Source organism: Equus caballus, chromosome 12 (genome assembly GCF_041296265.1).
Source record: "Equus caballus isolate H_3958 breed thoroughbred chromosome 12, TB-T2T, whole genome shotgun sequence".
NCBI classification, from domain to species: Eukaryota; Metazoa; Chordata; class Mammalia; order Perissodactyla; family Equidae; genus Equus; species Equus caballus.
The window spans coordinates 2,100,566-2,388,923 of NC_091695.1; the positions used below are offsets into that span (position 1 = coordinate 2,100,566).

The 288,358-nt window shown below is 46.2% G+C and overlaps 2 protein-coding genes across 6 annotated transcripts in view; one reads left to right on the forward strand and one right to left on the reverse strand.

The window, feature by feature from the left end:
* Positions 1 to 9,449: 9,449 nt before the first annotated feature.
* Positions 9,450 to 168,902, reverse strand: PAMR1 (peptidase domain containing associated with muscle regeneration 1). 4 transcript variants are annotated; one of them, XM_070229290.1, is made up of 11 exons: positions 165,706 to 168,902; positions 64,283 to 64,459; positions 58,543 to 58,671; positions 45,913 to 46,027; positions 41,893 to 42,110; positions 39,114 to 39,221; positions 21,900 to 22,112; positions 20,091 to 20,157; positions 16,320 to 16,552; positions 15,051 to 15,343; positions 9,450 to 13,706 (listed from the first exon to the last, which is right to left on the reverse strand). In XM_070229290.1, the coding sequence occupies exons 1-11, from the start codon at positions 166,241 to 166,243 to the stop codon at positions 13,170 to 13,172; spliced, it is 2,628 nt and encodes an 875-aa protein (XP_070085391.1). In that variant the 5' UTR covers positions 166,244 to 168,902; the 3' UTR covers positions 9,450 to 13,169. The 4 variants fall into 4 exon arrangements, with proteins under 4 accessions (XP_070085391.1, XP_023509639.2, XP_070085392.1 ...); XM_023653871.2 differs by lacking the exon at positions 165,706 to 168,902 and adding an exon at positions 83,442 to 84,008; XM_070229291.1 differs by lacking the exon at positions 58,543 to 58,671 and having other exon boundaries at positions 165,706 to 166,644.
* A 36,436-nt stretch (positions 168,903 to 205,338) lies between these two features.
* Positions 205,339 to 288,358, forward strand: part of TRIM44 (tripartite motif containing 44) — a 106,482-nt gene continuing 23,462 nt past the window's right edge. Inside the window, exons 1-5 of one of the 2 annotated variants that reach the window (XM_023653873.2) lie at positions 205,339 to 206,420; positions 226,403 to 226,480; positions 247,556 to 247,795; positions 258,867 to 258,886; positions 272,852 to 272,999. In XM_023653873.2, coding sequence (XP_023509641.2) covers positions 205,767 to 206,420; positions 226,403 to 226,480; positions 247,556 to 247,795; positions 258,867 to 258,886; positions 272,852 to 272,996 — 1,137 coding nt within the window. In that variant the 5' untranslated portion in view covers positions 205,339 to 205,766 and the 3' untranslated portion in view covers positions 272,997 to 272,999. The remainder of the gene's footprint in view (positions 206,421 to 226,402; positions 226,481 to 247,555; positions 247,796 to 258,866; positions 258,887 to 272,851; positions 273,000 to 288,358) is intronic. The other variant, XM_023653874.2, reaches the window with a different exon arrangement.

The window sequence follows — 288,358 nt, forward strand, 5'->3', positions numbered from 1 at the left end:
CTGGTAGCGTCCGCTCGTCCTTCCTCCCCAGTCTCCTTCCCTCCCAGGGGGAGCGCTCTTCAGTCCCTTGTTGGAGGACGGAGCGCGGCGAGCCGCGTGGAGACGCGCGGAGCGCATCCCGGGACCTGCCGAGAGAGGCGGAGTCCCAGCCAGACGGCTTCGAGGTTCAGCGCCAGGCGCAGGCGTCCCGGAGGGCGAGTTCTTCACCACCTTCCCGTCGAGTAATCCGGGGCAAATTCCTCAACCTTTCCTCCTCCCATCTGCAAAACGGGAGTAACATTCCCAACCTCTCAGTGCCGAGAGAACTCAGTGAAATGTAAAAGATACGCAAAGCTCTTAAACTAGAGTCTGGCAGCCAGTAAACCCTCAAAACTTGTTCGGTTAAGTCTGAGAGTCGTTTGAGGATAGTTGCTTGAGCACGAGATCCAAGGATGAACACGCAGCTGAGAGCAATAACAAGAAAAAGAGCAAATAACTAAACAGAAGTCTAAAAATAATGAATCTCTGCTCACCTCCTCTCTTCACCTCCCTTCCCAAAATCTGAGTCCGAACATCTTCCTCCATCCTGCCTTCCTCCTTCTCTCCCCTTCCCTTTCCTGCTCTCTCTCTTGCGTGTCTGCCCCGTTAGATTAAACCGATCTGTATCTTAATCATCCCGGGACCCTTCACAACCCCTCTAATTCTGCATTTCCTTTTTTAAAATTTAGTGATTAAATTAATACGTTAATCTGTATTACATTAACACAATCGGGTACATGTTTTTAAAAATAATCATTTGTACGTGAAAAACTGCCGTCCTGCACGTTGGCGATCTGTTCGACGCTGCCTTCTCTTTAGCCCCCACCGAGGGGAGATGCGTGCGTTTGTGTCGGAAGTCGTCGGGGGCAGAAGCTTTACACTCATTTTGTCTTTACAGTTTAGGGCCTTTACCTCCCTTTCTGCTGAGGTGGCAGCTGGAGAACAAAGCCCTGGGACTCTCCCCCAGGCCGAGACGTTAACGATCCCAGCAGCTCTACTGCAACCCCCTTTAAGACGAGCATGAACTCCTCCATCGTGATCCCCCAGTGGTTGCGCGCAGGCGTGGAGGGCGGCGCCGCAGGACTCGGCGCTGCTGCAGGGAGTGAGGCGCCTGGTGGTCCGTCAACACAGAGTAACGGAAAGGAAAAGAAAAGGGGTACTTTCACTTTTTAAACCAATTAAAAAATACTCTCAGGGCATTATGCTAATGAGATAAGTCAGACAGAGAAAGACAAATACTGTAGGGTATCATGTATATGTGGAGTGTAAAAAAGCCAAACGTAAAAACAGAGTAGAATGGTGGTTACCAGGGGCTGACGGGTAAGGGAATGGGGAGATGCTCTTTAAGGATACAAACTTGCAAGCAGTGGATAAATTAGTCCTGGAAATCTAACGCACAGCATAGTGATTATAGTCGACAATACTTTATTAAAAACTTCAGTGTTGCTAAGAGGCTAGGTATTAATTGTTACCACCACAAAAAAGAAATGATAATTATGTGGCTCAGTAGAGGTGTTAGCTAATGCTATGCTGGTAATCATTTTGCAATATATAAATGTATCAGATCAACACTTGTACACCTTAAACTGGCACAACATTGTATATCAATCATATCCCAATAAAAACAAATTTTTCAAAAGCCGCTCAATTGCATGTTCAGTGTCAGGCCCTGAGAGAATCCAGGTGTGTCGGCAACACGGCCAGTGAGATGGGAGCAGGAGCTACACGCTGCCTGCTTCTCCATGAGTGACCTGTCTGGGACCCTGACATCCCATCCCACACTTGAGAGACGTTTGCGTTCAGCTGCCCTTGGAGATGAGGCCTATTAAGTCATGTGGAATATGCCACCGATAATTCTGGTTAGTAATCATTAGCAAGAAGGAACTGACTCTCTTTCCTCGCACCAGAGGGCCCCTGCCAACCTTCCCAGCAATTCTTCATTTTTTAAGCAAACTGGAGCAGTGCTTTCCAGTGCGGGCCGCCCATGAGAACATACCAAGAGAGCCTTTTAGAAGACAACAATGCTCGGGCCACCTGCCAAGCATTTACGTCCCATCAGTCTGGACTGGGGCCCTGACTTCGGTATTTTTTAAAACTTCCCAAGGTGACTGATTCTACCGTCCGGCCAGTGTCAGGAACCACTGGACTAGAGACAGTTCAACAAGACGGGGAAGGACCCCGGCACAGGGCCCTCAGAAGTGGATGGAGTAAATTGGTGTGTTTAGCCTTTGGAAAGAGAAAACTAAGGAAGCCTTAACAAGGCTGGCCCTTCTCTCTTCAAATACGGGGAATCACTTGTGTGTTATTCTGGACAACCATTGCGAGAAGCTAGGAAGCACAGAGCTCTCTTCTTAGGTTGTGCACACATGGATCACTGAGGGTGAGCCATGACGCCGCACTGCCTCGGGGCTGGACACGGACTCCCCTCGGGTCCGGCAGACCTGCGTTAAACACTGCCCATGTCCTGGATTCCTGGCTGGCCGCTGCAGGTTCTCAGCTTCTTCATGTAAAAAATGGGGAACATAAAATTACCCGCCTCGGGACCGTCGAGAGATTAAATGGGGTAACATCTGGGAAAGGCTTAGCTCTGAGCCAGGCCCATCGCGAGGGCTCCGTAAAGGCTCCTCCCAGACACACGGCGGCAGCAGCACGCTCACAACTGAATCTTCCACCGTGCTCACTGGAAAACCCAGCCTCCCCTAAAGCCACCTCAGGATGACCCCATTAACTCCTTTTTATCCTCGCGACAAACTGCAAGTCTCCTGGCCTGCATTAAACCAGGAGAGCCTTCCAGGAGAACAGAGCGAGGCCAACGCTGCAAGCTGGCGGGAACACGTCGGACTCGAGCATCTCTCCACTCCTCTGGGGCTTCCACCCTGACAGCGGGAGCAGAAGGAGTGGGAGGTTCCAGGGTCTGCACACTGGTGTACCTTTCTCACTCTAGCTCACAGGTTCTCAAGCAGTGTCAATAAGAGCGACTCTGCAGGACTGAATACAGAACAATCCCCGTACTGTCTTCTGATAAGCGATTTAAGGGACTTTCAGAGTTAATTTTTACCGTAAGGGACTTTTTTCTTTTGCCTTATTATTGACTTAAGGCCTAACCCAAGCTCTGAGAAGTGACTTCTCACCATGGAATGAAGGTGGTGTTTAAGCTGGGGCTTCATGGGAGTCTTGGTGTACCCTAACATTGACAGAGTCCTTACTGCATTCAGAGTACATTAACATGTATAACCTGGTTTGATCCTTAAGATGATCTTCTACAGAAGATATTAGTATTATTACCCCCATTTTACAGAGCAGAAAACTGAGGCCAAGAGAGATTAAGGAATTTGCCCAACGTTACACAGATAGTAAGTGATTCTATCAGTCAAGGTCCCAGCTAGAAAACGATGGCATATTCAAATTAAGTAAATTGTGCACAGTATAATAAAGGGACTGTTTAGAAGGGTATGGCAAGGACAGAGGGGAACTCCAAGGGAGAGACCCTGTGGGCTGGTAACAGTGGGGCAGCATTACCCACCTTCAGCCTGAGGAGAGCTTACTGGAGCCTAGAGGGGAGTGTTCTGTGGAGATCACCCGATGGGAACTGAGACCTTTGTTGCCACAGCAGTCTTCGGAAGGGGGCCTGGGAGTAAATGGCTTGACCCCACTTCCCTCTTATCCTTCTCTCCCTTCTGGGGCTCCCTATTGGCCAAAGCCAGCTGAAGCTGGAGAGCAGGAGAGCACACTGATACAATTCACGTGCAGTCGCTCAGTTTGGCCTGCCTGGGGAACACACAGGATGGAGAAAGGCGGGGAAGGGGTCGGCAGGGCCCATGCATGAAGCTGGGTGCGGCTGGGGTTTGGGGGCAGGCAGCCTCCCTGCAGAACCTTGCTTCCACCCTCTCTGCCATGCAGCCTGTAGCAATAATAATGTCCTCATTGTTGCAACAGCTGCCCCCATGGCACGCAGGGACCTCTCCACCTGCAGGAGCTTCTGGCAAAGAAGACTCGCTCAGACCATTGGCTAGAGATTAGAAGATGGTGTATATATACCACGGAAGAAGTCACCACATGGCCTCAAAGCTGCCAGTCCTAAATTCTATAATTTTCAACCTTCTTCTCCAATTGCTATGGGAGCTTAGTTGGACCAAGAAGGGATCAAGACTCTGCCTTCTCCTCTCGTGTTCTTCTAAGGGCTGCATACCATGTCTTGGTTCTCCTTCAGATTGCTGGAGATTGGTTATTGTATCTCCATGTAGGGGAGGGGGGAAAACTCCTAATATAGAAAAGGAAAAAAAGTCCGACACTGTTTTCCCATAAAAGGCTGTTAAGTAAGCCCATTCCCCATCCTGATGACAACAGAGGAGAAATGTTTCAAAGCTCAGAGTTTATCAGTAGTAAGTGACCTACAGAGAGACAAAGCAGCTAAGTACCCAAGGGTTGTCCCTTCCCAAAGCGACTGTCATTAAGTAATGTCTGAGAAATATGAATTTGACTTTTTGTTCCTGAATGCAATCAGCATTTCATCTGCCTAGCTCTTAAAGATTTGTGATGCTTTGCAGAGTCAGGAATGAGCGAACCAGCCTCCGTCAGCTCATTAGGGGCAACCTTCCCACTGGTGGTTCTTTGCAAAGTCAGAACCACCCAGTGGGCAAATTCGTCCTCCCAGTCTCCGTGCGGCTGTTTGGGGGTGCACGTCTGGGCTTTGGAGTTGAGCGGGCCTGTGTTCAAATCCCAGCTCCTCTGTACCCGGCACTGAGCGGGCCACCGAAGCCCTTGCAGGCCAAATGCCCTCACCTGTGAAATGGAAGCCGTTATTGCAGCTGGAAAAATTACATCTGCAAAGCAGACATCACAGGGCCTGGCACAGAGCGTGGACACACTAGCTGTCTGTCCCCTACCTTCCTAAACACCCAGGGAACCAGAAGCTGCGTGTCCATGCGGATCTGTCTTTTAAAACTTTGGCCAATCATTAAGAATCCAGCACTAGTCACCTTAAGGTTTTTTAAAAGTAAATAAAACAGAGGAAATATTGGAGGCCCTTCCATCCAGACAATTAATATGAGTATGCTAATTTTTCAAAAATGTGTGCTATTTTGAGGACGAATGAAAAACATGAATGCAAATTATCATCTAATGTTCCTATTTTAGAGAAAAGATGCTGTTCTCACCAGCATTGGCCCTGAAGCCAAAAGCATCTGAGAGAGAAACTGGAGAAGCCGGAAGGAAACTAAATTGACAATGAGAAGCTTTTAGAAAGAGAAGGGGTGTTGAGTGGTAATGGCAGGAGGAGAATTTCCATAGTGGCTGCCCCAGATCATCGTATTCAGAATGCTAAGGTGGTCACAGTACAAGTTACAGCATGGTCTTCAGAATTAGACCCACCTGGGAACCATCCGTCTCAACCATATTTGGAGCAGTGAGTTTCAAATTGAGTTGTCATTCCTTCTTTCCATTTTGAATGACCTTGAGTAAGTCCCTTAACCCTCTGGGCATTGATGGGGACAGTAATGACCCCATCCACTGGGCCCCTATAAGAACTAAATGAGGCCTTGTCCCATAATGCACTTACATGGTTCCTGGCACACAGTGATAGCTATCATCATCTTTAGTATGTCAGCCTCCTGGCTGCCACTGTTCTCATCACTTAAAAATAATATAGTAGTAATGCTCTGGATCCAACGACATAGCACAGTTACAGAGGAGCCTGCCTGTAGCTCCGTTTGTCCATTGTGGTCAGTGAAGAGAGAGCAAAGGAAATTATCCATCTCGCAGATATGTGGAGCAGTAAGATACCAGTTGAGTTCATTCACTCTTTTCCTGTTAACACATTAGCAAAAGAGAAGGAAGGGGGTTCTATTTTTACCACTCTCTACGCTGATGAGAAAAGAGATGTTACTTCACAGAAATCTCAATTCAGGCTGAGAACTCAGTCTAAATATAATCCATTCTTGAGGCAGAAACCATCTCATTAAGTAGAGAGCTGGGGAAGACTAAGACATCTGTTAGCTACACTTATTGCCTGGTGAGTTCTAATGGAAAGAGCGTGAATTCATTCCGTGTACTTAGTACAGATGAAAAAGGAAAGGAGACGGTGGAACAAGATGAATTGTGAGTTCTTGGTATATCATTCCTAGACGTCAGCATCTTCTTCTGAGATGACTGGAGGCTGAATGTCAGGGTTGGTGCGAATTCTTTATGCCCACCATAAAAACTATGAAAATGTGAATTAGAGTGACTGTCTCTGTTTTAATAGCTTAGTCCTATATAAAGTGGAAATACTTTTTGAGAGTGATTGCTGTTATTTTAATTTCTACCCTCAGTCTCCTCTAACTGTGGCAAAGAATGCCAGTTACGCATCTTCCCCTCCCCTTTGTTCCACTGGGACATTACAATATTCAGTAGTGACATCTTCATGATGGGCAGAAGGATGGAGAGAAAATGTTTTATCTTTGCAGGGATTTCTTTGCTTGACATCCGTTCACTGTGGTTAAATGCTAAATGATTTGGCTAGAGGCCTGAATTGAGGACCCTAGCAAGGCTCCCGTGACCTCAGAAAATCCAGCAATGTGTTTCTTGTTCTATTTTCTCTATTTACCTCTTTATGAAATTACTTGGTAATTCCAAGAGAGGCTTTGTATCAAATACCAAAAGTATTTTTCCTACAAAGTTATTTTCCTTATTAAGAGAAAGAAAGAGAACAACCAGATAATTTAGTTCTAAATTGAGATTACAGATTCAGCGCATTTTTTTCAATCAAAAGCTGAATTATGCCTTTGCGAAACGACATTAAATTAGAAGGATCCCAATTCATTTGGAGGGTTCATTTATTAGCACCTGGATCCGGTTTTATTTGTAACACTCTGTTCCCCTTTCCAAATAAGGATTAATAAGCTTCTTTCTTTCTCTTTTCTTTAGAATTACCTTTGCCTAGAAACTATAAGTTCAGGAACATAACCGATTATTGTTCTCTGAGAATTCAATTTCTGCTATTATTCTTCACCTGAGAAAGCTATTCCCTAGTTTTATCTACTGACTTTTTTGTCTTTGTTGACAAATCTCTCCGTCAACCCTAGTCCACAAGCCTCTGGATAAACAGTCGGTGAACTGGAAGACAAACGTGGAGTGAGCCCTGCAAACTCAGCCATTGAGACAGTCTTCTTAAAAGGCTGGGCCTCAGCAGCACATCCGGGCAGAACTCTGCTGGGGAAAGCGGGTCCTGCTGCCAAGAAAAGCAGAGACCACAAATTGTTACCAAACCCCTCCAAAACGTCCGCGTCTTTCCAACAGCCCTGAAGAGATAAACTTCCCCAAGCCCTGGGGATCCAAAGTATTCCACTCAAAATTTTCACAGGACACTAAAGAAGGGTAAAAAATAAGACAGGAGTGAAGATACAGGTCCCGCTTCTTTGCATCTTGCGTTGGCTGTCAGCTTCCTTCTTTTAACTCACCTCATCTTCATGGAGGATAATTCCCTGTTAGAAGAATATGCAGTTGGGTCAGTGCAATGAGACTCAAGGTCTCCATTCATGTCCAGGTTAGAAAGATGACAGAAAAACCCAAGTCAAAGCCAAAGGCCATGCTTGATGCATTGATGACCTCACAAATAATTCCTAGTGCACATGATAGGAATTCATGGATTTGATATACGCAGTGTGGTCCTGACAGTGCCTTCTCATCTAACTCTCCCAGCTCCCCAGGTGGCCGGACACCATGGGACACCATTTCCAGCCTCACATCACAGCTCTCTCCTCCGCAGCCTTTCCCCTGCAGCCTTATGGTTTTCCAGAAGTTCCTCAAATATGCCAAGAGCCCTCCTTCCCAACACCTTTGCACATGCTCATCTGTCTGAAATGCTCTTCCCCACTTCGCACTCTCCACCTGGAACTCAACTCTTTCTCGACTCAGACATCACTTCCTCAGGGAGGCAAACCTTTGACCCCATCACCTCCAGATTAACCCAGTTACCCCTGTGATACAGTTTTACAGCACCCTGCATTCTCCTTCCTAGTACTTCTCACGATTTCTAATGATGCATGTATTTCTGGGATGATATGACTAAGCGTAAGCACCAAGCCTATTTTGTACCCCTTTCGTGTTTCAGTCCTTGGCACTCAATAAATTTTTGTTGATGAATGAATGACAGGTAGGAAAATCAATAAGCTCACAATTCTTGATTGAATTCAGGAGGGAAGAGATTTTATCGACTAATATTGTGATATAGGAGGTAAATGTGAAAGGCCCATTAAGTTTTGAGTAGGCGATGAATTCTAACAGCATGAAAATTCCTCAATCCTAAAGAACTGTAAAGATTCATATTCAAATCCCATCCCAATAACTCCTGAGGACAATGGATATTATGCTGCAAAAAAGGGGGTGAGATGGCTATCAATTTCCTAGTTGTCCACTGAGCCTGGTCCTTTTAATAAGACCAGCCTGTTCTGTACTCTCTCCCCCGACACACACACCGGCAGATAGGGAAGTGTGTAAAAACTCACTGGAAGCCCTGGCACTCTGTCTCAGAAACTCATCCAGTGAGCTCCCACTTACACAATCCCCTTGCTCCTTGCTCTTGGTTCTTGGTTCTTCTCACCCATGGCCCCATTTGCTTCTGCCCACCCTTTCCTGTTATTTACCTCACTCCACAGATTGCGAAACTTATTTCCACATGCTCGGACCTCAACGCTAAAACCTCCCTTCCTCTCTCCACCCCTCATGAGGGTTCTCGTAACTGGGTTCTTGATCTCCAATGTCTTCCTCCTGAAGAAAACAACAAAACAACCGCCAGCATAATAGCAGCCAATATTTGTAGAGTGTAGTGGGTCAGACACTGTTCTAGATACTTAGCTCATGTTAACATTATCCCACTGAATCCTCATGTCATTTCACTCCCATTTACAGACAAGGCAAGTCCAGGTAGAGATTGAGTGTCATACTCAAGGTCACAGCAGGTGGATAACAGAGCTAGAACCTGAGCTCAGGCTGGGTCTTCTCACCACTGCCTCTGTCTAGCACAGCCAGCCTGATGGGGCTTTCTAGAATTCCACTTCTATCCTTCCACTCTCTTGGAAACATCAAAATGAGCTTGATATTTGCAAATGGGCAATAAGAAACCAAATTACTAATTTTAGCATTTGAGATCCACCACCAGTTGGCATCCCCTTGACCGGGCTTTCCTTGTCTGGCAACCTGACCTGTCATTGTACTAAAGGGTTCATGTTGGGAAATAACTGGCCCTTCTCCATGGCAGCCCCCTCCATGCTTAATCTTTTAAGCATAGGTACATAAAATTGACGTAAGGTCTATATGATTTAGACAAGATTCTTACTTATATACACATATGTATGTATGTGTGTGTATATATATACACATACATATATACATATACATGTGTGTATATATATATTTTTTTAATGACTTCCAACAAAAGCCCAGCAGAAACACACTTGTAGTTGAACATGTTGAATTTATTGCTCTTTGAAGTGAAGGAAAATGTACATCAATGTCTCATCAAGAGAGTCTTAGAAAGAAATTATAGGGTTTGGGCTTATGTTAGGTGATTTGGAGGAGATTTCAAGGAAGTAGGGCTTTGTTCTGGATTGGACGCTGCCAGGAAGCATCTCAAGCAGGAGAGAATTCTATAATCGTCCATCTCCATCTTGTCTAGAAGGAAGGAAGAACAGATCACGCCTAAAGCCGTAAGTGGGAAAGCAGCAGCAGGAGGGGGATATTTGGTACCTCTGTGCTTTGCGTAGTGACCTTGCATTTGTCTGTTCATAGGCAAGATACAAAGGGATCTTTGTATGGTTCTGGGTTAAACTGGGCGCAAGAGAAACTTAGAAGAGATTTGAAGAGGCGAATGAAGCGAGAGCTGTCTCCATGTTCTGACCGTCAGTATAGCACGTCAGACACTGGAGCAGTTCACACACAACGTCACTGACCTACCAGCTCCCTTGGCGGGGTGAGATAGCACCCAGGCCCACAGCTCCTCTGGCACCTGCTGGAAATCCTCTTCCAGCTTCTCTGAGTGTCCTGGACCAGGTGTCTGTGCAGCTACATGCAAAGGGTGCCAGCTTCTCCTGCAGGTCACTCACACCATTGAGGTTGTGGACAGCAAGAGACAAACATGAGTTTCCTTTTGCCCTCATGTGTTGCAGTTTGTCCTTGCTCTGCCAACTTCACATCCAGCTTTCCTTCCCTACTGCCAGCCCAGTTGATTTCAGGTCCAATACCAGACACAAAGGCAACAGGCTTGTACAGACCTCTCCCCCAGTGCCCACAACTGTATATGGTCATTACAATCTCTGATTCTATATGACTCTTAGAAGTTCTGATTCTCTGAAAAAACTCCGACTGAAATACACTCCAGATTCCCAGGTGACAGGAGATCTCTCATTCTTGGAGTTCTATCCTACGATGCAAGGGGCCATGTTATGAAGGGAGATGGATGACATTCCTGCAGCACCAGATATGGCCAAGGGACAGGCTCATGTCTGACTCTCTTGTCCTGACCTAGATTCTTACATTACTGTGATTGAGTTCTTGCAGCTCACGAGAGCAGTGCTGGGGTAAGAAGATTGGGGAGGGGGGGGCGGTACATGACCATTTGGCTATTAACCAAGCGCCCCGAGGTGCCATTACCAGGATTTGGGGCCAGACTCAGCTTCTGAGGGGATCAGAGTCTTGGCTGGGATGACATAAATGTGAACCAAATCTGAACGGCGAGGCAAGGATGAAAAATGACACTAAGCAGTAAAGAGAATGTCAAGAAAGCAGTGAACATCATGGCCCAGGTGAGGGGCCAGGCCAGAGCTAGAGAATGGAGAATGTGAGCGTGGGCCCCCGTGTGAGATGCGCCCACAGAGGCAGGTGCGGAGGCTGTGTGGACCCGTGCCCACCGGACAGCCCTGCCCCTCCAGGTCCCGCAGCCCCCAACTATGTGCCGAGCACTATCATCACTGCTTCACACACTATCTCGCTGAACTGTCGCAGCTCCCACAAAAGACAGGCTTCATTATATCAACCTAGCAGCTGATGGAACTGAGGTAGAGAGGGCAGCTGACTCGCCCAAGATCACTTAGGAAAGAAGTTGAAAGACAGGATTTGAATTCAGATCTCTTTGATGGGACTTCTGCTACACCTTTCAAGCTCCAAGCTTTCTAGGCTTAAAAAAAGAAAGAAAAACTTTTGAGCGACCTGATCATCGTTGTCAAATCCAGTGCTCCAGCCCCAGTGGGGGTCTCAGACGACAGCGACCTCACGTCAGCTTTAGCTCCCCGGTTCCTGACCCACTGAAACCAGGAGGGAATGCGCATGTTTTGTTTTAACCCAGTAAGCGTTGAGAGTAACTCAGAAGTTGATAACCACTGCCTTGCTCTTAGATTAAACCACGGGGATGCGGGGGGTGGCCGAAAGGAGCAGGATGTGAGTCATAGAAAGCTCCAAGAAAGCCTGATGAAAAGAAAAAGTACCAGAAATTCTCTTCTGGCTCAGGGAATTGTGTAAAGACACAGAGATGGCGAGACAGGTTGGGAGACAAATGTGTCCTGACCTCCTGTCTTGGGGCTAAAGTCTTTGAGGTCAAAGTTCTCTGACAGCCTGAGGAAGAGTAAAGTTCCTGTTTCAGTCTATAGGGAACGAATGTCTCCCAGGGTGCCCTGTACCAACCCTGGGCTCTCAGCCCTCTTGAGATACAGAAAAGATGGAGAAGTTTCCACAAGACCCCGGGGGTGGATGGGAGGTCACTGAGAGTCTGGCTGGGTAGCTGCCAGAGAAGGACACCATTGTGGCAATGAGGCTGAGTGACCCAAACCAGGGTCAAAGAGAAGTCACCCCCACATCTCAGGAGCACCAGTGCCAGCCAGAGCTGAGGTGGGGCCACATTGGCAGGGAGGACCCAGGGAAGCAGAGAGAACACAGCACAAGTTACAGTAGTTACAGACCCCAGCACCCAAAGTCAGTGTCAGCAGAACGCCCACCACACACACCCAAGAACCTGCAGGAACTCAGAGTCCTACTGGGCCCCAGTGCTTGAAGTTGCACAAGCTTCCACGGTACCATCTTGGAGAGGAGGAAACTGGAGAAAGGATAAAGGAATGAGTCCCCCCAAAAAGAGATAGTTACTGAAAAGATGGCTCCAAGGATTGGATTGGATTCAATTCATCGTTTCCTCCACTATCCAGTGGGAGCTGGGGGTGGGGCTTGAAAGGCAAATCACATAAATTATAGAAAACACTGAAGCTACAGTTTCTTGCCATATTTCAATCTAGTATAAGTAAATAAGTGATTCCAATTCATATGCTATGAAAATATGTCAAAAGATTGATGGAGATTCAAAGCAGGGTTTTGTGTTAGATCTAGAACAAGAGAACCAGAGGGGACCCCAGAAATCATCTAACCCCTGGTATTGTCCTCTGTGCCTTATCTGATGGCACCATGTCCCTCATCCTCCAGTCTATGACCCAGCAAACTCCAAGCACTGGAAAGACGGCATGGCTTTGCCATATGCATTACTTGGGAACCGTAACTTTAGGATCTATTTTAAGGGGCTGTCACCAAGTCATTGGCCCTGACACACGTAGCTCAGAGAAGCAGCGTGCAGGAATCAGAGCCGTAGCACCTTTGTTCTGTAGGAGAGAAGCCAATCCTCGATTTATTAAAATGTGTATAGGGAATTGGGAAGGAAAAGGACCACGCGGTGTGACAACGTACAGAAAAGCCGACGCCACACCCAAGCTCCACTGCCCTGGGCTGGCCTGCAGGCAGCACCTTGGAACTGGGTCTGGCTGGAGCCTTGGAAGAGAGCTCAAGAGGCCCAGATGTCCTGGTCCACCCTCTCTCGATCAGAGCTGACCATGACATTCCCGTCACTGAAGGGGTTGGGGAGGCCACCAGGTTGGTTGAATGGGAACATTTTCCTTGCTATTCATTATCGTCTTTTTTGAAGAAAGTCAGTTCTTGCTAACAGCTCTGGTGTCTTCCAAATGGTCCGAGCAGTCAGGGGGGCAGTGGCCCACCAAGGAGTGAGCTCCCTTCGTCCTCCACTGAGCTTAGTCCCTGAAATCACAACCTTGGCCCAGCCAAGTTCATGGACAGGATCGCCCTTCAGGTCCACTGTGCCTCGTGCCACACAGGTGCGGCTGGGTACTTCTCAGTGGGCCTGAGGCTCATTTCATGTTTCTCTCGATCCAGTCTTTAAAAGGCAGCACTTTGGTGAAGGCCGTGTAGAGGCTGTGACTGCATGTTTTGTCATAGCTCCAGCTAACCAGCCCCACCAGATGCCAGCGTGGCTCAGGAGACGCCCGTCCCGGGAAGGACACAGCCGAGATGCCCCCCGTCTCTGCCGTGCAGATGTCGGAAGGAGCGGTGGGGTCCCGGCTGGCACAGAACATGTTGTCTGTGACACTCACCGGGATGCCGCGCTCTTCATGCTGCTCCTCGCACAGCAGCGAGTCCACCACCCTGACCACCCCCGAGCGCAGCGTGTCGTTCTTGAAGCCAGGGCTCCTCACATCTACCAGGACGTTCCAGCCGGCCACAGTGATGCGGGACTCCTGGAAGGAGGTGCTTAGGTCCCGAGGGGCCGCGAGGCAGATGGGCTGGACGCGAGTGCTGATGCGAGCCTTGTCCAGGAGCTTCAGGACGGCGATGTCAGCGTCCAGCAGGATGGGGTCGTAGTTGGGATGGAGAATGATTGCAGAAATCTACAAATGCAAGGAAGAGACAGCGATGGTGAGAGCCAACTCCTTGGTGAACAAGAACAGGCAAGCCCCAGGGCTAAATCATCGGGAAAAATGTCAAGGAGACAGTTGCAATCATTTGAAGATACTTTACTTAAGAGATCATACAAAGCAATTGCTCTTTCCAGGGTTGCAAACTGAAATGTCTATTGAGCCTGGCAGGCAGTGTTAAATATGTGGAGTGGACAGATAAGGCTGCAGAGAATGAGCGTGCACATCCCATCTAAAGTGAGCAGCAGCCACTTTGCTCCAGCTGACCACTGCCACGCAGAAATGGGGCCAGCATTCCAACTTTGTCAGAGAACACACTCCAGATCTTTATCGGAAACCTCCTGATTTTTAAATGTTGGTAAGTAACTGATTAAAAAATAAATGTTGGCACCATCAAAACACAAACCTCTACAGGCTACCGGTTTGCGACCTCTGGTTCACTGTAAACATTTCATTTACCTTCAAGCCAGGAAGATAGAACTACACCCAGAATGTTCCACAAGACTCTTCCACAAACTCTTCCCTGATTGTCCCTATCCTGCTGACCATTCTCTTTGATGGAGGCCTCGAGGAGCTTATGTCCATGATACATTGTGACATCTTTATGTACAGTTTCTATTATTTCAACTACATTTGGACACATCTCCTCAGGGTTTCCCTTGTGTCAAATTAATCGCAATATACTGGTCTGTCTCTTCCACTAGGCTTGGACTCTGCAGGGGAAAAATCATGCCTTACTCAGTTCTGTATATATTCCCAGTGAATGGCATACTGTGGGAGTATGCCATTCAACAACAGATGGATGGATGGGTGGATGGGTGGATGGGTGGGTGGATGGATGGATGGATGGGTGGGTGGGTGGGTGGATGGATGGTTGGATGGATGGATCAAATCGATGGATCATAGAATGGACAGATGGATGGAAGGATAGATGGATGGGTGGATGGAAGAGAGGGAGGGAGACAGACTGGGAAACAGAGAAGAATATTATAAACTGATTAGGAGTACCTTGGAAAAAAACCTCTCTATGTCCTCAAAGCCCAAATAGTACAATGCCCTAAACATAACAGGTAATGAACTTTTGATGACCGAAATGATGATATTTGTTACTATCTTTTAAAAAAATATTAAAGGGGAAAAAAGACTCCATAGTCTTTCGGGTATCTGTCAATATGAAATACTGGGCGCCTGCTACACGCCAGGCTCTGAGCTGTGTCCTAAAGTGCCAACGTCACAGGACTGACACAGCCACCGCCCCCCTGGTGCTGGGAGTCTGCTGAGCCAGGCACCCACTTTCCAGGTTGCAGCCTCTCTCACCCGCAAGCTCTGGATGGTCTTCTCATCTCGGTCATCATCCCGGTAGAATTTCCCCAGGACGACGTTGAGGTCTCCTGTCTTGATCACAGTGACCTTCCCCAGGTCAGTTACACAGTGGGCAGCCACCACCACAGTGCGTTCGTTCACCAGGGCACCGCTGCAGACCAGGAACCATGCATCCTTCTGCAGGCTGCCACCGTGTACCCCGCTGGCCCTCCTGTAGATGGCCGCCTGCCACGGCCAGCGCAGCCCCTGGGTCTTTGGAGCAGTGATGTTCTCAGTTTTCCCACAGACTACGAAGAAAGCACCAGGTCAGTAAGATCAACTCAGACCTTCCCATCCAAAGGGGAAGATGAGTGACTCAAGCAAGAAAGCACAAATCTGGAAGGGTGAGCCCCATGGGTGATGACCAGTAAGCATCTAGCCTGTTTTTCTTTTCTTTTAAAGATTAATCAACCACTGTGACATGGTTGACTATAAAGTCTAGGGCTAAGATTGGAGGCTTCCAATCCCAGGCACTTCCTATCAATAGGACTTTGGGCAAGCTACCTAATCTCTTAGAATCTCAGTCTTCTTGCCTGCAAAATGGGTACAGCAATCACAATTATCTCATAGGGTTCTTGAGGAGACTGGATGAGAAGATATATTTAACAGGTAGACTTAGAAGGTCACGACTATTATTATAAACATGACCACAGTGAATCAAGCCATAACTGATATCATTTGACAAAAAGGATGGGCAACATATCTCAGTATGTGCAAGACCCTATTCCGGATACTTCCACATATGATCTCAGTAATCATCATCATAATCTTATGGGTAATCAATACCTCATACCTACTTAATAACAATTACCTATTTAATCCCACTGGATGGTGAGCATGAAAACTGGGCCTTGGGCAGGGTAAGCAAGATCACATAAGCAGAAGCCCTCTGAACCTTTACCTCCTTGCCCACTTTGTGTTTAATGACTGCTCTCTCTCTTTTCTCCAAGTAAATATGATAGGATTATCCACAAAAAGGATGCCCCCTTCCCAAAAAATTCATCTAAGATTTAATGAGTTAATTTCTCCTGGGTACTAAGTTTAAGCCAAAGGAAGGAAGATCTAACTGGGGAATTTCAGACATCACCAAGCGAGGGAAAGTACTGGAAGACCATTCGTTTGGACAAGGAGCGTTTCCCAAAGTCTTCAACAAGGTTAATGGCTTTTCACGAGCAGCCATGGAAGATGTAAGGCGCTCCAGCCCAAGGACAAGCCTTTACTCACTAGGGATGCAGGACGGGGCACGCCCACTCCACTTCCCGGTCCTCAGACACGTCCTCCGGCTGCTGCCCAGGCGGCGGTAGAAGGGCGAGATGCACTCGTACTGGAGCTGGGTGTGCAGATGTTGGTACCCAGCGGGCAGGTCTCCAAAGGGAAGGGCTGGCTTCTTCGTGGGGGCAGCCTGCAGTTTCTGCTTGCTGAAGGCTGACGAATACAGCTGGTGTAACGGTGTCTCCCTGCACCAGGGCACACGGGGCCAGAGAGGGAGAGGGCGAGAAAAAAGTCACTGTGGCCCCTTCAGCATCCTCGCCAATCCCCAGGGAGACATTGGTTACAGAACAAAAACGTAGCTCTCTCATTCTCTGTTTCTCTCTCTTTCTCCAGCCCCCATTCCCTCCCTCTCTCTCTCTCTCTGTGTCACACACATACACACCTCCCCCCTACCACTGAGCAAATCCTCTGCACACTTCAACCTTCATTGTGTTCCTCCATTTCCATTTCTGGCATGCCTCCAACTGCCTCGGATTTTAGCCAAAGAGGATAATATCTGGCATAATAGCTGCTATCCAAAGATTCTACATGCAAACACACAAAATTAATTGTGAAATTAAACAGGAAAGGAAGCTAATTTGAATGAGAGAAATCCAGGTGTATTTTTTTCTCCAACCATTATCATAATGGGGCAATATTAGGAATTGACTCGAACTAAACTGTGTTGATACAGCAGCTTGATTCAGCAGTTAGCGGATGTAATTAGTACACCTCAGAGAACAGAGCCTTCTTTCAGGCACATTGATCGGGAGAAATGTGGAGCACTGTGTGCAAACGGGAAAGGCCTCTTAACTGAGCCCTGAAGCTGAAACCCCAGAGACCCTCCAGGATTCTTGGAGGAGATGTGCGCACACTGGACTGCTGGTGCTCATTTTCCATCCGTGCATAACGACCGCTAACTGAACAGTTAGGATTCCTTTAGGAATGAACGTTTTCATCCCTGTTTATTGTGGAGAAAGGAAGCCCAGAGAGGGAAGAGGGAGTGCACAGGGCACACAGGAAGCCAGGATGGTACCCAAGCAGGGCTTAGCAGTCACAACTCCCCGCTGGGGTCTCCACCATGCCAATTTAACGTCATCTTAAGAAATCTATTTCATGTGTCTGCACAGAGCCTTGCTCAGAGCAAACATTCCATCCACGCTGATTTCACTCAACAAATCATTAGCTCGTGTTTAGAACCAGGTCTGCAGTTCCGGGAGCTTCTGAACTTGTAAACAAGCTCATCTTTTGTGTGTTGAAGGCCGACACTGCCTTTGGGCGTTCCTGGGTGAGCCTGGCTGCTGGAGATAGACACAGCCCTATTCCAGCAGCCTGTCTTCCAGAAAGATCCTTAAAACCAAGTTTTAGGCTTGCTTTCTCATCTACATGAGACACCTGGCACCTAAGCTCCCCTGACACTTGCTTTAAAAATGCCCAGCCTGGTGATCTTTTTTAGCAGCTCAGGGCCTCGCCTCCCAGACGTCTCCTTGGGAAGCACAGGCCTGCCCTGCTCAGTGGAGAGTCCAGCCCAAGTAAAGCATGGAGACCAGAAAAGGGGCAGAACGTAGATCCCACTGCCCCTGCCCCCGGGACACGCCCTGCCTGGAGAGGAAAAGAGAGAAATGGGATAGCCAGAGGCAGGTGAGAGATTGCCGAATAGCTGGATTTGAAAACGTTTCAGGTTACTTGGTTCAGGTCAATTCTAGTCACTAAGACGCATTGTTACTATCTCTCAAAACAATAGCTACTGACGGGTGTTTATGCGTGCAAGGTGTTCTGCTAAGGTCTTTAAGTAAGGCTTAGCTAAAGCTCAGTGCATAAGGGGGCAGACCTTGAAAATTTCAGACCCTGAAGACCCTGGATTTGCATCCTGGCTTTGCCACTTCTTCTAGCAAGGTGACCTTGGGCAAGTTACTTGACTTCTCTGAGCCTCAGTTTAGCCATCTGTAATAAAAACAGTAATAAAACCTATAAATGGTTATAATAATAATTGATGATCTCGTGGTTAAGATTCAGTGCTCTCACCACAGCCGCCTGGGTTCATTTCCCGGTCAGGGACCCACACCACAGGTCTGTCAGGTGTCATACTGTGGTGGCTGCGTGTTGCTGTGATGCTGAAAGCTGTGACACTGGGATTTCACATACCAGCAGGGTCCCCCATGGTGGACAGGTTTCAGAAGAGCTTCCAAATCAACAGACTAGGAAGGAGCACCTGCCCACTCACTTCCGAAAAAACTGGCCATGAAAACCCTGTGAAGAGCCGTGGAGCCTTGTCTGATAGAGCGCTGAAGGTGAGAGCAGGGCGCAGAAAGTCTGAGCAGGGTTCCGCTCTGCGGCACACAGGGTGGCTAGGAGTCAGAATCCACTCGACGGCACTCACAACAAAACACTAATAATACCCACCTCAGACGTTGTAGTGGGGATTAAATGAGCTAATACACGGAAAGCAGTCAGAAGTGCAACTGGCACACAGCACACGATAAACGCTAGCTGTTAGCGCCGCACTGAATCCTCCTCACACTGATCCCGAGAGACAGAGGCCATTATGATCATCCTTATTTCTCAAAAGAGGAAACCCAAACCTCAGCACGTCAGGAACTTGCCCCAGAACACCCAGCACTAAAGAGGCAACACCAGGTCTTGAGGTCTTGTTTGGCAACGCAGCCCACCTGCTCACTGCGTTTTTTCAGGCGCCGCTCTGTGGCAGACCCCGCTCTAGGCACTAGAACTCCAGCTAGGACAGAACAGAAGTGCTCTTGCACTTGTAACTTTCAGGTTTCATGGGGTCTTTTTGGTGTGCAGGGAGGAGATAGAAATCGAACAAATAAACAAGAAAAACATACGTAAGGCCACAGGTGGAAAGGGATGCTAAGGTGAAACCTGGAGATCCCTGCAAAGGCCAAAGAGAACTGGGGACAGAAGTCAGCTGAGTGGTCGGGGGAGGGGGAGGAGGAGTGGTATTTTCAAAAGACAGTCAGGGAAGGTCTCTCTGCCAGGTAAAAACTGAGCAGAGAACTGAAGGAAGCGAAGTATTGAGCCTTATTGAAATCCAGGGGAAGCAGGTTCCTTACAGTGAAGCAGAATCGTGCTTGAAGGGAGAGAGGAAAAGCCAGGTGGTCCGTGTAGGTGGAGTGGAGAGTGAGGAAGAGAACGGTAGGAGATGAGATGAGAACACTATTCCTACAAAATAGGAGGAGGAAAAGGAGAAATGGGCCTCTTCTCTCCCCACCAGGTGGTCCCCATCTATGTGTTTCTAGGAGAAAGACTGGGTGTCCCGGAGGGCTCACATCCTTCACGAGCGCTGGTCATTTATCTCTAGTTCCTGGGCCCCACCAGCCTGCCTCCTCTTGTTGGGTGCTACCACGAACACCTTCCTGAGCCATCGCTGGCTGCTTTGGGTAGGAATGCCACCTCCCTAGAGCCTGCCATAATAAATAGGTAGTGATTTCAGGAAGATTCAAGTATTAAAATCCAGTTCCTCAGACATCATCATAAAGTCTTGCTTTCTGCCAAACACCTACTTTCCCACGATCCAGTGACATCTGTACTTCTTCCAAGAGTTGCTACCTCTTGGCTACAGGCAGCTGGCTAATAAGCCTCCACCTAACTAGCCCTGTTCTTTCCTGGCCAGCAGCACAGTGTCCCGAAGAAACCCCAGGCTGCCTTTGGCCAAACACAAGGAGGGAAAGGGGGTAGGAGGGGAGCGTTTGCCTTTAAAGCAGAGTTCAGGTGTTTCAGCCTCACCTGGACTGCACCTGCATCGGAAGAACTCGCCGTCTCACCAGGTCCGAGACCTTTGGTTCTCGACAGGCTAGAAGAAAAGAGACGATGCTGCATAATCTTATTCCGTCTTTGCATCCTTCCATTCAGATTCATACCTGACCACCCTTTCTGGATACCAGGTGTACATTCGCCAGGCTCTCTCAGGTGAGAAATGTCAGCCGAGCTTGGACAGCTCCCTCAGCAAAAAAGCATGCTGCCTCTCGCCTAAATTGACAGCACCCGCTGAAGAGCCCAAGGAGAACAAACACCTCTGAAAAGCCGCTCCACCTGGGCGATTTGGAACAACGGCAGTTAATAGACTGGGATTATCTATTCACATAAATATGAGTGAACTTGATCAAAATGAGTCAAAGCGAAGGTTCTAAAATACAGCCCAACATAGGGAGTTACGAGGTTCTCATTTGAAACCAGACAGCAGTGTCAACCGTCCTAGGTCTTGGATTGCACCATGTCCTCTCTGCAACAAAGGCCCCGAACGATCACTTGATGGCAACTCAAAGCCCAGTTTGATCTTGCTCAAGTCCTTCTTTCTTCACAAGTGAAAAGGAACCCTCCCCATCGCACTTTCCCAATCAAGCAGCCAACATTCATCTAATTAGCAACCTAGGGAACATTGGTTGTATTAATTTGTAAGAGAAGAGTTGACAAAAATCTCCAAGGACATAGGTAACACCGTTTCCATACTTAATGAAGCCAAGAATCAGAGTCTGTGCTGGTGGGGATGGAGGTCGCTTCTGGCTAAAGTCTAAAGTGATTCATTCCTTTCATAAACCATTCTCTTTCATTCCTTTTCCCATGATTTGGGTTGTTGACAAACACCCAGGAGGGAAAGTGGAGGATTGAGGCAATTATCTAGATAATCTAGGCCAAGGATATGCTTTTCTTCCCAGGAAACAGCCAGATAATTGTGACCTCAAACAGAGAGACTGTTGACCTGGAGCAACTAGTGAGAAACTACACAGCCCCGCCGCCAAGGCGGAAGGTCCAAACTTCTCTCTACAACACGCCTTTTTCTCCTGGTCTCAAACCATCTTTCTAAAGTTACCTCCCAGATCCCCAGATTGCCTCACTTCGAGTTTACGTGATTCTCTGACTTCTGACTACACCTCTTTTCTTCTCCTTTGTCTTCCGACTGGAATATCATCCCAATTCCTCTTCGTCTCTACAAATCCTTCCCGGCCTCTCCTACTGGCTCCAACCCTACTTGCTTCATGCAATTGCCCCTATTTCGGGCGATACTGATCACTCCTTTCTTGAATGTACACTACTTCTCAGTTCCTGTAACTCTGCCTTGAACGTTCAATGGCTTACTGTCTTTGAAAGATGTTTTTAGACATCTTAACAACACAAACCTCCCCCCACATAGGCTGGCTGGGATGATGTGTCTGTTTTGTTCTTTTATTTCCTGCCCTAACTTAACATTGCATAGAGAGTAGATAAATGAAGCTATATAAATGCGTATTAATTGCGTCAATTCTGTCCTTGGGTTTACACATATAAAACTCAGCCCTGCCATTTTTCCTAAGCTGCTCTGATAACGACATCACTCCTCTTAACCACGTCAAGATGTTGTGATCAGGATAAGCAGGTCCAAAAAAGAAGCAAACGTTCTTATGGATGGTTTCCAACCCAAGAGTAATATATGATTCCAATGAGAACTTAAGAGAGAGAGAGATATTTTTCCACGGGCCCAAAAACATGTATGAGAGCTCCCAAAAAGTCCAACAACTCCATCCATTTCTATAGATTTCAGGAATATTTGCAAGTTACCTTTTATGCAAATGGGCTGTTTCCCCGACCACTCTCCATTCTGCTGGCAAGTTCTCTTCTCATTGCCACTGAGAACATATGAGTTGTTACAAAAGAAGGACACAACAGTGCCGATTTTTGCATAGCGCTCATTGATCAGCCCAGGGCCTCCTGTTATTTTCCTGTACCCATTGACTGGGCCCCCAGGGTCTGTGCAGTTCCCTTCTTGAAGTACTAAAAGAGAAAAGAAAAGACAAGGAGAACCAGTAAAAGTCTGAAGCATTCCAATTTAGAATAGAATCTTTTCATGTTTCATTGAATTAAAAATGCAGCCTGATAACAATGATACTCAGAGGAACTACCGAGAGAAAACTCCTAACAGAAAATGCATGTATTAGACATGTCTTCCCCTTGTTTTAACGATTGATTCTTAAATTGAGAAGTATTCATTCTACATATAAATAAACTTGACATCACAACTGGCTCTCCTGTGATCATGTTCGTTTCTTTCTCAGCCAGTGGGAGCTGGACAGGCCTGGACAAGATAAACATTTCACCTAGGTTTTATCATCAGTACACAAGGGTTATTTCTCTTCAGTGTTGTATTATCTCCTTCGTTCCCTAAAGCTTGGGCAATTAAACTAGACAATTTGCCATTTGTGTTGTACCCAGAAAGTGGACCTGACTAGAAGCAAGAGTGCATGTGTGAAATGAAGTAGACTTTATATTTCATCTTCAGGACAATCAGCGTGTTGAAAGTTACAGCTAAAAATACTAGAAGACAATATAATTCACAGATACAACCAATTTCCCTTGATCTCCAATCCTAACTTTCCATCTAAACACTTACCAATATTCATCATAAGGGTATTTCTATTCTCCGACTCACGTTGGAGAATTACCTAAAGCAGAAACAGCACCGCTAGCTGTTCTGAGCACTCAGCAGGATATTAGATATACCCTGGAAATATTCGGTCAAGTAGATAACATATTTTTCTCAAATGGATTATGGCACAATACTCAATATTACTTGCCTAAGGACACAGAGTAAGTCCCCTGAAGAATTCAACCTTTAATTGCTGAGTTTGGGTACCGATCACTCTATCAGTCTTCCTAGTCTCTTTTTAACCATTTCTTCTAAGACACAGCCTCATCCCTATAAAACAGTCCCCAGGAAACGCAATTTTGCATTTGACACGCTGTTCTTCCCATAACTGTCCCGATTACCTTTTAAGCACTTTACTTGCTCGCCTCCAGGCAAGAAAAGAACCTCCATTCAGATTACACCTCTAAAATATTTGAGAACTAAAAATCAATAATTTTCCTATGTGCAATTTGGCAAGGATGCTAATATTAGCCTAGTTACTGGTTTGTCTAGTCTAAGATTGCCCACAGACCAGGTGGCAGATGATCTCAATGATACTGTGTGCTTCTGGGCTTTGTGATATGAGCAATGTCCCTGGTGAGTGATTCCAAAACCTCATTTTAAGTGCCAAAAAGGGACCTCACTGAGTGAGCCATTTAAAAATACTGAGATGACAGAGGGAAGACAATGCACTTTTTGAAGCTTCTGGTGGATTCAGAAAGCCCCAGCGCTCGTATTTCCAGGAATGCCTCTAGGACGTGAGGGGGAAAGGCAGAGAGGCATTCCATGTTGCCTCAGTGAGGGGGCTACCCTCTTACAGTACAGACTCATTCGATTTTGAACATGCAGAAGCAAACGACAGGGGGCCACAGACTGCAATCATCTCAAAAGCATGGTGTGTTGTACCTGCCAAGTTTTAGAAAATGAAATCAGTTGCCAACGTAAAAATCAGAAGTGTACTCATAAAAATCTGTATTACTGGCATCTGACAAAATTCAGATCTGGAAACCCTGGGCCCGTATTCCCACAGGACAACAATCAACTGTGTTGAGAAGTGGCTCTCTGCTTAGATGGGGGCCACGTTCTTCACCTGGCCACAGCCCCCACCACCTGCCTGGCCCCAGAAGGGACTTGAGTCTGTGGCCTGTTAGCCTATGGAAGCGCTAAGACTTGTTTAAGGCTGGTGTAGCTCCTCATTCATTTTGAGTTTTGCCTGCTAGATCGCATGGCCGAGAAAGATGAGCTGTTGCTTAAGACCGATCCTGGAACACTGAAAGAAGACCAACTCTACTCTATCCACATCAGCCTCAGCAGAGGACAAGAAATCATTTCTCCCGTAAGCCTGAGACAAAGTTGGGATTTTCTCCCCTGGGCTCCACCCCATGACTTCCTTTGTGCAGGATCTCACGCATCCTATTTCCATTACATTTAATGTGGGTTTAACTAGCAGAGACTTTGGAGAGTTCTTGAGCCCTTGGAGGTTACAAACCTTAGGACAACTCGGGTCCTGTGTCTCTCTCACTGAGGAGGCTTTCAAAGAAGACTTAAGAGAAACTGACTCAGGAAATACAAACAAGTCAGCCCCAGGCTGAGGAATTCTGCCATAGTTCTGTAATTCTTAGGTGCGGACTCTTTTATAACGTGATATGTCTGAAATCATGTCACATGTGCTTTTCATGTAGTATTTCTTTACTCCCAACCCCCGGAAAAGCTATAATTAAATCAGTGGTGCACCTTCAATTTGATGAGATCTTAGAACGGAGAACTGCTATTTGGTTTTAAGTTATTGCTCATGAAATGTCACCAGGATAGAGCTGACAGATGCTTCCACGTTAGGGTCCAAAGGAAGACAAGACTATTTGGCTAAAATACAAGAGAAATACAGACAGTAGAAGCAGATTTATAAAGGATTCAGATAATGTCGTTGTCTGACACTACTTAAAAATAACTATCCTGAATGTGTTCAAGGAAATAAAAGACAAAATTGAGAACTTCAGTAGAAAACTGGAAATCTTAAAAAATAACCAAAGGAGAAATCTAAACCTGAAAAGTTACAATGACAGAAATTTAAAACTCAGCAGATGAGTTTAACAGCAAATCAGACACAGTTGAAGAGTATTAATAAACTGAAAGATAACTTAGAAAAAATTCAGAATGAAGCCCAAGACACAAAAAGGTGAAAAAGGTACAGGAAAATATAAAGGATTTTGGGGATACATGTAATTGACATCCCAGAAGGAGAAGAGAGAGAGGATGGAGCAAAAACAAAATGTAGAGAGATAATAGCTGAAAAATTTCCAAAACTGATGAAAGACATCAGATTATGATTGCATAATCATAGAGTAATCCAACTTTCCACGAACTCAGATTTAAATGAGTTTAGTCCCTAGACTCTGATAGAGAAATAATAGCCTCCAGGATCACATAGATATATGTTCAAATAATCATTTAGTTCCCCAGTGTCCAGAATAAGCACACAGCAGGTGTTCAACCAATACTTGCTGGCAGGTGGAAAGGATAAAAGGTGAAATTTATTCATTCTACCACTTAATGAACTAAGGCCGGGGAAAATCACTTAATCTCTCCAAGCTTTGATTTTCTCATCTGTAAAATGGGATAACAACACTTTTCTGGCTGAGCTGGTTTGAGGAGTAATTTAAATAACATAAATCTCTTTTTTCCTTGTTTGCCTTTATTTACAAAGCACCCGACTGTCTTTAAAAACCAATTCTCCAAATTCATACGCCTAAAGAACAACCCACAGAGAAATGTAAAGGCCATTACCAGGCCTATTTGAGTATAAAGCAACATTCCACTCTATTTGCTGGCCTCTTGGTAATGTCTACACTCGATGGGCTTCCAGACCTGAATCCAGGGTGTTGATTCAGAATTCTGGGTACCAACCATCTTCTTTGTACATTCATCTTTTAATCCTGCACAATGAAGCCTTAAAATTGTATTCCTATATCAAACATCCACTGGGCATTGTTCTCTCTTCCTTTTCATTTATTTCCTGTACTTTCCGAAGCTGTACACTCTCCTAGGATGCTTTTGAAGCGAATCCTAAGACACCCCCCACCTGTGACTTCTCTCCCGGTTTAGACATCTACCTGTTGGGCTCATAGACCATCTGCATCTCATCAGAGCATCTTCCCAGGGTTAGATTTCAAAACTGCCTCTTTTCGTTCCCCTAGGCGTTCTCTTTTTAGAAAGCTTTGTGTCTCCATATTGAACAGACTGGTGATTCTCTTCTGTTTGATTTTCTGAGGACTTTGGGTTTCGTTTCTCCTCGGTGGGATGGATGTTTCCACACAAAGCCAAACGAGAACTTAAAACATCTGCATGTCTGGCCTACAGGAGCATCAAGCTCCTGCTTTGCTAAGTAAAATATTCCATGATTAATAATAAATAGCACAGTGCCCTGCTGCTTTGGGGACTCAGCCTGGGGACACAAACACATGGAGTTCAGCGTGCTCTTACATGCTATCTCGTGGACAAAAACAACAGCGGGTGCACTGCTCGGGGAAATTGTTTCAGATAAACATTTAACGAAATGCCTTCTCTCCCCTTGTCTTCCTTTTGCTCGGGGCAACAGTGTGAAGTGGTTGTGACAACACTTTACAGAAGGTGCCGCAATGGCTTTGTGAAGGCTCTGGTAGGGAACGCTATTGGTGCCCCACTCAGGGCCCCTCACATCCTTTTCCCAGCTCAACCTCCATATGTGTGATTTGCTGCTGAGAACTGGCACCTGCCACCTTCCGAGGGCTGCCCTTGGGCATGGGCACCATCTTGCCCATATGAAGAGCTGAAAAATGCCTAGTTTTTCCCTCCAATCCACCCCAGGCAGGGTTGCCTGCAGCCAATGACTGATGGGTGTGGAAGTACAAAAGCCCAACTCCTGTTCCTCAAGGTGTCACTCACACTCCCCAGCACCCCACGGCATCGGGCTGAGCCTGGGGGTTCAGCTGAAATCTCTCTTGCTTGGCTTCTTCCTCTTTCCTCTCTTGCTTCCCCAGCTCCCTTACTGGTTGATCCTGGGAGCACTTCTTTGAATAAATCAATTGGACCCAAATGCTTGGCTTGGGGAGAAACTAACCTAAGACAGCTGTACTGTTTCCTCAGCCCTGGGCATCAGGACCCTCATGCCTCCCTCGGGGCGCACTCCTGGGAGAGGACAAGACCCCGGAGAGGTGACTGTCTCAGCCCTGGTCATCGAGCCCTGTGCGCCTTCCAGCACTCTTGGGAGATCTTGGGGAGGATGATTGGCGGGCCAACTAGACGGGCTGGGTCTCATCAGAGTGCCCGCAGCCTCCTCGGACACTCTCAGGCTCAGGCCAGCCCACGCCAGCAGAGCTGTTTCACCTAAAGGAGTCACATGTTCTGAGACAATGGGCTTCCCCGAGCTCAGCAGTGTGGACCCAGACCCACCGCCCGAGGATTCTCCCTGATGATTAGGAGCTGTCTGTGTAAAGCCAGGGGCTTTGCACAACCCTGGTGCACAGAGGAGGCCCCAATGACTGAGACTCAGCTTCTCATGAGCCTGACTTATGGGAGTAGAGTTGGATTTAAGTTGACTCAAAGCAAATAAAGTTCTATCTTTTTCTCCCCTGATTGGCACACTAAGATCATACTTGCTGTAAGGGAGCTGAGACGACCAGGTCCAGAAAGTCTACAAGAAATGGACCTGATGATGGAGATATGAGGGAGAATGTCAGGATAACGTGGAGGCATTTTTAGGAAAAGCAGCTCTTCAGGGCACACAAGCAATACCATGTTTTCTGTGCCCTCTGGTCAGATCAATTATATTGAATACGACAAAGCAAGTCCATATTCTTCATCCCTATTTAGGGAGTGGACCCCCTTTCCCATTGCCCAGATATTCACAAAACTCGGGGGGGCCAGATTCCAGCTGTGGCAAGAAAACAGACCTCGTGTTCCGTGACAGCACTGCCTACCAGTATACGCTTGTTCACCAAAAACATCCTTTTATGAATGAATCTAGAATTTCAACATGATACACCAACCACTCACAAATATTTGCCTTTTCCTTTTGCTCTGGTCTTGACCCTATAAGTTCAAATTTGGAGACAAGATCTATGAAAAGTCCCCAGGAATCAACGCATCCAATCTCTGCTTTGCCTTTTAGAAGCCAGTGTGCCTCTCTGTAGGGAAAGGCTGGTGCGTGCCGATTGATTCTCTTGTACCATACATTTAATGAGCGCCTCCTCTGTGCCCAGCAGAATAAGGTACTGGCAGGTCTTTTTCTGTATCTTTAGCATGGAAATCTTGTATTTAAAGCCAGAAATAGAATTGATGTCAGTTAAGGCTTATTGTATTAAAGTGCTTGAGACATCTCAAGGCTCTGCTCAGCCTCATAGAAGCATCAAAAAAAAAAAAAATGGCTTGGGGACTTCCTTCTAATTTCTTAACTTTCCTTCTGAAGTTTCTTAACTTTGCTTCTCTTTCTTCTCTCCCTTTCTTAATTTTGCTTCTAAAATTACATCAGAACACAAGACCCTAACCAAGGCATAAAGGTAATCATGAATTTGAATGGGGTATGGGGTCTCAGCAAATACTAGCCGACCCCAGCAGTTGATTGTGGTGTGAGTTGTGACAAAGATTTCATCAGGTACAAATGATGGAATGTGCTTGATACACTTAGTCTGCTATGTTGGCTGAAAGAAAACCTCTTCATCCTTAGGTGGGACCAACCTGCATGAAATGGAACCAGGTTCTAATTTAGATGCTTCTGCTAAGAAAAACTACTGGGCATTTGTTGGAATTTGAGCCTCCGGTTTTATCCCATTTGTGTTCCCCTGGGGTACGAGGCAGAGCTGTTGACACAGAGATCACCATTTAACCAGGACACATGTTCAAGTTCATGCAAAGTGACTGGTTGATCAAGGGCACAATTACAAAAGATGAGACAATTAACAGAGGCCCAGAGATGCTTCCTTACGATGGGAGCAGCCACTTCCTAACCCTTATCTGAAAAATGCTAGATGGCAGAGTTTGACCAAATCCTTCAGAAGATTCCAGGTCCTTTGGGAGCTATTATAAGTTCTCTCCACAAGCATCACTAGAGTCCGGAGTCTCCACTCACTTCCACCACCTCACCCTATAAAGAACTGGGCTGGCTCTTATGCACAGAGAAGAGCATGTGGGTGTGTGCGCACATGCAGTATCAATTGTTTGGTCAAACACTGGATCTTTTTAAATCAAAAATTCAGATGATCATATTTTGAGCATCCTTCAGACAACACAATCCTGAAATATACGTTACTCAGCATTGATCAAAGGCTCACCTAACACTTTAAAGAACCAAGCAAATGGTGACCGGGCTGACCCGAGCCCCAGCCCTCTATTAAGCTAGCACCTCAAAGAAATACTTTCACGAGGTGTCTCTGGTTGGGCTCCCCCAGAAGCAGGCCGCAAGACAGGTGTGAGTGCAAGTAGTTTATTTAGGTGGCGATCCCAGAGAGGACCAGCAGTCATGGGGGGAAGAAAGACACATTATCAAGAAAGTTACCACTGAGCTGAGGCTCAGTGCCACTGGGAAACTCTGGGAGACGGGGGGGGGGGGAGAACCCGCCCAGGAGTGATCCTCCCCAGGGAGCCAGGGACGGGAGTTATGATCTCCCGGCTGCCGTCAATCATTTGTTGGAGGATGATGGGACAAACATGAACTCCGAGGCCCTGCCAGTGTGTCCACACAGAGGAGCCGGTGGGCTGGAGAGCCGGAGAAGCCCTTGGGCAGAGTCGCAGGAGCATGGGCTTGGGAGCCAGTGGGTCGGCACGCACAGAGGTGGTGCAAGCATAATAAAGCCCAGCTACCTCTTTTTTAGCAGAGGTAAAAGGATCTAGTTTCTAGAAATATTTGGTATAAAAAAAGATTAAATTTCTGTTATTTACAAAACTGAAGTGGAGGGGCCGGCCCGGTGGTGCAGCGGTTAAGCACACACGTTCTGCTCTGGTCGCCCGGGGTTCGCCGGTTCGGATCCTGGGTGCAGACACGGCACCGCGTGGCAAGCCATGCTGTGGTAGGCGTCCCACATATAAAGTAGAGGAAGATGGGCATGGATGTTAGCTCAGGGCTAGTCTTCCTCAGCAAAAAGAGGAGGATTGGCAGCAGTTAGCTCAGGGCTAATCTTCCTTGAAAAAAAAAATTGAAGTGGAAAATATTTCCCCAGCACTTATGTTAGATAAGGAGAGGAAAGGAGTAGGAGTCACAATAAAATAGATAATTTTGCATCTCCAAGTGAACTTGTATTCATTTTCATTTAATATACAATTAGAGCCATAACATCTAAGGCATTTTTCTTTTTGCCTTTGCTGCCAGGAAACTCAGAATCAGAGACAGTTGAGACTGATCTTTTCACCTGGAACAAATGTTAAAGCTGAATTTAACTGTCTCATTCCATCTGGTATTCTTCACTCCTTCTTGCCTTGCTTTTAAATTATTTTTTTCTTTTAATTATCATTATTTATACCGTTTGATTTCAGAAATAGTTTGATGTCAACTAAAAAACTGCACATAAAAAGCATACATTTCTTTTCTCAAGTTTTATATTAGTGAAATATTTATGGTAGCTAGATATCCACCTGAGAAAAACAGCAAGTCAGGGTACTATTCTCTTTCTTTAATAGGAGCTGGGCTCCAGAACTGTAAGATTATCTGAGATTTTCATCAAGGAAAACAGATCCAAAGTCAACAAAATTCATCACCCCACCATCTAGCTGGTGATGGAGGCTGGGAGGGAGAGGCGTGTGGTTGGCAATTCTTAGCTCTTGGTATCCCTCCTTCTCACTTGTCACCAAAATCAAGGAAACGATTTGCGACAGAACTTCAGTTCTGTTTGGAAAAGGCGCTAACTTTCTCACTGGGGCTTTGTTCATTCTGGAAACCCAACTTCACATAAGACCAACCCCCAGAGACGACCAGTGGGTGTGTTCTCTTCTCCTCCTCACTTTTCTCTGGTCAGCTTATATTTGAGTTTCTGCCTCTGGACCAAACTAAATATGTTTTACCTTCACAAAGATCCTCCCGAACCAGGAATAATGACACCAACTGGTGACGGAATCCCCACTAAAAACCCTTTTTATCCCTTTCCAGCCAATGGAATTCTGGCCCCCTACTGTCTGCCAGCCCGCTGTGGGTGTGAAGGAGACAGGATCCATGTGAAAGGATGCTTGGATGGCACACACTGCCATTTATTCATCCAGTAGCAATTTGGAGGCCGAGCTTACAATTAGCCATTTGATCTTAATCACTGTTGTCCTTGGCCCCCGGGACACTATGTCTTTCCGATACCACTTTTATGGTGTTTGGATGGCCTACTTAATTAGACAACTCAAAGTCTCTGTGCCTAAGAGACAGGTCAACTCTGAAAAATGTTCAGAAAGTCCTGGTCATTTTCCTTTGATTCAAAATCAGCCTGATGCATCCTCGTTCTGTAGAGTAGATGAGTAACCCATGTAACTGGTAGAAACTTGGCTCCCATCTAGCTAGTGGATCTGCTGGGTAACAGTCTTCCTGGGGTTTCCCCAAATCTCAGAAGGTGTCTGAGTCAGCTCCTGGGGGTGGAGGTGGGGGTGGGAGGTGGGGAATAATGCTAAACTACTGGGGAAAATGCCCCCAGGTGGTATTCATAGCCAATTTTTCAAAAAATAAGAAATGCTCCACCATGAAATTGGCCCGAACAGGGCAACTCTGTTCTGTTGAGCCTTGGGGATAAAGAGAATGACCTTGCAGAAGAGTCCTCAGCACATTCGAGTCCTAAGAGATTCAGCCCACTTAGTAAGTCTCATCACCACCATTGCCCTTACCAAGGCCTCGCTACAGGAAGCTGTAGCCAGGACATGGATGACATGGGACATTCTCCTCTGCACTTGAGAAAGGCTAAGACTGAATTGTTTTATGATTCTGCAAAATGGAAGGAAAAAAATGTACCGGACACTCTGTCTTATTTCCTCAGTGCCTGGTACCTAACAGATACCCAAAAATGTTTGGCTGAATGAATCTGTAACATGGGGTCCTACCTACCCTATGGCGACGTTGTGACAATTAAATGAGACACTATCACATAAAGCAGAGAGCCTGGCCTATACTGAGAATAGAGATAATAACTACTACTATTGTTTGTGATACTTAGATACCGACAAGAATGCCTTGTGTTTTGTAAAGAGGAAGCTCTCACCTTCTGAAGCAGGGGGAAGGCCAAGTTGTGACTGCCCCAGGAGGCAGAGCCTTCAAGGAAAAGCAGGGGCTCCACAGCCTTTGTCAAGGGGCTGGAGTCAGTCTCGGGGCCCATGAAGCAGGCGATGTTTGTCTCCATCAGAAGTTAATTCTGCTTTGCTCTCCAGTTCTACTCTTTGCATCCTCCTCCTCTTTCCTCTGTGGGCATACCGCCCATCTCAGCTCTAACGGATTACCTCTTAACCCAGAACCAGAATAAATCCTGCCTCCTGCCTTAAGTCCTGCCTCAGTGACCTCATCTCCCAAAGCAAAAGTCAAGAGAGCCTTGACAAAGAGCAGGCAAGTGAAGCAAGTTCTTGGTAAAACGATAGTGGGTTTGGCCTTTCCCACACTGATGGGCACTCCATCCCGAGCTCTCGGAGACAGTCAGGCTGGAGCGTTGTTTGCGAGGCCTCACCTGCCCTCTTGTTATGTGGCTGGAATGCCATCCATAACTAAAATAATTGCTGACTAGCAAAAGGCACCCTTATACGCCAACCCCCAAGCATCTTACCCTGAATGAGATGTAACAGTGGTTAAGAGACCCCAGGCCCATGGAGCTCAGCAGAGTTTATGCTAAACTGTCACTTGGTCTATGTAGACCCAGATTCACCCAACAGGGAGTGATCCAAATGAAAGGAAACCTTTCCCCTGAATTAGAGAAACAAACAAACAAACACTGGATCACTATGCAAAGGCAGCTTCTGCTGTGTTCAGCGACAGCTTTTGCTTTTCAGATCTAAATCCAAACGAGATGGCATCTCTCTAAATAGTCCAAGAAGGATGTCAGAGACTCATTTCCATGCTAGGGAGGGTCAGGTGTGAGGAGGTGTGTAAGTCCACTAGCTACTTACACACTTCCGGGGGCTCCTCCAACCTCTGCCGGCTCTGGGTTATCCAGCACTGTGCGTAACAACTCTGGATTCCCCTGACCAGATAACACGATGCTTTGGGCAACCCGTTCTGGAGCTTCCAGTCCAGTCCCCCTGACATCACTCCATCTTGCATCTCTAACAGCCCTCTCTCCCGGCTGTCCTGGCCACAAAGACTCCCCAGCAATCAGGCCCAATGGCGTGTCTTCTCCTGGAATGCAGGATCACTTTATGACAAGGACATGGGTGGCGTCTACTTGTCATTTACAACCAGATCTTTCTTGCCTGTATGCAGGCGTAGTGGTAGCAATACTTGGTAGATGGCCATGATTCGGGGAGAGCCGTTCACAGAGGAAACTTAGAAAGTCTTGGAAGAACTTTCTTAAACCCTGGGGCCCTGAGCAAGATTGTTCATGATTGTCCAGGTTGTAGAAACTAGTCCTGTTACCCTAACCCCTTAACTGGAGAATCTGCTGCTTTCTGCCGCACCTTCAAATGGCCATAACGGGGCCAGAAGTAGCACTAAGGATGATGGCTCTTATTATTCAACTCAGCGCCTCGTGGATCATCTCACCTCACCCCCACAAACACCTCTGAGAAGGACTTGGCATTATTCTTCTGAACTTATAAGTAGAGAAACTGAGGCTTTTAGGAGTTAAACAACTTGCTCAAGGTCACCCGGCCAGTAAATTGCAGGCTCATGTCAAACCAAGGTCTTTGTGACCACAGACTCCCAGCTCTTCACCCCAAGGTGCACCATCTCGTTACGGACAACAGTGCACCTGTCCTCCACATATTAGGATGAGAGAGGCCTTTAGAGCTGTGAGAAAGCCAGGAAACGATTCCATTTTACCACGCCTCATCTGAGAGATTTTGGAACAATCTGCACTGATCCCACCAAGCCCAAGCCCGCAGCGTAGTGTTTATCTGTGAGGGAAGAGGCCGTGTGACCCCTGGGGTCTCAGCTCACTCACTGCATCAGCCTCAACGTTTCCACGAAGACCCCAACATTCCTCACCATGTATTCCGACGGGCGACGCGGGTTGCCCCTTTGGAGCTCAAGCATCAAGTGTGCCTCTCATCGTGGGCTCTTTCTTCCCACTTCTTGGGACGGGCTAGTGGGAAACCTGACGCTCCAAAACCCAAATGAATCCAGAGTCCCCATTTTTCTCTAATTGGTGGAAGCCGATTTGTTTTGTTCAAAGGCGCATCAGAGCCCGCAGTGTGAGCATTGTGCCCCAAGATTTAGCCCGTTTCATCGTCCCTCATTAGGATGCAGGGGGGCAACCCCAGCTCCGTCAACTGGGCCAGAGGAACAAAGGCCACATGGAAATTGGAGCAGAGCAATGAATCCCTCACTCTCTACTTTTTCAAAACAAGATTCCAACCATTTACGCGGGAACTCATTTTGTCCTTGTGTTCCATACAAAAAAACAGGAAATTTCAGAGGTAAAAAGGGGCCCCAGTTTCTTACATGGTGGCCCAGGGAGGTGGGGATCACCGAGGGTGTTGGCAGGCGGCTAGCTTGGTGCCACCGCTGAGGACGGGGCACTCCCCTTTCGCTCTCAGAGGAGGTCACCGGGGAGCAGGGGAAGTGGCGCCTCCTTGAGTAACAGCTTAAGGAGAGGCTGGGGGCCGCGGCACTGGAGGCCCCACGCCCTCTGTTTCTCATTCTTTATTTCCTACCCTGCAAAGTCCGATCGAGAAGTCTCCCCTCAGACCCACTTATTTTCCTTTGAAAATAAATCCACTTCCAACTTGACAAGAACAGACTCTAGTTTCTGAAATGCAGGTTCTGATTTTATTTTGAGGACCTGTGTTTATAAGGGCTTACCTTGTAAACTGGTAAACATCTTAGTGACCATTTTGGCAATCACTCTCCAAAGTATAAATATGTGTGCCCCTTGAACTAACAGTTCAACACCTAGGAATTTATCTTACAAAAATACCTCTACACGTGAACAAAGAAATGTATGTTAGGATGCTCATTGAAGCTCTCCTCACAATAGTAAAAACTGAAACAGAAGGTCAAGGGCATCAGAAGGGACCGGAAGAAGACATGATTGACATCCTTCCCTATAATGGAGTACTCAGCAATCGCTGCTTCAAATGAGACCAACCAACACGGACTGAAGAACACGGAGAAAACATCCAGAATGTGGGTGATGAAAACTTGTATGTACACTTTAATCCATTTTTGTTTAAAATAGCCTTCTCAGCCTTGGCATGATGACATTTGGACCTGATAAGTCTGCTGTGGGCCTGCCCTGTGCCCTGCAGGGTGCTGAGGCGCATCCCCGGCCTCCACCCACTAGATGCCAGGAGCGCCCTCCCCTACAAGTATGACAATCAACCATGCTTCTAAACACTGCCAGAAGTCCCCTGAGGGAGGAAGTGGGGGACAAAATCGCCCCCAGTTAAGAGCCACCGGTTCAAAATAATGATACACAGACAACTTAGGGTTGCACACCATAAAGAAAAGTCTGGAAGAATATTCACTAAGTTGTTAACAGTGGTTCCACTGGGAACCAAGATTGGTCAGGAAAAACACTTAGATATTATTCTATATATCTCTGTACTGTTCATTTTTACATTTCTTCTGTAAGCAAGAAGAAATCTATTTCTACTCCACTTCCACTCACAGACACAAAGAAAATAAAAAGAATAGTTTATATCAAGAAACAGTCGATCAGGATTCTCTTTAGGAAAGAGTGACCGGCGGGCCTTACCTGGGAAGGGAAGTCCCTTGAGAGAACTCCCCAGGAGACACGATGGTCTAACCAGAGCTTATCAATCGACCATCCGGAGCCCCACCACGCCATGTGGCGAGAACCGCGTGTGAGAGATGGCGGACATGGGGGAAGGCTGGAATTCTAGCCTCTAGTCCTGAATTTGTTGGGGACCAGTGTCTTGCACCCTCTGCTTCAAATCCTTCGTCTGCTGAAAGGAGCATCTGCCTTTCCACAGAGGCCTTGGAGGACACGGCTTGAAAGCCACATCCTCGAAGTGGCCCCACTTATCGGATTTGGTACGATATAAATAAAGACGGAATTCTCATTCATCTCTGATTTGGTTCTTTTAAAGCTTTTTTTTTAAACAAATGCCTAGTCCAATTTGGGCATTTCAGAGTTTTGAGAATCCCAGAATGCATGGGTTTCTTGTTAACTTTGACTTTCCTCCAGGGAGATTTTTTCAATTCATAGATATACTCGTGAGAAAAACAATAAAGTAAAGCTTGGTTTTTTTCCTTTTTTGTTTTCCTAGATGATAGCCTTCTCTGGAGAAATGGTTATGGTTTGTTTAGAAATTACAAGGAAAACTGCCACAGCCAATTTTTGTGATGCTCCCTCGTTGAGTTAATTGGAATTCATGCTGAATTTCCTAGCGGGAACAACAAACCTCAATCTTATAGAAAATAATAAAACATTTGGTCCCCCACATGGATGCCAGCAAATGACACATCAGATATCCAACACCAACATCTTCTTCACCCAGTTACAACTACAAGCTACTAAGGGAATTATGGTTTTTAAACGGCACTTTGAAAAGTGGCGGGGAACAAGTGCCTTGTCCCTCTCTGCGGGTGTTTTGAGACCAGAAGTAATTGGAGACAGTCTGTGAATCAACTTACGAATCAGTTCATAATGACATAGTTTACATTCTTTTCCACCACGTTTATTTGTTTGGTTTGGTTTGGTTTCTGGATAGAAGAACAATGCTGAGAAGTCAAGTTGGGCTCATAAGCTACTCATAAATATTTTAGTCACAATCTCTTCTTTACGGACCAATTTCTTTTTTTACCCCTGATTTGACCCAGCCTCTTAAAGGCATTTTGGCTCATTTGCTGGTGTTTTACTTCTCTCCGATTTTACCTCTGTTTATCCAAGCCCTAATATTGTGCAGGCAGTTCACCAAGAAACTAAGCCTTCCCTTCTTCTGTTCCTCCCCTAAATCTAAAGGGTAAAGCTTAGGATTTGCCATTGTCAAGACTCCAGAATCATTCTACATACAAATTCTTGAAACAAAAAGAAAGCAACATTTCTCTGTCGTGCACACAACACAGCAGGCTCAAACGAGGCAGCAGCCACGTGGCAGAACATCTTTTCCTAGGATCCGACAGGACCATAGTCAGGTCCGCGGCGCCAAGCCAAAGCGAGGGGTGCTTTCAATGGAAGGCCATGGCACACTCAGGACACACTACCGAAACCACGGCTTCTGTCTGCATTGTGTGCAAGGGAAATTCATGAAATTAATTGAAAAACGTATGAACTTGATAGAATGCTGTTAGACCAGGCCCCTTACAGGACGGCCCCAAAGTACCTGTGCATGCTGGTTAGAAGAGACTGGGGCAGACATGCTGGTGCTCTGCCCTTGGGTAGTTCTGTTTCTGTGGCCCTTTCCTCACCCACACTCCCGCCCAGTCTGCACTGCTCCTCTTCCAAGGCCTGCACCTGCCATCTGACTGCTCTATGGCTGCTGAAACCACCCAGCCCACAAGCACAGAAGGACTGGCGTGTTCTCCCTCTTGCCCGGGGCAGACCTCAGGCAATCACTGACTGCGGTGGGAAGGAAAGCCCACCCTCCTTGCTTTAAAGCCAGGACACACTCTGAGCTGTAGTTTACATTCCAGATCTCACGGCTGGTTGACACGGAGGCTGGATTTTGTCCGAAATCATGCCTCTGTTTGGCTTCCTTCCCTTCCCCGCCCAGCTTCCCCCCTCCCCTACCAGCTTCTCCTGGGAGCACGTCCTAACACATCAGCTGCACACACGTTCGCCTCTCCACATCTGCTTTGGGGGAACCCTGTCTAGGCCATTATCTGTCCTCCTTTGCTTTCCCTCCAATTTTGATGCTTCTTGTTCTGCGCATCTCATCTGCGCTGATAGCTGCAGTCCGGGACACCTGTTTTAGGTTTCAAACTTCTGTTAGGACACGTGCCCTCCACAGGGTCTTGGTTACCAGAGACCCTTGAGACGTGATTTCTGGTCATAGAGTCTGAGCTCCTCTTTGCCAGTGGCCAGTGCATATGGCTGCACCTTATATGACAGTTGGCATGCACTCTTCCCAAGGACAAAGGGTTTGCCCTGTCACACACATGTTTGGGCTCAGCAGGTTTTAGTTTCTCTCCTTCTCTGGCCAGTTTGAATCTAATATCAGAGAAGAGTCATGTCCTGCCCTTCAGGAACGTGAACGAGAAAGCCCAGCGGCCTTGGAGGGAGTCACTTCCTTGAGCGGGTTTCCTCTTATTTCTGCTGTTTGGTTGACCCCAGGTTACTGAGGGCTACTACTGTTCTGCTTTTGACTTCTGTCTGCAAGAACTGGAGAACTTGGGTGACTCACTGAGACAGCCAGGATACAGCTCAGGCAGGAGGTGGGGGGACTTAAGTGGTGACAGCAGAAGGAGAGCTGATGTAGAGAACGATGGCCACGGAGCTCCACAGTGGGAAAGATTTCTTTCCTCTATGACTCCTCTGCTCTGCACCCCCTCCCGCAGCCCCATCTCATGGCAGGCCTGCTCCAGAACCATCACAGAGGCATGGATCTTACCTCTCTAACTCAGGAGAAGCTCCTTCAGGGAAAGACTGCATTTCCACAGAACCCAACACACAGCAGCCCCTCAATAAATGTTGGTCGGTGTGTCTGTGACTCAGCTAACCTGACCCCACGTTTACAGGGTGATCATGTAATTTGTCATCCGATTCAGGACACTTTTGAGCATGAAAGAGAGTGTTACTGATAATTTTGCTCAGACAAAACGCATAAACTGGGATGTCCCTGGGAACTGGGGCTCATGGTCATCCTATATGTTCACACCCTCAATTCAGGGCTTCAGACTGTGCAGTAACCCATTGGAGTCTAGGAATGGTGCCCAGGAGCATAAGCCCAAATTCAGATCTTGGGAGGGAGAGGGAGTTCAGACTCTGAGCCACACGACAATGTATGATAGTGACTTTCTACTGTTGACCCTTTATCAAGGTTTTGGGCTCCGACGATTATTTGGGCCACTGAAGACATATCTTTTAGAGAGGGATTTGCAGCAGGTAATGGGTGGAAATGTCAGTGGGCAAACCTGAGTTGTTCCTGACATCCTGATGCAGGCAGCCCAACCTTTCTGGGGTCCGCTCAACGGGAGTGTCCACATTATGCGCCATCTTGCACAGACCACCCTAGACACCAAGAAACGGCATACCCAGGGAGTTCTCAAAGCCCTCTTCATGGCAGCCCCACTGACACCTTAACTCCCACCCTGGAGGCATACTCACGATTTTCACAGTGCTGCCCGGTGTAGCCTGCCAGGCAGGCGCACTTGTAAGATCCGGTTCTGTCAAGGAGGCAAGTGCCATCATGGAAACAAGGCGACGAGGAACATGCTGCAAGAGAAAAGGCAGAATTCTCTCAGTGCCACTGCGTGGTGACTCGATTTCTTCAAGCCTGGAGTCTCGACCAGAGTCTTTCTCTTGTCTTTTAAAGTTTTCTCATGACTTTTTCGCTCCTTTGATTGAATTCCTGTTACCATTGTTTGAGAATGCCTAAAATAGGTATTCATTAAATGTCAGATGTTGGTGATTTTATTCGATGTTTTCGATTGTATTCGAAGACGTATTTTCCAGACACCTCTGGCCTGAAGAGCCTGAGGCCCACGACTGGAGGAGAAGCGGCTCTCGCCTCCCCCGGGGACTCTTTCAAGGAAGCCCAGCGTGCTGGGGACGGAGTGATGGAACTGGGAGACGATCTTCACGACACTGTGGAAAGTGTACTCAAGAAGTTCCAAACACACATCCTGTCAACATCCGTCCTTGAGATGTTGATGTGTTTAACTAAGAAAGGGTTCTGGGCTCGAACGTGCTGGGGAAATGCTATCGGTGTCAAATGATAATTAGGCGGATTTCTTTACTGCAGAACTTCCCAGAACGTTATAGCCTAGTGGGCACTGCAAATTTTTAAGAAAGCACATAACATTCCACTTTCCACAAGCTTATCTGACCTCAGAAGCTGCACTACAGAGCATCCTGGGCACCATTTTTCTACAGAAAACACTTCGGGAAGCACTGGTCGACTTGCTGCCCACCAACCCTCCTTTCACATACCCGGGTATAGAACCAGATCGCTCGGCCCACTTCGACAAGCCTGTGTTGAGCACTTGCCCTGCGTGAGGCACCGGAGAGACACAAAGCTGACCAGGAGACCCTACTCACCAGATCAAAGCTTTTTGAAGAAAAGTGCACAATGACTATAACCTAAAGTGTAATACAGTTCGTGTCAGAAAAGAGGAGGAAGCGGGATAAGATGTTCAAAAAAGGGCAAAGCCACAGCCCGTTGGAACAGAGAAAAGAGAAAAGGTTCCGCAAAGGAGCAGGGATCTGACAGGGCCCAGAAGGACGGGATCCGACGTGCAAGCAGGAGGAGACTCTAGCCGGAGGGAAGAACTGAGTACAAGGGGACACTCGAGGTGTCTAAGGAACGGGAAGTGCTACGTCTGACCCTTGGACGACGCAGCCCAGAGTTTCCCAGAGTTCTCCAGGGGAGGCTGAGGAGTGCTTCAGGGGAGGAAGAGGCCTCCTGACCACTCGCCAGGCACAAGCCGGCGAGCCGCTGCCACCCCCACTGGCTTCCCTGACAGCCAGCTCTTGCTGCCTGCAGGAAACACCCACGGACGTGTCTTGAGTGTCACCTGCTCAGCCTCAGCTGGCAGGTATCACCAAGGGGCAAGGATTCATCCACAGGCCAACCCCCCACAGCAGCAAAGCATCTAGAACTCCCAGGCCACACTCAGGCCCTGCACAGCTCCCAGGGGATGTCCTGGGAAGGAGGGAGGCACACAGACTAGAAGGAGCAACTGCTGAGAGCTCATGTGGGAACATTCTAAGGGAAGGGGAGGTTGGAGGCGGGGTCTGCTGGACTTGCTCAAAGGACAGGGCTGAAGAAAGGCTGATTCCAACACCACCACCTCGTCTCCTGAGACTTCAGTGTCATACCTTCCAGAAAGAAGCTTTAATCATCAAAATGTCAGTACAATCTTTTTCTCTTTTTTTTTTTTTGGCTGACGAAGATTGGCCCCAAGCCAACATCTGTACCCATCTTACTCTATCTTGTATGTGGGATGCCACCACAGCATGGCCTGATGAGTGGTGTGTAGGTCTGCACTCAGGATCCCAATCCATGAACCCCAGGCTGCTGAAGCAGAGTGTGCAAACTTAACCACTATGCCACTGGGCTGGCCTCCATTACAAACTTTTTAAGTGCAGCATTAAAAACAACTAGAGCTTCAAGCCTGAGTTTATTCTGTAAAACCTGACACAGTTCACCCAATCTCAGAGCAGTGAGAGCTGGGGTAATTTCTTAAATTGCGCATTTTGTTCATTTTGGCCAAATCTTACTTCCAACGTGAACAGGGCAGGAGTTAAAGTCAGGCTTAGAGTTGCTCATAAAGCAAGCGGCGTTTGCCATTGTGGTTTAAGACTTTTCATACCTCTTTCACAGATGACAAAGGGGGGCTCAGACAGGCCTGGGTAGGGCAGCTATGAGTGCTTCCCGCGTACCTGGTGCTGTGCTGAGGTCTCCATCTGCTCTGTGGCCCAGAGCCTCCTGAAGGAGCAGGATCCATGCTTAGGCCCCTTCTCACTGATAAGGAAATCGAGGCCCAGAGAAGTAGAAGAACTCGCCCAAGGTCACACAGCTTAATCTGCCAGGGGTCCAAAGCTAATGCCCTTAACCAGGAGAGGGCCCTAGCGTGAGCGCTACAGCCAAACTGTACAAATTCCTGGTTCCACCTCCACAGTTATGTGACCTGGGACAAATCACCCAGCCTCTCTGTGCTCTGGCATCTGTACAAGGGAGACCATAATTCCTAGTTCTGGTTCTGGTGAGCAATTCTGGACCATACTGCGCCATTTCCCCCTTCCTTCTCAACACGCAGGTTGCTTCTGAGAACCCGGCATGCTGGCTTTTAATAAAGCTGAGCGGGGAGAAGGGGGTACACAGAGAAGAGATGCTTGTCTGGAGCAATGCCATAAAATGCTTCAGTTGCCTCCACGGCCTTACCTGTGACCTCCTCAAAAATGGCATGGAAGCCGTCGAAATTCTTGGAGCCATCTGAATGGAACAGGATGTGGAGCGAGGATCCCGAGCTTCGGATGGGGGCTGGCCGCTCGTTGCCACAGAAACGCTTGATGATCTGGCCGTCGCTGTCATCCCCGTCACGGACCTCAACATAGTCATACTGGCACATGTAGTCAAACTCCAGGCTCAGCATGACAAACCTGTGGGGGGAGAGGGTGACAGCAGGGAGCAGGTGAGCCCTGGACAGTCCTGGGAGCCCTGGGCGAGCTCAAGCCCAGATGATGAACAGGTCTCTGGAAGCGCGGTGCCATCGGCCGGATCTATAGGAAACAGCCCTGGAGGGCTTGAGGGCAGATGAATTTCCTTCCATGGGGGAGGTGTGTATACTCACACCACGTGCGTCTGCACGTACGTCAGTGCCCGGGGAGGGGCTGCCATATTCCAAGCACGGGATCTTTGCACGTGCCAGCGCCTCCTCCAGGGGTACCTTTCCTCCCAGTCCGCATGGCTGCTTCCTCCCCGTCCTCAGTCCTCAGCTTAAATATTCTCTCCTCAAAGAAGCTTCCTTGACAACTCCTTCTCAAGGAGACCCCTTGTTTTCTTCATGACGTCTACACAAATTTTAATTTCCCATATTATTTCCTTGACTTTGTGAGTGTGTGTGCACGTGTGCATGCACGCCTCTCTCTCCACCAGACTGCGAGTTCCTCGAGGGTAGGGCAGAACGTCTGTCTCCTTCCACCGACGCTGCACAGAGCCTAACGCAGTGCCTGGCGTATGCAGCTGCTAAGCAAATGCTGTTGATCAGATGACTGAGTGGCTACCATATTGTAATTTTACAACTGCAGAATGAACAAGCTGACATTGTCTTGCAATGCTAACTAGGAAAAACGCTGCACACTCCTCTGTTTGACCCGAGGATCAGAAGGTAATTACCGTCTTGGTAACAATAATTCTTGCCCCACAGAGTAGAAAAAGTAGCACCATATCAGAATTTCAGAACTGAGGGATTTCTGATAAATCTGTGATTACCCAAAAGGGGTCTGGATTTGGAAATACTGGGAAAGCTCAGCTCAAAAAAGCAGAAGACGACTCCCAGCTCCCAATGCACAGAGACGAGAAGCGAGGTGGCCGCGCCCCAGGCAGGGGAGGAAACAGCATTTCTCAGGAGATTCCAGGGACACCCGGGCGTCGAGTTCACGAGCGGGCCCCTGTCCCTTCTCCTTCGCATTTTGGAGAAGAAGTAGGAAGGACAGAAAAGCTCAGAACAGCCGCGAGCACAGCGGCAGTAGGCTGTTTTTACCGCCCTGCACAGCGACCTCAGGCGCCCGAATTACAGAGCCCTGGGGCGCAGGGGCGGCCAGCACACGCCGCACGCTCTCACAGCTCATACTGAAAGGAACCCTGATAACTGATACGGCCACAGCTTATTTTACAGAAATTCGGATCATAAAACCTCTCGTAAGGGAGGGTGAGTGCGACCCATCACTCTGTGCAGCAGCCCTAACCTCCAAGGACCTGACTTCTCCCCAGGCGATGCGCTGACTCACCCTGGGCCTTGGGAAGTCGCTGCCTTCTCTGGGCTTGGGTGTCTCTGCCTGAAAGGAGAGGAGAGGGGACAAGGCGACCACCCAACAGAGATCACAGCTCTTCCTGAAACTGAAATACGAGACGGTGCAACTCGTATTTACGTTGACACATTCGTTCACTTATTCGACAGACGTTCGTGGCCCGCGGCTCTGTGTCAGATGCTGTTCGAGGTGCGGAAAGTGCAGAGTGGCCCAACGGGACCCAGTGCCTGCCCTCACGGAGATGACCTCTGAAGGACAGACAATAAGCAGGGAGACCAGAAAACAGGGTGATTTCAGAGAGTATTCAATGCTGTGAGGAAAATGAACCAAGTCAGAGCACAAAGAGTGATGGGAGGATAAGCTTTTTATACAAGATGGTCAGGGAAGACCTCTCTGTGGACATCGGGGCAGACACCCCAATGATGAAAGGGAGCCAGCCATGTGAAAGTCCTGGGGAAGAGCGGTCTGGGCAGGGGAATCTGTAAGTGCAAAGGCCCTGAGGCAGAAATGAGCTTGGCATATCTGAGGAGCAGAGGGTACATCAGAGACACTGTAAGGTGGTAGGTGAAGGGGAGAACGGTATGAACCGAGGCCAGTGAGGAGACCGGGAGCCAGATTCTGCATGGCCAGGAGTTTGGATTTTACTCCAAGCCTGACAGGAAGCTACTGGAAGATTTCAACAACAGAATAACGATCTGACTTAGGATGTTACTGGATCACTCTAGCCGCTCTGAGGAGAGGAGATAGCAGAGCTGGCAAGAGGGGAAGCAGGGAAGCCAGCAGGATGCCAAGAGAGCATCCGGGGGATGGCGGCAGTGGAGATGGATGTGCGTGGACTTGAGATTATTTTACGGGTGAGAAAAGAGACTTTGTGGTCACCTGGCTGAGGGAGGTGACGGAAAGCAGGGCACCAGGGATGACCGCTCAGTTTGTGGGCTGAACATCATACGTATGCTTCAGAGCGTCCCCATACCAGTATCCCCGGCCAGCAGGGGCAGGTTTGATTAGAGGGAAAGAAATCAGCATCTTTCCCAGCCTCCCCGGGGCCCTCCCCTGGGCAGGTGATATGCTTCTCAATCCTGCTGCCGTTTTAGATTTTGGTTTTGTGGGGATTTCCTTTGCATCCTGGATCTTGGAGAAGCTCTTCAAAGGCCCCTGAAGCAGCCGTTTGCCCTGGTCCCTGAGCTGCTGAAATATTAACAGGCAGCATTTAACGCCCGCCCTTCTCGTCGCTGGCAGACCCAGCCTGGAGCCCATTAAACAGAACAGTGTGGTGCCCGCCCTTGCTCCTTGAGCTAACCTTGCTGTAGGAACCCCCAATTAATGAGCCTCACTCCCGCCCCCAGGGCCCCAGGGAGTGGGGAGACCAGCAACCAAGTACCAGTTTTGACGAGGAGGTTTGACAAGGGCACCTGTTTTGCTGGGTCCTTCCAATGTGGGGCACTGTGTTGGCCCCCCTGGAGGACAGAGAGCCATTCCAGGAGCTAGCTGGTGTGTGGCAACCTCTAGGTGCATTGATCTTTCCAGAAAATACTTATTAAAAGCTTGTGCCCTCGAAGACTAGAGATTTCCAGTACCGCCAACTCCTGGTGGTTAGAAAAGGGAAGAGCTAAGTGGACAACGTCCCTAGAGATCCCAGGGGTGCACGAGCCACTGTTTCCCTAGAGAGAAAAGGAGAGGTGTCTGCGAGGAGAGAGGAGATGTGCCAGAGGTAGGAAAGAGCTCTTTCAACGTTTATTCACGCAACAAGTATCTGTCAAGTGCCTATGCCGCGCCCCGTGTGCTGCTCCAGACACTAGCATGCAGCCATGGACGGTCCTCACAGAACAGGACCCTCTCGTGTTATTTTTCCAGTTACAGTAAAACTAGGTCTATACTTCGGACTATGGCGTAAACTAAATATTTGTTAACATTTGCTAAATTAAACAAAGCTGCCTAAGGAAAAACAGCCGTGTTCCACCAAGTGAGAGAACTGGTTTATTTGTTGTGGGGATGGTGCTCGTTCTCTGAGAACGTCAGTGAAAGGAGCTGACGGCAGAAACTCCAGTCTAGAGTGTAAACTCCTTGAAGGTTAGGCCTGTGCCTTTTCTTCCCTCACATCCCCCCACAGAACCCAGCCCCACACTGCGTGCTGGACTCGGTGAAGGCTTGTGGGCCCGAGACGGCTCTCGGAATTTTGTTCTGCTGCTGTGATCCTCGGGTCAGAATCGTCTGAGCCGCCCTGCTCTGGGGCCGTGACTGCAGCACTGAACTGACTGCATTTCCGAGCGGGCCTTATCCCACGGAATCAGAGAGGCTCCCAGGTGCCTTTCCTGCTTTTAAGAACACAGTGCTGATGGTTAGCCCTTGGGCACCAGGATCCAGGCCCTCAGTCGCGTTCCTGCACTTCCTCGTAACCCCACACTCCCTAATTCTGACCCCAGCCCCTCACCTTAGCTGGATGATAAACCCAGGTTTGGCGTGAATCGTCCATTCGCAGTGAGCATTCAGGGGGTAGCTCTCCAACAAAATCTGACCCTTCGGGGCTCGCAGAACCTGGCCACATCCTGAGAAGAGAAGAGAAGAGAAGATTGGGGTGCAGACATTGGAGTCAAGAGGAAAGAGAAGGTAGAAGGTCCCAAAGAGCCTTAGAGCTCATCCCACACCCTTGAGAACAGAACCGCTTCCCCAGCGCCTGGCAGTGTGCGAGGCGACCTGCGTAGGTTAATTCACTTACTGAACCCAACAGCTTGGGGAGGGGCGTGCCATCATTCCAGTCTCCAGCTGGGAAAACGGACAGCCCGAGAGTTGAGTGAATAAGTTGTCTAGCTACTCAGTGACAGAGCAGAGATTCAAACCTGTGTCTGAATATAAACTCGGAGCCACGCCACCATCCCGCCCTCCAAGACTGCCCAGTGCAGCCTGCTGCCCCCACCCAAAAGCCTCAGAAAGCAGACCCCCCCACCGCTCTGCTCCATGGGACACTGTGGCCTTTGTCTGGAGGCGAAGCCTGCACAAGACCCTCTGGTCTCTACCCCACAAACATAACCCCAAAGCAACTCTTTGCTGACCGCCCCCATCCAGTGAGAAGACGGATGTGTTAATTTGTTCTATGAGCAATTATGCAACAAATGCCTCTCCACCCCCGGGCACTGGAAGGGGTACACAAGCTCCAACCACTCAGACTGGATTAGATCTCTCATTTTTTTCTGGCTCCCAACCCTTCTTCAAATAAACTCTTTTGAAGACCACCAATTAAAAAAGCATGGGTTCGGGAGGGACTCCTGGCTGAAGCAGAAGCAGAGTCAAGCCCTCCGCCCTCACCTGCACCTCGGCCCAAGGGACCGCTGGGGACCCTCAGAGCTGAAGGCCATGGGGCTGCGTGGCCGCTGAATCTCACCTTCCAGTGTTAAGACGGGCACAGGTGTGTAAGAGGCACCCTCGCTTTACAACAGCGTTTGGGGGAAACATTTTGAAGTGGGGGAAAAAAAATTATCTGGTCATGTAAATAAATTATATTTCCTACCAGAGTTGATAAACTAATCCTGGGCCCAATCTTGCCCACTGCCTGTTTTTTCAAAGAAAGCTTTATTGCAACAGTCGCGCCCATTCTTTTCCGCATTGGCTACGGTTGCTTTCGAGCTATAATAGCAAAGTTGAGTTGTTGTGACAAGAGACACTAGGGCCTACGAAAACGAAAACACTTACTATCTGCCCCTTTACAGAAAAACTTATCTTCACTTGTTCTATATAGAAATCCAGTTTGACATCATAAACTCTGGATATACAGTTATATTCAACAACCACCCCCCAAAAGTATAAAATTCCATTGCTAAAAAGAAAAACGTTAACATCAGTGGACACTGATACTACAATGACAGTGACACCTCCTCAGTGTTAGGAAAAGAGCCCAAGTGCTGCTTTTGGCAAATGAGGTCTGAGGCTTCTTACTAACACCAGCTTGCACAATTCATCTCTTTGCTACAATTTTTATTGCTGCTGCCCTGCTCCACCAATGGGAATCATCATCTACCATTTTCCATTTGGGGCTCTTGTCTAAGCCCAGCTTCCACCATCTCTCTCTGTAATCCCAGCCTCCTCCTTGGCCTCCTCCATCTCTGTCTGCAACCCCAGCCTCCTCCTTGGCCTCCACCATCTCTCTCTGCCACCCCAGCCTCCTCCTTGGCCTCCACCACCTCTCTCTGTAACCCCAGCCTCCTCCTTGGCCTCCACCATCTCTCTCTGCAATCTCAACCTCCTCCTTGGCCTCCACCATCTCTCTCTGCAACCCCAGCCTCCTCCTGGGCCTCCACCATCTCTCTCTGCAACCCCAGCCTCCTCCTTGGCCTCCACCATCTCTCTCTGCAACCCCAGCCTCCTCCTTGGCCTCCACCATCTCTCTGCAATCCCAGCCTCCTCTCTGACCTCCTCACATCCATCCTTGTCCCCCAACATTCAGTTCTCCAGACAGCAAACAAAGCTGCCTTTTAAATAAATTAATTAAATCACATTACTCTCTTGATTCAAACCCTCCAAAGACTGTCCACTCTGCAAACACCTTCTTACAACAGGCACGGCCCTGCCTCACTGACCGCCCAGACCCACCCTCAGCCTTGTCTCCAACACCACTCATCTGCTTGCTCCCGCTGCTCCAGCCACACTGACCTTTCTGTTCCCAACTCCAGGCCATGCACTCGCTGTCCTCTAACCTAGAAGGCTCGCCTTCCTCCACATCTCCTTCCTTTGGGAATTAATGACCGCCTCTTCAAGGAGCCCTTCCTTGACCACTCAGCTAAAATGGACCTTTACGTTTCTACAGTCACTGCCAGTACGCCACTTTGTTTTCTTCATAACACATCACGACGTGAAGTTATCAAGCTTATTTGCTTATTCCCTTTGGTGGAGCTGGGACCTTTTCTAGCTTGTACACCTGGAATGGAACCTGGCACGTAACAGGTACTCAATAAATTGTTGTTGACCAAGTAAATGATGATATTCCTATAGGCCAGGCACTGGCTGAAAGCTTTACAAACATTCTCTTGTTTAATTCCCACAAGAATCCAGGAGAACAGCATTCACCTCCCCATTTCCTGGACGCAGAACACTAAGGATGGGAGAAGTTAGGTGACTTTCCCAAGGCCACACAGCCAGGAAGTGAGAGACTATAAGTCACTGTTTTAACTGAAAAGCAGTGGTTCAGAGTGGAGACTGCAGGCTCCAACCGCCCCGAGCGTGAGACTCCACTGTCTCTTGATTGACAGTGTGGCCTTGGCAAGCGGCTCCATCTCCCAGAACCTCAGCAAACCTAGTACACAGGCATGAAACTGGCACCTGCTTCACATGGTTCTGGGAGCCTTCAATCAGATTGCGCCCGGAGAGCCCTCAGCAGCACCTCCAGTGAACGTTAGCCATTGCTAGATGGCAGCGGGGCGGGGATCTGAACTCGGGTCTGACCAGCACCAACGCCAGGTCTCTGCTGGCACATTAAACCGGCTCAGGGGCTTCCTGACCCAGCCCTCGGCCGCCCCAAAGTGAAGCAGGAGGACTTTTCCACCCGCAGACACACAGTGGATCTCTGCCCCCACCCCCCCCCCCGGACTCTCTGGAGTGCACGTTCCTTCTCCCTGCACGCCTCACACTCCTTAGCGCCCCGTCTGCCGTCTACTGCAGGGCTACGGAACTGACACCCCGGGCGTGAGAGACAAAAAAGGAAATCTTCCTGCACGGCCTCCGCCCCTCGGGAACTGGCAGCACCCCAGCCGCAAGGTGCTGAAGCGCAGCCGTCGCAGCACGCCTCCCACGGGGCCCGAGCTGGGAGCAGCGGCGACGCTGCCGGCCGCCTCCCGCTTCGCCCTGCACGCAGACGCTGGAAGCAGACAGCTGCGTCCCCAGCCCCTCCACACGTCCGGGGAGGCAGCACCCACCCCAGTCAGGTCTTCTTGGCAAGACCAGTCAGGCTTTGGCCAGCCCTGGACCTCACGCAGCCTCTGGAGGGCTCGCAGCCCCCAGCCCCAGCGCGGCGCTGGCCCCAGGCCATGTGAGATGCTCGACCACTTGCTCCTGCAGGCCCAGGCGCTGTCCTTCAGAGGAGCCAGGGCTTCAAAACGCATGCCGTGCGACGTCTGGGTTCTTGATGATGTTGCCCTTCTCGCTCTGGAGGGGAGGGCAGAAGCTGGCCCCCAGGTGAGGGACAAGTTCCAACCAGGCAGAGACAAAGAGGCCACTTCTCAGAAATGTGCTTGGGGGAAGGGCGCTGGGCACAGGGAAGAGGAGGGAAGCGTCCCACTCCCTCCCCACAGCAAGGGACTCCTTCAGCTCCCCTTTCTCCCCCGCCTCGGCTAGGGGTGTCAGCCGGCCCGGGTGCAGGGCCCACTAACTGCACCTCTCTGTCTAGGGCAGAACAGGGAACACAGCTGAGTGTCCCCGCCAAGGAAGCACTCATGGCCAACCAAGCAGGTGGTCCCGAGTCTGAAAGACCAGGACAGGCAACGGGCCCGGAGACGCGCTCAGGCTCCTGACAACGTCTTGTCCCAGGGGAAGAGGGGTGTGTGTGTGCGTGTGTGTGTGCAGGGGAATCTGCCAGCGAAGCCAGACTGTCCTGGGCTCTCAAATCCTGGACTCATCTCCGAGCCCCTCACCCTCCTCGTAGCTACCGGCCAAAACAGGAGAGACAGCTGGACAGACCCCGCTTCCAAAGAGCTGAAAGGAAATCTTCACCAATTTCTAAATGAGGAAGAGAGCTGGATGGTTCCCAACAGAAATGAGCACTCCCTGCGTTCAGACAAAAGTGTCCTTATCTCCATCCTGGGGGTGGGGACAGAGGGCCAGGAGAGAGACACAACACACTTCTGGGAAGCTTTTGGGTTTTTTTTTTTCTTCAGTCTTTCCTGTTAGGAAAAAAAAGGACTAAAGAAAGCATTCAGACACGGAGAGACACTTGCATTTTCTCTCCTCCTTCAAAGATGACTCAGGAGGCAGGACTCACAGTGGTTTGGGGGCAGCCTGTGAAGCCAGACAGGGTCCCAATCTCAGTCCAGCCTCTGCTGGCTGGACGACCCCAGACAAGCGCTCCAGAAACCTGGGCTGAGGCGTCCTCATTTGCAGATGAGAATAACAGTAGTTCCTACCACTGTGTTGTTGTTATGGTTTTCGTATTTGTTTGTTTTGAGGATTAAATGAGATTAGACATTGTATTTAAAGCACTTAGCACAGTGCCTGGTACATAAAAATGCTCAACCAATGGCAACTAATATTGTTATTTCTCTTGAGTCTTGTCTGGATCTGAGACGCTATTTTGGCACAAAAATCAGGGGGAACAGCCCAGGTTCTGACCTGCTGCTCCAGGGCTCCTAAGAGCCTCATTACATCATTGGCTAGAGCCCTAAACCCATTAGGCCCAGAAGCCCAGACAGTGATGGCAGAACAAAGGCCTGGATGATGACACGGGAACGACCCATCTACCTAAGCCGGAGCCAGAAGGAAGCTCACACCTTCCCCGTGATTCGGTTCCGCCTCCCACAACCTGCTAGGCCCTCAGACAGGCACAAGAGTGAGGGCCTCTCACATCGAGAGGTGGCTTAGTATAGAGGACGAGAGACCGGGCGCTGGGACCTGGCTTCTGAATTGGCATCTTGGTTCTGCCACTTAGAAGCTGCATGACAGCAGGAAAGCGACTTAGCCCCTCTGTGCCTCAGTGTCCTCACCTGTAACATGGCCATGATGAGGATTAGTGAGTTAGCACACGCAGCCACTTAGAACCAGGCCTCACTCATAACAAGTGCCAAGAGATGGCTTTCATCAGGGGCTCAGGTCTTCATAAGGAACAAGCAGACGTCCAGGAGTGACTCCATGGCTCACCCTGTGATTTGGCCTATAATCCCAACCAACTTGATATTTTATAGTGATAATTTATTTGTTTGCGCACCCCATGCCAGAGTCCTGTGAGAGTAGGGACCTTGTCTGTCTTGTTCAGATCTTTACAGGCATCAAGTGGATTATCAATTAGTTGACAACTGAATGAATGAATGTGACATTGAATCAAGCATCTCCCTGCCCAGTCAACCATTCTCCAAGCCCCTCCCCCGCACCACAGGGTCTGTCCACTCAGCAGAGACCATGGTCCAGTGAGAAGAGCACCCATCACTGTGCGGCAAAAAGTCTTTCCTCCCCATGGTCGACAGGGTCTTCATGAAAACACACACTGAGATAAGCCTGCCAATCCAACTCAAGAGACAGGGTGCGGCCAGCAGAGCATGAAGGACACAGACTGCTGACTACTCTCCATGCTGCTTCTCTGCGATTCCGGTTGATTGATTTCTATCAAATCTGTGTTTAGGTTCCCTGATCCTTTCTTCTGTTGTGACCAATTGCTGTTAATCCCCTCCAACGAATTTTTTTAAATTTCAGATAGTATAGTTTTCAGTTCTGGGATTTCCATCTGTGGTTTTTTTTTTTTTTTAACACTTTCCAAATCTATCCTGAAATTTCTCATCTGTTCTCCCATTATATTTACCTTTTCCTGTAGATCATTTAATACACATGTTTTAAAGTTATTTAGAAGTGTTTGTCTGAAAACTCCAATATTTGATCATGCATAGTCTGTTTCTTTTGACCGATTTTTCTCTTCACTATAGGTCCTATTCTCTTGCTTCTTTACAACAGGAAATAGACTTTTTCTTTCGATTGACAATATCCTTTCCTCTCTGAGGCAGGTAGGATGAAGGGCTGGTCAGTTTGAGCCAATCAGAAATTAAGCTGGTTTAAGGCAGGACTGAGGCTAGAATCCTTCTAGAAAGGTCTCGAAATTCAAGCACCAGGAACCTAACAAAATGTGCCTTTGATTTTCCACGCTCTCCCACCCCCTCCAGAAAGGCAAGCCTAGGACACTGCAAGCCCACGAGACTGCAGGACTTTGAAATTACAAATTTTTGAAGGCAGAAAACTACAACATCCCAAGATCTTCTGCTTTCCAGTCTCGCCTCGGCCTCTGCTTGCTCAGCCAAATTTCATTAGGACAATACTTGGTGGAGAGGATAGCCTTTGCTTTGGGGTCTCCTTTAGATTCAAGTTCAACAGGCCAGCCCACAGGCGCATCACAGGCTGGCTGGCTCCCCCTCCTTCTCTGTCACCCGCCCTGCCCACAACCTCAGGAGCTGGCCCCAGGTAGGAGGCATCCTGACCCCTTACTCACCCAGGAAGAACTCATTCCTCTAGAATTCAGATTCTGTGTTCACAGGTACTTGATGCTTTTAAAGAAAACTGTGAATTTTCCTTGGTCTATCGAGTGACTTCTTGCTGTTTGAGCAGGAAGGAAGGCCTTTTTCCTGTCCGTCCACCCCCTCACCAGAAGCTGAGCAGTGATTGATGAATTCTTTGACACCATAAAACCCTCTGCAAAGGTCAAACATCCAGCCCCTGGAGTCAAAGAGCTTCAGCAAGCAAAATGTAAAACACTGTTTGCCGGACAACACTTGTCCTCACTTCCACAGTATATTCTCCTGTCCTTAGGGAATTCTGCTTTATTATTTTTCCTCTCTGGCCCTACGCTGATTTCCTTCCCAAAAAAGAGAAAAAAAAGAAGAGCTCCCCTCATGGCTCTGGTTTGGTGATAATGAGAACAGCAGCCACCGTTTATTGAGCACTTACTGCATACCAGACCCCACAGTAAGGGATTTATAGAGTGTACTTCATCTGACCCTCACAAAAATCCTCTGAGGGGCCACTATTATTATCCCCATTTTGTAAATGAGGACACTGAGATTTAGAAAGATTGAATAACTTTGCCCAAAGTCACAGAAGGAGCAGAGATTCAAATCCAGGTCCTACTGGTTGCAAGCCAGTTGCTAACCACAATGTAACACCCTCCCCAACTTGGACCCAACTGGGCATTGTTCCTGGAAGGGTCAGGACACCAAAAGCCAGAGCGGGATGAGCCCGTTTCTGGTGACGTCCCCCAGGTGGCTCTACAGTGCCCCAGGAAGAAGCTCCATAAATCAGTAGCACACGGCTTTATGAGCCTTTTTTCTCTCTCCCTCTCTCTCAAGTTTGCTCTGGGTCATGCCCGGTGACGGCTCAAGGACCAGCCTGCACAAATCATCGTCTCTGATATTCTAGCCCCACAGACATTTTTGGGCATGGCTTACAGCTCGTTGCCCTGCTCCTCTGCCTCCACCCAAAATAGGACTAAGAAGATAAAATGTATTAAGGATCTATCATCTCTCCCCAGAAGTCCTCTCTCATCTGGGTTGGTTTCCTAACCTTCTTACACCCTCTAGATCCTGTAGAGCCTGAAAGTCTGGACCGCTGCAATGCTGGCCAGAAGCGCAGCCTCCTGGGCGGCTCTCGGGCCCTCGCATTGCTCTCTCCTTTGGTGGCTAAGGAACTCAGTCTGAGGGCCAAGTTAAACAAACTCCACTCTGGAGGTCAGCAGGGTGGTTCCACTTAAGAAGTCAACTCTTCAGTTTAGGGAGCTTTGAGAGGAAGCCTTGATTTCAACTTTAGATACCGGTGCCTCTCATAGCAGGCATCCAGGTCGCAGTTTGCAAACACCATTCCCCACAAGAGGAACCAGCGCTCGTGGAGAAATGGCTGGTTCCAGCACCTGGATATAAATAATCAAGGTGAACTTGAAACATTTCGGGGGCGGCCAGAAAGTGAAGAGCTGCTTAAAGGAGGACACAGCGGAGCCAACTTGAAGGGTCTTCACCGGCCAACTGTGGGACAATTTGACTATCAAAACGAAAAATGATGACAACATTATGAAACACGGAGAAAACAAATTCATGAGTCTCTAGTGCAGTAAAAGAGAGAGAAAGTCAGAGGTGGGAAAACAATCAGTGAATCTCAGTGAAGGGTATGTGAATGTACTATTCTTCTAACTCTCTGTAGACTTGACATTTTCCAAAATAAAAAGTTAGAGAAAGGAAGACAGAATCAGCTCCCTTCCCTCGCCGGACACTCTGAGCTGACGAAACCAATCTTTCCTGGGCAGGAAGGGGTGACTAAAGCCCTCTCCTGGGCTCGGCGGCCTCAGGCCCTTCTCCTATTATCTCGGCTAATATAACCTGTCAGTGGTTATGAATGAACTGATCATATAACGGATTTTAAGGCTGCCATAAGTTAGGTTAATACTAATTATCACAAACATTGTCAAGGACAGCAAGCAAATAAAAGGGCTCTATCTAGCGTCCGCTCAGTGCTGAATGCTCTATAACTCAAATATAAAGGAGTCTGATCCTTTCTGGCATTTGCCTGTCACCTCCTCTTCTCTCTAAGCTTCTACCTGGCGCTCAGGAGAACAGGCCGGGGCTCACCGTGGTACTCCTCAGAGCATCCTTCAGAATCAACCGGTCAGAAAGGATCACTTGGGCGCCATCTACTGAGTAAATGCTTGCACTGCATTGGCGCTCCAGCACTGCGCCCCGGCCACGAACAGGCCGCCCCAGGGTTCAGCTCCCCCTTACTAGAGGCAGGCCGCAAAGTGCCCAGCACCAGGCAGGCATTCAACAAACAGTGAAATGAATTACTTCCACCTTTGAAGTCCCCTCACATTTATTTAGTGCCGATATGAGGTGAAGGTGGTAAGAACCTAATAACATCATATTGATGTCTTCTTCTGGTTAAGTCCTGTTCCCACAGATGGATTGTAAACTCACGGAGGGCTCATTGTTCTCCCTGGTGACCAACCCGGTGCTCCATACGAAACGATCCAGAAACGCCTGTGGCTGCGATCAGATAACATGCACTGTGTGGAACGAGGCTTTCAGAACAAGCAAAATGAAACTGAACCAACACAGAACGAGACAGGAATCTGATCACTATTCTGTTTGTTTCTGTTGACCACACTCCAATTTTTTTCTTTTATTTTTTTGGTCTCTCTTCTCTAAATTGCAAGCTCCAAGAAGGCAGGGACCACATGTCTTGCTCATCATTGTATGCCTAGCACCTAGGAGCACCTATTCAAGAAATATCTTTCGAATGGATGAGTAGACTGAGAACGAGGGCATGTGCTCCTGCTCTGCTTGCCTAGAGGCGACGACCAATTGTCCTGAGCCAGCTCAGCTGTCCTCAAGAAAGCCTTGACCCTAGACATAGACTCCATCACTATCCAACCAACCAGACTCCACATGGCCCTTACACAGAGGCTCAACCCCAGTAGTAACCAATAGGTGCTATTTGGAAAGACACATGTATAGTATTTCCTTAGGCAACTGCCATCCTTGTGCCTTGGTACTATTTGCTTTATTGATCGCCTATATGCAAATACTCCTCCCCTGCTCTGCCCGTCTCCTAAACAAACCCACTTCCTCACACAGAGTGGCTGGAGTGTTGTGTAGGAAGCAATTGCACCCCTCTCCCCTGGGATGGAGTATACCCGACTTGTCTGACTTGGGGCTTGGCCAGGTGACTTCTTTCGGAATGTTAGTGAACGGGATGTGAACAGAGGCCTTAAACGTGCCTGTGTGTTGGCTTGGCCTCTCGTGCTTCTGCAGCCCATCCAGAGAAGAGCACACCCCACGCAGCTGCTACCCTGCTGGCCTGAACCCTGAAGCCTGGAGCTACCCAGGCCAGCCCAGCTGAAATCAGTTGACCCCAGCCAACCCACGGACCCATGATAAAGAAAAATAAACATTTGCCCTTTTGAGGTGGTTTGTTACACAGCAAAAGCTAACATATATGAACACTATCACCCCTGCTCCTGAAAGCTTCAACCCAGACTCCTATTCCCTGACCACAAAACCCCTTGTATCTGCGCACTCCACTACTTTATCACCAGAATGCCCGCCTTTCCCCCACATTGAGACCGCCAGTCCCTATTCTTTCTCTACCAGGCTCTTTCTGGTTTCACGTCCTAGCCAACCTGGACAATCAGGTTTTAGCCAATCCTTGGATCAACCAAATGATTGTTTTATTCACCTCTGCTACCGTGCTGCTGACGAGCATCACCCAGCGTCCTGACTGCATCGCCTACGTAGGAGATCCAGCTTCAGCTGGTCCTCAGTCTTGCTTGGGCACGCTTTAGCTTATCACTAGCAAGTGCCTTCCCCTACTCCTCACGTGGCTGCCCCAAACCTCCGGCACGCTCAAGCCCAGCCTCACTTCTACTCTGCTCTCAGCAGAGACTTCACTTCCGACTTTCCAGTGAAAACAGAGCTGTTCCAGGGGAGAGAGTGTGGTTAAGAACAAGGGGTCTGGAATCGCACAGACTTAGGTGTCTTCCTATTCTGCCCACACTTGAGCAAAGGCACAGATCAACCATCACGTCCGGTCTACAACCTCCCCCACCCTACCTCTCCGTGATTGTTTTCTTGTCTATGTTCTCAAAGCGCTTAGCCATAGCCTAGTTCACAACTTTCCCTTGGCTTCCCACTGCAATTAGAATAACATCTAAACTCTTCACCTAATTTACCTACCTATAAGGTCATGCATGATCCGGTTCCCGTCTATGGCCCCAATCCCATCACACCCACTCACGAGGATGAAGAAAGAGCGACCTTCCATATGCAAAAGGGAGAAGCCCCCAGAGTTATCTGATATACTGCAAAGAGCAATGTGAAATCTAAAACTGTGCATTATATCTCTAAGTAAGTCTTTCTTAAGCTTCTATTGGAAATAGTTGTATTTCTGGACCATCTACTGGATTGGCAATTAAGGAACATAAAGAACCATAATGATGTATTCATTGCCTTCGTTGAGTTTCTCTTATGTGCCAGGCAGAGAGCTAAGTGCTTCACGTGCATTATCTCATTTAATTCTTGATACAGCCCTGAGGTAGGTAGCATTATTCCCATTTTAAAGAAGAGGAAACTGGGATTACCAAGGTTAAGTGACTTGGCCAAGGCCACCTGCTCATGACTGGCAAAGTCGTTATTAAACCCGGGTCTGTGTCATTCCAGAACTTGCGCTTCTGACCATTACACTACAGTCTCCAGAGAATAGCAGCTAAGGGAAGACCAGGGTTAAATCGGGCAGCTAATCTACCTGGAAGAAAATCCACCCAAGTGCTAAATCAAATTCCCTAGAAACCACCTAAAATGGCATTAAAGCTTTAAATATGCAACCAAGACCAGCACTTTAAAAGTTATCTGCATTCTGGGTAATTTAACTCCCAGCCTCCTCCTAAAATGCCAAGACGTCCCTTCTCATCCAGGTACGGCCGAGTTCCTCAGCTGCAGATCACATACCTCACCGTCTGCCCCAGATTCTTGAAACTCAGCGCCTTTTGCTACAGGTTGGATCAGGCAAAGAATACCACCAGCACTCCATCCTCCATCTCTGCCACCTGGGACCATCGGTCACCAGAGCAAACTTGCCCAGACTGTAAGACCGTCCTGACTGCTTCTGATGCAAACAGGGAGCTTGTAAAATGGGCTCAATGAAACAATAATGATTGCTTCGCTCAGATGCAGATGCTCAGAGGGGCATCCCCATCGGGGCACCACACAGGGACTCGCAAACTGAGGGAGAGGTTGCACGTCCATTCCATTTTCAAAGGATTACTGAAACTGAGAGGGGAACCCTAATAAAAATTAAGTAATTCTTGGAGATCAAGAAGAACCCAGAGCCACAACTAGAAGGACCCACAACTAAAATATATGACTATGTACTGGGGAGATTTGGGGGGGAAAAGCAGAAAAAAAAAAAAAGGAAGAACCCAGAAAGAATCCCTTCCCTGGGACAAGTGGCATGCTGACAATTCGATGTGGGCTCCAGGAACTGAACTCAGGATTCCAGAAGTTTCCAACAGAAATTCATATTTAAAATGCACCACAGACTTGGCAACTGTTTGCTGACCAACGATAATGCACACCTGCTTCTGGAATGGACACAGAGCACGCTGTTTGCAGAATGCCTCGGCTTCGTTTAGGAGAAAGGGGAAGATTTAAGAGCAGATACACACCTCCTGTGGCCAATTCCGAACAGATGGCCACAGTCCACGCTCAGCAGATGGAAGCACGTCTTACCCAGAGAGCCCTCTGGTCACCAGCATCAGAACTCAGATTCCAACAAGAGAAGCCTCAGGCCCTCGCGAGCTGAGAGCGGAAAGCAGCGCGCAGCAGGGCGGCGCTCAGGGTCTACTCACGCATGCAGTCTCCTCCGTACCAGCCGGCGCGGCACTCTGCGCAGTACACCCCCTTTACGTAGAAGTCGTCCAGAGCGCCACCCCACGAGCCGTTCCGGCAAGCCTTGCAGTTTTCAAAGATGGTACAACCTGAAACATTTCCATGAAGGGGCGTTAGAGGAAGCACTTGCAGGTGCTGATCGGCTGCACGGGGGAAACTGCCCCTTCCAGGGTCTCGGCTCAACCAAGGGCACCGGGCCTAGAAAGGTGCTGCAGCCCTTAGGAAAACTGCTCATTCTGGGGAAATGCTGGAGTCCCACATCCAGACTGAGGGGTGCAAGAGGGTGTTCTGAAAAGTAACATGAAATTACCCGCAATAAAAAGCAGAATCTATCAATGTAGTGTGTTTTTGCTCTTTATAAAAGGATTACATGCTTATTGTAGAATGTTTACAAAATTCAGACAAGCAAAAAGAATTAAATGACAAACACCTGAAATTCCATCACCTGGAGAAAACTATTGGTAACACTCTCTGTATATAAACAAATGCATTTGTGTGTGTGGATGTGAGGAAGATTGTCCCTGAGCTAACATCTGTGCCAATCTCCCTCTATTTTCTGTGGGACACCGCCATAGCGTGGCTTGACGAGCCATGTGTAGGTTCGTGTTTGGGATTCAAACCTGCGAACCCTGGGCCAGCCCCCAACAAATGCATTCTTTTTAATTAGGTTTGAGGTATATACTCTACGTCTGGTTTTGTAACTTACTTTTTCATTTAATAATAAATAGTAAATATCTTCTTGTTCCATTACATATTCTTCTATGTCATTCTACAACCAGAGTATGCCATTGGAAACAACCTTAATGCCTAATCACGGGCTCAGCCTGGAAGGTGTCAGGATGCCCCCGTCACCCTGCAGGCCACACCGGAGAGGGTTGAGCAGTTCCCAGTCAAGGGTTATTTTTAAAACATGGTCTCTTGAGGGGTGGGGGATAATGAGGAAAGGTAGAGATAATCTAATCCCACTTATTAAAACAGAGAGCTAAATTCTGGCTCTGCCATTATCCAGCTGTGTGTCCTTGAGCAAACTGCTTAAGCTCTCTGTGCTTCAATGTCCTCATACGTAAAACCGTGGTTAAAAATTGTACCTACCTCATAGAGTTGATCTAGAAATTAAACAAACACATGCAAAAGGCCTAGCGTAAGTAAGTACCCCCAAAACATGACTCTGATTATCATTCTGTGTTCTCACACCCCGCTTGGCTTATCCCCACCAGTGCAAGCAGCATGCTCAATTTTAACTGCCTATTATCTGTTTTCCTACAATAGACTGAAGTCAGGGACTGCATCTTGTTCAACATTATATCCCAGCACTAAATTCAATGGCTGGTACACAGTAAGTGTTCAATGAATATTATTTAAGTGAATGAATAAATAGACAGGCGGACAGAGGATGGATGAACGAATCGTTCATCCAGGCTTCTGAACGGAGATAACTAGTGTTTCCGTGAGCTGACAGCAGACTTCTTTGCTTTTGGCTGAACTCAGGTTCTCGTTGGCCCGTAATCTGCACACACAGGGTGGTACTCGTGCTTTCTGTGGGAGAGAGACCCACAGCCCGCTCTGCGCACCATCCTGACTTCGCTTCCCTTTTTCTGCTGACTTTGCCCAGTGCCTCCTCCCACCAGAGAGGAAGAGTCACTAATATGAGTCATCAAACTTCCGTAGGTCACGTGGCCCATAACTGGGTCCCAGCGGGATCACTGTGCCTTCTAAAAAGGCCATCTTCACCCACATGCCACTCTCCCCTCTTTGATTACTTGTCCGCTGTGCCACTGAGGAGGCAAATGGACTCTGAGTCTGCCCTCAGAGTCACTGCCAACTCTCCTTCTTGGCACCGTACCATCTGGACCATTAGGTACCTACATAGCAATTGTGGTCCAGTGAGGGCCCCAGTGCTGCCGGACATCCCTGGAAGTCACCAGTGACATCCCCACCACTGTCCCCTTGGACATGGATCCTCCTGCAACCACTGTCACCAGAAAAGACAGTTGTCTATCACGATGGAAATTCTCAAATCATGCTGACATCCCATTTCTCACCTTCGAGGCTGGCAAAAGTCCAAAATAACATTCTGTGGCAAGGCTCTGGGGAAACAGTGCCCTCCTCCACACGGTGAATGCCAAATGCATGGAGCAGGAGCTGGCAAAGGCTGGCAAAATGACACATGCACCTCCCTTGGATACAGGAATCCATCTTCTAGGAACCCCAGCGATACGCTGCAAAAATGCTAAATGCTGTATGCCTGAGGCTAGTCATGTAGTATTTATAATAGCAAAAGGCTGGAAACAACCCACATACTCATAAACTGTGGTAATCTACACAATGCAGCTATATGCAACTGTAAAAAGGAATAAAAAACTGGCTTTATACTGTCAGGGAGTGATTTCCAGCATATATTAAGAGAAAAAAAGCAAGGCAGTTAGCAGTGTTAACGGTATGCTACCTTTTGTGCAAGAAGGGGAGAGATATATAAACGTACACACATATTTGCTTGTATTGTTGAATATAGAAAACAGATGGAAAAACGAAACCTGTCTACATGTCCAGCAGGTGGTTTAACAGCACAGACAAGAGACCCGCCTCAGTCAGCGTTCACACGCAGGATTCTGACTGCACGCACCGAGGGGCGTACTCCAGGTCAACAACAAGCACGGTCGTCAGCGGTCTCAGTATCAGTACAAATAATGCTATTGCTATGTTGTACAATTATATTATCACATAAAATAAAGCAAATAAGTGATTAGGTTAAAATATTAGGAAACAGGATTTTCACCCTGAGAGAAAAGACATACAAACATAAAATTGAAGAAGTTAATTAAACCACCCTGGAACATTGCATTTAAATCTGAGTATCAGCATAAACACACTTTTTTCTTTTTTAAAAAATACATATTTCCTAGCTCCATCCACTTAAAAAAAAAAAACCCAAACCTAGTAACAATGATATTCCAATAGCAAGGAGCACCTCAAGTGCCCAGACTGTGGTGTCAGACCAGAGTTCCTGGGAGAAACGGCTGATCCCAGATCTGGGATAGAAAATGTACAAGAAGAGCCTGAAACATCTCCTCATGTGAGAAATCAAGGCGGTCTTCAAAGACTGGCGTGGGCACATCAGAACACAGGACACAGGGGCTCCCGGGGTCCTGCACGCCTTAAAATGAATAATGACTGAAATGGATTAAGCCACACAAATAAATAAAAATACCTAACTTCACAATCACACACACACAGATCACCAACAGGGACTTCTAGGACGTCCACTCACTATTTTGAAAATTAGTGAAAGAAAAGAAAAAGGCGTTTCTCTAGCCTTTCCTTTCAAGGTAACCAAATGGTTGAGGTGGGACAGCTCTGCGCTCTTTAGATGCCAAGATGCCTCCTAGCATCACTCAAAGTGGCAATGCTGGCGCCTCCTGTGTGACGCAGCGGGAAGCACACAGCACCTCCTGAGAACATCACTGAAAGACTTCAACACCACTGCCAAGGCCCCTCATCGGGAGACCCTGGCTTAGCTCTCAAAATCTCCTTAGAAAATTTGGAGGCATTACTCCACAACTGCCCTACAAACTACACTCACCATCAGGAAACAGGGCGGGCGGTTTCTTTCCTGGATCAAATGTGCAGAGGTGACACTGCGGTCACGCCTACTTTAAAGCTCAGCATTACTCTCTCCCAAGAAGGAAGATGCTTTAGAAGTACCACGTGTATACTTGAGCCCCGGTTTTTTCCTATTCTGTAGTTTCCCACGAAAGAAGGTCCCTGGTAGAAATGTGTGTCATTCTCTATGTTTGCATAAGAAGGGAGAGCAGGGAGAGAATGTCCACAGCACACTTTTGACCTTCTTCCAACCTTCCTTCCAGGAAGGCGTGTTCGCAGCTCTCTGCGGCCTCCTTTTGGTCTGCCCTGGAGAGTTGAGTCTCCCCTGGGATGAGTCAGGCGGACGAGGCAGCAGACATGAGAGCAGCAAGAGCACGTCCAGGAGTCGGGAATCACGTTGGAAACATCTTCAGCGTGAGGATCAGCATCCACCCAGGCCTCCACCAAGACAGGTACTTCAGCAAGAAAGGACAATCACTGTCCCGTCCACAGCGGGGGTGGGGAGAGGCTCTGGAAGAAGCTAGCTTCAGCCGGCTATGCAGGCAAAGGAACGGGCACCACGGCCTGGGAAGCTCCCATCTCACGCTTAGACGCTGTCTTATCACATGTCCGGCTCAGAGCCAGAGCACCAAGCTTGATGCTGCTCTTCCTCCCCTCCTCCCCATCCAAGCAATCCCGAACCGTCAACTCCTCAACTCCGCTCTTTCATCTCTCAAATCCCAGCCTCTCTCTGTCCTTAGCCTTCTACGTTCAGTAAGGTCTCCATTATCCTCCCCTGCCTCTGGCTGTGTCCTTCCGCCAATCCTTTCCCCAAACTACAGCTAAAGAGAACACTGGCTTCCACCTCTTTACTGAGAGATCTCCAATGTCACTAAAACGTCTTGAGGATGTAGCCTCAACTCCAGGGCACAGCTTGCAAAGCCCTTCAGGGTCTGGCCCCTGGGCTCCCTCCGATGGCTCTCTGAATCTTCTCTCTTCGTCTGTCTCTCTCTCTCCGTGTCTCTCATCACACACTTACATACACACATATACATACTCGTACATACACACTCATGCACACACCTATACACTCATACACACACACCTATACACTCACACACATACACACACCTATACACTCATACACACACTGACACACTCATACACACACCTATACACTCATACACATATACACACCTATACACTCACACACACACTCATACACATACACACACTCATACATGCACATAAATACACTCATACACACATATACATACACACTCATACAACTTACACACACACACACTACACTCATACACACTTACACACACACATATACACTCAGTTACACACAGACTCATACACACTCACACACACACACCTATACACTCACACACACAAATACACTCATACACACATACACACTCATATAACTTACACACACCCATCATACACACATATACATGTATACACTCAGTTACACACATACAGACTCATACACACTCACACACACATACACACACACTCCTCCTGCCAGACTGAGCTTCTTGCAATTCTGCAAACCCCATGCTTTCTCTTGCCACAGGGCCTTAGCACGTGCTGCCCTATATGGCTTGACCTGCCTGCCAGATCCACTTAGCCCTTTCAGTTTGCTGCTTGCATCTCAGCACACACATCACCTCCTCTAGCAAGTCTCCACCGACCTCCCCTCCATGACCCCCAGCCCCATCCGTGCTCCCAGGGTCCCTGTGCTTCTCCGTCACAGCGCTCACCATGCTGTACTACAGCTGCCTGGTTACCCCTCCATCTCCCACCAGGCTGCAAGCTCTGGGAATGCGGGGAATGTGTCTTTTTAATCCTTGTATACCCGCAACCTGACACAGCACATGGCTGCTCAGTCTGTCGAGTGAATGAATGAATGAGTGGATGAATCCACAGCTTTACAAGTCTACCATGAAAAGGGCACGAACTCCCCAGTTCCTTGGCTCCGTCATGCCACTTTCAATAATCACGGCATCACGGCCCCCTCACGTCTGCCTGCCAAAAGTCAAGTGTCTCGCCTGCTCCCATCCACGACCTCAGAAAACATGGAGGCGACTGGAGGCCCCGTCCCACACTCACCGGGGTGGATCAGGCAGGAGTCACACTCGTTCTCCTCGTTCCTGCAGCAAGGGATGGTGTACCCCACGACCTCCTTCCGCCCGGGGCAGACGCATTCGATCTGATCATATTCGCAGCACTCGCGACACATGATGTTCCACTCGGCTCCGGGGCAGCCTTCGTTAACGACCGTGTACTCTGGAACGGGAACCAGCAGGTGAGGACGTAGGCCTGGCGGGAAGGGCGAGACCCACGGGTGCTCGACTGCTGAGGAGCAGCCAGGCCCAGCCTGGGTGACAGAGAACACTGCGTGCATGCTTCCCAGGCCAATGTCGGCAAAGCGGACTGGCCCACCTCAAAGGGCGTTCAGGACCACCCCCTGGCACACAGATGAAATCTGTTAGAACTGTTATTCATTTTTTTAATTTTTTTAATCAAAAAGAAAGAAGGAAAAGAAATCATGTTTTATCAATATATAATCTAAGTGGATTGATAGATATATACATAAATAGCTTATACACAAGTATACATCTCAAATATCTACAATCATTTCTATTTTTGCTGGGGTGCATCAGGCCACGGCTCACAGCTACTTAGGTTGTGCACTGCACAACTCCAGGAGGAGCCACTGAACCGCACAACTGCATGGTGCAGCCCAGGCCCTTGGGCCATCAAGAGAGCATGCAGACCACTTTCCAGACCAGGCCATTCAAGCGAAAAGGCCGGCTGCAAAGGACGGGCCAAGCCATTTCCTCCAGACTCAGCTGCTCGATTTCTCAGCATGCCGTGTTTATGGTATCTTCAAAGCTAAAACCAACAGCAAAGACAAAAAGTATCTTAATTAGTATGTTTGGGCGAATTTCGGTGTTCACAGGAGTGAGCTCACTGGCAGAGCTTCATTCAGTCCGAAATGCAACTGAGTGTTCTTTCCCACGAGAAAAAAAGTATTCCTTCCTGGGTAGGATTTCTTTCTTTTTTTTTCTCTCTTTTAAAATGTACCTTTAGTAAACGAAAAAGACAAAAACATCTGGTAAAATCTACAAGAGGAGCCCGTGGGAGGTGGCCCAGAGGAATCCAGGCTGAGAAACAGACTTAGCTTTGATTTGCTCCTCTTTCTTCCCCACACGCCACTTCTAAAAATTGTGCACAAAGATGAGGATTGAGGCAGAAATAGGTCACCTATCAGAGGGAGAAAGTGAATCTGGGTTCCTGTGAGGCTGTCCCTCCAAATCCCGGGCAGCGATCCCCAGCATGCTCTGGGGGCCAGCAAACCAACCCCAGCACCTGTGGGGGCGTCTACCCTCTTGAATTTCATAGTTGAGTTTAGCTTTCTATTTTCTTCCCTCGAATTTGAAGTCCGACACAGGGGTGATCATTCTTCATCTGCCAAGGGGAGCCCTTTAAGAAAGCCATCACCGTCTAGTCTCAGCCTCAGGTCATAAGAACATTCTAGAATCACAGAAAGGAACGACTACTCGCATAACAAGGGATGGTTCTCTACACTGAATAAATTTAGCTTTATGAAATATTTGCCCACTTTTTTCCCACAAACACCGGTGGATCGGCAAAGACCCTCACACTGGCACTCGGGAATGAGCCCGAGAGCACCGTGGCCTTGTCACTGCTGAGGCTGTTTCCCCCGGGCCCTGTGAGCCCTCTGGGATGGACGCCAGGGCTGCCTTAGCAGAGCTCCCCACGTCTCCACGGTTGGCTGGAGGAAGTGAATGCCTTCTCAAGTCCAGATGAGAACGCAGCAGTTAAAAGTGAAGGGGAGCAGAAGAAAACACGGGGTAACCCTCCACGATCTGACATTTGGTTGTGAATTCTCGGACATGACACTTACGCATGAGCAACAAGATAAAAACAGATAAATTGGACTTTATCAAAATTTTAAAAAATTGTGCAACAAAAGGCATTGTTAAGAAAGTGAAAAGACACCCTATAAAATGGGAGAAAAGATTTGCAAATTATATGTCTCATAAGGGTTTAATATCCAGAGCATATAAAGAACTCCTACAACTCAACTACAAAAAGACAACCCAATTTTTTAAATAGGCAAATAGCATGAATAGACATTTCTCCAAAGAAGATACAGAAATGGCCAACAAGCTCATGAAAAGATGCTTGACCTCACAAGTCATCGGGGAAACACAAATCAAAACTACCTCACAGTATTGGGATGGCTACAAAAAAGGAAACTAAGAGTTGGCAGATGGAGAAAAGTTGGAATCATCATATATTACTGGTGGGAATGTAAAATGGCGCAGCTGCTGTGGAAACCCGTTTGATGGTTCCTTCAAAAGCTAACTGTAGAATTATCACGTGACCCAGCAATTCTCCTCCCACATATATACCCAAAACATCAAAAACAGGGACTCAAATGGATTTGTATGCCAATGTTTATTGCAGAATTATTTACAACAGCTAAAAGGTGGAAACAACCCAAGTGTCCATCAACAAACGAGTGAATGGGGCCGGCCCAGTGGTGTAGTGGTTAAGTTTGCATGCTCGACTTTAGCAGCTCAGGGTTCGCAGGTTCAGAGCCCTGGTGCAGACCTGCACACCACTCATCAAGCCATGCTGTGGTGGCGTCCCACATGTAAAATAGAGGAAGACTGTCACAGATGTTAGCTCAGGGACAATCTTCCTCACCAAAAAAAGGAAAAATGAGTGAATAAACAAAATGTGGTATGTACGCACAATGTTGTTTAGAATGTGGAATATTATCCAGCCATAAAAACAAATGAGGTTCTTATACAACCTACAATTTGGATGAATCTTGAAAACACTACACTTAGTGAAAGAAGCCAGACACAAAAGGACAAATATCATCCTTAAAAAATTTTGGAAATAGTGGTGATGGCTGCACAACACTGTGAATATAATTAATGCCACTGAACTGTATACTTAAAATAGTTAATATGAGAAAGTTTATGTTATATATATCTTACCACATTTTTTAATGTAAAAAATAGAGAAAACAAAATGGTTCAAGGCTCAGGCAGTGGAGTAGACAGACCTGGGCCCGGGGTACCACCCCACTACACTGGGCGCAGGACCTTAACTACGCTCCTTTCTGCAGTCAGCCTCAGTTTACCTTCCAGTAAATGAGTACACTTTATCCAACCCAGAGGCCTGTGCAAGGACTAGACAACGTCTATCAAGCACTTCCCAGCGCCGGCCTGCAGCGAGCATTCAACAACCAGCAGCTTAAAAACGGAAACAGCACAGGGCCCGTCTCCCAAGGCTCTTACTTTTGAAATCAACAGCATGTCAATTTCGTACTGAAAATGTTCACATTGTTTCCCACTGCATTTGGAACAAGCCCCATGCGCCTGCCACGGCCCACAGAGCCCTCCCTGCCGACCCCTCCACCCTTCTTTGGCCTCTGCTTCCCACCTTCCGGCAGTTTCTTGAAACCCCCAAGCTTTTGCCCCCCTCACGGCCTTCACATCTGCTTTTCCCACCATCTCTGTCGCAACCTTTCAGGCTTCATGTCAATGACACCTGCTCTGAGCGGTCCTCACCCACTTTCTCATCTGAACCCCCACCTCCGCCATCCCCCTCAGGGTCGTCCCTATCACAGCATCCATCCCACTTGTTTCCTTTCTCAGCCCTTAACACAACTGAGAATATTTTCTATGTTTCCACTTACTAGCTTGTTGTCTGCCTCCCTTGCAAGACCATAAGGCAGCAAGAACCACATCTAACTTGTTCACAGCTGCTGGGGAAAGGCCTGGCACGCAAGAGGCGTTCAATAAATACTTGCTGAATGAATCGGCCTTAACTTGAGAGCCACCCTCCCTTCAATAGTCCAATATTTCCATCCAGGGGGGCCAGCTTGGAGCTAAAGCCCAGCAAACCTGGCCCCGCCCCGTAATTTGCCAATATCAGAGCTGGGGCACCTTCCCTCTGGTGGTAAAGAGTTTGGAACAGCAGTTCGGGTGACCTGACGTGGGTCCAAATTCCCTTGCCACAGCCCCACATTGTCCAGCACATGATTTCTCCACTTTCGGAACAGCAAATATGCGGTGGGGTGTGGCTCGTGTCTCACCCCTTCCCTCCCTTCACCCTAGGGCAAGCACTGTGCCCTTCTAGGTTTTCTAAGAATTCATAAATACTAATAACTCCTGGGCTGGGGGGCACCAACAGGATACAAGTCATTTCAACTTTTGTAAGACTCTGTTCTTAACTGTGGAAGGCCAGGTCAGGGCCGCGCGGCTCCAGCAGAGGGCAAAGCCTGCTTCTCCTCCAGCAGACTCACCCCCTCCCGCCCGGCCACGGGACACTGCAGGCCTCTCTCCTACACAGGAAGTAAGTCCCTAAAGTGCCTTCAGAGGCATTTCTCCTCATTTCAAGGAGCAAGCCCACCTCTGCCGTCCCTGGCCCTTTATACTAACTTTATAGGTAATGTCCAGAGTGTCATATCCTCTTAGCCAAAGGGAACGCTCCCAGGGAGCCCAGCTACATACCGTCCGCCAGGTCAGCCAGCCGGCTCCTTTTCGAGGAGTCTGTGTGTGGCAGACAGAATACAGGCACCCAAAGACATCCGCATCCTAGCCCCAGAACCTGTGAAAATGTTACGTTACTGGCAAATTACGTTACTGTAACTAATGTAAGGATCTTGAGATGGGAAGAATAGGCTGGCTTGCCCAAGTGGGCCCAATGCAATCACAATGCAATCACAAGGACCCTCACGGAAGGAAGGCAGTGGGGTCAGAGTCAGAAAAGGAGAAGCGACGACAGAAGCAGACAGTGCAGGGACGTGCTTTGAAGATGGAAGGAAGGGACCACGACCCCAGGAATGCAAGCAGCCTCCAGAAGCTGGACAGGGAAGGAAACATTCTCCCCTGGAGCATCACAAAGGAATGCAGGCCTTCTGACACCTTAATGTTAGCCTCCTAAGACTCATTGCAGACTTCTCACCTCCAGAAGTATAAGACAATAAATATGTGTGGTTTTAAGTTACTAAGTTTGCAGTAATTTGTTACAGCATCCATAAGGAACTAACACACTGTGTCTTCTCAAAAGAAGGGTCAACCCACAGCAAGTCATTTAATCATTCTGTTCCTCAGTTTCCCCACTAAGCACAGTGCCAAGACTGTGGGTAAATTGAGAAAGTCTTCTTCCATTCCACAAGCATTTATTGAGTGGCCACCATGGCCCATGTAGGAGGCTGGGTGCCAGGACCCAATGGAGAGAAAAAGAGACACCATCCCTGGCCTCATGGAACTCACAGTTTCACAGAGGAGCAGACGGAAAAAACGTCCAGGCCCCAGGCACGTTCATTCATCCCTAATGCTTCCATTGAATAAAATGTCATTTTTTTCATTATAAAACACTCTGCATTTTAATATGCAAGATTCCTTTTGAAAGCTTCAAAGACACATAATCACTAACTCTGATGAGGAAAATGTAGGATGCTCTGAGAATGAACAAATGGTCATGAAGGGACATTAGCACCAAATCTCCCAGAGTCACAGGGTTAGGGGGATATAAACAAAATCACAGATAGAAATCTATCTATTTGCCAAGTTAAGACCACTGCCCAAGAATACGGAAGGGATGGGGGAGGCGACGGTTTTAATGGTCTCATAATCCAGCCCTTTCCCCTCTGGTCTGGCAAACCCAGCCCCCTTCCTCCCCCCAGCTTGAACAGAGACAGGAAAGTGCCCCCAAAACATATGTGTAAGAAATAAACAGATAACTAAACTATTCTATGAGAAATATTTAAAATTGACCAGCTGAAGAGACTTAGAAACACAATAAGCAGACAAAAGCAATCTCCCGGACTTTTTCCCTCCATTGATTGGAATTACATTTGTAAGAAGGGCACGTTGGGCATTTGGCTTTAGCTGTACAAATATCAGGGAATTTCAACACAGTGCTAAAGGCCAGTTCCAGAAACTAGAGAAATACTAACAGCAGTGGAAGCTACCTACCGAATGTTTTCATATATGCACACTCAAGCATTTCAGCATTTGTTTAGCTAAAGTGCTTTTATATTCTTTATGCAGTTTAATCTTCAAGATGATCCAGCAAGGTAGGTAACACATTTTCTTTGAGGTTAAAATGCTCTAGTCCAACCTCCTCACTTTACAGTGATGAAAAGGACTAGGTAGGTTAGAAGCAGAGAGAAATGCCAGAGCAGCTCTTTTAGGGGATGAATTCTGAGAGGAAAGGGAGGCCCCCAGAACTGCAGGCCCGGCCCAGGGGGAGGTGAGCAAGCCTGCCGCTCAGGGGAACAGCCCAGGACAACCTCCAGCTTCACCAGCTCCTGGAGCTGAGCAAACCCTACTTGGCCTTCCACAGTTAAGAGCACGGCCTTATAAAAGCTGCAGATGAGTTTTACCCCGCCAGTGCTGCCCAGGCAATGAGCACAAATAAAGCACGAAGAAGTCAGGAGCACGCCCTGGGAGAAGCCGGGGCGCTGACAGCTAGAGCGCGTGCCTACAACCACAGCGCAAAACTGAGCTTTGAGTTCCAGGCACCAGGCACGTTCGTTCATCCCTAACGCTTCCATTGGATAAAGCACCATTTTTTTCTTTATAAAACACTACACATTTTAATATGCAAAATTCATTTTGAAAGCTTCAAAAAACAAAGTCATAAATAGAGGACTAAAGAGCATTCAGAAATAACCTTAACATCTTGTTGTCTGTGCTTCAAGCTGTCTTCTCCCAGTGGACACAGAGACGCAGGTATAGAGACCGCTGACGGGCACACATAGTCTTCTTATCTCTCAGAACCGGTAACGTACTAGGTTTTGGTTTAGAAACTGCCTTTTTTCTTAGATCACGGACATTTCTCTTGACACTGAGTAGTCTTCAAAAGCGATTTAAAATGGCTGCATAATTATGCCATGTCTGCAAGGGCTCCCTGCCCCCTTTTTAATCAGGGTGTACAAATATCAAGAGAGTTGCACGCTACTTTGGTATCATAAGCTTTGCCCAAGCCCTTCTCTCAGCTGCCACGCTTGGGGGCAGCCGTGCTCCCACCTCCTATCCAAGTGGACAGGCAGTTATATTGGTCCAGCTCTGGTTCTTCCAGATTCACTTTGGAAAATAGGAGACATTTAACGTCTTCAGCCTGTTTCATCAAGAGGAATACTAAGGCAATGACAACAGTGCTGACCAACAGGCCCGGTTCAGCTTTCATACAGGAGGTGAACAAGTGAACAGATGAGTCAAAGTTGGCTGTCATCATCATCATCGTTATTTTGCACAGCCCTATATCGGCCCGACAGTTTGCCTTAGGGGGTCCAATAGTGATCTATTTCCACTGCGGACAAGATGGAGAAAACATCAGCCCTCAAAAAGGAGCTTAGCTCCACAGACGGCAGGGGGAGCAATGGCGTCCCCTTAGCACGGTCCCCAAGCGCCACGTTTCCAACAGTAGATTTTAAGGAAATAGGTTGGCATAGCTGTTAAGGTCAATCTGAAAAAACTCAGTGGATTCTTTATGAAAACAAGGATCAGCCTGTTCCAAACATGATTGAAACATCCGTTGTCAGACCAAGACTACCCCAGAAGGTGGCAAAGAAAGGCACTTCTATCATGCTCCTCCTTGATGTTAGAACCTTTCTTTCTGTCCATCAAAAACTGCACAGTCCTCCCATGTAACCACATTTAATTAAAATGTCTACTGAGTTTTTACCATCCTGCATTCTATAAACCTTCTGAGACCAGAGGGAGAGAAAAAGCCGTATGAATCAGAGAGCAGTTAGGCAGCTTGGGCTCCTCACTCATCCTCTGTCGGCCCCCGCCCCCTCTTGTGGTGTCCAAACTCCCCGAGGGATGTCTAACCAGCACACAACATTCCTGACGGCCCGAGGGTCTGACCGCCCACTCCATGGGGCCGATGACAGACAAGCGAATCCCAGGCAGGAATGACTGTGAGTCAGGGTGATGGAATGCTTCCTGGGGCCCTGGGTGACGCTCAATCTCCTCCTGAGCCTTTGAGAACCATCCCATCACCAAGCGACCCTCTGTCCCAGCCTGGCTGGATTCTCGACCTCAGTGACTGGGTCTTCCCCTCTCACAGCGCCTCTTGATAACGAGATAATGATAGCTGGAGAGTCAAGGCCTTCATCACTCCACACCGTGGCTCCTATTCATCCTCCCCTACTCCCTGGGTCCCAGCACTCACTGGGAGCATATCTGAGCCCTTAGCACAGGCCAGCTCACTGAATCATCACAGTACCCTTCCATGTATTATTTTCTTCATTTAATAGATGAGGAAACTGAGAAACAGAGAGAGTAAATAAAACGCCCCAGGTGGCACAGCTTTCAGGTGAAAGAAGAAAGATCAGAATCCAGTTCCTTCTGGGGCCAAAGTCTTCTTCCTTTCAACACACTACCTTGATTCTAGAGAGCTCACACCCCTGACTTTACAGATTAAGAATGCAGCATTGGTGCAGGAGACACACTTGGGAATCAGGCCGCCCAAATTTTAATCCTGAATCTGCTCCTCTTTTATGTTGTTGGACAATCACAGACAAGACAGCTTGCTGCAGCTTTTCCACAAAGCCTCAAGCGGACGGAGGTGGATCGATGGGGCTGTTGATGTCCCTGCAGTTGAAGAAGACAATGAGCATAAAGGGCCTTGGAAGACAAAGTGCCTATTTGTCCAAACATTAGCAGTCTTCTCTGCAGGATAAACACCATCACACCTTTGTCTAAGACACAGATGGCCACAGGAGTGAGGATGGGGAGCGGCAGGGCCTCCTCCAGGGCCCCCAGACCTGGCGTTCCAAGCAGCCTGCTCGCGCTTACATCAAGGCCTTCGGGTCCTCCCCTTGCTTCCAGATCTCCTAGTCTCTTTTTTGAACACCCCCTCTTCAGACACCTATTTAAAGAGGACATACCTGCTGCTTCTCTTCTAGAAATAAAAATTCTACATTGACAGCAGAAGGGAAAAACCCAAACTCCAGCATCTTGGAAGAGCCCCCAGTTGCCATTATCTTCAACAACTGCGGTCTGGAAATCCTTGAAGGACAGCTGCTTCTGGGTTGTTTCAAATGTTGGAATATGAGCTGAATACATCTTATTTTTTATTAGCATTGGCTACTAGTGAAATAACTTAACAATGCATCTCAAAGTACTTGGCAGAGACCTCAGCAAACGTCCTATCAACTAAAGCAATAGAACGCCTAAGTTAAAAACAGCGAAACTTAAGCTGTACCCCAAAAATCCAATCCGGATTCCCCCGGATCCAAGAATTCTACAAACTACCCCACCTGCCCCCAGGCTTCCATACCTTCAAACCTTCTGAGTCAGTGTGCCAGGGCTACATGGGATCTTGGGGCCACACCTACCCCTTGCCAATGGCTTCCAGAGTTAGTGCTATTGTCTTACATCCCGGTTCACCGACGCCAAGCAGAAGCCAGATTTTTCTTCTACCAAAGGCAGCTGGCCAACAGCAGATGTCAAGTGTGGAGGGATGTTGAACAAGGGTGATAAATTTACAACAGTGCGTCCGATAGCTCACTAAGCCCTAAGCGGGCAGCAGCTTCAAGCAGGCTGGCCCTCGTTATAGCTACCTCCCACAGCGCTGCAAGCCAGAACAAGATGGAGGGGAAGTGCTTTTTGCCTGAGGATTTCTGGCCAGCTCCGCCTCGAAATCTCAACAGGTGGTGATGAGCAACGTCTCATGTTTGGGAGGCAACATCATTGACCAGAATCACCTACTCCGCAAGACGCCATCCCCACAGCCCCTGCAAGAAACGACCACTCGTCCTATTTCAACCACGGAGAAACTAAGGCACAGCACGTGGATGGCATTTTCCCTAAGGCTGGAAGGTGGATGCACGACAAAACCAAGGGGAGAAAGCAAGCCTCAGAGAGAGAAACTTACGGTGAATCTCCAGGGAGTTTTCTTTCTGACACAGAGTCACAAACGAATAGGACAGGACCGTGGACTCCAGTGAAGTGGGCCTCAAGAGGACCACGTAACTTCCATCCTACTATAGACAGAACACCCAGTCCTTCTTCTCAATTCCTTGTGAAACGTGTGCCAGTGGGGAACACAGCAGAAAGGAGAGGAGGAGAGGATGACTTTCATTTCCTGAGTGAGGCTTCTTTTCAAGGCATTACACTAAGCATTTTAAATAGATTGTCTCAGTTATCGTCTTGCAATAAATCCCAAATCAAGACACTATTATCCTCAGTCTACAGGTTGGAAGGTCGTAAGGCCACACTAAAGAGGTTATGTAACTTGCCCAGAAAAACCAGCCATAAATGACAGAGCCAGGACTCAAATTCTCACAGCTATTTTAAACCATAATATTCTATACCCCACGTATATACATATTCATACATACACACACCTAAATATATACACATCCCTGCCTACGCTTTATTCTTCTGGGTACATGTGTATTCAACCTTGACCACATCCATACCAAGACACCTATATTGAAGATGAATTCCATAAACATGACAAGCGAGGGCTGAATCTTTCCTGAGCAGCACATGGGTTACTCAAGTCTCCCTAGGCAGGATGCCCTTTAAAGAAACAGCTGGTTTTATCCTCACCCATTGCTACTGAAGTCATCCAGTCTGAAACAAGTCTGGGCAGAGGGAGAGGCAGGCAATGCCGGGGCCAAGGGAGAAGCTGTGTTGCATGACAACAGGAACAATATTTAGCGAAGGGAGGAAGAAAGTAGTTCCCAGAAGCAGCACACAAGGGGTTGATGAACAGCTCAAACACATGTGCTGTCTCCACGGGATACAGCCCCAGTGTAAACAGCCCAGACCACTTCCGGGTTGTGCAAATCAGGGTCATGGTGACTGAGCGATACCAGAACACGAGGGCAAATAACAAGGGATTGGAGACAAGCCCCTCTGTGCGTGCGTGTGTGTGTGTGTGTGTGTGTTAGAGAGGGAGGGGAAGAGGAGAGGGTTGTTGGTGATGAATGGAACTTGGACTCAGAGTTCCCCGGGATTAGAAGGATGCTCAAATATTCTCCTTATTTTTGAAGAGACAGTGTGACCGTCACCAAGGATATGATCTGGTTGGGCAGTCAAGTTGCAGCTTTCATCGCTCCCCAGAACTGGCACGTCACCATGGGCACTCATCAATCAGACTCACGCCTCAGACTGCCCAGTGAGCTCAAACCAATCACAGTAAAGCAACCCGAACATGAGAAATGCGTTTCCTTGACAAACCATGCGGGTCAATGCTGGCGAGGACCATTCTCACGGCAACATGAATGGGATTGTCTCCATGGTTCTTTCAACATCTCAGCAAGTGTTAAGTGACCGGGACGTCAGACTTCCCACTATGCCTCAGCAGAAGTCTGAAGAGAAGCCCATGTTTTGCAGACTTTCAAATTCCCTTCGTATCCTGTCTTCTATAACGGTGAGATACTCTCCAATGTTTTATTCGTTATAAGCAAGAGACCAGAGTTTTCCAACCTATACTCCAGGGAGCACTAATTCCACTGTACGGTGTAAGGTCTTATGTGAAGACGGATTCTGTGGCCAAGCAGCTTTGTAAAATGCTCATCACAGCTCTCTTCACTGCAGCACTTTGCAGAGTCTATGATACACTTTGTACATAGTCAATCTCCACATCCCCCAGACTTATTTCATCATCACATCCTAGGTTTTATTTTTGCTGAACATCTCCCAGAATAAGTATCCAGTGAAACCCACTTTGAGAAATGCCGGGCTGGACCATAAGCTCTCTCAACAGATTGCGAGTGCTTACAGAAAAGGACTTTGTCTTATTCATCACGAGATCTCCAGCACCCGGGATCATGCTTGGAACCTGGTAGATGCCTGATAACGTTTGCTGGTTACATACACGAATGGGGACATGTGAGGCACGTGTGACTCCCAGGGTAAGGCTGTTTGCAACAAAGACTGATGTTAGAAACATCTGTTGCTGTGACCTTTTGAAGTCTCTATTCTGCAGTTCGGGGAATCCACTGGGTCCGTCACTGGTGAATATTTTTGTTTATGCGGTTTCTATCTCAGTTCCATACAGGCCTGGGATGCTCACTGTTCTGTTCTCCCAGTGAGTTGGCCCGGGAGCCAGGCTTGCCCAGAAGGGAGGCCAAACACCATTTAGAAGCAGGCAGTGAACCACCCACTACGAGGCAGAAAGCCAGACCCAGAAGTCCTGCAACAGAGACTCTTCACACGGGCCCAGCCCTCCCTCTGCTTGCATCCAGGGGAGCCGGAGCCACGCTGGAAAATACGGGAGTGGATGTTACCGCCGAGAAGCTAAGCTCAGGCAACTTGGCCCAGGACATCTCAGGGGTTCTCCATCATCACTGCTGACTCCTGAGGTGGGATCCCATGACATGCAGGTTAACCGATCATCTTCAAAGGAATCTTACGAAGCAAATGGACATGGAACTGGGTTTGAAAAACATTGACACCTTATTTCCTCAGATTCGTCAAATGATTCATTTGATTGAAGCAAACCAGGGAATATGCCCCTCCGTGTAGTGGTTTTCCATTAAACCAGGTGGAATCGGTTTTTGCCTGACGATGAATTCAGCTGATGAGGACAACGGCGGCCTCTCCCAGGAGCTAACGTGCTGCCGGAACGTGTTCTTCACTCTGTTCTGGCAGCAGCAGCCCTGGTTTTCCAATCACCAAACCAACTAACCAGACTTCTCCTTACACGGATACTTGCTGCCAGACCACTAACTCAACCGTCTGAGGCAGCCGGAACCTCAGAGGGCGGTGACAAAGACGCCCACACTGCAGGATTGCAGGCACTTCCCCAACTCCAGGGGTAGAAGGGTGACAGAAGTCGACGTCTTCATTTTGCTGCTCAGCAGAGGAGGCACTTTGCCCAACCTCTTGACCTAAGACGCGGGACACCAGTGTCTGGTAGACGGTACATCCTCCTTCAAGATTGAAATGAATTGGTTAAAAGCCATCTTAGTATTAACGGAAGGGGATCACGTCTCTGTCCCCTGCTATATCCATCAGCCGTGCTAAGCCAGAAAGGAAGAAAGAGAAAAAATGGTTTCCCTTCTTCATTCCAGGCCTGCTGCTACTGTTCCACAGCCTAAGAGCTGACCCATCGACGATCTTGACAGAATAAACCCATAAAGGAGGGCTACATAGTGTCAGCGCCAGACCTGAAACTTGTCTCATCCTTAATTCTGTCCCTCAGCAAACAGACATACGATTTTGACTAGAAAGGTTGACCATGGGACAAAGAGATCGTCACTTACTGTCTAACCAGAGTGAGATGCATGATCCTGTGGACAGCCGTCCCAGACACGGGTTGGATTTTTGGTTTGCTTAGCACCGTTTCCTCTAGGGAATGGCCCCTCCTGAGTTCCACATGTTGCAGTCTCTCTCCTTTCTCCCGCATCCACTCTGCCTCCACAGCAGTGAGCCTGTGACCTTACTTAGGCCATTTTGAGCACTTGGAACGTCCAAGGGATAATCAGATTTCTTTACTAACAACATGGTCCTTTCTGATTTGGCCAAAATACAGCAGCAGATCTACCATAGCGGGACCCTGTGCTTACTGTGGCAGTGCTGTCGAGTGTCCCAGGGCACGTGTTATGGAGTCAGACACTCTGCCTTCAAAACACCAGCTATGTGCCCTGGGCAACCACCGAACCCCTCCCCGCCTAAGTTCCGTCGCCTGTGAACTGGGGATCATAGCGCTACTACTCACCTCTGTGGTCTGTCATGAGGATTAAACAAATATACATAAAGCATACAGGAGAGTGCTTAGAATTCACCACAAACTCACTACAGTATTTGGAGCTCAAGTTATTCAGCTATGAAAGCATAGGAACTCCCTTCAAAGAGTCTTCCGTCCTCGGTGTCTCCCTCATCCAGGGTGAGGAATTTGACCGGCAACCTGACCTCCTCCACCCTCGACCTCCCACCCACCCCCACCTCCTCCACCCTCGACCTCCCACCCACCCCCACCTCCTCCACCCTCGACCTCCCACCTACCCCCACCTCCTCCACTCTCAATCTCCCACCCACCCCCACCTCCTCCACCCTCGACCTCCCACCTACCCCCAACTCCTCCACCCTCGACCTCCCACCTACCCCCACCTCCTCCACCCTCAATCTCCTACCTGCCCCCACCTCCCCCACCCTCGACCTCCTACCTCCCAGACCTCCTCCACCCTCAATCTCCTACCTACCCCCACTCCTCTGCCCTCAACCTCCTAGCTATCCCCACCTCCTCCACCCTCAATCTCCTACCTACCCCGACTTCCTCCACCCCTACCTCCTACCTACCCCCACCTCCTCCACCCTCAATATCCCACCTGCCCCCACCTCCTCCACCCTCGACCTCCTACCTACCCCCACCTCCTCCACCCTCAATCTCCCACCTACCCCCCCCCCTCCACCCTCAACCCACATGGGCTGTGTGTCTGTCTCACAGATAATTGTAACCAGAAAAATGAAAGGACTAGGGTTGGGTGGAGAATAGTAGAAAGTCCCATTGATTAAGGGCGAGTGGGATATCTCTAGCCAACTCTATCTCTGCCTTCCTTGAGTGGTTTTGTTTATAGGTATGAGGTTGGTTTTTCCTACATTTTTACTTCTTTCTCTCTGTTATAAACCTAATGCTTTGGCCCAGATCTTATGATGACTGACAAACAGAATTCCTTAAACAGAGACCAGGCTTGGAATCCGACAGGCTGTCTGCCACTGATCTGGTAGTTTTCAAAGCTCCCGCTTGGCCCCTGAGTCCTCTGCCCCGGAATTTGGGAGCCAGAAAACGTAAATACTGTGTTTCCCTCGCTTTAAAAGAAAATAAGAGGAAAGGGAGCTGGGCTCTCGTGACTTTCAAATATCCACAGAGTGAGGGTGACAGGTCCTCCCACATGTGAGGGCAGGAGGGCACAACCTTCCCTCACTTATGAGCGGAATGGCACCTTTCCCAGTTTGCACACACCCCAAATAATCGCGGCTTCTAGAGCTGGTCCCAGGGAGGCCAGTAGATAAGTGTTCTCTTGCATCAGGATTGTCTACCCCTAGTGGGACAGATGGAAATAATTTTCTGACTTAAGGCCAGTCATTAGGGTCCCCCAGACCAATGACACTGTTATCTCAGGCATTTCTGTCTAGCCAATAGAACCCAGATGGAGATAAATTTAAGTCAAACCCGCAGCCCATGTCAGTGGCATTCCAAAGCCCTCCCTAAGACTTCCAGATATTTCTGAGGGTCTTACATGCTCTAGGTCACCTCTGCCTCTGGGCCCCCATGTCCAAAGGTACTTTGTCCTCAGCTTATTGACCTAGACAGAATACCCAGACTCATCCTCAGTTTTCACCAAAAGCTCCCTCTCAAGGGCCTTCATGAGAGTAAAACACTTTACCAGAGAGTTGGTGGTCATAGGGGTGAGACTATATGCCACAGAACACACTCATTAAAATATACTTACATTCCTTCTTTTAAAAATCCTGCCAGCTGTTCGCCCCTCACTGGCATTTCTCCCCATTCAGCACTCCGCTTCCACGTTCTCTGTTTCGCTCTCCCTTTCTGCCCCACGCCTCTCCGGAATGGAGGTCAAAAACTCAGATGCCAGCAGGGACTAACCAGTGACATATGCGTGGTTGAAAAGGTGGGGTTTCAGGCCATAGAGAGGATCCAGCCTGCCAGGTTCAAACCATTTTTAGGCACTGGGTCCCACTAAATACTTCCGCAGGCCTTGCCACCCACAGGCTGTCAGTTTCCAGACCTTCGGCACTACAGTCTCCCTCTTTGCCACAGCCACTCAAGATAGAGCAACAGTGCCACCAAAACCAGAGGCAGCAAGGCCTCTCCCCGCCATGTGTGTCCTGAAGCCGTGCCAAGGTTAGATGCGTGTCAGCATAATCAATCCTTCCGACAGACAGGATGCGTGAGCTTAAAGCAGCCAGGTGCTGGGGAGCCCGAGCTCAGGAACGAGACAGTGTGGGCTTGCCCAGGCTCCACTACTCTGCCTGCGTATTCCATTACTATTGAGGCAAAATAAAAATAACATAAAATTTACTATTTTAATCACTTTTAAGCGTACAGTTCAGTGGCTTACACAACCATGACCACCATCCATCTCCAGAACTGTTTCATCATCCCAGACTGAAACTCTGTCCCCAGCAAACACTAACTCCCTGAGCCCCCCTCCCCCAGCCCCTTGTAACCACTGTTCTACTGTCCGTCTCTGTGAATTTGACGACTCTAGGGACCTCAGACAAGCGGAATCATACAGCATTTGTCTTTTCGTGTCTGGCTTCTTTCCCTGAGCATCACGTCCTCAAGGTCCATCCATGTTGCAGCATGTGTCCGAACTTCATTCCTTTTGAAGGCTGAATAATGTTGCATTGTATGTATATGCCACATCTTGTTTATCCATTGATGGACATTGGACATTTGGGTCGTTTCTACCTTTTCGCTATTGGGAATAATGCTGAAATGGACATTGATATATGAACATTTGTTTGACTCCCTGCTTTCACTTCTTTCACGTATATACGCAGAAGTGGAATTGCTGGATCAAATGTTTAATTTTTTGAGGAACTACGCCTGTGCATCCTTGAACAGGTCTCAGAACCTCTTAAACCTCACCTGTAAAACAAGAATAATAATAACAAGCCCTCCTTGTTAGGGTGGTCTCAGAATGAACGCATGTGAAGCATTTGACTCAAAGACTGGCCACATCATAAACGTTCATAGGTGTTTAATCTCATCGTCCTCTGAAATCGAGGTCCTCAAACTAAAAGAGCCCTAAAGTCACCCCTAGCTCCCCAAACCCATGATGCCACCATTAAGTCCTTTTCCTGTCGGAGCAGCCAGAAGCTCTCAGAACACATATCAAGGAAACACCCTCTTCATGGTCCCCACAAAAACCCACCCCTGCCAAGAAGGCCAATTTTCATAGCTGTCTCCTTGGAATTTGCTAACGCATCCCATTATAAACCAACATCTCATTTTTCTTGCCACTCCTTCCTCCTCGCTTTCTTCCCACATTCCCTTTCTGAGCTGGCTGCTCCTGCCCACGGAATATCTGTGCTTCAAATCATCTTCCCCAGTTCATTTTATGTTTGTTCCACCAGCTAACGTCTGTTGGAAGCAACACATGTGAAGTTATCCATATTAAGGTTCCCTTCCCAGGAGTCACATAATTTAAACGAGTTTTTCCTCTTCGACAGAATCCTGCTGGCAGGGCTACTGCGCTCTGGTGAAGTCAGCGGAGCTGGGTTCTCCCTCACAAGCTGTTTGTGCTGGGGTATCACTTGGCCTCGTGTCTACATTCTCATCCCCACACGGATCCCGTGCCGATGCACAACAGCAATCTCCCGTGCCACCCCAGTGGATGTTTACGTCTCATCAAATACTTGTTCTGGGAACGTAAATAGAGGAAATATGCTTCCAGGCTTTTCTTGACGGAGCCAGATCCAGAATTCCAGCAGGGAGTGGACTCGCTCACGACTTGAAGGAATATTTTCCTTCTCCACTCCATTCCTCCGTCTTCCCTCTAAGTATGCATGCTCAGCCACTGACATATCCTCGCAGACGCACGAAGCTGCTCCCTGGTTCAGTCAGCAGCTGGGCTGCCAAGAAGCCACACACCCTCCCTGAGGCTTTTCCCCAGCAAAAGGTAAAAGAGATTCTCGGGTCAGGAACAAAGGGGTTTTCAGATCCTGGGCAAGAAAAAGGGGGGTCAGCTGAGCTTTGGTTTAAACTTTTATGGGTTTGAGGTGTCTCACCTGCCACGTTACTTAAAAAAACCAAGAGGGGAGCATCCACACAGCCACGAATAACCAAGTCAGTCCTCTGAGCCCTGGTGCAAGGGAGAAAGCTCGCTCCTCTGGACCCAGGCTGGACCCCAGGCCCAGAGGCTCTACTCCAGAAGGCAGAGACGGAGCAGGATAGAATCTTAATGCAAAGTCGTCCACGCGCCCCCAGGCAGGCGTCTGGGGTTCTGCACCATCAAGACCCTCATGGGCTCCTTCTTCCTTCATTATTATCTCTGGGCTGCTCCAGATGAGACAAAAGTCAAATGAAACACTCTCGCCAGCTTGCAAGTGAAACACCAAGGAAGATCTCACCTGGGGCAGGCAGCGATAGGCAGATGGAAAGTACAGACCAAAACGGGGGCTTTCGTGTGTCCCAGCTCCTCACTGGGCACAGAGGGATGTGCCTGACGGTCAGGCGCCCCTTCTGCACTGTTGCCCTTGCCAGCCCCCTCACCCTGTTTCATTCTCTGACACTTGCCGCTATTTGCAGCAGCGGGCACCCACCTCTCAGACAGAGACAGGTGACGGGTGACTAGCCCAGAAGGGGAGCAGCAAAGGTTCCCACGCCCCTGCTCCTGCACAGAGCTGTCCTGCTGTGTCATATCCACACAGGTCAGCCAGTCCTCACCTCACAAGGTCTCACCTGAGCGCCTGACACCTCGGCCCTCGCCATATAAGGACAGATGCCCCTAAGAAGTCCCCACTTCCCTGGCTTCTGCCCTCAGCTGGGTCAAGAGACTCCCAGGAGCTCCTTGTCTCCTTCCAGCCTCTCTTGCCCAGGAAGCCCAATTGACTTGGGGTTTGTGGCTCAGAAAATGACATGTGACAACACAGAAGCCAGAACTCTTTCTAAACAAACTCACTGTGCATCCCCCGAAACAACTTGTACTTTTCACCTCAGCTTTTTCTTCTTTCTCATCCTTGTCAGGAAGGAAGTGTACACACATTGAGTGGGTACATCTCCTAGGCTGGGCTCTGTGCTGATGGGATGTGATCGTAAGATTTCATCAAGCCAGACTCCCAGGAGGAGCCCCCTGCCCCAGCCCTGCCCCTTCCAGCTCACCTCTGCGGGGCTCTTGCTGGGGAAACGGCTGTTCAAGTTGAGTGGGGAACTCAGACTGGATGTGGGGGTGTGGGGGGGGGGGCGGGGCGCGGTTCATGCTTTAAAGAGAGGGAATTAAAAGGAGCAAATAACAGTGGAGCTGGTACCCCTTCTTGAGGCAGTTCAGTCCCACAAGTTGGGATGACAAAACGGTGTCTCATTCTCAGGAGGGCGGCGAGCGCTCCAGCACCACCAGCCAAGCCCCTAAGACTGTGACTAGAAAGAGGCACCCGCCCCCCCCCCCCCCCACCGCGCACCCACCAGCACTATCTCTTGGGACCCCCGTCCGGTTGCCTCCCAGATCCAGGAAGGAACGCCCCCCCCCCCAGGGGGCCCTGAACGCTACTCACAGTACCTCTGGGCAAGGACGAGATGAGCAGGAGCTGCAGGAAAGCCAGCCCCAACTGCGGCCACCAGCCCAGCTCCATCGTCCCCGCGGCGGTGCCCGAGTGACTTCGGGGAGGGACCGGGGAGGCCGGTGGGCAGGCGGCTCTTACAGGGACCTCCCTGAGCCCCAGCTGAGCGGGAGCTCGGGTTTCAGCTCGCCAGGCTCTCCCATCCTCATCCAAGGGGAACCACCTTCAGCCGGAGCGACGTCAGCCCGAACCTCTCCTCTCCGCCTTAACCCTTTCGCGGCCGGGAGGTGTGGCTACGCAGGGAGGGTCAGCTATGGCTGGAAGAGACGCTGTGGCTGGAAGGGAGGCTGCGGGGCGCGCAGGCCGACCCAGGTCAGGCTGGGTGCCCTCAGCAGCGTTGGGGGAGGGCATCAGCTGGCAGCACCCTGAATGGGGGCAGAGGTAGGCCGGGCTGTGGGACCGCTCAGGTGAAGCCTGAAGCCCCACTCCCATCCCCCATCTCCATTAGGAGACTGCAATGGGAGCTCCCCTGCCTGATTAAGAGCGTGGCCTTTCCGGGTTGGGGCACCAGAGATGGGATGGGAAAGCCAGCCAACCTTCCTTCCTCCTCCCCATCCCCAAGCTCTCCTCCCCTCTCAGCCTTTGCTCCCGGTGACCACAGTTTGGAAACCTTATCCTTTGCATCTGTAGGCTGCTGGAATAATGTTTCATCGTCCACGACGCCCATCATGGTAAGCTCAGCAGAATAAACTGCTCCTGCCCACACGCCAGGCAGGGCATTAGGCTCAAGGACAAAACATTCTACTGGACGCTGCCTCCACCGTGAGGGTGTCCAGTCTAGGTACGGAGAGAGCGAATGACATCTTGATTGAGGAGGAAGGATGCTTCACAACAGAATAGCTGACATTGTCACTTTCTCTGTGCCAGGCATCTAGGTACCTTTCATGTATTAACTCACAAGAAACCTATCATCTCCATCTTACAGATGGGGAAACTGAGTCATTGAGAGTTCAATAGCTCATCCAAGGTCACGCAGTGAGTAGGTGGCAGAGCCAGGGTTCAAACCCAGGCAGCTTGAGTCCAGAGGTTTTGGTCCCAGCCACCAGGCCATAGTACTTCTTAGGACGCAGTGTATACAGCATTTTATTTAACCATCATAGTCACCATGTACGGTAGATGGTACTGTCCACATAGCATGGATGCAGAAACCAAGACTCGGAGATTAAGTGAGTTGCTCAAGGACACTCAGCTGCAAAAGGCAGAGCAGGACTCATGCCCAGGGTAGGGGGGCTTTCTGAATCCAGTGCCACTGGGAAATGAATATTTATATGTTTACATTATCATTTTATACTTTTTCTTTTTCCCAAAGAATCCACGGCAATGTATATCATTAAAATGCATTTTAAACAGTTTTGATAAACATATATCTCCATCAGAACAAAAGCCAGCTGGAGAGGATAGACAACATGTGTGGTTTGGACGTAGCGGAGAGCAGGAAGAGAGGAAGTGTGTGCTCAGAGCATTCTGAAGGTCATGGGAGGCTCCGACAGTTGAGGAGCAGGGGGTGCTGGGCCCGAAGCAAAGTCCTAGGGAGCAGAGTCACCCTGGTCTCCAGAAAGAGGGTGAGGAGGCCAAGGCTGGCACAGAGACATCACCTGGACTGCTGACAGGGGCTGGAGTAAGCCGTAAGCAACAGAAGTGGAAAGGAAAACGTGATGGGAGAAACGTGGGGAGGGAGAATCCCCAGGACTCAGCGTGACAGGATGGCCAGGAGCCCCATACAGATGCTCCTCTCAGGGAGAAAGCCCTCCGTCTCAGCCCACTGCAGCGGAGAGACCGGGAGCAAGAACTCGGCAGTCAGGGATCTGGGTCCAAATCCTTGATTCACCACTTTCCGACATATGACCTGCAACAAGCTAACTCTGAATGTCAGTGATCTCATCTGTAAAACGGGCATAATAATCAGACCTACTCTGTAGACTGCTGGGAGACCCTTTGTGTACTGGAGGCCCTTCGCACGGGGCCCCAGCTCCTACTCAGTGCTCAGTAAATAGTAATCGTCATCTCTATTATCCGTCTGAGAATAACCCCAAGGAAATGCCATGGTATGGGCCTTCTCCCTCACCCTCCACTTCTCTATCCAGGTGAAATTTGTTTACAACAAGCACCAAGAGTAGCCTTCAAAGGGGAGAAAATACCAAAGGGCAGCATATTTAAGGGTGGAAGGCGGAGACACACGCAACCTCCCTGAGCTCACACCCAGCAGCCTCCTCCCTGCAGCAATGGAAGCCCGTCAGGGTGGGGCCCCGGCCTGCTGCTCCCTCCGCAGGGCCCTGGTGCCAGGCCTGTGTCCTCCAGGCTCAGGGGTGTGGACACAGGCCCTCACTTCCATCTCGCAGGAATGTCCACAGGAGCAATTGGTCCCTGCTAATCTGTTGTCACTAATTTGCAAATTTCCTAGGGCTGCAGAACCTGGAAAGGAATTCTCAAAAAGGCGTGGGACACGTTTCTCTGGGGAACTCAAGCCGTGATGGATCGGATAGCACCTTGCTGAACTTCACAATAAACCTGGGCTGTGGAGCAGGGAGCTAGGGCCACGGTCAGAGAAGGTCAGTAGTTTGCCTGAGGCGCACAGCCCTACACAAGTTTCCGCTTTTCTACGCAGATTTAGCTTCCTCTCTTCTCATTATGATCAACTCAATTTTTCATATTGATAGAATTTAGTATTGTTCTAAATCAGAGGTTCTTGACTTGCGTTCCATAGGGTCTATTGGGAGGGGCGTTTTAGAGAGCCTTTGAACTTCTCTAAATTATATGCACAATTTTGCATGCATCGTAGCCTTCTTCAACGTCTCAAGGGGATCTGCGAACTCCCAACGTTCTTAGAATCACTGATCTTCGTAAGTTGACCTTGAAAACTTGACGAAATATCTGCTGGATTTGGGGAAAGTGGGTCTAGACTCTATACTGCATGGTGGATATTTAGAGGACCCTCCCTCCCTCCTTCTTTTTTTTTTTAATTTCTACTTCAAGAGCACTTGCTCTGGACCACACTGCCTCCTGTTGAATCCAGCTGGACCACTTGCTACCTGTGTACACCTGGGCAGGTGATTTCACCTAGGATGGCCTTAGTTTCCTCATCTGTTAAGTGGGAAGAATAATGGTACCTGCCCCCAGAGGGTTGAAGTAAAGAGCTCGGATCAGTGTCTAAAATAAACTAAGCACTCAGCAAGCATTAGCTATTTTTATTCTAGTTATCTCCCCTCCTGCCCTTGCCTGCTATGCCCACTTCTGAAAGGAATAAAAGCACTAGAAAGGCTGCGGATGAAAAAAGCAAAGCGCCATGCTGGGAAGTAGGGAATGATACCTGGAATTAAGACCGATCTACTTACAATCGGAAATCAACAACTGGCTGACTAGATGGAGTCAGGCCATCCACTTAATTATAAGCCACAATACCCACTAATTTTCACATGAAAGGATGAGGCGCTCTAACAAAACCTGTGCCTTTTTCAGTGCACAGGGGAGGCTGGCTGCAGGGGCATACACAGGAAGAACCGTGGAGAAGGCTGTCTGGTGAATGCCAACAGCTCCTCAATCTCAAAACTGTAACAAGCATGGGGGCGGGGGGTCGGCGGTGGGAGCCAGAGGAAAGAGGAGAGCCGGAGGAGCTGCTCTGTAAACCTGCGAGAGGCGTCCCAGACTGCTGCGGTTAAGTGTGGTTTTCATCAGCTATACAAAACACACAGCTCAAGCCAACCAGGGCCACAGAAGGAGAAGACACAGGGCCCTCCCAGCAGAGCTGCCATGACTCCCCACCACGGGAGTTCCAGCCCTAAGGAATCCAGGCCGGTCACCTGCACAGCGAGAACCACGTTCTGCCTCCGGGTCTGGCTCAGCTCCACTCCCTTTCCACTGGGAGCCAGGCAAGGCGGTGGGTGGGTGCGTCTGTGGTTCTTTGGCCACATTCCTCTTGCTTTATGTCATTCTTCATGCCAATTGCGGAGAGCCCCTGAGCTTCCCTCCTTCATACTCAACGTGCTCCAAATCACCTGGGGAAGCCTGTCCTTGACTTCCATCGTATATTTATAAACTTCTATTTAAAACACACCGTCTGCGATGCAACTGAACTACAGAGCTTTACGAAGAACACTGGCAAACGTTTTGCCCACAATCCAAGTGGCTAGCTCAAGAATTCATGCAATTGAGCCATTTTGGGCGGGAGGAAACAAAAAGTAGAATATCTCCCAGAGAAGACAACAGGGTACCATGGCACAAAAAAAGTACTGTGGTCAACAGAGCCCAGTACGGATCGCGGCTCTCCCACTCCTAGCTGTGTGAACCTGGGCAAGTTCATTGGCCTCTCTGAGCCTCAGTTTCCTCAGCTGTAAAAAGGAGGTAATAGCTACCTGATAATTTTGGTGAGAAGATTAAAATGAGGCTGGCATATATAACGGTAGCTCAATCAGTGTTGACTATTATTATAAGTCTATGAACACCCAATCTTAGAGTTTTCAGGAAATCCCACCTTTAGGTATTTAACTGAAATTCAAGTAGATGGGTACCATTTTCCTGAGGTCTGGTGATGTAAGCTAGGTTATGTGCCTGCATTGATTTGAAGCCAAGGCACATCTGAAACATACATCGCCTCATACATTTGCGGTTCTTGTTGGAGACGTAGGGATGGAGGCGCATTTGTCTGAAGACAAATTGAGAGGCCCGTCCTGAGCGGACCCTGTCCAGGTGTTGAAGAAAACATTCTTCTGATGCTTGTTGAAGACAGTAAGGAAGACGTTATTCCAGGGGCTACAGCAGTGGAGTCCAGTGGGGGAGACGGATTGGGCTCAATCCTGAACATAACAAGGAAAAGCGGGGTCTGGAGCCGAGCAGCAGGGTGAGGGTCAGTGGACAGAAACATCAGGGGTAGGGGGCTCCGGATAAACCAATTTGACAGGATCCTTGCTGAAGGCAGGCGGGGGTCTCAGATATCAGCTGGGGGATGGCGGGGGATGAGGAATTTGATCAGGCATTGACAGTGATCAGATATCAATGATGGGGGATTCCCACGAAACTGACTTAACAGGAAGGATTCTTGCTCTTGAGGACAAGGACCAAGCACCAGGTCTAGTCAAAAAAAGGCTTAGAGAAGCCTGACTAAAGTTTGATGAAGAAGACAGTCTTTGTTACAGGACCCAGAAAACCCCCTGGAGGGTCCTTGCATTGAATGTCTTGCATTGAATGCTCGATCTTGTTATGTGGTTCACCGGGATAAATAGGATTTGTATATAAAGTAACATCTCCTTCCATGGGAGGAAGTAAAGGAGAAAGCACAAGTGATTTTACCAGGTAAAAATCATTCATTCACTTACTCAACACAATTGATTGCTTATCTACTATGTGTCAGACAGCACTTCAGGTCCTTGGAGTACGGCTGTGAACAAAAACTATGTGGGCTCTCACCTTGTCGATTTACAGACCAGACGGCAATGAGACATGGAGCAAATGTGATGAGCAACACCAATGAGGACAGAATGTTCTAGAAACATGTAACGGGGCGGGGGGCCAATCTTGTCTGAGAGTCAGAAGAGCTTCCTTGAGAAAGTGACACTGTATTTAAGACCCAAAGAAAAAGAGAGCAAAGACAAGGAATGAGGAGAACCACGTGATAAGGCGGCCAGAGAGGCAGGCAGGGCTTGCAAACCCTGAGCTGTATTCTAAGGGTAACGGGAAACAATGTGAGGGCCAGCGACCGGGTCGGATTTGTGCTGCAGACCTGGATCCCTCTGACCGCGTCCTGGATCCAGTGGAATAGAGAGGAGTGGCCTGATGAGAGAGGCACTGAGGAGCTGAGAAGGATGGGATCCGTGATTATGGTGTAGGGGAGGAAAGAGTGAGAGAGCAAAGACGACTCCCAGCGGATGACCACGTGGATGCTGGTGGGTGCATGCTGGTGTGCTGGGGGAGCCCCCTCATTCTCTCTCTCTCTCAGATCACTTGCTTGGAGAAGCCAGCTGTCACGTTGTGTGAGAAGCCCTATGGGAGGTCTTAGGCGGAAAGGAACTGAAGCTTCCTGACAACAGTCCTGTGACTGAGCCTGGAAGCAGACCCTCCAGCCCTTCCGATGGCTGCAGCCCCAGCCGGCAGCTTGACCACAGCCTCCCGAGAGCGCCCGAGCCAGAACCACCCGGCGAAGCTGCTCCCGATTCCTGACCCTCAGAAGCTGGGTGACGTCACAAATCGTGTGTTGCGTGGGCTAAATGTGTTACACGGCAGTAAACTGATAATACGAAAGTTCCTGAACTGGGCATTCTGGGTCAGAGGACAACCTACAACTGTCTACATCCTGGTAAACCTGAAGCCAAAGGAAAACTGCTAGCCAGCCCCAACCTGAGGACCCCGCGATGGGAAATGTTGATGGAATGAGACTGTCCCAGGAAGATGCCTTCACTGGACACGACAACAATCCACGTGGCTTCAGCAATAAGGAGTTTCATTATTTCATATGACGATCAGTCCACAGGTAGGGCGGCTTCAGAGTGGATTACTTCTGTGACAACAACAACATCCAGTGCTCAGGTCCAAAGTACCGAGAGATATATACAACATGCACGCATTTATAGAAAATCTCAGGACATGTGAAAAATAGCAGACGCTGTTTATGAATACAAACACGTATTGTGAAACTATATGTAGAAATGACATACACTCCCTCCGAGGTAGCCGGTACCTCTGAAAAGGGTATCTCACCATGTGGGGTATGAAATCTTAGCTAAAATATAAAAGAAGCAGAGGAGAAATAAGAAGCAATTGAAGGAAAATGTTAACATCTGTTTATCTTTGAGGCAAGTACATAGGTATCTGCAATTGAATGGAACTTCTGTGTATCTTTGGGTTGTTTATAATTGATCTACATTTTACAGTGCTATGAAGAAGTAGCTGCAAGAGGGTGTAAGAGGGGGACATTGGAAGCTGTTTTCTAATGGACAGAGGAGACAAGCATTTGGTCTGTAATCGAATGAAGCATGTTGTGTGTCTCCTATGTGTTGGGCACATTCCAGGCAGTAGGGGTACCACGGTGAACAAGACAGAGTAAGTCCTGTCTCCTGGAGCTCACATTTGACTAGGCAAGCCAGGTAAGAGAGAAAGAAGGAAGGGAAGACCAGACGGTGAGTGCTCTGCTAGAAATGAAACAGAGACGTACGCCGGAGAGTGCCTGAGGATGGTACTTTAGTTTGTGGAATCAGGGCAGGCCTCTCTGAGAAGGTGACATGGAAGCTGAGGTCTGAAGTTCAAGAAAAGCTAGCCTTGACAGCGTCTGAGGAAAGGGCGTTCAGGCAGAGGGAACAGCAAATGCAAAGGAATGAGCTTAGTGTGCTGGAGAAATGCAGAGAAAGCTGGTGTAGCTGGCACACACGTACACAACCAACCCTTCAAACAAGACGGGATATGAAGGGGCCAGGAGAAAATGTGGAGACGGTCAAGTGAAGCTTCATACCAATGTCACATTACCTTCTGGGCACCAGGGAATCCTTTGAGAATTTAGTGAAAAGCTATGGATCATGGAAATATACACATATAATGATTTTTGCTCACAATTCCAGGATATTTGTGGACCTTCTGAAACCTACCCAAAAATGACCTAATTCCAGCATTTGAACTGACGCCACGTTACTCCCAGGCAGCCCCCGGGCCAATGAGGATCTAGGGGCCTGCCATTTCTACCCATGCAGGACCCTTCCATAGGTAATATTTGCGCCAGAGCCCCTCCATGCTGGCCAAGAAGTCCAGGAAGCTGTACCAGTCCGAGGTGCTCCTACCCAAGCCTCCTTTGTCTTCCTGCTTTGTGCAGTTTCAGAACTGCATGGCAGCCTGACGGCTCTCCCTGCCTGCTCCTGTTCTCTCTCCCCTGTATCTTTCACAGGCTTTCCCACCAATAATTCTGCTTTGCACTTCTACCTCTGCTCGAAATCTGCTTCTTAGAGGAACCAACCAACACAACTGGTACCAGGAATGATCAAAAAGAAGAGAAGGTAAGACGGGGTTTGTGTTCTGGATCACTCATCACACAGCTGGCAAGGAAGGCCCCTTCTCAAATAGTATTTGGGGCACAGATAATTCCTGGCACAAGGTGGCGACTCGACTGCTAAAAACTTCACAGGTGGTTACTCAGAAGAACATCCTGGTGGAGAGGAATGCCCTGGCTGGTACGGTTATGGAGGAACACATTTAAGGACAATAGAATTAGCTGGTTACTAAGTTGAATTGATGCCCTACAGAGGGATAATAAGAATCCAAGGGCAAGTGACAAACTTAAAAACTAAGTGTGAAAGTGAGTGGTCCTCTCTGGTAGCTCCTGCAGTAGGAGCGTGGACACAGCTGAGGAACAAACTCAGGTTCTGACATTTATAGTCACCAGGCTTCAAAGAGAGCTGATGCTTAGTCAAAGTAGTCTACCATGCTAAAATCAGTGCCCTGGCTGGAAAAAAGTAAACTCCTGACATGAGATCGAGCCATCTGGATGGAGGAGCCCAAAGACTGTGCTTCCCCTGACTTCCCTCTGAGCCTACAGACGTGGCTCACCTGTCCCTCCCAAGAGCCAGAACTCCCTCCTGTGGGAAGATACAGCATGAGCCTCTCCACTGCAAGAGAACACGTGTCCTCTTCAGGACTTTCTCCCAGACCGGTCCTGGCTGCCAGGCCAATAACTAGGTTTAAATTTCAGCATAATCCCAGTTCAGAAAGTGATGGGTCTGATAGGGAGAGAAAGAGACAAACCCCAATGGAGCTGCAAGAATTAGCTAGTATGTACCACTGGATTTTGAGGGTGCTTGATCAAGGAGCACAGAACAAAAGAACGGATAAGTAAGAGTTTACTTACTTGGGAGTACTCTTCAGGGATATGGGACTTAACACCCTGGCAAGAACCCCAGGGTGTGGGCAAATTTGCTGCTAGATAACTCTTAGCAACCTGGAGAAAGCAATAGCCCGTGGTGACCAACACAGAAGGTGGTCGGATTAAACGGCTCGGGGAGGTAGGCCTGCTGGCTTGGATTTATCATACGAGGACAGAAGACCCATCAGAGATTTTGTCCATGGAAGGACCCAGAGAACACATTATTCACCAAGGTCATCGGGAATGTGCTGATGGGATGGGAATTGGCATCACTGAGACATTCAGTAGTGGCTTTCCTCTACAGGCTAGGGGTGACTGTAGCAAATATGTCACAGAACTTGGCTTACTAATAGCAATGGGAATGCCGAGGCCTCGAAGAATAGAGTCAAGGTGATGGTGTTTAATCACCAGAAACGAGGGAGCCCACAATCACCATCACAACCAACAGGATTGGAAGGACAGCCAAGAGGGCTTGATCTACAAGTAGGTGTGGAGACGGTTAGGAGAACATGGTACCCCTAGGGAGAAAATAGACAGGCAGACGAGGAGGGTGCTGCTTAAAATAGACAACCAAAAAAGGCAAGAATGGAGAGCCAGAGGCTGAGGGTGGTCACGCTAATAGAAAGTCATAAACTTTACTCAATTCCTGGACCTGAGCCAGCTCCTATCTCCAGAACCTGATGGCTACAGAGGCTCCAAAAGGAAGTACACAGCAACACCATGGCAAGGATATACTATAACGACTCCTTTGATCTTTCCCTGAAAAGACTCCCAACCATTTACTCAAATGACTGTGGACAGAGAAAAGGGAAATACCTATCCATTTGGAGGATTATTGGATACAGAGTCTGAGATGACATCCATACCAGGAGACTTAAAATGTCAGCATGGCCACCTGTTAGAGACATATGGAAGCAAGTTAATAAATTGAGTCCTGGCCAAAGGCCAGCTTTCAGTGGACCCAGTGGATCCATGGACCCACCCAGTGATCATTTTTCTGGTCTCTAAATACATAATTGGGATTGACATACTTAGCTGTTGAACTCCTACATGGGATCCTTGGCCCGTGATAACAGAAAGACAGAGTAAAAGCCTCTGACACTGCCTCCCCCTTCCCCAGAGAGTGAGTCAAAAACAATATAACATTCCTGAGGGATGGTGGAGCTTAGTGCCACCCCTAAGGAGCTTAACGATGCAGTGGTGGTGGTGTTCTTTGTATCTCTGTATCCTAATTTAATTCACCAGTCAGGTCTCTGCAGAAACCAGATGGATCCTGCAGAATGCGTGTAGACCATCACATACTCAACCAAGAACTAGTTCCAGTACTGGCTGTCTTGCCATTCATGGCATCTTTGCCAGAGAGGATTAACATGGACTCGGGTAAATGGAATGCAGCCAATAAGTTCTTTTCTATCCCAATCAGAGAGGAGAATCAGAAACAATTTACATTCACATGGAATGGACAATGATACACATTTATAGCTCTTTCCTAGGTCTATGTTAATTATCCTTCCGTCACAGTATATTCAGAAGAAATCTGGACCATCTAGACATCCTTCAGAACACCACACTGATCCACTACGTCAATGACAGAGCAGGGAGAGTACGAGATGGCTAGCACCCTGGAGGCCTTGGTCAAGCAACTCACTTCAGATGGTGGGAGATGAACCCTATGAAGATGCAGAAGCATGGCACACTGGTAAAGCTTTCAGGGGTCCAGAGACCAGGGACATACTGAGAAATACTGTCCAAAGTGAAAGACAAATTGCCACATTTTTCATCCCCTACCACCAAGAATGAAGTACAACGCCTGTCAGGCATCTTTGGGTTGGGTTCTGGAGGCAGCACATTCCACATCTAGCGATACTACTCCAGCCCATATGCCAGGAAATCTGAAAGGTAGCCAGCTTTGTGTGGGGCCTGGAGTGAGGGATCTGCAGTCAGTCCAGGCCATGGTACAAGCAGCTCTGCCACTTGGAGCGTGTGATTTGGCAGACCATCTGGTGTTGAAGGTGGAAAAGGATGCCATAAGGATCTTATAGCAAGCCCGGTAGGAGAATTACAACATAGGCCCCGGGGGTTCTGGACCAAGACCATGTCATCTGCAGCATTTGCCTTTTGAGGAACAGATCCTAGAGTGTTACTGGACCCTGGTGGACATGGGACATTTGACTCTGGGCTATCAAGTGACCATGAGTATGGAACTGCCCATCGTGGGCTGAGTTCTATCAGACCCTCCAAGTCAGAAAGTTCCACAGGCCCTTAGAAGGCCATCCTAATATGGAAATGGTATATCCAGAATGGATCCCAAGCAGGACCAGAGGGCTCAATCAACCTTTATGAGCAGGAACTCCAGACCCCATTGCCATCCTCCATGGTTGCATCAGCTAGCACTTATGACCAGAGGGTTGGGGGGACTCCCAACACAACTAGCTGAAGGAGAAAAATCCCAAGCCTGGTTTGCAGATGGGACATCTTGGAATGTGAGTGTAAGCTGAAAATGGACGGTAGGTGTCTTAACGGAAAATCTTTCCAATGGGTGGAGCTTTGAGTAGTGTACTTAATCATCTGCTTTGTGTGGAAAGAGAAGGGGCCTGAAGTGAGAATATATATAGACTTATGGACAGTGGCAAATGGCCTCACCCGCTGGTCATGAGCCTGCAATAAAAAGGACTGAATGACTGGAGACAAGGAGGTTTGGAGCAGAGGCATGTGGATGGGCATGTGGGAGTGGGCACCAAGTATGACAGAAAATGTGATCATGGTGGACAAGAAAGCATCCACCATGGAAAAGGCACTGAAGACCCAAGTAGACAAAAATGACTCAGCCAGTTGACATTAGCCAGTATTTGTCATCAGGCGCCCACACCTGGCATGATGGGCACATGCACAGAATGGTCATGGTAGCAGAGACAGAGGTCCCACTGCACAGCAGCCTGGACTGCTGGCTTACCAAAGCCAATCTAACTAATGCCACCTCTGGACACCCAACCTGCAGGCAACAAGGCCCCGTGCTGAGCCCCTGTGAGCACTGTGCTGGTCCAGTAGGATTGGGACAGGGACCTGAGATTTTGCATTTCTAACAAGGACCCAGATCCCACTGATGCAGTGATGCTGTACTACAGTTTGGAGAGTAAGGACTTAAGGGAGCAGAGGTTACCTCCTCATGGGTCACAGGCTGGACTCATGATAGAGGGAAAAGTTCTTTCAATAGGCTCTAAAGGAGACTCATGAAGGTTTTTAGCAGCGACCCCTTTACCTCTTCAGCAGCAGCAGCAGGGGACTGCTGGCCCCTGAGAGCTGGCACCATGGACTTACCCTGACTTGACTGAGAGGGTTTCCAAACTGGCTCCCTGAGAATGAAGGGGTTACTCTTTGCTAAGCAGCTTGGAGCCAAGCAGCATGAATGGGCTGCATCTGAAGGGATTTAGGACTTGTAACAATCTCTTCTCTTCCCTCTGCACCACTGGCTTGACCAAGGGCCTTAAACTTTCAATCTTGAGTTTCCATGAGCCGCAACAGAATTGTAACCAGGGGAAGTATGCTACTCTCCAAGGGAGTAAGAGGTTGGGGGGATCTGGCGGGGGTCCCCCCCATAAATCCAAGTCCACGCAGGCCTCCCTTAGGTTCTGCAAACCTACTTTACCCCTCTCCTTCAGCGCGGGCCTCCCAGAGCCTCAGGACGAGCATCAGTCAGGCTGGACCGTGAAGGTCCCTGGTGGGCTGGGCCCGTTCACCTGTGATTGGCTCTGGACTCTTTTTCCTATCATATTTCATTGGAAAATCTGATCTCATTTAAGGTGTGCGTTTCCAGTTGCATTTCTGGGCAGGTGACCAGTGGAATGCAGCCAGGGAAATGTAAACAGTTAATGAAATCTAACGAGGTCCACACTTTCGGTGATATTTCATGCCTCCAACAAGTCTGTCTCTCATATTTCTTCCACTGTGCTCTTCCTCCTGGGTATGGCCTGGGTCTGTTCTCCATCACCACGGCAAGCGCCTCAGGGAAACGCAGGTGTCTGCAGTCATTAGAAATTCAAATCCACCTGCTGGAGCACATGCAAGAAGAAGGGCAACTCAGGGTCAGCCGGGATGTGATGGGTGAGAGGTGGCTGTCTGGCCATGAGCCCAGAGGGACCCATAAATCATGCTGGTTTCCAGAGGCAAGGAGCTCTAATGGGAGTCAGGTGAGAGGCCCACCTGTGGCCAGGCGGCTGCATGCTATTAAACGGTGGCCCCAGAAGGTCTTGCAAGTGGGCGTCTGTGGTTCCTTACACCCTGGAAGCGATTTATGGCCCATGCCTGCTCTTTCTCTGTGTGTCTGTCTGTACATCTCCCCCTTCTCTCTCTACTCTCATCTCTCTGCCTCCTTTCTTTTCTTTTGTTTTCCCCTATTCCCTGCTACATATGTGCAGCGAAGAAAGGCTCAAGAACATAAGCACGAGGTCAGTCTACAACATTACTTAACTAGGGAAAGGGGGCTTTCAGCATATGGCTGTTGCACAGCAGACCGTTGGAAACCCAGGGAATCCTGCCTGGAGGGGGCATGTGAAATGGGCTAGGGGCCTCCAGGTAAAATGGGAAGTGGCCCATTTGTTGTTGTCTCCCGCTTCCACCCCTTCCCCAATTTAGTATCTGCTCACCCCTCCTGGCATCTCCAGGGACCTCCCCTCCCAGCCTTCCCCAGGCCTGCCATCTCTGACAGTTGCTACCGTCTCTGCTGGTGCTGCAGACCTCCGGCTGCTTTCTCCAACCCCTCGCCCCTGCTTACTCAGGGGCCCAATTCCTCTAATAAAAGCATCTTTGCTAAGCACACACCTTCAGACCAAAGGAATGACCTTGAGGGAGGGCATTCTCCGGTGCAGGGGGGGCCATCATGGGAGACATTCCAGGCGTGCTGGCTTTCTTCTGTCCCTCCAGTCACATGACATGGAGCCTCCCAACCTGGAGGCCTGCTTGCCTTTTAGCATCAGGCCACCCCTGCAAGTCTCGGTGGGTCCTAAGGAAATATCGTGATATACCTAAGTTCCCCAAACTCCCTTAGGGACCAAGAGACAGTGAGGCTAGAACTCAGATCTCCGTCTTAGCTCCTGCCCTTGGGAAACTTGCCTTCCTCCCTGGGTTCCACTTCCTCCTAGTAAAGTAAAGGACTGGATGATATGATTGCTAAGGTCTCTCTTAGCCTCTCACTTTAGTGGTTTATTCTATAGAAATCCGAGTTTCTCAAGTCTCTCTGGTCTATGGCTAGAAACAGGTCACCTATTATAGCCATTCCCACACATCACAGGCTCTTCCTTCCATAGGATCCTGGAGGACATCAGCCTCCCATGAGATCTCAGCCTCTTGTATGGCGGTGTCTCCCAGGTACCCACAAACCAACCAGTCACCATGGACACAATGCCTCAGTTGCAGCCACTGGGTTTATCTCTTCTCCCGCCTCACTCGCCTGTGCTGCCTGCATCTCAAGCCCCTGCGAGCGAGCGCACACGTGGCCTCCGAGCTGCTGCTGCTAGTTCGATGCCAGTGTCCAGGCAAGGGTGCCACCCGCCACTACGCCCACAGCTGCTGGGCCTCCAAGAGCCAACAGACTCTGGTCCACTCTGAAGTGAGGTGCTTGGCCCTCCCCCACTCAGAGTCCCACAGGGTCACCCAGACCTCCAAAGCCCAGCCTGTGCCCCAGCAGAGCCTACGCCACCAGCATTGCTTGCTCTTCCCATGGAAGCGTCCTTTCTGTAGGACTCAGACAGCCCGTGTCTGCCTTCCTGGGGTCCTCCCATCCCCTTTCCTCCCAGCAGGAGAGGGGAGAGCCTTCCTGCAAATTGCCTCCTGGTGGTCCCCCGACTACTTCTACAGACAGGTTCGAATTCCATTTTAGGCTCAGCTGAGACAGCCCCACTGCCCCCCAACACACACACACATACTCGTATATGTATGAGTCTGTAATTTCCATTTACATCATCCTAGCAAATAAATAAATCACAGGAGGGTGTGTGCCTCTGCGTGTGTGTGTATGTTGAGTGAAAGAACAGAGGACTAACAGCCCTGCTCCATGTGGCTCACCCGGCATGCCAAACCGCAATCCTCAGTAAAAAGAGAATTCTCTTCTCCGACTCTTCCCCCAACGTATTCTAGAAGCAGGGCTCGATCTCCAAAGAAACCTGTGACAAACAGTCTGCTGGTGACTTTCAAAACTCTGCGCTCGCTGAAACCTAAGAATCAAACTGACATGGGAATGAAAAAACGTTCGGTAAAGAAAGTGCTTTCCTGTGATTAATGGAGGGGTAGGGGGCCTGGCAGCAAAAAATATAGGCTGGATGCTCAGTCTGCAACATCAGCATGATCCTATTTTTAGAACTAATGAAAAGAGCCTCTATAAGGACAAGGCACAATCACAGCTATTTTTCTCCTCCTAGGAATAAGGATTAAAAAGTGGTTATAAAGAGTATGGACCCAGGATTCCGAGCAAAGAAAACTGGAATTTGGGCCTGATTTTGTGATTTGTGCTCCGTGCTGGTGACCCAGAGAGTGCAAGTCAGACCACATACTCCTGTAAGTATTAATTAATAGTTAATTAATCGACGATTCAATTATTACCAGTACAGTGCATGTGACCAGAAGACCAGACCTAGTCTACATGGTCAGGGAAGCTTCTGGAAGATGTGGTGGGGGAGCTGAGCTTCCAAGAACGAAGAGGAATTGGAGAAACAAGAAGAGGGATACATCAGTGTTCCCAGTGGAGGGAGCAGCGCTTGCAAAGACGGACTAGAAAGGAACATGGTCTGTATACGTGAGGAACAGAAAAAAGACCAGTGTAAACTGGAGCCCAGAGAGCAACAATGAGCAGAGGCTGGTGAGGTAAGCAGGTCCTTGTGGACCATGTTAAGGAGTTTTGTCTGTAAGACTTGTGGAGTAGCCAGTTTCCAAGATGGTGCCCAATGATCTCCATCTCCTGGCAGCTGTGCCCGTGTGTAGCCCCTTCCCACCGTCCACCTGAGTTGGTCTGTGACCAGCAGCACGTGGGAGAAGTGATGGTGCGTCACTTCTGCAATTAGGTTACAAAGACACTGCTGCTTCCATCTGCACACTCGCTTGGATCACTCGTTCTGGGGGGACGTCATGTCATGAGCAGCCCTATAGAGAGCCTTACACAGCAAGGAACTTACGACAGCCAGGTAAGTGAGCTTGCAAGCACCTTCTCCAACCCAATCACACCTTCCGATGACAGCAGCGATACATAATGAATACATAAGAGTAGCAATAGAGTTAGATTTGCTAATTGCTTGACTTCGAACAAGTCACTTCACCTCTCTGGGTATCAGTTTCTTTCTCCCCCTAGAAAATGAGGGGACTGGACTTGGGTAATAGAATATTAGCACGGGAAGGGATTTAGAGACAATCTAAGTAGGCATAAGCCCCTAAAGGCAGTCCAGTGGCTGTGGATGAAAACCCAGTGACGAGCTTGGAAGCAGCTGCAAGTAGGGTAATGACAATAAGAGCCACCATTCATTGGCCATTTGCCCTATGACAGGCACCGTGCATGCATTATCTCATGTGATCTTCCCAACTAGCCTGAGTTAGGCACTAGATTCCCTCATTTTACAGAAGAGAAAATGAGGCACAGAGACATTAGACCAATGGCAATCCCATCCTCCCATGCTTCTGAAAGTAATGAAAAAGTTGTTTTGGTCTAGAAATGATTGCCAAGAAAGGCACAGCAGAAACTGCTTGCTCTTCTGCCATTACCTTGATTGCTCCCCCAGAACCTGCATCAGCATCCCCCAGAAAATCATCCTGGCCAGATAATCCTCTCAAAATGGCCCTGACTACCTCCTGGGCACAAATTTCAAATTCCCAACCCCGCTTGACCCAGCAGTTTGAGGGTGGGGGCCATAAATGCTGGTAGGATTTGGTGTTGGTGGTCGAGGCCAGACAGCAGCCACACAAGTGTCTTCCACCTCATCCATTTCCCGGCACAGCCCTGAAAATACAGCCACTAAAATTTCCCCAGACTCAACAGAATCTGGGGTCTCTGTGCCCATGTCTGGAAACACATTGACCTGCCGGTTCTGGTAACAGGGTCCGAGACGACGCCATCGGCCTTCGTCATTGTTTTCAGCGTTAAGCACTAGTAAGGGCTTCTTTATTTTCTAGTTTTTAAACCTCCTTTTTCAGAGAAGATAAATCAACTGTGAAAGTATGTTGGCAAGCAAGGGCTCCTGCAGAGGAGCAGAGTTGCTTTATTTTCCATTATCTCAGCGTAAAACAAATACATTCATCCTTTTAAGACGTTCTTGTGGGGTCATCAGGATCACAGCGATTCAAACCACGGCCCTTGGCCGACTCCAGTCCGGAGCATGATCTAATCAGGCCTGGAATTCTCCAAGAAGAAAGGAAGGAAAAAACCAAACTGGCCTGGAAACGAGGGTTTCAAAGTTACCTCAGCACAAGGAGACTTCCCTTTCCTCTGAAGCTCCTGGGCTCCTCCAAAGGCGCGGATTCCCCGGCGCCTCTTAAAGGTTCTTTTGTTCTGGTAACAGTGAGTGAGGTTAAGTCTCGGCAGACCTGGCCATTTTCTTCATCCCTCTCCCGACAGGCTCAGACCTTTCCCGGCTGGCTCCGTGGCTTTGCTCTGGAACGTTAGCAGCTGAGCGACCCTGCACAAAGCACTCAATCTACCTGAGCCCTTGTTTCCACATCTGAAAGCTGCAACTAGAACCCACATTGAAACTTGATTTTTCATAGAAATTACACAAGGCGACGGATGCAACAGATGCAAAGTGATTAGCACATTTCCAGGCACATCCCATCTGAGTCATTTAATAGAGAAGCAGGATAGGGGTCCAGGGTGTAAGTGCCAGGGTTGGAGATGCTGCATTTGAATCTTGGCTGCATCACTTCCTAACTCTGGGCAAGTTACTGGATCTCTCCAAGCTGCAGTTTTCTCATCCGCACAAGGGGTGATGACGGTGTGTATGTGCTACCTCACAGGGTTGTTATGAGGGTGCAATGAGACAGTGTTTGAAATAGTGCCCAGAACATCATAAATAGTCAGTAAATGGTAGTTATTCCTACTATGGGACTTCGAAAATGATGACAGTAACAATCATAGCTACGATTACCAATATTACCTCCCAAGTATTATTTAAGGTTCTTTGATTACTAAGCAAAGCAAATCACCTCTGTTTAACTTATGAAAAAAGAAAAGAAAATTTATTGGGTGCCTCTGAGATAGTTGACAGAATCAGAGAATGAGTTTACTGGCCAAGCTTTGGAAGGACCTAGAAACAGGAGTCAGGAGAGCCCCCAGGTAAGTCGCAAGAACTAATGATGATATCGATGATATCTTCAAGGTGCTACTGTCAGGATGAGTCAGCTCCACCGTCTCTGAGTCACCCTCCAAAGGAAGGTGTGCACTTTGACATCCCAACCAGGACCAAACCAATGGGGATGGGTAATGATGCAATGGAAAATCTAGATGGGATCCTGGGCAAGCAGAAACGACTGATGTCAACTACAATTATGACCACTGTCACTACTAATATTAATATTTATAATGATAATAGTTGCAGTAGTTGCTGCTAACATCATTAGTCATTCAAGAAAGGGCAAAACCAATCTAAACAACAGTGTCAATAAATATCTACACCTGCACTTCATGGACACTGTGATTTCTGCATAATCAGACTAGCTATTAACTAGCATCATTTTTATTTCTCTTTTGAAAAAATTGTTTTTCTGAAATGCTTTTATGTTTCAGAAAAATTATAATTATCCCATGATAAAATAAAAACAATCATTTCTGTCTCTTACGTAAATGTTTGTCACTAAGCACTTGACATATTTTATCTCACTATCACCAGGTTGGCTCAATAGAAATGATTAATCATCATTACATGAAGTTTAATGTAACAAAAATTAACGTTGAAGTCATAGAAATTTTTATAGTTGTTAATAATTAACACCAAGCTATGCTAGTTTTTAATTTCGTACTAAAGCTTCTTTATACGGTGAACTGGTCATTCAGTTCTCCAGGACACACAGTTAGACCCAGGCGGCTACTCAGCCGGGACCCTGCTGCGCCGAGGTGCCCGTGTGAGAAGCAGGTGGACCATCCACTGCAGTTTGGAAGGCCCACCCCTGTGATGGATTTGGGGGGGAACAGAAGAGACAGACGCTCATCGGAACAACTAATGCTCGTGGAATTAGGAAAGTCATCCAACACAGAGGACATCCAGGTGCGGTCACAGCAGTTAAAGACTCTTTGGGATGATTCCTGCTTCTTAAAATAGCTCAACTTTCAGAAATGGAACTCTTAGGCTCTTGAGCTTAATCCATTGAGAGCTCATACTTTTGTTTGTTTTCTGTCTTAATGGGGAGCCGGACTCCACGGAGAGGCACCGGGATGTCCTGTGGGTTAGAATTCTCTCGGGACTGCTGTGAAGCGCGGGCTCCTCCCTTCAGCTGTGCTTTGGGTCTCAGCCTCTCTCTGGAACTGAGTTTCGGCCATTCCGGAGCGGTGCTGCCTCCCTCTGAGGCTCACGTCTTTCCAGAGAGACGCCTCGCTCTTCTAGTTACGAACAGTGTGCTGCCAGCTCTTTTTCCTAGAGTGCTGATGAGTTTGCACTGACATTTCTCTCTCCCGTTGACATTCTGCTGTCCCCAGCAAACACGCCTGTGATATCAGGAGTCAGGGGACAGAGTTCTCTGCAGTGCTAACCGCCCGGGAGGACTCGCTCTTCCACGCACCCCACCACGCTGGATAGCATTGGCCCCTTAATCACACCCAGAGGAAGATGAAGGGGGAGCTGACTCTGAGAGTCCACACATAGGAAAAGACCACACAGGCCATCCGGAGGGACACAATTATCTAGAGACCAATGGAACAGACTTCCGCAGGAAAGCTATGGAAAGTCTTACTTTATAATGGCATCAAAACCACTTATTAAAGGAACATTTTCTGGAAGATTCTCTCTCCATCCATCTTGAGGATGCATGCTTGGTACTGAAGGACCTCCACTGGCCTCAAATCCTGTCTAAAACCCTAGGGCATGGGGAGAGGAAGTGGGGGTGGGGCCCCTGGAGACAAACTTTATTTAATCCTTTTGCAAGAACCTTAACCCTGCACCTTTCTCCCTCATTGAGTACATCTCCTCTCACAGATGAGTGTTAGAAATCTGATCATCTAGCTCACACTAGAGTAGCTGGGCATGAAAAAAGAACTGGAGGGACCATGCAAGGCCTAACCTGAAGGCATAAGAAGAAAAATAACCAGCCGGTGCTCATAGTTGGGCAGTAACTTTGTACCAGGCAATGCAGATGCTTCACTTGTAGGTTCATAACCATCTTAGGAGGTAGGTGCTGTTAACCTCTCTGTGCAGAGGAGGGAAGAAATGAGGCTCAGAGAGGTTAAGATTTGTCCAAGATAAGCCCAGCAAAAAAACTGCCAGAGCTGACGCTCAGCCTAGTGTCAGCTTATCTGTGAAAGGTGATGCTAAGAGAGCTGTGGTTCTCCATCCTGCCTAGGCATTAGAATCACCTGGGCAGCTGTTAAAACTGTGGATGCCTCGATTCTTCCAGTGACAACAAAGTCAGAATCTCTGAGGTGGGAAGCAGGCTTTTTTTTAAAGGCCCCGAAAGGTGATGCTATCTTGCAGCCTGGCTTGAGAACCACTGAGACAGGGCGCCAGGCTGCTGATGGAAGAGACCAGCGCCAGTTGCTCTTTCCTTCTTCAAATCTAAAGCAAGGCCTTCCAGCAGCCAGGATCCTGCACTGCCCCTCTGCCCAGTCCCAGGCCAGGGCGAAGCGGCTGCCTCTGCCCTGCTGAGCAAGGGAAAGAGTCCGGCCAGAGCTGGAAATGAGACCAGGTTCGCCGGCCAAGAGGCCAACAGGTTTATCTCTGCATGTGCCCCAGGGAGGCCAAGAGAAGATCAGAGGAGAGTCGGAAGGGAAACTAAAGGGCATAGAAGAAACAGGTGAGATGGGTCTGGAGGCCATGGGGACGTCGGAAGGAGAGATTAGCAGGGGGCAAGGACTGATTCTTGGAAGAGAAAGAGATGGGGGAGCTTTGGAGCTGGGTGTTGGTCTAGGAGCCAGAAGATCTGTGGGCTCTCGCAGGCCTCAGGGCCTCCAAGATTCCGCAGGTAACTACTCTGGGGTGGAAGGAGAGCGGCTTTTCTCCTACTTTCTCCTACAGGTGGACTTGGGTTTTTAGGTTTCCTTAAATACTCCCACGTCTGGACAGCCTTCTAATGGGTCTCCCTGCCTGCAGGCCCCGCCCACCGCCACTCCCTTCTCCGTCAGGCCAAAGTGGTCTTTTTCCACTTCAGAGGGGGTTAATCCTTGTCGGATTCCTTCCAGACCTCTTATTGCCCCCAGAATAAAGCCCAAATGCATGAATGTAGCTAAAACAAGAACCAAACCCAAATCCTGCCAGGTCTTTTGTTTCTCATCCTTTCTGTTCCTCACACAAGCTGTCTTTGCTTGCTCTGGGCCTTTGCATAGATGGTGCCTTCCACCTGAAATAAAACTCTCTCCCCACTCCACTTTTTACTCATCCTTCAGGACTCGGGTTAGACATCACTTCCTCCAGGAAGCCTTCTCTGATTCCCCGAATGCTGAAGCGCCTATTTTAGCTCTTATTATACTGGATTATAAATGCTTGTTCATTAGTCTGCTTCCCTTTGGACGTAAACTCTCTCAAAGCAGGAAATATTATTACAATATTTCCAGCACGTGGCATAGTTTTTGGAGGGGAAAAAGGTCCCCAGCACTGGGGGGAAGGAATACCTACAAAGCATAACTTAAGAACAGCCCATCCAAACACACATCTCCTCCACTGGCAGGAAAAACCCCAGTGCTCTAGAACAACATTCTATTTTTTTCTCCAGCTTTACTGAGGTATAACTGACAAATAAAATTGTGAGATATATAAAGTATACACTGTGATGATTTGATATACGTATACATTGTGAAAAGATTCCCCCCATAGAGTTAATTAACACATCCATCACCTCACATATTTATCTTTTCTTTTTTCTTTTTTTTTTTTTGGTGAGGAAGATTCATCCTGAGCTAACATCCGCATCAATCTTCCTCTGTTTTGTATGTGGGATACATCCACAGCATGGCTGATGAGCAGAGTAGGTCTGCTCCCGGGATCCGAACCTGCGAACCTGGGCCACCAAAGCAGAGAGCACAGAACTTTAACCACTCAGCCTCGGAGCCAGCCCCTATCTTTTTTTTTTTTTTGGTGAGAACATTTAACTTCCACTCTTAGCAAATTTTGATGATACAAAAACAGTATTATCAACTCTAGCTACCACGCTATACATTAGATCCTCAGACCTCATTCATCTCATAGCTGAAAGTTTGTGCCCTTCTACCAACCCCTCCCTATTTCCCCACCCTCCAGCCCCTTTGGACTCTCAGTTTCTGTGAGTTCACAATTTTTTAAGCTGCCACATATAAGTGACACCACGCAGTATTTGTCTTTCTCTGTCTGGCTTATTTCACTCCGCGTAATGCCCTCCAGGTCCATCCACGCTGTCGCAAATGGCAGAATTTCCTTCTTTTTTAAGGCTGAATAAGAAATATTCCGTATGTATATATCACATTTTCTTTATCCCTTTATCCATCAACGGACACTTAGGTTGTTCTCCTACCATGACTAGTGTGAATAATGCTCCTATGAATGCAGGGGTGCTGGTGTCTCTTTGAGATAATGATTTTGTAGAATATTCTAAAATTAGAGGTCCTGATTTGACTTTGGGACATTGAAGCATCTTCAGGGAGATCATAAACTCAGTCTCCAAAGGACTAGAAAAGTCACAGAAGAATGAGGGAGGAGACAAGGAAACCGAAGCTCTGAGAGGTTGGCGCCTACGTGCTGAGCCAGAGACAACCCCGGTCTGGCTTTCTCCGGCGCCCAGCATCTTAACCACACTGCCCCACAGCCTGTGCGGCTCCGCTCAGCCACGGGCAGGATCTCTTGGCCCTTGGTTGAGCATGTGCCACGCTGTAAATGCAGGTCTATTTTACTAAACCCTGTGCAGAAGCAGCAGTGTGCGCACTGAAGCCTGAAGCCTGTTCCAGGAGCTTCAAACATCCATCATGCACTCACGCTCCACGGCCCCGAGCTCCCTGGCAATCTCTCACCGGAGGGCTTCCGCCTGCCTGGGACTTTATCGCCTCTGGAGTCCGATGGGGGACCACATCCAACACTCACCAGAGAGTGAGGCAGCTACATTAAGCATGAGGTTCACTCAGGCAGTGGTTGCCACACTTGGCAGTTTCTGCCCAATGATTCCGGAGTTTCTTTTCCTTTCTCCAGCGTGACCCCACTAGATCACTCGGCTTTATACTGAACCAGTCTCTGGATTTGGAGTCAAAGGACTCCAATTTGAACACTGGATCTGCACCTTGAGACGGTGTAGCCTTGGAAATGTCACAACGCTGAACCTCAGTCTCTGGGTCTGTCAAGTGGAATTGTATTTGCTCCACAGGAGTATCATGGGGAGGGAGATTCAGGGACGGCACGGAGGAAACACGCAGCAAGTTTCCAGGGGCACAGCATACACTGGGGCAGTCTGTGCACTGCACACGGGTTCCCAGGTCAGGGCACAAGCAGAGACCAGAGCCCAGCCTGGCATCTACTGACCAAGCCACGTGCCCACAGTTGTAGCCACCCGGAGGGAGCGTCTTGCAGTAATTTACACAAATGCACCCTGAAAGTGGTCCCGGCAGGGCCTGGCACATGTTAGGTCTCAGGAAACATTAACTGAATCTTGATTTCTTTGTTACCCACACACAGAGAAAATAAAAGCTATTGTCGGTGACATAGTAATAATCAAAGCACACTGCCCTGGGGGTGGCGGCACAGCAGAGTACTTAAAAATAAGAGCCTGGGAGTGAGACCAGCATTTAAGGCCCAGTTCCGCCACCAGCTATGCTGAATGATCATAAGCAAGATGCATAACCTCTCTGAGTTCAGTTTTATCATCTGTAAAAGGGGAGTAATTTGGAGGATTAATGGTGACTCTCGTAATTTCTCTCTCCCAAATACCTCATATGTCAAGTGTTCTGGGGCGTAGCTTTATGGGGAAGGAGACCCCAGATCACCAGACGTAATTAAACATTCATTATTGTAATTGGTATTTATTAAAGTCCTAACGTGTTCCAGGCTTTGGGGGCTTATACCATCTACGGAGAGTTTTCTGCCTGCCGGATAATGTGCTAAGCACTTCACACACATGATCTCATCTACACCCGCCACCACCCTAAGAGGCAGATACCGTGATTATCTGCTCGAGGGAACTTACAAACGAAAACGAGTTATGAAAGCAACGAATCGATGCTCGAAGTCATCTGAGTAAACACTAAGCAAGGACAGACAGGCTGCGTTTCAGAAGAAGACAAGTACAAGGATGTGCTCCGAGCGAGGCAGCAGCAAGGAATCGGAGCTGGTTGGTGGGAACCTAGATATCCATCTCCAGAGAGTTTCGTGCCCATAGATAATGACATATTATACAGCAGTCAGAAATCATAATTTACAACTAGGAATGGGGCTAGACCTCTTAAACCACGTTAAATGAAAAAAGTAAGAAACAGGGTGAGTTTAGAACACAACAGAAAAGGATAATATGTGCCGAGTTGTAGGGCAATCACTGTGCGGGTTTACTTGCCACAGAGGGCATCTCAGTCCTGGGAGCGTCCATCACGGATATTGGGGGACAGCCCTGCATTCACCTGTTCGTTCCGGATGTTGCCACCCATCATGCACCGGAAACGATGGAGAGGAAACCATGGACCCCGCCCTCCAGGAGCCCACAGCGCAGGAGTGTTCCCCAAATGAGAAAGTTCTGCCAGAAAATTCTCTCTGCCACATGGAAGCGTCTTGCCCACAACTGTCTCTCTGGGTCGGTAGACTCATTTTTCTCTCCCAGAGGTGCCCTTATAAAGCGGAGAAAATTAAGTTCAGCCCAAGCGGAGAGTAGTATCAGCTGAGAGCTGTGCTGGCCATGCTGAAGAAGCTGAGAACCCATACAACACTGCCTCCAATGACTACTGTCCTTTCTGATTGCTGAAGTGGAAGGGGCTGCATGGCATAGGTTCAGCGTGCTGTTCAATCAACTTGACCATCTCCAGCCCCATATAAGGCCCCAAATAGTGCAGCCCGATTCTTTGGTAATGATGGGAATATCCTGGACCTGCAAATATTTGGAGAACTTTAAGGAATAATTGCCCAAGACTGGACCAGAACAGCAGCCAGGACGTCTTCCAGCCCCTGTCCAGCTCCAAGACCCTGTTGGCGGCTACCAATGTATGTTTGATTGTCCAGCTCCTCACATCTTAGCAAACATGTGGCAAATGAATTCTCCAAGATGGCCCCAGGAGCTGTCACGTGTATGTTCCACCTCTACTAAACCTCTAGCCAGTGGAGAGGCCACTATTCATGTCACCTTCTCACAGAACTGATTCTCAGCCCCTTGGAGCTAAAAGTCATTTGACCATCATCTGCCACCTTCCAAAGTTTGGTCAAACAGAAAAACAAGGACAAGTGCTATGGGGCACAATAACTATCCAATATCTCTCCTCACGAGACGCCTGGGACTCGGAGCCTTTGCAAGACTGGTTAGGATTTAACCATGAGTTTTGGTGTGTGGTTTTAGAGAGAATGGAGACTCCATAATATGGAAAGGAACCAAGATTTAAAGCCGGGGTCATAAATTTAAATTTACTTGAAAGGAGGAAGCAAAAAGGGAGAGGCAACAAGACAGAAATCAGAGAGATGCTGGGACTGGGATATGGAGGAGTCCCAAGCACTGAAGCCACCCAAATAGCACAGTAAGCACTTCCCTTGGACAGCCTTGTCCTCCAGAGTGATGAGGAAGCCTCTAAGGTCTTTGAGCAGTCTCGAGCAGCATAAAGACTGCTGAGTATACACGAACTCAGAAGTGGGAAGCCCACCTGATCGCATTGTGGCAGAACCGCCTTTTCCTGTAAACTTGGGTTTTCACATATTGTATTTAGATTCCTAGGAAGTGACAGCTGGAAGGACAAATCACCCCACAGTCTCCACTTCATTATTTCAGGCAGGAAACCTGTCCCAGGGAGAGAAAGTAACTCGCCCAAGGTCAGGGACATCACTGGAGCCTGAGGAGTTTGGGGAGAAGTTGCTGTGTTCTTTTGCTTGGTGCTGGGACTAATTAGCCCTCATACAACATGCCTCGCTGGCCTCAACGTTCCATCAAATGGAATGTGAGCACTGGCCACGACATCAGAGGTCATTGAGATCAGTTCTTTGATTTTACAAACGGGGACAAGAGACTGCTCGCCCACCATCACTCTAGCTGTGAATGTCTATCCATCACTTCTCCAACCAGCCAAATGCTTTCAGGGCCCCAGCACAAAACAGCAGCCCCAGGATAAGCCCTGCAGGTGGTTGACCATCCGGATGGTGAAGGACTACGTCCTAATGATACAGAGGCTTGGGTTTAGGGAACGTCATAGTGGCCAAGGTGTGGAAGGGCTGTCCTGGGGTCAAGCCTGCTGAAGACAACAAAATGTTTTATTCGTCTGGAAATCCACCTGCCACTTTTGGGGAGCAATTCCGAATGCTGTCTCTATCACCAGCCTTGATTTTTGCCCCTCTCTCCCATTTTGGACATGGGTCAGAAATCCAAGCTCCAGTGTGTCCTTGTCTTTCTCCTACCTCGGCCCTGATCTGCCTGTTATTAAGGTTACCCCTTCAAGAGTCACAGTCCCAAAGCTCACCCTCGCCGGCCCCGCGCCCCCCCAGCGATTCCCCAACCCTGACATTTCAACTCCGCCCAGCTCTAGCTGGGCTTGTGGGCTCTCAGCCAACCACCTCCCCATCTCCACTATCCCACACCCCAACCTCTCAGGAGCTGCCTGATCCCAGTCGTGCCACCCAACCACCCGATCTCCAAAACCCCTCCGTCTGAGAAGGGCAGAAAAACCACGTGAATTTTTTTAGGATTGAGAGATTATCTCTTCCTCCTGTAAAGCAGTTCAGGAGAATCCCTTGTCTCTTGGAAGAAGACTTTGAAACTTGTTTCACAAGGAAGGGATGTAATCAAGACTTCAAACCAGTGGAGTCCTGATTCTTGACACTCAAACAACCCTCTGTGTTTGGAAAATTCCTCAGCAGGGATCCTCCTATGCACTCTTCCCAGGGGCCACTAGGCTTCCTTCAAGAACACGACAAGTTTTGGAGAAGTACATTGGCTGAGATGGCGTCTGCTCCACTCCCTGCAGCAGCGACTCCAGCCGGCTCAAGCCAGACTTCATCTCTAGTCTCGCCTGCCACGTGATTACGCTGGCCGAAGGAAAGAGAGGGCAGGTGATTTGTGCCACTCCCAAGCCTGGCCCATAAGAGATCCTACGAAATGCTCTGCTCTCTCCTTCCTCTGCTAGCTGATGGGAGAAGACTTCAAGGATCCAGAGGAGAACAGAGCCGCAAGATGGAAGGGTCCTGGGTCCATGCGTCACCTTGGAAAAGAACGGACCAGGAACACCCAGGTTGGAGAGTTGCAAAAGTGAAAAAGAAACTTACTGAATTAAACCACAGAACCTTGGGGGTAATTTGTTGTAGCAGCTAGACTACTTTGACGAATACAATTCATTACTCTACTTTCCAGAGACGCTAATCTAAAGTCAGTTCAGGACTGAATATTCCTTTGGCCTCAAGAATCCATCTATTTATTATAAATGCAACTTGAGAATAACAGATAGGGAAGAAATATTTGCAACATATTTTATAGTCAAGCAGTTATGACTAAATACAAAGGGTTCTAAATGTAAAAAAGAAAAATTATCAAAAAATATGAACATAACTCACATAATTACAGATGCCTAGTAAATGTATGAGAAGATATTCACGTCATTAGGGATCTTGGAAATGTAAATTAAAATAGCATCTCATCCTTCAGCCTAATGTGTCCTGGGAACAATTCACGAACCCACCACCAGGTGCTGCCACCTAAGGAGAGCACAAAAGGGTTCTGGAAGAACCTGAAATGTAGCCCGCAGTGTTTGAGAGGTATGGACAGGGAGACAGAAGTGCTTACCTCTACTCTGGAGAAGTATAAAGGTGCGAGACTGGCTGAAGCTACCTGCGATGCTGGAAAAAGAGCAAGGGCAGCAGCAGGACCCACCTGTGTTCCAAGGTTGAGCACGGCATGGAGGCATGACTGTTCCTATGGGCCAGTCATGGCCACCCCTAACATTTCCAGGGCCCAGATCAAGAGCGCAAATGGAAGCCCACATACCCTATGTCTGAATATTCTAAAAGTATGAGTCAAGCTAAATAAAACATGTTCTATCATCCTACTATGACAAATATACTTCCATAACAATCTGGGAACTCAGATTCAAATCGAGGATTCTCATAACTTCTGGAGTTCACTCCTGAATCAAGCCATGGCAAGAAGTGGCCCTGCCAGGCCTGCCTTCATTTCCCATCCTGGATTCCTGCTCCAGAGCGAGTGCACACATGCGCTCACACACACACACACAAGTTCCATTGACACTACCAGAGGCAGCACCCCTGGCCATTCCTTGGGACTCAAGATTATACACACTTGCAATGAGGCCCAGGTAAGCTTGGGGAAGAAACCCACAAGGGCCTTGCAAGCAGGTTTGAGGCTACTCAGACAGGGACTTCTGGGGTCTCGTTACCCAAAACAATGTCTAGAATAGCCGCTTGAGCTCGAGGTGGGAACATCCTCGCGGATCTGCTGATTTCTCACCCAGTTGAAGAGCTGCAGAGAGAGGAGGGCAAGGGTGGGGTCTCTAGAGGATGGGGTCCAGGGCTGGCGCCCTTCTCGCCCAAGTCTCAGGGCAAGTGCTGGGCCTCACAAACTCTATGAAAGGTCAATGAGGCTAGAAGGCAGGTAGACCCCAAGGGGTATGCCAGGGCAGGGCCCAAGAGTGGGGAGAATAAATTCATCAAATAGTATAAAGAGATTGATTTCTCTGTGGAGTGAGGGTCATGGGGTTTCTGAAGAGCCAGCATTTGGGCATCTGCCTCACGGATCACAACAGGCCAGTCAAATAAGACTGTTTCTTTTTCTTCTATTCTGTCTTCCCCACATCGGAGGAGCCAAAAGCCAGAAAGGACATCAGGGTGCAATAAGTTTGAAAGAACAGATGCTCTCACCTTGATGCCCGCTTCCCCGTCAGGTCGGCGCTGAACTGGTGTCGGGGGTGGTGCGGAAAGAAACTTTGAATTAGAGGCGAGATTAAAGTTTCAGTTTAGACTAGACTGGGCTCTTTAACATCTGCCGTGGTTGGAAAGCTATGAGACCATCAAGATGCCTTTAGGGGATCAAGAAAGGATGTCATTAGAGCATATTTGAATTAAGCAATGGGGAGAATTGCACTCATTACCGACTGCAGCCTGCCAAGTCTCACCCACTCAATAACAAACCAACCAAAAACCCAGACCCGGTAGGAACGTCTTGGTATGCATGCAGGGATTTGACCACGGTTCCTACAGTAGGGGTTACCCCAGAAAAGCAAGAATGAGAAAGGGAGGGGTGACTCTGGTGCTTCAATGCGTACATTCTGAGTCATCTATGTTTAAAAAAGTTTCCAGAAAGGTGTATGAAGTTTTGACTGACTTATCATTGCCTCCATTTGCCCAATGAGGCACTTAGTAAATCTCTTCAATCCGGGAGAAAAAAATCAAGCCAAACACGAGATCTAACTTGAGTTTTCCTGATTCCCCTTCCTAATGTTGCCACAAGGCCAAACTATGATTTTCCTGGGGGGAAGAAAAGTTGTTTATTATTCCAACTGTTGCCATAGCAGTCAGCGTTGCCATGTTATTGTCTTCTGCTCCCGAGACGTTCCTCCACTAATACACGTTCCAGACCTGCAATCCCAGGCCTTTCAGCCAGAAGGAAATGTACTTGCTGCTGTAAAGTCAACAGAGAAGTCGGCCCTGCCTGGAAGTCTGCGTCCTGGCGTTTTCCGTCACTGCATCGGAGAGCTGGGGGGAAGCAGAGCCTGCCTCTGGACAGCAGGACGGGATCCTGAAGATTCTTTGCCAGTCTCACGATCCACCATCCTCCTCCACCCACACCTTTGGTCCCTGCCCTCAGAACTGAGATCGTCTCATAAAGCAATAGAGAGAAGAAGAAAATAGAAACTAAAGACCAGTTACTTGAGAGCTTGCCTCTGGTTATGCTTAATGAGTACAATGAAATGAAAGATCAGGGCAATTCTTCAATTCTCATCAAGACATCTGCTGTCTAGATGTCACCAAGTCTTCCAACCTTAGCGGATGGTGGCTCTTTCATTTCTCATTCAAATAGAACAGGAATGGAACAGGCAACCAGCATATGTACTGTTACTCAAATAGCGCCGAGGATTCTCGGGGGCTGTGTGCTTCTTCTGATCACCTCTCTCACTCTTGTGTTTCTGTTGAATTATTGCTCTCCACTCCGTGATTCACCTCCTTTGATTCTTGTCTTCTCTCTGTCCCACTTGCCACACACTGAACACTCCATTCCTTCTGTTCTTCCAAGTACCGCGAAAGTTGTGTAGAGCAGACTTTTACTAAAAGTTGTGAGCAACAGAATTACAACACAGCGACATGTAAGAACTGGCTGACATTTTAATCCCATGTGCTTGCCTGTGCAGCGAAGTCCCTGGGCGCATACAGCGCTCAGAAGGATCCGGAGTCAGGGGTGGGAGGGAGACTCGTTCACCCAATAAATTCTGATCGAACATGTACCAGGCACCATGCTAGGGACTCGTGAGACACCAGCGAACAAACAGAAATCATTGTCCTCATGGGTCTTCTATCTTGTCAAGGGGAGATAAATAAACCACAAATTAAAAAGTGAGTAAACAATGTAGTATATTAAAAAGTGATGTGCTGTGAAGAAACAGAGCAGGCGAGAGAGCTCCGAGTGCAGGGGTGGGAGAGTGGCCGTTTTAAACTGGTGGACAAGACGGCCTCATTGAGAAGGCAGCACCTGAGCAAAGGCTGGCAGGAGGTGAGGGAGGGAGTCCTGAGGTCACCTGGAAGAAGAATGTTCTAGGGACAGGGCACAGCCAATGCAAAGGCCATGAGGCAGTAGTGTGCCTGGCATGTTAGAGGACCAGCAAGGAGGCCAGTCTGGAGCAGAGTGAAAGAGACGGAGAGGAGGAGGGCGGGGTCAGAAAGGAGGGCCTAGAAGGCCCCGGATCAGGACTTTGGGTTCTCTCTGAGCAGGAGGGGGAGCCATCGGAGGGTGTGAGCAGAGGAGTTGCATGACCTGACTTGTGTTCTGGCAGGAACACTCAGGCCGCTGGGGGAGGCACAGACCATAGTGAGACAAGGCCGCAGCAGGGAGCCCACTTAGAAGGAGATTACAGTAACTCAGGAGAGGAAGCCAGACAGGGGCTCCCAGCAAGCTGGTAGCAGATTCTGGATTTTTTTCCTTATGGACTTTATTTTTTAGAGTAGTTTTCGGTTCACAATAAAATGGAACAGAAAGTACAAAGAGTTCACATATACTCCCTGCCTCCCAAGACGCACAACTCCCTCCCACCCCCCGTCACCACCCTGCAGCGCCAGGTATATTTGTTACAACATATGAGCCTACAGTGACCCATCATTATCACTCAAAGTCCACAGTCAACGTTAGGGTTCACTCTGGCGGCGTCCATCCTGCGGGTCTGGACAGGTGTATGGTGACGTGTATCCACCACTGTAGTGTCATGCAGAATGGCTTCACTGCCCCCAAATCCTCTGCACTCTGCCCATTCATCCCTCCCTCCCCACTACCACTGGCAGCCAGGCATCTTCTTATCGTCTCCATAGTTTCCCTTTTCCAGAATATCATGTAGTTGGAATCATACAGTACGCAGCCTTTTCAAATTGACTTCTCTCACTTAGTAACAGGATTGAAGTTTCCTCCACGTCTTTTCGTGGTTTGACAGCTCATTTCTTTTTAGTGATGAATAATGCTCCATTGTCTGGGTGTGCTACAGTTTACGCATCCATTCACCTACAGAAGGATGTCCCGGGCGCTTCCAAGTTTTGGCAATTATGAATAAAGCTGCTGTAAACATCTGGGTGCTGGTTTCTGTGTGGATGTAAGTTTTTATCTGTTCATCTGGGTAAATACCATGGAGTATTCTGGATTTATTTTGACACCAGGATTTCCTAATGGATTAGCGGGGAGTGAGAAAAATAGAGAAGGGAAAGACTTTGGATCGAGCAGTTTTGGGGAAGAATTTCAAAAGTTATTTCCACGTGCTATTGGAGGCAGGTCTCTCAAACACCCAAGTGAAGAAATCAAGTGAGCAGGTATTACACGAGTGCAGAGCTCAGAAGGGGCGCTTGGTGGAGATGTAAAGTGGGGAGTCATTGGTGCCTGCATTAACTTGAAGCCAGGATATCTGACAAGATCACCAAGGGAGAGGGAATAGGCAGAGAAGAGGATCGAGGACCAAGCCCTGGGCCCCCCAACATTAAGAGGAAGAGAAGAGAGAGGAACCAGCAAGGAAATGAGAAGGAAGAACCAGTGTATGGGAGAAAAAACAAGTGAACAGAATGTGCCAGAAGACAACTGAAGAAAGTGTGTCAAGGCAGAGGGAGTGATCAGCTGTGGCAAATGCTGGGGAGAGGTCTGGAAAGTAGAGACTGAGTGGTGACCACAGATTCAGCAGCACAGAGGTCAGTGGTCTGACCTTGAACTAGAATCGTTCTGTAGTGGAGGTGAAAGAGGAACTGAGTAGACTTAGACGCGCATTCTCAAGGGGGTGATATCACGCCCAAGGAGGGAAAACTGATTCTTGGGGCATGAAAACAATCTCACTATTTTTATGTCTAAAGCATAGATAAACATACAGCACGTAAACACTATACAGTACGTCTGCAGTACTAAAACGTCACGGCGGGAGGAGGCGACCAAAGAAAAGACTCCTTAGCGGGGAAACGATGGAAATAGAAAGCTCAAGGAACTGATTCACAAGAGAAGGTGAGGAAAGGAGTGAGAGAAGACAAACAATGCTCTAATGAGTTCTGCTGCAAAAGGGATCAAAGAAATGGAGCAGGGGCTGCCCGAGGCCGAATGGTTAGGTTCCAGCGCTCCACTTCCGCCACCCAGAGTTTCGCAGGTTCGGATCCCAGGCGCTGACATAGCACCACTCATCAGGCTGTGCTGAGGCGGCGTCCACATAGCAGAGCCAGAGGCACTCACAACTAGAATATACAACTATGTACTGGGGCTTTGGGGAGAAGAAGAAGAAAAAAAGATTGGCAACAGATGTTAGCTCAAGGCACCAATCTTTAAAAAAAAGAAATGGGGCAGCAGCCAGTAGACAAAGTGGGGTTAAGAGAAGCACCTCTAAAATATTTAATAATAACAACACAAATATGGTGCTTATAAAGTGCTTCTTACAGGCCATACACTGTTGCCGGCCCTTTCCGGATGCTAACTCAGTGACGTCCCTGAGCGGCTCCGTGAGGCAACCACCCTCACGGTCCTGCTTCTGCAGCCCGGGAAACGGAAGCACAGGGAGGTTAAGGAACACCCTGCCTGAGATCATGCAGCCAGGAAGGGCTGGACCTGAGGGTTAGACAAAGGCAGGCTGGTTCCTGAACCAACCTTTTAGATTCACCCTAGATCCTTTTATATGGTTTGACTCTGTTCCCTATATTTCCTATACAAAAATACATACAATCATACATGGTTAAAAATTAACATTTGGCAGTTCTCCCCTAAAATCTGTCGGTCATCCTCTGCCATGGAGAATTCCCCTAGGCTGTGGCCCTGTCCCCTCTGTCTTTGGGTTCTTCTCTCCCTTGGGAAATCTCCCCTCTGCTCCAGCTGTCAGTTTTCCAAACCCTCATTCTTATGACTGTATCTCCAGAGCAATTTACGCTTGCCCACCCAAATTCAGCCAGGAGGGGTCTTACCCTTCTCAGTCCAAAAGGTCCATCAAGGCTGAACAACCTGATTGCCTTCACAAAAGAGTCGCCCACTTCTAAGGTGAAATTAAATAAAATATAGGGAAATTAAAAATAAAGTGAACCAGCCCCTCCCCTGGAACGCAGAAACGCGGCCAGCCCTTCATTTGTTAATGATAATTTTGCCCACTGCACAGGAATCTAGACCGCACCCCCCGCCCCCAGCATTTCCTCCCACAAGACAACGGCTGCGTTAACATAACCCAAAAGCAGTTTGGGGAAAATCCAAGTGAAAAAAATCCTTTGCCTTAATTAGATGAATTTTTCAGGGAAAACTATATTTGAAGACTAAATTATTCGTATAATTGTCTTAATTCTTCATTTAATTTAATCGGTTTAGAGGCAAAATGGTTTAATTCTGGTAGACAAGCCCTTACCAGCAGTTAGGATGTATGACGTCCTGCCTATGACAAATTATTTTAATTAGGGCCCCATTTGGGAGCCAGGACATTTTTCTCTGATCGACAAGGGCCAAATGTGACGGATTCATGAGAAAACAAATGGTGTTCTGAAGCGGCCTGTGCGTAAGGCTTCCAGGCAGCGCCCTGTGAGCACAGCACCTCCCCAGGCCTGCCTTCTGGTCTGCAGGGCTCTGATTCTTGGTGAAAGCGCCTCCTGTTCTCTCTCCCTAAACTCCACGACCTTTGCACCCCGACCCCAGTCCAAAGAAACCGGTCTTGTTCCAGGATCCACCAGCCCTCGGCCAGCAGTCAACATCCCCAAGAAGAGTTCACGGAGACGGGGTGGAGGCTGGGGAGAGGTCCAGCAAGATTCAGCCCTGCTCTCTGGCACCCCAAGGCCTGCGGAACATCCCAGAATGTCTTTGTCGTGCTTTTGAAATTTGTCTACAAATGTAAGTTACAGACGCGCCTCGTAATCCTCCCTATCGTCCAGCTCTTCACTGCTGAAATCAAACACGCCCACTCCCATTTCCAAAGACAAACGCTGATTGCAGAGTCAGTACACTCGTCCTATAAGGAGAGGGGAAATATTTTACTTTTTTCCTATAATTCTCGATCTATGACGCTATGTCTCACAGAAAGAAGTTAGTCCTTTCTGTTGTTATGCAGAGTGTCACTTCCTTCCCCCCGCCCCCCACTTTTAACCCCTACCCTTTCAAATTCTGTCCCTCAGGTAGCCATAAGCCTCAAGACTGCTTCCCCCTTAGTTCCAGCCTAAGCTGAGAGTAAACACATGTAAGGAAAACATTCAATTCTCGGCCAAGGACCATTCTCATCCTGGAGGATGCTAAAGATGCCGCTTTCATCTGAATTATGGAATTCCTTATTCTCTATCATTCTCTATCAAATCATTAGCATTTGTTGGTAAATGACTTGTAATAAAATATGTAATAAAATTGAAAAATGACTTGTAATGGTAAATGGCTTGTAATAACTTGGCAACTGATTGCAGGTACATGGCAATTCTGTGGCTGAGAACTACTGAAACAGAGTTAAAGTTATGAATACGGGGCACAAGGCAGGAAGCACCATGGTTAAGAGCTGAGTTATGGAGCCAAACAGACGAGACCTGAAACCTCTACCGCCCCTGAGTGACTTTAAGACTTGAGGCAAGTTACTTAAAATCTTTTTTGACCCTGGATATTCTTTTTTTTAAGGGATAATAACTATATACTTCACAGCACTGTTGTGAGAACTACCAGGGAAGATTCTATTTAAATGAGCAAGTACAGAGTGAATCCACAATGCTGGTCCCGTCCAGGATGCACAGTCCACGGCCACAATCCTATGGGAGGAAGGGAGGGGGCTGAGTGGAAAGCTTTGCAAAATAGTTTCCAAACTATTGATAAAGAAAACATTTCAATCCATTTGCAAATTGCACAGATGTTTTAATTAAAAAAATATGTAGCTGATTTTGCAATAATGTGAAGTTATGGCCTAGGCTCATATTTATACGATGGGAAACCAATGTTTCGAGACAATAAAATGGTTCATATATCGTTGCATGTTATCTAGATGAGCCATTTTGAAAGTATACGGTTTTGAAATCTGTCTTGGATCTAAGCTATTTTGACTAAATGTTTTGAAGTTTAATAGTGTGAAACTTAGCCAGAAATCTTGGTACGCAGATAAATAGGTTTCTAAAGAGTTTTAGATTGTTTGGATTAAAAATTCTTTAATTTTTAAATAGTATAAAAATGTTACAAAAATATTTTGCCTAAGTGGTCCAGTTTAAAAAAAAACAGTTTGAAACCAAACAGGCTTGCACTGTCTTAAAAAAACCACTTATATATTATGAAAACCACATGAAATAGGTCACAAATCAAATAATTTTAATGAAACCATTCCAAAACCAGCATTTTGAAAAACTTTCCAAAATAACCGTTGATGGCAATGACTCTTAGAATTCCAAAGAAACCAGAAGTAGGTTTCATGTTTTCAAACTTTATAAAATATCTTATTCTTTTCCACTCCTAGTTTATTTTAGCTATTGGCCTAGAAGACCCGAACAGTGAATGCGAGTATAGTTTAGCAACTAAAAACATGCAGAGAAGAAAGACATCATAGCAGGAGGCAGACAGGACGTGGTTTTGAGTGAGCCCAGGGCTGAACTCCTTTCCTACCATATGTACCATCTGTGGCATGCTGGCACCAACACTACCCCTTTGTGAACTGTAGTTTCTGTCTTAGCCTGGGTCCCCCCCGGAAGCAGAGCCCAGCCAGGGGCCTTTACACGGGTCGTTGGGAAACGACCTAGGGAAAGGATTGGGAAGTGAAAAAAGTACAGCAGGAAAAGAGGCAAAGCCCTTAGAAGGGGATCCTGGAGCTGGCCACCACGGTGGGCCACTGGGCCAATGGTACAGTCACCTTCAGGCCTATGTTGAATGCCCAAGAGACAAAAGAAGGGCCAGTTCTCCATGCGCTACACCAGCCACTCATCCACTGTCCCCTTCTGCAGACCCTGCAGGCATGAGGGCCAGACGCGTTCCTGCAGACTTCCCACGCAGCTGTGTCCGAGAAGCCCTGAGGCAGCGAAGGCGATGAGAATATGCCACCCTAAAATAGGTCACTTTGGCATAAGAACTATTTTGAGCTGAAAGCAACTGAAAATCAACAGATGCACAAAGAAGCTCGCTCGGAGTTTCCCTTATCTTTTGATTAAAAGCAGCCACCTCTGGGGAATGAGGGTGTCATAAATTCCCTCTCAGGGTGAGTTCCACGGCTGTAAAGAAGACAGAAAGACCACCTGCATAAACAAACACTGTCACAAGCTTTCCGATTTCCCATTTGTTCTCCTAAAAACCCATTAGTCTTTCCTAAAGAAATCAGTTTGTTCTTCCCATAGAAGCCTTTTCTCCCCCTTCCCTTTTCCCTACTAAGTTAGGAATATAAGCCTCTCACTTTAACCCTTTGACAAGCTGGCTACTTCCTTTTTTTTAGCTTCCACATGCAAATAATTTTTTTCTCCTATTAACCTGTCTTTTTTTCATTTTAATTTACAGGCCCCTAGATGCAGAACCTAAGAGGGCAGAGGAAAAGTTTTTCCTCCCTGACAGCAGAAAGCAAGAGAAGTGAAGGGCAGCCTAGACAAGGCGTGGTCAGGTAGGCTACTAACACGAATGTCAAGCCAGCTGTGCAGCAATGGCTGGAAAAATGGTGGGCCCAAGAGGATGTGAGGTGGGGAACAAGAGATGCCCTCCTCTATATAATGAGGGTAAAAAGACCAACATTCCAGGGGCTTTATTTGCAGAGCCTGTGCTTTGGCGTATGTGATTCCTTGAACTGAAAGCCCCTCTTACCTTATCTGCCTGATGAACAATTCATCATTGAATTCTTTACCTCTGTATTTTTCCAGATCTAAAGTAAGGGAGGCTCCCTTCTCCCCTCCTCGCCTTTCTCCAAGCCCCTAAAGCAGGAATCTCTGTCCTTCTCTGCAACCTACCTCTCATCGCCACCACCACCATCACCAATTCCTACACTCCTTCCCTCTGGGTCAGGGCCCAGAGCTTCCCTTCTTAAGGTCGGTCCTGAAGCTGGGCAGGCGTCACCTCCCCTGATGATAGTGAATGGGAGGGGACTGGGGAGGGAAGGTGGAGCATCTCAGCCCATTTTACCAGCCAACAAATCTGAGCCGTTGATTCCTGTCTGCTGCCTCAACCCATTCAGTCCCCCTCTTACAACATAAGCTCCACAAGAGCAGGAATGTTTGCTTCGTCCGCTGATGCATCCCAAATGCCTGGACCAGAGCCTGGCACGTAGGAGGGGCTCAGTATTTATTTGCTTAGTGAATTAATGAATCCACAGGGGGATGGGGCATGAATAGCGCTCCAGAAAACCCTCAATCATCCCCTCCCAACAGAAATGGGCTCTCCTTTGTGCCCCTCAACACCTCCCGTCACAGCACTTAACACATTGTAATTATCTGATATGGACCTGGCTCTCGTGTTGGACTTGGAGCCTCCCAAGGACAGAGAGTTTATCTTCCATTTATCTTTGTCTCCCATGTGCTGAGCAACACGGGGACTGACCCCTAGAAGGTGCTCAAAAATAATGTCTGAGTAAATGACAAAGATAAGGAATGCAATAATATTACATTTTAATTGTCTGCTTTCATTTCTAATGCCAGAGATTCTTTCGTTTTAAAGTTAGAATGTATGACTAATGAATCACTCCCAAACTTGTTCCAGAACTCTCGAGAGAAGGAATGGAACAAAGAAGAGAAGCCAAAAGGAAAATCCCAATGGGTGAACGTAGACAGTGAGTCTTGGCTCTTCAGCATCTGTTTTTGAAACTTAAGGAGCACGAGTGAGTCAAGCGGAAGGGAGTAAAGTTCTTTGAGGGTTAGCCTGAGTTGTTATCAAAACTCTGATGCCAGGAAGGAAAAGAAGACTCAAGGAAATAAGAAGAGAAGCTGTGAAAGCTTTAAAGAATTGTAAAGATGGCAGACACACGGCACTTGAGGCAAATACATCCCCCGGCCCCTCGCCCCACGCCTTCACCCTGCCGTCCTTGGTAAACATCCTAATCAACCAGACGGAGTATCTGTTCCCACAGAGGGCTCAGAGCGCCTCCCAGCCAGCACGGCAGAAGAACTCTACTGGTTATTCCTGGTCTAGACAAAGAGCTCGGAAACCCGGACAAACTTGAGACTCGCCTCTGGCTGCCACACCACAACGCCATAGCCCGGCTGGCCTCAACATTTGTTTCTCACAGTTCTGGAGGCTGGGAGTCTGAGATCAAGGTGCCAGCAAGGTAGATTTCATTCTGAGGGCTCTTCCCTTGGCACGAAAGTGGTTGCCATCTCACAAGCTCTCTGCTGTCCCTTCTCATAAGGGCACTACTCTCATCATGAGGGCCTCATCCTCAGGCCCTCATCTAAACCCAATTACCACCCAAAGGCCTCATCTCCAAATAGCAATACATTGGGGGGTAATGCTTCAACACTTGAATTTCTGGGAATATAATTCAGTCCATAGCATCTGGGGAGCTCCCTAAACATGAGAGGCCTGACCTCCCCCTGCCCGGAGATCCTAATTTAGTGGGCTAGATGGGGGCATAGGAAGCTGATGGCTTAAAAGTCTTCCTGCGAGGAGCATTTTATAACTGACATGGCTTAGAACTGCAGGCACAGGATGATGATAGAAAGCAGACAGACTTTCCGTCAGTTTTATTGTGGCTTCTAAATTCTCTGCAGACAGCACGCTCCCTCCCTGCCTGCCCCTGCCCCTGCCTTAGCACACCAACGCAGAGCAATCGCTCCTTTCACTATTAACTTTTCATTTATGTAGACTGGAAGCTCCACGAAGTCAGAGGACCCATCTGTTTTTACTCCCGTCACTGTATCCCCAGCACCCAGCAGGGCTTGGCACAAGGGAGGCTCTCAATGACAACGGTGCAATGGAGGAAGGAAGCAACTGGAGTTGGGGCAGGGCTGTCCCAGGCACCATCGTGCAACTCAACCCACCCCACGGCGTCTAACTGAGAAACATCTCTCTATGAAGTGGCACGACCCGCCATGCCATTCACAACGAAGAGAGAGAACAAGGACAAGGTAATTCATTCCTTCATTCATCTAAATTTCTTCATTTAAAAAAATTCAGAGATCACAATTGTGTGTGTGTGTCTTTGTGTCCTTTCTTTTACTAAATTATGGTATAGAACTGCACATGTGGCTTTCGAGCACTTGAAATGTGGCTAGTGCAAACTGAAATGTGCTGTAAGTGAAAAATACGCACCGGATTTCAAAGACATTCTTTTTTCAAAAGAAAGAATGTAAAAGATCACACTGATATTTTTTCTATTGATTACATGTCAAATTATAATACTTGGGATATGTCACAATACTTTGTAAGATGCAATATTTTGGATAATCAAAATATATTTTTAAAAAATTTTAAGTTTTCCTATGACGCTAATGGTCAGCTAAGACTGGCATTGAATACTGGATGGAGATTGAATTCAGGAAAGAATTTCAAGCACTATCTGATGGTCTGAATCAAGACGCCTGAGCTGCCAAAAGCATTTTATAGACACCACTGACTTCAACAGTTGAAACTCAGGTTTGACCCATAGGTATGTCGCCAGTGCCTTGTTCCTAAGAATAATTAAAATTAAGTTTGAATGTACAAAAATTAACTCAAAACAATCAAAGCCCAAAATGTAAGATCAAAAACTATAAAACTCTTAGAAGAAAACATAGGGCAAAATCTTCACGACATTGGGTTCAGCAATGATTTCTTGAATAGGACGCCAAAGGCATAGACAACAAAACAAAATATACACAAATTGGACTTGAAAATTTTAAAACTTTGTGCATCAAAATACTATCAACAGAGTGAAAAAGCAACCCACAGGAGGGGAGAAAATATTTGCAAATCATATATCCGACCAGGGGTTAATATCCAGAATATAGAGAGAACTAAAAATGAATAACAATGAAACAAACAACCCAGTTCAAACATGGGCAAATAACTTTAATAGACATTTCTCCAAAGAAGATGAACAAATGAAAACGATGCTCAACATCACTAATCATTAGGGAAATGCAAATCAAACCCACAAAGAAATACCACCTCACACCCATTAGGGTTGCTACTATTTAAAAAAGACAAAAAAAAAAAGCCAGAAAATAACAAGTGTTGACAAAGATGCAGAGTAATTGGAACTCTCATGCACCGTTAGTGAGAATGTAAAATGGTACCACCACTGTGGGAAACAGTAGGGTGGTTCCTCAAAAATAAAAATAGAATTACCATATGATCCAGCAGCTCCGTTTTGGGGCATATAGACAAAAGAATTGAAAGCAGGATCTAAAAGAGTTGTTTGTATACCCGTGCTCATAGCAGTGTTACTTACTATAGCTAAAACATGGAAGCAATCCCAAATGCCCACCAATGGATGAATGAATAAGCAAAATGTGGTATATCCACAATGGAGTATTATTCAGCCTTAAACAGGAAGGAAATTCTTTTTTCTTTTTTTGGCACCTAAGCTAACATCTGTTGCCAATCCTCCTCCCCCTCCTCTCCCCTCCCCTCTCGCTCCCCCTCCGCCTCCTTCTCCTCCTCCTTTTCCTTCCCAAAGCCCCCCAGTGCATAGTTGTATATCTAGTTGTGCGTGCCTCTGGTTGTGCTATGTGGGACGCCGCCTCAGCATGGCCTGATGAGCAGTGCTCTGTCTGCACCCAGGATCTGAACCGGCGAAACTCTGGGCCGCCAAAGCAGAGCACGCGAACTTAACCACTGGCCCACAGGGCTGGCCCCAGAAAATTCTGACATACGCTACAACATGGATGAACTTTGAAGACATTATCCTAAGTGAAATAAAATGGACACAAAAGACAAATCCTGCATGATTTCACTTATGTGAGGTACTTAAAGTAGTCAAATTGTAGAGACAGAAAGTAGACGGTGGCTGCGAGGGGCTCGGGGAAGAGGGAACGGGAAGTTAGTGTTTAACGGGCGTAGAATTCCAATTTTACGCGATGAAAAGAGTTCCAGAGATGGATGGTGGCGATGGTTGCACAACATTACGAATGTATGTAACACCATTAAACTGCACACTGAAAAAGGGTTAAGAAGGTAAATTTTATGTTACGTGTATTTTACCATAAAAAATTGTTTGAGAATGCTTCCTTTTAATAAAAAGAATATATTCGAGGGTACCCCCTTGTTACTTCCCATATTATTTTCTCACAGACCAATATCCTTTCTTTTTTTCCTTTTTTTACATAAACTTTTTAATTTTAGAATAGTTTTAGATTTACAGAAAATTGCAAAGATACTGTAGAGAGTTCCCATATGTCCCACACCCAATTTCTCGTTATTAATATCTTACATTAGTATGGTGCATTTGTTACAGTTAATGACCAAATATTGATATATTCTTGTTAACTGAAGTCCATACTTTATTCGGATTTCCTTAGTTTTTCCCTAATGTCCTTTTTGTGTTCTAGAATCCCATCCAGGATCCCATATTACTTTTAGTCCTCATGCCTCTTTAGACTCCTCTGGGCTGTGGTAGCTTCTCAGACTTTCCTTGTTTTTGATGATCTTGATAGATTTGAAGAAAATGGGTCAGGAATTTTGTAGCTCAAAATTGAGATTTTTCTGGTGCTTTTCTCGTGATTAGACTGGCGTTATGAGTCGACAGAGGTCAAGTGCCCTTCTCAGCATAGCTCAGCCAGAGTTCCTTTGTCAACTTGACTTATCATTGATGATGAGGACCTGGATCGTCGGCTGAGGCAGTGTTTGTCAGATTACTCCACTACATAATTCCTCACTTCCCCCCCTTTCCATACTGGAGTCTTTGGAAAGAAGTCACCATGCATAGCACACACTTAAGAAGTGAGGAGACAAATATTATGAGCTCTGTTTTACAGGAAATAAGTAGATGAAAGGTTAAACCACTTTCCCAAGGTTTGAAAGTCAGTTATTTGCAAAGCCAGGATTAAAAAACTCAGGCTTAATCAAGTTTTTCTCACAGTCTTTCAGGAAGTCAACAGATATTCACATGTAACAGAATTCACTATAGAAATTCACCATACTCCTTCGAAATACAGAATCCCATTGTCTTGGAAAAGATCAGAGGCTGAGAAATCAACAGATGTGGTTCCATCTCTAAGTTCACCCTAAATGGTCATGTGGCCTTGGACACCGACTCCCTCCAGCCTTGAGTTACTCCTCTGGGAGGCAAAACAACATAGAGTCTGCAACCAGGGCTCTGGTGTTGGAATCCCAGGAAAGCCACTTAGCCATCTCGAAGGCTCAATATACTCATCTGTAAAACAGCGGTAGCAAGGACAAATATCAGTCCAGAAACTCACGCGAGGGAGCAATATAATTTTACTTTCTATAACTCAGCTTGGTTTCCATCTTGAGCACCGTTTATATCTGAATGGCAGATATTTGCCTCCATCAATCCAATGCCTCTGCCCTTTTTCCCTGTGGTTGTGACCAAGTTCCGAGGCATATAACTGCTAAGTTGGGGAGGGCTCATCTCCCCCATGTCATCTGTCCTCACCAATAGCTACAAAAATGTCAATCCTTTGGTCCTCTCTCATCAGTCTAGGTTGGTAGCCACAGCGGTCAGCCACACAGATCCCCCCGGAAGCAATCTTCCTTCCTGTCTGGGGCTCTCTCCACAATTCTCTTGACACATTAGTGTGCCTGGAATCATTCTCCTGCTCCCAGGCCACACTGAGAAAAACTTTAAGGCCATCTAAGGTGCCACCTGCTGAGACCCATCACACATGGCCTCTCCCTCCTTCTCTCTCTCTGCCTCTCTCTCTCTGAGAGTCTGGAGATCTCTCTTGGACTGCCCCTGTGAAACGGAGCTTGGTCACTCTGGTGTGCACAAACCTCTCTATGGTTCTTTCCCATCCCTGGTCTCAGCTCCTATCTAGGCTCCACCAACATCCACAACCTCTCCGCTTCCTCTAAACCCACCCCCCTGAAGCCCAAGAAATTCTAAGAAGAACTTCTCTTAAAGAAGTGATGCCCTGCACTCGCTATGAAATTTTCTCCCCAATTTTTTGTCTCTGCCTTAAGATCTTCAGGTTTCCTCTAAAGGCTAGGCTTTTAAAATACAAAAGCCAGGAAAATATTCTTTTCTCTCTCTGTTATCTGCATCCCACTCCCTTCCTGAGGTCATAGAATGGCCCAGCAGCTTGGATGGGAGAAGTGGCCGTGGAGGAGAGGACAGAGGAGCATAATAAAATGGGGTTACAGGCTGGCTGGGTGGGAATAATCTGTTACTATTTCAAAACTGTTACTTTTCTCCAATAATAGCACTAACTGCATAGGACTGTTACAAGGATTAAGTGTGATAACCCATGTAAGACACTTAACACTGTCCCTGGTACTTAATAAGTGATCCGTAAATGTTAGTTATTCTTTTCTCTAAAATGAGATATACCATGGCCAACAGGCATATGACAGGATGCTCAACATCATTAGCTATGAGGGAAATGCAAATCAAAACTACAATGGGGTATCACCTCACTCCAGTCAGAATGGCCATAATTAACAAGACAGGAAACAACAAGTGTTGGAGAGGACGTGGAGAGAAGGGAACCCTCGTGGAGAGAAGGGAACACTCGTACACTGCTGGTGGGAGTGCAAACTGGTGCAGCCACTATGGAAAGCAGTATGGAGTATCCTCAGAAAATTAAGAATAGATCTGCCATATGATCCAGCTACTCCACTACTGGGTATTTATCCAAAGAACTTGAAAACGCAAAGGCATAAAGATACTTGCACCCCTATGTTCATTGCAGCATTATACACAATAGCCAAGACTTGGAGCAACCTAGGTGCCCATCAAGGGACGAATGGATAAAGAAGATGTGTTATATACACAATGGAATACTACTCAGCCATAAGAAATGATGAAATCCAGCCATTTGTGACAACATGGATGGAACTTGAGGGTATTATGCTGAGTGAAATAAGTCAGAGGGAGAAAGTCAAATACCGTCTGATCTCACTCATAAGTAGAAGATAAAAACAACGACAAACAAACACATAGCATTGGAGATTGGATTGGTGGTTACCATAGGGGAAGAGGGGAGGGCAAAAGGGGTGTTTAGGCTCACACGTGAGGTGATGGACTATAATTAGTTTTCGGGTGGTGAACATGATGTAATCTACACAGAATTCGAAATATATTATGATGTACATCCGAAAGATATATAATGTTAAAATCCAATAAAATAAAAAAAAATGAGGGGATTTAAGCTCAAGTTACTAAATTGCAAGATTTCTAAGATTTCTTCTAGTTCTAAAATTCTAAGTTCTAAATATGCCTGATCAAAAAGAAGTATGGCGAGTGTCCAGAGATCTTCCATTTGGCCCTTCTGATTCACTCTCCTTCCCACTGCCCCCTCTCCATCCCTGGGAGGCTGACCTGTATGATCACGTCACAGAGCTCCATGCCCTCTGGCTTCCGGCTGCTTTGGATCATGGGGACCCCAGCAAGTTTGGAGAGAAGAGGGCAATGTGTTCCCCCCACTTCCTCCCTGAGCGGTCTTCTTGAGCTGGCTGGTCTCGCCACCAAATCTTTGTTCTTCTCTAAGCCACTGCATTAGCTTTCTAGGGCTGCCATGACAAAATACCACAGACTGGGGGGGGGGTTGAAAACAAATTTATTGTCTTACAGATCTGGAGACTGGGAAGTCCAAGATCAAGGCGTCAGCAGGGTTGGTTTCTCCTGAGGCCTCGCTCCTTGGCTTGCAGACGGCCGCTTTCTTGCTGCATCCTCACACGGTCTTCGCTTTTGTGTGTGCCGCACTCTCTGTGTCCAAATTTCCTCTTCTTATGAGAACACCAGTCAAACTGGATCAGGGCTCACCCGTACAGCCTCATTGTACCTTAATCACCTCTTTAAAGGCCCTGTCTCCAAATACAGTCACATTCTGAGGGACCGGGCGTTAGGGCTCCAACACATGAATTCTGCAGGACACAATTCAGTCCATAACAACAATTGGCAAATAAATTTTAGTTATTTAAACTTTAGAATTTGGCAGACATTTTACAGAAAATAAATGAAATGAGGTTTGTTGCTTGAAGGAAAGCAACTGGCAGTATATGTCAGCAACAAAAAAAATTCAAGTTTTCAATTGAAAATTAGAATTTCTGGAAAAATTGTACCCACCACTATGTCCCTGACGGTTCTTCAATGCTTAAGGACTTTCCCATGAGATCACTGGTGATTTTGACGAATGTGGGGTTTGATATTGTGTAGTGAAATGTGTAGACATTTGGAAGATATGCATGGCCTCTGTGAGCCTCTGCTTTCCATGATGTTACAAAGTCATGCCTGAGTAAGAGACCATTCAAACTCCAAGACATACCAATGTAGTTTAGTGTAACAAGGTATGAGCAGTTAATTGGTATAGTTTTAGATTCCATGCTGTAAATAACCTTAAGAAACTAAACCTAGCACATTTTGGCACATTATCAAAGAACATCCACAATGACCTAAAAGGGCTACTAAGATGCTCTTCCCTTTTCCAACTACACAACTGTGTGAGGCCAGATTGTCTTCCTGTACTCCAACCAGAACAACACAAGCCAACAGATTAAATGCAGAGCAGATACGAGGCTGACTGAGTCAAGCCAGACATTAAAGAGATCTGCAAAAATGGAAAACAGTGCCATCCTTCAGACTAACCTGGTTCTTTCTTTTGGAAAATTCTTTTTATTAAAAAATATTATTTTGTTAACATGTAATGGGTTTGTTATTTTATGAGTTAATAAAAATTTTCATATGTATGTTTTATTATTCAGTTTTAATTTCCAATATGGTAAATATCAACAGATACAACCCACATCAACAAAAGCTCCTCAGAGTGCTCAATAAATTTTAAGACGATAAAGAGGTTCTAAAACCAAAAAGTTTGAGAACCAATGGATTAGTCAACAGCCATTCTGTGAACATCTACTGTATGCCAGACAGCGGGCACTCCACACCCACAGCCGGGCTAGAAACAAGAAAAGTCAGAGTCTTTGCCCTTCAGCAGCACACAGGGAGTGGAGGAGACGTTCCAGTCACTGGAGATTCATTTGTCTGCACGTCAGATGAGCACGCACAGCGGTGGCTCCGGGAACGCAGAGCAGGTGCAGATCTTAACTCAGATGAGCCACGGTTTCTCTGAGGCCGCCCCTGACTCTCTTAGGGGAACATAAAAGAGCAAGATGGAATCACACGGGGAGACAAGACGGTCCAGGCTGAGAGCATCATGTGTTCACAGAACTGAGGTGAGAAAGCCGCCACGCTCACAAAAGAGCAAGTGTGTGTTTAACACAGCCGGCGTGTGGACCACACAAGGATTAGTGAACAACGAGGCTCCAGGCCTACAAAATCAGAAAATAAATAGATGTTGCAAAATCTCTCATTTTTTCCCAGGAGCAGATGATAGCAGTTAACTTCTCCAGGTCACAGGGGAAATGTGCAGCCGTGGCCCAGCAGAGGGGACCCATCTTAGCTCTTCAAGCTAAAGCCACATGGAGCCTCGCCTTGGCAAACCAATTTTGCTCCATGCTAAGTAGACTTGTTAGACTTTTATATTCAAAGAAACACATATATTATGGCCTAGAATAGATAATTCATGTGAGCTTTGGTGACAAAGCATGAAACTTAGGGAAATGTTCTGTCTGCAGCCACCTGCTTTGGGACTCACGGTGCACCCCTCAGCCCCAGTCACTAGTCACGCTCTGTGGAGAGGTCTGCCCAGCACCATGCGAACGCGGGCCAACGTCCGTCCTCTGCAAAAGCCAGTAAAGTCCGTCAAGGGTCACACCCCGGAAGTGCAGCTTCATCGTCTCGTTCTCTCACGTCTTCTCCCCCTATGCCCAGAAGTCGAGGTTATTTTCGTTCAGGCTTCAGCTGTGTTTGGTGTGTAGGCAGCTTCTGAAACGGCTCCGAGGACCCCTTCCTCCTGGGGTTCACACCCTGTGTATCCATCCCTTGAGTGTGGGCTGTACCAGTGACCAGCTTCCAACCAACAGACGGGATGGGATGGCACTCCCAGGACTGGGCCATGCGAGGCTCTGACTCTTGTCCTGCGCGCGTCCTCTGTGGCCCCCTCACGTGCTCCCTCTCATGAACTCCAGCACCAGGTAAGGAACTCGGGAAGCCTCCAGCCACAGCGCTGAGAAACTCAGGCCCTTGCGCAGCCGCCCACAGGGAATGAATCTTGCCACAGCCACATGGACGTGGATCCTCCCCAGCTGGCTTTCAGACTGGCAGCATCCCAGACGCGCCTTGATTACAGCCCCTGACAGACCTTGAGCCAGAGCACCAGCTGAGCTGCGCCAGATTCCTGACCCACAGAAACTGTTGTTAAAAAACATGGTGGTTTTCTCAACAAAAATGTTGATAAAAAACATTGTTTTGGGGCCGGCCCAGTGCTGCAGCGGTTAAGTTCACATGTTCCGCTTTGATGGCCCAGATTCACCAGTTCAGATCCTGGATATGGACATGGCACTGCTTGGCACACCATGCTGTAGTAGGCGTCCCACATAAAATAGAGGAGGATGGGCACGGATGTTAGCTCAGGGCCAGTCTGCCTCAGCAAAAAGAGGAGGATTGGTAGTAGATGTTAGCTCAGGGCTAATCTTCCTCAAAAAAAAAAAAAACATTGTTTTAAGTCACTACATTTTGGGGTCATTTGCTATGCAGCCCTCGGTAACTAATAGCTTTTCTTTTGTTATGTTACAAATTGATAAAATTGTCTTCACCTTTGATAAAAGATAAAAAATTCTGTGCCTCGCCAGGCTGAGTGCTCCAGAGAATGCGGGGGGGGGGGTGGGGGGGGGGGCCAGGACTGGAAATCCAATCCTCAGGAACAAACGCTCACGCCCATCGTCTTTCTCCAAGGCATACTAGGGAATTTGGTTTTTGACATGCATTACCTCCCACTCCCGCAATTACACCAAGTCAACAAAGCTGTGTGTTGAAGTCCCTCCATTCTCAGAGCTGTTACGAGCCTCTTGAATTCTCTAATCTCTCTTCTTTCACCTTCAAAAATTCAATAAACATGCTCCTGCTTGTCAGAGCTGACATCTCCCCCCACGGCAAGGAAGGCTCTGAACTCACGGCAGATTTTTCTGTCTTGGTTTTTCCTATTCAACGTTCTATCCTTCTGATATTTGCTCTTCCTGTCAGTGCCCGTGTCTAGAGTATGGACTCATAAACAGCATTTGCCCTATACCTCTGCTCTTCCTTTAGGGTTTTCAAATTTAGGCTGGATCTGGGTATGGCAGGCAAATCGGATGGCGGCTCTGTGGGAGCGGACATGGGACTCAAAACTGGATGGTGCCTGGGGTCAGCCAGCCTTCCAACCAAGACAGACCCCAGAATCGTTCTTGGAGGCTGTGTTAGCCTGAGTCCTTTGAGAACTGGACCCTAACATGAGGTTAAATATGGGAGGGGAATCACCTGTGAGAGAAAATGGGGAGAGAGTCCGAAGAGGCTGGGAGAGCCATCAGACCTCAATGTGAGTCTCCCGGGAGTGACGGACAGAGGGAAGGAAGGGTGGTGGAAGCATCCTGGACCACTGTGCGGCCCAAGGAGGCTTCTCTAAGCTGCCCAGAGTCTGCAAGCCAAAGCTGGCGGTGAGCACAGTGCTGGGTCTCCCAGGAACGGGGTGGCCTCCATACCCCCGCCACACCAGGCACTGGCTGGGAGCAGAAAGCACGGAATCAGCACATTCACAGAAACGGGGTTCAGGGTGCAGCCGCTGGAGCCCCGGGTCAATGACACTTCTGTAGCAGAGGTCTGCACGGAGCATCCTCACGGCCTCCACAGGGGCACATGGCAACGAAGATTCTGGGAGCAGCGGGGCAGGGCAGCGGGAGTTAGTCTAGAATGAAAGCACCTTTCTAAGAGGTTACACTCATAGTTTTTCTTTATCTTTATTGAAAAAATATGATCTTTACACTCTCACCAAAGAAACAGAACTGTGACATGTTTCATGATTTATGAAGCTCATTTTCTGGGTTATCACATTTCTTATTCATTCATTCCTTCCCTTCTTCTATTCACTCAGTAATACTTCTGAGAGCCTAACTGTTCTGTTCACTAGAGAATCAACAGTAAATGAGACAGCCATGGAAACAGAGTCATGCGCCGCTTAACGAAGGGGACACGTTCTGAGAAATGCGTCATTAGGCGATTCCATCACTGTGTGAACATCACAGAGTGTGCTTACACAAATGTAGACGGTATCGCCTACTACACACCTAGGCTAGATGGTACTACTCTTACGGGACCACCATCATCCATGTGGTCCATTTTTGACCCAAACATCATTATGTGGTGCACGACTGTATCTTGTTTTAGGAAAGATGGACAATAAAAATGTGAACAAAAATGAAGATGAAAATTGCTGATGGTGATAATACCTTAAGGAAAAGAAAACCGGAGGATGATAAAGAATGCCTTTTAGGGGAAGAGGAAGGGAAACTATTATGTTCAATCACATTTTCTGCCACTTGCTTCTCTCGTCCCTCAGACTCTATTTTGGAACATTGAGGCAGGACATCTAACCTGACTCCAGTCTGTTTTCTTCCCTGGCATAAACACCGGCTTACACTATTCACTCCAACTTCTGCCTTCCCTGAAAAATGTCACTGCTGGCAATTCACACCCCTGAAATACTGTGACTTCCCTGTACATCCCTCTATACGCAGGGGACAGGGCTGGTCCTGCAGTGATGAAGACACATTTCTTCTGGGTTAGTAACTCCTCTAATTTGTCTTGGCCATCCTTACCTTTTTCCCTTTAAAAAATAAAACCCCAAACAAACAAGGGTCAAACAAGCCATGTGAGAGTAAAGCCTACCGGGTGACACCAGTTCTGGGAACTGCAGGCCCTCCCCCGATTGACTGCAATCATTGAGCATTAGCCACACAGCTAGATGAGGAGGAATTGTGCAGTGGCCAGAGTGCTGGGCTGGAAGTCAGAAGGCCTGTATTTTTCCCCAATTCTATCATTAACTAAACGTCCAATCTCAAATAAATCCCTTCCTCTTTGATTCCTGGCACATAATAAGCATTTTATACATATTGTTGAATGAATGGAACAGGCCCTTAGGCAATCACTTTCTGCATCAGCTAGAATATAGATCAATGAGCTGTAACAAAGAGACCCCAGAACACAGTGGCTTAAATAAGAGAGGTTTATGTCTCTCTGATATAACAGAATAGTGGTAAGGAGGGGACATTGACAGCTCTGCTCTATGAGGTTACCCTGGCACCCAGGGTCCCTCTCCTTTCTTCCCACGGATCCTCTTAGGGTGACGCTGCATGGTTGCTGCTGGCTCAGCAGCATCACATCCAAGCACCAGCCAGAGGGAAGAGGGAAAGACAGCGGAAAGCAAGCAGTTTCCTTTTAAGGGGGCAACATGGAAGTTGCACACTTCTGCTCCCATTCCATCAGCAAGCATCTGACCACAGGGCCCCAGTGAGCTTCAAGGGAGGCTAGCAAATGTGGCCTCTAGCCAATTAGCCAAGCCCCCCGAAAGCACCTGTGGAGTAGGAATCGGGGGAGCCTCTTACCAAAAGGGAAAAGGAGAGAATGGACACCCTTGGACATTTAGCAGTCCCTGCTACCCCTAGGACAAGATTCCATACTCAAGGCCATCATTCAGTAAGGAGTGAATTTTATTGTCATGCTCTATTTTAATCTTATTTTGCTTTTTTCCCCCAGAATTTTTCATTGATTCCAGCTTTTAAACCCCCTATTGGCCTAAACCTAATGCCTTTGGACCTGGGTGTTTTAATATGAGGTCCATGCTCCCACAGACCTCCAGGAGAGTCTTAAAATTTTTTATGAAGACTTTTTTAAATTGGGGGTTTTCCTTTCAATCAGAGGCTTAAAACTGAATTTCACCATCCTCTGCATCATTCTAACGATGGCACATAATCAAATCATGCCATGGGATCCCAGTGGCTCTGTTTGTTATAGTGGCAGAGATGTAGACAGCACAGAAATGTTAGGTTCGCCCCAAATTAAGGCCAAGTAAATTAATAGTGTACTGCACAAAGGGGGTTTCCATCGCAGTGCAAATAGAGAGAAACGATGAAAAATTGGGTCATCACATGACACCCAGCAGGCTAAGCAGGCCGAACTTAAAAGAACTAATGAGCAGCAGTCAACATCACGTGCTCACTTGAGAGGAAATTTGGTTTCAGCAAAACAACATCCTCCTTCCCACTAAATTAATGTTGTTAAATTGAATCACGTTGGTTTTGTAGCTTTGTTTGAATTTAACTTGTATTGAACTGAATCGTGTTGAACGGAATTGAACCCAGTTTTGGTTTTATACATATATCAGAGCCACAGGGACAAGTTTATAGCATTATGATGAAACATTTGCAGCGAACGCTGGGAGGAAGGTAGGAAGTGTCTTCTTCTTTCAAACGGGGCCATGTGGTACTAAAGTGTAAAGAGCAGAGTAGTCATGAGTGGTTCTAAAGGCTGCGAGTAAGTGACCCCTCCTCAGAGCGACTCTCTCCTACACTGCGACTCTGGCAGACCCTAAAACAGTTCTGCCCTGGTGACACCTGCTCTAGATCTTGTCCTAGCTCCCGACTCAACCTCCACGGCTGCTCTGTTCTTGCCAGCTGCAGAAGAACAAACCTGGCATTCTCTAACATGTACAGCATTTCTGAACCAAAGAAATTTTGCCCAAGAGGGCGTGTGGGTGGCCCTCTGGTGCTGCTGACTTCCTGCTGGGTAGCTGACTTCTGCTGCCTGGGGGGACAAGGAAGTGAAGAGTTCCTTTCTTTGCCTCCTGTCTAACCCGTGACTGCAGTTTCGAGGGTAACTATATGACAAGGGCAATAAACATTGCACCCCCCTGAGGCGATGGAGTAGAAAGTGACATCTGCAGGGCTGGGGAGCGGCGCATCCACCAGTCTATCTGGTGCTTGGAGATCCTCTGGGACGAGAGGTGCTATATACTGTGAGTTATGGAGACGCTTAATCAACCCTTCTCCCACCGACTTATGCCCTATCCGTGATTTACTGACACCTCTGTTTACCTACAGGATAATGATCCTGGTGGACGAGAGTAGGAGGAAATAAACGACTTGGTGGGTGATGAATTGTCCTGGCGCAGCACAGGGTCCAGGACCAAGATCATTATTTCTATTGTATGACAAGAAAAAAAGAAGGAACAGTGAAGCAGTGTGCATAAATAACAGGAGAAAGATTTCCTCGCTGCTCAGGAAAGTTCTGCTGTTCCATTCTTTTCAGACCACCTGACAGGGCTTAGACCATAGTCTGAATTCTCGTCCCTCTCCTGAGACTTCAGAACTGATCTGAGCTAATCCATTTGGTAGGGAGCTAGGGAAGTATGGGGATCGTGCCCAGCCCTTTTGCTGCCAAGCACAAGGGGAGCATGACCTTGCAACTTTGCCCTATCTGGAGCTCGACAACACCTGCCATCTCTTAGGAGGCAGCTCTGGGCTCTGAGAATAAGAGACAGCAGAGAAGAATATAAATTTGGATTGAAGGAAAACTCTGAGAAAGGACAGTGCCATAGGCAGGAAAGTTCAGGGCACACAACGGCATCGCCTCTCGGTACTTTAAATAACAAAATTGAGCATTTAACCCAGTTGTTCTAAATCTCACTACATATTAGAAACTCTTCACTTGAGAGCCTTAAAAAAATGCCAGTGCCCAGGCCTCATCCTAGACCAGTCACAGCAGGGCTCTGGAGAGAGGCCTGGGCACCGGAACCTTTGTGAACCACTGGTCTGATGGAAATGGGCTTCCTGAGCCTCAGAGGGAACCGTCTGGGAGGCTCGGGGCATGGATTCCATCAGGGAGTCAGTGCCTGATCAGCCTCAGGAGAACACCCGGGAAGAGCAAAACACAAGCTGCTGGCGGGTTGTCCCAGCTCCAACATCACTGCTTCAACAGGGGAAATAAGTCTCTAAAGAGGGAGAGTGGCTCATGTTAACTGGCCTGGAGTGTGATAGCCGCCGGCTCTGCCATAAATGCTTTTTGATAGCACAGAGTACTTGACCTTAAGCCCAGCACTTGATTCAACCTTGACATTTACCATAATTAAACAAAGAAGATTTTGCTCATTAAATATTATTTCTGTCTCTTGGACCATGAACTGAATTGTGAATGAGATTCTCTTTCTGGCAATGCAATGGCACGACCCTCAGTTCCTTGCAGCTGGTAGCTGCTACAAGCCTCAGTGTGCCCTCAGCTGGAGGCTGCGGGGAGGCTGGCATTTCCCACAGGCTCCCTTGGCTACTGTCAGCTACTGAGAAATGTCACAGAGGCCGCATTCTCCAAAGGGAGGATGGGTAGAGAGCCATCCCCATTCTCATGGAGGCGACATTTAGCTCCCTGGAATCCTTACTCACCGAGATGGCGGGGTGATCTTTTTGGCAATATCTGCCAGGTTCACAAGGAAACACTCAACTCCCTCCTCACCCACAGCAGGGAGCTTCTGCACGTATCACCTCAGTCCTCCGCCATGACTGAGTAGACCAGAGGCTGGAACTCACTCAAGGTGGGATGATCAGAGTACCTTCCAGAAGAAGCAGAAGCAGGTCTCCGGGGCAGAAGAAGAATGGAACAGAAGAGGTCAGGAGCCAAGAGACCCAGGATGAATGTGGCCTGTGTTCTGCTTCCGGATCCTAGACCTGTCCCAAGGCCCCATTCTGTTCCTGCTGTTGGCTTCAAAAGACACTCCTGCGCCTTATAATAAACCCTCCCTTTAGGCAAAGCGAGCTTGAACTGGTTTTGCTACTTATAAACATGACCTAAGTAAAGCAGGTGGGGACCATCCCTTCCTGCCTCTTCCTCAGCACCGCTTACCTGCCCTTCTTTCTTAGCGTGGCGTGCAGGCGCCAAGTCAGCCATTTCACACCAAAATCCAGTGTTATCTCTAACTCTCTGGAAGCTTCACCTGCGGAGATGGGGTTTTGGCAATATCTTCCCAGTTCATGATGAAACCCATAACTCCCTTGTGGTGGTTAATTTTATGAGTAACTTGGCTGGGCCACAGTGCCCAGATGACCGGTTAAACATTACTCTGAATGTTTCTGTGAAGGTGCTTTTTGGATAAAATTAACATTTAAGTCTGTGCACTCTGATTAAAGCAGATCACCCTTCATAACCCCCCAATCAGTTGAAGACCTTACTAGGACCAAGACTGGCCTCCCCCAAGCCAGAAGGAATCCTGCCCGCAGACCTCCTTTGGACTCAAACTGCACCTCCCCTGGTCTCCAGCCTGCCGGGCTACCCCCCCAGATTTTGGACTCGCCAAGGCTCCACATTCACATGAGCCAATTCTTTAAAATCAATCAATCTCTCTCTGTACATAGATATACATCTATAGATATATAGAGATAGCTACAGATACGCACATCTGTAGATATATGTGTAGATAGATAAATAGATATAGGTATAACGTTCACGTATCCCGTTGCTTCTGTTTCTTCTGGAGAACCCTAATTCCTCCCTCCTCATCCACAGAGGTGGGTCTCTGGCTATTATTATTACTACTTCCTCCTTGTATTTATTTGCAATGTTTTAGCCTTGATATTAACTGGCGATAGGGAGCTAGTGTGGCACAAAAGAACGGACACCGGCCCCAATTCAACTACTTCATGGCGTAATCTTGGGCAAGTCGCTGGCTTCTCTGGGCCTCCTCCTAGACTATAGTAGGAGATTCCGAAGGGCTTTCCCAGTTTCAAAACCCACAAAGGTGCCAGAGCCTCTGAGTGAAGGGTGGGCCAACACCCACTCTGCCGGCCTCCACCAAGGCTTGGGACATACAGTCTGAGGTGGCAGTCCCCTTTTCCTCTGCATTTTTTCTGTATTTCCCCTTGTTGGAAATCTGGTTTCTTTCCCTGTCGTCCTTCAGCCATCTGGGGCCTGGAGAGGGGAGGGAAAGGCCAAAGAGAAGGAAGAAGGATGCTGTGGAGACGGTTCCAGTCAGACAGAAGGGAGGTGCTGAAAGCATTTCCAGGGAGGAGGAGCTGAGAAGACGGGCGGAAGGAGACGGAAGCAGGTGAGACACAGAGTCCCAACCCCCCTCTCCATCCAGATCAAAACCTCCAGGCTGGGGGAGGTGGTGTGAGGGCGCACTGGGACATCAGCTCAGGTTTGGAGAAATCTAGAGAGGCCGTGGCTGGTGCTCTGCCTCCCCAGCCACCTCCTGAAAGAGTCAGAAGCCTGTGGGAGAAACCTGCCTTTCCAAAGAGTGCTGTGTGCATCAAGGGGTGGGTGCTGTCCAGCAGTTCGGCTGAAGTGGGTGCCTTTATAGACAGGGCCTGCGGTAGCCTCACCCCCACCCCCACACCAAGGCTCTCTTGGCTTCAGCAGAGCACAGAGAAGATCTGGAGAGTTCTCAGGAGCTGGTAAAAGGGATGGTAAAGGCAGTTGAGAACTAAGAACTGAGAAGCCTGCCTGCATGGGCTCGCTGAGACGCAAGATGGAGAAACCCTGTAGCAGAGGCCACAGGGAGGTCAGGCCAGGTCTGGGGGGTCTGATGGAAGACATGACCAAGTCTCAAAGAACTAGCAGAACCAGCAAAATCCCAGGGGGGCTGCAGACAGCAGGGGGAGGCAGCTGAGCTGGCACTCGCAGACTGAGAGGACATCCCCCAGCTACACCAGGCTTCGCTCTGACGCAGTGAGGCTGCGGCCAGAAGCTGAGGCCCAGAGGACCACATGCAGACAAGGGGCCCCGCCGCTCTTCCGCGAGGATGCCTAAGGCTCCCTTGCCCTCCACCACAAATGCCATCTTGGGGAAGAGTAGAGAACAACTTCTTAAAAAGAGAAAACCGGACCTGCCAGGAAACCGAACTTCAGAATATTTACCCAACAGGGACCCTTGAGCTGGAAGAGATTGAGAGCTCTTTCATTGGCACGTCTAGTTTTTGTGTTTTTCCCTCTACTCTTGTGAGGCTTCAGGGCAGAAGGACATGGCTATTAAGACAAAGGAAGTTCCTTTTTGGTTTTGCACGCCTGAGCTATAATGTGCAAAGTCTGGCCCCACGGCAGCTGCAGCAGAGGGCTGGGGTGGAGAGGCCTTTCTTGCCTCCATGCCTTGGAAGGGGAAGCATTCCCCCACCTCCACCACCACCACCACGGGGAGAGAGAAAGTCAGAAACAGTCCCAAGGACACCAGTTACTTTTAGCACGTGATTTGCTGTCCCTAAGGAGCCATCGTTATGATAACACGGCAGCCAGAAATATGAGAGCTGAGTTTTAGAAAGATGGTTTGCATCTCTGCCTCCTCCCGCTTCTCTAGCAGGTTGCAGAGAAAAGAGCTGGGAGAGGCCCCGGGAATCCAGTTTACGGGTGAAAGAGCTGAGCCAGGACGTGGTCTTTCCCAGCTGCTGAGAGACCAGCCGAGGGGTCAACTAGGAGAGTGTACCCTTGCTCCCGTTTTTGTCAGCCTACTTACCTGTTACACTAGAACATTGCAAGAGCTCTTAGAGCTGAGGGCTATGACAACTGGTTGTCAGAAGGGAAACCAGCCTTGCCAAGTCAGTGAGAAGAAAGATTGGAGGGTAGCCAGTGGAAACCGAACTTGTGCCTCTGCGATGAGTATGGCACGGCTCAAAGCAGCCTGGAGAGCTGACCGTGCAAGCAGGGCTCCGCTCTGCTCATTCCCTTACATCTTATTCTACATCAACCTCTTATCCCCTTCGCCCTGTCACACTGGCGCTTGGCTTTTCAGACCAGACTCGTTAGTTCTTTGAGAATTCTCTGAAAGTGATGTGTTTGTCCTAATACCGTCCCTTGCTACGTAGTTGCTAAAAATGCATTTCTAAAAACCAGGAGCTTTCTTCAACCACATCTCTACCATCCTAGCTATTTCTGTTCTTACTAGCTACTACAGAGATCCACACCAGGGCTTGAGTCACAACTCCTCCCACCAATTCTGCAAATTTGGTTTTCGTGTGGCTATGGCTATTGCACACCAACAATGTGCCAGGCACAGTAGGAAGCATTTTAAATGTATCTCATTTAATCTTTACAACACTCACGTGAATTGAGTATTATGAGCCCCGTCTCACAGAAGAAATGGAGATGGAGAAAGGTAAAATTACCTTCCCAAGGTTTCAAAGTGAGTAATTTGCAAATGCAGCAGTAAAAAACCCAAGCCCACCTTTAATGCAAGCATGTGGTCGTTCCACTCTGGCGCACTGCTCCTTGTGTCTGCTCTAGCCACAAAGCTGCCTGTGGCCACACGCCACTGCCTCTGCTCCATCCCGCTGCTGCTGCTGCTGCTGCTAGAGAACAAGAACCTCTATGTAACTCTCGATTTTTCACTAGCATTTTTGTGGGAAGAGAATGATTTCTGGATTAAGCGCTAACTGAAAATGTCTCAGCCATCCCCAGAGATGCTGCATTTCTGTGTCCCATTATCAATTGCATCAACAACAACAGTGAAAATGCATCTGTGCTTGTGTAGGTTCAATATATACTCCTCTGGGGCGTCTATGCAAAGGATGAGCTGGAGAGAACTGAAACGTTTGAATGCTTATGTGCCAGTTCATATTACACTCCACTGCTGTCTCAGGAGACCCGTCCAAAATCAACTACCATGCAAAAATTACTTAGCCAGACTGTAAATACAAATGCAAAACCAGTAAATGCTTTCCAGAATTTCGTCAGCGTTTTTTAAACATCCTAATTGTTGGTTGTTTTGTAGCCAGCCCACATGCGTGATGAAAGCCTTTTCCAACGTGCATCAGCCATGGACACTGGTAGAGTTCGCACTTTCTCTTTAGAACAATACCCTGGTTTTGTCCTCTGAACCTTCTGTTGCTTGTCATTGGTTATTTCTCTATCTCCTTCAGGTAGTTATTGCTATGTTCGTGTGCTAGTAATTAACCATGCCTTTCTCCCCTCCAGGTTCTGAAGCAACTGGGAAATATACAAAGGAATTAGACAGAGGTCCCAATAACAGTTGTGATGCTGGCTACCTGGACTCATGCACGGGGACCGATCCAGGGGCCTGAATGAGTTTTCTACTCCTTCCTCTTTGAATCGCACTTAGCCCCGGTCACACAGCTGGACGGAGCTTTCCCTGGTGGGCTCACCGCATGGGAGAGGCGGCAGCAGGAGGAAGAATGTATGTGTACCAGCTTCAGGCCATCTAGCTCAAGAAAGAGAGCCACAGAGAGTGCAGAAGGCTGAAAAATACAGCTACAAATTCCTCTCATCCCTGCAGGTGTGCCCCTCTGCAATGTGGGGCTGTCCTAGCTGCCACCAAGAAATGTAGTCTGTGCATCTGCTCTTTTAAATCTGGGCTGCCCTTGTGACTTGCTTTCGCCAATAGAAAGTAGTGGAGTGACATTATGTCATTTCTGAGCCAAGGCTAAAGAGACTGCATGCTCCCTTTTGGAACACAGCCGCCTAGGGAGGAAGCCCCAGCTAGCCATGCCAGTGGCAAGGCCACGTGGATGAAAACCAAGTGCCCCAGCTGAAACCTCAGCCAACTGCTGGACCTGTGAATGACATCATCCAGGATCAGGCAACACCCAATCAACATGCCAGCTGACCACAAACACATGAGTGAGCCCAACTCAGACACAGAGAGCAGAAATGAATGGTCTCAACTGAGTCCTGCCCAAATTGTAAGCCCACAAAATCTTGAGCAAATAAACTTGAAAATGAGCAGAGCATGCTCAGTAACTGCTTATTCAGCCTCACCAATCAGATAAGTCTCGCTGGTATAAGGGTGGTGTGGCTCTAGGATGGTTTTCTACAGAAACGGGGGAGTAGAGTAATACCCCCACCACGAATTATGATTTCTGCTCCTATCACGTATGCTGAAGTCTTCTGTAAGTCCAACAAGGGGACTCTTTAAACACTGACTCCTATTCAAGGAGCTAATGAAAGGAAGTGTGTTTCCTGTTGCTGCTGAAACTAATTAAAATACACTTGGTGGCCTAAAACGGCACAAATTAATTGTATTACACTTCTAGAGGTGAGAAGTCCACCACGGGTCTCAACGGGCTAAAATCGAGGGGTCGGCAGAACTGCCTTCCTTCCGGACGCTCTAGGGAAGAAGGCTTTCCCTTGTGTTTTCCAGCTACTAGAGGCTGCCCACATTCCTTGGCTTATGACCCCTTCCATCTTCAAAACCAGCAACGGCTGGTTTAGTCTTTCTCCATGACTGACTCTTTGATTTCCCTCTTCCACGTTGAATGACCTTTGGATTACACCGGGCCACATGGATAAGCCAGGATCCTCTTCCCACTTTAAAATCAGCTGATTAGCAACGTTACTTCCACCTGCAATCTTTGATTTCCCTTTGCCACATAATGTAACATAATCACAGGTCCCAGGCATTAGGAAATGGACAGCTATGCAGAGGGGGGTCATTATTCTGTCAACTGCAAACCGTGATCTCAGAGAGAGCAGCACACTCTGCAGTAAGGACTAACCCTCAGTTCTCTGCTTGCACCTCTCCTAACAGTTTCAAAGTACCTAAAAGTAGGGACAAGAAGAAGCCATATCTTTACGACATGTTTTGGAGTTGATCATGTAGGACAGAAATGGACCCGTGTTGAAAACAAACTACATTTTCTCTCTTGTTTCACTCTGATAGTCCTGAGAAGGCCAAGTTGACAAAGTGCCCGGCTTACCTCTCAATCATGTTGCCAATAACAACACTGAAATGGTGCAGGGGCCTTCAGGCTGGACCCTGTCAACAATACTGGCCTCACCGAGTAAGGGCAATCTGTCTCGGATTTCTGACACAGTGACGGGGAGCGCCCTCAACCTCCCCTGGGTCCAGCAGTCTGCTGAGCAGGGAAGAGACGGAACGCAGCAGGCTCCCTCGCCAGAAGCCAGGAAGGAGACGGATGGATGAAAGAGTGCAGAACTCTTCTGCCCGCTGGGCCGTTTCCTTCCTGTAATTGAATGCTAAAGGGATGACTAAAAAGAGGACAGTTTGTACCATGTAGGCGCATGGACTCGTCTCATCCACCAAATGGTACAAGACACAAAGGGTCATCTCTACAAATGGACCCCAGGCCCCAGAAATAAAGAAGTGAGAGTGGGAAGTACTAAATGCAGTACATTTAGGGGACTATGTGCAAAGTGAGAACATGGGTCCTTCCTGCTAACACTGCTCTTCTGAGCGTGTGTGTGTGTGTTTCAGGAGGACAGTCAAAGGCAAACACACAAGAGACCAGCAGTAGACCTGAAAATAGGGGACCCAACATCACGTCAATCAGATAATTTGACAATGGACCATGCAAAAGAAGTCCGTGCCGAGGCAGGGCGCCAGAGACACTGTGCGGGCTAAGGTGTGGGCTCTGGAGCGAGGAAGGAAAGAGAGTGTGAGACCCACTTGCACCCCGCCCTGCCAGACAAGAGTGAGGACCTTGGGCGAGCTATTTAACTTGGTTTGGTCATCTACAAAATGAGGATAAAGATAACACTTGCCTCATAGCATCCTGTGGCAGACTGTTACATTGAATGCCCCCGATGACTCCCCCTCCCAGGATCCATGCCCCTGCGTATCCTCCTCCCACATGGACGCTAGACTTCACCATGTGATTCGCTTTAATGTCCAACGAGCCATCATCAAATGGAACACCAACCAGGCCAAGTGTTTGCACACCAGGGCTTGCCCTCTTGGAGTATCACTACCACCATCTAAGAAACCTTAGATATCTTGCTGGGAAAGCCACGTGGAGGAGAACCAAGATACCCCAGCTGGTGGCCCGAGCTAATCACCAGATACGTTGTGACCACCAGATGGTCGCCATCTTGTACCATTCTATCCTAGCTGAGCCATATGGGCAGGTGACCGCAGTCCGTGAGTGACCCCAAGCAAGACCGAAGAATAACTTCCAAGCCCAAATTGTAGAATGCCGATCATATTTGTAGAGACAACTCTTTGTATCTTGTACCATTCAACAGATGAAATGAGTCCAGCGCCCACCTGGGACAAATCGTCCTCTTTTTAATCATCCTTTTAGCATTCAATTACAGGAAGAAAATGGCCAAGCAGGCAGGAAAGTTGTCATCTTTCATCCATCCACCTCCTTCTCCAGCTTCTGGTAAAGGAGCCTGCTGCATCACTGTGTTTACCGCAGAATAAATAGTTGTTTTAAATGACTAAGTTTTGGGATGATTTGCTGTGTAGCAACAGTCAACTGATACAGGCTGTTGTTAGGATGAAATCAGAGAATGCAAAGTGCCCAGCACAGTTCCTGACCCAGAAAGTGCTCTGTATCTGGTGCTGACCAGCTTGCCTCCAGAGCATGTCAACCCAGTCCTACCTTTCATGTGTTACCCAGCCAACTGCAACCACCTTAGTCCGTCCTGTACACCCTCCACCCCCCAAAAAACCAGCACCAAGTCATGGAAAATCATCGTTTGAATTTTGTTCCCTATTTTTTTCAGTGTTTTAAAAAAATTGATTTTTAGGTACTAAAGCAAAATAATTAATAATCAGATAGTGCTAAAAATCTTTAAATGAAAACTAAGACTCACTTGTCCTATCACTCCCACCCCCGAACCCAATCCCTCCCCGTTTTAGGAGGCCGCATTACACTCACACCAAAACCAGGCCAGCACATTGCAAAAGATGAAAACCATGAACATAGATTCAAAAGTCCTTAAGAAAATATTAATAAATGGAATCCAACACCATATAAAACATATAATACATCATAACCAAGTGGGTTTTATCCCAGGAATGCAAGGTTAGTTCAACACTAGAAAATCAGTGGACGTAATTCACCATATCAAAACCAAGAGCACTCCTCAATAAACTTCCTCCCACAAATCTCCGTCTCAGAATCTGCTTCTGGGAAATCCAACTTGAGAATATACGCTAAGTCAATACTGTTGGCTTAAGCAAGCACATGGCATGACTTGATTTATGTTTTAGGAAGAGTTTTGGCAACACATATCAATGTGGGGAAGAAATTAGGGGCAAAAAGATCCATCAGGAAACTTGCAGATAAAGGAAGGTAAGAGATTGGAGCAGAGCAGTGGGTCAGAGAGGATGGAAAGAAGGAGGCAGATGTGAGGCTGAGTGGGAGGTAGAATTGACAAGACTTGGAGACTAACTGAATGGGCACAGAGCTGGAAAGGAAAGGAGAAACCCAGACAACACTGAGGTTCTGAGTGCTGACAACTCTGTGAATGGTGATATTCTTACCAGGACAGAAAACCCAACACAGAAGGTAGGTTTGTGGAGGAAGCTAGGAATCCTCCCCTCAGCCTATGAAGTATGTTTCCTAGCTTGACCTCTCTGAACCTTTGATTGCTCGTGTGAAAGCGATTTCACCCAGGACACACACCCTGTGCAGAGCCCAAGGCCCGCCGTCATCTGACCCCTGCCTGTTCCTCCAACCTCTTCCTCTCCCCCTCCTTCCCCCTACCCATCCACACGACCCTCCTTCTGACCTCAAACCTGGATGATCTGTTCCCATCACAAGGCCCTGGCCTTCGATGATCTTGCGGGGAGAGCTTCCCCCAAGATCTGTACATGGCCGCCTCCTTCTCCTCATTGGGGCGTCTATTCATTGTCACCTACCATGGAGGTCTTCTCTGACCCTCCCAACTAAAACAGCCCCTCCCACCACGCAGTCAACTACCTCACAGGACCTGTTTTATCCTCTTGATGGCACTTAGACTCGCCTTAACTTATCTTCTTTGCTTTTGCTGGTGGTACCCACTGCTACTGAAAGTAGGCCCCTTGAGCACAGGGACCCAGCTTTGTCCACTGCTGTTCTCACAGCAATGGAACACTGCTTGGCACATAATTGGCCCTCAAGAAGTACACACCAGGGGCTGGTCCAGTGATGCAGCAGTTAAGTTCACACGTTCCGCTTCTTGGCAGCCTGGAGTTCACCAGTTTGGATCCCGGGTGCAGACATGGCACCGCCTGGCAAAAGCCATGCTGTGGTAGGCGTCCCAAGTATAAAGTAGAGGAAGATGGGCATGGATGTTAGCTCAGGGCCGGTCTTCCTCAGCAAAAATAGGAGGATTGGCAGTAGTTAGCTCAGGGCTAATCTTCCTCAAAAGAAAAAAAAAGAAGTACACACTGGAGCCAGCCCTGATGGCCTCGTGGTTAAAATTCAGTGTTCTCACTGTTTTGGCAGCCCGGGTTCACTTCCCAGTCATGGAACCACACCACCCGTCTGTCAGCTGCCCTGCTGTGGCGAGGGCTCACACAGAAGAACTAGAAGGACTTACAACTAGGATATACAACCATGCCCTGGGGCTTCGGGGAGAAAAAAAACCAGGAAGAATGGCAACAGATGTTAGCTCAGGGTGAATCTTTCCCTGAAAAGAAAAAAACTTCTAAAAAAGAAAAAGAAGTGTACCCTGACTGACCAGTAGATAGCAGGACTAGCATTCAACCACAACAAACCAATGACCTCATGGACACCGAGGGGTTTCAGGATGCAGGACTTCCAGCACTAAAACTGGAGAGAAACAGTGGCAAACCGGCAGAGCGGGGCACCCTAACTCACACCCAGATCTCTTCATTCTCCGTCCAGTCTCAGTGCTCCTCCCTCTGCCACGCCCTGGGATTCCAGGACATCTCACGTGGAGTCAAAGACCTTGTGCTTTATATCAGTGCCCTTCGCAAAGGAGACAGACAACAAACATGCGTTGAGTGAATGAATGATGCAATGAAGGACTTGACTCCCTTAAGTAAAAGAGGAACAGAATGCCCTTCTGTTATGTCCTTGGTTTGAACCACGTGGTCCGGCTGCTCAGCAGCATCAGGCCACAGGTCAGACCAGGCATCTCGACATCCTGCGCTGGGAGCATTTTAGAGCCCCCGGGCAGCTGGCTGTTCATGCCCCATGTTCCCTGCACTGAGGGGCTGCTGGCCTCAGCTGTCACCAGGGGTCACCTCGAAGGAGCTCAGATAGGCTGCAGAGCAGGGCAGGGGAAACTGAAACAGAACCCAGGCAAGGGACTCATACACTGGAAATCTGTTTCTCCTCGGGAATTTTCCTTCTCCTGGAGTGTGATGACCCCGTGCAGCCCTGCACACAGGGATGAAAGAGCGAGCGAAGCTGAGGTCGATCTGGACGGCCTCCTCTCATGTCAGCCTCAGCAAGGCTAAAACGGCACTCTCTGGTAATCGGGTTCAGAGCCAAGAGACAAGGAACAGGCCCTCTTGTCAGGACACAAAAAGACGCGCTCAAGGCCTCAGAGTCTGCAGCAAGAGAGGATGGGCGTGAGAACCCAAAGAGCCTGAGTTTGAATCCCAGCTCTGCCACGGACGTGTGTGTGACCTGGGGCCGATTATTTAACCCCTCTGGGCCTCATCTGCATATTGGGATGGCCGGGAGAACTGGAGATGACAGGGCTAAAGCACTCGGCACGCAGCAGGCCCTGGCAAATGGAGGCGTCACGTTAGAGGTTTGCATCCAAGGGAAGCCGCTTGGGCTGAGGACGGCGGGCGGTTCTGTCCCTAGACAAGGAGCCAGCGTTAATCCTGCCTCGCGGCACAGCTGGCTTCGGCAGCCTGGGGGAGGCAGGAGGAACCGGGCTGCGGGTTTGGGACGCTCTCAGTGTAGACTGACTGAATGTCCTCTGCCCTCCAGGGCCAATTCCTGCCTTTCGTGTAGATTTAACAGACTCGAGTTGAACCAGATAGCTATTAGACTTTAAATAAATCGTGACCGGCCAGAAATGCTACATTTACGGCGGATTAGAATGGAGAGAGGCCGCCTCGGGTGCGTCTCTGGTGTATCTGGAGCACAGCTTTGAATAATTAATTTGCCATTTTGATAATGCACAATGACCGGCCAAGAATCCTGCGTTTGCTCAGTGCTAACTTAGAGGCAAACAAACAAAACCTGAGTCAATAATTACCTCCCGGTTATTAAAAGCTCCTCTCCCTGGGGATCAGTGTGGGAGGCACAGGCAGCGGGGAGGCTGAGGGACAGACAGGCGGCTCTTCACAGCCAGACCCTGCTCAGGCGGGTCAGTACAAGAACAGTCTGATGTCAGTGCCAAAGAAACCACTGGGACCCCCACCAACGTCGTACCACCCCTGTAGCGGAACATTTGCTTTTTGCTTGGGTCTCTGGAAGTTATTTATTGCCCAAAGATGGGGCTTAGAGGCAGGAAAGATGTAGGCAGTGGTGGGGATCCCGCCATCAGGACCCCTCACACCAAGAATTACGAGAATTGACTACAGCCCTATGTTGTAGCTGACTACACAGTACAGATGTGAACAGTATGGGTTTAAAAAGGAAATAATTAGGACGCTATTAACTGCACATAAATGCAAGCCCAACTCCAAACAGTTTAGACATCAAGGAAATTAATTCTCACCCAACAGGAAATTTAGAAATATGTGGGTTTCTGAGTGGGAATGGCTCAGCTGCATACAAGACAAACCACAAACAAGGGCGGCTTACGTAAGACAGAGGTTTATGTTCTCTCCCATGAAAGAAGCCCAGAGACAAACAGACAGAAGGTGGGATGGCAGCCCCACAGGCAGCAGGGACCCACGCTTCCCACACCGCCATCTTTAGTGCACGACTTCCACCTTCAAGTTAGCTTCATGGTCATATAATGGCTACCAGCACTCCAGCCATCGTGTCCTCACTCCAGAAGTAGGAAGGTAAAGAGGGGCAGGGCAAAGGGCCGCTTAACATTTCATCAGCTACTTGCCTTGATAAGGGTCTCTGGAAAATGTGGTTTTGTATCTGGGTACATAGCTACATCCATCCATCAAGCAGAATGGACACTGAGAAGGGAACTAGCAATTTCTGTGGCTGGAGGCTTCTAGGACGGGTTATCTAGTGACTCACTCCACCATCAAGGACCCAGATTCTCTCCACCCTGGCTCTGCCATCTTGGGTATTGGCCTAGTCCTCAGATTGGGAGCAAGGGGCTGTGCAGTAGTTCCAAATGTCTCCCTAGATGCGATAACATCTGGAGGAAGAAGAAGGAAACCACTCCTACAGCTCTCCCTCAGAAAGGAGAAAACCTCTCGAAAGCCCTCAGAAGACTTCCACTGGGCAGAACGAGGTCGAGGGGAAAAAACAGCCTCTCCTCCGGAGCTGAGGGTGCGGTCACACCCCTGCAGCACGTGGTTTCACGGGGCAGCAGGGCGAGCTGGCCAAATTCAGGTTCTGTTAGGAAGGTCAAGGGGGCGGGGGTGCTGGGTTCAAAGACCAGCTCTACCACATTCTAGCTCTGGACCGTGGGCTGTGGACTTAATACGTCCAGCCGGGCTTTCCGCCTCCGTCACGCGGCGGTAACCATGGCCACCTTGCAGGTGCTGTGAGGCTCAAAGCAGAGCACGCGCGCAAAGTTGTACGTGATTTCACAGCTCTGTGTATATGAACTCTCCCTGCTCGTGCCACACCAGCAGGGCCATAGGTCTTTACTTCTCAAATAAATTAAATCCGGCGTAAGCTCCAGACACAGCAGATTGGAGGGAACCCCGCTCATCACACTCTTGAGGCTTCCCTTCCGCGGCTGACAGAGTCCAAAAAGGAGCTTCACCACGCTGTCACTTTCAAGCAGGAAGAGTCCTGAGTCCCTCGGCCTCCTGCTTCCATTGCTAGCTGCTTCTCACTACTTTAGACAATTAAAAGGAAAAAGAATTCCTACAACCGTGATTGAGCACGCCCTCCATGCTGTGACTCCAAGTGCCCCACAGAAGTGAAGGCGTTCGATGGCCCCGAGCTGGGGGTCCGTGGCGCCCTACATACTGTCTGGTGACACTCTTCCATGCTGCCCTGGGGTACCACTCGCCAGCTCCCTGCTCTTGCCGACACAGCCTTTGAAAGAGGGCATCCCCTCGGCTGACCCACTCCCTCAGAGGCAAGCAAAGCCTGGAGGCCCCTTGCCTAGCACCCCAGGACCTTAGTTCTTCACACTCAGTTCTCTCGAGCACCCTTACAGTCATTCCCCTCCACAGCCCTGACCCATAGCCTCAGAGGGGCTATTCTAGAGTGCACCCAAGCATCCTCCTTGAGGAGCGCTCACACTCACTGTCCTGTTTCTCAGTTTGGAAAGTCTACCACCCTCCCATGGCCATTTTCCTCTCTCAGCTCCGTCCACCACTCCCCACACACCCACAAACACAGGCCATTCCTGCTCCATGATCCCAAACTAGAACTTGATGGCTCCCTAACATCCCTTCCACTCCTCTCCCATTGTGCGGCAGCCGTATGGGGGGGAAGGTGGGTTGACACCACCACCCTTGTAACTGTGATTGACTCAGGTAACCAAGCCAATCAGCCAATCAGCATTCTCTAGCCAAAGGGACTCAGTCAAGAATGGACGTGAGACCCAGTCTGAGTTAGTGAGACTAGAGGGGAGATTTGTCAGGCAACTTCTAGGGGGAAAAAAATCTCTTTCTAGATAATGCGGAGGTAAAGCCTGGAACTGCTGCATCCATTTTGCCACCATGAGGAAGCCAGCCTGATGTTGTATGAAGAGCAGAACGGAAAGCTTGAAAGACTGGACCAGGGGTTTGATGACACTGGTGAGGCCCCAAATCAAACCAACTCAGAGGACCTTCTAATTACTTGTGCCTTCAATCAATCTCCTTTATTGTCTAAGCCATTCAGAGGCGGGTTTCTCATAGTTAGAAAATAAAAACACCTCAGTGATCCAAGGAGGCATCTAGGCATCCAGAAATGGTCCAGCTCTCAGAAAGGCTTTAACCCTCTCTGGTTGGAGGAAGAACGGCTGAGGTCAAGGCAAGAGTATAAGAAATGCCTACCTAGCCTCAGGACCTAACCAGGCTGTTAAAGGGGTTCAGCCTAACCCTGAAAACAAGGAGCCTCCTATGAGGGAACTCACTTTATTTGTCCATCTACCCACCCATGCACTGAGGAGGAGAATTCTAACTCCCTTAGGTCCCTCCATAGCTCAGCACCGCTATCTGGGCTCCATCCTCAGCGCCACTTTGCAAGCCTTAAGCCAATTCAGGTGATACCCTGTGTATTAGTCAAGGTTCTGCAGAGAAACAGAACTAAGAAGATCTACATAGGGGAGATTTAGATAGGAATTGGCTCACGTGACTCACAAGAAATCCCATGATCTGCCATCTGCAAGCTGGAGACCTGGGAAAGCCAGTGGAGTAACTCACTCTGAGCCCAAAGGCCTGAGAATCAGGGGGCCGATGGTTTAAATCCTGATCTGAGTCTGCAGGCCCAAAAACCAGGAGCAGCAATGTCCAAGGGCAGGAGGAGACGGATGTCCCAGCTCACGCAAAAAAGAGGACGTGTGCCCTCCCACATTGGGGAGCGCCATCTTCTTTACTCAATCTACCAGTTCAAAGGCTAATCTCTTCCAGAAACACCCTCACAGACACCCCCAGAATAGTGTTTCACCAGCCCCCTGGGCATCCGTTAGCCCAGTCAGGTAGACACGTAACATTAACCGTCACAATCTGGCGCCTGGCTTTCAATGATGCTCATCTCCACCTCCCTTCCTTTCCATCTCCACTGCTGCCACCCGAGCTTGGGCCCTCCCATCTTAATTCTGGGCCCACTGGGGCAGCTTCTTAGTGGCCACCCAGCTAATCTGCCTTTGGTCATCTAGCGCAATAAGGCAGGAGCCACTCACCCTCCAGCACTCCCTCGATCGTTCCCGTCTGCTCGAAACACGCGCCGAGCATCATGAACGTGAGCACACCGGGAATATGTAAAAAAAATTTTGAAGGAAGTCCTTTCTCTTCAAATGTCCTTTCCCCAAGGTTGCCAGTGTTAACAGCTGGGATCGTATCCTCCTGAACTCTTTCCTAGGAAGACGTATATGTTATGCTTTTTTTCCAACAAAACACAGTACAGCTTTATCCAAATTACTTCACGGCTATAGAGAGACTGCCCTGAAATCACATAAAAAACCATCCCGACGTGATTCTGTAGGGCCACACTCACCCCAAATCATAGAAATTTAAATTCAGCCACCCTGCTGGGGGAGTGCTCTGAAGCCCACACCTCCCATTTTTGTTACTGTTGTATTTCTGTTATTTCATACTCCACTGGTCTAATCAGTGCACGGTGCTGACTGAAACAATGTCACTTTATTCCAGTTATGGCCAGAGGCAGTTAGCACAAAATTCACAATATTTTTAATCCAAATAAAACTTTTCAGTCTTAGGGTCCTGTTCCAGCAACGTGAAAGGTCAGAACACCCAGCAACTGAAGCTGCAGAAAGAACAAAGCCGTCCCCGGGGGGCGTCTCAGCACGAGCACCCTTGGGAGGGCTCTCACGGCAGGGGCAGCACCTGCAGCTCGTGACGCCTGGTCTTCCCCCGCGCCCGGAAGAGCAGACTCGGGGGCTAGCTTACAATCACGTGATTACAGGGCTGGTTTGGGAGCAAACACTATATCAGAATGCTCAATCCGTTACAGCTAAGACAGACTGCTGGACAGCTCTGTGAGTGGTCCCCGCGCAGCCAGTGGCCACTGGCGCAGCTGCGGGTCTCTGGTCTTTCTGCGCTGGCTTTTCTGACATGGAGGAGGCATCAGGACCTATTTGGTCCAGGTCTGAATCTGGTATCCATTATTAGTCTCTCCCTGTTTGTTAGAGATGAGGGTTCTGCCTTCAAATAAGGAGTTTCTGATGGCCTCTCCCAGCAACACCCACCTCCAGGAAAAAAAAAATCACAAGAAAGGAGTGGGTGGCCAAGGAGAGGATTTATTGACACTGGGAAGGACACTTATGGGGCTGACAGGAGGGGAGGCAGCCAAGCCAGGCCTCTGTGGTGTGGACGTTGCCAGGAGGCATTTCGAGGACACAAAGCATTCCCCGACCCCTCCCGGCCTGGCCGTGCTCCCTGCTTCTCACTTTTTCCTCAACCTCCGGGCCCTGGCTGGGCTCCTCTTTCCTGGGCAACACAGATGGTCAGCACAGAAAATGCGATCTGCGTTTGAGCTCGCTTTATACGAGACTAGCTAAATCATTCTGCCCCAGGGCGATGAAATGAGTTCTCTCTCACTCTCTCTCTCCCTCCTCTCTGCCTCTCTTTCTTTCTTCACCCCACCCCCTAAAACACACACACACACACACACACACACACACACTTAATAAATCCCGCATACCTTCCGCAGCTTCATATTGCCTGCCTCCCAATCACCATAAAAGAACAACAACTAGTGATAGAAAAATCAGAGATGACTTATTACTTTTCTTTCCTCTAATAAAGGTCTCAAACTCCCACCCTAATCTGTGAGGCGACACTAAACAAATTTATGGAAATGTTGGATCTGCTAACTGTTGGAGTCAAAAAGACGAGTATTGTTATTGCTGTGTGGGTGCATTTGCCATCATAACCAACATTTATTCAGACCCCAGGCAGATGTGTCACCCCGTGATGCATCACCAGGCACGTGAATGACGAATCATGCTGCCTGGTTTTGATTTTTATTGGCTCCTTATGAAAGATGCACAAAATGCATTCCATCGAGATCTTACAGCAGTGTCTACTTATTTTAATTGTTAAAGTTTTTTGCATTATTATTTTAAAAGTAACACAGGATAATTTTCAAAAATCAAACAACACAGAAGTGTTGGGGTGGGCGCATAGGGTGTGACGGTCCAGCACAGAACTGCTCCCTTACATACTACCTGCCCTGTCACGCCAAGGCTGGGTGAGCGGATGGTGGAAACTTCTGTCCCCAAAATGGACCAATCAGATTCCCTGTCCCTGGAATGTAGGAGCTTGAATGGGAGGAGACTGGAGCTGTGACAGCGGGTACCACACCTTTGAGAGAGGGAGGGGCCTCCTGCTCGCCCACCTGGGGCAGCTTAGTCTGGATGCTTCCAGCGCCCAAATTTCAGTTCCTCCCTGGATGCTGGGAACTGTTTCAGCATCCTTCTATCAAATCCCATTTTCTCTTCTTGACTCAGCCAGCCAGTTTCTGTTGCTTGCCACCCAAGGCACCTCACCTGACTCAAGAGCAGTGAGTGCAAATTTTAGAATCAGACAAAGACAGAGGCACCAAGATGCCACATCCTCTAGTGCTGTCTATCTGATCTTAACTTTTAACTGGAGCCTCCACACACCCATCCATACTCACACAGCATGCTCTCCCCAAGTGGTCTGTGAGGGACAAAGTAAGGATGAAAAGGGGAAAAAGTAAAAGTACCTACCCCACACACACCCCTCCTGAGCATTGATACTGCTGACAGCTTGGTGTGTATCCTCCCAGACCTGTTTCTACACAGCCGGGAGTGTGGTTTCTAATATTTATTGAGTGTCTACTATATGCCAGGAACTATACTGAAGCTTTTCACCTACTATATTTCTCTAATCCCATAATTTCTTTTAATTCTCACAATACCCCTGTGAGGCAAGCACTCATAGCCCATTTTACAAATGGGAAAACCAAGGCGGGAAGAACTCTATATGGGCCAGCTACCGTCACTGATCCTAAACAGTAATGCAACCTGTCACCGTCCCTAATGAAAGGACACTCTTCATGGGGAAAGACGGCAGAGCCACCTTGCTCTGGTCTGTTGGTTTGGTTCTGTGTGAGCAAGGGTACCGTGCAGGGGAGCAGAAAAGCACGAGAAAGCTTTTTGCTTCTGACCATTTCCTCTTTGCCATCGCAAAGTTGTTTTATGATCATTTTTCCCCCAAAAAAAGTCACTTAGAAAAGAAGTCAATGCTCAGTGATGACCCCGTCTCTCTTTCTGACTCCTTTGATTAGATGCTCTGTCAACCAACAGAAACAGGCAAGCAAAGAAGAAGATTTCAAAATCATCTCTCTCTCTTTTTCCCCAACCCTTCTTTCTCCATTTCTTTTCCCCCTCCTTCCTGTCACAGCTGCTGACAAGAGGAATGGAAAGCACCATTTAATGGGAGAGGAGCTTTTAAGTACTGCAGCTTTTAGGAACTGTCCCTGGCTGCCTTCTTCTGCCCTCCTGCCTGGAGTTTTAGTGGACGTCATAACATAAGTATCACACGGACATATCACCATGTGGAAAACCCGAGATGGTGACAGAGTCTGCAGATGTGAACAGAGCTGAGCAAAGAGGGAATGCCACAGAAGAGCCATGATGCGGGAGTCAGGTAAAGTGTGTTCAAGTTCCAGGTCTGCCAGGAACTAGCTCCTCTCACATGACCGCCCTCTGGCACTCGGCTTTCTCCTTCATCAGACAGGCACAGTCACCCACGCCCGCCCACCACCCCTCCCCAGCAGGCTGCTGCGAAGCCCAAGCAGCCGGCACGTGAAGCATCAGCAAGGAGCCACATAAGCATGTCACCATCATCGTCCCTCAGCCCTTCTGCCATTCCTCAGGCCCACACTGTCCCTAACATGTGGCAGTTCTCTCCACTCAGGCAGCCGAGAAATGGCCTTTGAGTTCCTGTCTTCCTTTCCTCCTTGAGTGAAATGAAAAGGCACTAGAGATATTCAGGAGCAGTGAGTCTCAGTGCCTGGTGTGTGACACCCACGCCCGCCCCACGGGGCTACCCTGTGGCGGGGTTCAGAGTCGGCTCCCGGGAGGGTGTGAGCAGAGAAGTTAGGGCGGTGCTCTTGTATGGCTATCCTTACTCAGGATGGTGCCGCGCCCAGCACTGTGCGGTCCACCCACTTCTGTTCCCACCACCCTTATCCCACCCGATAAGATATAACCACTCGGAGCTTCCTGTGCTGTGGCAGAGCTCCCAGGAGACGGGCTGGGCTCAATCACGCGGCAGAGATGAGGAGAGATGTGAGCAAGTACTTGTTTCAAATGTGCCAGTACCAAGGATGCTGGTCCCTGTGCTGACTCCCCAGGGTGCTTCCGCACCCCAAGAGGCCACGTGCCATTGTAGTTAACATAACTTTGGTCTTTGGCAGATCAATGAAATGGGAGAATAATACCCGGGGGCGGGGGTGCTCTTAAAGTGGTGGGGTTCATGTGCTCCACATCCATCCGTAGCCCAGGGTTTCGCTGGTTGGGATCCTGGGCGCCGACACGGCACCGCTCATCAGGCCATGTTGAGGCGGAGTCCCACATGCCACAACTAGAAGGACCCACAACTAAAATATGCAACTATGTACCAGGGGATTTGGGGATAAAAAGGAAAAAAAAAAAGATTCAGTGCACAGAAAGCTCAGCACACTGCCTCGCGTGTAGACAGTACCCCGGAAATGTTAACTGTGTCCGCCAGAATCCCTTTGCAGGTTTGATCACAAGAGAAACCTTGACAGTCTGCTGACCAGAGGCAGGGCTGAGCTCCTGAGGGGCCTGAGTGGGAGAAGCCCTGAGCTGCATGAAGGCAGAGGGAAATTCTGCCTGTTTCCCCACAAAGAGGAGAGGAGGAGAGAAAGGAGGGAAAGGTCAGCCAGATGCACGAACGCCTTGCACAGGATGTGACCCGCCCACCCCCAGGTCTTCAGTGAAGTCGCGAAACTCCTACCCTTGGTCCAAGCCGATTTGGTGAGGCGGGTAGTGACTAAGGCACTGAACTTCACTCCTGTGTTAACGTGTGTTGGACCCAAAGCAACAAGTACGGAAGGAGGAAGTGGACGCAGAGAGACAAGCCTGAGCAGCAAAGCCCCAGGGCTCTCAGAAATAGAGGGAAAGTGGCTGGGTCCTCCCAGGCCAGGGATAGGAACTTGAGGCAAGATTAACAGGGTCTCAAAAGAGCAGGGAAAGTCCAACTGACAACAGAGTTCCACCATCACCATCACTGTCGCCATCATCATCATCATCGGATGTGATTGACTGGATGATTATGGGATGCAGAAAAATGGTTTTAGGTGATGAAACCTGGGACCCAGGAAACCAGCACATTCTTCCCCAGGGCTGCATTCCTGAAGACCCTCTCGCCGGTTTTCCACCTACGGCACTGTGGGAACGCAAAGCTACCTCCCCATTCACCATTCCCCACCCAGCGCGTGTCTGTCGGTTACCTCTTGCCTTGCATATTCTCGCCAATCCTTTTTCTGCCCAACAGTGATGACCTTTCCCGTGTCCAGAAGTCCCTTGGTCTCCCACTGACGAGGCTCACTATTCTGACGACACCCGACACTCGTCCTCACTGCAGTGAGCCCCCAGTTATAAATTACTTACCTGCTGGCCATCATTTTAATGTAAATGGATTTTAAAAAGCAGCAAAGGAATACATTTTCATTCGGAGTTAAAGCAGTCATTTTTTACTTGAGTTTGAGTCCGGTGGAAGAGATGGCAGGAGAATGGCTCCGAGGCTAATATAGCTAATGATTATGACGGAGATCCCACGAGCAGCCGATATTTCACTCACAGCACCTCTATCCCGGCCTGGCTGCCTGCAGTACTTTTTCTTTTTCACAGCCACTTCCATTAACACCCACCGCATATGACGGAACCATTATGATAATATCTCTGCTCTCAGCAGCCTCGATTGGTCTTGACACATTATCGTCCTAAGAGCTCAGCCACATTGCACTGAGTCCTATTTATAATCACCCTTGGCAGGAGCCACCAAAATAAAGCCTGGTGCTTACGGGCCACCTTTCAGCTAAGGAAATCAGAAAGCTTTCCAAGCTTAATTAAGCTTCAGCGTCTATCTGACTGATGAGACGTGCGGGGCCTCGGGAAGCTGAGGAAGCCCGGAATCACTAATTGCACACTGGATGAGGCTCTGGGCTGCGACGAACAAAGAAAATCAACACAGCCAGCGAGAGCCAGCTCTTTTAGTAGGAGATGTTTGTTGAGTGAATTCCTCCAGGGTGGGCTGAAACAGCCACCAGTGAGTGATGAAGGGGCCACAGAGATTCTCTGATCTGGCGCTTCTCAATCCAGGCAGGGGGCCTGAGATTTGTTTCTTTTATCAAAGGGGGATTAAGCAAATCCAACACACTCAAGTGCTTTTAAGGGTGAGGAAATTGAGCTCCTGAAAGATGTGGTAATCTGCCGTGGGCACATGGCTGCTGAGCTCACATGCTGTTCCCTCTGCTCACCCAAATGTCCGTCCTCCCCAAACCCTGACCAGCAAACCCCCGCTTGCCCTTCAGAAGTCAGTTTAACACCCACCCTCTTGGGGAAGCCTTCTTGGATTTCTCTGGTGGAATGAGTTCCTCCCTCCTCTGTGTTCCCATGTGATTTCCATTTCCATGAGAGCTAGAGTGATCAATAATATTTATTGAGCATTACTAAGTGCTTAATGTGCATTTCATCCACACAATCGTGTTAATGAGGCAGGAGCAGTTATCATCTCCATTTTTCAGATGAGTTAACAGGCCCAGAGAGGTTCAGTGACTTTCCCAAGATGGTACAGCAATAGGTGCAAGATTCAGCCTGGCTGCAGGACACCTGTCCCAGAAGACAACACCTACTGTCTCCCGGGTAGCACGGTTGTGACCGAAGAGACGTGTTTATGTGCTTGCCCTCCCTGGTTTGTGAGCCCCTAAGGGAGAGGGCTATCATTTAGGGACCTTTTGGCTGCAAACAACGAAAACCCCAGCTCAGAGTGTGTGTGGTTTCAGAGCTGATTAATTCGGGGGCTTGGTGACGCCACCAAGGGCCCAGGTTCTTGCATCCATCTTCCTGCGCTGCACCCTCCACGTGTGCTCCCCTTGCAGTTTCCCAAGGACGGCCCCAATTCCAGGCCTCCATGTGGACCCGAACCGTGGAGAAAAGGTGCCATATCTCTTCTCGGTCTTTTTGTACTAGAACAGACGTCTTTTCCAGACACCTCCCTGTGGCCTTTCTCAGGTCTCGCTGGCCAGAGTGGTGTCACATGCCATCGTTAACCCAAACCTTGGCAAGGGGATGAAAGCACCACGCCCCCGGGTTAGCCGAGTCAGGATTCAGCCTTGCCCCACCCACCCACCCACCCCAGCACAGGCAGAGGGAGGGGGACGGAGGCCTGGGGGAGAAGGAAGGGAGGGGTGGGTGAAGGCATTAAGGACAAGGACGAGAGAAGATCTGATGCCCCATGGCTACTGCCAGTTCTGTGGCCTTTACCACATGAACAGTCCAGATGTCGCTTGAACTGACTTATAACAGAGAAAGGAAATCATGTCCCCAAATGCCCAGTGCAGAATTTTTAACACCAGACCCTGTATGATGATATGTGACTGAGATAATGTCAGCATCTGCTCCAATGTTTACCAAGTTAATTCACCAATGCTCCAACCTTTAGACTCTAGTCTCAAACACCAGTGGCTCTAGGAACCTTTCTAAAAAGCAGATCAAAAAGAGAGCCATGCGGAATAAAGAGAATCATAAAATGCTAGTCTCACCATAAATTCACGGTTGGTGTCAACCTTGACTTTCTTTCCAGAAACATGGTGCATTCTTAAACGTGTGACTCATTCAGCCAGACAGGTTAATTGCAAAGACTCTTCCACTTCCTGACTCCCTTCTAGCCCCCTAGGAGGATTTACCTGGAACCAGGTGTATATATGCCTGCCTGCCCCTGACAGCCACGTATGTGACGATGGATCAGTTAAGGAATCCTTGGGAGACCCAGATCATGGTCAAATAGAAAGATACAAAGAAAAGGAAAATGACGCCCAAGCAGAAAATAATGCACCCTAGGGGGAGAAAGAGTGGAGAAGAGGGAGACACAAACCCTGAAACTGTGGCCCAGAGAGGTTGGAAAGCTGCTGAGGTCGCACAGCTAGTAATGGCTGAAGCAGGAGTCATACCCAGTTTCAAGGAATATTAGACTCCTCTCTGACACAGTCTTTCCCTCTCTTCCTTTTTGTAGGAACATCTAGAGGGTGCATCTGGGGGCCTCTGTCTTTGGGAGGAGCTTATAACTCAGAAGACTCAGAAAAGGTCGGCTTTGAAGGAGGAGAGCGGTGAGAGGCTACCTGGAGGTTCCGGGCTTGGGACAAGAATTGCCCTGGGAACCCCAGTAGGGCCGGCTGGCCAGCTCTGAGGGAAAGGAAAAGAGCAAAGCTGTCCGGGCAGACGCCCGTCTGAGGCACAGAGAGGGCGCCCTGAGCGGGAAGGCCAGCTCTATCAGGTCTCTCAGAGCCGAGTGAGGCTGGGTGGAGGACAGCAACAGGAAAAGGAGGAGACCCCCATCCGGGCGACGAAACAGTGAAACAGGAAGGAAAGGGAGTAACAAACCATGCTAACAGTGAACTCATAGACCATCTTTTAAGCTCTTAAAATACAGGGACTAATTTAACCATCGCAATAAGCTATAAGGTTTGTTACTGTTAATTAATTACTATTAATCATGATGTTGCATAATTGTTATAATTAGTATGAACAACACTAACAATACTATTATCCCTGCATTTTACAGAGAAGTACACTGAGGCACAGAGAGGTCAAGTAACTTACTCAAGGTCACACGGCTGGTAAGGTTGAAACCTAGACAGACTGGTTTCAGGGTTCCTTCTCTTAACCACTTCACTTAGTAGCAATCCCAGAGAACGCTTCAAAGCAAAATTTCATCTGACTGGAGTCTACTTTGATTAAATGCAGTAATTTTTATATCTGACATTTTCCCAGCACTTTACAATTTGCAAAGGGTTTGGCCTCCATCGTTCTGTAACCTCAGTTCTGCCATTTACTCGCTGCGTGACTTCAGACCAGTCACTGGCTAAGCTCCGGGGTTCCCATCTGTGAAGGGGGGACAATCATGCTTGTTGGGGGGTCAAAGGAGACAGCCACGTGCAAGGCTCCGCCCTGCGCCAAGCCCGGCACAGCGCTCCGAAGGGGCCTGCTGCTAACATTGTCACAGCGGATATTAACAGCTCGCTGGCACTTCATAACAGCCATGGGGGTACGCAGGATTCATTATCCTCATTTCTCAGATGCGGAACCCAAAACTCATAGACGGGAAATAACCAGCCAGAAAGGAAACGGCCAGAAAGCAGAAATGCCAGATTTGGAAAATGTTTGACTCTCAGCCTCCCGCCCTGCTCCAACCCTCAGCTCCACCTCCTCTGTCTTCCCGAGCAGGCACTGTCACACGCATCAGACCCTGCTTCAAACAGGACTGAGGGAAAGCGTGAAGCAACTGGAAGTCTAGGCTCACAGAGAAGCTCTGAGGAATATTAAGGAGGCTTTCAAGGTGAAAACGGGTTCCTCTCTAGGGACCAATGAGCAGGAATTCTCTCATCCCCAAGCAACGGTCAGAAGGACAGAAGGGCCTGAGATGACAGGCTGTGAAGATGGATGCGATCCCAAAGAGCCCAGGGGCTGGGCTGTGGGTGCGGGAGGGGTGTCCTCAGGTTGGGACGTAAAGGAAAGTGGAAGTCTTTTCATACAGGTAGACAGAGGAATGCTTTTAAACACTGTCTAAAATAACCAAATGCCACTTTCAAACTGCATTCCACATTGGGTTTGCTGTTTGGTCTTGTTTTTGTTTTATGCCTTTGCTTTTCCGTAATTCTGCATTTCAGCGCACCTGTTAAAGTTTCTATTAGCGCATCATGTTCTAGTACACAGGGCACTCAGTCCCGCGGCTAGCGGCACGGGGCTAGGAGGGAGCCAGGCCATCTTCAGAGGTGTAACATCTTAGCCGGCTTCTTTGACTCCACTTCTTAGTCAGGACCACTAACACGATTGGAAGATTCTGGAATTCGGGGTGTCTGCGTTTAAGGCCAGCCCTCCCAGAGTAAATATCACGTGCTTCCTCCCTCTAAATTATGCGGAGCCTTCCCCAATATTTTTTTCTTTTAAAATGAAAGAAAGGGTTTTTTTGTGTGTATCTTTTAGTAGTAGTAAGGTGTTTTTTTAAAAAGTGACTTGATATACGCTCCTGGTAGAACTTCACCTCATTAGCATTCCCATGATTTATTCAGGAAACTGCTATTGAACACCCACTAAGCGCCAGGCCTTCTGCCACGCGGCCCTGAAACACTAGACAGGATGTAGTTATTTACATCTTTGTGAACAGCTAAAAAGAAAGAGACATCAAGCACTTTGAACCTGCCCATAGCTCCTAGGACATGGCTTGGGACCAAGTAGCCAGGTAATATTTTCAGAATTCAACTTGAACAGTCACCCTATTAAAAATGCATATTTTCTCTAATTAGATGCTATTCCACTTATGCCCACAAGGTGGAGATCTTGCTTACAGTTTCCCCAAGCCGAAGAGCTTCATTTAAAAAAAAAAAAAATCTAGGCAGAAGTTAAATCCAAAGCAAAAATTCTAGGTAGAAGTGAAATCAAAATTCAGTTCAATTTCTTGAGCACCTGTTTAGTGTCATATACTCTGTTAGGTGGGAAGAGAAATAGAAAGTTGATAAAACACCGTCCTTGTCCTCCAGGGAAAGATGACGGGTGAGGAGCTTGCTTGGAGCAGGACAGTCACTTTAATGAATTAATAAGTCTTGGTGCGTCCATATGGGAACCACAGTAATCGCAACATCAGATAACATCTATAAAAGGCATGAGACAGCCACCGCGTGGTGCAGAACAGATGCAACAAAGAGCCACACTTCAGCCAATATGGAAACACTCGAGGGGATCCTGGGTCAGCGCTGCAAGGCCCCAGATGTGTGCTCAGCCACAGACATGAGGGTGTCCGCCCTATAACTCTAGAACATTCATTCTTTGGAAAGCAAAATATAACTAGTGACAGCTGATGGGCTAACGCAATTGAAAACCCCCATGTGCGCCGGATGAGGGGCTACAGAGAGAGAAAAGAAACCCGTGGAAGGAAACATTTCAAACTTCAGCTTTCCGCAGGCGGACTCCGCCCCCGCCCCGACTCCGTGTCTCACCTGGGAATCTCGGCTTGGATCTGGGGCGCACTGTGGTGCGGAGGGAGGGGACGGCAATTCTTCTCCAGGAGCTTTCCCCGTGGACTGAACCCAAGGTGGCTGGAGGACAATGTGGTTTGCTGTTTTTTGATCCTTCTCTCCATCCCCTCCCCCAACCATTTCTTTTTCCCTTAAACCTTTAAACCACTAAGTCAAAGGCAATATGGGGATTTTTATTTTCATTTGTTGACTTGAAAAATCACATTTGGAGAATAAAGTGACTGGCTAAATGACAGTAAGTAAAAAAAAAAAAATGAGAATGCTGGCAACTGGATAAAAATGTTGGACTTCCTCGAGGGAGGGAAAATCAAGTGGCATGCTGCCAAGAGAGACCTAAGTTTGAATTCTAGTTTCTCCACCTGCGATCTGGGGGATGGGGAGCAAGGCCCATCCCTTCTCCGTGCCTCAGTTTCCTCGTGGGCAAGCCAGTATTATTTCTTTAGAGGACTCGTCCCCAGCAGCCCTCTCCCCCGCGCTAGGTCGGGCGCTGGGTTCTAATGCTCTCACTGCAACCTGCGCGTCTCCCTGGGGTGTCCGCTCCGGCAGCGCTGGGACTCGGATCTGCGGCTTTTACTGCTCGGTGACCAGACCCGGGCCAGACAGACTCTTGGTCGAATGAATGAACGAATGAGCGGGAGCCTGCCTAGGCGTTCTACTTGCACGGCAAGGTTCGAGTCCCTGCGAGTCCCCTGGGAGAGGCGAGGGGGCCAACCTCAGAGCGCACCAGCCCGCAGTGGCCCGCGCTGGCGAGCGCGCTCGGGGAAGGGGGTGTCGGCCCAAAGTTGTTCGCTACAGATGCCGGCTCCACCGGCTGGAGCCCCATCCTCTGTGGCTCGGAGAGATTCCCAGGGATTTACATAAGGCAGGGTGAGTCACACACCGTCGGGAACGGAGAAGGCGAAGGGACCCGCCCCGATCCTCGCCAGCCGGCGGCCGGAGCGCAGCGGGGGTTAGTCTGAAGTTTGCAGGCGGCCAGGCGCTGCCCTGGCGAAGGGGCCTGGCGACACCGCCACCCCCGCGAAGGCCAGGGCGCGTCCTGCCCTCCCCGCCCGACTGCAGCTCGGCGCCGCCCGCTGCGACGCCCCCCGCGCGGGGGCCGCCAGTCGGGCCTTCTCCGGGCCCCCAAGCCCCGGGCCGAGGGGTTGGGGCCGCCTCCCGGCTCGGCAGGCGCCATCGCCGCTTTAAGGGGAAGAGGCGGGGAGGGGCGGGGGAGGGGGCGGGAGCGGCGGCGGAGGGGGAGGGGGATCCCCGCTCCCACGTGGTCCGGCGCCTGTGAATCGCGCCCGCCGGAGGCTCTCACGGAGCAATACAAAAGCAGCTGGGAAGCGGCGGCCAGGCGAGTTCCCAGCGCCGGGCAGAGCCCCGCAGCGTCCCGCGGCCGCGATGGCGCCGAGGCGCCCGGAGCCCCGGAGCCCCCGAGCCGCCGGGCCCGCCTCGCCGCCGGGACCCGGGCGCCCGGGCTCGGCTTGAAGCGGCGGCGGCAGCGGCGCGGCCGGGGAGCATGGGCCGGAGGATGCGGGGCGCCGCCGCCGCCGCGGGGCTCTGGCTGCTGGCGCTGGGCTCGCTGCTGGCGCTGTGGGGGGGGCTCCTGCCGCCGCGGGCCGGGCCGCCCGCCTCCCGGCCGCCCGCAGACCGCCTCCCGCGGCGCCCGGCCCGCAGCAGCGGCCCGGAGCCCGCGCCTCGCTTCCCTCTGCCCCCGCCCCTGGCGCGGGACGCCCGCGGCGGCTCCCTGAAAACTTTCCGGGCGCTGCTCACCTTGGCGGCCGGCGCCGACGGCCCGCCCCGGGAGCCCCCCGGCGAGCGCAGGCGGCACGTGCCAGCCGGACGGCTCCGGCCGGAGGGGCGCGCCGCGGTGCACGGGGGCGTCTTCTGGAGCCGCGGCCTGGAGGAGCAGGTGCCCCGGGGCTTCTCGGAGGCTCAGGCGGCGGCGTGGCTCGAGGCGGCGCGCCGCGCCCGGGTGGTGGCCCTGGAGCGCGGAGGCTGCGGGCGCAGCTCCAACCGGCTGGCCCGCTTCGCCGACGGCACCCGCGCCTGCGTGCGCTACGGCATCAACCCCGAGCAGATACAGGGCGAGGCCCTGTCCTACTACCTGGCGCGCCTGCTGGGCCTCCAGCGCCACGTGCCGCCGCTGGCATTGGCCCGGGTGGAGGCTCGGGGCGCGCAGTGGGCGCAGGTGCAGGAGGAGCTGCGTGCTGCGCACTGGACCGAGGGCAGCGTGGTAAGCCTGACGCGCTGGCTGCCCAACCTCACGGACGTGGTGGTGCCCGCACCCTGGCGCTCCGAGGACGGCCATCTGCGACCCCTGCGCGCCGCGGGGGGCGAGCTGGCCAACCGCAGCCAGGCGGAGCTGGTGGACCTGGTGCAATGGACCGACTTGATCCTCTTCGACTACCTGACGGCCAACTTCGACCGGCTCGTCAGCAACCTCTTCAGCCTGCAGTGGGACCCGCGCGTCATGCAGCGCGCCACCAGCAACCTGCACCGCGGCCCGGGTGGGGCGCTGGTCTTTCTGGACAACGAGGCGGGCTTGGTGCACGGCTACCGGGTGGCAGGCATGTGGGACAAGTATAACGAGCCACTGCTGCAGTCCGTGTGCGTGTTCCGCGAGCGGACAGCGCGGCGCGTCCTGGAGCTGCACCGCGGCCAGGACGCGGCCGCCCGGCTGCTGCGCCTCTACCGGCACCACGAGCCGCGCTTCCCGGAGCTGGCCGCGCTCGCCGACCCCCACGCTCAGCTGCTGCAGCGCCGCCTCGACTTCCTCGCCAAGCACATTTTGCACTGTAAGGCCAAGTACGGCCGCCGCCCGGGGATTTAGCGTCACCCCAGGAAGAAAGAGAGAGAAAGCCCTGCCTGAGGAATGGATGATGGGGGAAGGGCCGTCGCCTCCGCCGCCCCTGGGACCAGCCGGCCAACGCCCACCAGCGGCCCCAGCGCGCAGGCGGCTACAAACTTCGCTTTCACCCACCTGCCTCTTTCTCTCAGTCCCGTGCTGTTTCCTTTAAAGCTCTGGGAGGACGAACTCACCGAGGCGAGAAGTGTAACATTCCTTCCACCCAGCCTATAAAAGGATTCTTTCCTGTGCCAGCACGGAGTTTGGATCCAAAGAAACGGGCTGCCGGATTTTGGCCCCCGGGTAGCCGTCTCTGTGGAGGATACACCCCCATTCCTTGGCCCCCTTCATTCCCTCTCCGAAAGAGGAAAACTTCTATTTGAGCCATTGAGCTAATTCTGCGATTTCCTACCGAACGCAGCGCTGGTGGCCCCGGAGCAGGGCTGTGACATTGGCTGGTGGAGCCCCCTTCCTGTGCTCTGCCTTTGTTCCAGCTCCGTGATGGTGAGATCACTGTTAAGAGCTGGGGAACCGCTCCGGACAGGACAAAGGGAGCAGAACCTGCAGACCCGGAGAGTTCTGCAGACCTGACAATTTGTGTGATTTGTTCCTTGCCGCCTGTCATTTTGGCCCGAAGGCTACAAACGCAGGGCCGGCTGTGTGCACTGAGTCGAATAATGAATTTCTTCTCCCGCCCCCTCCCAACCGACCAAAATTTTGACAATGATGAGGTTCAACGGAAGGAAAAATCAATTTCATGCACTTTAATTTGTTTTTATTTTAATTTTTTATTAAGAAAAACTTTTTTATTTGATAAAATTTGCCTTCTATGTATATATGTGCATAAAGTGGTGTAAATATACTAAACAAACTTATATTTCAATAAAAGGGAGTTTAAAGTTTAGAGTTTAATTCTTATGGTTTTAACTGTTTGCAGTGTTTGAGGCCCTACCTGGTTTTAGAATGATCTTTAGAGTTTCTTCCTTGTGGACCTGCTTGTAAAACAAAGGATGCATATATATCCCAGCTGTGACTGCGGAACTTCTAGAATTGAAGAAAAGCAGGAGCAGACTCCGTGTCCCGCTCACTCAAATGAACCCTAGCACTCAAAGTTTCAGAGTTCAGCTTAGAATGTGGGGGAAGGAGAGAGAGATGGAAGGAAAGTATTCTATTTCCTGGCAAATAAAACTTTGATGTAAAAGGATTTCGCTGTAATATGTTCCTATATTAATCATATGGCAAATAGAGAACCAGATGTGCAGACTAGAAAACGACAAATGCCCCCTTTTAAACTTACCTGCAGTGGTCACGTGTCGCACGTTATTTTCAGCATTGTAATTACTGTGCATCACAATGTGTACAGATAATAAGCTGAGCACATGTTGCAAACGGGTACAGAAAGCTATAAATTAATTCCTCTCTTTAATCTCCGGGTATAAATTCCATTGCTTCCAGGAGACCATAATCTCCAACATCTGGACTCATCTAGTTCTCTTAAGAGATTATACTGGTTTTTTTCCGGGTACTAATTGCGTGGTCCCCTTAGAGACTCCGTTGTGAGGCCAAGAAAGCGAGCAGTACTTTGTATATGACATTTGGACCCTTACTTCTCAGACTTCCAACTTAGGAAATATTTCTGGGTTTTCTTAAGCTCCCTTTTGACCCATGGAGACGAGGAGGAGGGTTGGTTTTGGTTTGTTTTATAACCTAGTGGTGGGTTTTTTTGTTTGGTTGGGTTTTTTTTTGTTTTTAGGAAGATTGGCCCTGAGCGAATATCCATACCCATCTTCCTCTACTTTGTACGTGGGACACCTGCCACAGCATGGCTTGAGAAGCAGTGCAAAGGTCCGCACCCCGGATCTGAACCGGCAAACGCCAGGCCACCGAAGCAGAATGTGCAAACTTAACCACTATGCCACCTGGCTGGCCCCTACAACCTATTGGTGTTTTATCTTGGCATTTTATTTGATATCTGGGTCCAAGTGGTCTTGCCTATTATCTTCTTTTTATTTAATGACCTTTAACTCAAAGCAACTTTTGGTTACTTTAATAGTTTTTTATTTGACTTGCATTTGTAAACCCAGGGATTTATAGACTCATGAAGATATTAAACTTTCTCACTCTGCGTTACCACACAGTGTGTAATTTAACTGTTTCATGCCATCCTTATGTTTTTAGTGCCTTGTGCTAAGCCAAATCTTAATGGAAAAAAAAGTCCATAAAGTATTTGTGGTGTAAGCTAAATTTTTAAATACTACAGCCACAGAATGTACTGATAATGGCAAATATATCTTTTTCAAGACATTGTTAGTGTGAAACCTCTGATAGTTACGCCTTTCAAAAAGAAACATTTTCTGTTTCTGATGATTAATAACTATATGAGATTTGCTCCCCAAATTGATGGAAGCTGCTCTAAGAAAAGGATAAATAGTCAGCAAACAGCATTTTTGCCGTGATGTTCACTGAGGAAAACGATGAGCAGGGTTATAAGTTTCACGGGTTGCACCGGAAATGCACCGACTCCCGTGTAACTTCAGCACTAGTGTGTTCTGGGCCGGCAGCATTCTCTGCATTCCTCCTAAACTTCAGTTCCAAGCCCAGACTTGACCGTGGTTAACCCAGAGCAAGAAACTAAGCATTATTTAAATGGCTCTTCTCAGATTCTTTAGTGAACCATATCTGCCTGTTCAAGAAATAAGTTTAATTACATGGTGGAGTTGTTAAGGGAACCAAGACTTAATTAGAGAGAGCAAGTTTAACTGTTGCTGTTCCTGTGGATGCTCCATGGGCTGTGGCTGGAAAGAGCAATTAAAGTTTTGCCGTGGTCAGTGAGTACAGCTAGGGCCAAGTCATTTTTCAGATGATGAAAAAAAAGCCTTTCAGGCTGCAGCCTAATGTGGAAAGAGTAATGGGTTCTACAGGCAGACTATATTCTGAATTCTGTCCTTCACTCATTTAGTTTCAACAAGTCATTTAACGTTTATCTGTGAAATGGAGATTCCATCAGAGTGTTGTGGGATTTAAATGTTAACATAAAGCATAAGGGCACATAATACATATTACCAAAAAAAACCTCACTTCTTATTCGTCTTCGAAACAAACTCTTGCCTTACTTACACTTCAGTAAACTTCTACTAATTTTCATCAAGGCCAAATCCAGCAGTTTCCAAGACTGCTGTTCAGTTGTGAAGCGTAGTAATAAACTAGTTCAAAGATTATTGAGGTTCCCCTCTTCCACTAAAGCAGTGGGTCACATGCCAAGGGCGCAGGTTTGATCTCTGTGTGGGCTCAAGTGGGTGGCTTCTGGACCCGAGCAGACGCCTGCATCAAGGCAGATCTACCATGAATACATGAGCATGATTTGGGGGGAAAAAAAAAAAGGTAGATGGCTCATTGCAAATCCATCTCCGCTCTGGAAAGCATCAAAAAGTGATGAATCTTTGCAAGAAGCATGATCCTCCTCCCAATTCCTTCTGCCAAGAGAGTGCAGGCAGTTAACCTTTTCTCTCTGGAGCTGACCGTTGATTAATGCACTTTTTCAGTGACATTGTTCTAAACTCTATTAAGAATACTCACCTTCCTGTCTTCGAACCAGGAAGAAAAACAAATTATGTTAACACATCTCAACACTTCTCAACCTTCTGCCTACAACTGCAGCTAGGAGAGTCCTCTTAAGGCCTGGAGACTGATTATGTGGGTTAAAGGAGTAAATATTTGTGATGTTCTCAGAGCAGAGCCTGGCACAGAGTAAATGCAGCATAAGAGTTTGTTTATTGCTGGGGTACATCATTTTGTCCTCTAAGTCACAACCAGAGGCACTTTGAGCCCCAGGCAAGATCCTCTTTTGTAATCTTGTTGCATCTCTGCAGTCATGGAACACTTTCTGCACGCTTCTATTTTGGCTCAGGAAGACCAGCCAGAGTGCACGAGTCTGGCAGGAATTGCCAAAAGCCCACAGTTGTCAGCTGGTTGCCTTCTCCCTGAGAATGCCCTCTATGTGAGCTGTCACATGCACGGGGGGTTATTTCTCATGTGGCTCATCAAGGCGGGGAACAGTGAGCTGTGGAATTCTGCACCCTCCGAGCAACCAGTAGTCATGGATCATCCACGCCTGGACACTCATTATTTGTCCCTGCACACACTTGCCCAGTCCCACAGCACAGCTGATCCCATGTAGTGTAAGGTCGGTGGGAGTACTAGAGGAGAGAGGGAAGCTGGTTGACCTAGAAGCACAGGAATTGCTCCAGAAGGGAAGAGAATAGCTGCCAAGGTGGCACAGAAGCCACAGGGCAGGAGTTGACACCCACCTGCAAGCATACGTGGATCGTTAGATCTGACTCATAAGTGAATTGGGAAAGTCACTTCCCCTCTCTGGCTCCAGGTGTCTTACCTGAAACAGAAGGTGTTTGACTAGATTTCCAAATTTTTCAACCAGAACTCACAATAAGACACACACTCAACATTGTGACTCAGCGCACATACACAGACACACAACTGAAACAAAAGTTTCACAAAACAGTATGTACAACACACTTCTAACAGCCAATCCAATTTTACTCAATTCCTCCTCTTCCGCTACTTCACAATGCTATTTGTGCCCCTCTAAACCGATCTCATAACTCGTCAGCGGGGCACAGCCTACACACTATGGAAAACACTGGATTCCGTGATGAGTAAGCTCCCTTCCAGCTCTAAGATTCCAGGGAAATTCCATTTATGCCCAGTTTAACACCTATGACAATTTTTTCCCCAAAGTGAATGCAAACAAATTTCAATTTTGTATACTCTTTTAAAAACAAAAAGCTGAAGTGTTTTATTTCAAAATATGATTAGGAGAATGGTTCAAAATCTTACATAGGCTCTTTTTATAAACACCTTTAAAGTCCTCTAAATGTGGGCAGTAACTTTCGGTCTGTTCCGACCATGCATGAGCAAATGCCACGTTGTGGGGCTTGGGAGGGAGAAAGTTCCTTGCATCTCTGCCTCGACATGGCCCAAGGACAACTCAAGAGGACAGTTTCCTTTCAGTATATTCATAAAGATCAGATGCAGGAGTCATAATTTTTTAATGTGACTGTTTTACCAATTTCTTTTTCTGTGTCCTGCTGTGGGGGAAACTGCATTAATAAACTATGTCTCAATGCTGCCTCGCTGGAATTTTTTTCTCTGCAGGACTCCACCAAATATAGCTGAAGGAATGCTCATTTTGTTTATCTTTTCAACTTTCTTTCCATTTTGTATATGTCTTCTTGACACTTTTGAAATTTTTCCCTTAAGGGTACCTTAATATATTTTTTTAGGGGAATAGAGAACTAATTGTTCGTTGAGTAACAACAACGACAACAAAAAAGAACTCTTTTTTTCCCCTGTCTTTGGTGCCATATGGCATCTTTTACAGTTTTAACAGTTATTTTACACCCTATCCAGGAAAATTAAATAGCTTATGGGACTGGCATTTTTCCAGCACCAGCTCACAGATTTTACTTTGCTGAGAAATTGTGGGTTAATAATAGAGAAATGTCACTTTTAATTTGATGGTCCTACATTATGCATTTGTCTCCGCCTGTTTACACCTTCCCTTCAGTGATTTGTTTTAATGCTCATTAAAGACTTTCTTCCCACCCTACAAACAGCCTGGAGAAGCAAGGCGAGTGGGGAATGACCGTGGCCATGATCTTTTTTCTAATTTTTATTTTTTAGTTTTGATACAATATACAGAAGATAAAATTTGCCATTTTAACCGTTTGTAAGTGTACAATTCAGTGATATTATACTATCAACATTGTACAGCCATACCGCTATCTATTTCCAAAAATTTTCATCACCCCAAATAAAAACTCTGTCAACATTAAGTAATAATTCCCCATTCCTCCCTTCCCCCAGCTTCTGGTAACTTCTAATCTACCTTGTCTCTTTGTGAATTTGCCTGTTCTAGACATTCCATATGAGTGGAATCGCTTACTCGTCCTTTTGCGTCTGGCTTAGCCATGATCTTGGTCATGGAGGCAATATGATAGCATGTAAGCGATATCATTTGGGAACTGGAAAAACTGTATTTGAGTCTAATTTCCACATTTAATAGCCCTGGACTTTCAGACCAATTGATGTCCTCATTTTCCTCATCTGGAAAGCAATGGGAAGACTAGGTGTTCTCTAGAATCCCCTTCGACTCTAGAAGAATGCCATGTTTTTATGTACAGCAACGCTGCAAATAAATTCCATCCCTAAGTTCTAGTTTCTTTTCTCTACTTGAAGATTCTAGAACTTTTTAGGTGCCTCCTAAAAAGTCCCAGGTCATGTGCTAGGCATTGTGGATTCAGTGGTGAGCAAGATAGGGAAGGTACCTGCCAGCAAGAAGCTAGTGGGGAAGATGGGAGATTACGTAGCAGAAACAATGTGTGCTCAATGTGTGCTCAGTGCTCCGGCAGAGGAAGTCCTGTGGGACCGTGTAGCAGGGCTTCAAAAGCTTGTCTAGGGGGAGGTCAAGGAAGGCTTACAAACTGGCTTTGTGCTTATCCTTGAATTTTAGGAAAGTCTTGAAGGAAAGGAAGCTACAAAAAGACAGATTTCTGTAGTAGTTCTGAAGATGTCAGGCTGACAAGCCCACAGGAAGGCGTGATCTCCGTGGCTGGTCCTGGAGGGCAGGTGTTCCAGAGGCAAAGGCTGCCCGTTGGTAGTCTGCCACAAGTGATTCCTTTTAACAACCTCTCCCCATGGTGGGCTTGAAGCTTCTCTGCAGCAAGGATCCACCTGCTTTCTGCATGACGATATGCACTTAAATATTAATCCCCCTGAGGGCGGGTTCATGGGAGGGGTTATGCTGCAGGAATTCATATCATAGGGAATTACTTCTGTCAATAATATTAATAACTCCCTTTTGGGGGAACATTTACTAACAAACAAGCCTTTGTGGAGGCATTTTTGAGGGTTGTTATGGAATTAGCAGTGATAACTATGGATTGAATATTTATTTTACAGATGTGGAAACTAAGGCTCAAAGAGTTTAAGTAAACTTCCCACAGGGCTGGAAGAGGTGGGGCTGTGGCTTGAAGACAGATCTGTCTAATTGCAAAGAGTAGTTGATACTTTTTCTTTTTTGTCTTCCTTTCTTCTATTTTTAAATATTAGTGTTTTCTAATTGGTTTCTTTTGAGATCTTCTCTTTGTCTTTGTTGTCTTGTAATTTCATTATGATGTATTCAGATGTGGATTTATTTTTGTTTTTCTCCAATAGGAACATGGTGTGTTTCTTAAATCTGAGTCCTTTCTTTATCAGTCTAGAAAAGTTCTCAGTCATTATCACTTCAAATATTTTCTCTCTCTTAGTCTTTCTATTCTCTATTTCTAGAAATATTATTGAGCATATGTTAGGTCATCTCTTTCTATCATCCATGGCCCACGTCCTCTTATATATTTCCCATCTCTTAATCTTTCTATGCTGCCCTCTGGGTAATTTCCCCAGATCTGTCTTCTAGTTCACTAATTCTCTCTCCAACAATGTCTAGGCTACTGTTTTATCCATCCCTGATGTTTTGTTTTGTCTTTTTAAATTCTATGACTATATTTTTATTCCCAACAGTCATATTTGGTTCTTTTTTAAAGAGACTTTCTTTTTTAGAGCAATTTTAGGTTCATTGCAAAATTCCAACAGAAGGTACAGAGATTTTCCGTATACCCCTTGCCCCGACACATGCATAGCCTCCCATTTATCAACATTTCCAAACCAGAATTTCCCATCAGACATTTCCCACCAGAGTGGCTCATTTGTTACAATGGACAAACCCACGTTAACACATCATTAGCATCCAAAGTCCATGTTTAAGTTAAGGATCCCTCTTGATGCTGTTCATCCTATGGATTTGGACAAATGTATAATGACATGTATCCACTATTCTAGTATCTTATAGGGTAGTTTCACTCCCCTAAAAATACTCTATATTCCACCTATTCATTCCTCCCTCCTCCCTAACCCCTGGCAACTACTGATCATTTTATGTCTCCATAGTTTTGACTTTTCCAGAATGTCACATAGTTGGAATGATACAGTATGTAGCCTTTTAAGATTGGCTTATTTCACTTAGTAATATGCATTTAAGTTTCCTCCATGTCTTTTCATGGCTCGATAGCTCACTTCTTTTTCGTGTTGAGTAATATTCCACTGTCTGAATGTGCCACACTATTTATCCATTCACCTATTGAAGAGCGTCTTGGTTTCTTCTAAGTTTGGGCAGTTATGAATAAAGCTGCCTTAAACATTTGTGTGTAGATTTTTGTGTGGACGTAAGTTTTCAACTCCTTTGGGTAAATACCAAGGAGTGCAATTGCTGGGTCATATAGTAAGATTATGTTTACTTTTGTAAGAAACCGACAAACTGTCTTCTAAAGTAGTATTTGGTTCTTTTTCAAAACTTCCTAGTCATTTTTATATTTTCTTCTTTTCTCATCTTTTCAAGATGTACTCAATTTGGCATATTGGATCACTTAAAAATGTGTATCTGATTACTCTAGCATCTGGCATCCTGGGGTGGTCTCATCCCTCTGTTTGTGTGTTTCCTGACTTTTGCACATGTAAGGTTGCCAGGTGAAATACAGGACACCCAACTGACTTTAAATTTTACATAAACAATGAATAATTTTTTAGTGTAAGTATGTTGCATGTAATATTTGAGATATGCCTGTATTAAAAATTATTTTTTATCTAAAATTCAAAGTTACCTGGCTGTCTCGTTTTGGCATCTGACCCACAGATGCTTTGTATTTTGTCATTTAGGATTGTAAGCTTATGTTCATCCAGCTTTCATCTGTGACACTCCCATTTTTGGGGGATTGAAGATATGTCCTTCCCAGGAAGTTTTCATTTCTTTGGATCAGGCACTCCAGGGTTAAAAGAAAAACTGACTCACTTTTCTGTTAACTATTTTGCCTGGAAGTTGAGGTTCTAGAAGGTAGTGTAAATTCAAATACTAAACATGTATGATGACAGGAGGAGTCTTCCCAGAGACTTTCATTTTCCCCAACCAGAGTTCAGTCTAGGACAGTCAATCCTCTCTCATATCTCTTTGTTAGAAGGATGGAATTTTCCTTTGAGGGTCTTAGTTTTACGGAGGGTCTTGGAAAGATCCAAAGCCGTCCCACCTTCCCAGCTGAGGAACATTAAACCGAAATCACCTGATTACGGAGATGGGACACACACACACACACAATCAGGGCAGCCCCACTTTCAGTTCACACTTATCACTCTGATTTTGATTCTTTCTTTGTTTTGGACCCCTGGGGGTCTTCCTTACATTTTTATGAGCTCAGCTATGCATTTAAAGAGATGTTTGTTATATTTTATAAAACACTTATAGATGTTTTATAGAGGGAAGGTTTTTAGGTCATGCAGTTTGCCTTATTGGTGGAAACAAAGTCCACCTGAGCTCTTTCTAAACCCTGCTATCAAATCCTGCTCGCAATAAGCTGGCCTTACTGGAGGATGAGATGCCCTATTTGGTTATTCAGAGAGATTTTCCCACAGTGGAGACATTTACTTTAATAGGATTTGACCTGAAATAATCTATGAAACGAGTGACCCAGGAGCCAATAACAAATTCTGTTCTGTTTGCCGCTAGCAAGTTTAAGATATAAGCCAGGAAAATGATTAAAAAGGAAGAAAGGAAAAGATCAGGACCAAGAGGGAAGGGGAATGGGGAGAGATTGTTAAAAGGAATCACTTGTGGCAGATTGCCAACGGCAGCCTCTGCCTCTGGAACACTTGACCTTCAGTCAGCATCAGAGCCAGCAAAAGTGATGCCACATTGCAGGCAAAGGAGCCAGCGCCTCTGCAGGTTACATTTAGGATTAAAGAAAGGTCAAGTCACTTCAGGGAAGATTACTTTCCATCTGCAGTCAGCTTCCTGCCTCCACCGCAGCTCCCAACTAGGCAAAGTCCGGCCATCACAGCTTTGTCTTTGGCTCCTTGACACTGAAGACCACACTCCGCCAACTTTGTGAAGAAAACAAAGCCTTTGCCATCACACAAGAATCTCAACTTTGCATTTCTAGGGGCAGCTCATTCGGTTTCGTCACTTAGTGAGAGCATCTCTAGTGACCCATTAGTAACATCAAAAAATGCTAAGGAAGGAAGAGGTTAAGCATCTTTGACTTCTCAAGGCATCAAGCTAAGAAAAGACGTCCAAAAAAAGTTGCTTCACGGCTCTCTTCTCCTCCATCTGTTTGCGGTTGAGATCCAAGCAAACTCTCCCTAAAATATAACATTAATGACCCAACTCCGCAGAAGTGTGTCTCTTTTCTGATGCCACGATTCTGGCTGCATGACTCATACGATACAAATTATTGTAATGCCTCTAGATTTAGCAACTCAGAAGTTGGTGTTCCATGTGAAATCCCCACTGGGTTATTTTCAAGTAATTACTCATGGCCCAGGTATGTGCAGCATGTATCAGTACAGTTCTGTTGGTTATTAGACTATTGAAATACTTCCAGCTTGGTTGATAAATGCCTACTGCTCAGAGTTCCCAGAGTGCCTCTCTCACTTTCCCAAGCACCCCAGCCCTTCTCCTGAACAATACCCCACACCTTCTCATGATCCAGCAACTAACAGGTTAACACCTGGAACAGCAGGAAGTCTCTTGGACCCGTGCCCAGCACAAAGACCAAGAGTACATTCTGATTACTCCTTATATAATTTAAATAACATCCCCTGGACATAAGCTATAATGGTACAAATTCCTCAAACAGTGGAGTTGTCATCCTAAGCCCTATCTTTGGTTCCCCTGCTTTATTCAAAGCCTTCATTTATTTGGCAAGCAGACATTGGGCATCTATTCATTTCACAGATATTTCCTGGCTACTTACTTTGGTTCAGGCACTGTGTTAGGTGGTGAGGACAGGTCAGAAACTAGAGAGACAAAGTTTCCGATCTCTGGAGTGTAGAGTCTGATAGAGGAGACAAACATTAAGCAAATCATTACTGTAATAAATGGGATGACAGGAAAATACATGGACCTGTGAGAGTGTTAATAGGGAACCACCTCACTTTGGAGGCTGAGGGATGCGGCATTTAAACAAGAGCAATGAGTGGAAGCCAGCCAGCATAAAGGGGAAAAGAAGGAATGGAAAGCATTTCAGTCAGAAGGAATTGCATGTTTGAGAGAAGGAGCTTGCTGTTCAGAAATGAAAGGCCAGTGGGATTGGAGAGTGGTTCCAGAAGAATGGCAGGATGTGAGGCTGCCAAGGTAAGCAGACACCTGCTGAGTGCCAGCCCCAGAGGGCAGGAGATGCACAGCATGGCCTTGCCCCTTGGGAGACACTACAGCATGGTAGTCAAGGGCTCGGTTCCAGAGGGTGACTCTCTGGGTTCCAAGCCTGGCTCCCTTTTTTGGCTCTGTGCCCTTGGGCATTTATTTATGCTGTCTGATCTTCAGCTTCCTCATCTGAAAATAAGGATAATAAGACCTACCTCTTATGAGTTAACATGTAAAACACTTAGAAAAACAGCTAGCACACAGTATGGAAATAGGAAATATGAGGAATTGACCGCTAGGACACAAGAAAGAAGTAAAGTCACAGACAGGTGAAGTGGCTTCTTTTCTACCCATTTCCACCCAATTCAAGGGTATCATACAGTGAAATAGTCTGTGTTTAATAATCCCACTTAAAGACATCCAACATTTTCTGTGTTGTCGTCACATCAATAATTCACGAGCTTACTTGTTGACACCTTCTTGTGACCCCACTCTATCAAAAGCAGGTCCCGTACATATTTGGGGGTTCGCTACTGACTCTTCCCTGAGCCAGTCTCTTAGCATATTCCTCAAAAGAAAAGCCACGGAGACCTGCTGATAAAGGAAGATCATCCAGACAGTGTCAAAGAAACGAGGCCACATCTACAGAGTTGTTAAAAAAAAAAAAAAGAACATCAAAGAGGATTAAATCACCTTTCTGAAATCAATCACAATGAGGAATAGAAGGAAAAAGAAAATCCAACTAGAAAAGGCACACAAAGGACCAGCAGCACTTCTGACAGCTTTACAAAAGACTTTCCGGAGCGCTTGGTTGGTGCCTGTAGAAGTGAACAGGGCCCTAGGAGGAAACAAATCACCCTCGGACGCCATCCCAAGATTACAGATCCCTGGGATTCTGTGAAGCCGTCATCAAAACCATCATCCCATTAATTACCTGGGCAGGAATGGGGGAAATTGGAGGTGAAAAAGGCTGATTGAGTTCTTAAGTCTTTCCCCAGAGTATGCCACATGGAGATCACTCTGCAAAGTACACTCTCATGACCTCAATAAACTTTGGGATTATTCAAGCTAAAGGCAGGGATCTCTTCCTTTGAGGTTATCATTTTCTGCAGTCTGGTGGGCCTTGGAGTTTTTCCACTGATCTGTGCTGCCACCACATTCTGTGAAAGACCATGCTGGTGAAGTTCAGTTGGCATGACCATCCCCTTTGCAGAAAGAAACCACAAACATTTCCCACCAGGAGGCCCAAGAAGGTGGAGTGAACATTTGTCATGGTTGTGGCCACCCAGCACCCATTTCTTCAAGAGCATCTGGTTTACTTTGGGAAATGATTCTGTTATGGGTCATTTTGTTCAGTTCTAATCTAGATGGCTTCACAGTCGATAAGTGGACATTTGATCTAAATGCAATTAATTGGATTCTCCCTCCTAAGACTTTGCTTCTTAAGCAAGAAAAAATAAAAAATTTAAAGCCTGTTTATTCCAGCTAGTGAGACAGCCAAGGAGTTCCTGCTACCAGAACTTTCTGCAGCTGCCTGGCACCTGTCTATTCCAAGCCACCTGCTTCAGACGTCCTTTCAAGTTTGTGAGCATATCATTTCCTACCATTAAATTCCCCTTTGGCTTATGTTTACTAGAGTTTGTTTCTGTTGCTTCCAATTAAACATCCCTAACTAAAAGAGAATATTCAAAAAGTAGGAGGGGTAGAAATGATGTCTGGAAAGATTCTCCAACGACAGAGATCTTACCTAATGCATTGTCACAGGGATAGATGAGGATGAAGACTACGGGGCCGGGGGAGAAAGAGCATCTGCCTCTCCCCATCAACTTGATTGGGTGGTGGCCTTTGGTCTGCTGGGATCCCTGTTCTCGCCTGGCCCTGGAGTGTTGGAAAGGCAGGCTCAGGGCATCATGGTTTCCCTTGTGCTCAGTAGTGTGTTAGTAAATGTTCAACAATCGGGTTTGGTTAGGGAGAGGGGAGAGGGGCTGATGTGTAATGTTTGCCAATTTCCATGGTGTAAATGCTCCCAATTTCAAGCTACCGATGTGCTGTCACTGGTCGCAGAGTCTGGAAGAGATGTGCGCCGTCTGCTCTCCTAAGCCAGCGTGAGCCAGCTCCGCCTCTACCCTCTAATTGTGGCAGCTGCATAGGAAAGCTTCTGGGTAATAACAACGGCTAACATCTAGTCGGCACTTGACCGTGTGTGAGGCAGCGTTCTAGGCACTGCACATGTGTTATCTCATTTAATTTAATCACAACCTCTGAGGCAGGTACGAGTCTTATCCCCATTTTACAGATCAGGAAACTGAAATACGAAGAGAATACGAAATTGGTCAAAACCGTAAGGCTTAGGGGTTGAGGTGCCGTGATTTGATCCCTGGTAATTGACTCCAGAGGATCTCGCTTCACCATGACACCAAACTCACGGAGGGAATCGGATTACGAAAGGCTTCTGCCCTGCAGAGCGTGGGAGGGGGCATCAGACCCAAACATTCCGGCAGGAATGGCAGTGACAACATCCCAGGTAAAGTCAACGTGGATGTTTTTCTTTTTGAATTCAAATCTTATTTTCTATATGCCCGTTCTGATGATTTATGCCTCATCTACCATCAAAGGGATAGAAGGTGCTTGAAACGGTAATACCTACACTGATTGATCACTTACTCTCAACCACTTCCTTGTCCTAGATTTTATCTCATCTTCACAACAATCCCTTAAAGATAGGGGTTATCCCACCCACTTTGCAGATGGGAAACTAAGACTCAACGAAGCAGCTCTACCAAAGCCCGTGTTGCTAGGAAGTGGCCAAAGCAAGGGAGATTTTAAAAATCCTCTTCATTGCATTGATGAGGAAATAGGCACGGAGAGGTTGAGTCTCTTGCCCCCTGCCATAATTTGTGCTGGTGCGAGTGCCCCTGGTCATCACACCTTCCCAGTGACTTCTCTCTCTAAGCGGACCCCCTGGTAATGCAGCCAGAAGTGCTTTCCTAGAAAGCCCTGTCTGGGAGCCTTAGGAAGGCAACTCTGCCAAGTGCCGGTCGACGGGCCAGCTGCAATTTCATGGCTCAGAGGGCTCCCTCCTAATCATTTGCTTGTGATGACTCACCTCCTGCCGTTTGTGCATGATCCACTAAGTTAACGCTCCTCTCTGAAAAGCTCACCTCTCTGCTCAGATCAGCAACAGGTTAAAAGCAACATCAAGAGGATACTGAGTTTGGTTTCTGAATGGTGGTGACTTCTGATCTTCTCCTGCCCTTTCCCATGGGGACTGGGCTGGATGATGAGGTGCGTCACCGGAGTGCAGGATTCTCCTTGTGTGTGATGCTAGAGCTGGTTTTTTTAGATACGGACTAACCCAACCTGACTGCCTTGACAGGTGCGATATGGATGAGGTGCTCCTGTTATTGGTGATAATGAGACTTTTCAGTATCTGTCAGTCTCAGAATAATTGATGTCATCAAGTGACTGGCAGCTTCTCGGCTAACTTACTGCTCAGAGGCAGGGCTGCTGAAACATCGAGGAAGTTTTGAGGAAGTCACTGATCTGGTTGGGGAAGGGTTAACACATCCCAAAGTACCTGCCTTAGCTCTTCCAGCAGAGAGAGAAGGGGGTGGGGTGGGGGTGGGATATGTGTCACATTCAGACACATATCCATAGCAAAACAGTGGAGGAACAGTTTTAAACCATATTGTTCCCCAATCTGGTTTGCATACTAATATCTCTCAGATTACTTTCCTCTGCTCTGGCAATCTGTCACCTGTAACTGGGGAGGAAAGGCAGGCAACAGAGAGCCTACACACCTGAGTACATGCTCTTCTTTCTATGGGGCTGCGTCTTAGGGCCTTGAACTAATTTGGGGACCAATGATGGGGCAGTCCTGCGGGAGCACCTGAGAATCCCCCCGCACACCTCTCAACACCTCTTTTACTCCAAATAATGCATACAAAAGACACTCAGCCTCAAAAAATTAAACATAGAATTACCATAAGATTAAGCAATCCCCCTTTTAGGAATATACCCAAAAGAGCTGAAAGAAGGGATTGTACACTCATGTTCATAGCAGCATTATTCACAATAACCAAAAGGTGGAAACAACCCAAATGTCTACTGAAGGATGAATAGATGAACCATTTGTGGTATAGACATATGATGGAATATTATTCAGCCTTAAAAAGGAATGAGTTCTGGCACATGCTACAATATGGATGAAACTTGAAGACATGATGCTAAGTGAAAGAAGGCAGACACAAAAAGACAAATATCGTGTGACTCCACTTATATGAGGTCCCTAGAATAGTCAAGTTCATAGAGATGGAAAGCGGAATGGTGGTTGCCAGGGACTGGAGGGAGGGGGAATGGGGGGAGTTGCTGTTTAATGGTACAGAGTTTTAGTTGGGAAGATGAAAAGGTTCTGGAAATGGATGGTAGTGATGGTTGCACAACAGTGTCGATGTACTTAATGCACTTTAAAACGATGAAAATGGTAAATGTTGCGTTACGTATATTTTACCACAATTAAAAAGAAGGACGCTCGGCGCACTGCCTGTGGGCAGAGGACTTACAGAGCTCGGGTGTGCGCCGTCGTAGTCTGCCAAGTGCCCCGCAGATGTCAGTTGCCTTTCCTAACTTAATCTTAAGGGAGGTGTCGTCAGCCTCTTTGGCGGCGGAGGAACTGAGGTTCAGAGAGATAGACCATGTGGCCAGGTTCCACTGCAGGGACAGAGGGAGGATTTCAGCACTGACCTGCCTGTCATCAAACGCGGCACAATTTACACCCTTCAAAACACCCAAAATACGTACCCCTCTTTCAGGGTATTCACATGCCAGACCGTCAGATGAAGCTGCTCTCTGAAACGTGGGAGATCCAAACTCAGAAATACTTTAGAATTCGTCCTTAGAAGTCAACTTATAATTCACGGAGCTAGCATATACAGATGCTCTGATAACAGCTAAGTGGAGGGAGACCTGGAGAATTTCCCTAATAAAGATGCAACTGTCTGTCATGTGTGGCTTTGGTTGGCTTAGAGAAATAGAATCACGGGATTCAAAGCATTCCACTGCAATCAAGAGGGCCTTGCCTGAACTGCATTGGTAATAACCACTAACCACTGATTGTTTTTCTAAACCCACTTGGAATAACTTACTTATTCCTGGGCGGGTCTTGGTTTGAAATGGTAATGATGTGTCAGTCTCACCATGTTTTTCTTATAGGAAGATTTTGGAGATGTGTGCTTTTCCCAGGTATAGATGCCACCCCTGGTATTCCTATTAGATTGTACATTATAATCAAAGCCAGGCAGGTTGGCTCAGTGGTTAGGATCGTGGGCTCTGGGGTCTTAATGCTGGCGCACCAATTCTGGCTGTACCACTTACTGGTTATATGACCTTGGGCAAGTTACTTTGCTTCTCTGTGCCTCAGTTTCCTCATCTGTGATATGGGGATAACAACAGTACATACTTCATTGGCTTATTGTGAGATTTAATGTCTTTGAATACATTGATGCATCTTTTTCCCCAAAGCCCAGAGCTATAGAAAAGGTCTGAGATCGTCTATCTTTAGAAGTGCGCCCATTACTATTTCAGGAGAGGGAGAGGCAGGGACTGGCAGTGGGGGAAAGGTGGCTTTGAACCAAGTATAAGCATCACACATTCTCCTCTGGTACCAATTACTGTGATAAATTGAAGGTGACAAGTTATTTTATGACATAAATGCAAATCAGCGCTCACTTGGCTGTTATTTTCCAATGCCCTGGCACTTTAATGGTCCCCATAAGTTTGCTTCACTTGCAGCAAGTATCGGTATGTTCGCAGTCAGCCGGAGAATTTACTTTTGGGGGGGAGTGCAATGAACTGAGCCCACCGGCTGACTTAGAAAAATGATCACATTCCCATCCACAGATTATTCACAAAGCTAGTTAGCATTTGAGCCTTTGTGGGTGAAATAACACAATAAATAGAGATTTGTCAAAAGGGCGCATTTCCACCTGCCAGACTTGACTCTAACTATTAGGCATTCACACATTTCTGGGTGCATGTGTGTTTATGCGTGTTTATTAGGAAAACAAAAACCTGTCCTCAAATGTAACATTCCCTGCAAGTCACAAGGGGTTGAGACCTTCTCGTGCAACGCCAAATGTTTGGGGAGAGGAGGATGGCTTCCTGTCTGTTGAGCCAGTAAAGCTTCTATAAACCTGAAACTAATGCCGGTGATTTCAACATGAAGGGAGACAAAGAGGAGAGAAGCACACTATTTGTTGCTTTTCACCATTGAAGTTGATTTCTTGTCCTGCCAGTTCCGCTGGCCTGTCGTCTCTTCTCTTTTGGTGTTGATGGGGGGAAAAAAGCAAAAAAGTTTAAAAGACGAAAGAAAACAAAACCAAAGAGATAGGCAGCATTGTCACTATAGACAGAACTGCCCCTCCCCACCTGCCGCTCCGGGCATGTGGGCATCAACAGGCTGTGGAAGCTGATAAATACGCTGCCAAGTTAATTAAAGTACAACTTCAGAGAGACAGCCCCTAATTGTTAAAAGCCCTTTTATTAGGGCATAAAGATAATCACAGAATTAAGTCATTAGGAGTCGTAATAAGGACACTGGTGCACAAAATGAAATGTGATGCCCAATGTCACCCTTTCTCTTCTGGGGAGCTCATGGCTGAATTCATTCATTTATTTATTAACCAAATATTTAGTGAGACCAACTACCCTGGTCCTGCCAGTAAGCCACCAAAAGGTCTTACATTCTCAAGGCAGATGGCTTTTTTTCCCTACTTCATCCCAAGAATTGCCATTTGACTGTGTGCATGAGTGTGTGTGTGTACACAGTTTATATACTGAGATGCAAGCAGCATGCAAGGACAGGGAAGGCTGAGGAAAACGGGCAGTAAGAGACATTTTTTATGCATGCCACAGAGCAAGGAGTCTTTCTCCCAATCAACGCCTTTCCTGAAGTGCACTGCCTTCGGGAATGCACTTGGAGACGGTCTCGCCCCCTACCCCTCCCTCCAACTTGAAACCTGACATTGCTTCACATGAAATGTTTAATTTCCCATTGTTTGAAATAAAATGGTATGTAAAGCATGCGTTGCCATGGATGCAAAATCCAACGATGCGTATAGGGTTCCTGAAGCTGGTAACTTTGGATCTGCCCAGGTAATAAGATGCTGAATAAGGCAAAGGAAGAACTGACCCTCCCTGGAGGTGCTCTGGTGACAAGGTCCTCAGCTGCAGGCATGCCCTGGTACACTCACGAGCGGCAACGTCTTTCTTCTGCTCGGAGAGGCAAGTGCCTGCTCCATTCTTTCCTCATCTGCTGTCAAGAAAGTCATTTTCTTCCCCATGGAATGTTTCCAGGGGTTCAAGTCCTTGGCTGGAAGCCTCTCTGAAAAAATTCCTGAGCAGTGCTGTTGTGATTTCTGAAGGATGAAACCAAGGAAGCTTAGTTTGGACACAACACTTAAGGTTGGACAGAATCAACTAAAGCCAGATATGCATTCAATTCCACGCCTAAGTATCCGCCCAATGGAAATGCATAAGTATCTTCACAAAAGACATGCAGTGGGATGTTGACAGCAGCACTGTGCACAGGAGCCCAAGCTGGAAATTGCCCAAATACCCAACACTACGATGGAATTGTTACCGAGCAAGGGCTCACCACCTGAGGCACGTACGATCCAGTTTCCAGCAGCATTGGCCTTTGGGAAAAGAAATGTAGCTTTATTTTGCCAGATCAATCTACAAGGAGACAGGGGGCATATGCCCTCAGATCCGTCTCCCTGATTCGGGATTTGAGGCAAAATTTAAGAAGTTAGGTAGAAAAGACTGGCACTTGGAGACACTTACAGTACAGCTTTTGATTGGTGGGCGTTAAGCATTTATGGTAAGGTTCTAAACATTTCTGGCAAGGCGGGGAAGAAATGCGAACACCAGATCTTCCTTGATCACGGACCCCTTGCTTCTGATGAAAATCTGACTTTCAAGTTCCAGTGTCGCCGTCCTTTGGTTCCATGGGAGGAGAATCTTTCGTTTCGTGGTCATTTCAGGTCAAGATTTCATCTTCTGCTCCTTCTCTGGCTACATGACTTTGCAAATTTTCTGAAAGGCAGTTCTTAATCACTTTGTTGATAAGAGATGGGGCCTGTTCGAACTGGCTCTAGTGGGCTCGTGGTTACAGAATGCCAGTACAATGGCACACTGAACAGCAATGAGGATGAACGGACCATGATGACACACAACGTGGATGAATCTCACGGTGACGTTGGGGAAGAGAAGCCAGACCCAAAAGAGGACCTGCTGTATGATTCTGTTTATACACAACTTCAAAGTAGGCAAAACTAACCTGTGGGGCTAGCGGCCAGGAGAGTGACTGCCTTTATGGAACAAGGAAGGAGAGGATGCAAGGAGCAGTTTTGTGGGGTACTAGCAACGGTCTATTTCTTGACTAGGTGGTGGTTTTGTCTACTTTCTGTTTGTGTGATATATTTCACAAAAAATCAGAAAGTTAAAAAAAAAACCCTTTGAGTTGTCCTTGAGGCAATCAGGGGCAATTAACTGCCTGGGCTCTGAATCTGCAAGTTCCTCATGGTCACTGAGAGGCGAATGGAGTGGTTGGCTCAGAGCAAGAGCAAGGCAAGCCTTTCTGCTCCCCTCAGAGAGCCCTCAGTCCTGACAGTGAGATAGGCTGTGGCACTGCCTCAGTTTCCCTAAGGTGCACATTTCTTTTGGAAGATAAGAACTCACAACAGCCAGTGGTTATTGACTTTTTCTTATATCACGTTTTAAATTAATTATAAGAGTCACCTCCCCCCAAACATACACATTTTTACATCTTTGAAATGGGGACGTGCCTAACTGTTGGTGACGAGAAAGCGTTGTGTAATTGGCAGCATTGTCCCTTTTGCAGTGGTGCATAAAATAACAGTGTGTCTTGGATTTGATCAAGCACAGTACATTTCTTGAAGAGAGAGACATTTTGCTCTCTCTTCCTCACAGAAGAGAAACTAGGCACTAGATTTCCCAGACCCCCTTCCCTGATGGTTTCAGGGTCGCACAGCTGACGACGGGGAGGTATTTGGAAGGCAGGAGAGGAGAAGCCCTTTTTCTCCTGAGGATGCTGTCAGCAGACTTGAGATCCTCAGTGGCTTCTGGGCAGACCATTGAGAATCCCGGCTCTGGGGCAGCTGGACCAGACGGTCAGAGACTGTGGAAGGGGGGAAAGAGTTCTCCTCAACCCTCTCAGGGTCTGAAAATTAAACTGATGAAGGCAGATTAACAGGAGAAAAGCATGCAAATTTTATTGAATTTCTTCATGTACACGAGATCCTTCACAAGAGCATGAAGACTCAAGAAGTGACCAGAATAGGAAGTTTGTCTATCTTTTAGACAAAGAAACAATAAATTTGTGAAGAACAGACAAGACAGAGGGGTTTGGGCTAGGGGTAGTAAATGTGAAGAAGTAACCAGGATGATGAAGGTGAGCTTAACCAGGTTTATTTGTACAGGTGTCTTGGCCCCCAGTCCCCATCTCTGGCGGTAAGAACGTCTTTTTCCTCCCTGGGGCAGGGAAGATACCATTCGCAGGGGAGATTCATGACCGTTTCAGGGAAGAACGGCGAGAGGGGAGGTCAGGTGACCTTCCTGCTTTGCTTTTTTCTCAAATTCCTTCAGCTTAGATATTCAGTACACCAAGGTGCCCTGTTTGAGGCGGTGTGTCCTGAACCCCATCACCTGCTTCTCTGACCTTTGCTCCACCATCCCTGCCCCCCTCACCTCTGTTCGTAAAACTCTCATTCCTTGTATTATAACCCTTCAGTCTTGGAATATAGGAGTGGCCTTTTCCCTACTAAGCCCTGACCAGGTAGAATACTATAGAGATACACATACACACAGGATTTTCCCAATCTGGGGCCAAACGTCTAGACTTTTAATGGTGCTATGAGGCTGCTGCTAATCTCTGAGCCTCACCTGAGGTGCTGGCTTCTCCAACAGGTCTGTAAAACCTCCGCAATCCTCTGGCTCTTTCACCAACACCAATCCTCCCATCAATTAGCCACTTCCTCAGGGAGGCTTATGGACTGGCAGGAGTTGGGCACTGCAAATAATAATTAAGAAAGGGGCAGGGTGGAGTGCGATGGGAGCGCGTAGCAGGATGACTGATGGAGGCCAGGATTCCAGAAACGCCTCCTGATTTTTTGCAAAAACCAGGCCCAAAGAGAGTACTACTGTATCTCTAGCACCCAGCACACTTCCGGGGACACAGAGAACACTTAATAAATGTGTGTTGCTATTCAAAGCCCCCCCTCCATAGGTAAATAATGTACTTCCGTCAAGACAGATGGCACCAGTTTTACAGCAGGTAGAACTGACAGGAGAGCGGAAGGGAGAATTCACACATATCGGGCACTTTCTGTGCACCGTGCATGGTGCCAAGCATTTTGCTTACATTATCATCATTTAATTCTTGCAAGAATACTGGGAGGTAGAGGCTATTAATATCTCCATTTTACAAATGAGGGAACTGAGGCTCAGAGAGGTTAAATAACTTGGGAAGGGTCATATAGTCGCCACAAGTCTCAATTCCTCAGCCTCTATTTCATCAGTAATTGTTTGTGATGTCACAGGTCCCTCACTCAGCTGGCAAAAATGTCTCAGAAATAGCAACAGTTAATTTCCATAATAATTATGTGCGGTTGCTTTGAATGTGTCCTGATATCCTATTTTGTCACTTTAGCAATGACAGGCTTGCATTTCTACCTCGCTTAGCTACGGTGGCTTAGTCTTGACCTCTGACCTCCCCCAACTCTTTGAAATTGCCTCATTTCTCTCTTCAAAGGGAGCCAGCACTGCTTCAGTGAGGAGCCCACAACAATTTCCTTCCAAATCCCTCTTTTCCCAGGCTGCACTGAGCTTATTGGTTCTCGAGGAGGCTGCCCCACCCCCATTCCTGAGCAGCCACCGTGGTGCACGGCCCACTGGCAAAAGCAGCTGGACCTTCAGCAAAGCAGTGTCATGGCCAAGTGCATGTCTAGGCTCCAGAGTCAAAATATTGGTTCAAATCCTGGCTCCACCACTTATTGCATAAACTCAGGTAAGTTACGCTCTCTGCCTCAGTTTCCTCCTCTGTAAAATGCAGATGAGGATAGAACCACCTCATGCGGTTGTTGAGGGGATTAAACGATAGAGCAAATGGGTGGTACTTAGAGCAGTACCCACCTGCAGTCAAATGTTTGATAAGTATGAGCATTTAGCATTATCGATGCCACATATGTAAGAACTTGAGACAGAACAAAAGCGGCTTTCTCTCGCTTCCACACTGCAACCCCAGCCATTCTTTCTGTTCTGTTCTGTTTTCTTTCTCCCTGAGTACTCCTGGGCTGTTTAGCAGTGAATTCGGGAAAGCTTGGCTCCCTGGGGAAGGAGAGCATCCCCTGGCGGGGTGAGCACTGGCACCATCCTTTCTTTGTCTACTTTCTTCTCCCCGCGCTGTGGCTCTATCGTCTTCTCTCATCTCTCACCTCTGCTCCCGTGGCAGAAAAATTCATTCCCCTTTCTAACTGAATCACAGCTTTAATAAAGCTATTGTATTTGACCACAGGCTTAGGAAACAGTAATATAACATAATCAGAGAAGATCATTCAAGTTCTATAAAGCAAGCTTTCAGCTCCTTCATTTCCAGTGTCCCCGAGCCTTAGATAAGGGATAAACATTTTTTAATCAAAATCTAAATAACAGTAAACCTCATTCTTCATTTCATTTCAAGTATTTTTCCAGTTAAGTATGTGGTGTTTTCTAATTTCCTGTGTAGATCAGATGGACTATGAATGTTTTTTGGGTTTTTTTTAAAGTTTTGGGGGCACTTTTCTGACTGTAACTCCATCCCATGCCTTTGGTAATGTTGTCAAAGGAGTGAGCCAAGAATGACGAAAATTCTGGAGACCGATCTGTAAGAGAACAAGAACCAACGAGTCCTGGGAGGTAAAGGCTCTGATTGGAGGGATAACAGGGTAAGTAGCTCAGAAAGACTGAGAAAAAGCAGGCGTTAATTATGTGACACAAAGGGTCACGGTCACAGAACTTTCATAAAGGAAAATAGAAGCTCCCCCTGCCCCCCGTTTCTACCTATATGAGAAACAGTGGCTAAGGGAGTGAGCACCGAGGTCCCCGGCGGAGACTCAGGTCTCATCTCAGCCATCTGCGAGGTGGGTGGCCTTGGACGAGAAGCTGAACTCCCATGAGCCTCAGTTGTCTGGTCTGCAAACGGCAATAATAAAAACCTAATTATTCATAAGATGATCATGAGAAATCAAGAGGGATACTGCATTTAATGCACTCAGCACAGTGTCTGGCACATTAAAAAATCATATATTTCATTATTAATGTTTGTGGGGATGCTTCTTTTTTTTTTTTTAAAGATTGGCACCTGAGCTAACATCTGTTGCCAATCTTTTTTTTTTCTTCTTCTTCTTCTCCCTAAAGCCCCCCCAGGACATAGTTGTACATTCTAGTTGTGAGTGCCTCTGGTTGTGCTGTGTGGGGCACCACCTCAGCATGGCCTGATGAGTGGTGCCGTGTCCGCGCCCAGGATCCGAACCTGTGAAACCATGGCTGCTGACCACTTGGCCACGGGGCCACGGGCCTGGCCCCTGTGGGGATGCTTCTTAATAGTACCATTTTTGTTTGTTGGGTTGGTTTTTGGTGAGGAAGATTCACCTTGAGCTAACATCCATTGCCAATCTTCCGCTTTTTGCTTGAGGAAGATTGTTGCTGAGCTAACACCTGTGCCAGTCTTCCTCTATTTTGTATGTGGGATGCCACCACAGCATGGCTTGATGAACAGTATGTAGGTCCGTGCCTGGGATCTGAACCCACGAACCCCATGCCACTGAAGCGGAGCATGCAAACTTAACCACTATGCCACTTGGCTGGCCCAGTAGTACCATATTTTGAACAATGAAAAACTTCCAAAGGAGTTGTCCAAAGGGAACTTCGATATTTTAAAACAGTCTGGGTTTAAGTATTAGAAACCTAAATCATAGGTAAGCCTGGGGTGGATTAGCAAGCTGAGATTTGACACTTCATCAATATCATCATTAAAAACATTTTTTAGCTTATTTTATGGACTCTAAGATGCATATTTTTCCACATTTTGACATCTCCCACATTGGGACATCTTACGGTCCCCAACATTTTTTCTTTCTTAGTGCTATATGGAATGATGGTGCATATTCCAGTTGATGGCATCTAAGATTTGATGAACTATTCTTGTAAGCATTAAGCTTCCTGGTGCACAGTTCTGAGTAAATAAGCCCAGACAGTTCTGGCCCCCAAATAATTTATAACATGAGGTGGGCTGTACAAAGAACATTGAAACAACTAAGTCAATACTGCATGGAAACAGGAAGGATTTGTGGTTCTTTGCCGGCAAAAAAAAAAAAATTAAATTTTTAAAATTCCATTTCTCCATTTATTTAATTGTGTAAACTTGTTCAAGCTACTTAATTTCTATGAGCCTTGATTTCTCCTCTAGGAAAGGGGGCAAAAAACATCCCTTGAAAGGTTGCGGTGTGGCTCAAAGTCACCAGTGCTTGGCACACAGAAGGCGTGGCTTTCATCCTCCGGTCCACTTCTCATCTTGTAGTCCCCCACTACCAAAACTGATGTCTGTCTCCTCCCTGAGCCCCTAACACAAAGGAGCCAGGCAGTGAACCTCAAGACTTCCGCCCTTAGATGGAGTTCCAAATACGCACTATCTCAGCTCTCGGTTCTGTTAGCAACCCACGTTCCACTGCTACTCTCAGTTCTCACACGTCTCTGTCCCACATCTTTGCTCTGTAGCTGCCCTGACTTACATCTTCTAATTCTCATTGGTAAATCCCATGCTCACGACCAAACAGGATTTCATAACACCCTGGTTGGCACAGAATTCACAGCTTGTAAGCTCCATGAGGGTAGAGGTGCAGTCCCATCCATTGCCGAGTCTGTGGTGGCAATCACGGGGAGGTGCAGAGGAGGAGCTCAGCAGCAAGTCTCACTGGCCAGAGGCAAGGTGTTCGCAGGGCTGCATTCCCTTCTGGAGGTGCTGGGAGAGACTTGGCTTCCTTGCCTTTTCCAGCTCCCAGAGGCTGCCCACATTTCCTGGCCCAGGACCTCCTTCCTCCAGCTTCAAGCCCAAAACAGTAGATTGAGTCCTTCTCACATCACGTCACTCTGCCTCCCTCTTCCATTTTTAAGGACTCTTGTGCGGACATTGGGCCACCTGGATAATCCAGGATACTCTTCCTGTTATGAAGTCAGCCCATTAGCAACCTTAACTCCATCTGCAACCTTAATTCCCCTTTGCCGTGAAACATAATGCAGTCACAGGTTCTGAGGATTGGGACGTGGCCATCTTTGTGGAGTCACTACTCTGCCTATGACACCAGGTTAGGTTTCCATTAAAAACAGCAAATTTAGGGGTTGGCCTGGTGGCGCAGTGATTAAGTGCGCACGTTCCGCTTCTGTGGCTCAGGGCTCGCCGGTTCGGATCCCAGGTGCGGACATGGCACTGCTTGGCAAGCCATGCTGTGGTAGGTGTCCCACATAGAAAGTAGAGGAAGATGGCCACGGATGTTAGCTCAGGGCCAGTCTTCCTCAGCAAAAAGAGGAGTACTGGCAGCAGTTAGCTCAGGGCTAATCCTCCTCAAAAAAAAAAAAAAGGGTAAAACAGCAAACGTGTGAGAGCCTCATATATGCTGGGCTCGGTGCTGGCTAAGCACATCGCCCGCATTTCCTGCTCCTGCTTTTATCCACACAATAACCCCAGGAGGTGGGAACCATTATAGCCGTAATTTTAAACACACCAAAGCTAAAGAACACAGAGGTTTAAGAGACACGCCCAAGGACACAGATATAATCAGTCCCAGAGCTGAGACTTGAACCCAGGGCCAGGCGTGGTCCCAAGGCCTTAGTGTTAATGGCTAGGTCACATAATTACAGGGGGTGGCAAGCAGAACTATAGGAATGGATGAACGTGGATGGGGAACAGAGGTTCAAGATAAAAGTCCCAGAGAGTGCCCTAGAATCAAAGTGACAGTCTGGTTGATGGTTTCCTAACAAATATCCACACTTCCCCAGTTAGGAGTCTTTTCCTTGCAAATGACAAAAAGTCCTATCAAGAAAGCTTATTCCAAAAAGGGTGCGTCAAATAAACTGAAAAATTCAGGATTAGGGCTGCAGGCCTGACTGGATCCAGGACTCAAGTGATCTTATCAAGAATCAGGTTTCTTTTCTTCTCTTGGGCCTGCCTTCTTCAGAGTTGGCTCTTCATATCAGTGAGAGGATAGCGTAACAGCCACAGCAGCTCTAGCTGCTATATCCTGTCAGCTTTTAGGTCCAGCAGGAAAAAAGTGCATGTCTCTTTCCAAAAGTCCCAAGGAAAATTGCCTTGGCTTCGTTGGCCCATCTTTGAAGTAACTGCTGTGGTCAGGGGAACACATGTGCTGATTGTTGGTCGTGGGTTGCGTGCTCCTTCCTGGAGTCAGCATCGCTAGAACCATATAGTACACTGAAGAGTCGGGGAGAGGTGGTTTTGACTGTTCCAGATTCAGTTATTTGTGGGGGTTTATTATTTCACATAACAAGAAGTCCAGTGGTAGGCGGTCCTGGGTTAGATAAATCTGAAGCTGAATGTCAGGGGTCTGGGTGCCTCCTGTGGTCCCCCAGGCTTACTGCTCACCATCACAAGGTGGCTTCCACAGCTGGTTCCACACAAGCTCCCAAAGTAGGAAGGAAGGGACAGGGCTTTCTTTTTGCAAGTCCCTTTCTTTTGTTCAGGAAAGAAAATATTTTCTAGAAGCCCCCATGAAACTTACCTTGCTGTATCATTGGCCAGAGCTGGGTCCCACATGCACCTCAAAACCAATTACCGGCAAAAGGAGACGGGATGATCATGATTGTCTTAGTTCTATGAAGCTTCATGCCCCAGGGGTGAGGACACCGTGTCTACATATCTGGACAGAGCGGCGTTCTCTTCACAAGGAAGAATGGGGATGGCAGCTGGGGTGTAACCAGCTGTGTCTGCACCAGGTCTCTGGGGGAAGCAGAGAGTCTGTTTGCCAGGAGGAGGCTGAGAAGACACTTGGTGGCAAAAATAATGGATTTCTATTGGGGGTACACTGAGAGCAGAGATATCTTCAAAGCCTGGAGCACACTGGCGCTCTCCGGGGAATCCAGAGTCGATAAATCAATTGAGGAGAAGTGGGATTGCCTCAGACCTTTAGATTTAAATATGGCCTGTCAGAGGCAGCATGTACCACAGGGACTGTGGCAATTGCTGTGTAAGATCGTCACGACGCCCCCTCCCATCCTGCACGCCTTCTTAGAAAACGACTCCACGGGTCTTCAGGAGGTGGGGACTTTCCCCTCCCTTGAATCTTGGCTGGCTTCCGACTCGCTTTAACAAATATTCTACAGTGGAGGTGACACTGTGTGGCATCTGGGCGAGGTCTTAAGAGGCTCCTGATTTTGCCCTTTTGGAAGCTAGGTGTCATGGAAAGAAGTCTTGGTTATCCTGCTGGAGGGGCCATTCAGAGAGAGAACGGTCCTAGAGGATGGGAGTTCACACGGAGGAGAACCAAAACTGACACATACAGCTACGAAATAAGTGACACCGTTCTGGATGTTCCAGCCCCGTCCAAGCACTCAGCCGAAAGCAGCTGCCTGAGTGACCCCAGGCAACACCATACAGCTGAGCCCAGACAATTCACCAGATCCGGAGAAATAATGAATCATTATGTTCAGGCCACTAAACAGTAGCCTTTTGGGCTACAGTTTTGGGCTACACCTTTGGAGGAGGTGTGTGGCGTAGCAATAGGGAATTGAAACAGGAATTATCTCCAGCTCGCTCATTTCACAGAGAAGACTGAAGTGTTTAATGACTTGCTCTGAGCCATGTAGCTCAGTAGTGGCGGAGGCATGGCAGCCACTCAGATTTCTGCATGCTCAGTCCACTCTCTGATCATTAAAGTTGGCATAACTACTTTCATACAGATGAAAAGAATGCACTTGCAGCTTTTACTGACGTGCACACGGTGTGATAGCTTGCACAGAGTGAGTGTCTATTATGTGGTTGGATCGGTGCTAAATGCACTATCTCATTTAATCCAGCTAAGTAGGCGGTGGAATCAGGATTCAAATCCAGATCTCTCAGGATCTGAAGTGCTTGCTCTTTTAATCATCATGGTACACAGCACTGACACACAAGGACATTTTCCCAACAAATCAAGTTTTTCCTTCCTGCATGATGCAGTGATTCCATTCAGCCCAACTTTACATTTCATACCTTTTTTTGGTTTTTTTGTGTGTGTGTGTGAGGAAGATTGGCCTGAGCTAACATCTGTTGCCAATCTTCCTCTTTTTGCTTGAGGAAGATTGTTGCTGAGCTAAGATCTGTGCCAATCTTCCTCTATTTTATGTGGGATGCTGCCACAGCACAGCTTGATGAGCAGTGCTAGGTTGGCACCCGGGATCTGAACCTGCAAACCTTGGGCCACTGAAGCAGAGCACGTGAACTTAACCACTAGGCCACTGGGCCGGCCCCTGCATTTCATGTCTTAAGTGTGCCTTCAGATCATTATGGATTTCAGGATGAAGACAGACCACACATGCTTGGATCATTCTAACAGTTTTTCCTTATTGAGCATTTGTTTGGGGTCACTAGGACTCTTTTAAGGAGAGAAATTTCTATTTCTAAGGAGAGAAATAAAAAAGTCTTGAGTTTGTATCCCTTGGAAGAGCTATAATCAAGGCACTTTCCACCCTGCCCCCACACACTGTTCTCTACATCAGGATTCATGTGCTTTTCTCACTCTAAAATTAACTTGTGAAGTGAAGGATGAGAATTGTAGCGCTGTGGTTTAGCACGTTTGTAAGAGTCTTGCTGAGCAAGGAGAGAGAAAATAAGGAAGGAAGAGGAACGGACAAGAAGGGATAAGCAGGAAGGAGGTTGGACAATTGAAAGGTAAAATATTGATCTATTATTTTGAGCTTTGAAACCTAAGCGTGCCTCCCCTGGTCACGTTATCAGGATGACTGTATGATCCAGTTCACCCAGGACAGTTCTGGTCCATGCCTAGTGTCCTGGCATAACTGTCAATAGTGCTCCATTTCACTCTCAAGGTGTCCCAGTTTGGACGATGAATCATATGGTGGACCCCCTCAGGCATGTTTCATGCTCAGCCTGCCACATCTGGTTTCATGGGAGAGAACTAGGTACTAGATGCTATGAAGGGTGCTGAGGACACCGGGATCAACAGACACAGCCCCTGACCTCGAGGAGTTCACTGCATAGTCGGGGAGACACATAAAAGCTTTGGGATGTATGAACCATGGTAACAGAGGCATTGCCGCGCACAGTGGTAGGCAGCAGCTGGGGGAAGAGATGGCATTGCATTAGGGGCAGAGGGAAGAGCAAATGCAAAGCCGTGGAGGTGTGGAAAGGCATGGCACGGTTTAGGGAACCATAGTAACCAATCGCTTCTAATGGGCCAATATAAGGCAAGACTCCCCTGCAAATTACTCTTCAGAAAAGGGTTATCTTATGTTTGATTTCTTCCAAAGTCTCTTGTTTCACGAGGTGATCTCCTGGTTACTTTATTTTAAATAAAATAAGGTATGATTTGGGGAAGAAGATGAAATTAGTTGAGAGAGAGATTTAAAGATTTAATGCATATTAGTATTGTTCCTTGCCTGAGATATTTCCTCAAAATTGTGAGTGGTACATGTCATTATAAATTGGTCTTTTCAAGATCATTAAAAAAATAGCACATGGCTACATCATGGAGAAATCATATATACCCCTATAGGAGACTTTTTCAATGTCCTATTTTTATATAAAGGGGTACAGGTACATATGGCTTGTGATAAAATTCCAATGGCAGCACCATTCAGAGTTTCAAAACATATTTTGAACTGTTGTATTACAGACAACATACAAAGCTCTAAAGACGACATGCTTTGAAAGCTGCATTCTGTGACTCAAAAAGTAGCTTCAGCGAGGATGAGGGCAAGCACTGCCATCAAAGCTGCCGAGGAGGAGTTAGAATATAACTATTTCATGAAATCTGAGAGACACAATGAATTGACATTTCTAAATTAATATTTCATGTAATGTTTAATTTTAAATATATTTAAATTAATATGTTAAATACTACTAGTAGATATTTAACATTTTCAGCTATATCCCCAAACATTTATACATTCAAGTTGGCCATAAAAGCTTTTTTGGGTGGTCTTTTTATCAGAAAATTGAGGAGTTGCCTTACCTTTGGGGTCACCTGAGGTTTAGCACGTACAATCGTTTGTTCTATTAGGGACCAGCCTGTAAAGCTGGGGGAGTATCAAGAGATGAAGCTGGAGAGGTAGGCAGGTGTTTAAATCAGGGAAGACCTCGTATAATACACCAAGTTTGCAGTAGGCAATGGAAATCTGATGAAGTTTCATAAGATCAGTGTATCTTCATTACATTTGCATCTGGGAAGAATTATCTTGATGGTAGCATAGAGGGGGAACCAGAAATGTGAGAATGTCAACTTAGGCTAGAAATACAAGTGCCCTGGCAGCAGTCTTGCCAATCTTGTTTTGTGCTCGCATCCTCAGAGCCTAGAAGAGTGCCTGGCCCATGGGAAGCAATCAAAGTTATTAAATAAATGAATGAGTGAGTGAATAACGGCCCACTCTGAAACTACCTGTCCTCAACCTCACTTCACCCTCATCAGCAGAGGCTCCCCCAAGAGTTTTCAGGGTGGCTCTCCCCACTTTTGACTGTGTCTGTGGCCCCTCTGCTGCATTTGTCTTTCCTGAACTGGAGCCCCTTCTTCCAACCACTTCCACTCCTCTCATGTCTTATTATAATCTAATAACCACTATGGCAATATATTACTTAAAACTTTTTTGAAAAGGTACCAGTTTTTGGAGCATACTTAGGGGAATAAGTCACCTATTACCTGCCCCTCAGCCTCTACTCTCATCCCCTCTACTTCATTATGGTACCTCCTATAATAAAAATTTCTTCATTCATGCTTAGGACCCTAAATTGAGTCAGGATACTGAGAAAACTATCTCATTCTACAGAAAAAATAAAGTGGGATCTCTACTCCTAACCGCATACAAAGATGACTCCTAGATAAACCTTAATGTGAAAAGTAAAACCATAAAGATAAGAAAAAGATTTTGGAGTATATATATTTATGATCTTGGTGTGGACCAGGACTTCTTAAACAGGATGGATTTGACTACATTGAAACATAAGATCTTTATTCAAAAAGGACAGCACTATAGACAATGTATGGACAGGTGACAGATCAGGAAAAGATATTTGCAATGTCTAAAACTGACCAGGGTTAAACTCTGGAAGGTGCAAGAAAATCCTGCAAAACAATAAGATAATGGTGGAGAATTCAATCAAAAATAGGCAAAAGCTATAACTAGGCTACTCACATAAGAAGAGTATGAAGAGTTATTCATCTTTATTGGTAACCCAAGAAATGCAAAAATAATACCACAATGATTTATCACTCTATATCCATTGGACTGACAAAAATCAGAAAGTCAGAAAATACCAAATGTTGTCACGGAGTGGATGACACCTAACATTTTAACAATCATCACAGCACTAGGTTAAAAAAAAAAAAAAGGAAGACACAGAGAGCATTCTTGAGTGTCATATTTATGTAAAGTTTAACACACACATAAAACAATAGAATGCTTTTCAAAGATACACATATATTCAAAGAATTTATCAAACACATTAGAAAGAGTTTCTGTGGCAAGAAGTTGGGGGAACGGTAGTGGAATTTGGAGATAAAGGAAAAATAAAGTTAAAACGAAATGAAATAAGAAAGCTGCCTTGCATGGACCAAAGACACGCCTGATCTGAGGGGTGTGATTAACTAGCCTATCTGCACCCCAGTTCCAAAATAAATAAATAAATGGAGAGAACAAGCCTCAGGGAGATTTCCCCTCATGATCCCTGATTTACAAGGGCAGTGCTCTAAACACTGAAACACAAAGTCTTTAATTAGTTCCTGTCCATAGGTGACTGCTTTTCCAACCCGAGTAGTGGAAGGCAGATGTAGGGATTTTTCCCTCTCCCGAAGAGTACTGATCTCACAGATGATTAAGTGTCTGCCCTCGTTCCCTGCAGCCCACTCAGATGAAAGCCAAGACCACCCCTAAGAAAGCACTTCCAAGGAGAGAAACTTGAAAAACATTATTTTGCCAAAAAGAATTAGCATCACCCAGGGGTTAGGGAGGAAGTCAGAGATTAACTCACAATGGACTGGAGGTTCTTTTCAATAACTCTCTTGGCCTTTAGTTTCCACAGTGTTAAAATGAGGGCATCTACTAGCCGTGACTTTATAGAAAGCATCAATGCAAATCAATTTGTAAAACAAGTATCAGTGTAATCTTTTGAATTCTTGGGGTGAATGAAACGGTGGTCACGAGAATGAGGTAATTTTATTATTTGTTATAGTTACAGGAATTATTTACCACTACTTAGCAAGTAACATACTACACGGAATGTAATTAAAAGTTCTTGATCAGAGCTTATCTGGAGTTAATCTTCACACATACTTATTTTTTAAGAGATGGAGAAGTTTAGAGCACTATAATATTAACAAGCAGTGAACCATTCACTTGTAAGAACTGGATGAAATGAAAATGTTCAGAAGGGTGTTGGGTCAAGGAATCATTTTGGGATCCATCTCCAATAGGCTTCTCAGGAACAGAAAGCGTCAGGCCCAGCCGTGAAGGCTTCGTTCATTATACTTGGGCAGGATTGCGATTGGCTGGGGGCTATCATATTTCACTGCACTGACTTTAATAGGATAAGATGTTGGCTCCTGTGATAACAGCGTGAGATGAGATTTAGATGATTTTAGGGGCTTTGGGTGGGAAATAAAATCAGTCACTGAAGTGATACTCTAATTACATAAGAATGGGACCAGCTGAGGGGGTGTAAATACCTCCCCTACAGCACTGGACTTAGAAATTGCACCCTGTTCCCTTTTCAACTTCTAGAGGTTTTCTTCTGAAATTAAATGTGCTGTGTTATGAATCTAACCAAACCCAGCTCATCTCTTTGGAACAGGTGAAAGGGATAGGAATTGATTTCATAGATGGAAGGAAAAGATACGTACAATTACTGGGAAGCAGTTGGGAAATTTAGGGGTATCACCTATTCATACCACAGGTAAATGTGGTAAGATGGAGTTAGAGAGATCTGAGTTTGAATCACAGCTCAGCCACCTTCTGGATGGGGAACCTTTAACAAGTTTCTTCATCTCCCTGAACCTAGCTTTCCTCATGTGTACAAAGTTCAAATGTCTAATAATGAAGAGCTTTCACCCACATAATTAGCAGGCACTTGTTTATTTTAGGAATATACCATTTATTTCTCAAAGTGCCACATGCAGTCACAAAACAGCCTCAAATGCAAACTGTCCTGTTCTCCACAGCTGCTGCCTGCTGAGTATCTTAGAGATGCTTTACAGCTGTTGTCAACCACAATGAGAAGACAATGCCAATGCCAAGTGTGGTAGTCAGCCCCCAAGATGACTTAAAGTTATGGGGTAATTTATCATGCATTAATAGACAACTAATACATATTCTCTTATGAAGAGTGAGGTGCTTCCATAACAAAAACTTAAACTGTTGGAGTGGCTCTCGAACTGGCAGTGGGAGAAGCTGAAAGCACTCACAGGAGAGTGCTAGCGAAAGCCTGAAGAGTCTTGAAGAAATTGTTAGTAGCATCCTGATGGATTTGAGAAGCCTGTAGATGAAGGCTTATGGGGAAATCAGAAAAACGTTATCAAAAACCGGAGGAAAAGCGTTCTTGCTATGTAGTGGCAGGAAGTTTAGCAACACTGTCACCTGCAGTAATGTGGAAAGAAGAAAATGTGCCTAATTAATTGGGTGTTCTAGCTAAGCATATTTCTAGGCAGAGTGTTGAAGGTGCTGATTGATATCTTCTTCCTGATTACAGCAAACTGTGTGAAGAAAGAGATAATCTAAAGAAGGACTTAAAAAAACAAAAAGGATCCAGAACTTGATAGATTTGAAAATCTCCATCTTCTCCAGGTGGCAAATAATGATAAAATGAAGAAATGGCTTCCAGTCAAAAACAGACTCTAGGACAGTGCAGGGAAAACATCATCAGATGATGAAGCTTAGGATGTTGCTGTAACACCCTTTGTTCAGATCTCAAACAGATCTACAGCAGTGATTGGGAGAATCATTCAAACAATAGGGCTTCAAAAAAGCTTATGGGTGTTGTGCCTCAGCAGTTTCAGTAGAGGGACTCTCAAAATATAGAAAGGCTTATCTAAAAGAGATTTGTGGGTACGATTTTTGTCCAATGGAGTGGAGCCCCAATTAAATTCATAGGAGACTCACAAAATTTTAAAAAGAATTACATTGGCAGAAACACTACCCACATGGACTAAGGACAGGATAGAGACAGAACAAAATGAAAAGAGGCCTGTGGACTCTCTAAATTCTACTGGCAAGAAGCAGACTGACAAATTACATAGCTGCAAACATAGGATGATTTTTGTGTGTGTGTGTGTGTGTGTGAGGAAGATTGGCCCTGAGCTAACATGTGTGCCAATATTCCTCTGTTTTACGTGGGATGCTGCCACAGCATGGCTTGACAAACAGTGCTAGGTCTGCACCCAGGATCTGAACTTGTGAACCTCAGGCCACTGAAGCAGAGTGCACCAACTCAACCACTACCCTACCAGGCCAGCCCCAAACATAGGCTGCTTTTGATGGAAAAGGAAGGATGGCTCAAAAAGTGGAATTAAGAGCCCAAAAGGTGAAGCCAAAAGCCATGGAGACTCATTCTCCTGCAGAAGTAGGATTGACCCCCTAATCGAGGAACTTTTAACATGTGTCCAACTGGATTTCAGGATTGCTATGGACCAGTGACTCCTCTGTGCCACCTGCCTTTTCTCCTTTTGGAACACGAATGTCTGTACCAGTTATCCTCAGCCTGTCCCACTACTGTATGTTGGGAGTGTGGGGGAACATGGGTATTCAGATGAAGAGGAACTCTAGTTCAGGAGCTGCACTTAAGACACTATACCTAAGAGCCTTATCCACACTTAGATCTGATTTAGATGATAAGATTCTGGACTTTGAGCTGATGATGTAATGGATTGAACCTTTTGGGGACCCTGGGAGGAAGTGAACATATTTCGTATTTGAGAGGAACGTGAATCATTGGGGGTCAAAGGGTAAAATATGGTAGCCAGCCTCAAAGACGGCTCCAAGGATCCCCACCTCTTGATATTTATGCCCTTGTGTAGTCTCCTCCTACACTGAGTAGGACTGATCTCTGTAACTAATAAGCTATGTAGGAAAAGATGATGTGTGACGTCTGAGCTTAGATCATAAAAGACAACGAGTCTTCCACCTTGCCCTCTCTTGGATCACTTGATTTGGGAGAATTCAACTGCCATGTCATGAGAACACTCAAGCAGCCCAATAGAAAGTGGAAAGGCTTCCTGCCAACAGCCACGTGAGTGAGCCATTTGGAAGCAAATCCTACATTTTCTAGTCAACGCTTCAAGTGACTACAGGCCCAGCCAACATCTTCACTGAAATCTCGAGAGACACTGAGTCAGATCACTGAGCTAAGTCGCTCCCATATTCTGGGTTCACAGAAATTGTGAGATAATGAATGTTTATTGTTTTAAGCTGCCACATTTTGAGGTAATTTTCTATACAATAACAAATTAATATAAGAAGGTTGTTGTTTTGTTTTTTTAAATCTCTGGATGCTCCTAAAGATTCCAATTCCTGGGGAATCCAACTGTTCTGATTTCTGGGCAAAGGATACAGAAGGTCCGTCTCATTGCCTCTGCCATACGTCATCACCAGAACTCTATGAAGTTCCTTTTTAACAGTTCCATCACCTCCTGCCTCTAAGACCCTCTCACCATGGAGGGCTCAAAGAAAGACTGTGAAGTGTCAGATACTGAACTGCACAGTATGATATTTTAACTTTCGGTCAGGGAAAATTACGAACAAACAACAACGACAACAAAAAGACACCCGTCCCTCCCCATCAAAGGCCTTGGACACAAAAGTGTTCTTTTAAGACATTAAAAAATTGTTTTCATTGAAAAAGTATTTTCTAAATGTGATAACATGTTTGTAAAGGCTAACTTATTTCCTTTTAAGCCTGGGGAGGTGGAAATAACCAAGCATGAAATACTATTCACTGGGTATACTAACATTGATGTTTGAGCTGTCTTTTGTTGAATACTTTTTTCAGAATGGTGCATCAATCCCTGTTTCCGATGCAGACATAGAAATAATTTCCAGAGGGGCTGGCCCCAGGCCCAGTGGTTGGGTTTACGCACTCTGCTTTGGTGGCCCAGGGTTTCGCCGGTTCTGATCCTGGGCGCGGACATGGCACCGCTCATCAATCCACGCTGGGGTGGCGTCCCACATAGCACAACCAGAAGGACCTACAACTAAAAATACACAAGTATGTGCCGGGGGGCTTTGGGGAGAAGAAAAAGAAAAGGAAGATTGGCAACAGCTGTTAGCTCAGGTGCCAATCTTAAAAAAAAAAAAAAAAAAAAAAAGAATTTCCAGAGAAATCAACTGGAGAAAAATATAAATGTGTATGGAATTGGAACAAAGAAACCTCCTGATTTTTTCCCCCGTCTATAAAATTGTTCTGAGGTTTAAAAAAAAAAAGCAAAATATTTCTAAAAACTAAATCTCTGACAAAAGCTGCAGAGATTAAGCATACATTATATGTAGAGACATTAAAAATTATTTTAAGTAATTTTTTACCCCATCCCATCCCCTGGCACTTTTGTGAAGATCATCTGGAAATTCTAGCTCAACATTATCTAGGAGAATCCATGGGAAACAGACACCATTTCATCCTCCTCTCTTCTCAACCACACCTCAGCCTCTCCCCAGATGAGATCAAAATGTCCTTTTCTTCTCTCAAATACAAAACAAAAGGTCTTCTATGAATGGACAGTCACCCATATGGGGTGGCGGGGTTGGGGGGGGATTGCCTACACTACCAGCAGCCATCCAAAAATGCCCAATGCGTTCAAGATGTGCCTAAAACCTCCTTCAAAGGGTCATTATGTGCACCAAACATAATTGTGCCAATAATAATAGTTAAAATGTAGTGACTACTTCTACAAGGCAGGCCCCTTTACATTTCATCCAAAAAACAGCCCCACGAGATAGGTGTTACTGTTATTTCCACTTTACATACTTCTTTTAAAAAGTAGAAAACAGAACGATCAATTAACTTCTCCATAGTCACAAAGCCAATAAGTTGTAGTACCAGGATTTGGGGGCCCTCCGGCAGTGGATCTTCCAAAACCAGCTTTTAAAGAGCCACAAAAAGGGGGCCGGCCCAGTGGCACAGAGGTTAAGTTCACACATTCTGCTTGTCTGCAGCCCAGGGTTGGCCAGATTGGATCTCAGGTGCGGACATGGCACCGCTGGGCAAAAGCCATGCTGTGGTAGGCATCCCACGTATAAAGTAGAGGAAGATGGGCACGGATGTTAGCTCAGGGACAGTCTTCCTCAGAAAAAAGAGGATTGGCAATAGTTAGCTCAGGGCTAACCTTTCTAAAAAAAAAAAATTAAAAAAATTTTTAAAAAGCCACAAAAAAGGTCTACCGCAGTTCTTGGCACTTTAGTAATTGGTTAATAAATAACACTCCCCCGCCTTTCTCTTGGAACCCAAATCTGGGCGGTCCCCTTACTAAGGAAAATGACTGCATACTGGAACTCACTCGACAAACACCGACTCTCCCACCTACTTCACCCGACATCTCAGCCGAACCCCAGGCAAGCTCTCAGGAAAAGGCACAGAGGTTGCCACCCCGGAGTTTCCGAGCCCCTGGGAGGCAGGACCGCAAACAGCCTTTGCAAATAGACAAAGCAGAGCATTGCTTTGGATCAAAAGCGCCTGTTTGCTCAACCTGAGTCGGAGATTCCCTGAGCCCGGGAGAACAAACACGACCCTTCCCGGGGCCTCTGCGAGTCCCCAGCCGCCAGGGTCAGCCTGGTAGACAGCACCCCACACCGGCTCCACGCAGCAGCGGGGACGGGGACAGGCGGGCGGCGACACAGCGCAAGGAGAGGGACTGCAATGCACATGTCCACCTGCCTGGCGGCCTTGAAGCGTCAGGCTGACACCCGAGGGGGGTGTCGGGGGGGCGGGGCCCCATTCCCGCCTGCGAGCGAGCGGGAGCCCTCCTCCGCCTTCCCCCTCCCTCCTGGGCGGCCCAGCCCCCGCGGGGAACGCAGGAAAGGGCCACCGCCACTTTAAGTGACTCAGGAAGTGAGAGGTGGCCGCCTGCCAGGGAAGGGGACGGTGGAACCGGGACGGCGCGCAGTCAGGGCCGCGCGCTCGCCCGGGGAGCAGGCGGCGCGGCGCGGGGGCCGACGGGGGCGCGGGCCGCCGCGCCGGAAGTGCCGGGCCACCACCGGAAGCGCGGCGGGCGCCCAGCTGCCGAGCCGGCGGGAAGGCGCTTCGCTGCTCGGCCGGGCGGGGCTGTCGGGAGCGGGCGGCAGCGGCGCGGCGCCGGGCCCGCGGCGAGACCGGCGCGGCCACTGCCCGGACGGGCGGCGGCTGGGGAAGAGGCCGTGAGGAGGCCGCGCGCGGGCCAGGCGCCGAGCCCGCGGGCCCGAGGCCGGCCGCGTCCCTGCGCCCACATGGCCTCCGGAGGGCGCGCGGCCTGCGAGCAGCTGCCGCACGACGGCACGTGCGACGAGTGCGAGCCCGACGAGGCGCCGGGGGCCGCCGAGCTGTGCCGGGAATGCGGCTTCTGCTACTGCCGACGCCACGCCGAGGCCCACGCGCGCCAGTTCCCCGGCCACCGCCTGGCCGCCTACGTCCACGGCGCCGCCCGGGCCCGGACCTCGGGGGCGCAGGGCGCGGAGCACGCGGAGGCCACGGGGGAGCGCGAGGCGGGGGCAGAGAGCGAGTCCGAGGAGGGCAGCGAGTCGGAGGAGGACAGCGAGACGGGGGAGGACAGCGAGACGGGGGAGGAGAGCGACGACGACGACGAGAGTGAGGAGGACAGCGAGGAGGAGATGGAGGACGAGCAAGAGAGCGGCGCCGAGGAGGACAACCGCGAGGAGGGGGAGTCCGAGGCCGAGGGCGAGCCTGAGGCGGAGAGCGAGTTTGACCCGGAAGTAGAAATGGAAGCGGAGCGGGTGGCCAAGAGGAAGTGTCCGGACCACGGGCTGGACCTGAGCACCTACTGCCAGGAGGACAAGCGGCTCATCTGTGTGCTGTGCCCGGTGGTCGGGGCGCACCGGGGCCACCAGCTCTCCACCCTCGACGAAGCCTTCGAGGAACTAAGAGTAAGTATCGGGCGGGCGTCCCGAGCGCAGGTGCTCTGCTCGCGGCCAGGGTCGCCGTCACCGTGTCCCTGAGGGTCTGGCGCGTTCGCTCGTTGGGAGCAGTGCTGACTCGCCCCTTTTCATTGAACTCCTTTGAGAACCGTAGGACAGTTTTGGACTCACCCCAGAAAAATGTGTGTACACAAAGTGTAGTGTGCACTTTCTGGAAAATTGCAAGCCTCTGGCCTCGGGATCCCGGGTGAAGCATCCCATGGGAGTTCTGACCGCCTGAGCCGGTCCCCCGCGCCACCCCTGTTGAGACGAGCGCCCTGGGCTGGGGCCCTTGACCAGGCCGCCTCTGCCTCCTTGCAGGCGGGACACCACGGGTGGCCGGATGAACCCAAGCCGGCGGGGCCTCTGTCCTGAAAAGACCCCCGAGGGTGTGGTTTTGGTGGTAGCTTCGGTGCGTCCTGAGTTCCGTGTTGGTTCTTCGTGTCTGCTACTTGCTTGGAAGGGAGGATGAGAGGGTAGAGGCAAAATTGGGGTGGGAGTAGGGCTCCCACGTCCTCCGTCTTTTCCATCTTGAACCCTGCTGGTCCCCTAGGACAGTGTTTGGAAAGCAATAGACATTCATAAATATTTGTTGAATGAATGAATTTGCAAGTGATTTGCTTTTTCTTTATGTTGGGGGTCTTTACAGTCACTGAGAGAACCTGCTGGAGTTAACCAGGGAGGGCAGTTTGAGTGGACTGGTGAGTTCATGAAGTGATCAGTTCGTTAGTGAATGTCGTCTCGTCACGATGACTTGTTTCCCTAAGCAACCTTGCAGTCGCTGGCACTGGGATAACAAATGCTTTGACAATGAACATCCCCCGTGTTAAGATTTCACTTTTTTATTGCAACATACACACTCAAAGTGTATAAAAACATACACTTATTATAAATAATTATAAAGCAAAGACTGAAGTAACGTCCACCCAGATTAAGAAATAGAACATTAGTAGCGATGTGGAAGCCCGGGGCCCTTTTCCAGTTAGAACCATCTCCTTTCCCCGTAGGTAACTATGATTCCGACTTTTGTGGTGATGATGTCCTTGCCTGTCTTTCTACTTTTACCGCGTCTGTATGCATTCCTAAACTAACTTGAACTTGACACAATTGTATCACATGTTATCGTGCGTTCTCTTGGGTCTTCATTTTTTCAGCATTGTGTTAGTTTCATCCGGTGGGTGGCTGTGGTTTGTTCATTATCATTGTATAGAATTCCGTTTTATGAATATGCCACAAGTTACCTGTTGTGAGTGGTAACATTTGGTTTTCAGATTCTGGAGTTTCTGGCTATTATAAACAATGTTGGTATAAACATTCTTGTTGATGTCTCCTGCTGCATGTCTACATGCATTTAAATGGAATATAAACCTAGGAGCGCAATTGTTGGATCCTAGACTATGCTTATCTTCAATAGTACTAGATGTTGCCAACTATTTTCCAAAGTGGTTGTACCAGTTTGCATTGCCATAGAGAGTGTGTGCGAGTTCCTGTTGCTCTGTATCTTCACTCATGCTTGCCATTACAGAATTTTTAATTTTTGTCAATCTTGTGTCTATATAATGGTATTTTCCTGTGGTTTAAATTTGCATTCCTCGGGTTACTGACAACTTTGAGCATCTTTTGTATTTCTTCTTTTGTGAAGTGCCCATTCAGGTCTTTTGCTCATTTTTCTATTGGCTTATCTATCTTCTTCTCATTAATTTTTGGCATTTATTTCTGACTTCTTTGTTGTTTATATGGGTTCCAAATATCTCCTTCTACTCATCTTTTTAAAAAATTGTGCCTTGAATAGAAGTTCTTAATTTTAATGTCATAGAATTTATCAATAATTTCCTTTATTGTTAGTGCTTTTTGTGTCTTGTTCCACTTAGTATTGATTTTTGTGTAGTGGAGATAGGGGCTTAATTTAATTTTTTCCCCCATGCAGATACCAATTGCTGTAGCAGCGTTTATTGAAAAGCTTATCCTTTCTGCACTGATCTGCTATGACACCTGTCACGTGTTAAGTACGAGTGTGTGTGAATGTGTTTCTTGGCTCTTCTGTTCTGTACCATTGATCTGTTGGTGTACCCCTCAGTGAACAGTATGTTTTTCAGTCATTATAGCTTTGTAACATTTCTTAATACCTGGTAGAGCAAGTCCTTCTACTTCATTCTTCTGGGAAAGTATCTCACCCAGTCTTGGCCTTTTAGATTTCTTAGAGTCATACTGTAAAGTTCTATTTTTAAAAAATGCCTGCAGGGCTCTTTTTGTATTATACTGAATTTATAAGCCAGGATACAGAGCATTAATACCATTACAACATGAAATCTTCTGATCCATTGTTTTACGTCTTTTTTATTGCCTCACAGTTAAGTTTCATCATTTTTTTCTGTAAGATCTTGTCCTTCGTTGTGAAATTTGTTCCTGAAATTTATTATATTTACAGTTTTATAGTATTGTAAAACATGTTTTTAATTTTTGTTATCTAGTTGTTGTTATATAGGAATATGATTAACTTATATTTATTGATTTTTGTATTAAGCAATCTGCTGAATTCTCTTATGTATTCTAATACTTAATCTGTAGAATCATTCTACATACATGATCATATTATCTGCAAAGAGGGACAGTTTTTGTTTCTTCCCAATCCTTATACCTGTTGTTTGTTTTTTCTTACCTTATTGCTTTGGATAGGACCTCTACTATAATGTTGAATAGAAGTGATAGTGGGTATTCTGGCCTTGTTCCTAATTGAGGGATAATTTACAACATTTCACAAATAAGTGTGATAGTTGTTTTTTTTTCACAGATGTATTTTATCAGATTAAGAAAGTTTCCTCCTAGTCCTAGTTTAAGAGTTTTTCATAATATTGAATGAATACTGAATTTTATTGGGTGCTTTTCTTGTATCTATTGGGATATTCATGTGATTTTACTCTTTTACTATGTTAATGTGATGAATTACATTAATTGACTTACTTTTTAGATTAAATTTTTAAATCAGTAATAAGTTTGTATGTCTCAAAAGCTTCTTTTTCACCTTTTCCCCTTTCCCCCAACTCCCTTAACACTATTGGTAACCACTTTTATTTGTTTTTTGCTCATCCTTCAAGTGTTTCTTTCTGCACATACAGGCGAGTGCATATTTATGGTCTTATTTCCATCTCTTCATGTCATTATTACTATATTTTACAATTAAAGCAACCTTGCATTTCTAGGATAAACCCAGATTGGTGATGATGAAGTATCCTTGTTTTTGAATTTTGTTTATTAATTTATATAGAGTTTTTTTCATTTATATTTATGGGAGAAATTAGCTCATAAATTTTCTTTTTTGTACTGTCCTCATGAGATTTGCTATCAAGGTTATGTTGGCTTTATAGTATGAGTCAGGGGGTATTGCTTCTGTCGTTTTTTCCCTCTTTCAGTGCTCTGGAAGTGTTTGTATAAGATTGGAGTATTTCTTAGAATGGTGGTTGAACTGACCAGGGAAGCCATCTGGAACTGAAAAGAGAGAGAAAGAGAGAGTATTTTGTTTTTTGTTTTGCATAGTATTTCTGACTATGGATTCAATTTCTTTAGTGGTTATAATCTGTCCAGGTTGTGTATTTTTCCTTAAGTCAATTTTGGTAAGTTACATTTTCCCAAAAGTTTGTCCATTTTGTGTAAATTTTCAGATGTACTAGTATAAATTTGTGACTCATATCTTCTTATCTCTCTCTTCATACTGTAGCTCTCCACTTTATTCCTTTGAGCATGTTCATTTGTCATTTGTCTCTGATAATTCCAGCATGTGAAGACTTTGTGGATCTCTCTCTGCTATTGTTTTTGATGGTGTTTTTCATGTTTCTTTATTTTCTTTTGTCCTTTGTTATGTTTGCATAGCTTCTCATTGCCTTTAAAAAATTATTTGTGGGGATTTCCGAAGCCTTGGCATGAAGCTGTATTCTTCAAAAGAGAATTTGCGTTTGCTCCTGCTAAGGCCTGAGAGTAAAACTTGTCTAGAACCTCCTTAAACCAAAATAATTGCTTGAGGTTTCTTGGATCAGATTTTTAGGACTTGTGTGCCCAAGTTTACAACCTTTTAAAGATTTTTTTCTTTCATCTTGCCCTATGTGCCACCCCCAACCCCATTTTGTTCAGCTCCAAGACAGCACTCCCCGCAGGAAGGTGCGGAGTGTTTGGAGGGTGAGATTGTGGCAAGTTTACTTTTGTTTGTCTTTACTCTAGGATTTTACCTTTGGCAGGGTGGGAGGGTCCCAAGTCTATATGGAAAGGGACTCCTTGAAATGTCTCATTCTGAACAGGCCGTAAGCTTTGCTTTGTGTTACCTTCTCCCCCAGACCCCCAACTCATTTTATGCCCGTAATCAAATACACAGCCCAGTTTCTTGCTCTCAGCAAACGTCCTCAGATCAAGAACTGCTTCCTGTACTTGCTTTGCTTATCCTAAGGTTGGAACAATATTACTAACTAAACTGTAGATCCTATTTGAATTTCACCAATTTGTCCTCCAGTGACTTTTGTACTGTCAATGAAAATAATCCACAACCTATCTATAAATGAAAATTGGGGTGAGTGTATTCTGAGCCAAATGTGAGGACCATATAGCCCAGGGCCTTCCTTCCCCAAGGAAGGAGGAGCACCAAAGAAGTAGGGGTGTACAGAGTAGTCATATACCCTCAAAGAGGATGTTTCACATGTGATTGAAATGTCCCTTTTACGATAGTCACAAGACTGCTCTGTCAGCACAGCGATTGATGGACACAGCAGGTAGTAGGTCTGCTGTCTGGGGGGTGGGTGGGGGTGGACACAGCAGGGAGTGGGTCTGTTGTCTTGAGCTGGCTGGTCACAGGATGGGTGCAGCAATCAGTTCCTAACCTAGGGAGAGAAGCTTATCCTTAAGGAAATGCTAATATGGGGGAAGCTGCACCTTTATCCTTAAGGGCATTGTTCTTTGGGACATAGCAAGTGCTTAAAGCAGATGTATAATGGATGGTCAATGGCTGCGACAGGCCCTTTTGAAAAAACAAAGTCAGGGCAAATTAGGTTTATACCAAATGGCTTCCTCATATATGTCAATATATCTTATTGCTTGCTGTTTATTTGTCAGTACCCAGAATCCTGTGGCCACATACATTTTCTTGTTTTTGATGACGGTTGATAGTTTCGAGGAGTGCTAGTGAGGTGTTTTGTGGAATGTCTCTCAGTTTGCATTTGTCTGATGTTTTTCTCACGGTGAAACTGGAATTATGGGTTTTGGGGCAATATAAATTCTCTCTTAGGCTTTGCTTTTTTCACTTAGCAATATGTCTTTGAAATCACTCCGTAGATCTGCCTATTTATTTACAGCTGCAAATACTCCATTGCGTGTCATTCATTAAATTCTTAATTTATGATATTGTGTTTTTCAGCTCTAGAATGCCTATTTGGTTATTTTTATAAGATCCCATTTCTTTGAATCTTTTGGGGTCTGATTCTTATCATATTTTCACGATTCTTCTCATGTCTCCTAATTTTTCATCAATACTAGACATTGTGTTTAGGAGAACTATAGAAACTAGAGTAATATTTTCTTTTTTCCCTCTCAGGGTGTGCTATTTATTTGCTGTGTTAGGTAGCTAGGATGAGGGCTGATCATTTTGATCCAGTAAAGGTTTTGAGCTTGATCAGAGTTTGGTTGCAGCTTTCATTAGTTTCACTTCACCTCTGGTTTCGGATGTTTTGAGGGCAATGTACATTTGCTTACTGGCAAGAAAGAAAGTCTTGTGGAATATTGCACGTGGCTTGGTGTGATGATGGTGAGAGAACAGGATCTATTATGTACGCCTTCATCCACTCAGCGAGTATTTATTGAGCATTGGCTGAGGTCAGGGGCTTGTCTCAGCATTGGAGATGTGGCAGTGAGCAAATTGGAAAAGGTCCCTGCTTCTACTGGAGATTACATTGTATTAGAAGAAATAGAGGAGAAGAAATAAACAGATAAACAGCTTAATAAGTGTTAGAAAGAAAAAATAAAATACAGTGCAGGATTAGAGAGGGACAGGAAATATCTTAGCTCTGCTACTTGCTTTTTGACCTTCGGCAAGTTATGTAACACTTTGGCCTTGTTTGCATTTCTCTAAAACGGTTATAAAGTTAAGAAATAAAGTAAAATAGGACTTTTGTGAGCATAAAATGACTTAATTTGTGTTAAGACACTTTAACAATGCTTAACACATTGTTAGTGCTCAATAAATCTTAACTGTTTTTATTATTATTAATATGAGGAGTCTAGTCAAACATACAGGTTTAGAGTTGAGAAGAGTTGTACAATATGTGTTTTTGATAGCTCAGTGTCTCACAGGGCTGTGAGTGGCTGGTATTGGTGCTAGAAAGCCAAATTGGTGCCCGGGGTCTTAACAGCCTACTCTTGAGAGAACAGGTCCAAGCTTTCCCTGCTCTCTCTCCCCGGAATCTAGTGCCCTCTTTTTCTCTTCCCTGACCTTGCAGTCAAAATAGAATGGGTTAACAGGCATGTTATACTATTAGACAATTGCTTTTCAGGGTAAGATTGCTGATGCAGGAGGCTTATTATTCGTAAGCCCCTCTGGGGATAAAGGACTATGTACCTGTGGCACCACCGTTTCTATTGTTTGTTTGTTTATTTTTGTTTTTTTCTGGATTTTTTTTTTATTGAGGTCATAGTAGCTTATAACATTTTGAAATTTCAGTTGGACGTTGTTTTTTGTCCATCACCATATATATGTGCCTCTTTACCCTTTATATCCATCCCCGACCTCCCTTCCCCTCTGGTAACCAGTAGTCTGATCTCTTTGTCCATGTTTTTACGTTCCACATGTGAGTGAAGTCATACAGTGTGTGTCGTCCTCTGCCTGGCTTATCTTGTTAACATAATACCCTCAAGTTCCATCCGTGTTGTTGTAAATGGGACGATTTTGTCTTTTTTTATGGCCAAGTAGTATTCCATTGTATATATTTACATTGCATCTCCTTTAGCCATTCATTAGTCGATGGGCACTTGGGTTGCTTCCACATCTTGGCTACTGCGAATAATGCTGCAGTGAACATAGGGGTGCATAAGTCTCTTTGAGTTGTTCATTTCAAGTTCTTTGGATAAAATACCCAGTGGTGGAATAGCTAGGTCATATGGTATTTTGATTTTTAATTTTTTGAGAACTCCTGTTTTCCATAATGACTGCACCAGTTTGCATTCTCACCAGCAGTGTGTGAGGGTTCTCTTTTGTCCACATCCTCTCCAACATTTTTTATTTTTTGTCTTGGTGATTATAGCCATTCTAACAGGTATAAGGTAATATCTCAATGTAGTTTTGTTTTTGTTTTTTTTAAAAGATTGGCACCTGAGCTAACAGCTATTTCCAGTCTTTCTTCTTCTTCTTCTTCTTTTCCTCAAAGCCCCAGCACATAGTTGTATATTCTAGTTGTAGGTCCTTCTGGTTGTGCTATGTGGGATGCCACCTGAGCATGGCCTCACAAGTGGTGCCATGTCCACGCCCAGGATCCGAACCCGTGAAGCGCTGGGCCGCCAAAGGTGGAGCACGCCAACTTAACCACTCCACCATGGGGCCGGTCCCTCAATGTAGTTTTGATTTCCATTTCCCTGATGGTTAGTGAGGTTGAATATCTTTTCATGTGCCTATTGGCCATCTGTGTATCTTCTTTGGAAAAATGTCTGTTCCTATCCTTTGCCCATTTTTTGATTGGGTTGTTTGTTTTTTTGTTGTTGAGTTGTGTTAGTCCTTTATATATTTTAGAGATTAATCCCTTTTCAGATATGTGATTTGCAAAAATTTTCTCCAAGTTGGTGGGTTGTCTTTTTGTTTTGTTCCTAGTTTCCTTTGGCTTGCAGAAGCCCTTTAGTCTGAAGTCCATTTGTTTATTTTTCCTTTTGTTTCTTTTGCCCAAGTAGACATGGTATTTGAAAAGATACTTCTAAGACTGATGTCAAAGAGTGTACTGCCCATGATTTCTTCTAGGAGTTTTATGTTTCACGTCTTCCCTTCAAGTCTTTGATCCGTTTTGAGTTTATTTTTGCGTATGGTGTGAGATAATGGTCTGCTTTCATTCTTTTGCATGTGGCTGTCCAATTTTCCCAACACCATTTATTGAAGAGACCATCTTTTCTCCATTGTATGTTCTTGGCAACTTTGTTGAAGATTAGCTGTCCGTATATGTGTGGTTTTATTTTTGGGGTTTCAGTTCTGTTCCGTTGATCTGTGTGTGTGTTTTTGTACCAGTACCATGCTGTTTTGATCACTATGGCTTTGTAGTACATTTTGAAGTCAGGGATTGTGATGCCTCCAGCTTTGTTCTTTTTTCTCAGGATTGCTTTAGTTGTTTGGGGTCTTTTGTTGCCCTGTATAAATTTTAGAATTCTTTGTTCTATTTCCGTGAAGAATGTCATTGGGATTCTAATTGGGATTGCATTGGATCTGTAGATTGCTTTAGGTAGTATGGACGTTTTAACTATGTTTATTCTTCCAATCCATGGCACCAGCATTTCTTGACTACAACCTGTGACATGAAAGTTGCCCTCCCTGCCCGTTAGTAAACCCACCTTTTCTCTTCCTTTGCATCTGACCCAAGACTGAGAAGCAAGAGATCAATCCGTGTCAGTGTGTCTTCTGCTAGAAGTTACAGTTCAGTCTGGGATGACCACGTCAGTTTTGTGTACCCATTCCTGATGGTTTTTTTTATATCCAGAGCTAGGGGCTAAACTTTTTGTGTGGCAGGAAGAATCACAGATGCCCGGGAACCTTTCAGAAGAGGAGACAGAGTAGAGACGAAGAGTAGGTAGAAGAAAAAACCAGTCCTGATCTGTAGAGTAGAAATGAGAATGGAGTGAGAAGCACAGAACCCTGGCCCTGGGAAACTTAAATCCTTTGTGTATGTGTTTTGTTTTTGCTTTTGGCGGGGGGGGGGGGGGGGGGGGGGTAGCACTGTGATAGGGATCAGGCCAACATGGCATCAAGGGGAAAAACATCAGTATTGATGCCCTTTTCAGATGTCAAAAAATGAATCAAGAATGAAAAAAATAAAACCAAACAAAATCCTCTAAGTATACCATAATTTATGGCAAATAACTATATGGGCAGTGACTCTGATGTACATTTTAATGTGCTAGATTTTTCTTGTTGAACATTCAATTATATGTTATACTCACTTCAGATGTGATTAGTTTGTGTGTGTGTGTGTGTGTGTGTGTGTGTGTGTATGTGTGAGGAAGATTGGCCCTGAGTTAACGTCTGTTGCCAGTCTTCCTCTTTTTGCTTGAGAAAGATTGTTGCTGAGCTAGCATCTGTGCCAGTCCTCCTCTATTTTCTGTGGGATGCCACCACAGTATGGCGGTGCTAGGTCCATGCCCAGGATCCGAACCTGTCACCCCTGGGCTGCTGAAGTGGAGTGCACAAACTTTACTACTACGCCGCTAGCCTGGCCCCCATGTTTAGTTAGTTTTGATCAGGTAGCAGAGTAATCTGCTTTTCACTTCAGTAGAATATTAGAGAAAACATTCGTTATAATATGTCCAAACTATAGCATATAGTTAGCTCTGCTCTCAATGACTGGTATTTGTTTAAGTTAATTTTACTTATCTGAATAATTTTTAAGCACTTATGGTGAGCTGTGTGATGGATATTCAGAAGAATAAAGAAAGGTTCCTGACAACAGGAAGCTTATAGTCTGAATAGGAAAGATAGTCTTTTCACATGCTTATTTTTGTGTAAATATTAGAGGAGAGGTACAAATGGTATGCTGTGGGGGCTCAGAGAAAAGAAATTAATTTCAGCTGGAGGCATGGAATCAGGAAAGATTCTTGGAGGAAGTGGTATTCAAGGTAGGCCTTCAAAAATGGATAGGATTTTACGAGGTAGATAGAGACTAGGCTGTTAGGTAGCCCTCTCTGTTCCCATGGCAACAACATGAGCACATTTATTGTAGCACTAAATACATATAACTATATCAGTGTTCTTTCTTTCCATGTGTGTGTTCCGCACGGGTTATAAACTCTTCTAGGGCTGAGATGGTATGTTACTCATTTTTGTGTTCCCAGCACCTAGCACAGTGCCTTTTGGATAGTAGATGTACATGAAACATTGGGTAGATGTATGATGTGAAGTATTATAATCTCATCTAGTCCCAGGGCATCAATGAAGAACTGAAAAAGACAGTATTGCTTAGTGATTTAGTTTATCAATGTTTATATTAAGTTCAACTGCATCCAAAATAATGAAGTAATTTCGGAAAACCTAAAATAACAATAACTCAAACGAAATAGATGTGTGTTTGTCTCTTGTGTAAAAGAAGTCTGGATGTAAGCAGTCTGTGGCTCGTGTGGAGAAACCATAAAGTTATCAGGAATCTAGGCTCTTTCCAGCTGTACTCCACCATCCTTAGGGTAGTCCCTGTCATGGACCAAGATGACTGTTGAGGGTCCAGCCAGCACATCCACGTTCCAGGATAGCAGGCATGGAAAGTGAAGAAGAGCACACCTCTCTGTTTGAGGAGAACCGTCCCAGAGTTGCACACATTGCTGCTTATGTTTCATTGGCCAGAATTCAGTCCCGTGGTCTTATCTAGTTGTAAAGGAGGCTGGAAAACAGTCTTTTCTCCTCGCCATAGTGTGTCAGGTAGAAGCTGGGGTCTGTTACTAGGGAAAAATGGGAGAATGAATATGAAGGACCACGTCATCTTGTCTTAGTTGGCTTTGCAATCTATGAGTTTGAGACCTGGCTCTGCTACTTCTAAGCTATGTCATGTGGGATAATTCACTCGGCCTTTCTGAGTCTTGGTTTCCTCATGTGTAACATGGGCATGATAATTGTTTCTCCTCATTGGGTTTTAGTGAGGAATGAAAAGATCATGCGTGTGAGGAGCTGAGCACAGTGCCTGGAATATAATAAGCCCTCAGCAGTTGGCTGGCTCTTGCTCTTATTACCATTAGGGAGCTATCTAAGGTTCTGTCCTGAGTTCAGGTCCAGACCTTAGTCTGGCAGCAGGAGAAATTCAGGACACCAAGTTTCTCTGGGTGAGAACTGTTCAGCCCCCTCTCCTGCTGCTCCTTCTGCCTGCTCTATTCTGGTGGCTAGATAGGCTGGTGAGAAACTTCTCTTCAGAGAAGAGGCTCCTGCTGGTGCCTTATGCACTAGCTAACCAAAACACAGCTGGTAGGTCTAATTTTAGGTTCACAAGTCTTGCTGGTTGTCCTCTTTAAATTCTGTTTTACATTCTGAACTTGGGAAATTTTTATAGAAGTGGAGAGGAGGCAGGGGCAGTACACCCTTTACTTTCTGGTTAGAAAACAGTTTCCATTTTCCGTCCAGTAGGCAGTCCTGGGGAGAGATGTTACAGGCACCCTACTGTTCTCTCTGTACCTTGGGTCTCTGTGAACCCTGGCAGAGTATAACCTGTGTCGAGTGGTAGACTCGGACTTCATGTGTGTGAAGAATGGAAATGCTAACCTTTAGCTGAAGTTCTAAAACTAAGTCTAGAAACTCATGTCTGCTATTGACTTTTGAGGCGCTTTCCAGAGATGAGGATAATAGTTACTGTGTGGTTTTAGGTCAGATGGTTTTCTTTCATTATTTCAGTTGACCTCAGTACAACTCCTACAAATAAGCTATGTTGTTATGATTCCCATTTTACAGATAAAGAAACTGATGCTTAAGGAGTTTGAGCTCTGTGGAAGGACACCTAGCTACTAAGTGGAAAGACTAGGATTTGAATCCAGGTCTGACTCCAAAGTACGTGTTCTTTCCACCACCCCATTTTGCCCCTACTCTCGCTTAATTATTCCCACTTACATTTAACCTTTCTAAGCTGTACTGACACATTCTCCTGATGTATGAAAGTATTTAATAGATAAATACTTTCTGAATAGTCTAAAACTGTTCTTTCCTTTCTCTCTGAAGTTGTCTTCCTGGACATTTTAACAGAGTATTTTGATTAGTAACAGGTTATCTTGTTCATTTTTTTCTATTCAGCACTTCTCTAGCTCAGTACTTGATACTTGTTAGTCAGTCTCTCAGTACATTGTTATTCAGTTAATAACAACAACACTGATAACTAAAATTTTTTGAGAACTTAGCATGTGCCAGGTTCTATACTATATATTTCTTACATATTATCTCATTTAATTTTTACCACAGTTCTTTGAGGTGGACTATTTATTAAAATATTTTTATATATTGTTTGAAGTTAGTGGCTTGATGGTTTTTTCCTTTAATCTATTCATTCAATCAGGTGGTGCTGTTTTGGGCAGTGGGGAGTGTAACAATAAACAATTCTAAGTCCCTTGTCTCATGAAGCTTATACTGTATGAGTGAAATAGACATAAGTTAAACAGTAAATAATATTTCAAATAATGACAGGTACTACAAATAACAAACTAGAAGAAGGAGAAAGAGAGTGACTGGGATGGGGGTTGAGAGGGAAGCTGTTTAAGGATCTGAGAAGGACTCTTTTGAGGTAGTGACCTGGGCATAGTTAGAGCCAGTGATGGAGAGATTTGGGGGCATAGTGGTCCAAGTGGAGGGAATAGCGAGGTTCCGAGATGGAACAAGTTTCCTGAGGGATTAAAGGATGGCAGGAGAAGTGAGTCAGGTGGGGCTGGGGGAGTGCTACATGAGGACAGACGACCAGGTAGGCCATGATCGGGTTTTGAATCTTGTTCTGAGTAGCTGTGGACTGTTTCAGCAGGGTAATGAGGGCTTTGATGGATGTTCCTAAAATTTCCCTCTGGTACCTGTGCAGAAGGGCGTGTGGAGGGCAAGAGTGGAGCAGTGCTGCTGCATGGACCCGGGGTCGCAAGGTGGGGAGGAGCCGCCGGGGGTGGTGTCTGTGCGCCTTAGGTCTCGAAAGACTTGGCCATGGGTTTTCTCAGACCCCCAAATCACTTTGGACCTGAGCAGCTGTATAAAGGTGGTTGCCTAACCTAGGAGTGGATTGGGGTTGGAAAATCAAGTCATGTGAAGAAGGTGGTAAAGAATTTTTGTACGTGGCATGGTGATACTAAAATTTGGTTTCGTTTCCTTTTGACAAGTCTTCGCTTTCTGATTTGATTCCTCAGGAGGACTTTTTATATATTCTATCTTCCAATCCTTTTCCACTGTTTCTCTCAAACAAAACCTTTTTGTAAAAATGATAGAAAGTTGGATTGATTTTTTTTTTTTTTTTTCCCCCAAAAGCAAAGTACCAACACAAGGCCTGTGGGCTAGGGAAAACACACAACAGGCAGCTGATACTCTTTCTGAACTCAGCATCTTCTGACTCTTTTCAATATGGAATTCAATATTTAGGAGCCAGTTTAAGCTGTTTAAATGATTTCCATTTACATTTGTATTGACACATGACTTTTCTTTCGGTGCCCAGCTGGTTGTTGGGATTAGACTAGAGTGACTCCCGTAAAAAGTAGAGACCAGGTGTCAAGAAATGCTTCTTGTTCTGATGCCACTTTACCTACCGTATCCACCTTTGCTTCTGCCTCTTGCCCACTTTCAAAGGGTATTTACATTAGAATGAGCTGTGTTATTTCTGTGTTTTGGGGTGAGTAGATGGACATGTGTTTATGAGGTAGTCTGAACCCCTTTGAAGAAAGACATCCCAACTTTTTTGGTGTTCAAATACACGGACCCTTAGAGGTAGAAAAGTTTCAGAGAGAGTCGCTTTCAGGGTGGCAACTATGAATATCTGCAGGGCCCGGAAAGGTGCTGTAAATGAGAGAAGCAAACCAGGGTAACTGGAGCAGACTGGAGGGAGCTCGCCTTGGCTGAAGCAGGTCGCTGCTGCTCAGCTGCAGCCAACTGCTGCTGTGTGGGAGTGGGAGCCCAGTATGGTCATGTCTTTCAGATTTTCAAAAGAAGCTAGAAATCGTTATTGTTATGTCATAGCTCCTGATTTTTAAATGCTGGCAGCTAATTTAAAATTCCCAGTGTGCTGTGTGGGACAACATTCTAAAAGCAAAGAATTAATTTGAAAAACTTTTTTAAAAAAAGCTGTAGGCTCTAGGCTGCGAATTTGTAGGTTCTGATTTGGTCCATTTTCCTCATTTACAGATTGAGCAACAGAAACCCAGAGATGTAAAATGACTCTTCCAAGCTCACACAGCAGTCAGTGGTATTGGCCTCTAGGAATAGAACCAGGTCATCTTTCTCTTTGTGCAATGCTGTTTACGCTAGGAAAGTTAAACTTGTAGGGATTCTGAGGAAAGCTAATTCTCTTTGCCTAGAAAAGTGCGTGTACTTTCCAAATTTTGCATACAGTTTTGGGGGCTTCGAACTCCCTGAAATCCATACATGAACACCAGGTAAAAACCCTCTCTTGCACCTGCTGGTTCATGCGTTTACAGTGCAAAGGGAACAGCGCCCCAGTATTTACCCTTAGGCAAACTCGAGGCACTCGCAGCAGGAGCTCGGGTCTGTCCTCCCTGCCTCCCCGCTTCTTTTCTGTGTAGTGAATCTTAATTAGACAACGGGAATATGTTTAGGGAATATCTTAGGTAAGTCCCAGACTCTTCCTACCACCATCCCCAGACTAGTTCCTCCAATCATTGCTTTTCTGGTGTTTTACACACATATGTATCACCCATAGAAGATAATAGGTTTTTGGATTTTTTTAAAAAGTGATACAGTATACAAGGTTTTTTTGTTTTTTTTTTAATTCAGCTTTATGTCTGGCCTTGTATTCAGGTACATACAGATCTACTTTCATTCTTTTGTTTGCTGTATCATGTTCCATAGTTTGTTCATTTCGTAGTTTTTTTACCCACTCACTATTGATGGATGTTTACGATGTTTCCAGTTTTCCAGTTTTGCAAACAATGCTGCAAATAAATATTTTTGTGCATCCCTCCTTGATCCAAGGAGGAGAAAGAGAGAAATAGACTTGCTAGACATGTGATTTCACAGTAGCTTTATCGTTTTATATCAGCAACGCATGAAAGTTTCCAATTTTCCAAAAGCCCTTCATCACTTGATATTGTCAGATCAAAACTTTTTTTCAATATGATGAATGAGAAATGATATCTTAATTACAAGTAAGTTTGAGCATCGTTTACATCTTTTCATATGTTTGTTAGTCGTTTTACATTTCTGTTACATTCATGATCCTTTGTTGGGATTTCCTTGGGGCTTATTTGGCTTTTTCTTATTTATAGGAATCTCATATATATTTCCTCTTGTATTCTTGATACCAACCTCTTCTGTTGTATATGTTATAAATCTCTTTCATTTGGAGCTTTCTGATCCTGGTGTTGCTACTGACTGGCTCTGTGATTTGGGGGACATCGTTTGACCTCCACAGAGCCACTTTTCTTCATTGTAAAGTGAGAATACACTACCTGTTAGTTATTAAGTTATTGACAAATGCCAATGAAAGAATGTATGAGCTCTGTGATTTTCGGGTTCCTCATTTGATTTCTGCCAGCCATTTTCTCAGCTGTAAAGTGAGAATACATTGCCTTTTAGGTTGATTGTGTAGTGTCAATGAAAAAGTGTATGGAAATGCTTTGGAGAGTAAAGAATACCTTCAAATGTAAGGCATTTTGTCCTTTCTTTGGTTTTATTATTACTCATCCCTAGGAGTTGGCTTTTGTGAAGTATCTCAGATCTGCACAGATTGATCAAACTCTGAGGGATGGGTGTTACAACATAGCACTTGTCTTTTTATTTGACACTCTCTTGGGGGAGGAAAGAAGTTCGTAAGCAAGATATGCTCGCATTGAACTTCTGTGTTCTTGGAATGCACTGGGGGCATGGAGGTGGAGAGGAGCAGCATCAGGAGAATCCCACTTCTTTGCCACCCCCAGTGCTTGCCCCAAGGACTGACATAGTAGAATCTGGCCACTTACGGAAACGAATGTCTGCAAGGTTAGAGTTAGCCTGCTTTTTGTTTCTATCGTAGTCCACTTCTCAGTTAGAGTGCAGGTTTCAGAGGCAGCTGTTCTATTCTACCACAGTAGGGAAGTACGAGGGTACAATCTCCTGCTCTAGTTCCCTTTTGACTGACGACTGGGTTCTGCCAACAAATTAACTAAAACATGATACCACCTTATGGTTTGGGAACACTCATACTCAAATACCACCTTAGATCTAGACAGCCCTGTGCCCCTGCCCAATGTACCATGCTTTACGGGACCCTTCCTTTGCCCGTGCCCATCCCATTCTAGAACAATCTCTAAGTACGCAGGACCCAAGAATTACCAGATGAAATGTCCTGAACCTGCTTCCAGGGCCTGCAGAGCCTGTTTCTGAGTCCATCCTCCCAAAGATGGATCAAGCCATTAGACTCCACCTCTGATATGTGCGTTCCTAGGTCCCAGGTGTGGCCAAGGGCGACCACTGAGAGGGATGTTCCCAGAGCTTGAGTGCACTGACTTGAACCCCTGTGTACAAAGGCCCCTTGAGGTACAGGAAGGGACTGGGATGTGGGAAAGGAAAGGAGGTGGATTTGGGGCCAGGGTCCTCCATTTCTACTCTTGCCCCAGCCCTGCAGTTGTCAGGGGCAAGTCTACCCAGAGGAGCCTGTCCCTTGTGACCCACTGCTTATTTTATGGGTAAAAAAAAAAAAAAGCCATCGAGAGAGGTTTTCTTCACCACCCATTTAGAGGCTAAGCATTCCTGGCTCAATATAGACCCCAATTAATCTTTTTTTTTCTCTTAAACATTGGCACCTGAGCTAACAACTGTTGCCAATCTTTTTTTTTTTTTTTTGCTCTTTCTCCCCAAATCCCCCCAGTACATAGTTGTATATTTTTGTTGTGGGTCCTTCTAGTTGTGGCATGTGGGATGCTGCCTCAGCATGGCCTGATGAGCCATGTCCTGTCCATGCCCAGGATCCGAACCAGTGAAACCCTGGGCCGCTGAAGCAGAGTGCGCGAACGTAACCACTCGGCCACGGGGCCGGCCCCCTCCCCCCAATTAATCTTGAGAATAGGGGCTGGCCCAGTGGCACAGCGGTTAAGTTCACACATTCTGCTTCTCAGCAGCCTGGGGTTCGCCGGTTCGGATCCCAGGTGCGGACATGGCACCACTTAGCAAAAGCCATGCTGTGGTAGGCATCCCACGTATAAAGTAGAGGAAGATGGGCATGGATGTTAGCTCAGGGCCAGTCTTCCTCAGCAAAAGCAGGAGGATTGGCAGTAGTTAGCTCAGGGCTAATAGTCCTCAAAAAAAAAAAAAATCTTGAGAATAATTCTCAAAGAGAGTCAGGTGTGGAGGTGAAATGGGTGAATTTCCTGAAGGGAGCCTCTTTCTGCCTCTCTCCTGTCTCTCCCCTGGGTAGGCAGTGCTGCTGATGCTTTGTGAAAAGGCGGAGGGATTCTGCTGACGTGCTGTATTTTTATGAAAGCAGGCTAAGGATTCCCTTATCGCTGCACACAAGGCGCATCTGCCTGCAAACAGGCTTTCTGCTTCTTAGGGATTCTTTCGTTGTCCTGTTTCTTTGCTGAATGTTTCAAGGCACAGTTTGGTGCATTCCTTTCTGTTCTCTAGAGCCAGGGGGAAAGTCAGGATATATCAGGGCTCTTGCTGAAAAGCTTAAAATGGGCTCTGGCAGCTGGGATGTGGGGGAAGAGAGCTTTCCAGGGACAAGTGACCTGCTTGTTCAGCCAATGAGAAGCAGTTTATAGGGCTGATATCACCAGACAGGCTTCATTGTCTGATCATCTCAAAAGCAGGATCATGTCTGGCCACTTAACCCTTTTTTAGGTACTTCGGGTCTCACCCAGTCCCTGGTATGTGACCTCCAGATTGCTTTTCCCGACTGTCTGCTGTGAGACCACAGAGATCAAACATTTAAATTGGTGAAGAAATTTGGAGAATTGTAAGCCATCATTTCAGAAATACAAATTATTAGAATTCAGGACCACAGCTCGAATGGGAACGTTGACTGAGCTGTGTTGGAGAGCACGTCTAAAGAGGGTGTTAGTCTCAGTCATGCTACGGCTGAGCTTTACTGTATAGACTTGGGAGAGAGGAAGTTAGAGGGGAAAAGATTGAGCTTTTAGTCTATTGTAATCTATATGGTGGGGTCTTACTAAGTACTTCCTGTTTTGGTGGAATTAGAATTGGTTCTGCAAATTTAGAAAATATCACTGATTCTGGGGCCTATTTCAAGTAACAGTTATCTGTAGTGTTTGTTTATATTGTACTTCTTTATTGTCCTTTCCCCAGTAAAAACGACAGTCATTTTACTCCTTTACACTTCTTTTTTGTCACTGGTAAAATGAGGGTGGTGATGCTACCCCGTCCCACAGAGGAATTGATATAAGGAAATAAGCTAATTCATGGAATTTTAGATTGTGCTACACGCACGTATTATTTTTTTTTTTTTATATAATTTTTTTTTTTTTTTAAAGATTTTATTTTTTCCTTTTTCTCCCCAAAGCCCCCCGGTACATAGTTGTATATTCTTTGTTGTGGGTTCTTCTAGTTGTGGCATGTGGGACGCTGCCTCAGCGTGGTTCGACGAGCAGTGTCATGTCCGCGCCCAGGATTCGAACCAACGAAACACTGGGCCGCCTGCAGCGGAGCGCGCCAACTTAACCGCTCGGCCACGGGGCCAGCCCCTACACGCACGTATTATTATTAGGGCATTCCTGTCTTAAGATTGCATGTTCATTTGTTCAGCAGACCTTTTCAAATACCTTCTTGATGCTGGGCACAGATACAGAGATAGAAGACGTGGTTCTTATCCTTAAGGAATTTAAAACATTGTGAGAGAGTCAGACAATAATAATAAAAATGCCTCCTACATTTATTGTGTTTATCATGTGCCAGGCCGTCTTCTAAGCACTGTGACATATATTAGCTCATTTAATCTTACCTTAATCCTATGAAATAGGCAACGTTATTAGCTTGATATTACAGATAAAGAAATTGAGGCACAGAGAGGCTAAGTGACTTGCCTAAGGTCACACAGATAGTGCTAGAGTTGGGACTTGAATTCAGGGAGTGTGGCTTTAGAGTCTGTGCTATAAATCTGTGCTGACCAATACAGTAGTCACTAACAATATATGGCTTTGGAGCACTTGAAGTGTGGCTAGTGCAAATTGAATTGGGCTGTAAGTGTGAAATACTTTATATTTTTACTTTATATATTTTTTTACATGTTGCAGTGATAATATTTTGGATATAGTAAGTTAAGTAAAATATATTAAAATTAATTTTGCTTTATTTTTGTGGCCACTAGAAAACTTAATATGTGGCTTGCATTTGTGGCTATTGGCCTTTGCTACTCTAAATCATTACAATGCAGTAACAGCAACAATAGTAATAGCCTAGATGACATTTATTGAGTACTTGCTGTGTGCTGCATACTGTGCTAATTCCTTTACAAACCCTCAAAATCAAACTATGTATTATCTCCATTTTATAGAAGGAGGACAAGGTTTTAAGAAAGTCAGTGATTGCCTAGGGTTGTCAACTAGTTAATGACACAGACCCCAAATTTGAAACCTTATGTGTCTGACTCAAAAACCTGTACTCAGCCAGCACACTGTAATGCTATTTCCAGTTAAATCTCTGGGAGTTTTCTTTATTTTTATTTTTATAAGGATATTTGATGTTGCATACTTCTGTATTTGCTATGTAGAAGTTCAAAATAAAAATCAGCAGGTCATAAAATAGACATCCCAGATGGAAATCTCTTCTGCGGAGCCTCGGTCCTCAGTGAACAGTGGCACAGTTGAGCCCTGAGAAGAAACTGAGTCAGCCTGTACAAATTGCATTTAATTTTCATTCCAATAGTTTTGTCAGGTCAGTGGGCAATTTATATCCTGACCCTCTTTGTCCATAGAGAAGAGAAAGAGAGGCAACACAGCCTTCCTTAGTCGTTTAGTTCTCTTGGTTGATTAGAGGAAAAAATTGCTTTCCATTTCATTGTCCCATGAAATGCTGTTTGTGTTCGAGAGCAATAAAATGCTGTCTAATGACCTCTGACTTTTCTTTCTTCTAGAGCAAAGACTCAGGCGGGCTGAAGGCAGCTATGATTGAGTTGGTGGAAAGGTTAAAGTTCAAGAGCTCAGACCCTAAAGTAAGTATTGTTTTGGAATTGACTGGGTGTTGGTACCCCCAAGTATTTCATTCTCCTTGAGCTAAGTTTGAGGAATGTTAATGATCATCCAACTGAACATTGCGTCAAGATCTAATTAAGCCTGCCCATCAAAAGTAGTGTTCTACTATGCCTAGAGATAACTCATCTATTTTTCCCCTTCTCTGTTTTATGACTTACAACACATAATCATTAATTGTTTTCCTGAACTGCAGACAAGTGCATTTTTAATCTTCCTTTACCAGGCCTTTGAGACTACTGTCCTCTGTGTCCATTAAATCCAGCCATTAAAGGCATCTGAGACACTGATCAGCTTAATGCTGGGGCCTGGAACAGGCTCCAGACACATCCACTGGATGTTCAGTAGTGCTTGTCTCTGTCCCACTTACAGCAGCCAGCTGCCACTAGGAATGCTTTTGTCCTCATGACCTGGAGTCTGGTCTGGGAACTGGTTTAAGCTTCCCAGCTGTCTTTGCAAGATGTTGGGGGCTGTAGGATTGATCTTCAAGGTGGAGGTGGACTGGGAACTGAACATGCCAGAGAGATTATGACTAACACAGTCTTCCTTCTCCTACCCAGACACTTACTGTGGCACTACTTGGTGTTGGTGCCAACTGGCTTTACCTGAGCATCAAAGCCTCTTGCAATTAAATAGGGAAAGGAGCATGATTTTTACTTTTTTTCAATTTGAAGTTTTTATAAGGAGAGTAAGACTAGCATTTCTTAAGCACCTACTGAGAGCTAGGCACTGTGCCAGGAACCTTACATACCTTTTTAAAAAGTTGTGGTAAAATATACATAATGAAATTTACTTTGTGTGTGTGTGGAAGATTCATCCTGAGCTAACATCTGTTGCCAATCTTCCTCTTTTTTTTTTCACTTGAGGAAAATTAGCCGTGAGCTAACGTCTGTGCTAGTCTTTCTCTATTTTGTATGTGAGATGCCTCCACAGCATGGCTGATGACTAGAGTTGGTCCGTACCCAGGATCTGAACCCGTGAACCTGGACCGCCAAAGTGGAGCACATGGAACTTGAACCGCTTGGCCACAGGGCCAGCCCCCTGAAATTTACCATTTTAAGTATTTTTAAAGGCACAGTTCACTGGCATTAAGTACATTCACATTGTTGTGCAAACATCACCACCATCCATGTCCAGAACTGTTTCATCATCCCAAACTGAAACTGTGTCCCCATTAAACACTAACTCCTTGTTCCCCGTCCTCTTGCATACTTGGGATTGTTGAACAACTGTGTGCAATAGCTTATTATTTCCACTTTATTGGTAAGGACGCTGAGGCTTGGAGTGGTAGGGCTGTCCGCCCCAAATCTAGTATGAGCTAGAGCTGGCTTCAAGCTCTGACTCCACTGCCTCTGCTCGCTCTTTTGTATCCCACTGCAGACCGAGCGCTGGTTTCCTCTCCTTGCCCCCTTTCTGTAATCACACTGTGCCTTTGTTTTCTGATCTGAAACACTATATGAGGCAGAGCCCCAGACAGTGACGGGCTCTTCAGAAGGTGGCTGCCCTCACCAACCTACAAAATGATCTTCTCCTCATACAACTTTGAAAGTATTGGGACACTGGTGTAGTTAGGGTTCCAGAGGTAGAGAGTATCTTGATAGAAAAAATTGGGGTAATCTTTGTCAATTTTCTGAGCTCAAGTAGAAAGACATCTGGTGTAAGTAGTTTTCTTTAGTGCAGATGAACCAATTAATTATTAAAGGTTACTGAAAGCTTCTTTTTACCGAGTTTCTCTGGTTTCTGGGACAACAGCTATCCTGAAGGAGACAGCTGTATTTTCTGTTTCTGCCGCATCCACGTACTGGTAGGCAGGGGAGAGCAAGAGGATGTGTGCAAATTGCTCTGAGTGGCTTCTGTGCATGATGATAATACAGGTAGAGAGCTTTGGGATCCTTTATGAGTTCGTACAGTTCTTCTAATGGGAAACTTGCCATAGGTGACAGAATTGAGTGGTCCCATGAGAGCAACCTGTGGAAGCCTCAGGATTTTCCCGTGATGCGTCATGAGCTAAAGGCTATTTGTTAGGACCTGACTTGGTCTTGGATATGTGTATACATAGTCACCTCTTTTTTATCTTCTCTTCATCTTGCCCAGGATTATTTCCCACCAATCTATTTTTAAGCCCCTTTCTGATCTATCATGTGCATATGCTGTATCTACCTGAAGCCAGCTTGAAAAAGGACCAACATAATTGCAGGATGACTGCCAGATCACAAAGTAGGGGTGAAAAATGGGACACTTAAATACATAATTTCTGCAACAAAGAAAATTTTCCTGGAAATAAATTGGTGTCTTCCAAGAGAATCCTTAAGTTTTTAGTCTGTTCTGTTTTCCCTCAAACCCCACAATGGTTTTTTTTAGGTTAGCCTCTTTAAGAAGGGCAGAATCTCTCAGGCCCTGACCTATCATCTCCTGGCACAGCAGCTTTACATAGAAGCACTGATTGAGTCAGGGAGCACTGAGCACTCTCTGCCTCACTTCCTCCAGAACTCCCTAAAGCGTCCCAAGCTTGATTAGTCCAGACACTGAAGTCTGCTGGGGACTGGGTTAATTTTTACCTCGTGAGTTTTTTTTTTACCTCGTGAGTTTTGCCAGAGAGGAGTGGAAGATGCCTAGATTAACCATTTTTTTAAATTATAAAATAATATATGCTTATAATTAAAAAGTACAGATATCCATAAAGGAAAAATGAGATGAATTTCCCGTGAGTTAACCATTATTAACAGTTTGTGGTGTATAACCTTCTAGACGTTTTTCCATGTGGAAATATACTTCTAAGATTTTTTACAAAAACTATACTATACCTATAGTTTTATTACATAGAACATCTTAGACATTCTTCTGTGTCAGTAATATAGACTTAATGAGATGAGATGCCTCATTTTGTCCAAAATACTTGACAGACACCCTGTTTTCTTCCCGACTGGTGGCTCATAAACTTTAATGTGCATGAAAACCTCCTGGAGGACGTATTAAAGCACCGAGTGCTGGGCCCACCTGCAGAGTCTCATCCAGTGGGTCTCGGGTAACTGGAGACTGGGCTGCACCTTGGCTATTTTCCTTCTCTCTTGTTTTGATTGTTTTTCATTCCTTTCAGCAAATAGCCAGAAGAGCCCTTGTAAATAAGTCCAAGTGATTTCAACTTTAAAAAAAATGGAATATACAAAAATCCAGACTCAGAAAACAACTAAATGGAGCTGAGGTAGCAAAGGATTAGGGGAGGGAATGGGGAGTTGGACTGAGGAGTCAGCTCAGGCTGCCTGAGAGGACAGGATTCCTTTAAAACCATCATGTCTAGCAAGAAGTAATGAAGCCAAGAAGAGGAAAGGGAGTCCTGGTCAAGATTTAGGAGGATGATCAAGGCCCGTGCCGTGGTCTAGGAGTGGGCTGAGTTCTAAAACCAGAAGACCAGCAGAAGACGTTAACTCGCAGCCACCAGAGGTGAGCCTGAGGACAGGACTCAGAGCCAGTGGTGGTTGGTAAATAAGGCTCAGACCCAGACGAAGTTGTGTGCATGCATGTTGCTGTGGTGAGCCTTATTTTAAAGGATGCATACCTCCAGGGATCTAGAACTTTGTGTATAGTGGGAAGAGATTATTTTTAATGCCAAACAATCTTTAGTTTAATTGGAAGTGGTCTTTTAAATAATAAGACATCCTAATGTGTTTGACATGATCCAGTTTACAGACAATTTTTTTCAGCCAAACTTTTCAGAAACATCTATTGCACAAAGCAGGATTTTTGTAGATTTCTTATATTTATGCTGGACTTTGGGGAAATCTAAAAGATGTTGTTAATCAAGCGTGTGTGTGTGTGTCTGTCTCTCTCTCTCTCTCTGTCTCTCTCTCTCTCTATCTGTCTGTCCGTCCCTGTCCATCTGAGTCCATCTATAACAGGATTTTTAGGAAATTTAGTGTTCTGAGTTCTTTACAGCTTTCCTTTGTTCACAGTTTACCCGAGGAAACTGAAGCTTAGAAAACACATGGTTTCCCTTCCCTTCCTTCCCCTGCCCAGTCTCTCAGAGAGCATTGAACCAGAAGCAAAACATACTCAGCTCAGTCAAACCAACCCCTTGTTATGCAGTTAATATCAGCCACGTTCTCTAGTATATATCGATTGCTTTTCTTTCCACCTAAGATGTGGTGTTCATTGTTTCCTGTAGCTGGCATGCTTGAAACAGTTAAAAACACAGTTGTGTATCTCAAATATTAAACTTATAAGAAGTTATTCTCAATAAAAAGTGTCTTAAACTTGAATCAGGTGGCTCACATTATCTGTCTAACTGGAGTGGGATTAAACATGCAATCTAGTCACACTAAGACTGCCTAAAATGTACCAGGTTTTTCTTCTTCTTTTCTCCAATCTCTAACGGTGTTCTTACTGAGTTGTGAGACCAAAGAGTTGTCTAGCAACATGAAATTAGTTAAAAAGATCTGAAGATGGTTTTCTTATTTTATTTTAATCTAGCATTTAATTTAATAATAATTACACATTTAATTTAATAATTGCGAGAGAATTTTACAGTCATTTTTAATAGCTGATATCATTGACGTGGAACACAGCCCAGTCCTTCAATCTCTTGTGCTAATCAGACTCTTGTTAAAATGATAGATTTTGCATGTACAAATAGTAACGGATATAAGCAAAACCTAACTTGAATTCTTCTTGTTAATGTCCTTTTATTCACCAGGGTCAAGGACCTCATGGTGGTCCTTGCCCTGCCCCAAGACAGACGTATTCACAGGGCCAGTGTTTATTTAACCAACTGAAGCAGAGAATTGAGATGCATCAGTTATCAAGTTGATTCATTCAAAAAGTGTTCCTTTGGGTAAAGGGTTATTAGAATTATTAACCTATTTCTCTGCTTTTCACTTAAAAAGTTGTAAGTAGTAATCTTGGAGGGTATGACTTGTTTATTTTATCTCTGTATCCTCAAGCTCTATTAGCATGGTACCTGGCGGGTAATAATCGTTATGCATTGTCTATTACAACAACCCTATGAAAAGCACTATTATTATTTGCCTTGTTTTATGGATGAGCACTCCAAGACTTGGTTTGAATAGCTTGCTAGTGAGTGACAGGACCAGGACTTAACTTCAGATTTGTCTTACTCCATATTCTTCGTCCCCACACTATTGTTGAACACATGGCTGAGTGGATATATATACATATAGTCCGTCATCGCTAGCAGTATGGCTCTTCACTGACTGCTTTTCCCTCACACTCTTACCTCCCTTTTCTGGATCCTGCAGCCACGGCTCCCCACAATCCTAAAGTCCCAGGACTGGAGAGTGGCTTTTTCCAATAGAAAACGTGGGGAGATGCAAGCGAGCCGGGACAGCTCCAGAGCATTCAGCCCTGGCTAAATGAGGAACGGAGGCAGGTGCTTCAGTGGTGTCCTCTTACTGATGGAGGACACCAAACGGGAACAATACCTGCGCCTTCTCAGGTCTCATCCAGGCTCAGAGGAATGGACCCAGAAGCACATGTGCCCCTTTTTATCCTCTGTAGACACTTGGGCAGCAGAAAGAGGGGGAACAAGCTCTTGCCCTCTGTCACCATGCCCCTGCCTTTATCAAAACAAAACGACTTCCTCCTTTCCCGGTCACCCTGTTATAAAAGTAGTACATGTTGTCTGTAGGAAAAGGTGGGAAATTCAGACAGGAATAAAGAAGAAAGGGAAAGATCAGCCGTTCTTCCACCGGCAGTGGTTTCTAAGCTTTGAATATTTTTTTTTTTTTTTGAAATGCAGGTTCTTGAGCCTCACCCAGAGCATCTAATTTAGTAGTTCTGAGTTCCGCTTTTTTAATATGCAGCCTGGATGATTCTGATGCACGTGGTCAATACATCACACTTTGAGACGCACCTATGGAAAAGCTGGTTAATATTATGGTGCTTTGCCCTTCCAGTAGAAAATTAATATGATTCTCCCTCTATGTAACTGTTATTCTATGTGTATACATATGTAGAACTATATGACTATGTATACATAAATAGTTTGTATCCATCTTTTTTCACCTAACATTATCCCATATAAATGCATACATTTTCATCATTTGAATCCAATTCCATCTTTGATCCCCAGTTTAGAAAACTAAAATCCTGAATGCCAATCTGCAATTATTGTCAAATGGAAGTTTTACCTAATAAGGCATTTCTGTTTTCTTTGTAATATCAGAAGCAGATTCTGTAAGGTTTTCTGGTTTTTTGGTGTTTTTTGAGGCAGGCATGACAGTCACAGTCTCAGGTTATTCAGGCAGTCACGTTGAAACTGAGTTACTGCAAAGTCCTGCACTCAGCCCCAAGCTGTCCGTTTCACAGCATCTCCCTCCCCATTATTCAGGTGTCTCACATATGACTGAATGAATAAACGTAGGGCTCAGTTGGAAGTGTGAGGCCATCTGCATCAATGCCCCCCCCCCCCCCGCCGCCCCTGCTTTGCTGATGAGGAAACTGAGGTGTGAAGAGAGTAAGGGTTCTTGCCCAACGTCATCAGGCAGTTATAGTAGAGCCAGAGCAAGTTGACAGCTTTTAGGACTACAGCTTTGTAGTTTTCCCCATAAAGAGAAGTTTTGTCCATTTGACAAGGATGTGGAAAAATTGGAACCCTCATACATTTCTGGTGGGATTGTAAAATCGTGCAGTCTCTTTGGAAAACAGTCTGGCAGTCCTCAAAAGGTTAAACTTAGAGTTGCCATATGACCCAGCAATTCCATTCTTATGTGTATACCCAAGAGAAGTGAAAACATATCTCCACGCAAAAGTTGTACACCAGTGTTGATAGCAGCATTCTTCATGCTCTCCAGAATGTGGAAACAACCCAGCTGGTGAACGTGGTACAGTGTGCCACTGTACAGTGGGGTGCTGCTTGGCAGTAAAAAGAAATGTAGTACTGATACATGCTGCGACCAGGAGAACCCTCACAAACGTTATGTTCAGTGAAAGAAACCATTCACGAAAGACCAAACACTTTGTGACTCCATTTGCTTGATTTGTATTCCAGAATAGGCAGATTTATAGAGAGAGTAGACTCGTTGTTGCTTGGGGCTGAGGGAAGTGGAGGAATTGGAGAGGGGGGTGGCTACTAATGGCTGTTGGGTTTCTTTTGGGGATGATGATTGCACAACTCTGTGAATATACTAAAACCACTGAATTGCGTACTTTAAATGAGTGAATTGCATTATACGTGAATGAATTATGTCTCAGTAAAGCTGTTGAGGGAGAGATTACCCCTTGAATCACTTTTTTCAGCCCTTCGCTTGAAGTGTCCGCAGTGACTGGTCTTTGTCTTTCTCCGGTCCTCTTCCGGATAGGGATGAAGGCAGAAACCTGATGTTGGCCTCTCTCGGGGGAGGCAGTGTTCTGTGGTTATTGAAGGCTCAGGCTCTGGAATCAAGCTGCCCTGGGACAGATCCCCTCCAGCATTGACAGCTATGCAGTCTTGGGCAGATCCTGTGCTTAACCTCTCCATTTCTCAGGTTCTTTGTTTTTTTCTGCTACAAAATAGGGGATAATGGTACACACTTCATAGGGTTGTTAGGAAGGTTAAATGAGATAATCCGTTTAAAGTGCTTAGTACAACGTCCTGTAAATGTTGGCTGCTGCCAGCTTTCCCCTAGTCCTGAGAACCACCGCTGCCTCCATGGGGCCGCCTTCTCCCACCCCACTCCAGAGTTCAGGGGACCTTCCAGTCCTTGTGGAGAAAAATAAGCCATCTGTTTATAACTAACTAGACTCTATACTTTGATCAATTAACAGTTCTCAGGATTAGTGACACTTACAGATTGCAGGTTTTAAAGGGCCATTGCTACCTCTTTGGGTGATGACAGGCAGATTGAGTTGAATCTCCATAGTTGGGACTCCTTGGCGTTGCTGACTGGCTGGCTGGCTCTGTGGGCCTTGCATGGCTGCCTTGCCTGGTATTAGTTCGGTGTGGTTCTGTTCCCCTTTCAAGTCAAAGCAAATGTGTCTGCCTTGGGAGTATGCAGCTGTGTGTCCATATATTCCCAATAAAAACAGGAAATCAGTGCATAGAAGTAATTATGTTTATTGTTATAGAGCAAACTCTCAAGTTAGAACTGCTTGGTGCCAAATTAAAAGAAAAATGAAGAAATTAAGAATCACAGAAGAAATTAAATGTCGCATTTGAGAGACATTAGGAGAGATATCCCCACTTTAAAGTTGACAACTCTGAGATTCTTGTTTCCTTCCTGCTCCCCCTTCCCCTGCAGCTCTACCCTTTGGCTGTTTTCTTTCTCTTGGAGCCCCAGAGCTCCTAACTGGGGCACTCTACAGACCAACCGTCTCTCAGCATTTTAAAACTAGGGTAGAGGGGCCAGCCCCATGGCCGAGTGGTTAAGTTCGCACGCTCCGCTTTGGCCACCCAGGGTTTCACCGGTTCAGATCCTGGGCGCGGACATGGCACTGTTCATCAAGCCATGCTGAGGCGGCATCCCACATGCCACAACTAAAAATATACAACTATGTACCCGGGGGCTTTGGGGAGAAAAAAGAAAAATAAAATCTTTGAAAAAAAACGTAGGGTGGACATGGTTTCTGAGCTGCCTAGTAGGCTGGAGCATTGTTAGAAAGCAAAGGGCTTGAGCTTTAATGGCTTAATAAAATTAACGCATTGGAGTGTTCTTCTCCCCCTGCTCCAGCTCCTTTCTGCACTGGCAGGAGACTTGATAATACACATAGTGCCAGAGCTTGAAGGGCTGATTACATGGCCAATGTGGAGAGGGGAGTAGAGCTGTCAGGACTCCCCCATAGCAGCCACGCTTCACATTCCCAGTGCAGGATTGTATTTGACACTTAATTTAGGAGCCTGGATACCTAGATATAAAACTTTCCTGCCATAATAGTGATAAAAACCATGCAGATTTTTATTTAAGGGTCTCCTTCTCTCCTGTCCCCGCCTCCCCTTTCCCTTTTAGTTCAACCTCTCATTCAGCTAGGCAGTAGAACTCAGGTTTGCACAAGGACAAAGGTGTTTTCTTTGATATCTTGGTGCTAAAGCTACAGAATGTAACTCTCAGTCAGTCTCAGTCTGTATGGAGCTGCTTGCATGTGTATAGAAACGTAAAATCTGAGAACCACGCCTCTCTCATTGACTCTGCATTTAGCCAAAAGGCAAATCCATCCAGTCTCTGCAGCTGTGTAGAGAACTTCCATTCGACCCAGCGATCCAGCTGACGACCATCCCCTTGTGGAATGGCTTTTGTTTACTTCTGTAGCAGGTGAAATAGATTCTATGATATTGCCTTAATTCCTAACTCAATATGATTAGACATCATAATTCCCATTTTACACATAAAGAAGCAAAGACTTAAGAGGTTAAATGACTTGTCCAAGGCCACGGGGCTAATGACGCCAATAAATTGCCTTTGTGTGATTGCTATATAGAATTATTAGTAATTGCAGGAAGTTATTAACTTTTTACCTATAGAAGGTGGGGTGGGAATAGTATACAAATAGAGAATTTGTTCAGACTTTCAGGGAAAAAATTTACCATGAGTATGACATGCTTTCCTTTCCTTACCTGGTGAAAGAGCATAGACGTGGGAGGCAGGTGACCTGAGTCCGCATACTGGCACTTACTGCCTGTATCACTGATTTGTCTGAGCCTTCAGTTTCATCTATAAAATAGGTCTAATCATATCACCTTTATATTAATGAGTACCCTGAAAACGGAAGCTTTTGAGGAGCTTTTTGCCTTTCCAGCAAAAGGCAGCCATTGTTCCCTGACAGCCTGGGGCCATTTGCTGAAACTGAGGCAGGGAGCCTCTGCTTGACATCCTTACTCTTCAGGGCCTAGAATGTGTGACAAAGTCCTTCCAGTGTTCCCTTGGGAAATTAGAGTCTGCACTCGCAAGGGTATAGGCTCTCTTTGTCTAAAAAACTATTTAGGGGCTCTTTCTGAGAGCTCAGTGGGTCCCATAGGAAAAGGGCACAATAACTTTTCACGGGTACTTTTATGTGGGCTAGCAGAACAGTTCTGCTGATGTACTTGTGTGTCCAGAGAGTACTGACATATCTAGGAGAACGATGTCATTACCGCTTTTTGACACGTGAAGAAGCTTTCCTCTTTCTGAGTTCAGAAGCAGCATTAGCAGAGCCAGTGCTCAGACCTCCTTCTCTGCCACAGGAAGCCATGAGCTGTCCCATTTTGACTCTAACACAGAGGACTCAGAAAACAGGAACCTACATTTCAGTGCTGTTTCCCGAGTGTTCCTTGAGGAGTGCAGTTGTTTTGTTTCTGTGGTTTTGATGGTGTACAAATAGCTGTGGCTTTGCAGGGAAGGTGTTTGGGTAGAAAACTGGAGTGGAGGTGGAGGGGTGAGTCTTGTTTTAAAATTGGTTTAATCTTCAGATAGAATAGGCTTTCTTTGTATATTTCAAGTCTAAGAGACTTAAAAATAGTATAATTTCTCGTTAGTTGCCCCCTGAAACTTTGTCGGTTTCTACCTCCCACTTGGTACATGATAATTCCTGAAGCAGAAGCTCTTTCTAGTTTATGCACGGTTAAGGTGGAAAGAAAACAAGGTGAAATAGAAGCTCTCACTCTTGTTCTTGTTTGTTACAGGTCCTGGGTATCTCTGGGAAATCATTCTTCTACTTTCACATTTCTACAGGGAGTCACCCAGAGTTTTTCCTGCTCACACAGGAAAAGTGGTGCTCAGAAGTTTGTGATTGCTTGCTTTAGTGCCGCCCTGGAGTTAGGCAAAGAGAGAAGCATCTTAAGAGCAAGAAATAGTGTCGAATCAAAGTGAGCCCAGCATGCCGTTTGAACTGCTCTTTGGTGCATCCAGTTCAGTGCCATGACACTAGGTTACACATCACGTTGTCGTGGCAGTAGAGTCATAGCAGCTGATAGCGTGACCCAGCAGCCCTGGGAGGAGAGGAAGCTTGGCAGTGATGCCACAACCATAGTGATTAGATCTCCATCTCTCACACCACGGGCTGCTTGTCAGTCTGCTGTGACTGTCTCTCTCTCAGTTGACTAGGGCTGCATAGTTGCTATCCACTTTACAGCTGATTAGCAGATTCAGTTCAAGTGTTTATTAGGATCTTTCATGTACAGTGCCTCTAGGAAACATGGTCCTGAGCCTCTAATGCTGTGTGTGCACGTACATGTATTTTTATGTTCGTATGTGAGGAGAGGGGAAACCATGAAAGGGAGGAGATTCAGAAGAAGCATATTACGGGGTTGTATGCATGACGCTGTGAAAGAATAATAGAGTACTTAGGCTCAAGCACCAAAATTTATAGTCTCAGCGAGAAGCACTCTGGCAGAAATAGAGTAGGGTTGGAGTATTCTGACTGAAATGTGGGGTTCCTATCTGAGAGAATGTGATTCAAAGGTACAGTGTGAGTCAAATGTGCAAGCCGAGCCAAAGACTGTATAAGACAAAGCTAAGGTCTGAACACCAAGCAGGAGGGAGTGAGGGGCATGTATGATTACTAAGTCCGAAGGGGCCAAACGTGGGATTTGAGGTCAAGATTAGAAAGCCGATGATTCAGGGCCAAGCAGAGATGAGAAGGGAGAGAAAGCTGGCGTATGGAGCAAGTGGGAGGTAGGATCAGGATCCTAAACAACTTCTTCAAATCACCCAGAAACTCGTTGACTTCGAATGTTGTTTCAGCAAGTTAGTGGTGCAGGTGAGAGTGGGACTGGGGCAGAGGGCCTGGGTGCAGTGGGCGGGTGGAGCTAATCTGGAGCACTTGGGTCTAGAGAAAGGGTCTAGATATGAGCAGAGAGTAGTGGGAAGGAACGCAAAGAAGGGGCTTTTCATAGATACAGGGCGGACTTCTTCCGTCAGACTGTGGCAGAGAGGCAGATGTGGAATGACTTGTGACATTTAGTCAGAATGTTTTCACCACCATTATGTGCAAGACCCTAAGCAAGGTGTTATGATTTGTCTTCCAGATGTTAAGTTAAGAGACCTATTATCTGGTGGAGAAAATAAAAACTTGACTCCAGAGTTTAGAGCCCCGGTTATTGCCTAAACCGTGGTATTGTTAAGGGAGAAAGAGGGGGAACAGGACAAGGTTTGAGGGGAAGATATTGGAGAATAATGTAGCGGTTAGAAAGCAGATTATGGAGTCAAACTATTTGGGTTTACACTCCAGCTCAGCCACTGTGTGTGTGAATTTGAGCAGGTGTTTTACCCCCTCTATACTTCAGTTTCTTCATCTGTAAAATTGGTGTAGTAGTCATTGCCACCTCGTGGTGTCCCTGTGATGATTAATTGAAGTAACGCATGCGGAGTGCTTAGAATAGTGCCTGATGCGAGGGCACTCAGAACAGGTCGCAGTGACAATGAGGGGAGGAGGGAGAGGGTTCAGTTTGAGGCTTGATGGTTTGAATAATAGAAAAGTATCCAGGTGGAGATACCAAAAGGGATTGTGAGCCTGGAGACCCGGAGAGAATTTCTGCTCTTCGGAGCCTTCTCCATGGAGGCAGTAGTTGAACTGCACAGATGGAACGAGATTGCTATGCAGGAGGGTTTGGACAGAAAGCAGTTTTGCCCCCTGAGGACATTTAACAGTGTCTGGAGACTCTTGGTTGTCATGATTCAGGGTAGGGATTGATGCTGCCATCATTTACTGCATAGAGGCCAGGGATGCTGCTACAGATCTTACAATGCACAGGACTCTTCCCTCACAACAAAGAATTAGCAGCTCCAAATATCAGTAGTGCTGAGGTTGAAAAACCCTAGCGTTGAGGGATTTCTCAGTTGCAGTCACCTGAAGAGAGAGTGTAACATTACAGGGGCAAAGCTGATAAACAGCCAGCCAGAGAAGTCCAAGGTCACAGAAACCATGGGAGGAAAGAAATTAAAGACTGAGGGGCATCAGTAGTGCTAAATACTACACACAGGTCAGTAGTGAGGTCGCATGGAGTTGGTGACTAGTAGACTCTTTAGTGGTAGAGGGGACCAGGCATCAGCTGTTATGTGACTCTATGCTTTGTGGTTAAAGGTGGGAGAAGGTGTAGGGGAACACAATTTGCTCCCCCAAAATGTGTCTCTTTGGCTTGATTATTTGTAAGAACAAAACACTCAGATAGAAACTTTGACCCTCCCCCAACTGCCTAAAAGAATTTAAGATACAAGGCCTGTTCCAGGAAGGAGCTCTCACCATAGATAACTAGAGTATAATATGAACTAGATGTGGTAGGGAGGAGCCTAGCAAGACCCACTTGATCAAAGGCTCCTTCATATCCCATTGTCTCCACAAGGTATGGCAAACGTTTGTTTACCAAACATTTGCTTTTGCATCTCCACGTGAATTGCTTTCTTCCCTTGTGAAGTCCCAAACCGATACCCGCAACATGGTCTTTTGTCTTTAGCTAAAGATGGTATTTAAGGTGGTGACTTTGGCCATTTCAGCAAGTTACTCAGTTTTTCTGGATCTCTCCCATGTATAAATATTATTAAAGTTTGTGTGCTTTTCTCCTGTTATTCTTTCTCATGTCAATTTAATTCTTAGTGCAGCTGGAAGAACCTAGAAGGGTAGAGGAAAGTTTCTTCTCTACAGAGGATAATCACTTGATAGGGCAGCAATGTCAAAAGAAAAAAGTTATCCTGCAGTCTTCTTTACTTTTTTAGTTTGGCTGTGTCACCCTAACAACTTCTAAATCAGATTCCTGGTCTCCTGAAACTCCCTCTTGTTTGGGCAACAGATATGATTAGAGACAAATCTGGATTGGTGAATTATTGTTCCAAGAGCATAAAACTTATGCAGTTGTATTATTTTAGAGATAAAAGAACTGAATGTGGCTTTTCACTTTTATTAACTCTGGAGCCCAAGGCCCTGAGAAATTCAGTGACTTGCCCAAAGTCACACAACTGGTTGGTTCCAAAAGACAGCACTGACTAACACTCTAACTTTCCGTCCTGAGTGCTCTCCTCTGTGCTGAGTTGCTTTCCCGTGATCTAATCCTGGTTCTCAGAGGCTCAGTTTCCTTTTCAGTAGGAGGATGCTATATGGAGTGGTTGTCAGAGTGCTAACCTGGAAAAAGACTGACCTGAGGTGAATCTTTGCTCCATAGCTTACCTCCTGCATAACACTAGGCAAGTGACTTAGCCACTGTGGCCTTCAGTTTCCACTCACATAAAGTGAGAATACTCCTGCCTGCCTGAGGGTTAAATCAGAACTACATATATGATGGCACCTGGAACACTGCCTGTGTGTGAAGCTCTTAGGATTTTCATTATCGTTATTCAGAAGGCCCTGTCTTTGTTATGGATTAAAAGACAGAAGAATGTCCGATGACGGAAACCAGGCTAAAGTTAGGCATGCCTCCTGTTTCACCCAGCGTTGCTCCTGTTGCTGTCTCACACTCTGTAGTATGAGCAATGTCATGAGGGTTGGTGCTGCTGTGGATATACTACGTCCTGAAGCAGATGTCTCTCGGGTCTGTTGTGACGATGTCCATTTGTCATTGATGAGCCTGGTATTTCTCAAAAGTAAATGACTTCACCCTTCAGGTCACTCATTGGGGCAGCTAGTTAGACCTTTTCAGAGTTTTTCCAGACACTGAAACCTACTCTTTTGAGGAGTCCCAGGATGACTGAGACTCCCATATAGGAAACTTCAAATGACAGGAGCAGTATGTGCTAAGTACTTAGCTGTTATGGAAGCCGTTATTTTAATGGGCTTAAGCTGAAGAGGACTTTGGTTTTGTATCTAAAGTCATCAGCATACTCAAGGTCTTCTAGATTTTCTCCTGTATTATCTTAGAGGAGTGTTTTGGTTTTGCATTTTATATTTAGGTCTGTGATCCATTTTGAGTTAATTTTTGTGAAAGATGTAAGGTCTGTGACTAGATTCATATTTTTGCCTGTGGATACCCAGTCATTCCAGCATCATTTGTTAAAAAGACTGCCCTTTCTCCATTGTATTGCCTGTGGTCCTTTGTTCAAGATCAGTTGACTGTATTTATGTAGCGCTGTTTCTGAGCTCTGTATTCTGTTCCACTGATACTTGTTTGTTCTTTCACCAGTACCACACAGTCTTGATTCCTGGAGCTTTTTAGTAAGTTTTGAAGTCAGGTAGTGTCAGTCCTCTCACTTTCTTCTTCTCCTTCAATATTGCGTTGACTAATCTGGGTCTTTTGCCCCTCAATATAAATTTAGAATCAGTTTATCAATATCCACAAAATAACTTGTTGGGGTTTTGATTGCGATTGCGTTGAATCTATAGATCAAGTTGGAAAGAATTGACATCTTGACAGTATTTAGTCTTCCTAGCCATGAGCACAGAATAGCTTTACCTTTATTTAGTTCTCCTTTGATTTCTTTCATCAGCATTTTGTAGTTTTCCTCATACAGATTTTGTACATATTTTGTTAGATTTATACCTAAGTATTTAACTTTTGGGGTGCTAGTGTATATGGTATTGTGTTTTTAAATTCAAATTCCACTTGTTCGTTACTGGTATATAGGAAAGTTACTGACTTTTGTAACTTTATATCTAGCAACCTTGCTGTAGTTGCTTATTAGTTCCAGAAATTTTTTTTGTCACTTCTTTCAGGTTTTCTACATAGATGATCATGCCATTTGTGAACAAAGACAGCTTTATTTCTACCTTCCCAATCTGTAAACCTTTTGTTTCCTTTTTTTGTATTATTGCATTAGCTGGGACTTCCTGCATTGATGTTGAAAAGGCAAAGTGAGAGGACACGTCCTTGCTTTGTTGAGGACACATCTTTGCTTTGTTGCTGATCTTAGCAGGACAGCTCTAGTTTCTCACCATGAAGTATGATGTTAGCTGTAGGTGTTTTTTATGAAGTTGGGAAAGTTCCCCTCTATTCCTAGTTTGCTGAGAGGTTTTTTTTTTTTTTTTTTTTATCATAAAGAGATATTAGATTTTGTCAGATGCCTTTTCTGCATCTATTAATACTATTGTGTGGTTTTTCTTCTTTAGCCTGTGGATGTGATAGATTATATTAACTGATTTTCAAATGTTGAACCAGCCTTGCATACTGGGGATAAATCCCACTTGGGTGTCGTGTGCTTCCTTTTATACATTGTTGGATTCAGTTTGCTAATATCTTATTGATAATTTAACTTTTTCTTTGAGCCACATTTCTTTTTGAAAATTATCGTTCAAGAAAAATGTGTCACACGTTATTATAGAAAATTTGGACTGAAAAGTACAAAAGTAAAGAAAAGAAAAGTTCTTTTAATCCCATCGCTCGGAGATAACCACTCTCCAACATTTTGGTGTATTTCTTATAGCCTTTTAGAATAGAAATAATAATAACAACAGCAACAGTAAATTTCACTTTTACTTCATTGAGTGGATACTTGAAATAGCCAAGTCATAACTGAAGTGGAGATCCCATGGTGGTATACTAACAAACTGGGGAGGATGAAAGGAGGTAAAGAGGATACAAATGACTGCTTTGGTCTTGAGGCTTCTGATGAAGATGAGAAAAATGGTTTAAGGAAGAGATTAAACGTTCACTTTAATAACCTTTTCTCTACCCTCAGTTGTAAACTCTGAGCAATTCAGGCTTTTAACCAGGTTGTCAGGAAAATGTTTGACATCACACAGAATGTTAGTAATGGACTATGGTTCATAGCTCATCTCTGCTGTGTTTCTGGGCTGCTGGATAATTTTCCAAGCCTAAGGAGCAGGCAGTTGTTTTATTCGTAGATAGTGCCTATTCCACTCATACACAGAAGACACAGGAAATGGGAGACCTTTTCTCCACCGCAAAAGGACCCTGTCCTCCTTGTTGTTGAAGCTCCTCCCTTGCCTGCCCTCACTGGAGCCTGGCCAAGTTTTGGAAGGAGCTCTCTTGGAGTAAAATGCCAGAGTAAATACTGGAGGCTGTACAGAAGCCTCAGCTTTGAGATTCCCAAGCTGAAAGTTGCCATGGCACTGGCATGCTGGGCGGGCACTGTGCTGCAGGAGTGAGGACAGCTTGCGGCGTCTCAAAAGTTCGATTTCCTGCTTTTTAATTTTTCTATTTTAGAATAGTGATCATTCAGAAGAGGAAAAGGGGAGTAAAACTGGACTTGACCTTTTCAGGAGGACCTGACCTTTTCAGGAGGTAGAGTCTTCACACTCTATTTCATGCAGTCCACATTTTTTGCAGTCGTTTTTGGAGTAGGAGCCTTTAAACTTACTTGCAGGAAATTTGGTTAATAGAACAGGTATTTCTGAAACCTTCAATCAGTGTAGAATTGGATCCTTTTCTTTTGTTTAGCTTCCTGCTCCTGACCCTGTTCTGTCTTTCTCAGTTTATCTCAGCAACACTTTTCTGGAACAAATCTTTCTTAAGCCATAATGTTCTCTAGCTAGTTTGCTGCTTGTTTTTATAATCTGCTTATAATAGAAAAGTAAATAAAACTTTAGTTTCCTACAGGCCAGCTAGCTAGGAGTTAATGGCTTCTAACCCTTGTCTAGCACATCGAATGGTGGTGTTTTTAAGTACAAGCTCTTAATTCAAGGTTTTATGTGTTTAATTATGTATGTGTAAAGTGCTAGTCTACATGCCTCTTGGGTCCAGCCTAGCTTGGAAATATTAACTACAAGAGCATGTAGAAAGTACTGTGGGTTGAGACTTAACTCTTGAGATGTACATTCTTTATCCCAAGATTCACTTCGGGGGAGTAGCATCCTAGTGGGGATAACATCAGAAGCAGCCTGTTAACTGAGGAAACATCTCAATTAAGAAGAAGGAAATTTGAAGAACTTGAAGCAGGCAGAAAGGGATCGTTAGAGGCAATATGTTTTAGCAGAAAGTCTGCTGGACTCGACCAGAGGAAAGTTGGTTTTTAAACCTGACTTTATTGCTGCACTTCTCTGGAGCCTCTTGTGTGTGTGTGTGTGTGTGTGTGTGTGTGTGTGTGTGTGTGTTTTACCTATAAAACGAGGAGGTTGGAGTCAGCTCTAATGAGAACAGTCAGATGTTCACTAGTTATGACCATTCACAAATAAGCGGCCAATTTTTTTCAAATTACAATGCTATGTTTAAGTAATAACATAGCTTTTCACCCTAATGCAGCCATAACAAAGATATATCAATTTGCTTGTAACATAGGGCTTTAAAGTTTCAACAACTTAGGGGCCAGTCAGTTGACCAAAGGGAGAAAACTCCTTTTAGGGTTTCATTTGTGTAGAGGACCCAGACCCCTCAGGTGAGATTTTCCTGGAGACCATTGCCGGTGCCCTAGGAAGTGCTTCAAGGAGGAAGGGGAGATTTTTCTTTTAACCAGAGTAGTTCCTCTTTTGGCTCTATTGTATTTTGGAGTTCTACATTAAGATTTTGTTTGGCATGAGGGAAGTTCTGTGGCTTTTAAAAGGTTTGACAACTACTAGTAGATCCTATAAAAAAGGAACATTTTGTATCACCACCAGTTTCATCATTCTGTGATACATCCAGCCTTCCTTATTCTCTGCTTATGTAGAATTTTCTCCTTTTACATAACACCACGTGTAGTATAGTCAAGAGTATGAGACTATCACTCTCAACTCCTGGGAGCTATGGGATAGAGCCTGAAGAAGTTCTAAGAAACCTCCTCAGAAATGATGTCACTGGCTCCCAGGTAGCAGGTGCTGATGTGAAGGGCCTCCTACTTCTTGGAGAACTGTTCAGTTTATAGCAGAATGGTTTTGACAGCAAGGAGGTGAAATGAAACCTAAAAGGGAGTTTTGAAAGCTATTTCACTCCTGCTGTTGGTAGGAGTCCTTTCTCCAGACCTACCACCTGCCCAGTCCCCCAAGAAGTCTGTCCTTTGGGCTCTGAATTTGAAAGGATGCTGTGACCCAGAAGTTTGTTCTTGCCGTTCTGAACTTGGTTGGAGCATACCTATTTGTTGATCAGTAGAGAACAGGAGTTGGAAGAAGGCATAAAGCGTTTTAGAGAGTAGATTATTCTGCCTTCAGTTCTCATTTGTGGCCTAATTTGTATAAAATAAACTACATAAAGGTTAAAAAATCTGCTTAAAGCAATGGGAAATAAAAACTTTAATTTTTCAAAACCATGATTTATCACCTAGTGCAGTCTGGTCCACACCTTTCCTGACTATGACATCAGCTTCCTAACTCTGAACCATCTGTGTATGCAAAGTCTAGTAAAATAGATTGCAAGTCAGTTTTATTATGATCTCCATTTTTAGTCACCTGGAACTGTTAAGAGATTTTGTAGGCATTCAGAAAAGTTCATCCCTTGGCTAAAACTTCCTAGGTTTGGTCTCTAAGAGGAGGTCCTAGGTCTTATAAGACCTAATTTATTTCGAGGGTAGAGATCCATTGATGAATGGTCACCATAAAGCATAACAGTCTTGAAATATACACACTAAAAATAAAAAGAAATTCCATAAATAAACACAAATCACAGTTCTCAATCTGATACAGAATTTGCAGGGACATTAATAACATTTGACACTCCCCCTCCCCTTTTCTTTAGCACCAAGGAGAGCACCTACACAGAGTATATGAGTTCTTGAGGGTTTATGTCACTTAGTCACTTGATGTGTGAGCAAATCTGTCGTCCAGGCCTTATTTTTCATTGGCGTTCATATGGCATTGTTACAAAAGCTGCTTAATGTATCTAGCTTCTTTCAGTTTTTAAGGGGCTAATTAAAAATGGCCTCATTTTCCCCTCTCCTTTAGTCTTTCTCTTCTTCAGTCTCCTTTTTAGGTTTTCCCAGTTTGACTTTGTTTCCATCAGATTGTGGTAGTGAACAGAGCACCAGACCAGGAACAAGAAGGTTGGAGTCCTCTGTGTCTCCTCCAGGTTTGCAGCTGTGTCTGTTCACTTATCTGTAAAAGGAAGGCATTCTCTTAGAGGATGATACTTTCTTTTTCAGCTCTAAAATTTTGTATTGGCCTTTCTCCTTTTGTCTACTGTTCTGCCTCTTCCCTGGTCCCTACCTCAGCTCCTCAGTGTGCGCAGTTGTTTAAAAATATTCATAAAATAAACATGCTTGCAAGGAAACATCAGTAAGTGGAGTCACTGGCAGAACAAGGAGTTTAGAAGTTCTTATTTTGGTGGTTTCTCACTTTGTTTGCCTTATGCCCTAGCCAAATATAGCCTGCAGTTGTATTTTATTTGGTCTGCAAAGTTGTTGCAAAATAAAACAATACCATATTTTCACCCATGAGGGTACAAATCTAAAGGCTTCACTAATATCCAATATTGGTGAAGGTGTAGAGAAATGCTTGCTTTCATACATTGTTGTAGGAATGTGATTGATGCATCTTTTTTGGAGGGCAGTTTAGCAGTATCAGTCAGTATTTTTAGAGTATATATAAGTTGACTCAGTGACTCCAAAGGTCTATAAAGAAACTCATATGCAAATATTAAAAGGTGTATCCAAGGATGTTCTTGGCTGTATTGTTTGTAATGGCGAAAATTTGGAAATATCCTACACTTTCATTAAGAAGGGAAATATTTAATAGATATATTTATCCTTTTATTTATATATATAAATATCCATATCTATCTGTATCATACAGACATTAAAAATAATGCAAAGAATAAAGTTGACCTGTACATATTAACATTTTAAATAGGCGAGACACAGAACCATGTGTTCACTATGACCCATTTATAAAAAACAACATAATTGTCAGTATACATATATGTATATAACTAGGTAGGAAAATGGCTAAAGTGGTACATAACAAACTGTTAACAGTAATTACCCTCTGAGTGGGAAAATGGTATCAGGATGGAGACAGTAGAATTTAACTTTTTACAATATACACTTATCTATTAAATTTTTAAGAAGTAATCATGTATTACTGGTATAAAAATGAACAAAAGGGAAAACAAAAAGGAAGGATAAGGAATTACTTCCCAAAGAATGAAAAAGGCAAAAAGATTAACAGGAAATTTATTGAAGATATTAGGGGAGCATTGTTTAGAGGATATTCCCAAAACTTCAGCATCAGGTAGGAACTATGGTTTGTTTTTATTTTGGCCAGAGCTGCCTAGTACTTACAGTAATAGCTCTACCCTTCCATTTCTTTGTGTGTTCAACTTACTATTCTTCCTTGTCTGTGTTCTACAGGTAACCCGGGACCAGATGAAGGTGTTTATACAGCAGGAATTTAAGAAAGTTCAGAAAGTGATTGCTGATGAGGAGCAGAAGGCCCTGCATCTAGTGGACATCCAGGAAGCAATGGCCACGGCTCATGTGACTGAGATACTGGCAGACATCCAGTCCCACATGGACAGGCTGATGACTCAGATGGCCCAAGCCAAGGAACAACTCGATACCTCTAATGAATCAGCGGAGCCAAAGGCAGAGGTAAAAGAAAAAGGAATTAACTGCCCGGTGTGTTAGCTCTGGGAATTCCTCTTTGTGGTCCCTACACATGAATGAATTGAAAACTTAGATAGAGCATAAGTGTTTAGACTGGGGTGTAAACCAGTGTGTAAGTACTGGCTGCTCGGGCTACGTCCAGCAACTGGGCCTGGCCAGATATTTTCCCAGCATGATTTAAAGGAGTGTAGTCAGTGGATCAAATACTAATCCTAGTTAGGGAGGGAAACCAGAACTCAGAACCAGAGAAGAGGGCAGTTGACGCCTCTCAAGCTGTAAAATGAGCCTGTATGTAAAGTCATCATAGGGATGAGAACTGGGCTGAAGGAGAAGTTACGAAGTGGAGCAGAAAGCGGCCAGAATGAAAGATTTTGGACTGATTCTGGGAATGGCAAAAGGTGCCGTAGGCTGGTTTTTTTACGGAACCAACTGTATAAATTGGGAGTGTAACTGTTGGATTAAGAGAGGCAGGTGAGATAGGACATTGTGAAGATCTAAAAAGTGTACGTGAAAGACGTAGGATAGATGTTGACTCGCCCACCGTACAAAGGTTAGTCACTATATTCATTTGTTATTTTGTAACAGGAATAAAAGTCTTAAGCATTTTACCAAACAACATATTTAGGCATTTAGAATCTGTTTCTTAAAAAAACGTAAGTCAGCCGTTTAACAAAACTTATATTTCCACCACTGGAGAGAGGCTATTGTTCATCAGGTTTCATAGCTTTTTGTTGAAAATTCTGGTCAAGCTTATGCCAGGGAGGTTTAGGGTAGGCCCTTTTAGAAGAAAACCTAGGAAAGTTGTATAGACCTTCCAGGACTGCCTCTGACTCAGTGAGCTCAGCCGTAACTAGCAGTCTTGCCTTGGCCCAGGAGTGCCTAGCCTCAGACTAACCAGGCAACAGAAGAGTAAAGGTGTAATCCAGGGGCAAGTACTGTCCAAGCAGTCCTGACAGGAAGTGTAAGAGACCACTGCACAGTTAGCTGCTTTGCATCCAGGGTTCTTGATGAACTTTCATCAGTGTGTGAAAAGACTAGATGAGCTCTTGTTCTTTTCATTTCATCCTCCCCAGAATTAAGAAAGTGTGGGCCTAAGTATGTTTCTACATAGGCAAGAGAGCACTTTATATTCATCATTTCACTGAATTCGTGATAGCGGCATTCATTATCTCCATTTTACAGATAGGATATTGAGATGCAGAGGTGCTGACCCAGTGTCATTTAAGTTAGAAGAAAACAGAGCCAGGATTCAGATTTAAGTCTGTCCTATTCCAATGCCTGTACTTTTTCCCTATGCAGTTATGCAGTATATGCTGTATGCCACGGTTGTATCTGTGGGAAGAATGAGGAGAATCAGTGTCCTAGAGAGCTTTGCATTCCTAAGACCTATTACAGTGTGGAGGTGGTCACACTGTATCTTAATAAACAAGAAGTTCAAGCGGACCTACTAAAAAGATCAGTGGCATAGCTCTGTCCCAAATTCTCCTCAGATTGGGCCCTCACATTTATTCTGTGTGTTAGTTTGTTTTTTCAAAAATAAAGATTTAATTTTGAGAGAGATCCCCGTCTCTTATTTTCATTTCAAATAATGAATTTAGTCCCTCCCCAGCATTAACTGTCCTATAAGCACTTCAGCTGCTCGGCTACACTATGCTTGTTAACTCTGATGTAATTACTCTTAGAGATGCAAAACTGACAAGGCCTCAGGACCAGGCTGTGGACAAAATAAGCTATTAAAAACAAGAAGTAGCAGTCAGCTGGCTAGAGCTTTTGTACAAGGAGGTGTTACCATCTAATAGCCTCTCATTCCAGCTAATCTGGGAACTATTGATCAGAACAGATTTCTAGTACCTTTCTTTCAAAAGACTCAGCAGAGGAATTCTTCTCTTTCTCTTGCAAGGTACGGATTGTTTTTTAATCACGTGCATTTTGAATTTGGCCAAGAGATTTCCCCCACCCCAACATTTTATTGTGAAGATTTTCAAACATACAGCAAAGTTGAAAGGATTTTACAGATTACACCCATATACCTCCACCTAGATTCTACCATTAACATTTTACTATGCCGATTCATTTTACATATATAGCCACCTTTCCAACCTTCTGCTCCTTAATTCATCTTATTTTTTGATGCATTTAAAAGCAGATTCCAGCTTCCGGTTCTGAACAGGATAGAGTAAACACATTTCATTTTACTTCTTCCACTAATCACAGCAAAAATTCCTGGACAAAATACTTAAGTCACCTACCAGAAGACTCTGAAAAGTGGAGAAATGATGGCAGACTGAGTGGGACCTTGGGATTTGAGGAACCACATGGCAGGGAGTTCCCTGGGGTTTTTCTTGCCTCCTGGGTGCCCTGCAAACTGGAAACACTACTGGGCACAGACTACAAGAAAGTAGCCAAGAAAGGTCTGCTCTCTCTAGCCAAAGGACTGGGAAAAGAGCTGTTCAGCTGTAGAGAAACCTTTTGACCACACCTGCCTATTCTGAAGATGAACACCAGAAATCAAACTGCGCCTCTTCCCAGCCCCAATTGGCACTGAAGTAGTGGGGCCAGTAGAGTAAAAACCTATTTTATACCCTCCTCTGTAGTACTGAGGTGTCCTCCTTTCTCCATGGAGCCTTTAGGTGAAAGTCTGACTTCTCAGTAGGGAGAGGTGCCCCTCTCCCAGGGAGCCTGTGGCTGGAGCTCTGACTTCAACCCCAGCCCTGCAGTAGCAGAGGAGAGTACCCCTCTCCTGTGGAGACTGTAGATGGAGCTCTAACTCCTGTCTCCCACCCCTGCATTAACTAGACAATGCCCCTCCCCGAGAGAGTCCGAGGGTGGAACCTTATCTTCTACCCTTGCCCGGTAATGATGAGTTGATGCCCCTCCTCCATCCCTAGCACAGTGGAGGCTGTGGAGTGGAGTCCTGTCTCCTGAGGGAGGCAGACCAGAACAGCACTGCAGAAGCTTTGTGAACTAAATTGACTTTTGAACCACAGTCCACAAAAGTGATGCAGGACAAGTGTTCTGAACCTAAAGAGGTTCTATCTGCTAGAATAAAAGATTTAAATAGGAACTAGATTCTTATGATACTCCGAATGTGTAGGATACAGTCTAAAATTACTCATTTTACCAAGAACAAATAAAATCTCAGCTCTAATGAGAAAAGACAATCAGTAGATGCCAACACTAAGATGACACAGATTTTGGAATTATCAGGCAAGGATTTTAAAGCCACTGTTATAAAAATGTTTCCATGAGCAATAATAAACCATGGAAACAAATGATAAAAAATCTCAGCAAAGAAATAAGATATAAAGAAGGATCAAATGAAAATTTTAGAACTGAAAAATATAATAACTGACATAAAAAATTCACTAGATTGACTCAATGGGAAATTGAAGATGACAGAGGAAAGAATCAGTGAATTTGAAGACATTGGTCTAGTATGAACAACCAAGAAGAAAGAGTGAAAAATAATTGAACTGCTGGAGGTGACAGAGGAAAGAAGCAGTGAATTTGAAGACAGATCAAGAGACATCCAATCTGAACAACCAAGAAAAAGAGATGGAAAAATAATTGAACTGAGTCTTGGGGACCTGTGGGACAATCAAGATCTAACACATGTGACACCCATGTTCGGTAAGGGGGAGGAAAAGGAATGTGGGGCTGAAAAAAAATTGAAGAAATAAGGGCTCAAAACTTCTAAAATTTGATTGAAAGGCATAAACCTAGAGATTTAAGAGGCTGAATGAACCCAAGCAAGATAAACTCTAAGAAATCCATACTCAGACACATCAAAATCTAACTTCTGAAAACTAAGGACAAGGAAAAGACCTTGAAAGCAGAGTAGCCAGAGAGAAATGACACCTTAACTCTGGAGAGCAATAACTTGAACGGACGTTATGTAGGGTGTTTTTTCTGTACCTATTGAAATGATTATTTGGTTCTCCATTATTCTGTTGTAATGGTTCATTACATTGGTTAATTTTTCAATATTAAATCATCCTTGCATTCCTGAGATAAAGTCCCACTTGGTCATTATGTTTTATCTGGGTTCAATTCATTAATCATTTGTTAAAGATTTTTATGCCTGTGTTCAATGAGGAATATTCATCTGTAATTTTATGTTATATCATTGTCAGACTTCGGTATTAGGCCTATGCTGGCCTCAGAAAACAAGCTGAGAAGTATTCCTTCCTCATGTATTTTCTGAAAAAGTTTATGTAAGATTGGTGTTATTTCTTCCTTAAATATTTGGTAGAGTTTACCAGCAACCGTCTGTCCCAGAGTTTCTTTATGTGAAGGTTTTTGATAAACAATTCAATTTCTTTAATATAGAGCTATTCAAATTTTATTTCATCTTATGATTTAATTTTTAAAAATTTGCTGTAATTTTCAAAGAATTTACTGTTTTCATGTAAATTGTAGTTTTTAGTATAAAGTTGCTCATAGTATTTTCTTAGTACTTTTTAACTGTCTGTAGCATCTAGAATGATAACCCATCTTTCATTTCTGATATTGATAATTTGTAATTTTCCCCCTTTTTCTTGATCAGCCTAACTAGTATTTCATTAATTTTGTTGGTCTTTTTGAAGAACTAACCTTTTGATTTGCTAATTTTACTCTTTCTTTTCTATTTTGTTTATATCTGCTCTTATTTCCTTTCTTCTACTTATTTTGAGTTTACGTTGTTCTCTTTTCTAGCTTCATTGATCATTGATTTTACTACTTTCTTCTTCTATGTAAACTTTTAAATCTACATTTTTCTCTAAGCACTGCTTTAGTTGAAATACAACATAACTTTGGTTTTCATTATCATTCAACTTGAAAGGTTTTTTCATTTACCACGTGATTTTTTCTCTTAACTCATCAATTATTTAGGAGTGTGTTGTTTAGTTCCAAATATTAGGGATTTTCTAACATATCTTAGAATTATTCATTTCTAATTTAGTTCCGTTGTGATCAGAGAACATATTCTGAATGATTTCAGTCTTTTAACATTTATTGACACTTGTTTTATGGCCCAGCATATGATCTATCTTGGTGAATGCATATGTGCACCTAAGAAAAATGTATATTCTGGGGCTGGCCCAGTGGCCTAGTGGTTAAGTTCGTGCACTCTGCTTCAGCAGCCCAGGGCTTGCAGGTGTGGATCCTGGGCCCGGAGCTCCACGCTGCTCATCAGGCTGTGGTGCGGCGGTGTCCCACATACAACACAGAGGAGGATGGTCACTCAGGGCCAATCTTCCTCACCAAAAAAAAGATATATATATTTATAGTCTGTAGTTTGGGCTATAGTATTCTATTTAATATTAATTTAAAAATAGTAATTTTTAAGTTATGTTTTAACTAATTTTTGTGTCTAATTATTCTATCAGCTGCTGAGAGAGGGGTGTTAAGTTTCCAAGTATGATTAAGGCTTTATCTGTCTTTCCCTTTAATTCTGTCAGCTTTTCTTCAGAGATTTTGAAGCTCTATCATTAAGCAAATACATATTTATGATTGTTACATCTTCTTGATGAACTGACTCTTTAATCATTATGAAATGTCCCTCCTTTTCCCTGATAATTCTCTGTCTTGATGTCTATTCTATCTCATGTTGGTATAGCCAATCCAGTCTTACCTTTACTGTTTCCGTGGCATATCTCTTTCCGTCTGTTTGCTTTCAGTCTGTCTGCATTGTTAAAGTGTGTCACTCATAGCCAGTATATAGCTGGGTCTTATTCTTTTATCCATTCTGATAATCACTGCCTTTTAATTGAAGTGTGCAGTCCATTAACATTTAATGTCATTATTAATATAGTTGAATTTAGATCTGCCATTTTATGATTTTTTGGTTTGTCCGTCTGTTTGTGTTCTTCCCGTTGTCTTTTCCTGCCATCTTTTGGATTTTTGCCACATTTATTTGAATTCCATTTTAATATCTCTATTGCCTTTTATAGCTCTATTACTTTATATTATTTTTTAGCAGTTTCTATGAGGATTATAATGTATATCCTTAAATTTTCATTCTACTTAAAATTAATATCATACCACCTCACATAAAATGTAGACACCTTGTAACTGTATAGGCCAGTTTACTCTCCTTCCATGTTCTTTATGTTATAATTTTCATATGTGTAAAATCTACATATATTATAAACACTGCAAGATAATTTTAATTTTAGCTTAAACAGTCATATGCTTTTAAAGAAATTAATGAAAAAATCATAATTTTGTATGTGTATGTATGTATAGTTTTTAAGCAAGTTTGTGGTAATAGTTGTATAACTCTGTAAATTTCCTTAAAGTCATTAAATATACACTTAAAACCAGTAATTTTATGTTATTAAAAATTATACCTCAGTATAGCTATTAAAGACAAAATTCTAGATATCCCACCTGCCCAAATGCTATTTGCCTTTGATTGGTAAAAATTGTTCCGGAACCAGCCCATGAATACAGTGTGTCTGCTGTAAGGAACCTTCAGTACCGGTGAGTTTGATTAGGTCAGGTAGAGGCACAGAGCTGCTGGTTGAAAGAGCCCAGAGATTACAAGGTGGTGTTTTGGTGACGTTTCTTTTTAAAAATGTGTTTTTAATCTTTCTGAGTCATCTTATAGAATATAGGATAGAGAAGGAGTTTCACAGTCCCACAGGTCTAATAAGATGTGCTCTTTCCCCTCGTCAAATAACTACATAAAATTCTTTCTTTCTTAATCATTATAGAATATTCAAAATTTATAGACAAAGCAGAAAGTAAACACAACACACTAAGTAGATAGTTATCACTGAGTGTTATATTTGTTCCATTTTTTCTTTTTTGTGTGTCGGTGGGGTTTTTTCCAGCTGTATTGAGATATCATTGACAGATAGCATGTAAATTTAAGGTATAAAATGTGATGATTTGATATGTGTATATATTGCAGAATGATTACCACAATAAAGTTAGTTCATCCCCTCATGCTTTTTCCTAACATCGTATTTTAAATTTTCCTCATATTACTAGAAATTCTTCATAAACATAATGTTTGAATCCTGAATCAATGATATAAATTTAACTTTTACCTCATTTTATTTCCAGCATCTTACTGTTGTTTATAACATTGTAGTAAATGTTTTTGTTTGTGAATCATAAGTAATTACTGAGTATGATATGTCCACAAAAGAGTAGGATTACTCCACCTAGTCCAAACTGTCCACAAAACAATTGTATCAGTTTACATTTTCATCACCAGTTTTGAAACTCTCTAATTTTTTTGGCTGAATTTAGTTCTTTTATAATACTCTTTGCCAGAGTCAAGTATTAAAAAATGGTATGTCTTTATTTTTATTTGCATGTCGTGAGCATTTCTATCTTTTGTCTAGTTTTGAGAGTAAAATGCTGAGCTGCAGTAAGATAATCTTAGGAGAAGTCAGTTCAAATGAGTAAATCATTAAAAATGATGCATGCATACCCGAAATGTTTATTTTAAACTTGAAATATGTATCTGTGTTTGTCTTTGATTCTGAGTCACAGCCTTTTCTTTGAGAATATGGGTTTGCTATTTGGGGTGGAATGTCATATTTCTGGCATAAACCACACCCATACTGCACCATTTATAAAGTCCAATTTCAGACTCTTTATAATGAGGAGGAGTAACATTCGAAGCAAGCTAAATATAGACTCTAGAATTTTATGCTTCATTTTTTCTGATATTTTGCTTGTCTCACCTACATCAAAATTGACAGCTGTTTTTAAGTAACTCATCTTTATTGAATTTTGGAAGCATTCAACTTTTCATGGAAGCAACTCTTCTCTTTTGCACTCATTTTTTGTTATTTAATAAAATGTGTCGTCATAATTATAAGTTCAACCGATATCAACAGGCTTAGGAACAGACTTGTTTGATTCTTGGTGAATATCCATTTCCACTGATGGAAGCAGAAATGAGAGGTTGTCCCAGAGTGTAGCCTACCAGCCAAGAGCAGTTAGGGTGTTTTACGGAGCAATTTGGGAGCATTGCTTAATCTAGTAAGTCATTTAAGTGGAAACTGGTGTTTAACACACTTTCAGTTCTAATATTTTCTGAAACCAGAATTTACTCATACTAGTGGTAGAAACTAATCTTAAATCCTACTTCTTGCCCTCCCTCCTTTCCTTCTTGAATAATTATTTACTGTGTGCCTTGCGCTGTGCTAGGTGGCAGTAAATAAAGGGATGAACAACACAGTTTCTGTTTTCAAGGATTTGGAATTCAAAAAGGGAGACCTTGTATGGCGCTGTGACTGTCAGTTTTCTGCTCTAACTACTGCCCAGAAGTGGGAGCCCTACAGATGCAGAGGACAGAGTAGGATTACTCCACCTAGCCTGTCAGTGAGGAAACGTTTCCCAGTGAGGCTTGGTCTCAAAGAATGGACAGGAATCAGCTAGGCTTTCAGAAGAGGTATATACATTTGGGGTAGCAGGAATAGCATGTGCACACTTTTTGCTAGCGAGATTAGTAATCTGCTGAATGTCTCTGACCTATTCAGAATTGCCTTATAATTCCTATGTGTGTGTATTTGTTCTTTCATTCATTTATTCATTCCTTCAACAGTGAAACTCTCACCCTGGTCCACCCCATGTTTTGTGATAGTAATTATTGTTTCTGAAAAGAACCACATATCTATAAGCAACAGAAATGGATGAATGTGAAGCACAATCTTGTGCCCCATCTTCTCTGTCCTTCCCCACTCCCCCTAGAAGTGCTGTTAGTTAACAATTCAGGGAAAGTACAATAATGACCACCATTCATTGAACACTTAAAATGTACTAGACACTTGCTTAGTGTTTTACACACATTTTCTCATTTATTTTAATTTCTAAGAATTAGGGTCTCCATGTGTAAATGAGGAAACTGAATCTTGGAAAAGTTAAGTAAGTTGCCAAGAGCCTTGTTGTTGAAACAGACGAGCCAGAATTTGAAGCCCTGTCCCTCTAACTGACGAAGGCCATCTCTCAACCCCTGCAGCAAGACACGTGATCCTGAGGACTTGCTCTGCATCACGGGGGAAAGTTCAGATACATTGTTCCATACGGTTCTCCTAGACGATTATGTTTTCACATCCAAAGATAATTGAAAAATTGTGTTGAGGCTTAATTATGTTATTGATAGTTATGTAATTCATATTAAATTTAAATTATATAAATTCATTCTTACTAGATTATAGTTCCCATAAGACATGCCAGTTGATCAAAAGGCACAGAAAGCATCCACGATCCCTGTACCCTCCTTCCATCTCTCACCCCACATTTCTCTCTCATTAGAGTACAGATGATTAGCACTCTTACCAGTATTGCAGATCCTTAACCGTCTGCTAAAATGCCCTTCTTATCCAGCCTCCAGTGGATAATCTGATGTAAATTACCTTTCTGGCAGCAGCTGTCCTTTATAAGCTTGTTCCCTGGCAATCTCCCTTTACCTCAGCTTCCCTCACAACCCCCAGCCCCACAACACCACCACCCCCACGTCCCCGCCCAAGACACAAATACACGTCCGTATTCTCTGCTTTTGCAGAACTCAGAATTCCTTAAACATACATTTCTTTTAACTGCTGTGCCTTTGTTCTTGCTAGTCCAGTGCTTTTCCCACGTCTTCTGTTGTCGGCCTGGGAAAATCCTGCTTATCCCTCAAGTGCCACTATAAATGTCACCTTCTCTGTGAAGCCTTCCACCTTCTCCTGGAGAGGCAGTGTTTATCACTGCCCATTTGACTCTCGAAGCATTCTGTTTCTGTCTTTGATAGAGTCCTTAGCCTATTTAGTCATTGTTCATTTTCTGTCTGTTTCCCCTGGTCTAGAAAGGGAGCTCCTAGGTTAGATCATTATGAGTTGTCTTTTACCCTTAGAGCCCACATGTAGTAGCTTCTTAAGGTATCATACTGAATTGTTACTGATATTGATAATTACCTTTATTAAGTGCATCCTGTATCTTAGGCACTGTGCTTGATGTTTATACACATTATTTCATTTAATCTTCACGCCCATCCTATGATACAGGGACAATTATTACCCACATTTTACAAATTAAGAACTCGAAGTTGAGAGGCACAATAACTTGACCGGGGTAACACTTGAGCAAGCACGTGATGGAGTCAAGATTTAAATCCACAGAGTCTGACTCAGAGCTCATTCTCCTTTATACCAATAGGAACAATCAATCAGATAAGTTCTCTGGGGAGTTATCAACAGCTAGGAGATACATTTTCTGTTGAGACCAACCCTGAATGGCTCAAGAAGACGTGAACGATACCTTGTTACTAAATGGATGAGTGAGGTCCCTTGGAAAAGGCTGAAGAGTCATTTGAAAAATCTTGTTTGCTCTCAAAAAGAGGCTCAAAGCAGTCTGCTGTGATCACTGATAAAGTCAGGTTCAGAGAACACAGTACCCAGACAAAGAAGCCTTCTACATTGTTTTTGCAGAGAATGAATGAGAAGAAGAGAAAAGCCACTGTTTGGCTGAAGAAGGATGTGGACCATTACATGCCAGAACTGCTTTTTACGAAGGAGAAGCCCATGGTCCAGATTAGTTAATTAGCTTGCCTCAGGGCACATAGCTAATAAATAACAGGGCTTGGACTAGAATCCTGATTTCCTGAGTCCCAGTTCAGTGCCCTTTCCACCATAGTGTGCTCTGTATTCGAGTGGCTGTGTTCATGTTTGGAGAAAAAAATGCTGGACCAAGGTAGGAAGGAGTCTTTGAGGGAAACAGCTTGAAGCTTTTGGAGCTGGTCAGCTTTTGCCTAAGACCTGCTGCTATTTTGGGCTCTCAGTTTGCTCAGAACTAAATACTGCCAGCTACACAAATAAAAGGCAGGGCTATTATTTAGGCCTCCTAGGTCTGTGCATTCACTTCTCTGCTTGCAAGGGCAAGTTCATCTCTGCTGGGCAGTTTGAACATGGGCTTATATTAGCCCTTGTCAGCCCTTAGATGTCTGCTGGTTTGACTGTTACAGTAAATGCACTAGCCTTGCTTTCGGGTTGGGAGAGGAGAGGGAAGAGAGAGAAACCTAAATTGGTCTCTACCAATGCTGATTTCTAATGCTGTTTCTTTCTGTTTCTTTCAGGGTGACGAGGAAGGACCCAGGTAAGATCACATTGTTGTTGCTTGTCTGTTCTCAGAATTGAAGTAGAGTGACATTTGTGGCCTTTTTAATGCCCCGTGAAATACGGACAACCAAGAAACAGCACAGAGAAGGTATCTCTGTCTGAAGCTAGGGCTTTGAAGATCGTGTTTAGTGAGACTCCCGTCTCCCTCCCCATCTGTGGTGTTTCCTGCGTGTAGCCTTCAGATAAAGGTAGACTTGAAAGTGTGTCATGAGGGTAACTTTGCTTTGTTCTTCATACCTTGTTAAGAAGAGTAGGCACTGTATTTGGATGGTAATTAGGCTATCAGCTGGACTGACTAGATAAACTTTTGTGGTGTTCTTTCTTGATTGGAATTGGATTGCCTTTTTTAATGGACTCTGGATCCAGTAGTCTTTATTCCTGACCCCTAACATTTTTGTGTCTGACTCAAGACACCTATATGGTGACTCCAAGGTCATAGGTATAACACTCTGGGGAAAACTGCTGCTTTGTGCATCTGTATCACCACATGAAATTTTTTTTTTAACTTTTTTTTTTTTTAAGGTTTTATTTTTCCTTTTTCTCCCCAGAGCTTCCCGGTACGTAGTCATATATTTTTAGTTGTGGGTCCTTCTTGTTGTGGCATGTGGGTTGCTGCCTCAGCGTGGTTTGATGAGTGGTGCCATGTCCACGCCCAGGATTCGAACTGGCGAAACCCTGGGCCACTGAAGCAGAGCATGCAAACTTAACCACTCGGCCACGGGGCCGGTCCCCAACCACGTGAAATTTAAGAGTGCATTTCATTATTGCCTCAGCCTTGCAAGGAACCTGAACTTTGGTTTACCTAGCTTTGCTGCTCAGGCTGTGACAACAGGCTCTAGGAAACGCTGCAGCTCTGCCGTCAGCACGATTGAGGGGCATCTGTACAACAGTAAAATGCAGTGTTCGCATGGCCCCCCTCTGTCACATAGGATCAAGGACTGTTAAGGCTGGGAGGGATCAGAAAGGTCCTGCAGGCCATTGCTAGTCAAACTTTAGTTTTAGCAGAAGCACATTTTTTTCAAATGGGCTATAAGTAGAACTTCGATGTATGTAAAGCAGTTTTTCTCTGGATAAAATTGGGGGCCACATCCTCTGGTGAACCTTTTCTCTTCATTACAGTAGACACTGAGGGGCTTCTGCAGAAACCTAGAGTTCCTCAGAACTCAGTTTGAAAATCGCTTGTCTAGTTCAGACTTCTCATTGAAAGAAGCTAAATGAATTGTCCAAGGTTACCTTCCTGGAGCCAGGATTCGGCCCTTCTTTGGTTTTATTTACAAACCAGCAGATACAGTTCCTTCTTTTCTCCTCTCCCTCCCCGTATCCTGAACCCCTTTCTTAGTGCCAAGTGTTGTCCCACATCTGCATGTCTTGGTGCTTCCCTCCCTTGGCACCTGTTCTCAGCCTAGACCCAGCTCCTGTCTACTGTGACTGAAGCCACAGGCATCCTGCTTCAAACCTACAGAGCCTCAGGGGATCCCTTCAAACCCCATCTACCAGCCTCCTCAGCAATAGGCTCCCTCTGCTGTGTTCATTTACTTCCTTCCTTCCTTCCCCTTGCCTGCCTGCCTGCCTTCTTCCTTTCCTTGCGACCTTCCATCCGTCCTCCTTCCCTCCCTCTTTCCTTTTCTTTTCTTTTCTTATGACCCTACTATGTGTTGGGCACTGTGCTATGCAGTGGGAATATAATGATAACTAAGACAGACATGGCCCCTGCCTAAGTGTAGTGGGAGAGATGAGCTTATAACCAGGCACTTATACTGTGGGGGAGGTGCTATAATTAAATGAAGTTTAGGCTGCTTTAGGAAGGGCTCCTAAGTCAGTCTTGGAGGATAAGGGGAGGCTTACCAGAAAAGGTTATATATAAAGAGAGGTCTGAAAGATGAGAGGGCAGCAGAGGAGGAGCAAGGGTAGAGTCGTTCCAGGTAGAGGGAGCAGGTCGTGTCAAAGCACCGGACAAGAGAAGAGTGGAGGAAAAAAGCAGAGGCCGGATGATTTAGGGCCTTATAGGCCTCCTGAAGGTATCGCAGCTCTATCTGCAGGCAGTGGGCAGGCATTAGAGAACTTTAAACAGGAGTTAACCTGAGTAGATGTGCATTTTGGAAGTCTCCCCTGCCTGTAGAATGGCAAATGAAGTGGGTCTACACCGGAGCCGGGGAGACTAGTTAGACTAGGCTGGCGATGCTGGGAGCCTAAATCAGCCGCTAGTTATTGAGCAAGTTGTCACTGTTTTGCACAGACCTTTGGTTTAGATAAACTCTTTAAATTGTTCTCTTGGCACTCCCCCTCTTCTGTTCTCAAGACTAGCTCCAGCTGCTGGGAGGAGCCCTAGACCTTCTCCCCAAAGAAGGAGTTCCAGTAAGACCAGAGTAAAGAAAACACCTTAGCAGACAGAATGTGCAGAGTCCACGGGGGAGAAATGGCGTTTCTGTCTTGAGAGAGCCTGCTTATGATGGGCACACTCATCTTATCTTTATGGCCACATGCCAGAGTGGCGTTGATTAGAAGGCTACAGGGACCTTATGAAGAGATTAACTACCTTCAGAGATACTATTCAGTGTGCGATCCTGGCTTTAGAGTTTAATTGCAGATAGCTTCATGTCATTTGGGCAGAACAGTGGTGAAGCAATAGAGGTTCTTTACCAGCAACCAAGACGCCAAGTGTCTCCCTCAGGCCGGGCTGCCGTGGGTGTCAGCAGGGATCCTGTTGGACTAGGACTTGACAGAACCCTTTTTTAGTACAGTGAGCACTTGAAGAGCACGTTCTCATTTGGCAGAAAGAGGAGTCAAATTTTCTTTTTAACATTTAAATGCAGACTTACTGGTTCCATTCAGTTTGTGTTGAACTACCATTTGGCTCAGTTTGTTCCAATTAACACTTCAGGGCAGATTGCCTTTGATCTGAAATTTTTCTCATTTATGATGTACACTTTACCATCTCAGTAAGCCAAGCAGAGTTTGTTCCAAAGGCTTCTGTATTGCTGACAGTATTAATGAGAGTTTGCTGTGTAAGGGAGACAAAGGAAGCGTGGGTCTGCCTGCTCAGGGGAAGGAAGAGGAAGGACTCCAGAGACCCTGCGTTCCAGATCTGCTTGGATTCTTAGTCCTGTGTCTCCTTCACTAGCATTCTTTCCACACGGCTGCTTCCCCATTGTCTGCACGCAAGTCTGAGGGAGAAGTGGATTCCCACCCCTCTCCGTGGTGGCAAGAACAAAGGAGAATTCCTGTCCTACTGAAACGTTATTTGTCTGTAATAGATCTGTGTCTTCCTCCCTTCCTGCCAGCTAGAGTCTCCCTGCCTTCTTCCCTCTTTTCACTTTTGACTTCCCAAGCTGTTTGACGTGAGGTGGCCAAGTATTTGTACTTTTAGTCATGTCTGTTCCTTGTCCTGGATTTTATTGTTTAGTTGTCCTGCTAATCAACAACAATAATAATAATTGTAGCTGCCACTTATTGAAGGTTTACTGTGTACAGTGTTTTTTATGTATTCTCATTTAATCCTCATGTGGAGCTATGATGTAGTTTTTATCCCACTGGTAAAATGAGGAAATTCGTGCTCAGAAAGATTAACTTGCCCAAGATCACACAGCCAGTAAGCAGTAGAGCTCAGACCTCAATCTGGCCTGGCCTCAGGACTCATGCCCTCAACTGGCATTCGGACTGTCTCCAAGAGACCAGCGCATGTCTCTGTGTGACCCTGTGTGAAAGCCAGAAGGACTCACCTCAGAGTACCACTCTGGTCTTGTTCCTCTAACCTGGAGGTTCTTACTTGCTTTGACATTGAATTGCTATGGCCTCTGTTTTCTGCAAGCTACTTCTCCTCTCCTTAGCCTGTCATTATAAAGGGATATTTCTTCATCTCATCCTCATGCAGTGTCCTCTGAGGGTGAGCAGCAGAAGGGGTGCTTTAAGACTCCCTGGGGAGCAGGCAACCAAGCCTTCCTCTGACCTCACAGAATTAGCTGTCTGTTGCCCCTCCACCTGGTAGTTTACTCTTCCAGTCCCTGATGCAGTCATATAGACGGCAAGGATTCTTGGAGGGCAGGAGGAGCAAAAGTCCTAATATGTAGAATGTGGATATTAACCACTGTGGAGTCATCTTTTAAAAGAATGTCTTTGAAGCCTAGAGTGATTTTCTTTTTCAAGCAAAAAAAGCAATTTACACTTTTGGCAGCAATTTTCTGTCTTCTCTGTGCTATTATGAGAGATCTTCTGTTCACTCCCTCACAGATTGGCTCCTTCTCTACTCCTGCCGGAGCATGCTGAGAAGTAATATATATTCAAGGAGATGGGGTGGCAATGGGATCTGCTGCCTTGAAAGCTGTTGTGTAGTGGGAGGAAGTCAGAGAGGGAAGGACCCTTAAACTCTGTGCTCAGAGGAGAAAGGAGCAAGATTATTATTAAATTTTGATTTGCTATTGAGCTTTTCTGTAATTTTTTTTTTAAACTAAGAGGAAAATGGCTTTTTAATAGTAACAGCCATACTTGGGACTTCTGTAGAATTTTTCACCCTCAGCACTGGTTCGTATTCAGACAGTAAGCTCCTGCTGAGATCAGTGTGACTGTGAACCATGCTGATTCTGTGATCAAGCGGGCCGTGAATTCTGAAGGAGCAGAGGCTCAAGGAGCGTCAGCAGACCTGCCTTCCCTTCTTGGTCTGCCTGGGACTGGGCGTGTGACCCTGGGCAAGCTAGTTAACCTCTTTACCTCTTTATAATGTGTTTTTATTTCCCAGTAAATATTAGTCTTTTTTCCCCATTCCCCACCCAGTTTTTTTGGATGTAGTTGTGTGGAGGAATAGAGTTTTGTATCAAATATGGAGTGGAAAGAGTCTGTGTATGGATTCTGTAATTTGGTAATTTTTTTTTTAAACTTCTCAGTTTTGTTTCTTTAAAATTTTTCTTGGGGCTGTGTACTAGGCATTCTTTTCCCCCCTCTAAAATAATAACCATATGTTCTTAGATATGGCATTTCTCTTCCTGACGACTTAGTTTGTAGAGAGAAGAGGGAACTAAGTCAGTAATACACTTAGGTTTCTTTTGTTCTCTGATTGCAAATTCGTGGTTTGGTTTTTGCATTAGCTTCATTTCAGAAGACCCAGCTGGAAGCCAGAGAAAATGGCTCTGATACTTGTGACATGAAATGGAGCTATTATACAGGGCTGCTTATTATACAGAAGTGGGGTTCCAGCCTCTAAGTTGACCTTTAGCGTAGAGTCTCTGACGTGTAATGTTTCCCTGTTCTGGAACCTCTACTGACTTTGTTTTCCCCTGCTGATGTGGATTGTTTATTCTCTACTCATCCAGATGAAGGATGAACCATGCTGTGCATTGTGTTACCTATCTATAATAAAAGCAAGCCTCCTTGCTAAAGTAATTGATTTTCAGATGTTTGTCCATGAGAGTCACAACTTTATTTTATTTTGTGTGTATTGGTATAAAATCAAAGAATCCATACATAGCTGGAAAATTCACCCAAGGATCCTCTAGCTTATTCCATCTGCCTCACACTGGAAATGCTGGCCAGGAGCAGCTTGTGTTCCAACACATCTGCCTGCTTCTTTCTGGCTTCGTAAGGCTGAGAGAAAGGGCTTTGTAGAGTGGGGCCTGGATGTCACTGGGTACCCATGGTGTTTTGCTAATCATCTCTTGTTTGCCATCCATTACAGCGGTTATGAGGCCTGGCAGGCTAACCTTGTTTGTGTCTTTGACCTCAAGGTCAGGATATCAGAATAACATTCACCTCTAGGAGCTCTGTTCCTTAATCTCTTAAGCAGGAAAGATTGCAGAGGAATTCTTTCATTCATTTGTTCACAAACATTTTCGACTGACTACTGTGTTGCCAGGCCCCGTGCTAGGTCGCAGAGGTGTGAAGATGGTAGAGACTTTGTCCCCTCATTTAAAGATCTCAAAGTCTAGTTTGAAAGAGAGAAGTAAGTTAACAATTTTAATGTCACATTTAAGTGCAATATAATAATTATTATTGTAAATTATTATAAAGAAGCATTTATTGAATGCCAACTATGTGCAGGAAGTATTTTAACCATTTACATGTATCATCTCATTTATTTCTCACAGCAGTCCTAATAAGTGGTTAAAACATTTCTCGTCTGAGATGAGAATACTGAATTGCAGAGAGGTTATCCATACACAAGGTCACACAGCTAACAAGTGGTAGAACCGGCATTGAAACTCAAGTAGCCTGACTCGAGAATGCAGGCTCTTCACTACTGCACTATAATGATTCTCTGTATTCAATATATTGGGTGTAGAGTAGGCTACAGCTAACTCAGACTGGGGAGTCAGAAAAGATAGCATTTCTGCTGTACCTTGCAAGATGGGTAGGGATAGGCTCTTCCAAACAGAAAGGATCCAAGCAGAGAGACCAGTGTGTCCAAAGGCTCAGAGGAGAGAAAGTGCATATGCTGTGTGGGGAAGGGTTGAGTGCCTGTGTGACTGGACTGTGGCAGCAATGAGACTAAAAGGTGGGTGAGTCCACCATGTAAAGGGTCTTGTATGCCATGTTGAGGTACCAGAAGATTTGTACCCTTTCCTTTTAGACTTACCTTTTGACTACAGCATTGTCCTATCTTCAGGAGAAATGAACAGACTTCTGAATCCTAGGGGTTTCTTGGGATAGTCACATCTCATGATTTGTTATGGGTAAATTGTTTGCTTTCTTTATGCCTCAGTATCCCCACCAAATAGCACATCCTATTGTACTTAAAGGGTAAAGATGCTATGAAGCATTGAAAGTATTCTTCTTTGGGGTTCCTTCTTTTAGATGGAAAAACAAGCAAGTGAGATGAAGTAGTTGTAAAAGGAAAGTGTTTGATTTGTATCTTATTTATACCTCTATTTTGATGGCTCCTGCCTTCCTTTAACTTAAACTCACATTTGGAAGGTAGTTATCTAGTTTCTTCTAAGTTAATGGAGAAAAGGAATACTAAAGCACCTCCATTTTCCAAAAAGATTTAAAGCTATAGATGTTTTTTAAAAGCTAGTCAAAGAATTAAGTTGATGTTGCATTTGTCTCTGAGTTAGACTCGATGCTGGAGAGTCTGGCTGGAGCCTGGGTGTCATCTTCGTTGTTTGGCTTCAGTCATTTTGGACTGGCTGAGCCTAATAGATTTTAGGAAGTCACAAAACTCCAGTCTGTGTCAAGAATGACTAAAGTTGATGTCATTGGTTATGTGCCCCCTCACTTGTGGCAGCCACAGCAAAATTGTTATTAGTAGTGTCTTTTGATTTTAGGCGAAACCTGCTGGTGTCTTCTCACTTCCTCCCAGTGAGAGGCAGGTAAAAGGTTAAAACTTCTGTCTTCCCAGCAGCTTCCAGGGATCTCTCCCTTTTTTGTAAGCTCCATGTGTCTGAACTGCACAGAAACCCACAGCAGACATCTGTAACAGAGGCTGGGAGCAGAAGCTGGTGCATTTGTTTTTTTGTTTTGGTTTGCGTTTTTTCTTTTCAAAATAGTATAAAGTTTAGAGTCAGTGAGTACAGTTTTCTTTAAAATTAGAACTGCAAGGAGGTGGCTTCAGAACTTTAAAAAAGGTGGACAAAGGCTGAGATAAAGCTGGGGTACCCTAAATGGTGAGGTCCTTACCAAGGATGATATTCCCAGGCCTCTGCTTGTTTGCACTCAGGACCTAACTGTAAGTGGTTGTAGATTCGTCAGAGAAATACCTCCTTATCCACCAGCAGGGGTTTCAGGGAAGAAAAACGCTTTATAAGTGCCTCGTCCCCCTGCTCCTTAGCACCTCTACCGGTTGTTCCCTGTAGGTTGCAGCGTGCTTATAAAATGGAAAAGCATTTTGTTTCCTTGGTGAGGACATGTCTCCCTCCCCTCTGGTTCCATCAATTCTATTTAAAGGAAAGTGAGGTTGAGCAGGAGAAAACCAGCACAGAGAGGGAGGAGCTGACAGAATGACAGTGAAGGTAGGGAGAGAACCATTTCTCAGCTGCCTCTGGCTGCTAGATGCATCTGGATCTAGATGCTGTGGGGCATCGTGTTGCTTTATCCCACCTGCACAGGCACTGCCACTTAGAGCAGGACCGCCCTAAAACTGACCACGCTGCCCACTTTGCCCTGACTTTCAGGGGTGTCCAGGATCAACGCTAAACAGCAATACTAGTGAGACCTGCTTGTGTGTTGAACATTCAATGGGATCTGGACCTGCATGTGTTATTTCAAAGCTTTAAAACAACTCTGTGAGACAGAGCTGTTCTAATCCTCTTTTTACAGAGGAGGAAATTGATTTTATAGAGGTTTAGTGATTAAGCCATGGTCACAGTTAGAAAGTGACTCAACCGGGTTTAGAACCCAGATCTATCAGGCTTAAAATTCTGTAATTTCAACCACTACACTATACTGTCTGTCTCAGGAGATGGAAGATTCATATCTTCCAACATCTTGGCTGGGAATAAGCGAAGTTAATGGAGGGAATTGTGACAAGCCAACAGGGATTTGGCATTTTTATCAGAAAAATTTTTTCATTTTTTTTGTTGAATGCCAACAAGCAATTTGTCTGAGACACAAGTTGAGGTGGAGCTTGCCAGGAAAATGCCTAAGGTGGAATGAATAGGAACTTCTCTCCCCAGACAGGTAAACATTAGTTTACTCCCTGGTTTTTGTGGAGCCAGTAACTGCCATTGCCTCTTCTGAAAGAGCCACTATTCACCCAGTGGCAGGTGCAGGCCAACTGTTGTCATGGCAACGTCAGGAAAGGCAAGCAGTTTAATTCCAGAACTGATAATTAACTAGGGGATGGGGTGGGGGTGGGCAGAGAAATGGGGGGATAATTGTTTCAGGAGGGGAAACTTAGCAATTGCCAGCAAGCTGTGTAGATGAAAAGGCCAGGCACAGATGCTCCAGCCCAGCAGGCCCCTGGAATTCAGTGCCCATCCCCTCTGGTTAGGAGTTTCTGATGAACTAAAATGAAGGGTCGAGTCCCCCGCCAACCAAGACTCTTTAAGGAACCAAACAAAGAGAGAGAAATGTTGCCTAGGCTATGCAAAGACTTGCAGGGGCCAGATGAATGACTACTCTAAATGATGTCACCCAGCCGGAAGCAGTCCAGAAATGCTATCTGGACTCCACAGGGAGAACTCTTGCATCAGGGAAAACAGGACCCACAAAGCATGCCTGTTGGTGAGTCTCTACTTCCGTGGGTGGGATGGAGGAGAGTGGCCTGTCAGAGGAGACAAAAGGAAGACTTGAGGGGGTGATGAACTTGTTCAGGTGCTGGCTCATCACCACTGTTGCTCTGTCACCCCCTGGAGATTGTAGTCAGAAAATGTAAGCTAAGCCTTCCACATGGATTATCTATCTCATTTAATCCTTACAACAACCTAGGAAGAAGGCGCTGTTTTTCTTCTCATCTCAGACTTAGATATGTTCAGTACTTTGCCCAAGGTCACAGGGCTAGTAAGCCAATGTACTGAATCTTTGTATCCTATTGATTTGACTAATAAAATAGAATCTGTTCTTCTATATAGGGAGTCATGGTCCCAATCTAGAATGAAATCAGACTTAAGTAGATATTTTACATTATCTACAATAAAAAGGAAAACAATATTTTTTCTAGTAGAATAAGGTAAATTACAAAATAGAAATTACCGAATGAGCAATATTGGAGATGTCCTATCATGCTTTTGAGATCTCTCAGACTCACAGCTCATAGCTCACATGCTCTGTGTCCCAAGCCGTGATCCGATGAGTAACTGAGAGTCAGGAGTCCTTCCTAAGTTGTCCTGTCGCTCTCGGTGGATTGAGGCTTGGAGGAGGAGGTGACTTGGTGACAACACACAATGGAGAGAAACTGTCCAAAACTCTTATTATGATAGATGTTAACCACACTTCTCTGCTTTATGTGTTTTTCATGGACACATGGAGAAAACTCCATAGTGTATATAGCAAGACTTCCCTGTGTTCTAGTATGTGTGTATGAGTGTAAGAGAGAGAGATTGTACTTTAAAACGGTGAGTCTCGGTGGGAGGAGAAACAGCATTCATTCAGCAGTGTTTACAGAGCACCTCCTCTGCTGTAGGTATTGTCTTTGGTGCTAGGAATACAGTTTTCAACAAAATGTTCAAGGTCTGTGCCATCTAAGAGCTTACATTCTACAGTCTCAAGTTAAGGATTGAGGAATGTAAGTGGTATATAATTTGAGTGCATTTTAAAGAAAGCCCTTAGTTCTCTCTTAAAACCTATTATAGCAAGTAAAATTGGCCCAGTCCTTCTGGCTGGTAGGAAAATATGCAGAAGGTAGAATAAAAGTGAAGTAAAGGGTTGGTAATCACTACTTAAAACTATGAGCTTCCCCCTGATTTTCCAGAGGTTTGACAAACTAATAAGTTGATGTTGCCTTTGCAAGTGAAACAATTAATATCAAAATTTGGGAGCTCAACTGACAGTAATTATGTTGGAAAATGTAATTTTGCTTGCATAGTAGAGGTAGGATTATTTCAAGATCTCATTCATGTGCTGTTCATCAACAAAGACCAGTGTAACCTTTCTCTTATTAGATTAGTGCAGGGTCCTGATGCAAAAGGCTGTTGGAATAATTCTCAGTCTTTTGTTCTAAGAAAATAATTAAATACTGTCTAGAAGTCTAGATATGGAAATTGAAGTCATTGAAGACAGAAAAACAGTGTAGCCACTCATTCTGAAATCAACATAACCTCCTTTCATTTCTGCAAGTTTCATTCCTTTATCTCCTTAGCAAATTTTATTGTCTGCTGTGTGCCAGGCCGTGCTAGATGTTGGAGCTATAGTAGAAATCAAAACGGAATACACTCTTCGTCTTCATGGTGCTTGCTATGTATTGCTGGGTCTCTCCTCTGCATTTCAGGGGCATACATCTGCTCTGTGTCTGCTCAGCTCTGCACGAGCTTAAAGAATCAGCAGGCTACTAGAAAGATGCATGACCTGCAACTATAGGTGGAAACCCTCCAGCGCAGGGCTTCCCAGGTGTGTTCGACTGAACACTAGTTATGTGAGTTGTTCACTTATTCTTCTAAACTAGGGTTTCGTGGTCCAAGAAGTTTGGCACATGCTGCTTATTTACCCACCTCTTGGAGTTCCACAAGTACCTTGCTATAATTCAGGCTTTGAGCAGCCCTGTGATAATGAGACCTGTTTCCTTTTTCAATCCCAGCATTCCCAGACTTACTGACCATAAGGCTATTTTAACCCCTGTCACAAAAGTCTCCTTTGGAAGCAGGCTTCTTCGGCTAGAGGAAGGCAGCTCATTCTCCACTGAGACGTGCTGCTCTTGATCCGCCATCCAGAAAGAGGGTGTAAGGAGCATAAGGCAACGCAGTTAGAGTCCTCATCTCTTAGGCTGAAATCTCGTCCTCATTCTACTTTCCTTCAAATAATTGGGGCTTCTGAACCATTTCTCTACTATTATTGATATAATTTATTTCCAGTACAATTAGAAGTGTAGCTATTGGGGATACAAGTAATTGAACCTGAGACACATTCCTGAGAAAAGGAAGCCTTGAGAGGGCCACTGGCATATTTTTAAAAGTTGACATAACGGGGCCGGCCCGGTGGCGCAGTGGTTAAGTTTACATGTTCCGTTTAAGTGGCCCGGGGTGGCCAGTTAGGATCCCGGGTGTGGACATGGCACCACTTGGCACACCGTGCTGTGGTAGGTGTCCCACACATAAAGTAGAGGAAGATGGGCATGGATGTTAGCTCAGGGCCAATCTTCCTCAGCGAAAAAGAGGAGGATTGGCAGCAGTTAGCTCAGGGCTAATCTTCCTCAAAAAAAAAAAAAAAAAAATTTGACATGACAAGCGGCCAACCCAGTGGCATAATGCTTAAGTTCACATGCTCTGCTTTGGTGGCCCAGGGTTCATGGGTTTTGATCCCTGGCATGGACCTACACGCCACTCATCAAGCCATGCTGTCGCAGCATCCCACATACAAAATAGAAGAAGATTGGCAGAGATGTTAGCTCAGTAACAATCTTCCTCAAGCAAGGAGAGGAAGATTGGCAACAGATGTTAGCTTAGGGCCAATCTTCCTCACCACAAAAAAAAAAGACACGACAAAAATCAATCTTGGATGTCCATAATTCCATTCAAAAAAGAAGATATCCATTATAAATAAATTTTTGTTCTTTTCATCTTAATTATGTAATTCCTTTTGCTTTCTAACAATAAGAAAGTTGTGGTACCACTTTGTAGTTTTAAATCAGTGTATAAAGTGGGCTTATCCCCTTAGCACATGACAGTGCCTCCTACAACCAGTAGCTATCATGTACTTATCACAGCTTGGGAAGGCCCAAGAAAATAATATATAAAAAAGTATTTTGCAAACTGTTAGTGCTGCATCTAAGGAATAATTATGGTTTTGGTTTTTTTCACTAATGATCATGGGACTTCTTAACAATCTGTGTGTCAGAAATTGCCCTGCTATGACCAAGCTCTAACACCAAATGGATTTATACATCAGGATCACAGTATTCTGACTTAAAGGCCAAGAGAGGAAGGCACTGAGACCAGGGTGTCAGGCCCTCGGAGGCACCCCTCAGTTCCTCAGTTTTCTCCTCAGTCATCTAGGGGCAGTAGCACCCACTCTGTATGACGGATTGAGTGAGATAATCTGTGTGAACGTAGAGCATAGGAAATGTACATCATGCTCTGTACCCTTCCAAAGCATACAGCCCCAAACAGGGGAAATCTTACCTGGATGACAGACAGTTAAGTCTTTTCACAGGGCTATTTGTTAAGACATAATTGTGTTTACAGCCTGAGGTTCATTTATGAGTCATTTAAACAAACATTTACCAGAAATAACAAAGGAAACAAGAAAATGAACCTTCATTCAGCACCTTTATAGTTTACGGGGTGCACACAGACATCTCTTTTCCTTATTCTAACAAACCTGAGAGGTGGTTTTGCTCTCCCCATGTTACACAGGCAGGAAATTGAATGAGAATCAGTAACTTGTCCAGGGCTGCCCAGGGAGAGCTGGACGTGATGCGAGTAGGCCTCGAAGGAAGGCTCACTGTTCACGTCCTGTGCCCATGCTCTCACGCCGCCTGTTCAGAACATCGCTCTCGTTTTCTCCTTCCTCTCCCACATGCTTCTACCTTTGCCTTCTCCTTCTCAGTAAATGGCATCATCATGTCTCAGGCCAATAACCTAAGAGTCGTACTCAGTGTCTCTCTTTTCTTCATATTCCATATCCAGTTAATCAGCAATTCCTGTCAGATTTGCCCTCAAGGATCCATCAAATCCAAGGACTTCTCACCACCAGCCGCCCACCATCCTGCTCCAAGCCACATAATTTCTCTCTAAGAATCCTTCTGCCTTCCCCTGGTGCCACTCTTACTCATCCTTACTCCCTCCATCCCCATTCTTCCCCCCATTCCATTCTTCACATAGATGCTAGAATGATCTTTTAGGGTGCAAAGAAATCATGTAATTCTTCCATTCTGGATGCTCCAGGATGAATTATATCATGTCTGGAATTTACTTCAGAATAACCTGGGGGGAATGGCCCTGTGAAGTCATACAAGATGGGCTCCCATCCACCTCTCCATCCTTACGCCTGCCCCTCACCCCACTGCTCACTTCAACCACACTTCCTACTTCAGGGCCTTGCTGCTTGTGCTCCCTTCTGCCTGTGTGTTTATCCCCAGATCTTCACGTGTCTGGCTCGCTCGCTCACTCACTCTAGGCCTTTGCTGAAATAGTACCTCTTTAGACCTGCATTCCTTACCATGCTTTGGTTTCCTGCATATACTTGTCACTACATGAAAATGTATTATGTCTTTAACTTACTGTTTTCTTTCTTCCCCACTAGAAAATAAGTGTCATGAGAGTAAAAGCTGTGTCTTTTTCACCACTATATTCTCAGTGCCTAGAAGATAATAGGCACACAGTTATTTTTTGGATAAATACATAGCTATGCAAACCCCTTTTCTCAGTTATGGAGAGACCCCTGGTTGGGAAGAGGAAAGCCTTAGACTCGCTTGGTGGCACCCACAGTCTGTCGCCTTATGCACCTCATCACCGTCCGTCGCTGCTGCTTGTGAGCCTGCTCTTGTTCTTCACAGACCCCAAATGGGGTAACAGGTGAGAGGATTCCAGGGGAGGGGTTAGGTGAGCACATGTTCGTGAGTCCTTTGAAAACAGTGAGATGTTGCAGTGGGAGAGAAAGCCTGTACTTGACGTCAGGGCAGCGCTGGTAGGGAATTGATACAAAGCCGTTTCCTCACTGTTTCTCTGTAGCTCTACCCCTGCGGCTTGGCAGAGACTCGACTCTGGCAACGTTAGAATCGTAAGCCTGGGCCCTTTCATTCTTTCACTCAAACCCTAACCTAAAGAACAACTTGCCCAAGCCATATGGTTCCCAAAATTATGTGAAATCATTCTTACGCATCCTAATTTTTGCTAAGAACCAACTAATATTAAAATATCTAGGGGCATCTCACTTAGACAGGGCTACCATAATGATAGGAAAGTCTTCTCTTGATTATTTTCAGTCTTGTTTTGTTTCTCAGAACATGCCAGACTGCGTTCGCATAAATGAATAACACTGTCCTTAGTCACACCAGATCTAACCTTAGTGCTGTTTGGAATGAGAAAGCCTCATCCTCTGCAGTTGCCAGATTGATTTAAAGGAACTGACCCTCCTGTCTTCAACACTGTGAACCTTGGCTGATCAGGACTCCTTTCAGAGATTCATACTCTTTGCTTTCTTCTCGCACTGGCCTCTCAGCCTCTGTGGCGTCTTAGTAGTTCCATCTCCTTCTCCCCTTACCTCAGCTAAGGAGCCATCTTGCTTACCAGTGTGGGCGCTCGGCACTCCAAAACGTTTCCTTCTCAGTAGAAGCTGACAGCTAATGCAGTGAAAGTTCCAGTTGCTGTAAGTTGTGTTGACACCTGTAGCATAGATCCTACAGCAATGCACTTCCTTACCACACAGGTAAAACCTAGTCATTCACGCAAAAGAAGGACCAGGAGATGGTTTCCTCGTCAAGAGGAAGGACTGGGCTGTTCTGAGAGCCCAACCTGCTGCTCCCTCTGTTCCCAGGTTGAGGGGAGGGAGGTATGGGTGGGAGCTGTTCCCAGCTTCTGGAGACAACTTGATTGTGCACCAAGAGGAGTTTCAGTAGAGGAGAGTGTGGCTCTTGAGTGTGGGGCTGAGAGAATTCTGCCTTCCCGCCTCCACTTGAGGCCCTTAGGTTCTTCCTGGACTGAGTCAGAGTACAAATGTTGGGTCTATGTCAAGATAATGAATGGGGAAAAAAAGAACTGGTTTCCTGTCATAGTCATAATAATAATTAGTAAAAGTATAGAAGAATCTGCTTACTGAATCCTTAGGAAGAGCCTAGTAAGTGCTAAGCACTCGTCACAGGAGTGCTGGCTTGGGCCTTGAGGCTGTGTGTGAGGGTGATCTCTCCCTTGCTTGAGAGGTATGCTCGTGTTAGCTCAGCTTGGAGAAGTTCTTGTGAGAATGGTTGGCTCAGCGAAGAGCTCAGGGAGCAGTCTTGGCCTCCTCACAGGCCTCGTGGAAGCATCATTCCAGATCCAGAGCCACACTGATGGCCAGGGTCCACACTGCCTTTTCAGCAGTGACTTCCGGTGCTGTCCCCCCAGTGCTCGGCTGTGGTGGAGCCTCAGCTGTCCATCTGCTCTTTAACCCGGTCAAGTCCTCCTTTTCCTTCAAGCTCCAACTTATTACCCTCTTCTTCCATGAATCCTTCTCTGATCCTCTAGTTCATTTTCGGACTTACCACTTTCTTCTCTAGTTTATAATTATGTATATGCTCTATCACGCCGGCCACCTGTGAGCTCCTGAGTGGCAACATCTGTACTCAATTTTTCTTTATCTCAGTAACCTGTAGCAGGTCACTTATACTATTTGCTAACTCCATACTGAGCAACAGTTCACCATGTTTCAGACTTGGAAAGTGACTGACTAGGACTCATGAACCCTTGGCCATTCCTTAGATAATAGTGATCATGGCCGTAATAGCTAACACTGACTCAGGGCTTACTGTGTGCCAGATATGTGCCCAGATTTCATTGAATTCTTACAACAACGCCATAGGGATAGAGGCTGTTAGCACCCCCATTTTCCAGATGAGGAAAATTAAACATGGAAAGATTAAATTTGCCGAAGATCATGCAGCCAGTGAATGGTAGAGAGCCAGGGTTTGAACCGAGGCCATCTGGCTGCAGAGTCTCTTCACCATTGTAGGCTTGCACTAAAATAAATAAAATATTTAGTAAATGAATAAAAGTTCTCCCATGCACATCTGCTCTAAAGAGGAGCTTTAACTGTTCAAGACTCGTCTCTTTGATGTTTTCATTGAAATCTACCCACATGCCCTGTCTGCTCTCGTTGAGTCTTCTGAAAAGAGCAGGGATGCAGCAGGAGAGCTTGGAGGGAGGCGTGTGTGCTTGCTCTCAGGACTGACAGAAGAGACCCTTGGGCGGTGCTCTCTCTCTGTCCTCAGCAAGTGACAGGCTGCAGAGGTGCTGGCGTAACAGTGGCTACCCTTTCAGCTTCAGACTCGTGTGCCTTGTGCATGATGAGCCCGGAGAACAGCGGCGTGTCTGAGCCAGCACTAGTACACGCTGCTGTCTAGAAAAGCAGAGTGCCCACTCAAGTGTGTCATCCTGAGATGGTCCCCAAAATAAACAGACTTGTGCAGACTCCTGCTTCCACAGCTGAGGCCTGGCTGTTTCCTCTTTCTTCTTTTAACGTAATCTTTCTAGAGGCTGTTTCTCTTCCTCCCTGCCTTTGAGTGATAGGGCTGACATGTGGGAAGAGGCAGTGATCTCCTCCTTCAAAGGTTATGTCTCTATCAGACCTGAATGTTGTTTAAAATTCAGTCCTTTCCTCTGGAGCTCTGAGGCAAGGTGAGGAATTCTCGGGCCATACTTCTGACTCCCTGAGGACTGGAAGAAGAAGGGTGAGCTCTTGCCCTGATCAGCCAGCATCAGTCAACAAACACGTCTTTACTGAGCCTCAGCCAGGTGCTTAGGCTTGTGATAGGATGGAATCTTGGCCTGCGAATTGCTTGCAACCAAGGCGAAATGGAGGAGGGTAGTCAAGATTATAATATAGAGAATAGTCAGCCAAGAATAAGATAATACATAATTAAACCAAATGTGTGTTTCAAACTCTGGCAGTTTTAAGAGTTCTCAGAATCAGTGTGATGCACTGGTTAAAGAATATGGGCTTTAGGGTCAGAAGTTCTGGGTCTGAACTCCAGCCTTATCACCTACTACCTATATAACCTTAGCCCGACTATTCAGACTCCCTAGGCCTTGGTTTTCTCATCTGCAAAATGTAGATGATAATAGTGTCTGAAATAAGGTTACTGTGAGGATTAATGAGATGATTCATTCAGTGAGTCAGCAAAAAAAAAAAATCTATTGAGTGTCATCTTTGTGTAAGTCACTCTTCTTCTAAGGGCATGGGGTGTGCATATGCACTCAGATTTCAGTGGCAACAACAACAAACATTTATTTCTCTCAGATGATGCACGTTCACTATGGATCAGCATTAGCTCTGCTCCCTTTTCCTGCATTCTAAGACCAAGACAACAGAGCAGCCCCATGTGGGACATGCTGGCAGAGGGGAAAGAGCAGTGGCAAAACTGTGCAGTCCACCCCAGGAGAGCAGAGGATCACTGCTGAGGAGGAGTGGGAAGTGATCCAGCTGGAGAGGCAAGTCCTTAAGGCCCACAAGATTAGAACATTGTTGCAGTGATTCAGCTGACAGGTCTTGGCATTCTAGACTTGGATAAGAACGATAGCAATGGGGAGAGAAGAATGGGTTGGGGAAACATGCGTGGGGGATGGAGAGGACTTAGTGTGTGGCTGTCTTTGAGGAATTAAGGAGTAAGATGGAGCTAAATCGGGAGCACTGGCTTCCAAGCAGAGCTCTGCCACTACTTTGTTAGGTGTCTCAGACAAGGCATTGAACCTCTCTGAGCTTGAGATGGAACATGTATCAAGGAGAGGCCTAAGTTTGATGTGGCCCTGGAGGTTCCTTCCAGGTCTGTTCCTCTATGGCTTTCAGACTCCGAGGTCTTTGTCTTAGAGACCACAGACTACTGGGGGTGGTGCTACTGGGAAGAAAGATTGGTTTGGTGAGAAAGATTTATAATAACTCCGTTTTGCATTTGTCTCAGCCCATTGGGTTGTGTGCCTTTTCTCTTTCCCTTTGCTCATAGCCCTCACTTTTTCCTTGGCTTTGTTGTGAATCCGAAAAGGAGACACTTTATTTTTTGTCTCCAAAATGGGATCTTTGGGAACACACAGGGCCTTGAGGCCAAGGGACTAAAGTAGCCTTGTGCGCAATGGTTCTCCAGTATCTTTTGGTATCCTGGCATCTTTATACACTTCTTCTAGCATATTCCACATTATAACATCTTCACTGAGACGTCAGCCTGGGAGTCTGTCTGGGGAGAAACGTTCTTGTCCTCCACCCCCATGTATTCACAGCATCAGAATTGCTGCCAGCTCTTCCTCCTCTCAAGAGCATGCTTCTGCCTCTTTTATCCTTTACTCCTTTCCTTGGGAAGAGGAGTAGTTTGTCTCGTTGGCGAGACTTTGGCAGTCATTTGGCCTCTTCTCTGTTATGCGGGGTTAATGGATTAACAATCGCCGCACTGAGAGACCACATGGCCATTTCTTTCTCTCTTTTCTCTTGCTTTCTTGGACCTCTTGGTTCAGGTGGAATGGGCCTTCCTTGCTCTTTCTGCTCTCTCCATTGCAGTAAGCAGATGAGGAAGGAATTGCCTCTGTTGGACTCAAATAAGTCTTTGTTCCAACTTCTCCATCACTGACTAGATGAGTAAATTAAGTCACTGCTTCCCTGAGATTCAGATAACTTTAATTTAGTGGGACAGGTGGCAGGAGTCACCTACTGTGGCCTCAGACACCAGTCTATCTCAGTCAGCACTGTACTTTGTTAATTGGGTGTCCATTAACAAACGAAGTACCTCGATCACAGGTTAGCTCCTCAGTCTCTGCTCTCCTTGTTTGAAATTGGAGAATACAGTGAGTAAGTGACACTGTGACCTTCATCAGAACTCTTTCGACATCACTTCACAGCTGGTAATGGCTTTCTATCCCCCTTCCTCAGCTTTGCCAGTGGGAAAGTGCAGTTATTAAAGAGGAGACTGTTTTTCACCATGCATCCTAAGAAGTAGTTTACAAAGCTGAGTTGCCATCAGCCAGTTTCTGCTTGATCCCTAGACTGTGTTTTTAGGACACTCAGTCTGGCTCAGTATCTTGGCATTTTAACCACTTCAGCCAAAATGCTGGGTTTGGTACTTTTCTCATATGGTCATTTTGGTTAAATGATTACTTTGACTTTTCAGTAGTAAATTTCTGGTACAGTCTGAGCTCACTGAAGATGAGAGTTGTGCTTAACAAACAGTTGGGATTTTTAACTTCCTTTCTATCCCCACCCCATCAGTTTTGAAATATAGCTTTTTAGCTGCAGGTATTTAAATTATGGCATGATACTGGTACTTTTTCTTTTTTACTAAAATTACAGGCTGGCTCAGTTGAAATAGTTAAACCTGTTTGTATGCATAGTTGTAACCCCAGTTGTGATCTGTTACAGAAAAATTTTAAATCTTAATTATCGTTTCCAGGAACTCTGCCAGGAGACAAAGATAATGGGCATTGATCTGTTCCACTAGCATGTGTGCTAAACATCATGCAAGGCACAACAGAGAGAAAGGTTGAGCCATAGGCCCTCCTCTCAGGGCACTTGTGGTCCAATTAAGAAATGAAACTCATGGGCCAGGCCCGTGGCAGAGTGGTTAAGTTCACATGCAGCACTTGGGCGGCCCGGGGGTTCACAGGTTCAGATCCTGGGCGCGGACCTACACAGTGCTCATCTAGCCATGCTGCGCATCCCACGTACAAAATAGAGGAAGATTGGCACAGATATTGTCTCACGGACAATCTTCCTCAAGCAAAAGGAAGAGCATTGGCAACAGATGTTAGCTCAAGGACAGTCTTCCTCACCAAAAAAAAGGAAAGAATTGAAACTCATGAGCAAAGAATTATAGTATAACAGTATGAGAACCCACATAAAGAAATGTGTTAAGTGCTGTGGGAGGCAGGGTAAAAAGTGACTAATTCTTCCTGGGGAATCAGGGAAGATTTCACAGATGTTGACCCATTCAAACCAGTGACCTGAAAAGAGCTATACAACAGTAAGTTGACTGGTGGAGGGTAGAGAGTGGATGTCATAATAGTAAGCTCTGTTTGTCACAAGGGGATTTCGAACCATGGTTCGCACAGGGAAAGTATGTACTATATCACTGTTTAGTCCTTTGTTGGCATTGCACTTTATCATGTCATGAGAGCTTTGCCGGCATTTATCCTTCTGGTGCTAAAAAGATCATGGACATAATAGAAATAAACTTGAGGCAGCCATAATTTGGGGCCGTTTCAACTTTGAAGTTTCATTCGTTCATTCCCTTTCTTTCTGTGCAATCTAAAAGAAGGAGATTTAGGGGGTTTTTTTTAACCACCTCCTACTTCTTCCCTTGTTCTCTGTTATAACTGTGGCTCCTGTTTCTTGTTGTATTAGTCAGAGACTGTTTGATGGTAAGGAACAGAAATCCACCCGGACTGGTTCAGATAACGCAATGGACTGTGGAAAGGATGTGGCGCATTTCACGGGACCCAATCAAAGGAAGCATTTCTGTGCCTGGTGGAGAGAGGGGTGGGAGTTGGTTAAGACCAGAGGCTGCTCTCTCAGTCTTCACTGTGTTTCTTTCTCTTTCCTGCGTCACTCTCCACCCCACAGAGCAGCCGTCTTCATTTCCTTCTGCCTCTCCTCTTTCTTTGTAATTTCAGCTTGCCCTGACACCACTTTGGCCCCTGCTGTATAGCAGTTTTCTGATGCAGGATAGAACACTGCCTCACCACAGTCTCAAGAGAAAACTCAGCCAGTTCATCTGTCTGGTAATTAGCTGCCCTTGAGTTAGGTGTCATGCCTCGTCTGGTCAGTCAGCAACAGTAAAAAAGGGTGTGGGGAGGAGGAGTCATGTGGTTTGTAAGGCTTCTCTTACCCCAAGTGGGGGCAGGGTAGAAGGGTAAATTGGAAAAGGTAAGCAAAATTGACTGATGTTCTGCTGTGCTACCATAGAGAAGCAAGCTAGTGTATAACCTGAGATGACAATTTAGTTTTTCTTAACACAGTTTATAGTTAGACAACAGAGTGCCCCTAAGTGCTCACATCTAGTGTCCATTCCAGAACAGGTTCCCTTTCTTATACACCTAGCGTTTCACAGATAAGCAGAATAGTAAAGGTTCAACCAGCACATGGCTCCCAATGGCACCTCTGTTTCTCATGTGTTTCTCATCTCAGCTGTGACCTGTTATGGGTCAGGGTCTATAAGAAAAACCATGAATTTGAAGTCACTGGAGTTACTTCTATCTTTTGCTAATTTGGTGACTGTAAACTAGTTCCAACTTCTTAGAACCTGTTCCCTGATTCACAAAACGGCATTGACTTGTGCCTCGCCAGCCTCCTTGGGTGCTTATGAGGAGCACATGATAAATGTGTGTTGAGTGATTTGAATAGAAAAGCACTATACAGATGAGTTCGATGATTAATACATTGTGGTAGAGGTGGGAACAAAGATAAAGTTTTTTGTTTGACATTTAACATGAGGCACTAAGGAATAAACCGTCTGGCATCCGCTCACCTAAGGCAGGGCGTAGCTTTAGGCAAGACTCCTAAGTACACCAAGTTTCTGGCTGTCCAGCTCGAAGTCTCAGGCTGTGATCAAGCACTTGGAGTTCCTTGGTGAAAGGTGTGATGGAAGAAGGAATAGTTGCATGCTCCTCCATCGGTGCACCTGTCATCATGGCTCCTATTCGTAATAGAAGGCCTTTTGTTTTGTTCATTTTTGAGCTGAAACTATTTTAATCATTATAATGGTATTAAATGGGCTGCTGTCTAGGGTGCTTCTTTTAATTAGACGGTGATGGTGAGAGAAAAACATGGATCACAAATTATTCCCATTTTCCAAACATATAAAAGAAGCTAAATAATGTGTTGAAGGCCGCTCCGCTAGTAAGTTGAAGAGCTAGGATGCAGCCCAGTTCTGTCTGACTCCCAGTGCCACGTCTCCCCCAGGCCTCACTGCCCCCAGGCCGTGGAGCCCGCTTGTTCAGGCCAGCGGTTTCTGACTGGCTTCCTCAGGTCCCACGGGATCCTCGAAGATAGAAATAAAAGTCTGTGAACTGTTTTCAGTATTCCAGAAATCGTAATGGGACATCTCACATTTAACTGCAACCAGGGTAGTTATGTTAGCTGTTTTCTCCCATTGTGACCTAATTTTTTAGTTATTAATTTATACAAGAAAACTAATTAAATATTCAAAAATGCTGTTTGTTAGACAAGGAGTTTTAAATTCTGAAGCCTATGGAGGGCACATGGGGGTTCTTGGTAAAAAGATTGTGAAATAGTCTAATCCAAAGACCACAAACTGAATCTAACCTAAGGATGTGGTTGTTTTAACTCATAAAGTATTTTTTCAATTTATGAATTACTGATCATTTAAAAGTTGGAAGATTTTACATCAAAAAGCAGATTTTTTAAGCTTCTTTTAAAAATTCAGAAGTCCTGGTAATACTGGATCCGTATTTCCCCATGACATTGACCAGCTGGCCCCTTACGTGGGGCATGCACTTTCCAATTTACTTGTCTCCGCCTGCCCCAATTTGTTCATTTCGTTCATTCATATTCCCTACCAGCCTCTATGACCACTCGAGTCTGTGATGCCTGGGCTACTCCAGTCTCCTCATTTTGTTGCTCAGTGATAGAGTTAAACCCACTCGTTGGCTGTAATCAGTCACACCTGTGTCCCCTGTACAATTTTGTGCCTTGGTGGTCTTGTTAGTTTAAGGTCTTTCATGCAAACTTGTCTTTTTGGCTCTACTGTATCTTTGAAAACAAGAGCCACATCGTCATCAATTCAACAAACACTGTTGGCATTGTTTAGGCAAAGAAGATGGAACTCCTACCCTGAGGAAGGCCATTGTCTAGCCTTGTTTTCTTTAATTTCTGAAAGCATCTAACACCCTGATAGGTACCAAGTACATGTTCAAGACCTGCTTTCTGGCGTATTGTGATTAACACAACGGGGTTTGCTGCCAGACCTAGATTAGAGTACTGACCCACCGTTTATTGCCCACTTAGTTTAGGTAAACTCTTGCATTTTCCTGTCTGTAAACGGGGATAATCATAATGCCTGTGGAGTGAGATGAGGATTGATGTTCATAAGGGGTTAGCACAGTGCTTCACAGTGAATAACTGCCAGATTACGGTGACTTATTGCTAGAGCTAGACATGCACTTGGCACTCAGTTAAAGCTTGTTGAATTAACAAATGAATGGGTAAAGTAAATTGAGGGTAAGGAATTAAACGTGCCTGTCAAAGATGATTTCACCAAAAATGTCTCTAGCAGGCTTGGAGACCACAGACTTTTGATGGCTTTGAATGCTGTGGTTTTGATGAGACTAGAGGAAGCACATGTTGTGGCAGAATCAGCACCCAGAGTTCTTTAAAACAGATTTATAAGCTTATTTCTGTGGAATAACATCAGCCCTAGTTTAATGTAAGTTGATAGAAGGTTGAGAAGAGAGGAATAAATATCTAATGACCTTGCAAGGCAGGTTCGTGCTCAGTGTTTTGAGAATGTACTCAGGACTTCACACTCGGCCTGTGGGCTAAACTCCCAGATGCAGCAGGTTGGCGTTTTCTCCCTGAAGGGTCATCACAGTTGCTGAGCTGGCTGCTGGGAGGGGAGGAAGCATTAGGCCGATTTTCTGGGCCCCTGGACTGCTCCTCTGTTTACAGCCGTAAGGGACAGACAGAGGGAACTGACTGACCTGATGTGCACCGTCACTGTCTCATTTAGTTGTTACACTGATCCTCTGAAACAGTTTATTATAGTGATGACAAAACTGAAGCTCAGAGACATTAAAGGAACACGTTCCAATTCTCGTACGTCTTGTAAGTGGCAAGACCGGGACTCTGGCTCTTTCCCTAACTCCACGTAGCTTCCCAAAGCCAACCTCACCACCTCCAAGTATTCATGGTGGCCATCAACCCCATCCTCATCCCCACTCCCAAAGGAAATTCAGGTAAAGGCCAGCAAAATGGATTTACTGAGTGAACACACACTGCCCACTTTCTTCTTCATTTTCAATACATGTTTATTGAGCACTCACGTTATGCCAGGTACAGCTCTGTTGCTGAGGATACAGGGTGAACAAGAGAGATGAGATCCCTTCTCTGGTGGAATTTAATTCTATTGGGAAGAGATAGATGGAAAAAACTAGTAAACCACTAAATGAACAAAATAATTTGAGATAGCAGTGTTAGAAAGGAAATGAGGCAGGGTGATTTGATAGAAAGGGGCTGGGGAACAGAAGCTTCTGTAGATAAGGCCGTTCACAGAGGGCTGAGGAGTTTCTTTTGAGCTGAAACTTGACTGAACAAAGGAGCCAGCCAAGCAAAAATGGGCATGGGGAGCATTAAAGACAAAGGGAACCAAATGGGAGTCAGACTTGAAGCTGGCACTGGGTCCATCACAGGAAGCCCACTGCTCCTTTCAGACTGCTCTTACACGTAATGTGCTTAACAGCAAAGTGTGTTTCTAATTTGTCATCTGAATGATAATATCACATTATTTGACATTATTATTTTTCTGGGTATTTTGGCAATGGGGCTAATACTGTTACTTCAAGAAGGCTGTGATCTCTATAAGTCATGGAGACAAGGTGGCTTTATAGGAAGAGAGAGGACACGAGTTTGCATCTGTTTCCTAACATAAAACCACATACCTTAGACTCAGCCTGAGGAGCTGCATACTACATTCAAGGATTGTAAGGATCCAGATATGGCAGAGTCAGCAGGAAGCCTCCAGAAGCCCCAGTCACACAGACACACTCAGACACCTAGGAGGGGAGCTGCTAGATGACGTGAACGTTTGTTTTGCTGCCAAATGGGATTATTCTCAGGATGCCTTTGCTTATCACAAGGGGTAAATAGTAAAGCAACAAAGAAGGAAATAAAATTATTTTTGTGTAGATAGGTAGGCACTAAATACACAGCATAAAATAGTATTGGGAGTAGGAGTGGGGGAATGTCATAGATTCAAACAAGGGTCAAATGGAATAACTTTTAGAATGATAAAAACCACTGCCTAGACCTATGCTTTCCCACCCAAGATGCCCTGAAAGTAGTGACAGGAATTGGAACGCTATTTGCAGTGTTTCAAAAACATGAATGGATGATAAGGCTACCGTTTACTTCATGCCCTTTCAGGTCCTTCTTTCATCGGCTTATTCAGTATTTCAGCCAGTCCCTAATGAGTTTTCTACTGTGTGCCAGGTATTATGCCAAGTGCTAGGAAATGTTTTAAATGGCTGAAATGGGAATCCTTGCTGTTGAGACATTTTAACCATCTGGTGGAGCAAAGAGACACATAAATGGATCATTACAGAGCAGTTTAATATATACTGATAGAAGTGTTTATGGAGTGCTTTAGAAGTCCAAAGGGCGGGGGAAATGCTAGGGATAGGGTCTTGGAAAGCTTCCTAGAGGAGATACTGCTAAATCTAAGTTTAAAGGACATATATAAATTAGCCAGATGGGTCCAAGGGAATGAAATTCTTGGCAGGGGAAAGATCATCTACTTATATATAGGGCTTTTAATTCTCCAGAGTACTTAGGCATTGTATCAGAATTGTGTTCAGCTTTGAGGAAGAGAAAGCTCTGGTATTAGTAGCTTAAGCAAACAAAGGTTTCTTTGTTTGACATAATAAGTTTGGAGGGAGGTGACTGCTGGCTTTGCTTCAGTGGCTGATGATGTCAGTACTGCCATGTGTCTCTGAGACTCCCTGGGCTTTTCCTTCCTGCGTGTTACCTGATGGCTGAAAGAGGATGCAGTTTTGGGTGTCATATCCATGTTCAGACATGAAGAAGGGATCAGAAGAAGGGCCCCTCCCCAGACCAGAAGACTTGTCCTTCTGTGTCATAGGCTTGAACTGGGCTACACCCTACACACACACTGCAGTTCAGGCTTTGTAGACACATATTTAACCCTTCCACCATCCAGAGTAGAAAGCTGCCAGACACATTTCATTTCACTTGCTCTTCATAATAAGCTCAAGAAGTAGGAAGAACAGGTGTTATTAGCTCCACTTTACATAAGAAGAAACTGAAATTTAGAGAGCTAGGTGATGCCTAAAATCACGAGCTGTACATTTATTTAGTGATAACAGAAAGAAAAATGAAGCTAATGTTGATCGTATGCTTATTACACACCAGACTGTGTGCTGAGCATTTTATGTGTGTCCTCTCATTCCTTCCTCATGCAGTCCTGTGAGGTAGGCTCTCCTCGTTTTGCAGGTGAGCAGTCTGAGCAAAGCTGAGATGTGAGGAGAAAATGACGTAACTTGCCTAGGGTCACAGAGCTGGCATGCAGCAGAGCCAGGTTCAAACCCCAGTTCTATGGAATGTCAGCCTAGTGCTGTTCTTGCCTCCCCTCCCTTTGAGCCGTCAGAACTTTCTCCCTGAGGGTCCAGTGAAGTGCCGTCTCACTGATGTTGCCCAGAGCCCGTGAAGCTGCCCCATGCCCCTGCTACTCCTTTTAATGTATTTGACCCCCTCCTCTTTCTTCATTATTGCTTTTATGGACACAGAATGCAGCAACACATTCTTTCAAATGTCCTGCCATTATGAATGCATTTCCTTTCATTGTAATAGCACCGACCATAATGAATACATTTTGTATCCGTGCAGATGTCACTGCTGTTCTCAATGCACCATTCTAATTTACGTTGGAAAATGAATACTTAAAGTATTGCCCAGGCTCCCATTACTCCAGAGGAAATGAGGGGCACCCTGTGTGTGTGCATATGTTTTTGCGTTCACGGAGCAGATAGAATGTTTTGGTCAGAATGAATTGTGTGCCTGAAATGAGAGTCTGGCCCTTTCCTGGAAGGGCACATTGGAGGTGATTTGCTGTGCGTATCAGCAGACCTGTACAAGCAGGTTTCTTTGTGAATGGGTGTTTTGGCCTACTTAATGGGCATAAATTATAGTTAGATTTTGTTAGAAAGGGAAGGAGGAAAGCCTTGCTGACTGAGGAATCCCAGTTTTGTGGTACCCCAAGATCTTTGTGCCTTCATGTGCACAGCCAGCAGGTTGCTGATGTGCTTGGTTCCAGCAAATCACCCCGTCAGTAAGCCCCACACTGTCACAGCCATTTTGACGTCGAGAGTGAGTAGTGAGACAAGCCTCCTGAGGAGCAGGATGTACTTGGTTTGGGATTAGTTATGTGAGCTGATCTTCATGGTGAGAGTCTGTCTGTGAGATAGACGGATGGTGGTAGTCATGGAGTCTGAAATGCCAAATTGTGGTAGAATGCAGCTCCTTGTGGAGAGAGACTAGGGTACTCAGCTGTCCACGAAGGCCTCCCCTATGTTTGAAACAATATGGGGTCCATAAGGCCCTGGACATTTAGCCTGTCTGTAGGGGCTTCTTCCGGTGATATCTTTCTAGATATGTCTATGCCAAACATATGCTTTCTGAGGCTTAGGGTCTCAGCGGTTACACAGTATCTGGGAAATAACCTGTGAGACCCAATGTGGTGAATCCTCATTCAAGGGTTCTAGGAATTAAAGAGGAGGAAATGTGGTGGAATGTTGGAGTATTTTAAATTTGTGTAAAACACTGCATTTTTATACCACATCTCTTCCAGCTAAATCTTTTCAATATGCAGGAGTTGCCCCTTAATGAAAATGGCTACTCAGTTTAGGATTAATAACTCAATAATTGAAAGGCAAATTAAAGAAGGAATACAGATTACAAACTGCATTTAGAATGGGAGTATGTGTGTGTGTATACACACATATGCAATATGCACATATATTGGGGGTCTGGAAATGTTTGTTTTGCCTTTAACAAAAAAGGGCAAGACCCTTCCTAAAATTTAGCTTGTGGAAGAGTAAAATTTCTCTCTATATCTCCAAGTGATCTTGAATGTTACCAGCTTTTTATTGCTCAAAGTCTACTATCAAAAAACTAGGCTGTGGGGGGCCAGCCCCGTGGCCGAGTGCTTAAGTTCACGCACTCCGCTTTGGTGGCCCGGGGTTTCGTTGGTTCAGATCCTGGGTGCAGATATGGCACCGCTCATCAGGCCACACTGAGGCGGCGTTCCACATGCCACAGCTAGAAGGACCTACAACTAGAATATACAACTGTGTACTGGGGGGCTTTGGGGAGAAGAAGGAGGGGAAAAAAAGAAGATTGGCAACGGATATTAGCTCAGGTGCCAATCTTTGAAAAAAAAAATCTAGGCTGTGGAATTTCAATATCTGTTCTTTTCTGGTCCATAGGGAGTGCTTTCCCCTCTAAGTCTCTGGAGGCTTAATTTTTACACAGTGTGTCACCGGACTTTTCTGTCAATACCTGAAAGATAGACTGGAAAGAACTAATTTTCCCAAATCTACTTAGAAATAAAAGCCCAGATAAGACGAGTGCAATAACCTTAAAGAAGTTATTGTTCTTTGCTTCTTTCATGCGAGAAAGCTACTAATACTTGTCCTATACTGAAAAGTCTACCATTTTACAGGAAATTCTGTAGAACCAAATATACTGTTTGGGGGCTGAGCTAAAACACAAATGAATCTAGCTTTGAGTTGAATCCCTGAGTCCCATATTCTCCATTCTTGCAAATTCAAATGGCAGTAATGCCTGCCGTATCCTCTAAAAGACAAGGCCAAGAGGCAAACGCTCTCCGAGCTCGCCATGTCTGCACAGTCTGCCCCACTGTGCACTGTTTCCTCAGGGCCAGTGAATTGAAGCATGTTTTCCATTTGCCGGGGAGCAAGGTTAGTCTTGCTCCAACCTAGAAAGCCTTTCTGAAAGGAGCGCAGACATGAAGGTGCAGATAGAAGCTGTCTCCTGCGGCAATGGCTGCGGGTTTCTGTGGACAGAGGGCAGAAGGTGATGCAGTTCACCACCAGAGTGGCTGTGTCCGAAGTACAGGAGACTAAAACCTAAGACCCAAGAAGAACCTCTGGGTCTCCATGCCCCTGTGGGGGTCAGAGTGAGGAGCAGGGGTGAGGACACAGTATCAGCCTGATTCTCCTTCAGTTCACTGCTCCCTGCTCAGTTAAGCTGGCAGGCAAGCCCGGGAACCAGCCCAAATTAGCCTCCCAAGGATCCGCTCATCTCAAGAGAGTTCCTCTTGCAAACGTGCCTTCAGGGGACTGTATAACTAGAAGCAAAGCCATTTGCATTAATCCATCCTACACATGTCTTTCGCCTCCTAAAATGCTCAAGGTTCCTGCCATATATATATATATATGTGTGTGTATATATACACACACACAGAGAGAGACTATGTTTCTAATCTCTAAAT

Excerpts from the sequence above, each read along its gene's own strand:
- PAMR1 (XM_070229290.1), bottom strand. The coding sequence starts at position 166,243 with ATGGCCGTCCTCGGAGCGCCAGGGTGCGGGCACCACCACGTCCGTGAG. Across the intron at positions 39,222-41,892 it reads CATTTTTGAGGAGGTCACAG|CATGTTCCTCGTCGCCTTGT; the intron begins GTAAGGCCGTGG and ends TTTCTCTTGCAG. Across the intron at positions 20,158-21,899 it reads ACAGCCCATTTGCATAAAAG|CCTGTCGAGAACCAAAGGTC; the intron begins GTAACTTGCAAA and ends CTTTTCTTCTAG.